Source organism: Platalea leucorodia (genome assembly GCF_965183815.1).
Source record: "Platalea leucorodia genome assembly, chromosome: 1".
Lineage (NCBI taxonomy): Eukaryota > Metazoa > Chordata > Aves > Pelecaniformes > Threskiornithidae > Platalea > Platalea leucorodia.
The window spans coordinates 145,404,957-145,693,314 of NC_138823.1; the positions used below are offsets into that span (position 1 = coordinate 145,404,957).

The window sequence follows — 288,358 nt, forward strand, 5'->3', positions numbered from 1 at the left end:
TGTTAGCAAACCTAAGGCTGATTTAAGAGAAATTCAGGAGCCTTAGTTCAACAGAGCAATTTGTACCGCATACTAGTTGGGGCTGCCAGCCTGTGAAGGTATCCAACCTTAACAGTGCTGCTTCTGCTGCAGCTTTCTCTAGATGCTTGCGGTTTACTGCACATACTCAGAAGTGTATCAGCCTGAGCACTTCATTGCCAGAGGTTTTGCAACTGGTGCAGAATAACTTAAAGTCTGTGGGAGGCCCGAAGCCACTGAGCCTGCTCGGACTGTGCTGAACACTAACAGGCTCAAGAAAGGACCAAAGGAGAAAGGGGCACTGCATGTCTAACAGCTTCTTGGCTACTGCACTCAACCACAAAGCAGAGAAGGTGGATGTTAGACTTTATTCAACCTGTCAGGATCTGAATAATCATTCCTTTCTCAGGAGAAGACGGTAACTGGGTGATGGACGTGTCTGGGAAGAGACACGCGCTTCATCCCTCCCATGGCATCAGCGCCATTGGTGCAGAAAAGGATGCTGGACACCCGGGACCCGCAGGAGAGCAAGCGTCCTTCTGGCACTCAGTGAGAGGGGACCATCCCGGGGCAGAGAAAAGCCCATGCTTTGGGCCTGCTTGTGCATTTTGTAATGCAAAAGATGCAAAATGCTCACTCCTATGAGCATAGACCGTAACTTTCCAGTTCTAGATCAGTCTGATCGGTGGACTGCAGCCAGACCCTCCCACTCCCTTCCCTGCAGCAGTGTGGGCCTGCTGCACTGCGGGCTGCTGCGAACCGCAGCACAGCCGAGAGCAGAGCCGGCAACACAGGGCTGAGACGAGCTACCGGGCACAGCCCCTGGCCGCTCGCCTCCCCCACCTGGCACAGCGGTGCTCTTCTGAAGACGTGGCCTCGGGACGGCGCATCCCAGCAGCATCCAGTGCCTCAGCCCTCAGCGAGGCAGGGAAAAAAGCCCAAGTTGGCGCCTGCTCTTTCCTCCTTGGCACCAGACTGGAGTGTTGCTGGAGGGACTCAAGGGAGCTGCTGGAGAGCAAACCCACAGCTGCCACTTCCACTGGCTGTATAAGGCATTGGAGTAACTAGGAGAGATGCTCTGGATTGCCTTGATGGGCCAGATGACTGCTATTTGGGTAATAAGATGCCCAATTTAGGCATCCAGAATAGGAAGTCTGCTTATGGCCCTGGTGTGCTATGACCGTTGCTTATTATGCTGTTCATAATCGTGTCATTGTTTCCGTATGCTTCCTGTTTTATTATATCCATCTGCTGCTCCATATTTTATATTTGAAGTGCAGGCTTTCTGTGCCACAAATTTGCTCTGTGCTTAGCACATAGTACAGGCATGCCAATGCCCAAATTCTGCACTTCCCCCACAGCCCTTGGTACAAGCACTTAACAGTTAAATGAAACAGTTGAGACAGTAGATAGTTCAGAAAAAGGCTTCATTTCCACTTCGAGCACCAACATTTGAGGTGTTTGCCTGCTGGTGCCTGCTATCTGCAGTAGCAAAAATTCAGGATTTGGAGGGCAAATCAAGAGACTGACTCTCCTGTCAGTCTTTTTAAGCTGTAGACATCATTGTCAGTATGCTGAGAAGAAAAATCAGTTTTCACAAAAGCATTAGACGTCATCTTTACATATGTGACACAAGCCAGCCAAAACAAGGAAATACAATGTTAACACACAGGCTCCACTGCCACCCTCTTCTACTCATGGTGGTTTCACAGCAGCTTTGGATGCCAATATGAAGTGATCCTGCTAGGTTTAACAAAAGGCCGTGCCTGGGCCAAGATTTTCAAGTGTTATAAGGTTTCTGACTGCTCAGCGTCAGGCAGGTCTGATTCTTCAGAGGGCACCCCCCTGAAGATTCAATGCCTCTGTCACTTCACCTTCAACCGCTACTTATTTAAGTCAACACCCCAGCCTGGATGTTGCTCAGGGACTCACGTTTTCCTTCCTCAAAATCCTCTTCGATGGTCTCATTCGTGGTTGCCTGTGTATCTGTACTCCCATTCTGGGCTGTGCATCCCTTCAGTTCAGAGACAAAAAAGGCAATACTCTGGTGTGTAGCAGAGCAAAGGCAAGGCTCTACATTTCTAACTTGTTGCTGAAAAGCTCCAGAGTAATTTGTTGAGAAGCTCTAGAAATTACACGTAATTCCTAGATAATTCTATGTTCAAAAGAAAAGCAAGCCTGATCCCTTTGGTGTCCATGGATCCAAAGTTGAAAAGAGAAGTATTTAATATTAATAGTTCTTCCCACCTGAATTGTTCTACACAACAGCTTGGAAAACTATTATTCGTATGACATTTCAGTAGTTTTATATGTGAGTGGATTGATGATAATGGAATAAGCAGACTTTTTCAGCAGGCCTGAGATGAATAAATAGCTTAAATCACAGTACCCACAACTACTTTTCTCATCAGTTTGGTTTTACTTTATTTCACCAGTTATAACTGATGCCACTAATAAAGCAGGAATAAGCAGCTAAAAAATAACCCTATATGGTTTCACGGGTCTGTAGGGAAAACAAGGGTGCAGTCACATTCTTCTCCCATACAGGCACTTGCACTTGCAGTAACTGCTCCCAGGAGGCTGATGTTATTCAGCATTGATACAGCATTGTAGATTTGCTTCAGCCTTAGAGAAATAGGAGAAGCCTATTTTCTGCCTAGAAGAGTTTATGTGCAAGATGTATCTGACAGTGTTCTTCAGTGGCCTCGCTGCAGATGAGGACATGAGGGATGCTTTGCCCAAAATTACATGAAGTTTGTGGCCAAGCCAACAAACAGATGGTGTTTGCCCAAGTTCAGCCCTGCACCAAAGCACAAGGCCATCCCTCCTCTCCAGTGTCGCCGATGTACACTGGCAACAGCAGCTGCCCCAGAGGAAGCTGTAGGACCTGGGGCGGTGGTGGGGAAGCTGTTACTGAAGCTCCAGGGTACATATTACAAGGGCATCTTTGGAGATTGGGCCTGCCTTAGCAGCCAAGAGGAGCAGGAAGAGCTCGGCTAGGGAAAGGCTGGCGGGAGAGGTTGTTTTGAGGGGCGGTCTGCAAGGAATGGGCCAGGATGTTGTTCTGAGACATGGGGGATGAGCCCAGAAAGAAAAACAGGGCAGGAGACATTACATGGAGCAACATGAGAAGACCAGAGATCGTTTATCATTGAGAAGGCGCGCATGTGTGTGAAACAGCAGGATATGAGTGATTTGAGGGATGCCGTGCCCGATGTGCACTCGGGTATCTGTGACGACATGGCCATTGCAAGCTGCTCCTCAAGTAACCACTCAGCAGCCCTGTGAGAATTACATGGTGGCTGTACCCTCTCTGACAGGACTCGGCTTTGCCCAAGGCTCCCTAGGGAGGAGGCGGGGTGTAGCCATGGGGTGAGACCAGCCTTGGGGAGACCTGTGGTGCCCAGTTGGGGTCCCATCACATCACAGGGCCAGGAAACAACTGGTGAAGTCAGGAGTGGGGGGAGAGTGCTGGGGGTCTGCTGCTGCTGCGGTGCGGGGAGGCCAGAGGGATTTACGCCTGGAAGCACAGGCAGGAGCTGCGAGGTGTCCGGGAAGGTCACCCACCTGCAGGAAGGACCGAGGGCACATGGACCGAGACAGAGGAAGAGAGTGCAGGGAGGGAAGAGGGAGGCCAAGCACAGAGCCCCTCAGTCCTTCAGCAGCCAAGGAAGCCCCTCTCCAAGCCAGGTCTGGGGCAATGCCATGCACTGGAGCCAATCTGCATCTTTCCGGGCACCGCTCCTGCTTGGCGGTGCTCACACCCCTCGCTGCCACCTCCCCTTCTCCTGCAGACCTGCTTAGGAGGTCCGTTTGAGGGGCTAATTGAGGGGGTGATAGTTAAAAGGTCACCAGCTCTTTCTGAGTGTGCTTAAAAAAAAGACAACTCACATTTTTTCCTGCACTTCATTCCCACTCTCCAGAAAAAGCATTTTTGAGATAATAAAACCAGCTAAACATGATCTACATAAGATCAGTATACACTTGACACAGCATACCAACTGCAGTGATGACGCTGAAGAGTCCACATGATTTGCAAGAAGATTTGCTCTTAAAGACATTGCAGTGAGTCAATGTGTTGGAAACCTCATGGCTTCACACAGATGTTGTTTGCTTAAAATGGCTGGAGGGTCAAGTTCAGGCTTACTTTGTTCTGCTAAATTACAGAACAAAGACTTGGCTGGTTGCTTAGTGAAATAATGTGTAATAGATACCACGGGACTGACTTTTTGTGTATATATGGGCATTAGAAAAGTGGGGTGGAAACTAAACACCCCTTCCCCCCAAAATCAAGCAGAATATGTTCTCATCAATCATATGGGAATTACCAAAAAGTTCGTGAGAAAGGAGATATCCTCAGCTTTTTAAACAAGAAGCAGCTGGAAAGGAGATGGCATTGATTCTCTGCGATCCAAACCAGTTGAGTGTGGAGGAGCAAATGCAGCAGATAATATTAAAGAAGCAGCACCCAACAGAGCAGAGCAAGATGTTCCAGAAATCTTCGAGGCAAAGGGAATAGGTCCGAAGGACTGAGAACTGTTATGGTGTCAGGATTTTCCCCCTCTTGTGAGGGTAACCGTTTGTTGCGGAGCACGGAGCATTCGCAGTCAGCCACAGCTGCGGATGGAGCAGCCCAGCTGAGGGAAGAACATGGTCCTTCCCCCTCGCTCTGTGTTCCTGCCTCACCTATCTGTTAGCAAGTATCTTGTTACATTAAACACCAATATCACTGTTACTAATGTCTAAGTGCTTCATTAATACCATTATATATTAAGTGTAGAATTAAAAAAAATAGTAAAAACTTTAAAAATATCAAGGAACACCTTCATTACAGCCAAACTTAAATAGGATCACTGTCATCTTCACTACATCAATTAACTTTTCAATTCCATTGCTGATTTGGTTGTGCCTCCTTCATCTGTTAGCAAAGAACTACTTCTGTTCAACTACTTAAAACTGTATATAAGGACTGAAGCTATCTATCTATATATATAAGCTTCTTAATGTATGTAACACTTGATAAATAAAAAAAAAAAGTCCCACTTAAACCCCACTTTACTCCTCAGGTCTCCTGGGTAAGCCAGGCATAGACAGAAAGTTTCCACAAAAGATTTAGTTTTTACTGGTTTGAAAAAAATGTCTTTCTATTACCTTTGGAGAGCACAGTCTGTACTACTCCAGCAAAAGACGTTGTACAGCCTCAGCAAATACTGAAACAGTCACTTTGAAACAGCAGTGAAGCCAGAAGCTTTTAGCAGACGCTGGAACAAATTCAAGTTTTATGTCTTTGCCACCTCCTTCCTTCTCTCAAAGTCAGTGAAGTGAATACAGCCCTTCATTTAAGAATGAGAGGGATTCACAGATAACTCAATAGTCCTGTCACAGCTGCAGAGATATTTTTTCCTTTCGTTATCTAATTACTAGGGAAATGGTCTTCCTCAAACTTTGCACAAGCAATGAATCAGTTGGTCATTGTGAAAAAAAAAATCCCTGTGGTAGATCATTAGTCTCGTTATTTTCTGGGGTCACAACTTCTCATCTGCTGTGGCTGAACCTTATTTCCAATCCATCCATCTTACTAATCAACCTTCTTGTTGTTCCTGATCTACTCTGTGGTAACATCTATGTGTTTAAAGGTTGGATTTCTCCTCTAGAGCCTCCTAGCCCTTCCCTCTAAGTCATTTACAGTTAACGTAGTATCCTGCAGCCTCCTTAACTGCTTAATATTAAGTCTCTTGTGCCCAGCCACCTTGCCTTTATGCTTGTACCCGTTATGCTTGAAGGGTAGGGCTTCCGTGGTGTCATGTTCTCCTCTGGAAAAACAAATCTTTCATGATTTTAGGCATTCAGAAAATTCAGTCTTTGTCTTTCTCCACAGGAACGGTTCTTTCCGGTGTACTGAGTCAAATTGTGAAGGGCTCATCCTACCGCCTAGTTTAATGGTGCCCTTTACCCGTGCCCTGCCTGTTCTCACATACAGGGCATATAGCAGGGGATGATAGACTGTTGGGACTTTAAAAATAAAATCTGGTTTTCATGTTAGTTGGTATGGGAGTGTTTGTAATAACAAAGCCATAACACCTTTGGAAGTTTCAGCAGACACACAGAGATGCCTCTTCTGTGCCTAAAAATGGAAAAGGTAAGTCCAGATCTAAGCCTGGGTCTCCCGCGAGACTTCACTGCTAGTTTAAATGTATTCTCTTTTTCAGCTCTTACTATGCTGACCTAACTTTTCCTAATGCTATTAAAATATTAAAACCCAACAAAAAAGATCAGTAAGGCTATTTGAAGAGCCAAGAGCTATCATATATACTTCAAAATGTAAAATTTCTACAAAGGATATGAGATTCATGGAAACTTTTTGCAACTTCAGAGATTATTTTCTGGTGCTGCTGGTCTAATGTGATAAATGGGCAGATTGCTTTTGCTGGGAAAATGTTAACCTTCATGACCAGGAGAGCATCAGAAGACAGGTGGTGTTTGTGGTTTTGCTATACATTTGATTGGGTTGCCTTTTATTTGTCTTGCACAGGTATAAAATGTGCCCTCAGCTCCCCAGCTTTGCTGTGAGGATTGCTTGGTATTTGGTCTTTACAGGGATGATAAAAGAGGGCACACTCTCGCCCTCCTTGACAGGAGAAATGGGGAATCTAAGGTTAATGTTTTATTAATACGATTCTGAATATGAATTTGGGTAAACTGCTGAAAAGTAAGCTAGCCCCTGCAATGCACTGACCATTTCACGTGGCATCCTGAATTCTGCTCTGCTGCTGTTATCCTGAGTATTCCTTTCTGGAAAAGCAATGCTGCCTGACGCAGTCCAGCTTTTGAAAGAGTTGCTGAAGTCCGCTTTACAAACCGTTACTGAAACAAAGAACAACACACAACCCAATGAAATGTGGTACACCAGTTAAGTAGAGCAACATGATGAAAACAAATGAAACCATCTGAAAAGCGAGTTGAACAATTACTTCCATTCTTCTTTTCCAAAAATCACTGTGTACAGTAGGGTAGCATCTTGAATAGTTAAGTGCCCCTCCAATACAACATACAGGCAAAACAAGAACAGTCCTTCAATATTAAAAGCATTCCTGCTGGGTCACATCATGGCGCCTGCATAAGCTAAATTCAAGACTTTTTATTGTCAAGAGGCACTACCATTACACTACATTTTAATATGGATCTTTGCCAACAATCATAAATAAAACGCTCACTCATAAACAATTCCTAAAGGCAGTGTGTCAGATGGTATTTCATTAAAAAAAAAAGTTTGCTACAATGTAGCAGAATACATAGGCCATGGCCAGTTGGGACTTCCTTTCCCCTGCCTATCTCTGGGTTTTTTGTCACTTCCCAGAAGGCTTTTTAGTTAATGTATGCCATGCCTACCAGAAGATCCTTCTTCTTAATGGATGAAAAAGTCACAGCTAAAAGGTAGAGAAAATTAGTGCCATTTTCAAGAGATATCTAATGTGGGAAACCTGTAAAAGCTGTCAGGTCAAAAAAGTTGGAGAAGACAGAAGGAATTGTAAATGAGTTACAGAATGGTGACAAGAAAAAAATTCTTGTTAACACTTGGTGGTTAAATGAAAATTGTATTTGCTAATCCATTAGTGACAACATATTCAAATGTACCGGTGCCTGTTATGTAAATTCTGAGATTTTCATAAAACGGAAGATGTCACTTGACACTTGATACTCTTAAAAAGTCTGCTGCATGGATGAAATAACTTCTCAAACTCGGCAAGAAGCATGTGAAATGAAAGATGAATGTCTCTGTTTACTAGACTGCTGTGGTGGTCATAGCAATAAACAGTTTTAAAAGACTTTAATTTATAAAGTAACCTCCTGTTTTTTCTGCTATCCGGACTACTCCTGTATTCTCAGCAATTAGCAGCTCACCGCATACATTTGGAAGTGTAAGGCTGAATTACTTTTACAGAAAGCTGCATTTAGTAACTCATTGCAAGGCTGACATCACTGAAACAAAAGTTCAGTCATGTAAGGATGTGGCAGAGGTTATCGTGCAGCACACTACTAATATACTGGGGGGAAAGATTATGTCAACTGCCTGCTAGTGTCCTCATCCAGGATGCAATCTCCCCAGGGGATAAACACTCTTGGCAAGCACTGAAACCCAGAAATCTCCTTTGCAAAGCTGTTTGCAATTTGCAGCCAAAGCTATCCACAAACGCTGGGACCCAAGACTACAGTCCTTGACAGCACACGGCTCCAGACATTTCCATGGGGGAAGTTTAATCTACAAAGATGTAGAAATACAAAACAAAGTTTTGCTCGAAGTAACTGTTTGTCAGATCATGTGCCTCTAATTTGGTTTCCAGTGACATTACACAGCTGCAGCCAATGGATTCCAGCCAGGCCTAGCAGTCACTGAGGTTCTTTTTGGTTTAAATTTAGTATCTGAACATGTTTTGCCCATCATTAAAATGGAGAGTAATTGCTCAAAAGTGAACCCTAGATGTTACAACTGCAGAGAACTTACTAGGTCACCTAGTCCCATCCTCAGAGCAATGCAGGATTGAAAACACATTGCAACAAATACTGAACAGAGCTGTGTTTGTTTTTTTTTTTCCCTATTTTTTTTCTTTATTGTAATCATTAATCAGTATATTAAAAAGTTTAAAAAACAACCACAAACGCCAGTGTAAACATGCTTCAGGTATATAAGTAATATAAAGTATTGCACATACAAAAGTCCGATGTTCCGTATCTCCTTACGGTGCTAGTTCATCAGAGTTGTGCAGATGATGTGACTGTTATGAGCTAGCTGACCTTATTTCACAAGCTGCTACACACAACAATTCAGTATTTACAAAAGCTAGAAGCTCACTGTCTTTTTCATGGGAGGATGATTTTGCCTGGAATGTATGGGATACAGCGGTGTGCAAATACGGGACAGGCTTGCTTTGTGGTGGTATTTATCAGCTGATCTCTCTAATCTACAAGGGGTCAGCTCAAACCCATTTGGGGGAAGGCATCTGGTTTTCTGGGGGACTGGGAAGTGGTCAGGCCTCCCCATCCTCAGAAAATGGAGGTGAAGCACCTCCTTTTTCTGAGGCATGTGCCTAATCCTCTCATTAAGTCTCATGGGTACACTGCATCTGATAAGCTAAAGAGTCCATAAAGGTCTTCTTGCAAATTTGCCTTAGATATGAAGACGGAACACAACCTGCTCAGGTTTCCTGCTTGGATTTCACAGGTCAGCCTGTGTGCAAGAAATGGTATAACTGTAGAATCTCCTGTCAGATTGACAGAAGTGACAACGTGTCATGGCTAGTCCCATCCTGAAGTCTTAGGAAGTGGAAGGGCAGTTACCTAAAAGGAGCCAAGCAGCGTCAGAATGGATGAGGCCATTTGCCAATTAAGAAGCTGAGATGGATTGGAAAGGAAAGGAGCTCATGAGAAGGAAAGTGTGGTGTATGTTTCAGAAAATGAACAATCCCTCCTGAAGTTTACACAATATAGCTAATGTCACTCTCACAGGCAACACTGGAAGACTCAAGCTTTCAGGCACAAATCTGCACAGATCAGAGCTTAGAGCCCCTGCTGAGATAAGGACTATTTGCTGCTAGAGGAGAAAGAATGAAGCCTCTCTTCTTCAGAATCCTCAATCAAGAAAAAAATAAAATCCTAAATGTATATTTTTACTCTTTACCTCAAAATATCTTTCCTTCGTTTTGTTCATGCTTGGCTGGCTGGCATCCTATTTTCACAAATACAAATCCTGCCCACCTTCCCTGCAAGACTTTGCTTAAGAAATAATTATATTCAGCCCTAAACTTTGCTGAAATCAACAATTTAAATATGCTGCCATCTTGTAGTCTGTAAAATAAAAAAAAAAAGGCAAAGATTTCTTTAGGTGAACAAAGCGTTAGGATCTACGACACAAATTAAACAGAAGATACAATGGCAGTAGCCATTCCATTTCCAGAGGCCGTTTCAACAAAGGAACAGGGTAAGGGCAAAGAAAATTTATCCTAGCCCAAAACCCCCAAGCTTTCTCAATATCACCGGTGTGGCTGTGATAATTTAAATCAGTGTTTTACAAATGACTGTATCCTGTGTCAGCTGTACAGGTGTCAGCCATCAGCAACGCAATGAGAGGGTAACTCATCCTCTGCTCTATACTGTGGATGGATTTCGTTATCTGGGTGTGACACTGCCAGCTGTGGGTTGAAAGAGATACAATATGTACTTGTTTAGCATATGTTTTATCTTGTAAAATATTGCATAAATCATCTGCTTTGCAAAACACCTTGTAGCCAAGAAAGATGTGTTCTGTGTGTACAATGGGTTTACTTTTCTATTTACATGCAAGATAAGTACATGATTTCTATTTTTTTACTTTCTTCTCTCAAAAATCTAAGTTGATGATTATATCAGATACTTATCCTGAAGAGGTGGAAAAATAAATAATTGTGCCCCATCTATAAAGTTCTTTACAGACTACCTTTGTTTTTCAGAAGTACTTTCTCAGTACTGATATATTGCTTGTCTCCCTGAGCCATAATTTCATAAAAGTTCTTATTCTTAGGGAGGTTTCAGAGGTGTACTGCATGATACAGTAGCATTCGGAAGTTTTGTCCTGGTCCACCTTCTAGACAATACAGCAATGCAGGCATTCTCTCCTTGAGAGATTTGGGCTTGTTCTGGAAGCATCTCAGTATACCACATGTGCTCAAAAGCATCTGCTGAAACATAGACTGACTGGAATATGGGATAAACATTCTGTTCAGTGGTGAGTATGTTTGTAAGGCAGTGATAAAGCTGCTTTCTTTGGCAAGGATGGCCATCATGTGGCATGTTCTCAGAACGTTGCATAGATCAGATTACGACACCATATCACTTGCAGGTACAAAGGAAGACTGGTGGAAGGAGTCCTTCATTTAATCCTCATCGAGTTTCTAGTCTCAGGCAGGATTCTGACTTGAACTGTCACTCTCTTCCTCTATGCATCAGTAGTCTTGTTATTTGTCAGGTGTTCCCTGTCAGCCATGTCATCTTGAGGAGGTCTAGCTCTGTCAAAGAAGCCACACTGCAGAAAACAATCAACAGAAACAAAGGCGTCATGGTAAGACAACCACAGAAGAGTCAGCTGCAGTTTGATTCTTCACTCAGTCAACTTGAAAGGTCGGGTACAATCTATGGCAGGCTAATAGACTGCGAAGCTTTTTTGTTTCTATTCAAATTGTTCCCTATGAAAAATTAAAGTTTTAGGTGCAAAGCATTGAGTTCCAAAGTATAGCTTTAAAAATTCAAATGAATGTAAAGATGTAAAGTTGGTCTGAATGCTGATACTGTCTGACTCTAATGAGAAAACTGCTAATTTCAGTTCAGCATGACACTCATTCAGAAAAGATACTTAAATTGACAGATAGTAATGATAACAGAGGTGGGAAATGTGTTGGGAAATGTGCACAGGACAGTGTTCTGACCTAGACTAAAGATCACTAAAGATGAGATTCCACTCACCTAACTTTAACTGCCTAAATGTTACCCTTTTGGTCAAAAGGTTAAAAGTTGTGTAGGCTTCACAAGAGGTCAAAGGAGAGTACCGCCAAAAGGTAATTCCTCTCATCCTCCCATGTTTTAGACATAGCTTTTTGCTGTTAACTGACTAGGCGAATCTGTAAAGTTAGCATAGGCTGGACACCTAACCCATAACCCATAACCTTTAAGCAGCTAAAGGCAGATGAGCCATCTCCTAACTTAAGAAATTATTTTAATTTTTTTTTTTTAATGGGAACTGAGAGGATGGCCAAAAGCTACATTGGCTCCCTGTAATATAGCAGTTCCCAGTAACTTGTGAAGGGAGTGTAACAACTAACACAGAACTGGAAAACTTTAAAAACAGAAGATATGACATACTAATATAAAAGGAAATCTTCTAAAAATTAATTCTCAAAGCTGGGAGTGTTGTCACATGCTGACAAAAACTGGAAATTCCTGAAGTATTCAGAGAAAACAAAGTTAGAATCACTTCTTTTTGAACCTAAACATCCTGAACAAGAGGATCATAGGTCTTGGGAAACAGAGCCAAACTCTGTACGCCCATTTATAACCAGACTTCAATAATAACGGAGGACTTTTTGAAAACAAGTTCCCTGCATAAAGGTCAGTGACACTAGCATGTCAGAAATGCCAAAACAAAAAAGACACATGTGTATTGTTGCTTTTGCTCCAAACTGTTAAAGAACACAAAATTCCAGCCTCTCTTTTTCTTATCTGTTAGTATCTTCCAGTATCTTCCAGGCTTTTTTTAAGGCAACACTAACAGTAATAATGCAACATACCTTCCATAAAGCTAGGGTCAACATAGCTAGTACCAGTAGTCCAAGAAGTATTGCTAGTATTATAACCCATAAAGGGATTACAAAGGAGACATTTGGAGTGGACCAAATGACAGATGTTCTGATCTGAAATGAAAAGAATACATTCAATGAACAAAAATTAAACAAGTAAAGCAAATCTGACGGTAGAATACAGAGGTTATAAGCATTCACTTCAATAGCATTTTGCAGATTAGAAATACACATTGCTTGGAATTCTCCCACGTTGGCTTCATTTACTGCAAGTTCCTTTCCACTTGTTCATGATAATTACTAGAAATGGGATTTGCACATATACAGACATCTTGTATCAGACATACAAATCATTTTCACTTAATACAGAGTAGCAAAAAATACCCTTCTGTGCAGATGCTTCAAGAAGATTCAAGGAGCCAAGTTCTACTCACATGTATGCTGGTACAGCCTAGGCCAGTGTAACTGACTTACGCTGAATTACTCTGAAACAATGGTTGACTTCAGCCCAAACTCTTAATTCAAACCATGATAGATACCAGCTACATTATTGTTATTTTAATTTCTGCTGACACACCAGTATACATTTTTTCCTATGACTTGCGTTTCAGCTAAGGAGTCCAAAAATGACACTCAAGCAGAGTGCATTGTCCTTGTGATAAAGCCTATCGCACGGTATGATGTCACACTCCTTAAAAGAAGCCAAGCATACGGACTATTACCTCAATGGGAAATAAGCATGAAATGCGCGCTCTCATTGTCTGAGGCTCTAGAAAGCAGCAGGTGTGTACAACACGAGTTATCAAAGGTTTTAATGGACTTGGCAAACTTCTCTCCTTAGATCTTCATCTTGACAAAGAGTAATAATAACCCTTATGTATTTCTCCTTCTGGGGCCATCCACATAAGTAACCTCCTCCTCAGTCTCCCTTCCATACCTTGTACCAAATTTATTCTACGCTCTCAGACTCCGCTTGGAAGGCTCTTCGTCCATCTCATTGAATATTTGCTCTCTCCCTGCTGCTCCCAAGTGGGATGGAATGAGTTTTAGCTCCTCAGCCACAATTATGTCCCTTCAGTTTTAGTTTATTTTGTCAAACTTTCCTCTTTATTGTTAGCCCAGGAAGTTATTTCTCTCTGGGGTTTTCTTTTGGACCTCTCTCATTTACGCTTAGTCTCCCTTAAACAGGATAAGTATGTGACAGATGGAAGCTATTTTCTTCATGACAAGATGAAATCGGTTTGCAAAGCAAACTGATTACACAAACTCTCAAATGATCTTCCTCTTCAGTGCTCGAGGTACAGCTAGGAAATCTACTCTTCTTAATAAGTTTCTTGGCTATTGCCCAGTACCTGATCTGCATTCATTGCAAATTCTCTTTCTACTTGTTTTTTTGCTATTAACTCACTGGTTGATGCACCTGATACTTAGCACAACGCTAATTTGTTCATTCACTGAACAGCATCCTAAGTTTGAAGACTGGACACAACTCTGTAGTCCAGTTCAAAATTAATTCCATTTCTGTGTCTCTCACGTTTCTCCTTGAAGATGGCAAATTTCAGCCTTTCTGCAACATTTACTCTCTCACTTTTTCTCATGATTAGCGTACTTTCCTAGACTTTTCATTCTGCAAGCACTAGCAGATCTGTCTCCCAGCTACTGTCATGCTTAATTGGAAGACGCTTTGGAATAGTCCTTTCCCCTTACTTCATCTGTGCAGCCAACTGTCCCCTACTCTGACGCAGTGCTTAGAAGATGGCAGTCTGGTGAGGTCTACTGATGCATATGTTTTTTATAGTATCCCTCACTGTTATGGGACACAGATCATAGTTGAAATTAGGGACAAACTTTCTATGTGGGATACCACTTGCCTTCTACCAAAGCTTACACTGATGGTTACACAGAAAATTCTGAGACACTGCCCAGTCCTTCTGGGGTTAGCATTTTAACATTGACCTGTACCCTGAAGATTAAGTGCTTGCAGTGCTGGCCGTACCATCATTGATCTAACAAACACATTCAGCCAGTATACTTCTCTAGTGCAGCTGTAAGTAGTTATTACTCTAAAAGACTTCAAAAAGATAGCACATACAACGAATAAATACGTTAGCCAATTAAAGCAAGAAAAAATTATTTCAAGGAAAACAGAATTAGTAAAAAACCCCATGAAATCCCACCCCCGGGTCCCAACAGATATCTTCCTGGCATGATCAACTATGCCACTGCAGGGATACCATTCCCTTCCCCAGCCTCCTCTTCGGGTTGCTTCTTAACCACTGCAGAACTTCACAGGCTCTCTGTATCATTAGATTCAGCAAGAGCAATTAGTAAGGATTTAGTAAGGACAAAATGTTTTTGAATGGCTCTCCTTGTGTCTTAGAGTGGTACCGTATCTGGCATTAAAATGCAAGGGCAGAAAAAATGAGATAAAGGTCATCTGAACTGTCTGCAGAGATTCCTCCCACAGAAAAGCCAGTTAAGGAAAAAGATGAATTCAAGTAAAAGGCTTATCTGGCCAGGGAAATCAGAAGGGATGCAGACATGATGGGCTGCACAAAGCCTGTAGCAAGCAATGAGCTTAGCTGCCCAAGAAAGAAAGCATCTCCCTTCTACTGCTTGAAAATCTTCATGAATGCTGCCCTGAGGCAAGCCCGAAGACTTCATTACATATAGCACAAGAGTTGGGAAGTGCTGAATGAAAATTCCATGGGCCCCAAGACGGCAAAAACTGAGATTGATTAAAAAAACCGCAACTCATCCACACTGTGCACTGCCTCTGCTGGCAAAGGCTGTGGTACCACAAGCAAGAAGTTATCGTTTTTTTAATTATTATTTGAAAACAATCTGAAACTATCAACATACAGTGTATATACCTCACTTACGTAAGGCTTGAGCTTCACTACAGTTTCTGTTCTAACACTGTCTCTTGTCTGACTGTGTTGCTGTGGAGCTGGAGCAGTAAAGTGGTAGACCACTTACCACAATCATCTTAACAAATATTTGTAAACAAGAGTAAAACGCAAATCCAAGCAGGACTTTCTGTCCTCTCAAGTTCGACAAAATGACTGACTCCATTTTACAGTAAGATCAAACCCAAGGGAAGACCCATTTGCTTGCCAAATTTGATTTAGCCATTTCTGGTATCGATAGCTTGAGCCAAATTCCTAGGTGGCATAATGTGACTGAGAGAAATGCAACGGGAAATGGAGTCAGCATCACTGCTCTGGGCCTGACTGTACAACATCAGCGATCCACAACAAAAAGACTCTGGCAAGCGGCTGGCCAGCTATGCATGGGTCGGTAGCGGGACAGCCTACTGAAATTGTACATCCTGAATATGGAAATTATCAGAGTGGGCAGGTACTTCTGTAGGAAGGATTTTTTGATTACAGATTTCTTCAGACAGTATTTGACTGAACCACAGCTGTCTCCTTGGGCACCAAGTCCACTTTCATCCAACCTAAGGCAACAATTTCAGCAACACAGATGCTCTCAGACAGGGGTGAGCTAAGCTGCTGCCCGGTGTTGTCTAGGATCTGAACAGCCCATAGGGCTGCCTGCTGATTGCACAGGAGCACAGCAACTAGACTCTTAACTAATGATGTGCTTCAGTTCTTTGTTCAAAATTAGGTGGGGTCAATCCAGACCTCAAAGCATGTTTGAGATCCTGTTGAAATCAGTGGAAACAGTAGATTTCATTAGGGGCAGTGGATTTCATTAGGCTTTGGATAAAGTTGATAGTAGTGTATGCAACTGCAAGTACCCATGTAGCTATTCTATGTCTTCTTTTATGCACCGCTTCCTAGACGTCTGCTGCATTTGCGTGTTGTGTTTTCTTTCCTTTTAGGCTTTGAAAATAATAAGGCAACCTAGCTCTTCTTGTGATACTATAGAGCACCTATCAGCATGGATCCAGATAAGGACATCTGGGTCTTCCTGAGGACACGCTGTAACCAGTTATGAGTGGCGTAGCAGTGCTCAGCCTTGCTTGTACTGCACGGGTTCATAGTCCTCTCTCCCTTCCTCCTGCCGTTCTGCCTTTACAGACAGTAGAGTGCAATTTACAGTGTGATTTCAGTAGCTCAGTTGGAGCCTGACAAACATTGAAATATAAACAAGAAACTGTAACCTTCCAGAAGTGCAGAGCATTATGTTTATAATCCTTAGATTATCACCAATGAGTAAAACAGACAGCAGAAATTAGATCTATCCTGTATCAAGCAGAATGCTGCTGCAAAACTGCCGCGTATCTCTTTTCTTTTAGCAGGAGCGAGGCCAATGGCTAATGAAATATTTGCCTGCTAAAATCTTAAAACCATCTTGTCGCATCCACGCCCTTTTCCCATGAATCCTTCTTCGTCTTAGGTTTTTGAAAGCAAAGGAAGGGTTGCACTAAGTGCTTGAGATTTATTTCCTGAGCAGAGGATTATGCGCAGTCGTCAGTCTCACTCCTGAGGGCGTGCATTACCAGTAGAATATAATGCCCCTGGGCTGCCTCCTTTTATACTCTATACAAAGACTTGCAGGGCTACTAGTGCAATTCCTGGTGAATAGTTTGACACTGCAAGTCCTGAACACCCACAGAGTTCAGGCAGAAGCTGGAGGGGAAGAAAGAAACAAAGCATCCCTTCAATTTTGCCAGCCTCATTTCACCGTTTTCACAGAAGACCCATGCTGTCCACAACAGTTTTACATATGATTTTGATTTAAGACAAGTTTGCATTATTCAGCTTGGATTTCTGTTCTTCTCCATGTGGTAGGTTTAGTACTGCAGGATCAGAGCCAGGGAACGTTTTGGGAGGGATTTCTCTGTTTTCATCTAAGGTGGCCAATATGAAGAAGTGAAATTTTTACACAAGTGTTGCATGTTTGTACTGTACTTTAGATGCATGTTGGCTTTCCTCTCCGTTTGGGGCTAGAAGACTTTCTCATACGGGACACCGAAAACAGTGGTTGCTTTTCTGTCAGGCTGGTGAAAAGCACACCTCACAGACTTGAGAGGAGCCATCTGACTTTTGGCCTTTCACACTGCTGAACGTCTCACACCTTTTTTATGCAAAGAGGTGACAAGGAATGCCATCTGGCTCAAGCACCAAGATGAGGGTGAAGCCAACTTGAGAGTTACAGACAAAGCCTTTGGCTGCTATTGGAAATAAAATCCAAGCTCGTCTTAGCACGGACGCTGTCTGATAGTCTTAACTTCAGAATCGCTGTTGTGGTTCCATGAAAGTCACTTGTTGCTCATGAAAGTAATTCTATAGGGGGGATTTTATTTTCCTTTTTTTTTAATGTGCCACAGTTAAGCACAATGTAAGTAAAGAAAAGATATATTAGTTTTCTTGCCACTGATTTTTGTACAGTTTGTATTTAACTCCTGATTTTGGTGCTACTCAGTGCAGCTTCAAAATTATCTTTGATTCCACTGGAAGGCAGCTCAATGCAGAGAGAAGCACGTGTGGTGAGCTGCCAGTTCATCAGCAGGCCCTTGTGGGTAGATGGGAATTAGGTTTTACTGGTGCAAATATCCAGCATCAATGGTCAGAATGCAGTGCCTGCTAGTGAGATTCTCACAAAGCTGATTTTCCCTCTTGTCCTTTAAAAGACACTTAAAAAAATAAAATTAACTTCTCTGTTGTTTAATCTGCCACTTTAAGAAACAGTAGCTAAATTAATTATTATTCTAATGCTACTCCTTTTACTGCCCATGATGACCTTCGCCTAATCTTTACTCATTTTGCTTACAGAGACTGAGAAACAGGAACTCTTTTAGTACTCCTACATGTTCCCATCCAACCTTTGCAGCATGATGTTCTTGTATGTTCTGAAAACAGGCTCTAAATAGAATGTAAAAGCTCCCTTGAGCTTGCAGTCATAATTAATATTGACATTTATGTTTACACTTTACAAATGCTTGTGCAAATATATTTCATAAGGAATAGAAGCACGTTTAAAGTGAAAGTACTCATCACTGTGTAATAGCTAAAAAAGAGTTAAAAGCCTTAGTCTGAAATCAGTTTTACTCACTGTAGGATACTGGTCAAACAGTTTACACTAAAGGCATTCCCTCTGAAGATCCCATCAAGCATTTAAGAAAAGCAATCATATTTTATTAAACTCCAAAACTGTCTCTAGAATCATAAATTAAAAAGGAACAAGTTACTGCTTATTCTAACTCTATACTTTTTTATAATAAAAAGTATTATTTCACCATGCACATGAAATTCATCAAGTAGGATAGTATTATTTACCATAATAATGCCTCTAAGAAAAAAAGACAATTTTCTCTTGAATGATACAGCTGTTAGCAAGGAAATCCAACCAGTTGTACAATATATAGTTGTAATTCCAAGTCTATTAGAATCAATAGAAATAAATTTATTGATTTCAGTGGATTTTACTTTAAGCTCCACTAAGTTCCAAGCTAATTTCCTGTTTGATGCCATTTTCACTCTAATGTTTTACTATAAAAGATTTAAATTTTCTTACATTTACATAACCTTTCACACATCTATGTATAATGACCCTCTGTTCAAGATATAGACATATTCCATGATGATGGAAATAAAGACCTCAGTGCTGCAAATATGTAAGCACATACATACATGACCATGTAGGTTACCAATATGTACAGGATTATTTATACCATTGAAATTAAATATACATATCCGCCTGCAAAACTGGAACCCAGTGCTGTATGAGTTAAATCAAGGACATATGCTCTGGTCTTTTAGAATATATTCTATTCACTGTATAAACTGTAAGGTGTTAGCTGATTATTAAATATATACTTTTGAAAATTAATTTTAAAATATTAAAATCTTTATTCCACTTCCACCCTTGCTTGTCTGAAAGAAAACCATAAACTTCCAAATAAAACTTTGGAAACTTTTAAAACACAACCAGCGATCTTTTTCAGAAGGAGCAAAAATATTAAGCATTGCCCAACTTCAAGCAAATATTTCTTCTTGCAAGTGGAACATCAAAAGAACTTGTGCATATAACACATCAAGCCGTAGAGCTGGCAAGCATCCGCTGCCATGTCCAGATATGAAACGACATAAAAGCGCTATCATTTTTCAACATTTTACAGTTGCCATTACAGGCATTTTGCTGTAAATCATCTGCAGCAAATAACAAGCATTATACTGGCTGGAGTAAGAGAATAAAATGCTTATCTGATCATTTGGTAGATCATCTGACACTTGTTGAGAACAGCAGACTATCACCTGGGGTAAAACACTTCAGACCAGATGAAGGCACCACTATCAACAGAGTTCTGCACAACATGTGTTTCTGGTATGGAACACATGCTGCAAGAAAATAAAAAGAGCCTGAGTATATCTGTCAGCTTGGAGCCTTTGAACCTTTCTGGATGAATACTGCATTAAGCATCAAATCTCATTGGTGATATCATGGTTCTCCTGATGTTAGAGGTTGGAGTCACTGAGCATGTAGGACCAAGATTTCACCTTGTGTCTTCCCAGAGCAAATATCAATCAACCATTCAATCTGTGCTTGTTCAAAACAAAACTTTATAGCCTGTATCCTCTAAAATATATTCAATGATGTAAGGTGTAAAGTGTTTTATTATGTTGGTTTTCCATATAAGAAAATATTCTCTTCCCTAGTACTACACCTCAACAGACTGATATGATGTATTTGCACCAGGATTTAACTGGGAAAAGTTTCTACTGAGCCTACCTTTTAAAAGAAGGACTTTAAATGATAACTCTGTACAAAGATGAGAACAATAAGCCTTCAAAGTTCAGATTAGTCTTATACGAGAATCCAGTTTTGCACTCATATTTTACTTATTTCCATCAGTAATGACAAAATAGAATTAATTTTAACCATAGTATTAGACACCATAAGAAGCAAATTCCTTTAAATTTCTCCCCAAACTCAATGCTTTGGCACCAGCAAACAAATCAAATTTACGCCTCCAAGATTAATTTTTCATATAATAATCCAGGGCCATACAAATCTCATTCTGCAAATAAGGCAAGTACTTCAGTAACTATCTATCACATCTGTAGGGATTGCCAGGTAATTTCATACCTTGCATCTGATGTGCTGTGAGGTGGAAACCCTAGAGAGGCATGCAAACCTTTCTGAAAATCACGGTAGCAAAGAAGCTTAATTCAGGTAAAAGAGAAGTTGCCATAGATAATCCGTAAGCTTGTATGAGAGAACTGCTGACTGGGAGAAGAGTGAGATCTCTACACCTGACAGAAACAAGATTTTGGATTTTACACAAAAATTTTCCCCAGATTTTTTTTACCCCAAACAAAGTAATTAAAAACTTGCTTTCACAGTTTTGTTGTTTTCTTCTGAGTGAAACATCCATCCCGATTGCAATAAAGCAGTCTGCACATTAATACAGCAAGAAATTATTTAAAAATGGAATTAGTATCATATATCAGCAACTTTCACAGAAAGCAATGAAGGTATTTCCTTTAGATATTATTTCAGGAATTTACACAAGAAACACAGAAAAGACTGATCTCAATATTTTAATCTATATAAACTTTCACAGCTGTGATCAGAATGACCAAATATATGTGCTTCACACAAAGATATAATTTTCAGTTACTTACTGCTATGCTTCCCTCGGGGAGCTTTGCTGGTTGCACTTTATATGGCATGCTCTTAACTTTGAAGGACACATTGGAAGAAAGAGTATAGAGATCATTCTTTCTCTGAAATTACATTAAAAAAGAAATCACTCAAAACCATGTTTATACTTAAAAGCATTATGAGAAATAAGCAGAGAAAAAATACAGAGCATTGGTAAAGGGTACAGCAACCCTGGGACCTGTACATATCTATGAGACAAACACATAATACAGCGTGAAGCTGAAATACAAAGACCGCATGTTCAGACGGGGAAGAAGGGTTAGATATGCAGAAAGACACATACAGTTGTTTCTCATATTTCTCTCTGAAATAGGAGACTGGTGAGTTTGAAGCATGGGGGAGGTTTATGGGGTGTCTATGTTTTAAAACCTTGCCTCTGCTCACCAAGGCCAACAACAAACACGGGTATCTTGAGAAGATTTCCAGGCCTACATTGAGACCAGGCTGGTGGAGCTCCCTGATGGCATCAAAGGAATGGCTGTGCCTTCCCATCAAACAACAATAGGAACAAACATCTTTGCACTTCACTTAGAGTGTGATCGATTTCCTATTGCAGTAGAGCTCAAACACCCCAGAACAACTCACCTTGCTTTTTTACTACATTGTGCAACTGCAATAGGAATGTACAGCAATCGTTTAACTGGCTGCCTAGTAAAATATTTATATAGCTCTCTAAGCACTTCTACAAACCCAAAGTATCTCTCTATCAGTTCTCTGTCTTTCATTTATACTTGCTTGTATTTATAAAATATTATTAGGATTAGATTAGTCATTACCTTCCCTGGTTCACAATGACTAAAAACTGTTACATCATATAGCTCATGCTGTGACTTTTAATTAGTGCTTTCACCTCATTTGGAAGCCAGGCAGGCACTGACACACCACATCTGACCAACTGTGTGTCTGTTCTAACCTTGACAATTATCTCCCACTCTGTGCAAACTGCCTTGAAATGATAGCTAAGTGCTGGTATATGTCCCCTGGAAAAATATCTGCCGAAATCTGTTAGGAACTGGCATAAGCCCTGACATGTGAACGTGCATGTCCCTTAAAAGAATCTTAATGGTTGCAACATTTACTACAATAGATACAAATATTTTCCACACACATATTTTGAATCCTGTTGAGCTCTTGGCATCATCGATATCTAACTGGAGTTAGTCTTGAAAGCTAAGTACATCAGGTATCAAGTAAATCTTTCAGTTCACTTTGAATTCGACATGTTTCAATTTCACTGATTGTTATTTCGTTACAGACAGAATATCCTGCACTCGAACTACATCCACTTTTTCCTTGTTTTTATCCCAAGGAAGGATGGCTGAGTGGTTACCATGCTCTTCTGGAAGTCAACAAACCTGTTTCTAATTCCATCTCTGCAACTGCTTTTTTGGGTGACACTACATGCAACTTATCTTGTATATCCCATCCCATGTAAAGTTGGGGTACTGATATGGATCTCCTTTGAAAGTGCTTTGATATGCTCTGAAAAGCATTAGATAGTTAAGTGCTAATACGTCCACTGGAATCCAGAGGGCTAGGAGTTATGACTATCATTATATCCCTTTACATTAGACTCCTTGAGGTAAACAATTTTAATCTTTTGTATGAAAATATTTTGAAGCCCTTAGTCATTTTTGCTACCTGTCTCAATCCTTTCTGAAATACGATGACCAGAATTCAACACAGGATTTGACTACTGATTTATGGAAAGACAGAGCCTTGTAAGTAAAGCAATCTTTCATTTTGGCACCAGCTGCTTACAGTCCAGTGTATTTGGAACATCACTGACACTTCCTAAATGCCCTTCTGTAAAACTCTTTCTCCTTCCTTCTGCAAAACTCCTCCTCCCTTCTGCTTTTTTAGGCACATTTAGGAGTTCTGCTCCATTGACAAGACTTGGTTCCTATGTAATTACTCAACATCTTTTTCTCCCTGCTAGGTGGTGCTTTTCTCTGGAATTTGCCATTGCATCAAAGGCATAAACTCACTAAGAAATGCTTCTCCCCTTTCAGCTGTTCTGTGGAGCAAAGACTGAGGTAAGAAGATCCCATGATAATTTGGGCTACTGTTTCTTTCCCTCACTGAGAGAAAGGTTGGTTTGTGAACATGACCTGAAATAAGCATAACCTAAACCTAGGAGCCAGCATGGATGTAGCTGGATGACCATGGCCCAATTAAAGTTTCCACAGAACTGCTGAGGATGGAAGGCACCTCTGGAGATTGTCTGCTCCAACCACATGCTCAGACCAGGGTCAATCAATGCAGTATGCTCAGGGCCGTGTCCCGCTGGGTTTTGAATATCTCCAAGAATGGAGACTCCACAAACTCTTGGAGCAACCTATTCCAGTGTTTGACTGCCCTAACAGTAAAAAGGTTTTTCTTATATTTAAATGGAGTTTCCTGTATTTCAATTTGTGCTTCTTCCCTCTTGTCCTGTTACTGGATATCATTAAGAAGAGCCTGGCTCCGTCTTCTTTACTCCCTTCTATCAAATGTTTTTACACACTGATAAGGTCCCTCCTGAGCCTTCTCTTCTCCAGACTGAACAGTCCCAGCTCTCTCAGCCTCTCCTTGTATATCAGATGCTCCAAGGCCTTAGTCATTATTGTGGCCCTTGGCTGGACTTGCTCCAGTATGTCCATGTCTCACTTGTCCCAGGGAAAACAGGGCTGGACGCAGCACTCCAGATCTGTCTCACCAGTACTGAGTAGAGGGGAAGAGTCACCTCCCTCGACCTGCTGGCAATGTTTTTCCTAATGCAGCCCAAGAGGCTGTTGGCTTTCTTTGCTGCAAGGGCACACACAGTGGGCTCATGTTCAACTCGGTGTCCACCAGGACCCCCAGATCCTTTGCTAGAACACTGCCTTCCAGCTGGTTGGCCCCTACTCTGTACTGGTGCATAGGGTTATTCCTCCTGTGGTACACGACTTTGCATTTCCCTTTGTCACACTTCATGAAATTCCTGCCAACCCACTTCTCCAGCCTGTCGAGGTCCTTCTGAAGGGCAGTACAACCATCTGGTGTATCAACCACTCCTTCCACTTTTCTATCATCTGCAAACTTGCTGAGAGTGTACGCTGTCCCATTATCCAAGTCATTAATGATGTTAAACAGTATTGGCCCCAGTATTGACCCCTGGAGTACACCATTAATGACAGACCTCCAGCTGGACTTCATGCTGCTGATCATAACACTTTAAACCTGGCAGTTCAGTTCATTTTGAATCCACCTCTCTGTCCACCTATCTTCATTCATTTTGACAATGTCAAAAACCTTGATAAAGTCAAGATAAAAAACAATGACTGCTCTTCCCTCGTCCACCAAGATGAACCTCATTTATCTCATCGCAGGAGGCTATCAGGTTGGTCAAGCATGATTTCCCCTTCATAAATCCACACTGACAACTCCCAATCACCTTCTTGCCCTTCAGATCTTTGCAAATGGCTTCCAGATTTTTCTTCTCCATTACCTTCTCAGGGACTGAAATGAGGCTGACTAGCCTGTAGTTCTCTGGATCCTCCTTCTTGAACATAGGTGTGACATTTGCTTTCTTCCAGTCCTCAGGAACTTCCCCCAATCACCATGACCTTTCAAAGATAATTGACAGTGACAACTGACATTGGCCAGCTCCCTCAGCAGTTGTAGGTGTAGGTGCATCCTGTCAGGTCCCTTGGACTTTCATATGCCCAATTTGTTTAAATGTTCCCCTAACCTGATATTCCTCCACTGAAGGTAAATGTTCATTGCTGCAGGTTTTCTCTGGTTGCAGAGGCCTTGGGTTACTGTATGCAGATTTTACCAGTAAAGACCAAAGTGAAGGAGGCATTGAGTACCTCGGCCTTTTCCATGTCCCATTCAGCAAAAGACTCATATTTTCCCTAGCCTTCCTTTTGCTGCTGCTATACTTATAGAAGCTTCCATGATGCCCTTTAAGTCCCTTGCTAGGCTCAGTTCCTGGTGGGCTTTTACCTTCCTAACTCTGTCCCTGCATGCTCCAACAGTGTCTCTATATTCCTCACCCAGTCCCTGCCCTGGGTCAACTGACTCTGCTTCTACCTCTTTTATGTTTCCTTTCCATGTTTGAGTTTTACCAGGAGCTCCTTGTTCATCCATGCAGGCCTCCTGCCGCCTTTGCTTGACTTCCTGCATGCCAGGATGGGCTGTTCTTGAGGTTAAAGGAGGTGATCCTGGAGAATCAACTAGTTCTCCTGGACCCCTCTTTTCTCCAGGAGCATCTCCCATAGAGTTCTTCCAAGCAGATCCCTGAAAAGGCTGAAGCCTGCTCTCCTGAGGTCCAGGGTTGTAGTTCTGGTATTTGCCTTGTCCATTCTGTCTTCTTTTTAAACAACTAGCTTTCTCTTCAAATGTGTTTACTGGTGACATGAAGCCAGCACATTTATTGCCTTCTGGAACTCATTTGCCTATGCCATAAATTTTGTTCTTTTAAAATACTGAGATCAGCCGAATGTTTATTATCAGAACATTTAACCTCTCCTTAGGGCTTATATTAGAAATGAGCGATATGAAGAAAACTGCCTCATGTGACCACATAGGGACAGTCAGATCATCTTCTTAACATAGATGGCATCTAATGAAAGGGAACTACCTTTTCTATTAATGGTGTTTGACATGAAAAATTAGACCAATTTAATATTAGACTTGGCAAATAGACTTGTATTTTTTATACACTTCCATGGTGTTAAACATCCATGAGATGGCCTTCAGAAAAATAATTTTTCCTTACCACACTGATTATTTTCCATTTTCAGACTCAAGCCATTCTTCAACTTTTATTCTACAGCACTGGACTTCTCACACAAAGTCCCAGCGTGTTTCTGTAGTTGTGCAATGATTTGCATTCAGAAAAAAAGCCTGAAAGAAGACTTATGTTTTCAATTCTAAGCAATTCATATTAAGCAGGATTCTGGACATGATTTATATGATTTATAAAAGTAATCTGTAACGGAGAGGGCAGGGTATGTTATATTATTAAAGCAGCAGATATTAAACACACAGCCTGATTGGCTAAGGTACAGTAAAGGCATTAATTCTCTTGAAACATCATATAAAGGAAACACAGCACTCATGGAAAAATAAATCTTTTCACCTACTATACATGGCTTATTTCATTTTCAGCTTGTGTCAGCAATAAGAACATCGGGGGAGGGTACTTCCTGTGGATTAATGCTTGGCTGGGGTTAATAACCTTGGGTTGCGCCCACAGCTATCAACTCTCCTTGACCCTTCATTAGGCTCCTGGAAATGCTGCACATCTCCATTGCTTTACAGGAAGGGAGAATATAAAAGACTAGAGAGTATTTTCCTGCATCCACAGAATTATGTGTTTGTGGCAAAGGGCTTTAAAATAATGACTGTGGTCAGCATCAGCTGCAAACAGGATTTTTACTTGTATCAACACCTTGGACATACAAGCAGCCGTCTCTCCTACAGCCTTGTTTGTAATTCTCAAGTAATTTGTGAGAAACAGCATTTCTTTACCATATCATTTTTTAAATAGCATATGTTTAAATATTCAGTATTTACTGGAAGCAGCAGGACCTGTGGTTTGCAATTCAAGCTGAGGACTTCATTATGGCTCAGAGGAAGGGGAAGAAGGAATTTGGTATTTTTGAATGTCAGTGCCTAATGACCAACAGTAGGGAGCCCAGCCCCAGCTACACTGGCCTTTTGGGGTTCCCCTTGTGGTAGAACAAGCAGACCTGCTCTTGTGTGCTTCGCTGAGACAGTAGTTTGCCAATATTCTGGTAAGTAGGCAAAACATGGCCATCCTCTGTGTTGCTTGGGTGGTAGATCCCTGCTGGTGTATTTATTAAGGCTTCTCTCTACACACTTCTGTTCTACAGACAGATTTTTGAACTGATGCCTTTGTTTTATTTAACAGTTGCAAGACACAGCAGCATGCAGAAATGAAGGAAAGTCTTCCCAATAAATATTCAGGGCAGTGTTTCCCTAAGCACAATTGAGACAAACAGAAAAAATGTGGGAAGTGCTGGAAAATCTCGGACAGTTTGAAGGAGTTCTCCAGGCTCCAGTGGAATGCTGGTCGTTTCTGCAGGAAGCTCAGGCAAAGACCTGAAGTCTCCCCAAAGCGTCTTTAAGGCATATGGAGGCCTCTTAGTCAGAGAGCAGACTAAAATGCAGGGACAAATCTGGCCCGCAGGGAGCTAGATTGAGGGTAGGGAGACCAAAACTTTTAGCAGCTTAAAGAAGTCTGACAGGTCATTGTTCTTCTGCAGGTTTGAAGAGTTTAACTACTGGAGAGACTCCCCAGAATGACTTTGTTCCACTGCCTCTACAGAGGATTGTTCAGCTTCTCTGAAATACTTTTTTTCTGGTTAGATGTAGCCCAGTGAAGTCACCCTAACTGAAGGGCATGTACTTTTTTTATTTCAAGCTGCATGCTGCGGTGGAATTTTCCCCCACAGAACTTATGTCTGTTGCATATAGAGTTCAGTGCTGTTACAACAATATTGGCCCTGCTTGATTAAAACTTGTTTCCCTTCGTGTCTGCTGGAGTCTGGCACATTTTAGAGACAAGAGGGTAAGCAATATGGTGTTACCTTTTAAATATATGCTTTGGGAATTCATTAGCTTGCTTTCTTTGACCCATACCTCCAAAAACCTGAACTACTGCCAATAAGTAGAGTAGCTTACATAAATGCTGAGAGTAGAGGTCATACAACTATTTGTTCTTGTATTAATTTGTTAAAAAAAAGTATGTATGACTCTGTGCATGGTCAAAAAGTACTTGTGCTGTTTGTAACAAGAGGGTATGTCCACCCAAATATATCTGTGACCAAAGACAAACAACTCATCTGAAAATTAACACATCCTCATCTCTATCATTAACTTCTTACACTTCACATATTAGATCTTTTACATTCATTTAAACACACTATTTTAAATTATAATAGAGACAGATATTTTGTTGTGATTTCAGAACACTATAATATATAGATTTTATGGGTTATTGATTTAAGATGTTTATTTCTTCATATACCTAACATTACCTATACTTTAACACATCTTGCAAGAGTCTCATGTTCTGCTCTTGTTAACATTTTGGCATTATTTTAAATAACAACAAATGAAAACAAAACTAGCCCACACCCAGAGAACCTCCAGCTCGTTCAGCCCAGTGCCAACGTCTCTTTCTTTCTAGCCTTCTTGCCACATAAACAATCAAATCCAGCATAATACAGTATTTTTGGCCACACACAGTTTTATTTTTTACTTATTTTGATTTTTTCAAATAACAACAGTTGTTTGACGTAAAGGCAAATTTCTTTTGACGACTTCCTCCTTTTGCTATTATATGTAGCTTGAAGGGCATTGCATCAAATTTATGGCTTTTACTTCTCAGTCTGAATTAAAATAATCTACTTGAACTTCCGTATATGGCTTACATATGGCAACTAGTGAGAGACCAAGATCTTTCTCGCTAATTTTTCTGGTGCTTCCCCACTTCCATCCATGGATAGGGACTTTTAGGTTGGCTGCAGATTTATGCTTTGAAAGCACTAAACAAGCCTCCCTTGACTGAGACGTTTTCCACTGGGCACAGAAAGAGGTTCTGTGCTGAGGACAGAAACTATTGTTCCTTGGGGTCATATCCCACTTACAGATGGAATAATTGCTCCCATAGAGGGAGAGGAGAAGGAGAAAAGTGATTCAATAAAGGAGCCTATGCAAGAGCTAGATCTCTCACCTGTCTTGGACCACTTCCACCAGGTCACCTCTGTTCTGACTTCCAAGCCTCTGCAAACACACGCGGGCTGCACAGAGGACAGCCTGTGCGGCCCCACTGCACTGGTTACCTGCATTCTGCCTCCAATGGCCTTTGTGCAGCTGAACTGAATCCTAGTCCCAAAAGCATGGCCTGGCCTAAAGGATTTCTCCCACACTAAAAAGAGTCTCTGAGTTCATCAGTAGTAAAATATGGAGATTCTCAACAAAATTTCTCATCAAGGAAGTACAATTAGAGCATGCACTCTAACACTGATGAGAGCTCCAGGTGCCAGGCAATGAAGGCAAAAGGAGATGAGAGGACTGGGAGGACTCGTAGCTGACGGCCCAAAATAACAAGCTATTACATCAGGCTCTTTCTCATTTTCTATACTCTTCCAGACCTCTTGATTTCTTTCTATGTCCTTGTAGAGGTGCAGCTTCAGCAGAAGGGAATACCATCATTCTATAGAGCAGGGATGTGGGGTTTCTCAAACTGAGGAGGGAATTGCATTCACGTCTTCCAGTCACGAATTCTGTAATCACTAGACCACCAGCTCTAGCTTCTGCCACTGAATATTGAATAGACAAAGTCCTCCTTAAGTCTTTCAGCTAATGCTGTAGGTACCTCCTGAGCCATTTTTGGATTCTGCCTTCTGAGAGGGTGGAAATATTCCTGCTTAATCCTGATTTGGGTGCCTATCCTTTTGATAAGGGATAGCCCTCATGCATCATCCTGATGGTTAGTGCAAGTCAATTTGTCTGAGGCACCTCACTGTCTCCATATGTTGTATAGGCAGCCTAGGTAATTAGCTTCAGGTTTTGGATTCCAGTCTAGGGCTGGCACTTAAGATGTGGGTGTCGCAGCACTCATCACCTTTATTATATTAAGCATATATTTCCATATTTAGGCATCTAAAAAGAACCAGGAGCAGTGCATGTTCAGAAACACTGCAATAACAAGTATTTAACAGAGAAGCCAAAACATGACTTTGTGTACTAGGAGCACCCGATTACAGTTTTTCTGCCATGTTTCTGTTGCTTTTCAGCTTTCTCAGATTAAAACTAGATTTTTCTCCCTTCTAGCTATTAAAGTTCATGCAGTCAGGGGTGCCAAATTCAAATATCTGGAACTGTCTAAAAGTCAAGAGAGAAACAATACAATTATATTCAATAAAATTAAAAGAAAATAAAATAAACTTCAAACCTCTTGGGAACCTCACACACCCCCTGTGTTTTTTTTACGTTACTGCCTCCCCAGGCTCTCCCAGAAGGAGATTTTTATCATTGTGAGGAACTTGCAATACAGGCTGAAATAACAGTCAAGAATGAGCTGAGTTCCATTTCTCGCAGTGCTGTAACTGCCCAAAGAGCTTGGAGCCTGGAAGGATGTCACAAATCAGGCAGATGGTACAGATTCATCATTTAGAAATACATTTTCGAAACAGATGTTTTACTAGCCAGCTCCTGAGTCTTATATTAAAAAGTACCCATCAGAGTTCAAAGAACGCTGGGCAAGATCCCCTTGGATCTCCCTCTGATGACTCAGAAATACCATGATAAGACAAATGGGGACATAATAGAGCCCTAACAGAACACAATGCAACATAACCATGTACGGTTGTTTCTCTTTTGCATGAATCAGGCTATTATTTGCTCGATCAGCAAGTCTGAATCCAAAAGTCAGCTTTACTAGAGGGTTCATATTTACAGCCAGGCTTTGAAGTTAATCCAAAAAAGTCTGTGATTCTTCTTGGCCTTTGCACAATGTCTGTCTCTGTCTTTGTTGGCTGGTTGGGAAATTTGGGCTGCTTTATTTACTCAAACATGTCTAATCATTGCATGTCATTTAACTGTTATTTGTTAGAGGAGTTTGGGTTTTAAGGTGACAGATTACAACTGTCAAGAGGCAAAGGGGTCAGCTGTTGTCAGTTAAACTAAGTGGAAGAGGAAGGAGTCACTCAATACATGACTGATCTTTTGTGGCAACAAAATATACAGGCTGATCCACATAACTTCAATGAGAAACATGAATTATTTCATCCTAGCATTAATCAATCACCTTCAATGAAATTCTTATCAGGTTTGCATTGGCATATCTATGAGAAGAGAATACATAATGACAGTGTGTTCTAAGCTTTATTGGGCACAAACAATTTCTTCTGCAGATCATCGTATCTTCATTTAGATTACAACACAGTTGAGGAATGTTGCATGTCACCATTACCCTGCTTTCTTTGGCATATGAAAATTTTGTACATTAATTGCATGTGCAAGAGTTTGGGATGTCGCTGTAGAGACAGCAACTTTTCCTCTAAGTTTCTTTACAAAACCATGACTGTGGGGTTCAGTCTGGCCCTTGAACAGTCCTTCCTGGTTCAGAATCACCACATCCTAATTATTTCGACTGTATTTTAATCCTCAGTTTGAATCTGCAGATTTCAGCCTAGCTAACAGCAATTGTTTTTTAGGTATACTTTAGTTTATTTCTGGAATAACCTTAGGAACTAGAAGTTTACAGGCTTACTAAGAGCAGATTATGCCCTTTTTAGGAAACTAATTATGCTCTACAGTCTTTTATGGCGATGTCTGTATAACTGATAATTTTAAAAGGGGCTGTGAAAAAGGGAACTGTTTTGAGGCACATGTGAGGAAGGCAACCAGATCCCATCAAACTATTTGCTTTCTCTCTCTTCTCAGTATATAAGTTTGCATGTGAAGCAGGGGTCATGTTATTCTGGCAGCTTCTGAGACATAAATGGGAGGATACAACAGTTCTCTGGGGACTACCTTTTTATACTTACAAAAAATCCTGTTGCTTTAAGTGGAGTTTTCTGAGCCTTTACAAGGCTTGTAAGTTACTATCTGAAGGAAACAGAAATGCTTCCTAAGGATACAGATAAAATGTAAAATTATCACAGCTCATAAGAAGCCTTGTTTGATAGCAAGGGTGTGTAAGGACAGTGGAGTAAGCAAAAGATGTAATTGTAGGGGTGTTTGCCATGAGGTCTCTGCACCCAGGGAGCCTACAGGATGGCTTCTCCTTGCCCCTGCCCACAGGCTGGTGTAAGGTTCCACCTCTGCCTTGAGCTCACTGAGTGAAGGGAGGTACAGGAATAGCAAGTAGGATTTATTAAGGAGCAATGAGGAGCTAAAGGGACTGCAGCACTGGCATTGCCTGGTGTGTTTGCACACACCTGTGTCCCAAGGCAGAGCTGTGACCCTTCTCCACCATCCAGATCAGAAGGAGGGCAGAGAAGGGTGTTTCAAATCAGCTGGATGAAGCATCCTCTGAAGACAGCTCTCTGTCTTGCCACTGGCTACAGAGTTAGGCAACCAGCTTTGGCATCTAACTCTCAGATGACTAAAATCAGGTAAAATGAGTCCCACTGCTCCTGCATTAAACATGCCACTGAATTTCATGCAGTTATCCTTCTTCTGAACCTTAGTCAGGCTAACTAAGCTGATATTTGAGAAGGAGATTCTGTCTTTAAGAGACACTAAGAAAAGGAGATTTCATGTCTTCTGTAGCTAGTTTGTTCCAACTGATGCACATCCTCTGTCACAACCAAAAACTCAGAGGAACACTCTCTGTTTCTCATTAAATTTGTTTAGCTTTAATCTCTTGTAGTTATTTCTTGTTACATACTAAACTGGACTTAGAAAAACTTTTATGAGACTAATTCCCACTGAAATAGCTGTAAATAGCCTAGAAAATTGCCATCTAAGGATCTGTGCAAGGGGGTTCATTTGTTTGTTTTTTCACAAGATGTTGGTTTTGGCCCTTACAGAATTAATTAGATTTCACTAGCAGAATGATGAACAGAAAGACTTGATTGGATCTGGAATATGTCAGGTTCAGTTCCCAGCTAAGGGAGCTAAGCTTTATCTGTTGCTTGGTAAAGAAGATGGGGAAGGTTCACTGTGATATTCCTTGGGCACTGCAATGGTCAAAATTATCACAGATTGTTCCAGCCAAGGATAATATCTCTGCCTCTCTCTATGTGTTAGGAACAGTGAACTATTGCAGTTAAGTTCTTAACTGAACTTAACAGGGTCTAGCCAGCTTGTGAAGGTCAAACAGTCTCTTACTGGAATTAGCAAAAATTGGAATAAAATTCCCATCATATTTTCCAATATAAATGTTTTTCCTGTGAGTGCAGAGATGTTTACATACTGATATTTTCTGTGCAAAATTTTGTAAGATCTTTGCAAAAGCTTACACGAGAAGATGTTGATCCCAGTTACCCAGATTTGGAAGGACAGAGAGACTGTCAAGCTTTTGGGCTTAAATTTGAACGAGGGCACGCCCTTTTTTCCCCACTAGCAGATGACTCACTGAGCAAACCTAAATGAAGTACCTCCAGTCTAGCCTTTCAAACACATTTGCTAAATATGCTTCCTCTTAAAAGCATTGTATTTGTGTTAAGGGAAGTGAGGAGAGGATATGAAAGTTTCTTGGGATTGATTGTTAATAGAAAGAAAATGTACTGACAAATCAGGAATTAATTCACCTAGTATCTGAAAGGATGTCCTTTGTTACTGAGCTAGACAGAAATCACTTTCAAGCAAGGCCAGATAGTTCTATGCTCTTACCATAATGGTGCTAATAGCTGTTGTAGAAGAAACACAGAATGTGACCTTAAGTCCTGACAAATAGTTAGAAAAGACCTTTCAAGTCACCCTTTCAGTAGGTGCTGCCATAGTCCAGTACGCTAAGAGAGACCCATGACCTCCAAAGTATGTACCCATTGTGGATTTGGTGCCACAATGGTTAGCTACTGAGCTGGCATTTTTGTATTACTTTCTGTAAATATTGTCCCATCTGCTCTCTTGTTTCTCCAGGAAAGCAAGTTAAGTGAGGAAGAATTTCTTTTATCTACTTTCACATTTGAGAAAAGGGAGAAATTAACTTAAAAGGTGTGACAAGCTTAATTTAAAGCTCCTGTTTTAAGCTAAAGATCCTTAATTTTTCTCTTGCTAGGGCAAGAGGTATTGTGGGGATAAATCATTCTTCTCCCACAGCTATAGGGAACAAAGGAGAGCATTCCGGGTAGAAAGACTGGGGAATTCTAAATACCTTGAAGAAGGAAGGTGATAATCAATCAGTTTGATCAAGATAGGATCTGCAGTTATTTCCTAGTAACAGCAAACTGAATTATAAATTTCTCAATGTACTGCCCAGAGTTAAAGATATGACAGCCACATAGTACTACAGACACATGGCCGGCTGTGAGGTAACGGCTCGCAGTGCAATCCCTTTGCCTTATGCAGCGCAAATACAATTCCGAGAGCAGATGAAGCTGGAAATACAAGAATTTGCATTTCCATGGTCTGCACTGTCCCTTCTTTTTAGTGGTAAGACAAAGATTGTCACTACATGAGTGTTGTATGTCATACGACCTTGATACGTATTACTCTTACCTAGATTAATGGAGAATGAATAACAATGAATTTTTAAGCTGGACACAGTGTACACAATCTACTGTTTGGCCCCAAGACAAACCTTTCATCGGGAAAGATGTGATGAATGCAGAGCATATCATGGAGACATAAGAGATTTGGGCCAGTCCAGGAAAGCAGAAACAAAACCAGGAAAGGTGTTTAAAAATCATCTTGGAATTTTCAGGTAAGATTCAGGACATGAATTTGAGAGGGAGTGATAGTGAGAGAAAGAAAATAAACAGCATGCATGTGACCTGAAGAGGAACCAGTGAGATGTTACCTTCAAAGAAAGTGATAACAAAAAGGATTTGCATTTGGCCCATTTAATTTCATCATTTGTATTCTTAAATATCTGGTCAAATAAAAGATGCAGGGGTTTTTGTGTATAGAAAGAGATTTTTGCGTGCATTACCTCTAGGAATGTTTGGGCCCATAGCCGGGACCTGATTTTTAGCGCTGCACTCTTCCCTCTTTCCAGTTGTCCCACAGTGCAGGAAATTAGGATACACTTCACATTCGTACAGTTCTGTGTACAAAATAAAGGGAAGTCATACCTATGCTTTAAAAATGCTTTCAAATGCTGTAAATTAGCAAAACAAATCAATTTTCCCTTAAAGAGCTAAGTAGTCTGAAATCAGCAATTTCATCTAATATACATGAGATACCCCACGAGTCATTTTGAGAACTATAAATGAAGGGGGAGATTCTTTTTGCACCACCAATGAATACAACCACCCACCTGTAGTAATGAAAATAAAAGTAATAGTTTGCAACAATATCTAGTCTGAAGAACTCTTAAAATGTCCAGGTACTTATCAATCCTTTGATGCATGTGCTTTGTCTTTATCTATCAGTCGTTTTGTGATTTCAACACGTGTTTTTTTTCTGTTCTCCATGCCTGAAGTCTTTATTTATGTTCCTAAATCTTTCCCCTGTTCTAACTCTCCTGGTTTTCTTACTGATATTTACATTATAGCAGCCAGAACATTTGCTGAGATTCATTAGTTGCTCTACTTGAAACTTGTTGTCCATGAAATGTTCCTGATGAGCAGTGATTCTGGCTCACACACAGGGTTGAAGACAAAAGCCAAGCAATGCAACTCAAAACTATAAACTACTGTTAAAGTCTGCCAGAAGAATGTCACAAAACCGGTTAAAAGCTGACTGGAAGCCACTGAAGGGAATGAGAAGAGTCTCATGGGGTAACCACAGAAATGATGTGGTGGTTTGGGGCGTAGAAAGGAAGAAAGATCTCATAGAGAACTGATTAAAAGTGTGTGTAAAAAAAATGTATAGCTTTATATATACAAATGGGTTTTACCTGAAAAGTTTTGGTTTGATTCATGAGGAAGGCTGAGGTTTTAATTAATTCATATTTTTATAACAAAGCAGAGAATCCTTCCCTTATAGATGTTTTATTGACACTCATGACAGAAGGTCTTGTGACCTTGAAAGCAAAGCTAAGTTTTCACAAGTACAGTCCCTTGGGAGAGTAAGAATGGCTGCACTACCAAAACCCATACTTCAGAAAATGAGATGATGATGTATGTAACAGATCTGAAAACAGCCTTAAGGAATCCTCTGTCTTTACAGACAGCTTCCCCCGCAAATCTCTATCTTATTACAAGTTAAGTAGAAGCTGTATGCTTAATCACTGTTTTCTAAATCTGCCTGAAAATGAAACTGTAAACCCTGGAACTTGCAACTATAAACCTTTTTTTTTTAAAATTAATATCTCAAAGTATCTGTTTATTTGGCTTTTCATATTTAAACATCCTCCAACCAGATTTATTTATCTTGCAGGAAGGAGTAGAGCTGTTTTCATTAATCATAGTGGCCAAAAACACATATTGACAAAATAAACCATTAGTACGCAAAACAGTCTACTTTTGGCTGACGTTTTAGGACCTGAACACATATTTCTATTTTTCTTAGTAATGCATTTAGCCTGTAGTGATTTTCAGAACACTGTAACATTAGAACTAATGGAAGAGAAACCAAATGTTTAATAAACAGTGTAAATAGAATAAGAGGTTCTCAGAACATTTTTCCTCTTTGTGAAAATGCAAATGATGAAAATGAAATTAACTTAAAATTTCTGACAAAAAAAATACAAATTTTAGCAAAGAATTACCTTTGGCTAATCAGTCATTTTCCGAAGCAACATTCACTTTCCATGCATACTTCAAATGTGTAAAAAAAAAAAAAAGGTAATTTTTCTGGATCTGTAGTATGCAATGCTAAAGGTATATAGAACTGGGACACCTTTCTAACTGAACAAATGACAAATTGCTTTTCTATGCCCATCCTGAAAAAATCCTGCTATATATCCAGTAGTAAGCACTAAGTACCCAATCCTATCCTAATTTGTGCTTATCAAAAGCATATTGTACTAGAAGACTGGTCATCACCATGCCGTTTTTATATTACTAAGTACTCAGCTAAATACTGTCTATATCAAGCAGCTGAAAGATCTCTGGTTTGTATTTTAAGATGCAGACACAGTACATACTTAAGAACTTTGTTAACCACTTTCGGTTACTGCAGTAATTTCTGTGTTGGCAGCATATGAGACTAATCACTGAGAAAGATAACTGATAATGAAGGTATTACTGAAGAATGGATTAAATGTTCTGTGGTATTGACTGGTATGCCTTCGAAAGCGCAGGCATTTTTCCTTCAGCCCCAGTGATTCTTCCCAGGGTATTAGGTTGATGAAAGAATTACATAGGAATCAACAGTGATTATTGTTTAAAATGGGTTCATCTGTGATTTTGTTCTTAATAACATTATGGCATTTATTACTTTCAGATTCTATCTTCTTCCTGTTACAAAAATTGCCAAATTAACTTTCAGAAGCAGCGTAATTATTCTATTACTCCAGAATACTTAGGTCTGTGACGTTCTTTTCTTCCTACCAAATTCTAGATGGAATATTCTAGTCAAACATGAGCTTGCAGTAAATTGCTTAATAAGAGACTGGACAGCATGAAATAAACTCTGCCTGAGGTTCATAAAAATAAATGGAAAGCATTGACTGCATGAATCCTACAAGTGACCTCAAGGTCACTGAGTCTGAACACTGCCTCTAGGCAAGGGGAGCTGATACCTACAATGCTGAAGTATGCTAAGGATGGGACATTGAATGCAGGAATGGAAAAACCACCGACCTTCTGAAAATACAGCCAAGTCCAAATACTCAGGTACCAGACTGACTAATCAGAACTATTTTCCTGGGAGAAAGATCTTTGCTCTTGCTCCAGCATTGTCTGGAATGTTAAAAATGCAGTGACCTGTCTGATTTGCCTTGCTTGTGGTACTGTGAAGGGAAAGAGTCTTACCTTTCCATGTGTATATAAGTACTTACTGGAGGAAAAAAATATGCTCCAAAGTATTTGTATGTCAGAACTGTTACTTACACAAAAATGTTAATTTTAAGTGTGAGCTACTTCTTACGAAAGAGCCAGAATGCTAGGAGTCAAGTTAATAAGAAGAGACCTACATTTCAAAAGTCAGAATCTGAAATTTAATTCGTGAAAGAGGGGTCCCTTCTCTAAATCTGTGCTGAAATTCCCTGTGACGTGTGCCATTGCATGACCCCAGAGGTTCGTCTGCAAACAGCCAGGAGTAAGACAGCCAGGAATTCGGCATGCATGATCTTTAATGTAAAAGTCTGTCAAACAAAATCACTAACCTGTGTCATGGCGATAGGTAATAAGCAATATTTTAAACTGAAAGATTCAAAATCACTTAGAACAGTATTTAAAAGTCTGTAAATAAACAGCTACCTTGATATATTGCATGCATAGTCCCAGTTTATAGTTTTTAGATGGCTCACCAATATTTTTGCAGAGTTTTTCCTGTGAGGTTCTGCCACCGTGACATCCCTTCTCCTGATGTAATGAGAAATTGTGGAATTATATAAAAAAGCAGCAAGTTCAGGAGTGTCTTGTGGAATAGCAAACTGCAAAGAGAAAAAATGTGAATGGTAATGATATACTCATACGATGATTCTAACAGATTTGTTCCCTTCTCAGAGGTCTTGAATTTTGGATTAACGCTGTTTTTCCTATTTAACAGCACAGCCATGAGAATATACTGTCTTCAACTAGGAGCATTATTAGTAATAGCACAGCAAGATATTGCCCAGTTATAGGAATCACAGTAGATGATAACACTTTTTTCCACTTTTTACTGGTGTCAGTTTCATTGCTGTACTTAATTTTGTTAAGACTCTTGGGGCCAGATTCTGATCTCTATAACAGGATAAATTCAAAGTTGCTGCACTGAAATCTGGTCATTAGTTCAGATCAGAATCTGCCTATTGAAATATAATGACTTTATCAGCTTTAGACGGTAAAGGAAAAAAAAATGGAAAACTGAATTCTACCAACACAACTTTTGATCATTATTTGTTACAGATTTCTTTTGGTAACAACTCAACTTTGTATAATGCAACAGTTTGTTCATTTTTAATCTCATATTAAAATGCATTCTGTTCAGCTTTATCTTCACAGATTTTTATTCTCTGATTAAAACCTATTTTATTGTTGTCTTTAATTTCTACACAGAGCATTTAAGACTTCTTTCAAGAAGCCTCAGAGAACACCTGGGAATCCAGTTGCTACAGAGGGAAAGATAAATTCTAATTTATGACAATCCAGTCTTGTAAAATCGCAATAAGATGTATGTGGAAGTTTGTAATAAGATCTCAACAGGAACTCACCTAAACATAAACAAGACTATTCTTTAAGGGCCTCAGATTATGAAAAGCTACATCAGATCCATCTTGTCAGTTCCTTTAACCTCTGAGCACAAAATATCTTAAACAAATTTCTAAAGAAAATGTTTGTAATTTTAAGAAATGTTGTAGCACTAAAGGGAAGAGAATAGTTATAAACACACAAAACCTGCCACACACTAATGCTGTGTAGTACTAGATTTGGAAAGTTGTACCATTCATCTGATGAAAATCATGAGGCTAAAGAAGGAACTATTTTGACATTGTCTGAGATCTTCAGTCAAAAGCATCCTGCAAAGTGAATGATACTGTAATTTATTAACTGATGAAAACCCCTTAAGCAAAAAAATTTTTTTTTCCCCCTGTTGCTTAATTAGGTTAACATTGTCTTTTTGCAATAAGGGAACAGTTAAAAAGCTAGTAAATCTCTCCCTCTCAATGTGATAACATGTGGGAATTCTCTTTCCAGGATTCTTTCACCAGCATATATAGGCTTCTTTAATGATGACAAATTAAAAGAACCACAATACAATGACATGCCTTTGAAGAAGCCCTCAATATATGATCACAACTGATACATATGTGGATCCATTTGAATACTAGATGATTTTTGTATTTACTTATTTTTTTCATAGATCCTAGAGTGTTAGCATCTTCAGTAGTCAATTATTACAGCAAAGGTTCAAAAACAGCCCTCTATGATTAAGAGAAAACATACATGTCTCCTGCAACAATTTAAAAGCAGAATTCCTCCAGTGGCCTAGATGTTCAGGTGAAAGATATTATTTTATCCTTCTTGAGCCAGTAGCATGGAATTGCACAACTCTGTCTCTGTAGCTATTTTATATGCCCCATATTTAGCACACCATACTGTATTTTAAATGGATTCTCGCTCCCTCCCTTTAACTACAATGGACTGTCTCGGTTTCCCCACCAGGGAAAACTGTACTGCTTTCTTCTCCCAAGCCTCATCATCTTGAGCAGATTTCCAGATCTCTCCAGTTCTTCAATTCTAATTTCAAAACCCGGTTTAGCTTTCCTCTTTTTATAGCCAGGCAATACCCTCTGCTGCAATGTGTAACTCCACCAGAAATGTTCTGAAGAGGACTTTGTGTAAAAGCTGTTATATGAGAGGTGTCAGTGACCATTCAAGAGCAATGCATTGGATGGTATTATTTTGTCTCCAGACCAGGACTTACACACAGTAATAACGGCTCTGCAGCATGAGGAGACACTGCCTCTGGAAGAGGTTAGCTCCTGCCAGTCATGTTAGTGGATGTATCTTACCCATGTGGTGGATTTTAGCTGCTATTTCACTGCTTCTCTGACAAGACGCCTCACTCATGGTACTACAGTTCTCAGCTATTGAGAATGTGCCATGTGGGTCACACCGTATCATCTACCATAGCTGGAAACCACTGCCTATACCTCTGGCATTTACAGGCACTGGCTCCATAAAACTACTTTTTGCCAGCAGTCTGGAAAAAAAAACAAACCCCAAACAACTCATCAGGAATACTGGCTCAGGCCAAAGGTGCATCTAGCTGAGCCCTCTTCTCCTCAACACTGCCTTTACACAGATATGGAAAGAAGAGTAAGAACAGGGTATGCATACACAATACTCTCTCCTAATAACTTTCAGCTTCCAAATGTTTTCAGCTCAGGGACATCCTGATCTACATGAAGTTTTTGTTCATTTATTAATCTTCACTGGACTTCTCTTTTGTGAATTTGTCCAGTTTCCTCTTAACACCATGTAAACTTTTAACCCTGACTGCTTTCTTTGGCAACAAGTTCCAGACATCTAATACCTGTTGCATGAACCACCACTTCCTTTTGCTTGTTTTGAATCTGGCTCTACAGGCTTCATTTGATGCTCCAATTCCTGCGCAGTGAACACACTGCATTCCTGTGCAGGAACAGGCAGAGCGCAGTCAATTCCCACCCACACTCTTCCCGCCACTTCTGATCTTGCGGATCATATTTGTGCATAGTCACCTCCTTTCTAGATTGAAGCATCCTAGTATACCGAGTTCTTCTGCAAGGGAATCTGTTCCTTTTGCTCCTCTTTACATCTTTTGCAAGATTCATAACTTTATTATCCTTTCACATCTCTCACCACCTTCAGAGAAAGATAAGCTACAGAAAAGAAAAAGTCCCTAAATAAGAGTCTTCCCATGTGTGCACAGGTTTGATTTATCTTTGTGGCAGAAACTACAACGCACAAAGAAAATCTTTCTACAAGACAAGAAATTCAGCAATGGGGAGGAATATACTACTTTAACTCAAACTGAACAATCTAAGTCATGTCAAAGGGGAAATGCCCAAGCACCCTAAGAGAGCTGGGTTCTGAAATCCAAGAGGAGCCAGGCATATAATGTCCTTAGTCTTATTTGGAAATTTGAGCCAGGCGTCCTGCTGTTTATACAAAACCTGAAGGAAGCTGTCTCTGTATCCTCTTCCCATCTGAAGCAATAGATAAGCATTACATATTTGAAACCTGATTTGTGTATTCATGCTGTTCAGCGCTTTGAAAAACTGAAATAAGGAAAGGATGTTTAAATTCTTGCAATAATGATTGTGCATCTAAAGTCATATTCTGCTAAGACAGATGGACCATTATTTCATTATTACAGGAAGTTTTCACACAAGCCTCCCAAGAGTTTAGTCTTGTTTATGTAACAGATGTAATCATTATCAAGTAGAAGAAGGAAGACCAAACTAAAAAAAAAAATAACAAAAATAAAATAAAAAAATATATTGCCTGAAAATGTCATTAAGAACTGTGGCACTATTCTACCCAGGAGCTCTGCCCTCCTGACAGTAAGGCTCCCATCTCAGCTTCTTAGTTGAAACTTAAAACAGAACACAGTGGCTAGGGGGGAGGGATGCTGAACGCCTTTTTGTGCACTTGCAGCGTGATCTGACCAGTGGCTTTGAGATGCTAGGCTTGCAAATAGAAATGCAGCAGCTCAGCTTCTTGTTCCTCACCACTTTTGGAAAACAGGTGGAAATGGGATGGAAAAGATTAATAGAAAAAATTCTCTGTTTCCAAACTTGCTGTGTTTCAGGTACAAAATGGAAACATTTTCTATCTTCAGTTCCCTATCCCTCATTTCCTTTTTCTTCTTCTAGAGAAACTAAGTAAAAGGATAGAATCTTAACCCCTCTCTGGCTGCCTGGGTGAAACACAGAAGTCTAGCCATAATGTACTTGGTGTACATCAGTTTTTCTATATTCTTGTAAGTATATCTTGTGGTTCTGTCTCCTTAAGCTAAGGACTTGTCTTGTAGCTCCTGTGGTCATAAGCAATCCCCTTCACTAGAAAGATGTCTCCACTTTCATCCACTGTACTGAACTCAAACCCCTCTGGGTACGCAGAAGACATATAGCACTTTTAGCATTTGGAATGCAGCTCTTCCCACAAGATGCTTAATAGGCTACTCGTTAAACTCAGTAAGTGGTGTTTACTCCAGAAGTGTCTGGAATCAGTTATGCTTAATAAATCGGATACCTTGTTTTTGAGGGGATAATATGTAGAGCTGTGTTTTGCTAAATCTTCTGGCTTTGAGCCAAACCAAGCTCTTTTGGGGGGATCTGCCATCACAAACACAGATCTTAAAACAGGCTTTTAGACACTGGCATATCAACACTTTACTGAGGAGGGTGCTACTAGGCTTCCCCTCGTTAGTGTTTCCTCCAAACTCTGAGGTCTCCAGCTCTGCTATAAAAAAAGAACCATGTCCATGGAAGGGGAAGCAATTTGGACAGCAAACAATACTTAGGAGTAATGCTTATGAAAAAATTGGTAGGGGAATTTTTTCCTCTCTGCTGGTATGATTAAAATAATTATAGAATCATTTCCAAATAGAAAAAACAAAAACCTGTCATGTTGCTGACAAAGTTGTAACTTTTATGAATTAATATTGATTAAGCCATAAAATAATTGTAGACTATATGAATCATTTTATCAAGTGGCAATACATGAAAACTTCCATTTCTGGAGTACATTCCATGCAGAATTCCAGTTGATAGTTTCACTTTATAGGATATTCAAAGTGTGTTCTTTGAAAAATTAAGATCATTAACACTTTAAGACAGGTAAAAATTATATAGGCTTCTAAAATGACTCCCATTTTACAGATTATACTGTCTCATACTATGTTGAACTTAATATAAAATATAGCATATGATATTAAAAATATGTATCTTATCATATACTTGGTGCAAGGAAATAGCCCCTGGCAACAAAACGTGCCGAGGACTGACTGGCTAAGAAGCAGCTGTGCAGAAAAAGATTTGGCTTAAGCTGCAGAAGAGCCAGCAGTGTGCCCTGTCAGCAGCGAGGGCCAACCGAATCCTGGGCTGTATGAACAGGAGCAAAGGCAGTACACTGAGGAAATGATTACTCCCCTCTGCTTAGCACTCATTAGACCACATGTAGATACAACACCCATTTCTGGAGCCTCAGCAGAAGACAGAGATCAATATACTGGAATGAGTTCAGTGGAGGGCCCCCAGGGATGCTCAGGGCTGGAGCACTCGTCCTGCAGGGAGAGGCCGAGGGGCCAGTGCTTGCCCAGCCCAGAGATGAGAAAGCTTTGGGGGGACTGAAGCTGTCAGAGGGAGAAGGTTATCACAAAAATGGAGCCAGGCTTTTCACAGAGGTGCATGGTGGGATGATGACAGGCAATGGGCATAAGTCGAAACATGAGACGTTCAGACTGAATGTAGGGAAAAACCTTTTCCCTGGAAGGACAATCAAGAAGCAGCAGAACTTTCCCAGAGAGGTTTTGCAGCCTCTGTCCTTGGATGTTTTAAAGACCAGACTGGATAAAGCCCTGAACAACCTAGTCTGATCTCACAGCTGACCTTGCTTGAGCAGGATGTTGGATGAGAGTATTCCTGATATCTCTTCCAACCTGAATTAGCCTATGATCCTAAAAAACCAGATCGCTATACAAATTAGCTGTAAATTATTTGTATTGGAATAAAAAACCTAAAATTGTGTTACACCCTTCAAAAATAGTTAATGCCACAATACCTGGTGGCTGTCTGCTGTCTATTAAATAAACAGGTCTGAGAAGTTCATGTCTTTCAATTTAATGATTTTGCATTATTGTGCTATAAAGGATTTTCCCCATTGCTAACAGGTTCAAATGTAAGACCTTTTGATAAACAAACCAGTGCTAGGTGGTATCAGACTCAGCTGAAGAGCTATGTGCATCCCTTGTCATAACAAAAGTTTACATCACCTTTGGGAGTTCATCTGCTAAGCACTGCTGTACAGATGACTTTCTGAATTAAGGTACTCCTTAGGACACATGAATTTTCAGGGTCCCATTAGGTGTGAAAAATTTTGTGCCATCTCTTCAAACCCATGCGAAAAATGACCCTCAAGGAAAACATGCAAATTTCCATTTAAAAAATTATCTTGTATCTAATGCTGTGATACTCAATCAACATACAAGTTTCTCTGATAAGAAGACTACAGAAACCAAATAAATACCATGCAATACAACTGTCATGCTAGAAACATTATAGACTATCTATATCTTGCTTCTTACCCAGGAAAATGATCTCAGGGTAATTGTGAAAAATTCCCCAAAATCTCCATCCCATTGTGAACTCTAGGCAGAAAATATCAAGCAAAATGCAGACAGGGATGGAAATAAAAGGGGCTGACTTACCTTTATTTGCATTGTATTAATAGGAGAGCTCGTCTGACAGTGCAATGGTCCATGTGTCTGAATATGAAGCATATAAAGAAGAAATTCTTCTCGGCTGGACACAGGCCAACCAACGTGGAGAACCGTATTGTTGATGGCACTTGGTCCTATATTGTGCAACTGTCAAACAAATATCATCAGAACTTTCCAAGGCAGTAAATAACAACAAAAACCACAGCAACCACCACTTAGACATTTTCAAATTCTTAGTGTCCACAGCCTTGAAGTACTTTGGGAAAGATGTATAGATTATTAATATCATTTTATTGATGGAGAATCTGTGGCAGGTAGGGGAAAAGGACCTCTCCATGTTAGTCACAAAGCCAGTGGCAAATCTTGGAAAACCACCTTTTTTGTGTGAGTCTGTATTCAAGAAATCCGTCACCTTTCCCATTTTTTCTGACATATGAAAGCGCTGAAATTACCTAAAAAAAGTATAAAAAACCCCAAACCAAAACACACTAGCAAAATACACTATACAAATATATACAATGAACCTTAACAGAACATACATAAAAATAGTGGCTGAAACTTCAGGACACAAAAGAATCACATTTCAGGGTGCAGGAACAGAAGGTATAGCAGAGCTTAAACTAGTTTTTCAGGTTAAGAACTCTATTTTCAACACTTCTCAGTTCAAATTTCCCCAAAAGAAAAAAAAGAACTAGTTTTCCTAAAGTAATATCCCAGGACATTATTCTTTTCTGGGAAAACGAGTAATGATAGAAACAATAGAAATTTAAAAATCTGGGCTATTAAAGTAGTTTTCTTATATCGGTTTACAATTTGAAAATATCTGATGACCACAGGAAGTTTGGATATGTGTTAACACTGGGCATGAGAGCTAAAGAAGCAGAATACCATGGAGCTTTACTCAAAGTTTCTAGATATGTGAGAATCTCATTTTTTTAAACGTGTAGAATTTTTGTGACTGATGAGCTTTATTTAGAGCCAAATAAAACCCACTTTCAATCTTACATCTTCTTCAGTAAAGGTTTTTTGGGTGGGTGGGTGGCCTTTTTCATGCTTTGCTTCTTTAATCACTGTAACTATTTTAATACATTTAAAGTCACATACAGAGTTCCAAAACCAGCCCAAATCCTTGAGACAGGAAGATTTCTTAGAGGTTTTCAGTTTAGAGAAATGTGTTAAGATGAGGAGTTCACAAATAATATTTTGTATTTTACAGTCTGATTCATTATAGTTTAGTATGTCATGCAAATTGTGATCTTACACTGCTGATCAAGCTCAGTTGTTTATATTTTCTTGAGTGCTAGTTTGTGAATTATAACCATACGTGAAGCACTCTGTTTTAGCCCCTAGAATAAAGGTCATCCATCAGATTCCAAAGATGGCCTGTATTCCATGTAGTTCACTCAATGCACTTTTTTCTAACCTGAACTCTTCTCTTTTAATTGATGAATCATCCATAGAAAAAACCCAACAATAACACAGGGTAGAAATATGTATACCTCAAACATTAAGAGTTATTTTCAACAGAACATTTTCTGAGCAATGAGGTAACAAGTTACATGTATGTCTACAGGTTTTTTTCAGTTAGCTAAATGTTAAAGGAAACATTTTCTCCTGTGCACAACACTCACAGCTTTTAATAAGAAACCACTCAAATCACTGGAAATATTTGGCATTGATTGTAATGAGCTTTTAAGCACTGTTTTCAGTTCTTGTCAAATGTCCAAAATGTTTACAGATCCCTTAGATGTCAAAGACAGACTCCTAGCATAAACTAATATCTCCTCCACTAACATGAAGAGATACTGGGGTTGTGAATTCCCAGATTAAATTTGGGCCATGTGCTAAAGTCAGAATATTTACACTTGTGGCTCTATCTAGTTGCAGATAAAGACAATAAACCAAATTCATCAGGATTTCAATGGGAGAAGCATGAGGTCCTATGGTAACATAAATCATTTTTACCTCATAGATGTGTTCTACTAAAGGACCAAGTTCTTCTTCTTTTGTAGGTTCATCTTTGGGTTCCCAGTTGTGAAGTGGCAAAATAATTGTTGGGGGGTGAGACACTCTGTAATATATAAACCAGGTTAAAACAGTAACTGTTACCAGTGATCAGCTGCATTACTTTTAGAAAAAAATTAAGACCACTTAGAAACCTGAGCCCTTAAGGACATTTTATTGGGGCACATTCATTAGAATTAGGTGAGGTGAACAATACAATGCTTCCATAAAGTGCTACCCGGTCTTTACAGACTACTGGGGGTGTGCATTTACTTTCATACTTCCTCTGACGGATGGTCCTTTCCAGACAAGGGAGTGACTCTTTCTCTATTTGGAGAGAGGAATGCAGTCTGTCGGGTATTTACATCTTTCTCACTGATGAGGTGTCTGAATACATTGTCCACAAAACTAGAGTAATGATACGTAAATAAATTGTATTTTCTCATTTCAATTTAAAGTCTGTAGATGTTTAATGCTATGCATCTTCCTTCCCTGCAATACATTTTTAGATATTTATTTAACTGCTCTGACTGTAAATTCCTTGTAACCTCTGTTATTATTCCTTTAAAAAACCTTGTGAAGTAGTCTGTCTCATGTTACAGGTGGGAAACTGAGGTACAGTGACTTCCATAAAGTCACAATGGAAATTGGTGTATCAAGAAACTGAACTCAGGACCAGAGCCTGAAATAGTGCTCCAGGCTTCCCATTTGCTTTGCAAACGAAGTGGCAGCTTAGACATTCCCTGAAACACTGTTGCAACTTGCAACATGCAAATCAAACATAAATGAAGAAAACAATGACTTCATATTTGACATCTTTCTCTCTGTCTGCTATTTTATTTTTCCTTTCCTTCTCTGTCTGACCTCAAGAAAGGACCAAGCAGTCTTCTGTTAATGTTTCCATTTGAATCACAAGCATTTTATTTCCCATGAAAACTGGAAGTTCCTTGGAGGGATCCCATTCAGATGCCAACTTTAACCTTATTCAGTTGTTGAGAAGTTGGGAAATCAGATCCCAAGAATTTGTTTTAGCATGGTAGGTGAGTTCTGGCACAGACATCTGTCATCTGCTAGTACTGAAAGTAGCTCTTGGTGCTAAAATGGTAAGTATTACCCTTTCTTTACAAGGGTCAACTCTCACTCAGTTTGCTGGTTTCCAGAAGCTTTAGCTTAAAGAAAAGGCATAACATTTCAATGCTTGTTCTGCCAAAGCTGGAATTTTGCTGACAGAAAACTGTTAAAAAAGAATTGCTAATGAGTTTTTTTCAGAATGTAACATTTGACTAAAATGATGGACTTAACTGATGTTAATTTACTTTCCCCTGAGTCTAAGCAGAGAAAGCACCACTGCAGATTGCCCCTTGAAGAAGAGAACAGAAGACTGGATGTTTTTGTTGCAAATGCTGACATTTTAAAATACTTTAGGAAGAAACAAACTGTTCTTGCTTCCAGCTCTTTAGTCATATACAATGAACGAACTGTCTGATAGAAACTTTTCTACAGAATACAGCCTCTCAAAGCAGCAATGGATGCCAGAGAAGAACAACTGAATACCATCCAGCTAAAGTACAACTCTTCATGAAATTTAGGGTATCTCGGAGTATCCTGCTAACTCTAAATACTTCAGAGTATTTAGATACTTCTTAAATACTCAGACTTCAAAAGGCCGACAATTTGTACTAACCAGTATGCCAGCGGACAAATTTACAAGCCAAACCAAATAATAAAGGAAATGAAACATATTCATTAAAAAGTCATTTCAGATGAGGTACTTAGCCTAACTTGCTATATTTCACAAATGGCCTTGTTTCCAATAAGAATTTTAACTATTAATTGTTGTTGGAGAATAGGAACTTCCTTGTGTTGTTACAAAAGACAAGACACAGAGACCCTTAAGCTACCGCAAAAATTTGCAAACCAGAAAGTGTACATAGACAAAAAGATGCAGGCATGAGGTTTTAAAAACCACGATTTCTATTACATTCCCTGTGCAGTGTTTTTCTTATCCACAGAATTACAAAGTGCAAAGTGTAAACGTAGACATTCAATTAAAATGATTATAAAGTATATAAGAACATTTATTTTAACAGATTTTACAATTATTTTCAGAACTTCTGCTATTGACATGAAAGCAGCAAAATCAGGTCAAATTAAACTGAAATCCTCTCTTTTGACTATTTTATTTTGCATTTAACTGAGAATATTTTTAACATTTGAATGATTTATTAGATGAAGATTTTTCCTAGACTTTTAGGTGACTGTGATCAGTCAAAGAAGAGCTCTGAAAAATAAGATAAAGGAAGTATGTTCTACAGAAAATGCTTATGTGGGATATACAATAAGAATTCTGCCAGCTGCAAATCCTCCCAGTCCAAATTACTTCCTTCCTGAATCCCTCATTCCTCAAGTGCTCTTTCAGCACTGGGAAATAACAATTACAAGGACAAAACTCTTACATTTTTATAGAAAAAAAAGGTAAGCAGAATAATCAAATCTCAGTTATCAACTGCTCATTGAATGATCTAAGGAGTTACCTTAAATTTCTTTTTGAATAGGATATTGAAGAAGATTTCTTCCTTTCTCATAGAAGCAGTTATTTGCATGGGTCCACTGTGCAAATACATATGCATATGCACAATTTGATAACTACTTACTTTTCCTCAGTAAAATGTACAATGATTCCATTCCCACTTCATGCAACTCTGTGCAGAGCAGTAGGGAAACCAATGCAAGATATTTTCCAGTCCAAATGTGGACACAGTCTCTCTTTTATTTTTATCTAGGAAATTGTGAGCAAACAGTTCCCTTGGAGCTGTATGCTTTGGCATCTCTGAGCAATTAGCAAAATCTGTCAACAAAGCATTTGGGAATTTTCCTTTGTACATGCATGCTATAGCTAATAAGAAAACTAAAAGACTTAAGAAGAAAGGAACTGGAAGTCATACAATTAAGTCATTTCTCTGTATTTAATGACCTGTTTCTTAAGACTGCAGACAGCAATTCAAGCCACTTTTTCCATTTGTGGGCATGCTCTTTTTGAGAACCGAGGATGTTCTGGTCATTTTTTGGTGTCTATTTACCTGTTACAGAACTTTCCATTAAAAAGAACACACTATGGCACAGAAAGAACATGATGGAGGCAAAAAGTTTCCAAAAAGTTTGCAGAGAACACAAAAAGGTTGTAAGATTATTCTATGAAAGTGATGAGCAACCTCACTGAAAAAAACCAGAATCCACAGCACTGGAAGCAGCCCTTACTGAGAAGTCTCGTGTATGTATCCATAACCATTTCATTGATGCACTGAAACTCCAGACAATCCTTAACCTGGGTGTCCACCAATGGCAACATCTAGCAGTTGCTGGCTCCCAATGTTTTCTTACACATCTGCAGCCCACCCCTTTGATTCTTATTTCCTCAGTCTCTACTTCTCTTCCTGTGTTACCGTCCCCCTCATTTTGTATTTTTCACCTCTCTTCCTATCCAGCTCGTTTCCCTAGATCACCACTAACTACAGAAGATGAAATAATACTCTCATTTCTGTTCTTGTTAAACATGTTGTCTTTCAACTGCTCCTTTTCAGAAATATAAGCATTAACATATATCCACACAGTCTTTGAGTACCAGTTCTCTTTTTTCCACCCAACTCTAGCCTTAGGCTTAGTCTTCTTAACCTGGAAAACACTTACAAAATGTGATGAAAAATACTTCAAAAATCTCCCTGATTTAGATCGAATATTAGAGCAGAAAACATGATCTCTGTGATCTGCAAAATGTTTGGACTCTCTGGTGGCAGTGATAACAATAAATGGATTTTTATAAATCCATAAAAGTATAAATAAATGCATTTTTATTTGTTTACACCTAAGGCAGTCCCTTGAGGTGCATCACATAAGAGACATCTACCCCTCTTGCATCAGCCAGGCCTCATGGACTGACTGTGGGAGTGAAGCTGGGCCATGTACCTCCTGTTCTCCTCCTGCAGATCTGAGAATGGTTAAGGTGCAGAGCTGTAGCTTGAGAAGAGGAGATGTAGGAAATCTGAGATCCCAGACAAAAAGAATTTTGGGTAGTTATTTGCTTTAAAAGAACATCCTGCTGACTTCCGCTAGGATGCCAGGATAGGAGTCTAGTTCCAAGATTTTACAGGGTAGTCTGAGATTCTTATCATCTAATTGCATTTTATAGTTTCCGAAAACAAGCTGTATGTGAAAATAGAGATAGAAATAATCATCTTTGATCATATCCTGTGCTTGTTAAGTTTCAGTATCCCTTGTGTCAGTGGACTGGCACCTGCTTCAGACGGAAATGTAAGAATCCTACAGCAGTAGCTGGTTGATCTCTTGTCATAGCTCATTCCTTATTCATCCTTTCTCCAAAGGCCTCACTCTGCTATTAGTATATGCCCTACCATAAAGTGTTTCATCATTCCAGTCATAAAAGCAGCAGATTCTGCTTTGGTATTCAGAGTTAAGTAAGTGCCTAGGTGGTTGCACAAGCAGACCTACACATATGAACAGGCATTTTGTACTAGTAACATCCATACACAGTTTGAATGCCCAAATAAAATGCTGGCTCTGACTGGTGTTACTACAAGGTGGGATTCTACAGTGTGCTGCATTTGCACAGACACTCAGTAAGTTTACTGGAGTCCATGTGGGCACTCCTGCCCTACATGACCCGGTAAGTCCTTAGTAGTCCCATCCTGGAAGGCTTGCAGGCATGAGACTGCCTGGAAATTCTCAGGTGTTCTTGATGGATAAGGCATTTGGGATTATAACACGTCAAAAGATTCAATACATGGGATTATTATATCTGGAAAGATTCAATACAAAAAATAGTTATCATTATGAATTGAAATGATCGAATACTTACCCTCTGATCTGTACTTGAGCCACAGCACTGATGTTGATATGGAGGTTAACTAAATTGCTGGTGGGATTAATCTTGTTAGAACTGGAAAAGATGTTAAAAAAGGTTATTTAGCAGAACTCTAGACTGTAGATCTATCTATTGTAGATCTATCTATTGTAGATACAGCACTGAATATCACAAGGCCTACAATTAGGAAGTGATGACATTGGACATATTACAGCATGGGCTTGCTATTGCCACTCTTCAGTCTTGTAGGACACTGGTATTTAAGTTTGATATTATTTGAGCTCATCACATGTTTAATAATGTAATCAACTCAAGCTTCTTTTAAAGAATCCTATGCATGAATATGATGATACAAATTAGCTCAGAATATCATGTAAATTCCCTTGTTCAACTTGCCTATCTGTATGAATAGGAGTATCTTAATAGAACATAAGGGTGTTTTATGCATTGAAGGAAGGCAGTGTTAATGAAAAGATAGGCTTTGTTATAATAAAATTTGCTTTTATGACTCTCCAAACTTGTGACTTCTGCATGGCAGAGTCTTTGAAGGAAAACTACCAAAATAAACTGTTTCTTTACCTTTCTTATTTTCTCCTCTCCCCTATCCAGAGAGTGTTTACACTCTTAATCCCACTTAGCAGTGAAAACAGATCCCTGTGTTTAAAGCCTAGTGCTCTCACTCATTTTATTGTCTTTTCTTATTGCAAATCCTTAGCAGTAAAGTTATTTTCTCTTATTTCAAAAGGCCATTCCTATGACTATAGCCCATTCATGTAGAGAAAGGTTTGCAGGTTCAAATTCATGAAGATAGTGAAAATAAATAATTACAGACTTAGCATTTATTTAATTATGGGATTAATGACACTAAGTTTGGAGGTCTTTTTCAAGAAAGTGTGGAAGTACTTCCTTGCTTAATGGTGACTAAGTTTCTATTGCTGTCACAGTTTACTGCTATCACATCTGGGTAGCATCAGTCAAATGGAAACATTCAGAGGAGGCCAGCATTCCCAGCGACCAACTCCTGGGGAGTAAAGGGCAATACTGCTTTGATCCCGGCTTTCTGGTTACAGATTGCTAAAATTAGGAGCAGCTCTAATTTGTTTGTAAACTGATGCAGATTCTCCTCAAACATAATTTGAACTTTTGATGTAATCCTCTATAGCCATTGCTTTCAGTACAAAAGTACAAAAATTGCTTAAAATATAAAGAAGACTACACCACTAATTTGTTAGAATAAGCTGCTCTCCAATTTGTATAATGGTACTACTTTCCACAGAGTTAAAATACAGATTTCTATCATACATATTTGGTATTCAAATCTTGTTTGTGCTTTATGGTATTCTGTAGGGAAGAAAATAGTTTAAATAAAAGTGCCAGGACATCTCCCTCTCTAATGGGTATATAATTGCCTAGCAAATTCAACATCAGAAAAGGAATCAGATTTCAAGACACTAATCAGCCTCTTGCTTATTTCCTATAAGTAATGAACTTCAGTCTTGCAAACCAAAATATTTATTTTCCACTTGATGTTTTGGAGTAAATTAAAGGTCTCCCTTTTGAATAACTCAGACCAGGACACAAATTCAGACATGCTCTCTGCTTCTCTTTCCTTCCATTTAGGTAATTTCCTCTTTCTGCCTTATGGATTTCTGTTTCCTTTTTCTTTTAAGATTGTTTTACCTGTTCACTGAGGACACAGAAATGCACAAACTGTAGTGCTGCTTGAGAAGGAATGTACAAAGCAGTGAGTTTTAATGGTAGGGTACATTCCCTATGCAAGAAGTTTTACTTTTTTTTTTTAAGTAACTGGGTGCTCTTCAGCATTTTGATACCAGTTTGTGGAAACTGTCCTTTTTGGTAGCCCAACAGATTTCCTCCCTTTACATTTTAGTGAGTCACACTCATGGAGGAAGCATGAGATGTTGCTGTCTCCTGAAGTTCAGAATGATTCGTCAGTAAAGCCTTGTCTCTTTTTCTACGGAAGTAACCTACTGTCAACTCTTATTACCTAGAAAGATCTAGCTCCCCAAAAATCTCTGAACCTCCCCAATTTCACAGCATGAAAAAGATAGCGACACGAGCCTCTGATACCCATTTAAAACTCCATGGCTTACATTAATGACCTGACAGTGAACAGTGGTATGGACAGGGGACCTACAAGCTAGACGTCATATCTTGTATCTCTCTCTGGAGGAGCCCATGCTCAGTTTTGCATGGTCTCCAGCTCACCAGCCAGACCCCTGGGAGAGGGCAGAGGCCTGACCAGGCATCTCATTGTCTTCTGTGGCATTGCTGTGCCCTTCCTGAGTTTCCGAATTTCCTTTCTTTCAAGGGTTACATTCTGGTCATTTAGATTGGAAAAGACCTCTAAGATCATCAAGTCCAACTGTTAACCTAGCACTGCCAAGTCCACCACTAAACCATGTCCCTAAGCACCACATCTATATGTCTTTTAAATACCTCCAGGGATAGTGACTCAACCACTTCCCTGTAGTGACTCAACCACTTCCCTGGGCAGCCTGTTCCAGAGCCTGACTACCCTTTCAGTGAAGAAGTTTTTCCTAATAGCCAACCTAAACCTCCCATGGCACAATTTGAGGCCATTTCCTCTCGTCCTATTGCTTGTTACTTGGGAGAAGAGACCAACCCCCCACCTGGCTACAACCTCCTTTCAGGTAGTTGTAGAGAGCGATAAGGTCTCCCCTCAGCCTCCTCTTCTCCAGACTAAACAACCCCAGCTCCCTCAGCTGCTCCTCGCAAGACTTGTTCTCTAGACCCTTCACCAGCTTCATTGCCCTTCGTTGGACATGCTCCAGCACCTCGATGTCCTTCTTGTAGTAAGGGGCCCAAAACTGAACACAGTACTCGAGGTGCAGCCTCACCAGTGCCGAGTACAGGGGGACGATCACTTCCCTAGTCCTGCTGGCCACACTATTTCTGATACAAGCCATGATGCTATTGGCCTTCTTGGCCACCTGAGCACACTGCCGGCTCATGTTCAGGCGGCTGTCAACCAACACCCCCAGGTCCTTTTCCGCCAAACAGCTCTCCAGCCACTCTTCCCCAAGCCTGTAGCGTTGCATGGGGTTGTTGTGACCCAAGTGCAGGACCCGGCACTGACCCTTGTTGAACATCATACAATTGGCCTCAGCCCATGATTCAGCCTGTCCAGATCCCTCTGTAGGGCCTTCCTACCCTCCAGCAGATCAACACTCCCGCCCAGCTTGGTGTCATCTGCAAACTTACTGAGGGTGCACTTGATTCCCTCATCCACATCATTGGTAAGGACATTAAACAGAACTGGCCCCAATACTGGGTGCTGGGGAACACCACTTGTGACCAGCCACCAACTGGATTTAACTGCATTCACCACAACTCTTTGGGCCCGGCCATCCAGCCAGTTTTTCACCCAGCAATGTGTATACCCATCCAAGCCATGAGCAGCCAGTTTCTCCAGGAGAATGCTGTGGGAAATGGTGTCAAAGGCTTTACTAAAGTCCAGGTAGACAACATCCACAGCCTTTCCCTCATCCACTAAGCGGGTCACCTTGTCATAGAAGGAGATCAGGTCAGTCAAGCAGGACCTGCCTTTCATAAAACCATGCTGACTGAGCCCAATCCCCTGGTTGTCCCATACGTGCCACGTGATGGCACTCAGGATGATCTGCTCCATAACCTTCCCCAGCACCGAGGTCAGGCTGACAGGGCTGTAGTTCCCTGGATCCTCCTTCTGGCCCTTCTTGTAGATGGGCACCACATTTTCTAACCTCCAGCTGACTGAGACCTCCCTGGTTAGCCAGGACTGCTGATAGATGGTGGAAAGTGGCTTGGTGAGCACTTCTGCCAGCTCCCTCAGTACCCTTGGGTGGATCCCATCCGGCCCCATAGACTTGTGTGTGTCTAAGCAGTGTAGCAGGTCACTAACCATTTCCCCTTGGATTATAGGGGCTTCATTCTGCTCCCCGTCCCTGTCTTCCACCTCAGGGGGCTGGGCACCTGGAGAACAACTGGTCTGACTATTAAAGGCTGAGGCAAAGAAGGCATTAAGTACCTCAGCCTTTTCCTCATCCTTTGTCACTATGTTTCCCCCCACATCCAATAAAGGGTGGAGATTCTGCTGAACCCTCCTTTTGTTGCTAATGTATTTATAGAAACATTTTGTATTGTCTTTTACAGCAGTAGCCAGATTAAGTTCTAGTTGGGCTTTGGCCCTTCTAATTTTCTCCCTGCATAACCTCATGACATCCTTGTAGTCCTCCTGAGTCACCTGCCCCTTCTTCCAAAGGTCATAAACTCCTTTTTCTCCTGAGCTCCAGCCAAAGCTCTCTGTTCAGCCAGGCTGGTTTTCTCCCCCGCCAGCTTGTCTTTTGGCACATGGGGACGGCCTGCTCCTGCGCCTGTAAGGTTTCCTTCTTGAAAAAGGAACTTGACCTAAACATTTTAAATGTCTCAGTTATTTACCATAGTGAACATGATCAAGGCCCTCATTAAAGGCCAGACATTAGCAATTAAGTCTCTGTGTGTGGGGCAGGGAGGGCCCCATCAGGCACTCCAGTGTGTATTTGATGAGGACAGATGGAGTAGAAGCTCTGCCACCTACTGAAAAAGTCCCAGGATTTTTCTTGCTCTTATCCTAACCCAGCCCATTCTGTGTTTTTTTGTCCCTGTGGAGGAAGTACTGCTCAGCACAAAACAGAAGATTCTCCAGCAGTAGTATTTCAGCCGCACAGATGTGGAAGAAACTAATGGAAAAATGACAAAGGTTCACCTGCATCAAACTGAAACAGTTTTCTCTCTTCATGCCAGTAAATCTGGTGAGCAGATTTTAACTGCTCTCCTTCTATTTTCTAAATTGTCATGAAGAAGTGGCATATCTTTTTTTTCAGAGTATGATATGTTTTTAAATACAGAATTTTGTTACAAAGTGATCAGTGTTCATTAACCCTGACATGGAGAACAAAGTGCAAATTTGGCAAATCTGTAGAAGATCCTTGGACCACTGACCAAAACAAGTTACCCTGAATTTTAACAAAATAAAATCCTCAGAATAACTCTAAGACTGATTTTGCTGAAAGCTAACAAGGCTCCAACTCCACAAATCTGCCTGAAGAAAGCTACCATGGAAAGCCCATGAAATAAATACCAACACTGAAGAGTTAGAATAACCTTCTTATATGTTAAACTTCAGATATCAACAGGAATTCAGAATTTAAATAGCCATACTCTTGATAAAACATCTAACCTTTTTATTTGCAGTTCAAAATTGATGCTGAAATCTGCATTTTCAAAATGCTGAACAGAAAATCGAATGCCTGTAGAGAACTGGGAAACAAAACAATAGGTTACTAAAAATAGTTTGATCTTTCCACATTGAGAAAGCAGTACTGTTCAACTTTGCATTTCACAGACTTGTATAGGATACTGTTACTTTGTAAAATTAGTAAGAAATAATATCATTGAGTTGTTTACAGGAGAAAATATCATCCTGCCTGTGTTTGTCACCCAATGGAAAACTTGGCTGGACAGAGGAAAGATCAAGAGGAACAGAGAAGCATACTCCCAAGAACACAGCGGTGGGCCCTTCTTCATCCAGACAGTCTGCCTTACTTTGCCAAGCCAAAAGAAAATAATAGCTGTCTGGCACCTCTCATCCCTGCCTCCATCCATGCATGCCTTTGTCCAGGACTCCAGGGGTTCCTGCTCCTCCCGTTGTCTCTGTAACTGTGACATATGAGCTGCATGCTTTAGGTGTTGCAGGGCTGACTGATCACCTGTTTTTCTTCTAGAGGCTAAATTAGCAGCAGCTTGATGTTTTAGTTTGATTTGGTTTGAGTTTTTTCATTGCAGCTTCTGGGAGCCATAGTTCAGTTAAGAGGAATACAACTTCAAAGTTATATTTGCAGTTCAGTTTGCCACAACTTGCAGTGTTGTGACCACAGAAGATAGAGGGTGAAACACACAGTTCCCAAAACTGAAGGAGATAAGGGCTTCCACTGGTGCTCCCTTGTGTTTATGCAGACCTTGCTTCCTCCCTCTGATAATTTCCATTTGCTTTGCAAGAAGGGCACGGAGTAAAGCAGAACAAGTTAATTGAGAAGAGAGAATGGAATTGCAGGGCTAACTGAAGAAGGAATATACAATAGCATCTGGTGGGGTCTCTGTAACCCTCTCATTGGACACAGTTACAGCCACAGTATGCAAGTGGCAGGGGAGCAGGGGGAGATGACATCTGCCCTCCATGTTAAATTAATAAAATTGTACTGCAATGTATAAATTAACATTTTTAACTGCCAGATTTCAACTGCATGTGTTTTAAATCTGGTAATTTTTGAAATGTGAATTTTGCATTGAGACTGACAGCAAAGTCTACAGCCTGTAATCTTGTACAACTTCTTACTCCCCCCTTCCTCCCCTGTTGCCTGATGGTAGAATTTCCTGCCAGATAACTTGCACGCTGTGCTTTCAGTTTTTTCAAAAAGGATGGTTACATATAGCCATATTCTCCATGTGGAGAAACAATCTTCCTGAGAAATTCATCAAAAGGCATTAGGAAATGAGGACATCATTCCTTCATCTCTGCCAATATCTGACTAGATTACAGGGGAAAAAAAAACAAAGAAGAGTTGTCTGCTTGGCGTACTTTCCTTAACATACTTGGGGTAGCATTGTCAGCAACAGGACAGGACACAGCAATGTAGAGTTTTATGTTTGGGACTTAGATTCAACATCACTAAAGAGGAGGTATTTTCCTCTGTGGATGTCATTTCAGATGTTTAAGCAGTTCCTTTTTCCCAAGCATTATTTTTCAAAAATTTTTGTTCAGTTCTCCTTCTTTCCTCACTTGTAGTGGTGCATCACTGAATCTTAATCCATCTCCAGAATGAGACTTGGCTAACATGTTTCAATTACTTCTTTCAGTTGTCCTATGCTGAAAGCAATATTGTCATCATAAAAGAAATGGCAAGTTCAAATCTTTGAATTCCCACCATTTTAATGTCATAGTTATAGCTAATCTCTCTTTTTGGAAGTAAAATCTTTAAGACGAAAAGATAATGCTCATTAAATTAAACAGAGGCTCAATAGCTGACCTGGACTAGAGAAGTAAGCTATTTTTAAGACTACTTTTTGGAGATGATTTTAACAACTGTACTGATATTTCATTCACCTTTAAAAATTTAACATGATTTTTTCAGTCTCGGAGACAAAAATCTCCAAATACTGAAATCAGCATTTCTTTTACTGTTTTTACTAATCAGGCTATACACATTTGTTTCAACTTATAGCAGAAAAAAGATTTGATGAACCAAAGACAAAATTTTCCTCAGAGCACACACAAACTGCAGTTTTGATGATCTATTATACTCCTGAGGCTTAATCCCTTATTTAATACTGAAACACACTCCTACTGTATGAGTCTAATAAGCTGCAGATGTTGCCTTTGTATGGTTGTATGACTTTGTTAATGTCAAGTAGCCCTTGACAGTACTACTAATAATGGGGCAAAGATGCTCACATGCCCTTGCTGAAAACCCACTGAGGCCAAAGGAGTTGAATTTGCTTGAGCTTGTAACTTAGCAATCACTCAACCTCCTTATTTTAGTTGGACATTCATTTTATCAGAGTAGTTTAACTGTATTTAAAATTTTCCAAGTGAAGTTAGTTTCATTAAAATTGCATTATTTTCCATGTTAGTAACATCATTTATCTTTGAAATCCATGACATTTCTGCTATTACTGATATGCTTTAATCTGTTATTATGTTCGACAGGATCTAGGAGTATGCCGGGAGACAGAGGGATAGCTTGTTTTGAAATGTCTTACAGTGCATATGAAAGATAAAGCCTCTGTGCTCTTGAAGAATCAGTTTGGTACATACCAAGAAATGGGCAAGATCTTCCAAGGCTCCCAGTCTTCTAACTTTATTTCTATTCATTTCTATTAACTTCCCAATTGTTCTACCAGCATTTCTAATAAAACCTACATCTCACTTGCTAAGGCCGCTGAACAGGCATTAGGAAGCTTGTCAGTCTGATCCATTTCAGTGTCATAAATAAGTACTTTGAGCACTCTTTGCCAGTGCGATGGTATCACAGACATTTAGTTTGCATTCTGGGCCATATGGTGGTGTGATTTTCCTTCCCATTTCTTTTTATCTTCTTTTTTATCTTTTTATCTTTTTTTTAACCACAAAGGTATTACTAAAATGGTTGAGTAATTTTTGTGGCCAGTAAATGATTTTAAGGCCACAGATTTAAAAAAAGTCAGAGATATACTGATTTTGATGACAATAATGCATTTCGAAGATGTGAAGTGTCAGACAACTCTGTAGCCCACTGCAGTAATATCCCATGGGTTATATCACAAAATTCTGATATAACCCTCATACTCAGAAGCTGATCTTAAAGACTTCAAGAATTCTAGGACTTCAAGGTGCTGAAAAGTCATTACAGTGACTCAATAGTTAAGAGTTTTAGGAATGTTTGATTTTGACCTAACCCTCCCTTCCCACTCCCTCACAACTTCCACAAAGAGTCCCTTTCTGACTGAATATTTTGAGAATAACTGATCTCCTGCCAGAGCAGAATTGTTTTGCAAAATTGGAAATGGATCAGAGCAGACTTTCGTGATTTATGCAATTTGTACAAAGGGCTGGTATTTCGCTGTTGGAAGTACATTTGCCATCATAAATACATTTGGACTGAAAAAGCTCAAGTCCTTTCACCTTTACTAAGCTTCCAGGAGAGCTGGTTTCAAAGATAAAGTTAGGCTTCAAGCTTTCACTCACTATAATCAAACACTTTTGCCATCTGGCTTTGTAATGCTCTATCTTCACATGCCTTAATTTTCAAGGGTGGGATTCTTTTGTTATAAGCCAGTATACCCTTAAACATGTTATGAACCCTGCTGTTTTATTCTGCTACTTCTAAGTCTCTCTTTATGAAGTATTTTGCTTAGGAATATTTGCTAACAGTGCATTTATGGCAGCCCTAGAGCTGATTCTGAAAAGCAGGATTAGTTGTGCTGTGAGAATTCATAAGGAGAGAGGTGAGAGTAGTACTGCTTTAGTGGCCGCCAAATAGCATTCCTGAAGTCTTGACACTGCTAGCATTTTGGGTCAAGGATGATGTGGAAACAGGGCTTTGGATTCAAAGGGAGGAGTGTGAGGGGCTGTAGTGCAGTACCTCCACACTCAAGAAATAGGGACAAGTGATGACAATTATGGAATGGGTAGCACTTTTTTTTTATCTCCAAACCTATGTTTAATCGTTATCTGCCATCCATCGCCAGTCATTATTCAGTTCCACTTTTATCTAAAAACAATGCTACCAATGCTCCATCTAAGGTGTAGTATGATTTATGAATAGCTGCCTTAGCAAAATTTTAGAATGATTAATAACTTGAAGGAAAACTTGGCTCCTCTCCAAGGACAGAAATCATTATATAAACTGATAAGACAACAGTTATGCACTCAAGATGAGAATCAGGCTAAAGAAGCTGTCATTTACCATACATATCTTAAGTAGAAAGGATACTAAAAGGGAGAAATAAACAGATCACATTATGGATTGGGATTCTCTTCTCATCATACTAGTGCAACTTCTGTGACTTAAATTGAGTCACCCTCATTTTCTTTAGAGTAAGTGAAATAAAACACAGGCTCTAGCATCATTAATCTTTTAGAACAACAAATTGTTAGTTTTTCAGAAGCACAGTTCTGACTCTTATTACACCAACAATTTCCTGTCCAAGTAAATAATATGGTTTAGGTGCTGCTTATTGGGACGCATTCTGCTAATTGAATAGTTATCCATTTGTTCCCCTTTAAATTCAATTAGATAAAAATCAGTAAATGCATCGGGTTTTCCCTTACGTTTGCGCCAGCCACCATGGGGTTCCCAAGATCACAAACCACCATTCTAGTTTCATTTTCCATCTTGTAATCACAGCTCAATACACGCAGTGCCTGGAACAAAAGGACACCAATATGGAGGTCAGAGATCACAGTGAAAAGTATCCAGTTGGGAAAGTGATGCCTTTGTGACTGTGACATTTCTTTTGATTTCGGACACCTGCTCAGTGCACTTATCAAAACATTTAAGTAGTTATTGTCAGAAAATGGGGGAAAACTGATGCCAGGGAAAAACAAACAGGAAAGTTTCCCAGTACCTTAAAAGCCATGATGAGATCACTCTATTTCTAGTTTTAACATACCGCTTTGTTGTTGTGAATCATTCCTACAGCCATAATGACTCAACGGAGAAAAAAAGAGTAGGCAAAACTGGGTGAGGAGAATAGGCCTCACACTAATTGCAATAGTTGTATTATCCATCACTAGAAGTCCCTGTAGTGAAATTCTGATATTGGCAGAACTTTATTATGGACCAAGAGTAGAACTTTATTTTCCAACCTATGATAAAGTACTTAGAACATTAAATACTTCTGTAAAAACATGAACTGCTACCTGTGTTTATCATTTAGCAACAAAGGAGATGATAGATTTTTGCATTATCAGAAATGAAGGTTTTCGTTGCTTATAGCAATAAGTAAAATTTAACTGTTTTTCCAGCAACTACTCATTCAAAGTTCAGTTTGTGCATAACATTTATCAGGCAGTTTTGTTTGACAGCTTTGAGGATACACTCATATAATTTCCCTCTAAAGCTCTTAATGTAAAATGTATCCTACTTTTTGGGTTGTTTTTTTTTTTTTTTAACCCTTTAGTCTTTATCACTAGTTGTTATCATCTGTAAACAAAACAGACTGCATAAAAGGAGGAACACCTATAGAATAGTGCCAGTTAGGAGATACAGAGTAAGACAAAGCAACAAAATTCTTCGGTTTTTTTTTCTGTTTTCCTCTCTGGCACATTCAATAAAAGAAAGTACTTCCATATATGTGCAGAAGTAACCAGCTTTGTAAAAGCAGGATGCAGCTAGTTGTTGCTATAAGGCTCTCCCACTGTCTTTCCTCTCATTTGTGATTCTCACAGATTAAGCAATACATGCGAGGTCATGCTCGTTATATAAAAAGAGCTGGGAAATCTCCAGACCACTGACTACCAATTCAGTCCTATCTGTAAAAGCCAGCATGGACATGCTGACCTTATAATTTCCTGAGATTAAAAGAAAAGTTAGGGCATGTCCTAAAAGGAGCCCGTGTGAAGCATGCCCTCAGTACACACCTCACTGTATATTGACACTTTTACAATTTGCTAGGAGGAAACAAAGTTTGTTACACAGCATGTCCAGTGCACTAATAGCCTTTCCACGCCATTCTAGGGTTGGGAGTGGGGGATTTTTACACTCCTTCCAGCTAGTTAATTAGAGGTGGGAAGCAACACATGGGAGAAGAGAGAGTGTTAACATAGCTGAAACCAAACTTGTCTGGAAAACTGGTCATTAGCTTGATGTGTGGGTTTATAGTTTTGATTTTGTTTTGGGTGGGGGTGAAATTGAGGTCTACATGTTAGAAAATAAATATTCGTCTATATTTGATATTTTGCAGTTTCTTTATTAATGCTGTATTACACACCAGTACAGAGTAAATCCGCCCTTATCATGCAATTTTTTGTCCCTCGAAGGCTGAGCAAATAGAGGAGTTTTGCAAGTACGTTTTCTGCAATTTGGAGGCTATGCTCTTAGACTGCAAATGATTAATGACACAGAATTTATATGACCAGCATCACAAAAGCTAATTTGTGCAGCCTAAAGATGTGACAAAGGGTCAGCTGTGGTAGAATTTCTTCAATACTGAGATTTATTGCCTTTGTTTTTTCACTGATCACCTTTTTGAGGTGGTTAAGTACCAAACAGGAAAATTAAAACCAGGCAGGAAGCAAGCAAGGGCAGAGACTTAAACACCCAGTACTGTCAGTATCATTGAGTCCATATGTAACTCAGCCAGATGGAAGGTTTTGCCACAAACCCCTTCTACCTGCCACTGGTAGCAATTTATATTTTTATAGCAACACATGGTCTTTTTGGCAGTCTTGAGCAGAAGCAAAACCCCAACAATTAACACTTGTGCTCCCAGGGTGCATTTTAACTAGAAAATGATTGGATGCTTTAAGTAATCCAGGCAGCCTACAGACTTGAAACTCTTTCTGGTGGTCTTAGTGATGAATTACTAATTAATGCCAGAATAGTTAAGCACAACAGGCTGCAGAGTAAAACACCACCTCTCTTTCCTTGATCAACACCTTCCCATCTTATTTTCTGAGGAAAAGTGGATGGATTAGGTACCAGGTGCCAGAATCTAGCTTCTCATCTAGCTGATGTATGAAGAACTAGTGTTTGTCCTCACAAGGCTCAAATCACATCTCATCTAGCCAGCCACCGTGTACTTATTCTAAGAATTTTCAGGTAAGACAAGAAGGTTTCAGGTCTTTTTCCCATTTTAAGAGAGTGTCATGCTTTAGTTCAGAAAGGCATGGGGAAAATGGCTCAGAGCTTATCCATTGCAATATAAATCTGGTTGTGATCTGCAACAACTCTACAGTTCCCAGCCTGAGCAGAGACAGTTATGCCAAAATACAGAATGTTTTTGGTGTGGAACAAATACCTGTTAGGGTTTTGTATTTGCCTGATTTACTTCTACTAATTATTCCATGTGAATTTTGGTTCCAGCCATTGCTACTACGGCAAGATTGAGCTGTTCAATATAGGGAACTCTTTCACCGAACAAAGGATTAGTGCACAGTATTCAGGCAACGGCTTGGGGTTCAAACACACAATCATGCTACTGTAGCGTAAGAACGTACCGTACAGCAAGTATATACTGTCTCTGGACCAACTGCTGCCTGTGGAAATGTGAGGTAATATAACGAGGTTATACTTTTTCCATTGCAGCTAATTGCAGTAACTCCGTATCTACTGCACATGGACAGTTACTACAAGCCAACGGGTTTCCAGTAACTTGTTAAGCTGTGGTAATTTACTCATTTACCTGGTCTCTGGAGCTTCTAAATGTTTCCACAATACAACTAATGAATAATACATTTGATTGTAAGTCATTGTATTTCATTAATCACCTTTTGACTGAAGGAAGTATCAGTATGTGCAAGAATCAATGAAATGTCAAAATCATATCCTTGACCTCAGACTTTAAGATCACACACATTCACTTGGCTCTCCACTTGCATATGATCACCTACATCTCTGCAAAATGCTACTCTTCTGATATGGTTACACAGTCTATGTACAATATGCTACAGAATCAGGCCTGAGATAACAAGATAATGACAACTGAGGCACGTCAAACACTGTATTCCATAAATCTGAAGGGAAGAGGTAGAAGGCAAGTGAATTTTCAGTTAAGTTGTTGACTTTAACACTTTCCAAGCGTAATTCAAATGATATAGAATAACCAAATAAATTGTTCCAAAAAAATCAGGTTGGACAGGAAGCACTTAAGGGATAAATTTGTTTCTCTATCAGATAGACTAAATCCAGAGTAGCCCCATAATAAAGTAGCCTAATATCCTCTATGAGTATGGTTACTTTGAAATTATGGCAGCGTAATAGAATGATTTGATTCTAAAGATTTTTCAGTTCCATCAAAAAAGTATCAAGTGGCTTATTCAGCTCTTTACATTTCATTTATTCTGCTCTCATTCTACCTGTTTTGCTGGCTCTGAGGTGAATATTATCTCTGCCTTAATACAAGGAATTCTGCAGTTTGGGGAAAAACAGCTACACAGAGGACTGTGAACACTGATACATCAAAGAGCCAATGAAATCCTTAGACGCAGAGTTTTAAGAGCCCGATTGCAACAGGCTCTACCACAAATCCACCTGTCTGCTGAAATTACTCTGTATTAAATTAAGTACATTTCAGGAGCAGTCACAGATGCCCCATTGGCAGGGTGCGGCGCAAACACAAACATAAGAAGCGAGATCCCAACTCCACTGCAACTGACAGCAAAACGTTAATTTTCATCTATGGTCCATGCCTCAAAGTATCCGCAGACTGAGACACCTTTTTTTCCATATACCTCAGTGTTTACTGCATACCAGCGTGATAATTTCTTCTGTGCTCTTTTCAAATGGTTCAAATTGCCATATTTTTTTAAAGCCCTATAGGTTGAATTAATTGAGTCCCTCTTAATTTGTACTCATTTATACTTTGACCCCTAAGAATTTGGTCATCCTGGTAACACAAGAACCTCTGATACCTAGGATTCTGATCACTCTGGGGAGAAAAACTGAAAAAACCTGCTAATTCTTGTTTTGAGTAGTCAAATTACTTAATTTGTACATTTAGACAGAATTAATGAAATGAGAGAACAGAACAGGAAGGATATAAAGGAACGTCTGGTTTAAAAATGTGTTTTTCCATTCTAAGTTTTCTTTTTAAATTACAAAGATTGTATATTCTTCTTTGTCATGTTCACAGCAGTTTTAGGTGACATATGGCACTACAGAAAAACAACAGAAATACATACAAGAGCCAATCTCCACCAGCAGTTAAATGCCAGAAAGTTTTAGCTTTCTCTTTTTGAAGAAAATTGCAATATGAATTTCTTTTCTAAATGCACATAGAAGTGAATTTTTTAGTTTATTTAATGGAACCATAATATCATGAAGGCCATGATTTTTAAAAATATACATTTACAGTTTAAAAACAATAGAAAGAATAAACTTGCTTTCAGTACCATATGTAACCCTTGTGAACGCTGTACCTGCAGTGTGGAAGGGAAAACACAAAGAATGACGTAAATAATAGGACTAGTGTTTTGATCCTTCTCAGAAAGACCATAATGACATCTCTTTGAGTGGAATAAGTATGAAAAGTAAGAGAATATGAAATAAATTATGTGTTGTAGTGAAGTAGATGTGGGCAAAATGAAGGCAATTTTTCTATAAATCCATAAAGATTCATAATTGGACTTGTCAAAAATGTCTTTCATCTTCCACAAAATCTGAAGAAAACGAAAAAGTTGCATTACGTTTCCTGGACTTCTAAAAATTTATTTTCAAAAGAAAAAGAATATTAACACTCTCTCCCAACCCATTCTATCTATCTTCTCCTTATTCTTCCAAAGCACCAGAATCTCCCACCTCTTTTTTCCTTCCTTTCCCCATGAGTCTACCCTGCTGGCACTACAAAAGTCAATTTTTCCTAAAATAATGAAAAGGCCTGAGTGATTTCTGTCCAGTCCAAATGATAGACATGTGCTAATATGTGCTGTAGGTTTTGGAATAAGTGCCTCTCCTGTCATCCTTGGTAATGGCCAAAAGAACAGCCAAAGATTCCTAAGGAGCAACAAAGGAAAAATATATCCAGGCGTAGTATATTAAAGAGAACTTAAGTTTGGTAGATCACAGTCTGAAAAAACAGAGGTTATGCTAAGAGAACAAAAGAAATAGACAATAGAAAAAGGCTGGTGTCTACTTATTTGTTTTGTGTACAAAGATCTGTTTCTGCAAAGTGAGGTTGCAGAGAATTTCCATATTTTCATCTTCGGTGACATCATTAATTCTTGTTATTTTTTTCAAACTGGGTTAAAAGCCCATTAATAAAGCCACTGACAGAGGAGAATAAGGGAATACCTTGTAAGTTACTTTTAACTTCCTTAAAAACATTTGCCTTTAGAAAGGAAATTAACTTGCTTTCTCCCACTCCCACACTTGAGGCCCTTCTGAACATTCCAGGCACTGACAGAAAAAAGCAAGCTCATGTTGCAACAGCTTGGGAGATTTATGTGCAGATGAGGCGATTCAGACTTGCTGTCCAACAGAGAATACATGAACAGTCTGCTTGTTTGCAGGATAGTGTTTCGTCTTTGCTCTTAAAAAACAAACAGACCCCAAAAGGAAACACCGTATGTTCAGTACAGCTCAGCAGGTCATCAGTCAACATTAGTCCTTCTGTGAGCACTGCCACATATTACATTATAACTGCTTTTTTGGCCTATCCATAAGATAAAATAATTGACTACAAAGGAAATCAACGTTGTCAAGTCTATACTGCAGTTTATGTTCCAACTATTCAAGATATCAGAGACTGGGGTACCCTTAATAACGGTAAAACACTGGCGTGCTGGGAGCATGAGACACAGGTGTCCAAGTGTCCAGGTGAAGCCCAGGGCTCATTAACTCTGACTGAGAGCTGGTACCACGGGATCCAAGGTTGCAAGCACTCAGGGGATTCTGCACTATCGCTCCCTGCTACCAGTACGGTTTACTGGTTCAAAATCTGAATGCTGTGAACATCTCTAGCCCTAGGAGAAATGTGACAGTATTTGCGTGGTATTATAACAAAGTTAATAGCAAGGAGCTGGACTTGAGCTGGCTCTGAACAGAACGGTCCTGACTTCCCCATCTGCTGGTGACATGGCTAATCTTTAGCCTGGACTGTGTGAGCAAGGATAGCTGATGGTCGATGGAATCTCCCTGCCTAAGAGGCACCTCTCTACTTGCTGCTTTCAGGCTAGGTTAACCCTGCTCTCTGTTCTTCTGCTTTATTATCGCTAACATTTTGATTTCCATTTACCTTGTTGTTGCGTTCAACGCCAGTGTAATCTGCTTCAGGTGGAATCTTTATATGTAGCTCAGCTTCATAGGCTCCTTCCCCATCATTCCTTGGATTTATTATGAGCATGACACAGTTTTCTTCTCCAATTATTAGCTGTTCTTTATCTCTGTATAGAACATACTACTTGTCAGGAGTTAAAACACGCACAATTACAATTTATGTATGAATAAAGCAGAAGGTCATTTTCCTCTCATAGCATCCATCTGTTCTGGAAAATATTCTGTGAACACAGAATAAAACCTTTTCATAAAAAATGACCCCTTGGCAAAGTATGCCAGCACCTGGATAGGGAAGAGGTCAAGAGAAAACACCACCATGGACAATCAAAGTGGACTACCACAGAATTTGAATGTTACTTGTATAAAATTTCAGAGGCTGACTACTTTCTAACCAGAAAGAAATATCTAGTGGAGGAATTACTTGCCACAGGGGTCCCATCAGCATTGTTTCTGGGAGGGCACAAAGGTGGTGGGATTCTGGTTTTCCCCTCATGCCCATTGTAAAATCAACAATGACAGATCTCCTGAGACCTGCAACAGCACTGTGCCCTTTCCTTTCCCAGCTATGTACTGATTTTGATGGCACAGAGTCAGATAATTGTCAGAGGTTCCCCACTTGTCCTGTTTGGCATATTTCTCCCTCCATAGGAGGAACTGTTGCCATCTTTTGAAATTCTTTTATTCTGAGATTCATTTACTTCACTGTACACTGAGTTCAGGAGAATTGTGTCCTGAGTTCAAAGTCACTGGCACACTGAAATAAACAAATTTAAAAACTCCTTTGAACAATAATTTGTATTATCTCTTGGCATTCAGAGAACTAGAAGCACTCCTAACAAACACTTGCAAACTATATTTTCTATGATAACTGTTAAACACAATGAATGTGTCTGACAAAGTTACATTTTTTAACTGTATATTTCTCCATTGCTTGGTTTTCTAGATGAAATGGATGCGCAAATTAAAATCTGGAAATCAGGTAAGAATGAGTAGCTATAGCAAACAACTGAACTGCTCTACATGTTTCATTCTGTTAAAGCAGTTACAAGTGTCTGGATTTTGTCATATACAGCATCATTTATTTTATTTAACTTACGGCATAGCAGAAAGCTGCAAGTCAGGAATGCACAAGTTGTCCTCCCCACAGTCAACCAGAATGTAAGCCTGTATCGTTGCAAAATAAAAAAAATATAATACAGCTAGTACATCTTTCAAAGCCCAAATCACTTCATTAAATATCACTAACCTAAATGTCTTAAATATCACTAGCACTGTCCTAGTGAATTAACCTCTTTCTCCTTTCTATAAGTTCCTTTCCACATGAATAGTTGGAGACTGTTTACACTGTCAACTACGTCCTTAGCAGAACAATATCATCTTTCAGGCCCTTTCCCACACTAACTTGGCTTACATATTCTAGAATGCAATCAAAACTATGAACACAACAAAGTTTTGGAAATGCTTTAAAGGCCTGCCTGGTTCTATATTTATATTCAATTTACATTTTGAATTAATTAAATTCTTGTTGTGTAATTTCTAGGCATGATATTCTGTTTTAAGGAAGATGACACACATAGTATTTGTAAATGCTTTCATGTTTATATACAGAAGATGTGGCATGCAAAATTCATACCTGTTCTGTTACTGAGCTTTTCTGGTAATAGTTTAGTATTGGCTTCACAGTCAAGCTATCTTCAAAACTGGATTCATCCAAACTGTAATTCAAGTTTATATTGATGGGAGATAATTTATCTCTAAATTCTGTTTCATCCTGTGAGTGACAATCACATAATAAAACCCAATGGTTTAATATAATTATTTCAGATTAGTATGATACAGCAACAGATATCTTTATTGAAGGTAAAGATAGCTCTTTGACAGCTGCTGGCCAAATTCTGGCTGTACATAATGTCATTAGGAAAGCAAAGTGACTCACCAGTAACTGGAATGCCCAGAACACATTGCCTCCACAGCCCCACATCTGGAAGAAGCTGGCTGAGCTGAGTAGACTCAGAATTTTTTCAAAGCATTAGCCTAAAATGAAGCTGTTTAAAAAGAGACACACAGAACCAACTCCTATCAGCAACTGCCCTCCTTCCTTTTGGAATGGAGGGAGTGCATGTGTGGATTTGTGGAGGTAATATTGTTGGCTTGTTCCATAACCAAGAATTTACATGGATTAGCAATGGTGAAGCTCCACCGCCTTTATTGCCTAGGCACTTCCTTACATACTGCTTGAGACTCCTCCATTTCACCTCACACTGCATTTCTAGGACCAGCCTTGGAATCTGCTTCAATTGCATGAGGAAATTCCAGCTGCAAGTGAGTAACCAATGACCCTTTCTCCTTCAGAACTTCAGTTCCACAGTTATAATTTTTCTAAAAATACTTTAAAATATCCTAAAAATATGTTTTAAATATATGAATTTTAGGCCAATATTGCTGCTGACACTCCTTTAAAATAGCTTTTGAAACTGAATTGGTATGACATTTAACATGTTTAGTTGATTATCCCACTCTGAATACTACAAGGAGAGCAATCTTGCATTTTTGTACCAGGAGACGCAGTATTTAATCAGAACTTCCAGAAGAGCATGAAATGAATGTATTTGTACACAGAGGAACTGTATAGTCTTCTTCAAAGGAAGTTTTTTTTTTTATACTTACATTGACAAAAGATGAGCCAATTTTACATAGGAGATTTTGCCCAGGTAGATGAATGTTCTGGACACCCAGATGAGGCCTTTCTTATCTCACATTTCTGTAATTTTGGGATCTAAAACAATGGAAATTGTTCTTCCTTTTCCAGTGGCTCCTTTTTTTATTATTATCTTTAAATGCCTGATACTACTCAAATGATGATGACAGTCCAAAATATTTTAAACAACTTACTCTGAGATAAACAAGATAGTCCTGGCAATGGAGCTGTTTCTGTCTCTCTATCACAATGGAGAAGTAATGATGTGACTGATGGTAATCAAAGAAGAGGGTCCTCTTAACAGCTCCTTTCTGTTTCAATGAATCTAATTGCAATTCACCTTTCAGCACTAAAGGATACAAGTAAATCAAATATTTATTTATTTAACATGGAAAGAAAAAATAGTAAACAATTCATTATATATTATAGTTAATTACTCTAACACAGTCTTCCAAGTAAAACTAATCCAGGCTTTAAATGCCTGTATATTTAGCAGCACACTAGTTTTTGATCCAAAGTATGGAACACGTGTAATTTAAGCTTTCTAATTTTATTTACAGATCGGGATTTCTTTCGGTTTTTTTTTTCTCCTAAACAGAACATCCTCCAACAGGGTACATTCTTGGTTTTATTTGGAAAACAGCTCAAACTGAATAAAAAATCCTTCAAGTGAATAATAAAAGCTTTGTATTTTATATATATATACACATATACACACACACACATATATATATATCTTTTAAATTGTATTTTCTTGCCTTAGGGGATCACACTCCTATTGTCTTTCAAGGTGTAAGAAAAGAATACATCTGAAATTGAGCAGGCTAGAGTAAATTATAGGAATATAAAACATTTCTTACCTATCTCATCTGAAATACTTTGACCTTCAAAATCTGCGCAGACTCTTACAGTAAAGCTATATATATAAAAAAGAAGAAGTAATCATTAGCAGAAAGAGAGCTGATCTGGGAATCAGCAGTTCCCAAGTCATACCTTTCAAGTTTTCCTTTCCTTTTCTTAAAACGATGTTCAGTATCTAGCTACCTAAGATATTCCCTAACTAAGTTAGCTAGTCTCCTAGGCTCCACTAATAATTAAAGAAGACAGAGTCTGAATATCTTCCTGGGAAAGACATGGAGAAAAGTCTCTATTTCCACTAATTCTTGGGACAGCCTACAGAGATCACCCTTCTAATAGTGTTGGCAAAGTTGGGCTCCTTATGCTGAGCTTCAGCAAACCACCTTTGTATGAGGCTGTCTGCAGAAGTCCTTTCTGGTTCATCATGGTCAAAGAAAAATCCTTGACCATGTAGTCAACACCCAAGCTGTTTCCTAGCAAATCAAAACACACAGGATGATTTCCATTGGCATTGCTATAAGACTTTCATGACTTCAAGAGGCTATAATTCATTCCAAACATACCAACTGAATTGTTCAATTTTGGTTGGACAAGACTAACCAGAATGTATTGCATTTAATTTGCTAAGCTTTGTAGAAGTTGACAGGTACATGACCTAAATCAAAGCATAGATAAACTAGCTATTCATGTTCATTATTTAGTATGCTAATGCAACACATTCTACACAATGCAACACATTGTAAGTTATTCGGTTTTCATTTGCCTGTTCATAGTCTACAGCAAGCTTTTTTGAGCCTAGCAATATTCCCATTATAATTGTAACTATAGTACAGAAACATCACCTCAGCCATAATTAGTTATTTCTCATAATAAACATTTATTTCCATTTCTCTGTAAGACAGGCAATAGATTTGCAGTTATACTTAACAACTGACAGGAGAAGCCTTTTATAGTTTTATTGGCTGATACCTTCTAACAAGGCTTACTATAAAAATTAATCAAAACCCCCTAGAATTATAAATGCTTATAGAAAAGTTTCACTTTGTAAGGAATCTATGCAAGTTATATAAATATTTAACTGAATCACATTTTAAAAAAGCTTTCACAAATTACACTGGATGGCCAGGGAAACAGTTACAATGATGCTTGTTGATGTTTTTAGCTGGGTGTACTTCCCATGTACACCATTATTCCCAAAGAAGTCCCGTATAACGCAACAAAATTGCTCAGGTCAAAGATTGGGGACTTTCTAAAACTTGCAGGTGTCCCTGATTCCCAGTCGTTCTTACAAAATATTTTCATGGGTTCAGAAAATGTTTTGTTTTGTATAAGGAAGACTCAGCTAAACATGGATTATAGCTCAGCACTGGAAGATGTGAAATCAGCTTGGGTTAAATAAAAACATATTTGAATTAGCCATTGCTCTTTATCTCCTCACTACTGTTGTCCTATATACTAACTTCTCCATGCAGTGAATTCAAAACCAGTAATATAACCTTTAAAATAACCTGTAATCACACTCTAATTGCATGTTTGCTTCCTCTGACAAATGTAATGAAACTGTGCCACATCTGGGACTCATGTAACTCTCATGACCTTATTAAACACTTTCCTCTTGGGCAAAAAAATTGCCTTATGCCATTAAACTCCACTTAACTGTAGCCTCCAAATGACATTACGACTGTTGATTCACGTTCCATGCAGAAACTGCAAATTCAGTCATATTCCTACCTCTTTAAAATTATGAGTTAACAGATGAAGAACCAATTATTTCCTAATACACAAGGACAAGAACAACAAAAACGAGAAAAGCTTGTGTAATTGCATAAATGCAATTTAGACATCAGGCTTCACAGGCCAGTCTTGCATGTCATAGCATAAGAGTGTATTTTCTCAAATGTAAACTCATGAACTGCCATCACGTATTAAACTTGGTAATCTCGCTTTGGAGGTCTCACATAATTTTTGCACTGTCATGTTTTAAAAAAGGATAAGTTAAAAATCCAGCTTGAAATGCTTTACTTGTTAAACAGCACAATTTCAGTGTATGTTCAATTTACTATAACGAATAGAACAATTCATCATACACATTTGATAATCAAAGTAATTGTTCTTAAGTATTACTGCAAGAGCCAAGATTTAATCCTTCCCCTCCAGGCAGAGCATGTGAAAAAGGGAATGGCAGTGCAAAAAAGCAAAAATTTAGAGTTTATTAGTCTCCCAGCCTCTGGCCATGCAAGAGACAAGACTATGGGTTTAGCTTGTGATTTTATGGATATTTAGTTCAGAAATAGTTCTAAAGACATCATGGATTTCAATCACAAACCCAAACAAATTGAGATATGCTCATCACTTCGACAAGAAGACGCTGTGGAGATGTTGAGCGATGCTTTAGCTGTGAGAAAAAGAAAAGCAGAGGAAAAGACAGACCACAAAAGAGGACAGGAATCTAAAGTTTTTATGAGATTTAAGATCTGACTTCCAAGGCACAGTGAGAAATAGAATAGCTGAGCTTTCAAGCTTGCTTGTAGGAGCAATCAACCAAACAAGACAATTAACCAAAGGAATAAAACTTCAGTGGATAAGAAACAACTGGGAAACAGTCCATCATCCTAAAGCATGTGAACTTTTATGTGCTATCAATCTTGCCTCGCCAAAGAGATCCCCACATCACATTTATTCTGCAGTGTCTGTCATCACTATAAGCTTATGGTTTGAATAGTATTTGACTGTAGCTAGAAAATAGAGGGAAGGCCTTAAAACTGAACACACTAGCTTTTCCTGGTGATCTTGGGGTAAAAAAGCAATTTGTTTGAAATAATTTTATGTTCTTCAGGTAGACAAATATTTTTAATATTATTAGAAGAAGCAGCTTAAAAATAGTCCTCTTTCTTCAGAACTACTCATGGCGTAGATGGGGGTAGTCTCTTTAGAAGTCAAACCAAATTACTTTATATTACTCAAAATGGTTAATCCTTAGAAACTCAAAAAAGTCAGTTACCCACAAATAATGTTTTCTGAACTACCGTTTGTCCCAGAAAGATAACATTTGCACACTACCTTAAGTTAGTGAGAGGTGGAGTAAATAAAATTTGCAGATATAATTTAAGCACAAAGTAGCAACAAAGTACTTAGTGGATAATCAGATCTCAAACGGTAATAAAAATACCAATGCAGAGATAAATTAGACCTCTTGATAGCTGGAACCCAGTTTTGGACTTAATAAATCACATGATGTGGAAACAGCTTTTGAAAAATGTAAATGTTTGATTTACCTCTTTTTACAGAAATTCACCTACATCTTTCACACCTTAAAAAAAAAAAGTCTTTTTACACTTTCTTTAATAGCTTCAAAGTTGCAGAACTTGTTCGAAATTTGTTAGTTTTGGGCACTCAGAAATAGCCATGTTTTAAACATAGCACATAAAGAATTACATGTTTCTAGAAGTTCAGGACAATTCTCTTAGGACTGTGCATAAAAATGACTAGTTGTGTGTGTTTCCTCTGTGCTTCACCTTTCCAATTTATATCCTGGCAAAATTAATATTATCCTAATACTTGAAAATGTACAATAATCCGCATTATTCATACACAGACACTTCCTGAAACTTTTCTGGTAGGAGGTTTCCTTTCATTCTCATTTTGCAGTGTCAGTCGGTAGACATTTTATACAAGTTGCACAGCTGCCTAAGAGATACAGAAATCTATCCCATGGGACTGAGGAATTATTTGCCTGTTGGAGTTTCCCTACTAATTGTTTTCATATGTACAATACAAGCTTATATCAACTAAGGAGAAAAATTACAGCATGGAAAATAGCAGCTGCTCTTCAGTTGTTTTGTAATGCGAACTAAATCTTGAGGGAAGAGTATTTTAGAATAAAGCAGACAGAAATTAAATCATGCTCCTATTAAAACTCCTGCAGATATGAACCGAACATCTTCTGACTTATTGTAACACAAAAATGAAAAGTAATGAAAAAACTATATGTTAAAGGAGCATACTTTGTTTTTTCTTCCCTTTTCAAACAATGTCTCACAGCAGGAATACTTTCTTATCAGAGATGTTTTTATTTATTTCTCTCATGCAAAAAAATACCTTTTTTCTCTTGGTACACTATCAGTAAATTTTATGGTTTTTAAATCTTTTCCATTACAGCATAAAGCATTCTTAAAAAGTCTTAAAAACAGTTCTGAAAAAACATAATTTGAACCAATGAACGTGCTTCAGCCCAATGTTGATATTGTAAATTCCCTATTACATCAACTATTAAAACAAAACATGCTTGAATCAAAAAATCAGGACGGATCTTGATCTGGAACTCTTTCCAGAAAGGACAAAGCTTTTTGAAGTTCTGGGACTGCATAGTTCTACTGAGTGCATTCTACATTGCTCTGTAGATGGGCGATTTTCTACACAGGACGTAAAAATGAGGAATGTTATGATAAATATGAGAAGTCCCATCAAGTGTAAAAGAATAGAACAAAAGTGGAAATCTCTTGACAGCCCTATCCCAGATTTTCACGATCAGTAGATTTAGGAACTTCCTCAGTCACAAATTGCATCAAATGCATTGAAAACCCATATATTTAGTGGTTTAAGTGTATCAGAGTTGAGTTCCTATACAGGAACTCATAAGAGTCATAAGATTCATAAGAGTCATAACAGTCATAAGACTCTTAAATTAACTGCTTCTGGTTAAGATTATTTTTTACGGTTCATATTTATGAATTTCTTCTAAAACCTCTTTTATGACTCCTACATTTGAGTTGATTTTTAAAACTCATCTCCTATAAAGAATGTCTCCAGTGTGGGGAATCCCTCTGACCACCTCTGGTTTAAAAGCAGTGCAAAATTTCTGCAGTCACCTTATCTTCTGGAGTCCTCCTTTACACCTTGATATCCTTTTCATCCAGCCCACGTCCTGGCAGGCTTTCTTCCCCTAGTGTGTTTAAATAAAATGATAGGACTAGTTTTTATGTCTCAGAAATCTGTTACTCATAGTCTCTCTGGCAGCACTTACTGTTATTTTATATTCAACTTGCACGTGTTTATGCTCTGTTTTGTTTTTATTTTCCTCATTTGTTATGATTTCCACTCTTTTAAACAGTATTTTATGTATTTGTAATAGCCTCTTTTATCAACTGTTCCTGGGGTCCTTTCTAAGTGACTTTTTTTCTAGTGCAGTAAATGTGCCTTTATGTGGTATTATGTGGTATTATGTGCTATTAGATAGCCTCCAACTGTCCTGCAAGCATTTTATATTTGTAACTGATCTTATATTGTTTTAATTAGCTTCAAGTTTTTGAATGTACTTATTCTTTTCAAAGTTAAATGCTACTGTGGTGGAGGGCTTCTCTTTTAAAGATACATGCAACATTGTCCTGTACAACGCACTAAAAAAAGCTTTCCCCTGACCAATGGCAGCCAGAAACAACATCCTGTGAACTGCTCTCAGGATGGCCAGCCAGGCATCTTCTCTCTTCCACAAAGGACTCAGATCACTCCTTCTCTAACAGAAAATGGTGGGCCCACCAACTCTTTGTTATCACTTTCACTGTTACAATTTCTCAACAAAGATGTATTTTTTGACAGATCCCAGTTTCTGTGTTTTGTCTGTCTTAGCTGTTTCATGTTTGATTCATCCAAACGCTGCATATGAATTTTATCCTAGGAGACGCTGTGTGTCTTCCTATGCAGAAGGAGACTCAGCGTATCAAAGGACTCAACTTTTAGCTACTTCATTTTGAGAATCTGTGAAGTACTGGAAGATATCAGAAGGAACTCTGTTCTATATTGGGTTTTTTTTGTTGCTCATAGCATGTTTGAACATTTTTTTTGAACATTGAACATGTTCAACAAAAAGCTGCAAGACAAGTTAGGAATAGGAAGTTATTTGAGAAAGAGGATGAGGACGTTTTTTGTCTAATCATGAACTTACCAGGCCACCAAAAGCTGAGAGCCAGGGAGTTGACAAGTTTTATTGTCTGGATTCACAATCATGGGGTTCAGGATGAGCTGAGCATTCACTGTCACAACAGGTCTGGCTCTGTGGGACGGAAATAAGGTTCACTGCATACAGAAGGAGCACATCAGTAACCAAGTCGCAACAGAGAAAACACTTAACTGAGATGGCCACAAAGAAGCCAGAAATGTAGGGTTACCTGGGAGAAAAAGCTTTTATAATGCTGCCCCTACCCAAAAGAACTTTTTTTTTTTTTTTTGGTCAGAATCCATAATACCTCCTACTATGACATTTTGAGAGCTCTTAATAAAAAAATCACAGGTTAATAGCATCACTGAAAGAGTATCCTATAGTTAACAACAGGTGTGTCCTGGGACTGAGGCACATCAGACACATTTCATCACATTGGGTTTTCACAGAGGGACAGAGTCTGCCTTTTGGGATTTAGTGCAGTCCTTTGGCCATTATTTTATACTGTTGCATTTGTTTTATACTGTCTCCAGTAACAGTGACATATTCAGACTTGCTATCTCCATTTAAGATTCTTAAAAAAAAAAGAACATAATTTGGTTAAAGTAGAAGTTGAGCTAGAATATCTTGAGCCAATAATAAAGTTAACTCTGCCTGACATGTCTTGAGACAATTGACTTTGGAAACCAGAAATAATCATCACAAAATTCTGCTGAGTGTGTGAATATATAGTTGTGGTGATGGGAACCATCCCTCTGAATAACAATCTGTTATTAAGTAATGAGATAATCTATAACTGAGAGCAATTTAGAAGACAAATGCAAACAAATAAGGGTCTAAATTCTGTTTTTTTAAGACAGCAGTACTATTTTACACTAACTTACATAATTCTGGCAAAACCAGCTTATTACAAAATTACTTTCCTCATATTTTAATCCACAGATGAGCTTTTATGATTACTTCTTTATATTACTTCAGCAAGACATTAAAAAATAAAATTACTTTTGTCATTTTTGTGCAATAGGGAAAACCTTGTTTCTAGCAAATTTCGGTTAATAAAATTCTGTTTCTCCAATATGACAAGCTGCATATTTGATACACTCTGGCCAGGAAACGGAAAGAGTAAGGGCCTCCTGCTATTCACTTTCTTAAATTAAATAGAACACATTTTTCTATTGCTATCTATCTAAAATACACACTGAATCTAATTCTCCAATGTTTCACATCCTGTGCAGTAATTCATGCCACTGCAAAAAGTAATGCATTGCAAAGTATTTGCATGATTCTTAAAGAGGGCAGTAGGAAAATCAGGTCTATTCACTGCACCTACAGTGTTAGCTAAAATGAGCTAACATTCCTGTTTTACAAAATTTTTATGCTTTGACAAACATTCAGTTGGGAAGCAGAGCACACCTTGTTGGGAATGCAGACACCAAGAAGACAGACAGGAATCAAGAAATATGACCACATTGTTGCAGAAACAGATGGTGAATATTTAAATACAAAGAACTGTCAGCATGGCTGGACTAAGAGGGCAGCAGCACGTTTTTGCTTACAGTTTTAATTTATGCCTCTAATCAAACAGTGCATTTAGTGAAAATCCATAGTCAGCAACAACTTTGTGATTTGTAAAATGGGATCTCATACATTTTTTCTAAACTGAAGCTAAACACAGCAGTCTTTATTTTCAATAAATATTTCACCTCTTAATGTAGATGACCTCCGAAGAATCAGAGTCGCTTGAAAATTTCTTATTAGTACCATTCCCCCAGGAAAGAAATTAATTTTCAGTTTTATGCTTTTTAAATTTCTCTCTGATGAGATGTAGTAAGAACTTTTTGACTGTATAGGAACATGTGTGACATTGCTTTAAAGGTAGAAAAGATACCATTTTCTCTTGTCTTATTTAAAATTAATTGAGGAGTCAAACATTCCAGAAGTTTCTTGAGCTAAGACTAAGCATGGGAATTTTTATTGAAAATTACGAGTTTTGAGCATGGGAAACTAGCATTTGTTTCTCACAAGATGCTTAATTTATCACATGTAATGAGCATCTTCTACACATTGCACCAGGGGAACAAAGGAATGTGAAAGTCATTTATTTGCAGGTCTCCCACCAAAGCTGTAAAATAAAAAATCCATTGTATTTACCACGTACCTGTAAACAACTGCTTTTCCAGCTCCAAATGCACCTACAATTAAATCTGGAAAAACAAAACAGCTTCAGAAGAACTATATAGAAGCCTCTCATACATTTTTTTCCAGTCTAAATTAGACTATTTATACTAAAAATGCAGTAACATAAAACAAATGTGATAATTCCTTTCCAAGTAATTTTTTTCAACAGTGTACCTGAAAGAAAACATTTCACATTGTAAGAGATCGGCTCATAAATGTCTTGGTTGTATCCATGAAGTGCCAATCTATTTAATACAAGGTCACCTGTTATGCCGGTTTTGGCTGGGATAGAGTAGCTAGTATGGGGCTATGTTTTGGATTTGTGCTGGAAACAGTGTTGATAATACAGGGATGTTTTAGGTACTGCTGAGCAGTGCTTACAGAGAGTCAAGGCCTTTTCTGCCTCTTGCACCACCCCACCAGCGAGGAGGCTGGGGGTGCACAAGAAGCTGGGAGGGGACACAGCTGGGACAGCTGACCCAAACTGACCAAAGGGCGATTCCATACCGTACGATGTCATGCTCAGCATATAAAGCTGGGGGAAGAAGAAGGAAGGGGGGGATGTTCGGAGTGATGGCGTTTGTCTTCCGAAGTAACTGTTACGCATGATGGAGCCCTGCTTTCCTGGGGATGGCTGAACACCTGCCTGCCGATGGGAAGCAGTGAAAGAATTCCTTGTTTTGCTTTCCTTGTGTGTGTGGCTTTTGCCTTACCTATTAAACTGTCTTTATCTCAACCCACAAGTTTTGTCACTTCTACTCTTCCGATTCTCTCCCCTATCCCACTGCCGGGGGAGTGAGCGAGCAGCTGTGTGGTGCTTAGTTGCCAGCTGGGGTTAAACCACAACACCCATGCCACTATCTCACTTCTCTCCAACTTGCATTAAAGGGGAAAAAGGATGCCATTAACCCCTATATATTTTATTCCAAACCATTAATTGCCCATTACATAAAGAGATGCAAACCACTTTGTCATCAGTCTCATACAGGCCATGTTGAAAATTTATGGTGTTCCTTCCTGATAATCTTTCCCATCCTGCTTTGTGTTTTAAGTAATTAATTAATTTAAGCATTACATCTCTGTGTACAAAAATACAATGCGCAGGTGAGAGGATGGCTGATTTCACAGTTTCTACTGTTTTCAGCATTGTAGCAGCATGTGCTAAGGCTTACAATAGTTATCCGTCTACAGCTATCTTTTTCTCCATCAGTCACCATTTGGAACAGATGGAGTCAACAACACAGGTCATCAACATCAACATCAGGCCTTGGGCACATCTTTGTTACTGGACACCGGCCTGGGTTGGGAATCTACAGGCCCAAATATTTCCTCTTTTTGCCTGGAGTCCCCACACAGGGCTCTCTGGAAAGATCCAGACTGGCTTCCTGGACCACTTAGGCCTGCTGGAGAAAAGCTGGAGCCAAGCAGGGAGGAAAAAGGATCAGCTTTCCTGCTGCCTCTAGCTGGAGCACAGTTCAAGAAAAGGAAAGAGCTTTGTTTCATTTTCAAAGTCCTTAGTGTCCATCTGGGCATCCCTTTCACTCCATTGTTGTTATCATACGATTTGATTTTCACATGTCCAATTCAGTAGACAGGGTCTTACAACAGACCTTGCAGTGGTACAGACTGGCAGCCTGAATTGATCTAAATGAGTTAATTAAACCAGTACTCAGGGTTGTAAACAAACCCTTACTTGCTGCTTCCATAGTTTGAGCACTGGTTTGCTTAAGAAGCCCTGAAGTCATCAAGCACAATGCAAATACAAAGCTTTGATGCTAATTAGCTTGGTGGGTTTGGGTCAGGTCTGGCAGCATGTTTTCCAGTGCTCTGTCTGCCTTTCAGATGGTCAGGATTTCACAAGTTTAAACAAGTACTCCACATGGGCAACAGCCTGTCCTACAATGAATTCAATTGGATAAAGCAGGCATGGACAGTTTATGGGTCTGATCCTCTTTTTGTACAACATTTACATTTTTCTACTTCCATTGGCCTTAGAGAAATATGCTTCAGGGTCAGGAACACTTTAAATAGCAGAAGAAAATGAGTGTTATTTCTATCTCCTTTTTGGTACATTTATGAGACCTTTTCATTAGCAGCTTTTATAGACAACTTGCACACAGCACCAAAACCTAAAGATATTTTCCTCTTAAATAAACAACTGATTGAGACATGGCCATCACCATAGAGGCTACACAACGCACATAGCAGAACTCTTCCTGGCAGCTCCCTGATAGCAGCACCCATGGTAATACCAAGAGATTCTGCTGGGTTTTGGGGGTTTTTTTGTGTTTGGGTTTTTTTGTGTGGTTTTTTTTTTTTTTGTAAAGGAAAAAGAAACATTATGTTATGAACAAAAAGTGAAAGACAAGAAGGAAGGGGTTTCCATTCTGTTGTTCCCAGCTGAATGGTCTTTATGAATTCTGCAACAGACAACTTAGGATATGTACTGTTTCATACTAGACTTGATAAATCAGAAGGTTTCAGTACAGGGCTATGTTATGGCAGAGACAAAACAGGTAGATATCCAAGATAGCCAGAAAGATGGGGACAGACTTTTTTAGCAGGGCCAGTAGCGCTAGGACAAGGGGTAATGGTTTTAAACTAAAAGAGGGTAGATTCAGACTAGATATAAGGAAGAAAATTTTTACAATTAGGATAGTGAAACACTGGAATGGGTTGCCCGGAGAGGTGGTAGATGCCCCATCCTTGGAAACATTCAAGGCCAGGCTGGATGGGGCTCTGAGTGACCCGATCTAGTTGTAGATGTCCCTGCCCATTGCAGGGGGGGTGGACTAGATGGCCTTTAAAGGTCCCTTCCATCCCAAAGCGTTCTATGATTCTATCCTGGTCTTGTGATGATTTCATAATCTGATCTTTCATTAAAAAATAAAGCACTTCAACCCTTCATGGGCACAAGGGAAAGCCTGAACGCATAACTTGAGTAAGCTTAATAAAATGTAGCCTGTTTAAACCTGAAGGTAAAAAGAATGAGACTGTCAGATACAGTTAGCCTCACTAGTACAAGTGAGCTCTTAATTTCAGTACCTACAGCTGTGCAGATTTAGGTCCCCATTATCTCCGCATCCCCACTTTAATATTAAAGGGGGTTTTGTACATCTGCTGAATAGTTAAATCCTGGTTTCTTTGGGACAGAGCCCAAATTATTTGAAGACAGAGGGTAATGGGTCTAGAGGAGCAATGGCAGGCCCCAGCCACCAAAAAACTGGTTTTCCATGAGCAGTCTTTCTGCTTTGCCACCTCAGCCAGGTTTGGAGACACAGCAAAAAAGATGAGGACATTCAATCATAGCACCATCACTAAGGCCCTATTTGAACGTACTCTAAGGGCAGTCAGGACTGTACTTATCCTGCTCTTGTTTGGAAGCTCTTACTTTTTCCCTGACATGTCCTTTATTCTCTGGTCTAGGCCATGCTTATTCTTGACCCAAAGAGCTTGAATGAATGAAACTACTCAGTAGGAAAAGTGGACTTAAGAATGAATATGCAAACAATAAAACATACTTATACCCAGTAGTGACATCTACTATCTAATATAAGGACCAAGTCATTATATATTCAAGCAGAGTATTCACTGGAAGATCCATTAGGGATTTTGCTTTGCTTCTGCTTGTTCTGCTACAGAGCAGTAGTTGTATTCTTCTTTCTTTCAGTGCCTTGTCGGGTGCAACTCCTATACCCATCACTGGAAAAAAACATTTTTTGACATTGATACGAATCCATGAGATTTGAATACATGTCAAATCAGAGCACTTTTTTATAAGCAGAAGTTTTGAATTTGTTGTGTGTTCTGCAGAAGAAAAGTTACTAATAATTTCTATGAAAAAATGCATGAGATGTCTAAATTATCTGAAGTTTGGCAACTTGCCCCTCCTAAAAATAGAGAGAAGTTGTCTTTATTCATTGCTTGTTAATGTTACGCACGCAATGTCACTGATGCAAAGGTCACTAGCTGAAAAATAAGGGTTTAACAAGCAGTTTGGAATTACACAGCCAAAAAAGCCAGCTTAACTACTTATAACCCTTCCAAACAGAGCCTGTAGAAAAGCATATGAAAACCTTTGCTCCTTTGCATTTGTGAGGGTTTTTTTTTCAAGCCCAGATTAAAATGTGTATAAATAAAGAGAGAAAGAAAGAGAGAGAAGTATCAGAATCACAAAATCTCTTTCACTCCTTCTTTTCTCACATTTCGTGTTTTCAGGAGGATGAGGGACCTCATAGATTTAAGTAAATGACGACTTTGCCTATGTCATCTCATTGAGAAGATCATTTATCAGCTGCTACCCTTCAGAGAAGCACAGATCTGTAAGGAGAGGCTGCTGGCAGCAGCTTCTGCCTCATTGCTGTTGTGGAATAAATGAGCTGTGGGCTCAGAACCACACTGCAAAAACTAAGAAAACAAGCACGGAGTGACTTCGAAGGAATTTTCAACTTGCATTTCAACACAGCTTAAGGGTTGTATGCACCGAAATCCCAACTGGTAGATTTCACAGAGCTTAATCCTGAAACAATTGTCTTTGGCATGTACTTAACTGAAGTCAAGGGGCACTGTGCAAAGTTAAACAATCCTAATACTTATTTCAAATTTTACTTTGCTCTGAAGGGAAGGCTTGCAAGATGTTGTCTGGTGAAGAAAATCCATTTTCTGAGGTAAAATTATCATAAAAAGTTAAGGAAAAAGTATTCACAGGTGGCACTGAAAGGCATACTGGATTTTGTAAGCTGGTCTGTTTACCTGCACCTTGTGCCACGTGGCTGTGCCAGACCTGAAACACCATGTGATAAAGGGCAGAAAGTTGCCATGATGCTGACTAAGCCTTCAACCAACTGGAGGAAGCAGGAAGATCAATGAAGTCCTACCTCCAGTCCCAAAACAATATGTTAATTTATTAACTTGAGCAAATTCTTTGATCCCCTGGTGTTTTTAAAGGACATCTCCACCCGCTGTGAGAGATGCAGCCCCAGGGAGCCTGAGCAGGGAGGAACATGCGGCATGCTCAGCACCCCACACTTTGTTCGAGTCTGTCCAGCAGTCCCAAGAGAAATTGCCGAGGCATGGTATCTCATCTCGCTTCATGAGGGACAGTGGCCAAGAAAGACAGCCAATGGACTACATAATTAGCACATGCTTCACTTGTGAGAAACCCAAAAATGAAACAATGGATAGCTGAGTCACCTCCCCACCGCAACTCTGCCAGGATACAGGCATGACGGTGTTCACTTTATGGACTCAGAATGATTTGCTGACAGCTTTAAACATCACTTTGTGTAGTCTGTCAGTTTAATTGCATGTTATAAATAGGAACTGGAAAACCATTAGAATCCTATCTGAGCACAGGTGCTAATGGAAATTTCATAAAAAAGAGTGAGAAAACTGCATAACTGGAAACCCTGTTAAAAAAAATCTTTGTGAGCCTTTTTGGTTTTTATTTCCCTCACTGGATCCGGTGCAAAAAAGGCCCATGATCAGATTTCTATTTGTTTTCTAGGATTTCAGAGAGCACTACACTCCCAAATCTCAGTAGGAAAGGTCCAGAATAAAATTTCCTTTAAATGGCCATTACTTCAGGATTAACTATAATAAGGGACACAGGATTGTTCAGTTTAGCCAACTTTACTCAAGAATTTTAGTTAAATACTACAAACCACCACCACCTAAACCAGAGTCCTACCATTCTCAACTGCCTTGATCCTCTCTGTTTTTCAACCATTCTGGTAGCAGGTTTGTTAAGGGTAACACCCAAGGCTAACTCATTTCAATGCTCCCCTTTTTGTCTGAATGAGTCCCTTTCATAATACAATGTTATTATTCACTTCATTATACTGCAAACAAATCCAAATGTTCTATCACTTCTCTAAATCCCTACTTACTGAGATTAATTGCTTTATTCTTATATTCCATTTGGCACAATATTATGATTTCATTAAATATCTCAAAGAATTTTAGAAAAGCATACCTGTAACTTACATAGATAATAATTTGCCATAAAATTAGCATATTTGTAGGAGATTCTTGGCTTGTCACTACATTTTTGATTAATTATTCATGTGAAAACATAACTAGCTGGTAGAAACACTTCAGCTTTTCTGCATTTGCTGGCAGAACCCACACCCTTGTTCTGGCTCCCATGCTCAGCAGTCCTCTCTTACCAGAGAAGATGCAGCTTCTCATTGATTTAATTTGTTTGTCTTGCACAAATCTCCTCGACCAACTTCATAATTTAATAATCTCTAGGTTAAAATTTGTGATATTGTTGGCACAATGCCTATTGTTTTCAAAAAATTATGAATGCTGAAGAACCCTTGCCTCTCGGAAAGAAACTTGAGGGTTTTCTTCCTGCTGTTTGAGTTAATGTACTTAGCAGATGGAGCTGTTAAATACTCCTATTTTAATAAGATCAGACTGGATTACTGAAGGTCTGATGAAATTTTATCTGATTATCACACTTGTTTCCTTCTTAAAATGTTTCTAGAGTTATTTGTTTATATTAACTACATGCTATTCTTAAGATAATAACTGAGTCCAAAATAACAAGGCATGAAGATGCTTTTATACATTCCCCTGTGCTGACAAAGGCTTGACTAAAAAGAATAACCACAAGAACAGGCCAACAGCTGTGTTTGTATAAAAGTGGGATACCTTGAAGATAAAGCTTCAGTAGCACTGACTCCAGGGTGACTCTCTAAGTTAATAAGGAAGACTTGTACAAGCATCTAAATAGGCAGGGAGCAGAAACAATAGTGCATAATTTATTTGAGTAATTAACTAATTAACTAATCAACAGCCTTTGTATAGTGATTTCATCTAGAGCACTGCTCTGAATCCACCCACGCTGTTAAAAGAAACTGGTTAAATCATCCTGGTTCATAAACACATTTGAAGAAACCACAGTCTGCTGGAGGATATGCCACAAGAAGAAAGCAAGCTTAATGAGTTGAGTAAGTTATTCATTATAAACTATTTGCTCAGCTATAATATCAGCCATCAAGTGACTGAACATATGCTGAAATGTGAGGGTGGAAACCTCACAGCCTCCAAATGCCTGAGCCCTGCACAGATAGATGAACCAGCTGGAAGTGCGGCACCATCACCTAGATAATCACAGACTGCAAGCACTCAGTGGGGACCAGCTTTGAACGGATGCCCAGAAGCCAAAAGAAACAAATTTCTTTCCCATTAAACAGATTTATGGATTTCTTTTCTTCCTATGAAAATTGAACTATGCTAATAGAAAAAGACAAATAAAAATATAAATAAAATAAACTACAATTCAAAATACATGCGTAAGCTGAGGCTTCATTCCCTGCTCCAGGCCTTGATGACACAAATAAAGCTCAGGATAGAGCAAAGGGGCCCTAAAAGCCCCAGATGTACAGGGGAGTGGAATGGAAGCGGTGTTGAAAGTTATCGTTACATTGCTCAGATATTCCAGTGTAGAAGACAGTCAGGAAGGTTGTGCTGAGGCAGGGATTTCAGAATATCTTGAGCAAACCTTGAAGAGCTGCTATTACAGAGAATCCTATGGCTATATAAACTGTGTTACGGGCCTCACCAGTACGGCCTCAGATACAGCATGATGCTGCTTTGCCATGTCCTAACCTCAGCACTGATTTGTGCAGCACAGAATCTCGCACGTAATTCCTTCCAACTGCCACTGTATTTGCACTTAAACTGATGAAAAAAAGCCCATCATCTTCTACACTTTTTCACTCCATTCACTCCTCCCTCCCTTTATTTCTTTAATCCCCTTTATTTTTTTTACATGACTGTCAATCCAGAGCAACAGCATTAAGTCAGTATTTACTATAGCAGCATAAGTGAGAGAGGGTCCCCTCCTTTGAGCATGACCTTAGAACGTGAGTTGTCAGAAAACTGTGAAATGGATCATCTGCTGAAAGATGTTACTATTATATCAGTGTTAGTAAATCGGTGCCAGGGAACATGCCTGTGTGCCGTACCTGCGCTGTCTGCGGTGGTATCATCAGAATGGCCCTAAAGCAGTTGGCCCATGCCAATTACTAGTTTCCAAAAGACACAAGTCTAGTCTCCAAGAGCACGCAGCAACCCTGTTTTGGCAAGAAAGTGAGTTTGATAGTGTAGAGAAGGACTGTTCAGTGACAGTTCAGAACCAAAGAACAGTATATTTATAGTGTAGATGTAGCTTAAGAGGATTAATTGGTCTTTTCCCTCAAATACTGGGTACATATTGTATACTGGAGAGATACTGAGTATCTCAGGTAAGTATGGTACAAAGGTTGTCAGTGTCCTGCTTGGAAGACTGGGAAAGCTGTACGTTGTTTGTTCCCCTGATTAGTCACACCAAAAAGCACAGAGCTGGCTTGGTACGTTCAATCTATCTGACCGACATGCTTAATCTGCCTTCCTCTTACTGCTTCCCTCTCACTAGCCTTATCCAACTATAAAGTTTGGTCAGGTTCTGCCTCTTACATCACTGCAGAGAAAGAAGCATCCATCCATTCATTACCACCATCACCACTGTTTGGCATTGCAATTCTTCCGCTAGTTGAGGACCAGTACTCTGTTTGGGGCTGAAGGTGATCAACACCAACACAGAGAGAGGGCAGCTGCATGTTTTTAGAGCAACACAGCTGTTAGGATGATCAGCCCAGTCTTCTGCCTCTGCTGCTTCCCAGGGTTGAAAGTTTCCCACTACCTCTGAGCCTGCAAAGCAGAGACTACCATATTATTACCCCTGTCTGTGTTGATAAAAGAACAGTTCTGGGCACATAACGTCTGGAGTGTCTGCAAGTATGACACAATTTACAGAAGCCCTTCCCTGAAAAGCTGTGGTGATGTAAACCAAGGGTCGCGCTTAACAACAAAAACTAAATCTTCCCTGTTGAAAGGTTAGAAAAATCCCTGTATTTTCACAATGCTGAGAGTAGAGATCTGTTACTGTTACAGTGATAACATCTATGCCAGGGCACCTGAAGGCAGATGGTCATTATGCTGACAGGACTGCTAATGAGAAGGAAAAGCAGCCCTGTCTGCATGCTGACCCTACTAGAGAAAGTTTCATTTTTTGGTACGATGTTGACTAGGTGGCCATTCAGCCTAGCTGACTGTATCTTGTGCTTTGTACAGTGAGTGGCTACAAAAGTGTAATTAAAATAAAGTCAGGGCATGAGCTTGAGCACTGTGTTGGTACTGTCCAGATTTTCATATTGTTAGCACAGACTCTGGTCTGATTTTAGTGTGTGCAAGTAAGTACTCTCCCAGATAGTGGCCAGGAATCAGATACTGGCCAGGAATGGTCTGGGGAATAGCCTGGGCCAAGGACCTTTCCCAAAAGGCAGTTTGGATATGGCCATCCTGTTTCAGTGGGCAGGAGGGTATCATCTGGTGATGGTGAGCTGTGCCGTGCCATGTATCCTCAAGGCCAGACCACAGTTCCTGGCTCACTTTATTTTCTTGCACAAACGTAATCACTGATACCAATGAAAAAGATTTGGGATTATTGTTTTGTCAAGTACTAGTTCTGATTTTCTGCTCAGTAGGGAATATACAGCTTTTTTTTATGTTGGAGAAGTTCAAAACCCAGGTCAACGGTAAAATCTTTATTGGAAGCAATGCTTTAGCCAGACATAAGTCACTCTTTACACACTGCTCTTTACATAAAAATGTATGACGAAGATGCAGCAGTGATGACAAGACTGAACCATCATCTGGTATAGCAGGGCTGGTGTGCCATTTGCCTCTGCACAAGGAACAATTAAGTAAATTAGGGTTCCTTCCGCAGGATTGCTAAAACATATGGCTGAGGGAGGGAATATGGCAGAGCTCTGTAAAATAAGGGTGGACTAAAGAATTGTTTACTGTCTCTTCAGGACAAGAACTAGGGCACATCCAAAGAAACTGTCCAGTGGAACGCTCAAGACTTGAAAGAGATGCAGCGAAAAGCATTATTTCTTCACAAAACATGCAGTTAGGCTGTGGGGCCCCTTGACACAGGTTGCTGTGCGTGCCAAGAGTTTACACAAGTTCTACAATTGATTGGTCAAATTCATGGAAGAAAAGTCTGTCAGGGCTACTAAATTTGAAGACGCCACCTCTGACTCAGGAACACCTTCTTTTTCCAGTTGGTTAGAGCTGGGTAAATATTCTGGGAAATATCACAACAACTGTACAATTTCCTGGATATCTGTTGCTGGCCACTGCTGGAGCCATGCTACGGTGCTACACAGATCTTTCATTTGTATCAGTATGGCTGTATTATGTTCTTCCATGCTAGTTTGGGAAGCACTGAATTGAAGGCTTGTTTCCTAGACTTTCTGTAGCCAGCAAATACTCTGCCTCTCAGCTGACATCTAAAATAAAACTTCCTTCCTTTTCCTTCCAAGTTCAGTCCCTTGTTTCCTCTTTGTACAAGGGCTGCCCTTCAGCATTTCCGTCAGGAGGTAAAGAAGAAAAGCTCTTTGACACAAGAAGGATTACTAACTTCATTGCCTAGTGTGTTTGTTCTGGACTTGCATTTCCCCGTATTATTTCCTTTCTTTCTTTTCCTTTTTCCCATAGGAAGGCATTCTATTTTTGTGCTAATACTGTGCCATGGTTGTGCTATTTTTACAGCTCTGTTTTGGTCCTTCAGGTCTTTGTGAATTAAGGAAGAGGTAGTTGACTGACAGTAAGGTTTTCTTCTTCTGTCATTTTCTGACAGATTCTCACCAGCACTCTGGACTGCTTATCCAGATATTCAACTGAGGGATGGAGGGAAAAGCTATTTACAGTAAATGCAGGGTTTGTTTTTTTTTTTTTCTAAAATAAGTAATTAATGTAATGAAACCAAACCATCTAACACATAGTGAGCTTATATCACAATGTGAAATTCTGCAAGTAGGATGTATAGTGGAGCCAACAATGACAAGCAGAATAACTCCAAGAAATGTCGCAACTGAATTGACTATAGCAGTTCCTCAGTACACATTAGAAAGATCAAGACCCATCACCCAAACTTTTCACAAATTAGCTTAAAAGATGCTCCACATAAAGTATGCAAATACTCTAGTTAGATTTCTACTCTTCTTTCTTCCCCTTGTGACTCAAAGAAGACCTGAAAGAGTCTCTCCCTTCCCTCTGTCTATCTTTTCAATCTTAGAAATGTCAGGAATGCAATATCCTGTTTTCTTTGGTTTTGCTGGGTGGCCTTGTAGGTGCTTTAGGAAATGTTTAAATGCTGAAACTTTAATAAAGAGCTCAGTTGTCCAAAAGAACCTCATTAGTCATGGACAATGAAAGACTATTAATAGCAACATCAACAATATGCAAACAAAAAGTCAGAACAGCATTCAAAAGCCCTTTCTTTTCTCAAATGCTAAAGATCCTCTCACTTCAGTCTTGTGATAGCCTCACTTTATTACTCTGCAGTCAGCTTTTCTGTTTGTAAAACTGTAATTTCTATTGTAAACACCCCTTCCCAGAAACTCTCATCCCCTTTTGAAAAAAGACACCTCTTTCAAGGTTTTACAATCCATCACGAAAAGGTAAAAGAGATCCCATTTTTGTCCCTTTGAAAATCACAATTTTCACTTTTGAAACAATACAACTTTTAAGAACACTAGCCTTGAAATAACCCAGGCTAACTGAAGCGATTTCATAGTAAGTTCGGGAAGTAAAGACTATTAGCATTTTACTGTGGATGAACCTTTCACAATAAAAAAATACGATGTTTTACTGCACACCCTTGCTAAGCCTTCTGAATTGTGATGAAAAGAAACAGAACAGATTTGCTTCTAGAGGAGAGAGTAAATACAAGCAGATTTAAAATAGCTCCAACATTCAGACTACTTACCATGCTACCAACATGCCTCTTAAAAAAATAAATACCTCCCCAGCAAAACTCAACTAAAGTTACAAACTTGATAAATTTCAATGCATGTCAGGTAAACTAATAAGGAAGAATCAAAGCTAACCTAAAAAGGAAGACCCCATGTAGCAAAATGAAAACAGAAAAGGAATGGAAAGGCCCAAATGAAATATCTGCCTTTAAGCAATGTCTTTGCATTCTCTCTGCTTTTTTGTAATGCAATCAAAGCCATTAAGAACCTATATATGGCCCCGCGTCTCTTCGGACAGCAAAAAACAACTTAGCAACACAATCAAGTCAATCCCTTCTTCTACAACACAACATGTTTTTAATTAAGAAAGAATGCCAGGATGAAGGAGACCTTACAAGTTCAATAAGCTGAGAGCATTCAGTTTTTGGAAGTGGGGGGAAAGGGTTAAGCTTTTTATTGTAAACTTCACATGTTTCATGTTAATGTAACTATTTAAGCCCTTTCTTGCCTTTCTGATCATGTCTTTTGACAGGAAAGGGAGTATTTGTTTTGTCTGATTTTAACTCTCAGGAAAGCAAGCTAGAACTATCCAAAAACGTCTACTCTTTATTCTGACCTCTGCCTTCCAAAAGGAGCAGTTTAGGCATGATACATTTTCCAGAGAATGGAAGTATGAAATTCCCTTTCTAATGGAAAAATCTTACCTGGGTAATCATTCTTGTCTACATCTGAGTCTCCTCTTAGAGTGAAGCCAAATCCCGAAGGCATGGACTGTGAGGCCCATGCTCCATTGAGAACCTGGGAAGGGTTAGTATTTAACCCATTACTATATCCATTGTAAATGAGCACTTTCCCTCTTCTGTCTTCTCCTGCAAATGGTGCACCAATGGCAATGTCTGCAGTGCAATAAAAGAATAAAAAGAATGGGCACAATTACAATAAAGCAGAAATTAAGTCCCTGCAGGAAAACACACATAAATGGTTTCTGGAACACACATGCAAGAACTTCAACATTCTGTACTTCTGTATGGATTCTAGTTGCAAAGCAAATATACAAAAATGTTTGTAGTGTCTTTTCTGTGTTAAACTTTCATGACAAAAGCTTATAAAATCATCCTATGAAGGGGTTATTGCATTATACTAAAGAGCCAGTCCACACTGGATTCCTCTACCATATTTCCAGGGCATTTAATAAGCTTTAATAAACCAAGATCTAATGAATGCCTGCTTCTACTTCCATATTTTTAAACAGACACAATTTTTTCTTTATTTCCTCTATCACCTAATTAATAAGAAACAGCTGTTAGATAAAATTAATTTTCTTTTTCCAGATAAAATATTCAACACAGACAAAAAAACCCCACCCCCCTCAAACATCCAGTGCTTTAGTATGCAAAGGAGAACAATGGAATATAATGCTTTCATTTATACCAAGCCAACATCTTATTGAGAAATGGGAATAGTACTGAGTCAGGAATTTAACAGAAGGCCTTGGGCATTATGCAATTAAGCACTGCAATCCTTAAAAAATGAGGTGCCATATCCAAGAAGCAGAACTCACAACGCTGTTCTTAGCTCCTACACATGGGATGTGGAGAGAATCACATGTCTAGATTGAGATTCAACAGCCGCAGTAGCTGAGCTAGCCAACAGGAAACACTAGAGGAGGATACGTATCTACAGCTCTCAGTTTTAGGTTCTGATCTAGGTGCTGGTGCTAGACTCCTTTATTAAACTTGACTTCAGCACCCAGAATTTGTACCTTCACTCTAAAGGCAGGAGTGCACCAAAGCTCTATGACTGGCATCTTCAGTTATGAAGCAGAAGACTTTGGCTCTAGATCCTTCTTAGTCTTCTCTACACAGTGAGAGAGGAAAGCAGGAACGCCTCCTCCCTGCCTTACCAGAATGCTGGAGAGCAGGGATACAAACCTTCCCTACCCAGAGAAGCTGAGGGCATCTGCTATCGATCACAGGTAGAAAACAGGAAGTCTCCACTGTGGGGTCCAGCTGGGCTGTACTCCGTGGTGGGATTCCAGGACAAGCCAGGGAGGGTATTCTCAGCAGACACAATCCGGTGGCTTCGACCCACAGGACAGTATTTGGATTTTGTGCACCTTGAACGCCAATACAATTCTATGGCTCCTGACATGACTTGGTGACACATTGGTGACGTTGCCCTAGAGTCTAGTGGCTACAGCACCATGAGAAACAGCCCTTAAGTTAAGGAAGAGCTAAGTCCATTAACTTTTCCTTAGTGGGCCAACTATCTTCAAAGCTACTGTGCAAAATACCTCCTCCAGGAAAACGTCCTTGGGGTTTTTGATGCACAGATGCCTGCTTTGCAGATCCCTAACATCTTGGAAACAAGAAGTATGGAAATGCATGCAGGGAAAAGCAGGGTGTTACTGACCATGTCTAGGAGGCTAACTCTAGCTGCTCAAGGCATCCAGGCTATCTCAGATAATTAAGCAAGTTAGTTTACTGGGACTGTTTTCTTGAATTTAGGCTCCCAGTTAACATACATGAACGTTTTGCTGTGTGTGTGTGCTATAGGCATTTGAAAAAGGTCCCATTATGCACCTGTTTCTTTTGGTGCCTAAGTACCAATGGAAGTCTGATTCCAAAACAGTATGTCTGTACTGGTCCAATTCTTTCATTGTGAGCAAAATGCTCCATTTACTGAGCCTCATTCAATTCTCAAACTCATCCAAACATTTGAGGAGAGAACAACTCTGCTTTTAAACAAATGCAACATCTTAACTAAGTATTTAAATGTAATTATAGCAATAAAACAACAGTTAATATTTTTATTCAAATGAACATGCTAATATTTAGTAAAAAAGAGCACTGTAGTCAATATGACTGTCCTCCTATAGGTAAGCTTTTCATGGTTTGGCCCTCAATATCAGTTTCATTAGGATTACTGTAAACTCTTGTGACTTTCAAAGGCAGTTACATGTTTAAAAGCCTTTTTCAGGCACTGCACAGACACTTCATATTCACTGCTTAGCCATTTTTAATTTCAACGTTATACAGAGATATATATTACTACATTACATATAAATTACCATTATATCCATCTTGATTGAGATCTCCAAGGTGCGTGATTGCACTGCCAAATCTACCGAACACTTCAGTGCCTGTCAGAATTTGCGCATCTCGGAAGAAGAAAGCACTTTCTTGCAGGTATAGATAAACTTGCCCAACTTCTTTAGGCTTGCTCTCAAATTCTCGTTCCATAAAGAGAGGGGCACCAACTAAGATATCATCTAAACTGGAACAGTCAAACAAAAACCAGTGTCACTGAGAGACTGAGTGTAATCAACACAGTTCATGCATTTGTTAAACAGGAGGATGATAATTATCATACAGTCATAGACTGAGGTAAGAAGGCACTTCTGAAGTTCTAGTCCAAACACTTGGTCAAAGCACGGTCAACTAGGGAAGGCTGCCCAGGGACGTGCCCACTCCAGTTTTGAGTATCTCCATGGACGGAGACTCCACAACCTCTCTGGGCAATTGCTTCCAGTGTTTGATCACCCTCACAGCAAAAACATTTCTTCTTAGGTTTAAATGGAATTTCATGCACTTCAATTTATGCCCACAGCAGACACTGAAAAGCTATACTTTGCAGTTAATGATCCAGAAGTCAGAAATTTAACTCAGAGGGGATCCGTGTTACTAGAACAAATTCTGTAGGTCTATCCTGCTAACAGTGCTAGTGAGAGACAAATTTTAAGTATAAAATCTAGCTTTTAAAAATTATACATCAGTAAGTGAACAACAGAACAAAAATATTGCCACTTTCCAGCAGATTTCTGAAGTAATACACATGAAACACAGGTAGAGCATCAATTAATAGAGATTGCCTCATTACTAATTCAAATGGAAGCTGGGAGACAAAGCCAAAGCTTTATTTCTGAAAACACTTCTGTTGAATATTAAGTACATGAGTAGCTGCAGTGCTCATGTAATTTGCTGGATTAAGTATTATAGAGAAAGGACATAATAAAATCACAAAAATATGAGACTTAGAGGGAAAAGTCCTTTTGTTCATTTTGCTGCTCCAAGAAGAATCAGTAAAAGAAGGCAGACTAATCAAAGGGTATTTTGCATGTTGTTGTTCTAAATGGGGTGTTTCAAAACATGTTACCAACATTTATTTAGCAGGAAAAAAAGACCCTTTACTGGACAGTAAAGAATAAAATCACGCAAGATTGACAGACACATAAACAGAAATATTCTTAATAGATTATTCTGAGATATGAAGTGATAGTATCAGATTAATTTCTGAAGGTTACTCAAGCCTGTATAAACTAATAGGATAACTCCCATTATATTCAGTGGTCATCCGTCATCCATATTAAGGAACTCTGTTACTGCAAATAACTAGTACTACTTGATTCCAGAATTTTAATTTGGAAAACATGTTCTCTTGCTCTAACATAAAACTTTGTTCAGACTTTGTAAAACTTGTAGAAAACTTTCTACTCGCAGTTCATCATATTCCCAAGTGATGTTTTCACAAAGGCTTTATCCATTAGTAAATCAATTAGTAAAATTGCACTACACTGTTTTTCCCAATCCTGACAGAAAAAAACCCGTATGATTTAGGAGTAGCTCAGCTAGTACTTTACCATAGATATATACTATGGTTCTAAGATATATACCATAGAATTTAGTACAGAATATCTCATCTAGAAGCCTTTTAATCACATTGTAGAACTTACACATTCTATAAATTGTGACAAAGTACTTCTAGAAATGTTATTTTTCTATTTAGTTTTATAGTATGTTTCCATAAAGGAAACCATAATTCAAAATGTCAGGTCACTTTGGTACAGTTATTCTATTCTTTATACGTCAGATTTTGCCCCATGGCATGAATAACTAAAAAAGGAAGGAAGCAGATGCTGACTTGACATCAAAGGTGGGATCTTCCTTTCACACTAAACATCAAAAGTCCTCCTCTACTAATGGAAGATGTTCGTGGTTGGGACAGAATGTCAGCTGAAATGGCTGCCATGAAACAATAGCAATAACAAAAACAGATCATGAATGCTCTGTTTTTCACAAGTTATTTTACGCATGCCATGTACTAAAAGCATTACACAGTAGCACTATCATCAATTATTGTTTTATTGCATCACAGTCCAGTTATTGCCAGTACGACTGGGACCCCAAGGTGTCATGTGCTGTATAAACCATGAAGTAAAAGATGAGCTTAGCTCCAATGAATATTTTACAAATGAAGGATTGTAAGACTAAGGGAAGATTTTTTAGAGGTTGGTAAGGAAGCAAAAGATTCAGAGCCAGGAAGCTCCCAGTCCACCCATGTAATATAAGTAGATACCTAGACATCTTTAAAACTCTGGCCCATAGAGCAATATCCAGAGTGCCTAAAATGGTAAAAAGACAGAGGCAGACTGTCTATCATCCACAGTGGCCTAAAATTCTCTAAGCAGAAGCCTAACCCAGAATACAAGATTCACCACGTCAGACAGCAAGCAAGCAGACAGGAACTAGAGTGTTGTGCAGGGATTGCAGCATCTCAGCTGGAAGTGCACAGTGCTGGGTTATTTTTCTAGGAAAATTTCTACTTTGTTAAAATAAATGACAATGATTGTATAAGATGCATGAATAATCTAGAGAGCAGGGACCAGAACCCAGTACCTAAGATGGCTCGTCTTCTGATGTGCTGAGGGAAAGGTGGAAGGAAGGCAGCCATCTAAATTACACTGACCTATCTCTAAACTGGTTATGGGCAGCAGAGCTAGCTGGAACACCCGCAGCACTTAGTTTGCCTTCCCTCCAAGTCTTGGCACGTCCCACCCACACCAAAGCCTTCCTTTCCTCACCCTCTTGATTTTCCTCCTTCTCTGTCAGTGCCAAGCTCAGTAGGTCAAGGCAAGCTGTTTCAGCAAGTCCTCTGCAAGAAGGAATTCTCCCTCAGGCAATTCCAGGGATTCGGGTTTGGGTTTTTTTTGCACTGTCACATCCATGTACTATAGCCAGAGAGGTAGGATTCTTCAGCTACCCTGCTCTGTCTGACCCTCATTTACTTATTCCTGGTTCCTCTCCAAGTGGGTAATAAGCAAGCAATTGCTGCTTACCATGCTTTATAGTCATTTTTACCTTCCAGCTCCTACAGTTTAACTATTTAGACATCACAGTCAAGGGAGGGGCACTTGTTGGGTTATAAGTACCTATGTGATTAGAATTATACATTTTTTGTTGGTGAAGGAGGATATTTCAATTGTCTTTTAAATTGTAGGAGTTTACATTTACAAAATTGGAGTTCTGAGCCAAATTCAGGTTGATGTGATCCCTTTTAAAAGGCCGTAAGTGCAAAGCAAAAGCAAAAGCCCCTGGACAGTAATATTAAACCATAAAGTGGAGTTCAATTTGCACTGGTAGTTCGAACTGATTCATTAGATTCATTTCATTATTGCACTAAGATGTTGCAATTAACATAAATTATGTATTTATTTTTGTTCCAGCACAGAAAGGTAACCAGCAAGTATTGCTTCCCTTCTGGTAAAAAAATCTTTACAAAGCACAAGCTGACCACCTGCTGAGACTGCGTGCAGTTTCTTTGTATCCTGCCGAGTAATAAAAAGCAGGAGTATGGGAAATGTCAAGAGGTCAAAGTATGACTATGGGAAGCTTTGATATAGCCCACATAGAAGACCAGTAAACAGTTTATTCCACTATTTTTATTGGACTGTTTCAGTTTAAATTGAAAGTGTTCTCTTTTTCCCTCTTTACTAGCAATGTAGTCTGTAAATTGATGGCAAAGCTTGATTTGTTAAGTTTAATTGTGGATTTCTCATTATTAGCAGTAGGCAACTAAATGGTAGTTCAAACAATATCCTCAATTTCCCTGTTCTGCCTACAGTCCTGATGTGGTGCAGATAAAACTGCAAGAGTCACTCTGGAACACCTGCAGAACTGCTGAAGCGGAAGGTCTACAGAGCTTTTCTCCTAGGATGAGCCTAATCTTTGAGCCATATCTTCAGTCATATTACAGCAAAGCATCATTCCTATTAATCTTTTCAGCATATAACTTAATCAGGTTTCTTGTACTGATAAGGCCATCACTACCTCCTTTGTCCTTTGCTGCACAAAAAACCCACGTGAATTTGAAGTGGTCATTTCCCTTTTGCTTTTTTTTTTCCCCTCTCTGTTTTACTCTTCCTTTCAGATGAATATTTCTATTGACTATATGTGCAAACCAGCAAAGACAGGCTACATATTTAATCAGACATGTTTATCAAGTAGAGCTTTTTGTGTTTTGTTTTCTGTGGGATGTTTGGATCTCAGAGAGAGTCATTAGATTTCTTTTAAGATATAGACTGGGAGACCACACAGGCCTCAACAGCAGCTTGATTATATTATTGACATAAACTGTGGTCTTAGAGGTACACAGAAAATATGAGACCTGCCAAGTAACCCTATGGTTCACAGGAAATAACCTGCAGAGGAAATAGTTTGGTTCAGTGAGAAGTTAAATAGCAAGTTCCCCAAAAGTCTAATGAGTGTCTATTGTAACTTAGATCAATGTGTCTCCACCCTTTCACATCAGTAATGCATTATGGTAGGACTAAATTAATCCTGACTCTGTGTATCATAAAAATAGGAATTTTCAAAAGCTATGGCACCGTGACAAAATTTGACCTCAGAAACTTGGAAAGATTTGAGTACTATGAAGCTGCCACAGAAACTGTTGAGGCGTCTTTTTTCTGTTGTTGTTGTTGTTTTGGAACTGCAATAACATTTTATCACCTTGTTACGTTTCTCTTTTCTTGTATCCCTCACTCTTTAAAGGGTCACTAGTCACTGATGGGAAGCAATGATTTAGCCCAGAAAAATTACTTAATGCACTATGTTTAAGCACCTAATAAGAAATAATCACAAGAAAAGAATATGAAGTAGACACATCTGAGACATTTTGCAATAGGAAAGAGAATGCCATAGCTCTAAATATAATCCTGGCTCACCTTTATGCAGACTTCCAAGGCTCTGAGCTTCAGGGATCTTCATCTCCTTGCTAGAAAGCTAGTATCAATATTCACTTACTAAAGTCCTGATCTTCTAAAACATTTAATCAGACTTTACATGAGTTCAAAATTAGCAAGCGTTTTGTTCAACAGGGCCTGAAACCCCGAGTGTCTTTGGCATGACCCTGGGAGCTGAGCAGCGTTCTCCCTCAGACAAGCACTATGCCTATCATAACAACTACAAGCCATAGATAACTTTTTGGTCCTCTGGAGGATGAAAATGGATGGCCAACCAGCAGGTGCTGGAATGAGGAGCTGATGATATTGGAAAACTTTTAAAATTGAGAAGTGAAGCTATGGATGGTCCACATGTGAGAAGACTTATCTGCTTTTGAGAATGGGAGAATGAACTTTTGACTTTTACCTATCTCTTCCCAGCAGTAGCTAGCACTGTTTATTCACTGTTCTTCTACCTGGATCTGTTTCCTAAGACTTTGGACATTCCCGCTCTGCCACGCTGCTTTGAATAAATATTCAGGAAGATAAACTCACCCAAACTAGGCCTGCAAATACTTGTGCCACTGTGATTGCACAAAAATAAGCCTATGTAAACAATTAAAATTAGAAAAGCAGAGAAGCGAAGAGAAGCATTTTGAGGTATGAAGCACCTGAAAACCTGTGTTTATTAATAAATATCAGGCATTGCTTCTATTAATGTTCAGTGGAGCTGAATATATTCGGTAACCTACCCATCATTGTTAACATCAGATACTGCAACAGTGTACCCAAAATAAGACGCCATCTGGAAATAAAAAACAACAGATAGGCTTTCATATCAGATATCAATTTTTAAAAATTTTTTACTGATAATCCTCTTTGTTTCTACGGTCATTAAATCTAAAAAATATTTTATATATTCTTGAAACTACATTAATGAAACTATATCCTCCAGAGATATAATATTTCATCACATAGTTGCTTGACATTACCTGTTCACCAGTGAAGTTCTGGATGAAGGTCAAGTCTGAAGAATTAATAATTGAGACCTGGTAACAGAAAAATATGGAAAGTTTCAAGCACACATGCTACAGTGTAATACCACTGCAAACCAATTTGACACACTGAAGGATGGCCCAAGTGGCCAAGAAAAAAAAAATTCTTTTGTTTCACCACAGTTTTCCTGTATGATCTTGAACAGATCACTAAGATTTACAAGTCTCAGGTCTCCCATGAATAAAATGGGGAAAAGACAATTTTCCTTTCTTACTGGACACTGTGAACAGCAGTAAATCACAGACTATCGGCTAACCAGTGACTACATCAGTACGCATGAAAACATGAACTTAAAACATAAATATATACATACATACATATATATATACATGCACACACACCCCCTTTCCTCTGAAAAATGGTATGACACAAGGCGGTTTGGGTCCACAAAACTAGAGAATGCGCCTGTACTTGGAATCTCTGTCTCCCAATCAGGTTAGTTCTGAAACTTTTTTTCCTATGAGTAAAAGATGTATCCACACACATATATTGCTTTCTCCCTTCACTTCTAACTGCATATCATGACTCTCTGCATCTGTTATTCAGTGTACATACTTAGAGCACTGAAAACAAATAATGGGTATGAATAATCTGAACTTGGACTGGTCTCCACTGTGGACACAGCATTGCATATGAAATACGCTAACCTATGGGTAAGCTTAGGTCTGATAACACTCAGTGGGTATAGGGATACTAGTCATACTCAAAGCAAGCTTGTAACTGGCTATTGAAAACAAGCTTCAGAAAGGACCAAGTGCTTAATATTCAAAGCCCAAACCAGCAAGGCATTTCAACCCAGCCAGGTGAGCCTGAGGGTGAAAGTCAGTGGCGGTTTTCTCTGATTAGAAAGTTTAGGATTAAAGAGACAGAAAATACAATGTAGACTTTGATCTTCCAAATGGTCTAACTGCATTTTCACCATAAAAAGGATAAAATGTGGGTCCAGTACATACATAGCCAAAGTTCTGTGCTCCCCTCGGGACTCCAGCAACCAACTCTGAAAAGATAAATGATCAACAGGGAACTGGTTATGCTATCTGAGTGGTGCATGCAACATGCATCCCATGCCACTTAAATTCTTCCTTGACGTCCCTTCCTTGACAAAATCCCTTAGGATTTTGTTTGTTACCTGTACCAGAAACACCTGCAAATCACTTCAGGACATTAATTCTTAAGATTTTAACATTCATTCAGTGCATCTAGTTGCATGAAATATTACATCTTAACTGCTGAATACACTCGTCCAGAGATCTCTTTCTGCCTAGCATTACTTAGCATAGCACGGTATAATAAAGCTCTTCATACAATTCAGCTTGTCACCTGACAGCTGTGGATTGATGGAACCAGAATTAGTTGTGGCATCACACACTAGAGTACAGAAGTTAAACACAACTGTCCTTACAAATACCCCTTTTCTTTCTGGCTGCACAACAGTTTATCTCATCTGTTATTTGGCTCGATGCCATGAAAGTGTTCGACAAGTTCTGCACAGGCTACCTAAAAGCATTACAAGGAAATTTTTGTGCGTAGCATTGGTGGAATCCATTGAACAAGAACATGAAACAATGGACCTAGCTGCCTTCCAGGATGCACTTCTGCTCAATGGTGAAATCTTAAGCAACTAGTGGAAAAAATGGAAAAAAAAAGAAGAAAAGAGCAAAGTCAGAGCCTGCAGTCTTACTCTCTAAACGTTCCCTCATTAGGATATCCACATCAGAAGACAGCAGCAAGAACTTCAGATACCAGAGCACCTCAGACACCTGCTTGTATTGACCTAGCATTCCTCTGTTCCTCTCTGGGTTTATATACTGCCCTGTGGTTGAATATGTTTGGTCAAGGAGAGATGGAAGTAGTAATGAAGGACTGAACAGGACACAGGACAATTTCCAGGTCAGCCAACAATGCAATTCTTTGTGCTTATCATTCACGTGACTTACTGATTCAAGAATCATCCATTATAAAAATGTGAGTATGAATTAAAAAAAAGAAAAAAAAATATATAGATGGCTGCAGCCTTCCATTACCAGGGACATATCTTTTCCCACATTATAGCATTTGGCTCAAAATTATTTTTTTTTTTTTTAACCCATAGTGGCACAGGACAGGAAACTCTATAGGGATTAAGCAGCAGCAGTTCTGGGGAGCTGGGTTCATTTCTAGAAATGTACTATGTCTCTATTGGCTTTGTGAGTCTGGACCATGGAGCTGTTGACCCCTCAAGAATGCTACCCCTTAAACAATAGTTTCCGACAGACTGTCAGCCTTACACAAGAAACATAGCTCTTAAGGTATGAAACACCAGGGATAACAGATATTTTCAGCTAACTATAGTTTTGAAATCCTGTACAATTTCAGAACACCTGAAAATAGCTAAATCATGGACAAATTTCTATTTATAACTGATTATTTTTAACATACTCTACCAAACAGACAGCTGTGACAGGAGCTTTTCTTCTACGCCGGATTCAACTTGCGGAGACACAGAAAAACCAGTGTTCAATTTCTAACACACCCACAAAACTTATTTTACAACTTAAAAATCAGACAACGTTCAGCTTGTTTTTAGTTCTCCTGCCACAGCACTTTGTGCTATGACTTCAGCACATCAGTTAAGTGAGGTTTAAATCTTGTTGGTATTTACTTAAATCCACAGTGGTGCTGCAAGAACTACTGCTGCTAAACCTAGCCCCTGCAGGATGGATTGCTCTGACTTTGTCCTTAGAGAATTACAGAACTATGTTACTGAAGCTGCCACCTTCCAGGGCAGTTTTCCCTGACATGTGATACATACTAAATATCCTGTGTCACTTTTTGCCAAAGGGAACAACTTGAACCTCAGTGTTTGAGCTGAATTCTAAGTTATGTAATGACATTCTGCACATTTAAAAAAATATTTATCCTGTAATTTTGGTCAAAACCTTTTCCTCAGTGCACATTGCTCTACTTTATCAAATCATGAATGTAGAGTCCTAGAAGGTGGTGTTTTACAGATCATGAAACATTTCAGGTGAAGCTTTCACAGTGATGACATTTTTAAGCAATGCTATTAAGTCTGTGAGATGTCTCGTTCTTTGTGGATGACAGTTGCTGTCTAAATGTGAATTATTCTAAATATGTCCTGTATCAAACTTACGTGATCCAAGAACCTTTACAAAGTCTCTATTTGGATATTTATAGTCATGTATATTCAGCTTTTCCTAATTCAAGGGACTAACTGAACACCTCATCTTCCTGTAGAATGTTTTCTCTCCTCTAAGCCCAGGTTTTAATAGGAGGAATTAAATTCTTCTGTCTCCTGCAGTTAAATATAAGGCTCAGGATAGGAGCAAGAGCACAGGGAACTTGTTCTTACTGCATTACGCCTGTGCAGGAAAATATAATGTGGGAAAAGGGTCAGCTAATGAACTGCCTCAGGCACCCCATCCTTAAGGCACATGAACTGGAACTAGGGAAACTTTCATAGAGCCAAGAACAAGAGCTAGCATGCTGGTGTAGACACATGGCTTTGTCCAGAAGCAGCTGAATGTTATCTCCTAGCCTGGGCTGTGATGTTCATGTGGCAGTCAGAAGTGTGCTTTCAGCATTCACAGACATTTCCAAGCCATGAGGTCCAGCAGCCTCCACACAGGTGAGTAACTTGAGCATGGACCGAAAGACTGTACAGGACTGCACTGTTACTACTACCATTACTCCACTTGTTACTACTGGTCACCAAACTGGCTAAATTAAGTGGCTCCACCTACCATGCCATCACAGCTCTAACTGCTGAACAGATGCATGGGCATGATACCATAACAACAGATTCAGACTTTTGGGTTACTTAAATTCTACTCTGTTATGCTATACCTTCTAAGGAAATATTTGCCTCTGAGAATATTGGGTACAGATAGTGTAAGTCTCACCAGTGTTTCAAAGGTATAAAAGGTACGTTCCTGCGTAGAGACCCAAAATGAGGAATCTCTATGAGGTGTACGGCCATACAGTTTCCATTCAGGTATATAGCTTCTTACCTTGTTCAGAATCCCCAGTAAATTCCCCAGCAGCCACTGAGTATCCTGTTTAAAGATAAATTACAAGCAAAACACTTTTGATAAACCATTTCTTTCAAAAAATATGCAAGGACAATCAGATTTGTCTGTTCATCTGATCACCAGAACGCAAATTTTCTAACATTAGTATACTAAAACTGTGTGGAAAAAAGGAAAATTGTTTACCACATTATTATGACTAAATTAACTGTAGGTCTGAATGTATAATAAACCTATCCTTTTTCTCAAAAAAAAAGAGCTTTTAAATCATCAGTACTTAATAATTTATCTGAAAAAACAGCAGGTACTATGGTAGTTTGCCCTAACAGCTATTGATACAATTTAGGTTTTCATTACTGTATTGTCATGTGTGAGTATCCTGTTTTAGCTCTATATGGAAGACAGATTTCCAAAGATGCAGCTGAGTACCTTCTGGAGCTTTAGTAAACCTGTGAGATAGTTGCTATTGACAGAGTAAAGACTTTTGGGTTGTATCAGGGACTGCAATTTCAAATCTATGGGCAGAGATGAAAGGATGCATCTTTGCCTTCAAATTCCACTGCATCTTTTCTCTAATTATGTGAAGAAATGTCTTACATGCAGACACACATGAATATCATGCAAATTCTTAAGAGATCAGTACGAATAAAAGGTACGCGGAGGTTTTTTTCTATTTATTAACTAATATCTTCAAACTGACTTCTTATTGTTTACTTCAATTTTATCTTTTCAGTATCAGTGAGAATAAATAGGGCATTTGTGCAGTACTGCACAAAATACTGCATAACTGAATCTTCTTTTATCTATTAAAAATTGAAATAGTCTTTAATTACTTTAAACTCAATCCATCATCTTGGAATGAAAATAGATAGAAATAGGAAAATTTTATATTTCTGCTTAATTATTTAAGATGAAATAATAAGAACTCTAACAAGCCATTTAAGATCTCAACCCTCAAACCCTGTTGCTGTGCATAATTTTAAGGATGTTCATAATCCCATTGAAGTAACTAGCAAACTACTGATTTGCTGTTGTGCTTAAGGCAAAACATGTTCAAATTCTCTCACAATTGGGACATCAGTAATTTAGTGCTTGTTTTCACATTTATATAAGCCCCATGCTTTTAGAACATATTGCTAACTGACATAGAGCTTAGCTTACCCATGTAATTGTCATCATATGAGGGTGGTGCCACTCCTGTTTGCTTCTCCCGTGCCAGTTTCCTCAGAATATCCTTGAAGGAATAATTTGCAATGATATCCGCAACACTTGCAGTGATTACCTGACCTGGATTCAAACAACTTCATAAATGAAAGGGACATAAAGGAGAGCCAGTTTCTACAAGATAGGGCTAGCAGAACATCAGAACAGAGCTGAAGGGATAATATAGCTGAGATGCAAAGAGTAGACATCTTCTCTCAATCTTTCTCCATTATTACCCTGAAAATCTCAAGAGTACACATAAATCTATACAACAAGGCATTGAGACTCTATTGAACTATCACAAAAACATCTCCAGACCCATTTCAAGGTGCTGGTTCAAACTAAAGACAAGCATTTTCAGGCTCAGCTACCTTCTGATGCTGTACTGTACAAATGTAGTAGACCAATGGAAGCAATTTCTCAATGGAGAATTCAAATGAATTCCCTACCATCATAATCAACTAGATCTTCCTCCTTTAATGGCAATGCAAAAACACACACCAGTGAGGCTGACAACGTGCAAGTCAGTAGGCAGAGTCTGGGAATCAGCTATATCATACACGTCAAAACAGGTTAAAGCAAAAATACCCTTTTAACTCTTTACCAAAACCACTTCAGATTTTATCTACATGAGAAACTACATCTTGGAAACTACGGTGATGCCACAAATGAACTAAAAATATATGCAGATAGCAATAAAAGGTTGTATTCAGAAACAAATAGTGACAAAAACTTGGAAATTACTACATTTGCTGTACAAATAGTAGCTATTTTTAAAATTGCAGTGTTTCTACAGAAAAAGTCAGCTTATTAACTAAATGACAAATGTGCTAAAATGCCAACATAAAAATAGCTTTCTATTTGTTTCACTTTCTATACAACCTACATCCTGAATTTTTCCTGACTTATTTTTATGCTCAGTTGCTTGTTAAGCAATTCTTCTAATTTATATTTTTTGAAAATAAGACCAGAGACTGGTTATCTTAAACTGAGAAAACAATGGAAATCTAGAACAACATTTTCCACAACTTTCTGCTTCACTGCTTAGATCAAGTTAACCAGCCAGATGAACATACCTTGCCAATAAAAACTACCAGGCCCGCCTACTATCAGGTCTCCATTCTATAAAAAGCAGAATTGAATAAAATTACACAACAAAAGAACACAACAAAATTAAGCATGCATGGGAAAAACAATTTAAATGATCAAAAGAATACCAGAATCATGATAAAGGAGAATAGCCCTGTCCAAGGAAAGGATGTAGGTGCATGGATGTGCAGGAAAATCCACAGTTAAGTTATCCACAAGTTGTTATCCACATAAGTTTATCCATAAAGTTAAGATCACCCTACGCATCTTCACTTGAATGAAAGCCATAATTTTTTTTAGCAATAACATAGCATTCTAAAAATTGCTGATTATTTGTAACAAAACAAAGTCAGCATAAAAGAGGGTCTTCACATTCAATGAAGCAACAGTAATGCTTTATAGAGAAATATACTTTTGTCTGCCTACAATTCCTCAGCTATTAATAATGTGAATAACAATGTAGCTGCAGAACACTGAAAACAACGGCAATGACCAAAGTTAAGTGAGGTCCTGGTGCTGTAATAGTGGCACAGATAATAACAATAGTTGCAAAGTTTATTCTTTGGCCCACAATATTGTTTCTGGACCCTCTTGGCATATAAGAACAACTAGCTGTTTCCCTTAAGCACTTTCGCTTATTAGAAAGCTTATTAGAATGGTCTTACTCAATGACTAGTCTGCCTCCAAAAGCATCCTTATACAAGCTATTTTAACTTTTAAAAACTACCTAGTGCCTGCCCATTATTTCCTGAAAGTCAGGTCTCTGGAAAGCATCATAAGCGGGACACACTAAGATAGAAACACATACAATTTTTCACCTAATTATCTATAAAGATAGACTAAGCAGAGTCAGACTGGAGTGCTGCAAAGAGATAAACAGGTGCTGATTGCAGTATTTCTTTTATTAATGAAACCAGAAAGTTTGAAGCTTGAAAAGGAGGAAAGAACTTGCAACAATTTCATGAAACTTTCCATATGCAACAGCATGGGGATAAACTCCTAATCACAGAGACAGTGCTTGAGCAGTGGGGATATATCAGAATTACATTTGGTCAAAGTATTCAGAAGCAGAATCTCACCTTGTAAAAATCTAAGCTGAAACCTGCTTGACAAAAGCCTTGTCCTTCGGGATCTGCATTGCCTGCAATTATGAAGGTAGAAACATTTTATTGATTTCACAGTGCATGTGGAAGACAGCTTACACCTCCCTGGAGCTGTAAGGCTGTAAATGCAAAACTACCAAAATGTGTGAAAAGATGTGTGTTCTTTTTTAGAAGAGGTAAAGCAAATCAAGACCTTCTACAGGACCCTAAACATGCAGCCCCCTCGTGAAGATTTTGAAAAACAGGACCAGTTACTTGGGACTTTCTCTTCTCACTGCCAAGGAAGGACCCTTGCAACAACTACCCTTGCAACAACTACCAGGGATTCAGTTTGAGTTTGGCTGGAGATACAAAAGTAAACAACATAACAAGAAATCCGAGAATGGTCACCACAGTCCGCTCTGCCATAAACACAAAAATGAGTGTTTACTAAGGCATTCTCAGAAAACGTTGACATAGTGGATGGGTCAGCATGGGTCAATGTTCAGACAACATCCTGGTTATCTGTACTATGGGAAGGGAAAGGGGCATTTGTCCTTCACAAGGGCCAGCCCTTTAATTGATAGACATTTGCTCAATGAGGACTGAAGTGTAATATAATTTTGGATGCACATTTGTACATGGAAAAACATCTTTCCTGCTTCTGTCCATTCTTATTTCTAGTCTCCAGATCCTTACATAATTATACAAAGTGTGTTGGCATGCATTTTAGGGCTTTCCTATGAGTGCTGGAAGTCTGTAGGATTGGGAAACTGAGAGCAGGAATGGCCACTCGAACTCTCTCTTCAAATGGCATAAGCCTTTGGCAAAGTGAGACATCAGAAGTACATGAAGCACATCTTACGGTAACCGTTTCTTACAGATTGAGCTTCTTTCTGTACCTGTCCATCCAGGGACAAGAATTAGGCTTTAAAAGAAAGATGTAGCACAACTCAGTTTAGAGCTGTACTACAATGTGAGAAAAGGAAAGCCACAGAGTAGCACTGAATGTACATGCAAATATCTCATGTTGCTATAGGTGTGCTGATTTTCTGGTAGACCACGGAAAGCATTATTGGGCTATATTATCACACAGCTGTCAGATGTCAGGAAAATCCAGCACATGATATGATGCTGTCTCTACATCTTCAAAGGAAAGAGACCTTTTAATTATGTGAAGCAAATGTCTACTTTTTCTGTAAAACACCTGTTACTTTTGTTACTTGGCAAAATAATCCATGAGAAATTTGAAGGTAGGAGCACAGTTTGCAGTAGAGGAGCAGTTAAAAGGTGTATTTTGAAGTTAGCCCATGTGCACATGGCAAGAACGCTAGCTGCAATAGCAGGCTCTCCGTACAAGGGGTATCGTGACAAGGAACCACATTCAGACTTCTCATGTTATGGGCTAGCACATGCAACTTGAAACGGCTACCCATCTCAGCTAAACTGAACAACACCATACCTTTGCTGTGAGGGTTTCCCGTGGAAGGGACAGGTAAGCCCATCATATTTACTATCTTACACACATTACCTTTAGAAAAGTAACTGAGAGAACAATTCTCTGATCCGTGAGTGCAGAAACTGCCATAGACCTAGCCCAGTCCAAAGCTCAGTAAAGTCACTGGATACTTCATATTGATTTTAATAATTTGGAGCACTGAGGTAATGAGGGTATTAATAATCATCATAAACACTTAGACATAGGATGTTGAACAGGATGAACGACTGATATAATCTAATGCGTGGCATTTTCTGCAGACTCCTAGGTAACTGAACTTGGCTGTAAATATACATGTTTTTCCCTATTCCCCAAGAAGTAAGGCCCAGAGATGGGTAGCACATCCTCAGAATAGCAGAGGAGAGTGTGGAGCAGCAGTGCTAATGTGCATGGCTTTCTTCCATGCTGGAAGTCCTTCATAAATGAGCTATTGTGGATGATATTGGCATGAATGGTGATACAGGCTTGTGTGTTTCTGTGCAGGGTCTGGTCTTCAGATGGTGATCCTGTGATGAGAGATTTATACTCAGCATAAGCATGAATAATTGGTTTAAAATGCTGTCTGGTTCTTGTATAGATCTGTTTGCTACATTTTAAAGCCATTTAAATTGAACCAATTATAACTCATCACTATAACTGCATAAGCTTAATTTACTTAATTTCTCCTCTTTCAATTATACAATAAAGCATCCAATTGCAGGCATATAATTTAATGTCGATTCTTCTTTAAACCCTCATCCGATGCAATAATGTCATATAGTAATCTTCATTCAACCAAGACTGTGTGAAGACTGAAAGGATGAAAACATTGAGTGCAATATCAATTCCTCCAACACGGGATTGTTCCTATTAATACTTACTGTTGCGACAAGGTGAATATTCAGCATAGGCACTGAAGTTCTGAATTGCTACATAGCAGGTGCCAACAGGGTCCTTCTCAGGGCTATCTTTAAGGGTTCTCCAATGATATAAGGGGGCACAAGCCTATCAAAACAGAAACGATGTCACGCATACATTTCACACACGCATCTGGCAAATCTAGTTTTTAATAAACAGTATATAAGGATTCTCTCTGGTATTGTATCATTCATACAGCAATGATCATAACGTATTGACAGAAGAAAACGCAGGAACGTTGCTTCTTATAATTTCATTATAACCTGAAAAGCATAGTCTGATCTTTCACTTATAGCCCTCAGCAGGTGAAATCTGTCAGGGATTACAACTCACATTTAAGCATATGTTGCAAATACCCTCTTAGCCTGCTTCACAAGTAATATGTTTGTTCTACTACTGCTCATTGCACAGGACTTGATCCCATAGTTTAAGATGTATATCACATACATGTGGCCGAAGATATTCCTACTTCTGTCCTGATATGTCTTAAGATAATGGCTGTTGCAGCAGAACTGCTATGATTCTACTCTACTTAGCAGAAGGAGGTTTGTCAGGGTGTGTGCCATATTGCCTATCACAATCATCAGATTGTCTGCCGCCTTATAAAACCCTGGTTCAAATTTTTGGAGAGTTGATACAGCTGTAATGCATTCAATGGTCTCTGAGTGAACAGGTTTTTGCTAAGCAAGTTTTGGCTAAGTGAATCTTCTAATCTGTGTTACGGTAGTGGTGTTACAAACATGACAGTGTAAGGATAAAAGATATACAAGTTGTGTAGAGAGAGACATTACCTTTTTTGAAAGTAATTCAGATAATTGGAAAAATAAAAAAGATAAGCTGTCAGGTATGTAAGTCATTCTTCAGGGGTTCCTGTGCCGTAAAACTGTTCAATTGGCTGGCGGGGGCAGGGGAAGACACTACCTCTCCCTACAACCTTGCCTCTGCAAGATACAAACAAATCCTTCATCATGTCCTACCTTGTCTTACTTTTCCAATCAGAAACCTGTCTACCTCTGGCAAGGCACTGTTATTATTCACACTACCATATAAGCCTTCGTTCTGCAATTGGTTCCAGCTGGATGAACCACTGTGCTACTCAGAGCTTATCATAAAAGTCAGAGCTTTGGCAACAACAGTTTAAGGACCAGGGATTCTTAACATGCCCCTGCCTAGAAGACCTTACAGATTAAGAGAGCAAAACCAGGGTGCAGCAAAGAGCATTACATGTCCTGTGAGTGTGATTTTAGGTACATTTGACATCAAGCAAACTGGATTGATACAAGAACTCAATATCATCATAAACGTTGCCCTAATGCAGTTTACTATCATATTTGTAGTTTTACAGTTTCTGATAGCTTGATGATATTTTCTTTTTCTCTCCTTTCAGTCTACAAAGCTTAGAAGACAAAGTTTTCTACCTTCACTGTTCAAATTTTTGCCTGAAAAGTGTTGACTACACCTCTGTTTCAGAAAGCCTGAGAAGAGTTATCAGGAGCAAAAGAAAGTTTGGTCAGTACAGACACAGCACATCAGCTGGTCATGAGGTTTTCTGCTCACTTGATTAAGATTCAGCAAATGGCGGTAAAGAACGCTTTTATTTCAGTTTGTTAACTGTTATTTAGTAGAGTACACAAAATGAAAAATCTTCAGCTATTTTTAGAATTTTTTAAAATTTTTACATTTACTTAGCTCTGTAACAGAATAGGGTGAAGTTTTATTCATTACATGTTTCATGTCAAAATCCTTCCCTAGGTTAGCCACAAGGCATACTATATAAGGGAAAGCATTTCCTTTAGATACTTCTTCCCTCATGACTACTTCTTAAGTAATAACGGGAAATTTTAAGCAAATCCCAAGACACAAATTATTGCTTTGCTATTGTGAAAACTAATAAAACTAATGACTAAACTAATTATTCTTATCACAATTATTTCAGCGACATTTTCAATGTAAACCTTAGTGCATAAATTGTAAACGTCTGTGTATAAGCAGCATCACCACTACTTTGCTAAGCAATAAAAGTACTTGCCCCCTGCTGGGGTCCTCTATCAATACAGGTAAAATGTTCAGCGAAACTGGGAAACAGACATTGCACTTTGACAGCAATCTTGACTTGGAGCTTTTTTATCATGACTTTTTTGCAGCTGTTTTACCATGACTATGACACAGCTGTTCAAAACAATGTAAATGTGACAAAAGAGGTCAGTGCTTTCTCTTACTAACTGATCTTCAGCACAGGTTCTTGGCTTCCATTACATTCTGCATTTAACATTCCAAATAAAGCTTCATAATACAAAATATTTTATAGCATATAGCTATCAGTTACCGTGTATCTCTAAAATATGTCCATTATCTGTTTAAAAAAAATCATCATGCACTTCCATAACAATATAGCGTTCTGCTGTTTTCACATGGCAGTGGGATCATCTTCACTTGATCAGTTCAACCTGATTTTATAGACTGCTTTCATTTTCTGAGTTATATACACATCTGTTTTATAATTCATGCATAATCATGGAGTTGTTTCCATAATCTACACATAGAGAGCTATTAAGGATATATCTTTGAGAAAAATAAACATTATTTCCAAATGAATACCAAATGCATAAGACTTACCACAACTTTTTCTTTATGAGCTTTGACTGTTGCCCCAAACCACTGATTTGTCTTAAACTCAATAGGTTCCCTGGTGCCATTGACTTTAATTTTCCTGTTGTCTGACAAAGAAAGAAGCGGTATGTTGACAGCTTATTTTAAAAAGTATTATGCTATTAATTACAGATACAAGTGAACAGACTAATGGATATATTACATTGCATCCACTACCATCATCCTACCAGCTTAATAGGAAATGGACCTTCTAGTGTCATTTAAACTTCTTACTGGTCAGTGGAAAACAGCTTAAATTCAGATGTGAAAATTCAAAATAATTACACTTAAACTTCAGAAAAAAATACAAAGGACTGGAAGAAGAAACCCTGTGTTTCCCCCCTGAAAAGAAAAAAAAAAAAAAAGTATACCTGGAATTTATGATGAAGAATGAACAAGAATCTACAGAAACAGGTGAAAAGCCCTAAAAAGTTTTCTCATGCATGGTAGAAACTTTCCATGTAAAAAGCAAGTTCCATAATCAGTTTTTGTCAAACAAATGACATTTCTTAACATGCTTATTCAAAGACCAACACTACGGATAGCAAAGGACTTAGTTTTTAATAGAATTACATGTGTACACACTGTCACAAGAGACAGCTCCTTAATGTTGCTTTACATACACTCTTGCAGATGTCAGCATAAGAGAAGCCATCTGGGCAAAGACTCAGGCCAATTATAATGCATTTCAGGTTTTAATAAAAAGCAGACATCCCTTCCTTTCACCCTCAGTTCTCTGAAGTAAACTGATTTCCCATATGTTCATGAGCTATGCTCTTCCCTTACCAGTCATTCCTAATGAACTTCTCAATTTATACATAAGCAGGGCATTACTCCTTCCCCCTTGTATCTGCATTCCCTCATGTTTGTTTCTGTTTCCTATCAGGAGTGATTTCACAAGAATCAATCCTTTTTATTCACTCTAAGTGATATAAAACCATATACCATCTACTTTGGAATGTAGAAAAAAAATGTAATGTGAGATTATCTTGTATGGATTTACATATATTTTTTAAAAAAACTGAAGAAAAATGCAGTTGGTATTATTGTCACCTTTAAAAAGCCAACACTTCCTGGGATTTGCCCGACAGGAATAAAGGAGATGATATCTGAATGCTTTTCTAGGATGTTGGATCACCAGTCACCTCAGCTCGTGGTAACCTCATAAATGTTACAGATATAAACTGAATTAGAAAGAAAAATGTATTACATTTGGAGAACAAGGGTACTCTATCTCTGTATTTTTCTAATAAACATGAAAGAAAGTTGAATGAGAATGAAACTGTGAAAGTTCAAAAGTCTCTGAGAAAACATCTTCCTTCATACAAATATCTGTTTCTGTGCTGCACCAATTACAGGAGCTAGTATGGAAATCCATGCTTAGAGAGATAAGAGAGAGAAATTTCAGGAATATTCAGATCTTAAAAATTCAGGAAGAATAATTTAAAATCACTCTGAAAGTATTCATTTTAAAAATACATTTTATTTAAGTTAGGCTTAAACTTTAAGAGTGTGGGAGACAGCGACTTTGACACACTGCATTGTAGGAGCTGCCAGCTTCTACCTAGTTGTTGGCAACACCGCTTTTGATTATTTTTTCCAGTGAAGTGAGACCCTTTCAAACTTTAAAGGTCTCTTTTTTTATTTTTTTAATGCTCCAGCAGATCTGAACATGATCGATGTCCACAGATGAGGTCTTGATAGAAACAAAGCTTTTGAAGCTTGAAAATCAGCCACGGTCAGCTTACAGCAGCCAATGCTAGCCTGGCTCTCAGGATACTCACAACCAGTATTCTAACTTAAAAAGAGCTTACATCTTCAATCAAAACAGCATACTTGGCAAAAGTATGGCAAACTATACTCAAATTTGAGAAGATGTTAGTCTTCAAAACTAGTACCACCGTTTGCAGGATTTATAAAAACCATGGCTGAATTTACCAGTAGATCTGCAAGAATTGTACACATACCTCCCCAGCCCGCTTAGTGGCATATGGTGTAGTATGAATCCTTCATCATGTGGCACAGGATTTTCATTATAAAATAATTAGTAAAATATCACACACCCCCAAATTAATAAATAGCTTTTTTCCCTAGATAAATCTCCTTTGGCAGAAATTCTCTAATCATCACCTTTGTTCAGGATCCTTGCTGGAGCGTTGGAGCCATATTCCTAGTTTCTGAGGTTGTGCCTTAAAATACAGTTTAGCCTTTTGTATGTAACAACCATTCAGTATTTCAGATTGCTGTGAACCAGCTATTGCTTCCCCTATAACTTTATCAAAATGAAGCTATATACACAATTAACTTGCCTGAATACACATGGACTATCGTTACTGTGCCCTGATTGTATTCCATTAGACTACAAGGCTCTGAATGGTCACTGTAAATGTCCACTTCTGAGCTAGTCATTCACTTACAACTGAGGGCAGAGCTCTCCTAAAGCAAACATCTGAGAAGGTCAGAACCATGACCTAAAAGTACATAATTTTTTTTACCAACTGTAGACAACCAAGGATGACCAACTTAGTCTAGACTCAGACAAAAGTTATTTGTTTACTCAGATAAATCTCAATCCAGTTTTCAAAAAAAAAAAGAAAACAATTTGTTATTTCTGTCTTTGGTACATCCCTCAAAACTGTGTTATCTAAGTGTTTCAAAAAATAACATGTCTGTGTTCTGGCAACACCCTTATATGACACGGAAATATCTCTCCTTGTGTTATTTATGGGGATCTGAGGCCCACAGGCTATGTCTATACTGTACCTTACCCACACGCTAAGCTATATTTCTGTGAGCAGCAAAAACTTGGCTTGAATTCAGGTTGCATTCAAATGTCATCTTCTCTTCTGGAGGGGAATGCCTGGCCCCTTTTAGGAAGGAGTCCAGGCTATCTTGTATCACGATACGTGACACTAGGGCAAGGATAGCTAGAATACAAGGCAGCAGCTGGGCTGGGCACACAACGCCTGAGCCTGTCCACGGAGTGGTCCAGGGAGTGCATGAGTACCAGCTGGATTGCTTCAGAGCCAGCCCAGGAGCTGTTCCAGATGGTCAACAGTCTGCATGACTCGCAAATTTGGCTTGAAACTCAGCCCTGGAGTCAGTCTTAATTGTACTGCCTAAGACTGTATTGTAGGCTAAGGCCCAGACAACCAGGAGTATGCAAAGCAGAGAGATGTACAAGGATAAATGTAGGTGCAAGGACATCCTTAAATTGTATTTCAGCAACGCAAAAGCATCTCATTTTCTGCTGCAGGAGCCAAGACTCCTGTACGTTGTTGGTACTGCCCCGCAATCCAGCTTCAGAAGCAGCTCTGGAGATGGTGAAACCTGATTCTCAAAATCAGCGCTCCTTCACCTAGTCTTTTAGACTTGAGATACTTAGGGGCTACAAAGGGAAAAAGGCCCCTTAAATTGCCAAAGTAGTAGCTGGACAAGTAGAAAAATTTGAATTCAGACAGTAAAAAGCAAACATATGTAAGAACAACAGTGCAGAGATTCATTTTTAGGAATTAAAGCCTGAATCTGAAGCAAGTGTTAATGCAAATCCATCATTTGCACACATTAGACTAAATTTGGCACTTTCTATGGGGATTGGTCTCCTCTCAATCACTGAGTCAGCACATTATAAACTGTTTAACAGGCATGAATCAAACATTACTCTTACAGATATTTCTTTGTTGTAGTAATCAGGAGCTGCATAAGAAACAGATGTATATGGAAACACTGATAGTGGCTCATTGTGATTCCTTCAGCCCTTGAAAACTAGAAGTAAAAAATGCAGCATCTATTATAATTTGAAAATACTCAAATGAACAAAAGCAAATCAAAATATTTTAATCAAAATTAACACAGGAACACAATGCTTCTAATCAAAGCAACAAATTCAGCTATGTAATACACCTGCAACCCTTTCAGGTAAGTTCTCACCCTTCAGGAACTTCGAAAAGTATTATCTTTACTTGCTGCATGTGTGTTTGCCTGTATGTACTGGATAAATGCAGGTGGCCATTAATCAGGCATCTGCAGCAGGCTGTTACACTCCTCCCTCTAATCTGTACCTACTCAGACTACATCCAGGATGGCAAATCCCTTTCAAATACCTGTTTGGATATATGCGTATATCTGTGTGTGTATGTATCTATGTGCATCCATACATACAAATAAATATAGATAATATAAAATTTAATATATATATTTCATGTATTTATAAATAATAATATGTACATAGAGTAGAGATGAACAATCCCCTCAACCTATCCATATTTATATAAAATGGGAATACAAGCATATAGAAACAACAAACATCATTGATATTTATATAAATATATACAGGTCAAGGAAAGTGAATATCCCCCTCACATGGAGACATGCAGCAAAAGGAAAAGAGACAACAGACAAGCTGCAGTAAGGGAACTTCTGATGAGATATAAAGAAAACACTCTTCACAGTGAGGGTGATGAAGCACTGAAACAGATTCCCCAGAGAGGCTATGGCATCTCCATCCTTGTGTAGTTTCAGAACTTGGCTACACGAGGCTCTGAGCAACCTAATTTAGCTTTGAAATCAGCTCTGCTGCATCGTTAGGGTCCTGGCTTACAGGAAGGAAGAGAGAGGGAAGGGTTCGTACTGGCATACATGGTCCCGTATTCTAGAAGCGAGGGAAGAGAGGGGATCTTGTCAACCCTATCACCACGGCAGAGTGGTATCTTTTTGGTATCACTACTATAAAAGATTCTAATGATACCACCCATTACTAAGCAAAGGTAAGTCAGTAACATTCACGGGGTCACTGATATTAGAGCCTCAACAGAGATACAGAACACAAATGCAAAGCTAAAGACTATGCTCAAGGGAACTAAGTCAAGCAATTGCTTTCAACATTAATGCTGGGGGAAAAAAGACTCCATAGTGTTTAGAGACAGTAAGGATATGCAAAACCCTTGCATGATGAGAATAGTGGCTTCTATTTTTAGAATTATCTGATTCTGCAAACATCTATTTAATTTCTGTTTTTTATTGTGCCTTAGATGCTATTCATATGAGTTATTTTAATTTAATAGATCATATCTAGAGAGCTTTATTTGGACTTTCATTCCATGAATCAAGAAAAAAAGAATCATCAAACCCAATAGGAATTTTTCCCTAAGTATAATCTGATCAAAAACAAATTAAGACCTCAGGGCTTGAACTAACATAGCTAAGGGTATTTTTTCCCTTCTTTAGATAAGGCTGAGACTTATAAAAGAAACTCATGAGGGTCTCTTATAAATCAGAATGCTACAAGTGAACCATGAGGCTCCAGATAAGGTCCTGCTGGCAGAGTGGACTGAAATGTGTCAACATTTAAAAGTACAATAAAGTTCTCCCTCAGCACTTTCTCTTGAGATGCAAATTCTGTTTTATAACAGGATTCTAAGTTTTCCCTAGAATCCTGCCATCTTTACAGCTAATGATTTTTTCATGTAACTAAACCTCCTGAGCCCCACAATACATCCTTTCCTTATACAGTACCTGGGTTCTGTTACAATCAGCTCAACTGCTGGCCAGATTAGCTCATGTTTTTTATCAACTGCATGCTTGGCCAGAACTGATCTACATCCCCTTCCCCCGATTCTCTTCGGAGGCTGTACAAATTTTCTCCACCTAGTTCAGAAAAATATAACCTGTTTTACTAAAACTGGTAAAGTCAACTGATAGCAAAGACAACACCCCAGTGAGTTCTGGAAACTTAGGGGAAGTGGTATCTAAAATTCTGCCTTTTGGAGCTAATTTAAAACATAAGAACTTCTTGCAGTCTGTTAAGTATTACAATTAAAAGTGACCATTACAATGAGTTTCTGAAATATGAACTATTAGCTCTTTACCAGATTTCAAACCCAATAGTGCACTTCAGGGGGCATTTAAGTTTGCTTCTGGCTGCAAGATGCTTTGAGTGGTTCAGAAGTTCCCTAGTTAATCAAGCGGGAGAAAGTTTTCTTCATATTGCTCTCCTGCTACCTCTCCTGGCAGCTGAATGGAAGAGCACGCAGCTTAAACACAAGGACTTGTAACTCTACCTCAATGCTAAAGCAGAAATTGTCATTATGAAATGAGGTTTACAATGAAGAAATTGAAAAGGAGAAGTTAGCTTTGTGTAGGTAAGAGAGGAAAGACAGATCACAGCTCTTTAATATAATGCCAGTGCTTGTTCCCCTGTCCTCTCACTGAGTTTCAAAGGGGTTTTAAAAAAAAAAAAAAGTTTAGGGGTTGGACTAGATGATCTTTAAAGGTCCCTTTCAACCCAAACCATTCTATGATTCTATGAAACGTATCACAGCCTTACACTGCAATGCAACAGGACAGCTTTACAGAGCAGGGAAACAAGGGAGAAGAGTCTCTGCCCTTCAGTCCGTATCTCCTGGAGTAAGGGGATACTAAAAGCCCTTCCATTATACTTTATCTCAGTTCCCTGCTGCAGTGAAGCAGGTTAAAGCACCAGTTGTGCTTGCGGGGGCAGTGCTTTCAGCTTCTTCCCAGAGTCTTGGCCCCAGTGCCCAGATTTAGGGAGCTTTAAAGAACTGCAAACATGGGACTGCAGACTCAGTGCTGTATCAACAGCAGGAAACACGCAGAGTTCCTGCTAAAGCTCCTTCTTGGCTGGAGGCCATATCACCGGCCAATCCATATGGGAATGTCCAGTTACATGACTTGCTTATGGATGGGTCAGCTCAAATCCTACGGCATGGCAAAATTTCATCCTCCTTCCCACCTCTTCCCTCTGTCCCATGTCAGGAGCAATATTTCATCAGTAGGATTAATTATCGATATTAGTTTGCAAGTAAAGCACCTCATTGCTTTAGAAATCTCTGGATTGGCTGCTATGAAGAACAGAGACAGGTTATCTGAGAAATTAGTGACAATCCGGGAGAATTGCCTGTAGAACAATTTCAGTTAGGTGGTATGCCCTTTAGGAATGGGGTGCAGATACTCCTGCACCTCTATGAACTCTAACTAAGCCATCTTCTCAGCAGAGTAGTTTAGCCCACACACACTTCCACATTAACACAAGTTATGCAGCTGCTCATAGCACTCAGACCAGCTTGGGCATCCTAACATTTGCACAGTGCCATAGAGATGATTTCAGGAGTAGTCTTGGTTTTGAGTATCAGTGCTAGTAGTAAGGAACCCAGTCTGTGTTTGACAGCTAGAACATGGCACTTGGAAGTAATGACACATTTTTGAAAGTGTTTTCATAACTTTCACTGGGAATTGAGCGAATACTGAATGTTCCTGTTGGGCATACGTTAGTAACCAATGCAATGTCTACTCCCCCATGCAATCTTAGTTTCTGAGAAAAAAGGAGCAAGGGAGCTTCACAAACCATAAGAATTTGTCTTTTGTCGTGTAAAGCTTGGATGACACAAAGAATAGAGTTTAGTCCTGAGTGTCACAGCCTGTGTGGTGGCGGGGAGGTTAGCTGCACCTTGCCAGTGACTCTGGGTGCAACCTTTGCAGTGTCAGATCTCTGATCCATTGGGGAACATTGCAGTTGTCTTACACAAGTGTAAGGAGGTCAGGTCCAGTTAGGCTTAGCATTTGTATTCTTCCTTCAGGACTCTATGGCATGCAAGCTATTTTCTTTAAACTAAAACTTTAGTTATTTTAAAAATAGAAAGATATTATTCACAGAGAAAAAAACCCAACTCTTCAACAAAACAGCCTTTACAGGACCAAAGACCATCCTATCTCAGCACTTACCATCATAATATTAACCTAAGCAAGCCTAAGTTTTTCACTAAGGTGTCTACCACTTACTTGGTTCCGTCAAATCACTTTCTGAACAAGCACCCCCTCTGTCTAAGGCAATATATACTTTACAAACTCAACACATTATTTTTTCCTTCCTTCCCTTCCCTGACTCATGAGCGTGCTCTTGTTCATCATTGCATCTCAGCAAGCCTTAAATGCTTGTGGAGAGAGATTTTGTTCTTTTTTAGTTTGTTATACTTTACAGCCCCATAACAAGGCATATCTATCCATTCATTCAGTAAATATCTCAATATCTGTAAAATACAGGATAACTATAAACTAGTACAAAGCAGGTCCACACCGGTAACACTGTGATATTCGAAAATGTCCAGAATCTCGACTGAAGCCATCACAGAATACTAGTCGGATGTCTTCACTGTTTTCATTTAGTAGGACCAAGATAGTAATAGTGTTAATATAAATAACATCAAAGCATTTGCAAATGAAGGAACCCTTCTTGAAATTAGGTGTACTGTTCTTGTGGAAACAGTGGAATGATCTGTACAGTTACATATGAGTCTTACCAATTAGGTGCCCACTTACACACTTATTTGTGGCAGCAAAAGTCCAAATAACATCCAAGTGCGCTGTATGTTCCCTCCTCAACAGCAGAATATAACTTGCATTGAATGCAACATACCTGAGCTTCATTTGTGTACCCAGTCCTCAGAAATGGAAGATGAGCCCTCATGCTCATACATAATTTAAGCCAGTGGTTTTCAACCACTTGGATTTGTTGATCTCTTGAATTTTTATCTTATAGCGGATATTTCACTGTTTCTGTGACCTGCAGCAATTTCACATATCTAACTTTGGATATGGTATACATGAATCTGCTTTCCTTTTACAAATTCTTTAGAATTTAGAAGTCCTCCATTGAACTCTCACGGCTGAAAAATACTGATTTAGTAAATTCTTTATCTATTTGTTGTGTCACACTGCCTTTTAAGTGTTACATTATACTCTCCCTTTCTTTCTAGTTCCGCTCAATTTTTACTTCTGATCTTAATTAAAAACGCTTTCAATTATTCAGCAGTTTCGTTTCTTTCATTGTGCTTAGTGAATCCAACTGAAAGAGCTGATAGTATTCGGTTAGAGTCAAGAAAAAAGTACTTAAAAAGGAAGCTCTGTATGAAAATGCATCAAAATTAAATCTTCCAGCTCTGAAGCAGCATCTGTATTTTTTCTGTTTTGTTTCAGAAAACATTCCCAAAGCTTTCCAAGACTTTTAAAAATCTCCTATAAGGCATGAAGCATTAATCTTTAAAATTAAAGCTGCTAGAGCTGAATTTGCAGTCTTCTAACAATTACCGTGTGTTTTTGTTTTGGGAGAAAGAATAATCTTGTGGTTAAGGAACCGAAGGAAGAATAAAAAATCTCGAGTCAGGTACCAGTATCATCACCAAATTCCTTTATGATCTTTGACAACCCAGACCGACTTTTTTCTGTTTATCAGGATAAATATAAAAATGGGAATAGCAGCATTTCTGAGTGATGTTGCAGGGAGAAGGCATAGTGAGTACTAGGTGCCTGTAGAAAAAAGAGCCATAAACTGAAAATACCCCTCATATTTACTAAGGACTACCTAAGTCCCAGTAGGTGTAGAATGGCCAAAGGCTTCTAAAGGAACTGCATGTAACAGACTATTTGAAATAGTATCATCTAGGACAGAGCTCATGTGGACTGATCTGTTTGAGGGAACAGTGGAAAAGATGGAAAACTCACTCCTATAAGTACTGCATTTTGGAGAGAAAAAAACTGACATGAAATATACATCCATACTTCAGCAAAAAGAGTCATGTAAGAGTGGAGATGGCCTTTATGTTGCTGGCAATGAAGAACGGGTGTTGGTACAAGCTATGCAAACCTGTCTATGAGGGCAGCTGGCCATTGCTGAATTGTGTGAAATGACACCTTTACTGCCCTTGGTACTGGAATTAGACAGCTAATGGTAACACTGCTAAACCTGCCTATACTGCAGTCCCTCCTCCAAATACAGTGCATTTATATCTACACGATGGGCTCTCTCTGACTGAACGTCAGCTGTCTACAGGTCAGGCATCTATCCAGAGGACATGACATTGCCGTCTCAGGCAAACTGAATGAACCACACTTTGGAGATTCCGAGCCGAATAGTTGTGTGATACAGTCCAAAGCCTTGTTGATAATACTTACTCATCAGCCTGTGTTCGTGCCTTTATATAGTATACATAGTATCTGCAAAAGGACAGCTCTCCCAACAGTATGGAGTTGTCCTGAGTCTCTTTAGTCAACTTTTCTGGAGTTTCTCACAGGAAAGCCAGATGTCCTTCTAGGTTTCCCCACTAAGTTTTCATTCATTTTCCAAAACGTCCCTTCAAAATGCAATGGAATTTTCATTTGGCCTGTAATTTTTCTATTCAAACCTGAAATTAATTTGTATAGATAATACATTCCACTTCTGTTACATGAACTATCTAATCATAAGATGGAAATACAGGAATAGTTCCTAAACTGTTTTTATTTTAAAGATGTACACTCAGAGCATACTACAATAAAAATAATGTGTGCATACTGTCTATATCTGTACATTCACATTTATATATAACCGTATGCTGTACGTATGTGGTATTACATACCCAAGTAGCCACATACACATACACATACAGGAGCTCTCTCTCACTCTGTTTTGAAGAATGCCCAGCATGATGGGAAAGTCATCCTGAGTAGAGTTCCTAAACACTAATAGGATGTGTGGGTGGCTGGAGCTGGAAGGGGGAAAGCACTGCACTGCTTACTTGCTACATTTAAGTAAGCTCTTCTAATTTAATTTGTGCTCTCAGAAAAAAACTGAATTGTATTGTGTTCGCATTTAAATAAACCACAAATGTTAAGATTAAATATAACCTCAAGAATCATAACTTTTGCTTAATGATTAAACTGTCAAAGTCTGCCTAAATAAAGGGATCAGTTTTAAAGTCCCTGCAAACACTAGGTTTAAATTAATTTCAAGACCTATAAAGAGACAACAGAAAACATAAACAGCATGAACTGTTTAAAGCGTGTGTTCCCTCTAATTAAATAAGAAACATCTGTCTTGGGATTTTGGAAGTGGATATAATCTATCCACATTGTGCCTAAATCAGTTTGCATCTAGCTTCCCATATTCTGAAATGAAATTCTTACTTTCTGAAAATAATTAAATAAGCATGCTACATGAGGTACTTCATCCATCTGAACAGACGGAAAACTCCTCGCTGAAAATAACAGTAAAGACTAGCAATCCTGTGATTTCCAGGATTCAGAGAAGCATGTGAGACATGGGGTTTGGGGGTTTGCCCTCTGAGCACTCAAAAAAAAAAAAAAAAAAAGTATTTTCAAAATGAGGAATCTGCCACAAACACCTTTCACGAAAGCATGAAGATGAACGACGCACAGATCCTGGAGGTCGTACTCCTGTTATTTCTCTGGGGACCATTAAACCCTTCCCTGCAAGCGCACAGGCATGCGGACCCCCAGGAGCGGGATTTCTCCAGCGACCTGCAGATGCTCGGACCACAGCGACACAACTAAAGCGAGCGCGGAAAAAACTTGTGCCGAAGCGGGACCCGAGCGCAGCAGCGCGACACGGCCGGCGCCGCGGCCGGCGACGCAGCGGGGCACTTACTGGTGTTATCGAAGGGTATCTGCCGGCACCGGGCGGCGGGCCAGGCGCAGTAGTACACCGCTCCTCCTTCCACTATGTCTGGCTGCGTGGTGTTGGCTTTGGGAGCTCCCACCAGGACACTGACTCTGCGAGACACACCGGCAAGTCAGCGGGGCGGCGGGGGCGACCAGGACCGACGGGCGGCGGCCGCGCCACGGCGGGCCAGGGGCTGTCACCCGGGACGCCGCCGTTTGCCCACCGCCTTCCCCAAAGCCTCCCCCACGCCCGGCGGCGCCCCCCAGCCCCGGCCGGGCAGGAGGGGCGGCCCGGCGGCGCTCGCTCGGGCACAGCCCGGACCCCGCCGCCCCCCGGGCCGCGGGCGCCGCGCGGCGGGGAGCGGCCCGCCCGCCGGCGGCGGCACTCACGTGCTGGGGTCGGGGATGTAGAAGTCCACCGAGTACCCGAAGTAGCTGCCCGGGGGCCCGCTGTACACCGTCAGCTTCTCCTCGTCCAGGTTGAAGGCCACCAGCGCCGGCGCCCACAGCACCGCTGACAGGAGGAGCAGCGGGCACGGCCGCTGCCGGCGGCGGGCGCGGCCGGCCCCGCGCCCGCGGCTGAGGCGCAGCATCCTCGCCCCCTCTGCGGCAGGCTCCCGCTGGCAGAGCGGAGCGGAGCGGAGCGGAGCGGCACGCAGCTGCGCGGCGGCCGTGCGGTGCCGCGGCGGTCTGGCTGCCGCCCTGCGCTGGCGGCGGGGCGGGGGGCTGGCGGGGGAGGCTCGGCCCCGCTCACCCCGCCGCCGCCGCCGCCGCGGGGCGAGCCGCCCTCGGGCGCCCCCTGGCGGCCCGCGCCCGGCGCCCGCGGCAGGCAGCGCAGCGCAGCGCGGCGCCCCGCGGCTGTCGGCGGCCCCGGGGGGGCGCGGAGCCGCCGTGAGGCCCCGCCGGGAGCGCGGTGGCTCGGCGGGGAAGCTCTTCTACGAGGCGGCCTTTGAGCCCGAGGGACCCCCCGCGCCACCGGGCCGTGCGTGGGCCCCGCTGCCGCGGGGCAGGGCGAGGCGCTGGCGGTCGGTCTGGGGCCCCCTCACCCGCTGAGGGAGAAGCCGCGCTGAGGCAGAAGCGGTCCCGCCGTCGCCGGCGGAGGTGTCGGCGCCTCGGCCCAGCTCCGCACGACGCCTCCGGCGTTGTCTGCGAGAGAGGACGGTGCTCGCAGCGCTGTGGCTGTGGCCGTCGGGGACCCGGGGCGGCCCTCGTCCCCCAGCGCGGGGAGCGACGCTGGGGCCGGGGCCCGGGCAAGGTTTCTCCATGCTGGCTGAACACGGTGCTCGGGGTGGCTTACTGCAATAACCAGGCTGTATCGGGGGAAACCAGTTTGTCTTACTAAGAAAATCCACTGGTGAAGGTGGGAGAAATGCATGCTAAGAAGGCCACCCCCTTAACTCTGCCCAGCAGAGTTACCCGATGGCTACGCTTGGGCAGTCGTGTTCACAAGGGAAAATGGCGGAGTTGAGGCTGGTGGTTTCTACTTAATCTCTCTCCACTTCCAGCATTTTCCAGAGTTTGAACTGAAGCGTCTGATACTTGGAAGTGCCTTTTAGGATGCTAAAGTGCATGGAAAAAAAACCCCAGACCTTCATCAGATTGCTATGTGACTGCCAGCATGGCTATTATTTAAAAAAAAACCCAGCAACCAAAAACCCCTTCCAACCACAGGAAAGATGTAAACCCAGCCACACAGTTCAGAACACATTAGGAAATGCATTCCTCTGTAAGTTTCTCTGTTAGTGCTTGCCTGGCTACATAAAGTTTTAATACGCTGAAGGGGGCACCTTACACTCATGCGAAGGAAAGCATTGCTTTAAGCCTTTACCACAGCTCTGTGCAGGAGCAGGTGTCATGCCTCTTTTTCCACAGAAATGACCAATACTACTTTATTGCATGTGGCATTAAACAGAGCTTGTAGAAAGCTCCTCTTATAATTTCTTCATCAAAGTAATTAAAAACAGAGGGATCTGGACAGGCTGGATCGTTGGGCCGAGGCCAACTGTATGAGATTCAACAAGGCTCAGTGCCGGGTCCTGCACTTGGGTCACAACAACCCCACACAACGCTACAGGCTGGGGGAGGAGTGGCTGGAGAGCTGCCTGGTGGAAAAGGACCTGGGGGTGTTGGTTGACAGCTGGCTGAATATGAGCCAGCAGTGTGCCCAGGTGGCCAAGAAGGCCAATAGCGTCCTGGCTTGTATGAGGAATAGTGTGGCCAGCAGGACCAGGGAGGTGATAGTGCCCCTGTACTCGGCACAGGTGAGGCCACACCTCGAGTACTGGGTTCAGTTTTGGGCCCCTCACTACAAGAAGGACATCGAGGTGCTGGAGCGTGTCCAGAGAAGGGCAACGAAGCTGGTGAAGGGTCTAGAGCACAAGTCTTATGAGGAGTGGCTGATGGAACTGGGGTTGTTTAGTCTGGAAAAGAGGAGGCTGAGGGGAGACCTTATTGCTCTCTACAACTACCTGAAAGGAGGTTGTAGTGAGGTGGGTGTTGGTCTCTTCTCCCTAGTAACGAGTGATAGGATGAGAGGAAATGGCCTCAAGTTGTGCCAGGGGAGGTTTAGATTGGGTATTAGGAAAAATTTCTTCACCGAAAGGGTAGTCAGGCATTGGAACAGGCTGCCCAGGGAAGTGGTTGAGTCCCCATCCCTGGAGGTATTTAAAAGATGGGTAGACGTGGTGCTTAGGGACATGGTTTAGTGGGACTTGGCAGTGATAGGTTAATGGTTGGACATGATAATCTTAAGGGTCTTTTCCAACCAAAATGATTCTATGATTCTATGTTTTGCCCCTGCAAGCCCCACAGTAGTATTCTAGCTGGTTTTGATAATTATATATAAAAACTGACTCTGCCTGAAATGCTCCCTTCCCCTACAAAGCTAAATGGGGCATCACACCCACATCTTGAGGGGACAGTATTCTTATTTGTATTTTTTCTGGCCAACTCAAAGGTAGGAAGAAAAGGAGAACCATTTTCTTTTCTATTTAATCAACTCTGTTAGGAGGAAAAAAAGGATTGTTTTTCAGCATTTATAATACAGATGTGTCCAAAACAATTATCGGAGAAAGATCAGAAGGATAGCGAACCCATTTATAAACATGCTACAGCAGAGCATACCTATGAAAGCAGCTGAGAGTAGTTTGTTTTGTTTTGAGGTTCTGGTTTCTTTACTTTTGTGTTTGTTTTATTTTAAGTGCTTTATGGCAGGATTATTCAGATAAGACTGACATTCCTGTTCACGAAAATAGAACAGTGTGTTTATTTCCATCATTAACTGTGTGACCCTTAGCTGTCCCCACAGGCTTGTAATATTCCTTAAATCTGCACGCCTTACAATTATACTGGCTTTACTCTTGCGATTACTGAAACATCACCCTTAACATTATTTTGTTATTTTACATTGAACAAGTGTCTCTTTTAGAGGTCTAAGAACCAGTAATAAATTCAGCAGTACCTCAATGACTTGTAGGGTTAATGCCTACTCGTAGAAGTCATACCGTTTTAAGGCAGCTGAAGGCATTTGAATGTTGTGTTGCCTTATGCTAAATAATGATAATAATGCCTTGCTCTTATTTAGCACAAAAACAGTCAGTTGCAGTGCTGAGCATCGTAAGTGAAGTCACTGGGGCTCGGAGAACTGCTCACACGGCACACCAGACCTGTGGCACTCAGGGAGTGAGAAGGCAGCACATTCTGATGCTGTATCCATCGTGTACAGACCTATCCAAAACAGAGTTAAAATTCAGTAATTAGCGCAGTTGGAGATAGGTGAGTGTTCATGCAAACGAAAAGCAGAAGAGGCGTAGCAAGAACATAGGCAGTTGTCATGTGCTCCCCTTTTACCTGTCTTTTGGTTTGAAATACCACCTAACCTAGTTGCTTTGAACTAAATTTAAAAAAGGAAAAAAGCGCTTCAAATGGCTATCAGTGCTGAAACCTGTATGGAGAGCAGGACAGAATGAAAAGAAGAAAATCTCTTTCAAGAACCTCTTACCCCCAAGGTGTTAACATACAGCAGTTCCCCTCCCGTTACCCTTTTCCTTTTTAATTTTTTTTTCCATATAAAGAAGAGAGACATGAACATAGGATATTCCAAATAAAGTCAAAGAGAGAAATGAAAAGAACAATCTTTTCATTTTCAAAGGATTTGGAGTGTTTCCCTAAATAACCTGGACCTGTTCTGATCACTGGAAGCTTATTCCAGATCTTGGTTTCCTCAGACTTTAGACTGGGTGTTGTGATCTGCGCTGCTCAAGAGGAAAGCAGCTGCCCCAGTTGTTGGTAGACTGAAGTTTGGTCTTTAGCATACCCATGTCCCAATAAATTAGCTGCTTTGAATATTGAACTGAAATGTTTTATTAGCTCCTATAACCTGACCTGGAGCCAGGACAGAGAGCTTTTACAAGAACATTTAGCCAAGAGTCCAAAAGTCATTATCTGCCCTACAGAATAACTAGAAGGTCAGATGTGGAACGAAATAATTTATACAGAAAAATACAAGATTCATGGTGTGGATTTCTACAGCTTATATTATGTGCAGTTGGTGAGGTTAATATGTCGTTATGGTCTTTCCAATCTTAAAAATAGATCAGCCAAAGCTTCTATGGAAGGTTTTGTCAAAGCAAAACTTAAATATTAGTATTTCATAGAAGGCTCTGTTACGAAAGCTTTAATCTTTTTTATGGCATTATTTAGAAATCTACCTGCTAGCAGAGGAAGGATAAGTATTTCAAAGAACCATATGGGATTTTAACATAAATCTTGTCAAAACTAATGACAATTTTACTGTTAAATCTTTTCAAAACATGGCAGTACAGAAGCCTAAGTGTCCAATTCCCGTAGGAAAGCTTACCTTTTCTCTTAGCCGTTTCCTAGTTTTGTTTCTGTAGGCAGGAAGCCTTCTCCTGAATTGTAATTGGAGCCATTACATAGACAGTATTTTGTATTGATTATCCTGTTGCAAAGCGAGAGGATAAAATGAGGATGTGACCACGCTCTGCAAGGAGCATGAATTTCTTATCAGCCTTCTTATTGACAGCTTCTGAATCTGAGCACCTGCTTGACCCTTCTAACTGAAAAGGGTGACTTTTAGCCAATCTACAAGTCTGAGAGCAATGAAGTGGCCTAGTTCATTATGGGGCACATTTCTGTGCTTTTCATCTATGTACTGATGCTCTCCTGCATTTGGGAATAAAAAGTCTGACAATTTTTGTTTGTGTCCAATTCAGTTAAGAATTAGCAAACTCATTAAGCTCTGCTTAAAGGTTTGCTAGATTCCCTTAGAATAATAACTTTACAAGACCTTGTTTCTTCTTCCTCTGAATGCTAGTTGGTGGGATCTGAATTCAGGATGACATGTCAACAAAGGATGTTCAGCATTCAGTTTTGAACCTCACCTCTGTGAACGATGTCCAAGTTAAAAATATTAGCAGAAGTAATTAATACGTGAAAAGCATTGGAGCTGATTTGAGAGTGAGCCGATTAAGTCTTCTGGTAACCTAAACTCATAGCCTGTGAAAAAAATGTTTCTTTTCAAGAGATCTCTCAGAAATGCTATTTTTTCTTCATTTATAAGTATTAACTAGTTTAGTCACATGAAATCATTGTAAACCAGAGTCTAATGAGCCAATCTACCACCTTTGTGAAAGCACAGACTGGCTGCTTAGTGTGCGAGACCTCCAAGGATGGAACAGTAGGGACGTTGCAGGGGAGGCTGTGAATGCACTCGGTGCTGCATCTCCCAGGCTATTGAGGTCAGCAGACCTGCAGCACAATACTCAGCAAACCCACAACGGAGCCTGAAGGTGCTCTCCAGAGCAGGCCTGATACACTGAGCAGCTTTGCGTGCCATCAGGAGTACCCGGAGTAACTGTCTGTAGACAGTCATCTGGTTGGACAGCAAATGCACGGCATGCATTGCACTGATGGGGGTTCTTGTTGCTGCTCACGAACTGTTGTGTAGGCATAGCCGTTTCACTACCCGAATGAATTTTACTCCCACATCACTTGCCTGCTCCATCCAGGCCCATCTTGGACTCCTTTGCCCTAAATTCATCCTCACAAAGAAGAGAAGAGAGAATAAAAAAGCATACAGATGGATCAGATAAGCAGAAAGTAGAACTGTCTGAAAGATAAAGCCAAGAACTTCAACAGAAGTATTCAAAAGACAAAGTGCACTGCAAGTACTTAAGTGATTCCCTGTTTTAAAGGGGTCTTCATGTGGCTTAAACAAGGATATTTTCATTTGGATTTATACTGGCTGCTTACCTTGAACAGCTCAGGCTTTACCAAAGCAAAAATATATTTGTTAGCCTTAAGCCTTCAAGTATAACTCACCTGGGCTAATATGAGGCACTGGAAGTAGTCTCTCCGTTATTTATTTAGATAATTTGTTTAGTGCATCTAACTGCAAGCTTCGGTACACACTGAAGTGGAAATAATTTCTCTTTTACCATTCAACCAGTAGTTGACCCCAGGACCTCTTTTTCTCCTCATCTCGTTGTTATGAAAGTGAATTTAGAGCAAAGAGACACCAACACGTAGCTGAACAATTTTCTGTCTCAAAGGGCTTTGAGACATGGGCGGGAGAACCCAGTTTTCTGGACCGACCCTCCAATGGCCCGTTGCCTGTACCACGTTGCCAGCTAGGGCACCAGTTGTCTCCCAGAAGATACTGACCTTTCCTTGGCAATTAAAATTGAACCACTGCGCGATATGTAAAAAATCGTTCACCTAGAGTATTAATCAAAATATCATTTAATTGCATATTTAGTTCACATGATTTCTTACAGTTAGCATTATCGACTTGGTCTGGTTAGTTAAAGCATGTATTTAATCCCCTAGAGTGCTCTGGTATTACTTATCGACTAAGCCTCAGTTAGCAAACTGTAATGTATACATATATATATATATATAAACACACATATGTAGCCTATATATTTGGCACTTAGAGCAGAACAAGCTGTAAAAATTATATAAGTTTCTGGTCATTTTTCTATGGAAGGAAATCAAAAGTACCAGACATTAATGTCCCGCATATTACAAGTCTGCCTTCTAAACAGCCACACTCTTAGGGGACAGAAGGTGAATTTCCATAACGTCAGAATCTCTCCCGTCTTGTCCATCAGGGAGGAAAGGACAGAAAGGCTCACTTGGCTCAGGCTCTCCGATGGGCTGGCTACGTTCCATTAAGCACTGTTCCTTAGCCTCTGTAGTCCAAAAATCTGTGAAGTAAACCAGAAGCCGGGCCTCCAACAACTGGGCAGTATGAAGGAAAAACAAAGATGCAGGAGTGTGGGTTCTTACACCACACTGAGCACCAGCTAAATTCCTCCAGAGTGCAGCAGAAGGTTTAATCCAGACAAATGCTCATGTATAGATCTCGCATCAGCTGGGCTTCTACATTTTTCTTCTGTGAGACAGAACATAAATTGTATCTGACAGTGGACTAGAAAAAGGCTGTTTATTCTAACAGATTCAAGCTATGATGCAGTGCAGACTCTGTTGTGAGATACTCTGGCACAAGCCAAGACAGACACCAGAATCCAGGCGAAAGAGCAAGAAAAGTGAATTGTCACCTTCCAAGATGTCAGTGCAAGTCTGCCTAAAGACATTTATCTTAAACCAGCTAAAGCAAATACCTATCAAGCCTGAGCACTTCAGGAAAAGTAAAGTTTCAGACTTGCCAGGCAGCCCAGATTAAAGCAGATTCTCTATCTATACACTTTTGAGTAGCAATACTATGTTGCACAAGTGTTTTAGCATCAGGCCCACACAGCAAGGTGGAATACTTGTGTTCTAAGTGAGTCAGATAAGACGAATTAAGGAATCTCAAATTATTGTCATCTGCAAAGGAATTATTTTTTTCAGAAAAAGAAATCTCAAAAAGAGGTAAGATACACTGCTGTCGGTCCTGCAATAAGGAATGGTCGTGGTGATTTCCGAAGTTAGGTTTTTAAACGAGTCCTGATTGAACTTGTTTGGTAGCTGGGGGGGACAGGGCTGCAGCAGTGCCCTCTGTGAGAAGACGTCACCAGGAGCTGTCCCAGTGTTCACAGAGCCAGGCCCAGCTGGCTCCATGACGGACCAAAGCTGAGCCTGTCAGCAAAGCTGGTGGTGTCTCTGCAGTAACATATTTAAGAAAGCGTAAAAAATGCTGTGTGGTGGCTGGGAGAGAGGAGTGAGAAAATGCAAGAGAAACAGCCCTGCAGACACCACAGTTGGTGAAGAAGGAGGGGGAGGAGGTGCTCCAGGCGCCAGAGCAGAGATTCCCCTGCAGCCCCTGGTGAAGACCATGGTGAGGCAGGCTGTCCCCCTGCAGCCCATGGAGGTTAATGGTGGAGCAGAGATCCACCTGCAGCCCATGGAGGCTAGGGGTGGAGCAGAGATCCACCTGCAGCCCCAGGAGGTTAGGGGTGGAGCAGAGATCCACCTGCAGCCCAGGGAGGTTAGGGGTGGAGCAGAGATCCACCTGCAGCCCAGGGAGGTTAGGGGTGGAGCAGAGATCCACCTGCAGCCCATGGAGGACCCCACGCCGCAGCAGGTGGCTGTGCCCTGAAGCCCGTGGAGAGCCCATGCCAGAGCAGGCTCCCAGCAGGAGCTGCAGCCTGTGGAGAGGAGCCTATGCAGGAGCAGGTTTTCTGGCACGAACTGTTGCCAGAAAACCCACGCTGGAGCAGTCTGTTCCTGAAGGACTGCACCCTGTGGAAGGGACCCACCTGGAGAAGTTTGTGAAGGACTGTCTGCCGTGGGTGGGACCCCACGCTGGAGCAGGGGAACGGTGTGAGGAGGAAGGAGTGGCAGAGATGAAGTGTTATGAACTGACCACAGCCCTCATTCCCCATCCCGCTGCCCCGCTCGGTGGGGAGGAGGTAGAAGAGCTGGGATTGAAGCTGAGCCTGGGAAGAAGTGTGGTGGGGGAGAAGGTGGGTTTAGTTTTGGTTTTGTTTCTCACTATCTCTGTTTTTAATTGGCATTAAATTAAATTTGGAGTCTGCTTTTCTCATGATGATAATTGGTGAGCAATCTCCCTGTCCTTATCTCGACAAGATAAGCTTTTTCATCTATTTTCTCCCGCTGTCTTGCTGAGGAGAGGGAGTGAGAGAGCGGCTGGGTGGGCATCTGGCAGCCAACCGAGCCCAACCCACCACAGAACTCTACTGTTCATCCATTTCCAGATGCAAATCTAACAGATCTGTTGTACAGTCTTGCAGAGGACATATCTGCAAAGTGGCATGCAAAGGATGTTCTGTTTCCACCACCACTACATGCTTTACAGTGCAAATTCTCCAACAAGGGTTTCTCCCCCACACCACATACCTCATTTTTGACCAAATCAGTTTGTTTTCCTGCATGATGATTGTTCTAGAGTCACATTGTTATTCACACATGAAAATAAGTTTTTTAAAAGTAAATAATTCCGAATGCGAAATTCAGCCCTGCTGGTAATAGCATAGGCTCTGCAATCACAGTTAAGATGCAATAAATTATCTTTTGTTGTTTTTTTTCCTGAGATGTGTTCCACTTGAAACCTGACATTTTTAAACCCACGGTCCCTTTTCATCATCTTAGAGAGGCAGTAAAACAAGTTGAATTAAAAGCAAACTTAAAACAATACATCATGATTCAAGGAAAAGATTTTATTTTAGGGCTAACAAGTTGATAATAAATAAAGGAATATAATAATGTAATAACAGATGTTCTCATGCATTAACACATACAATAACGCTGGCTTACACTGCTGTTTGGACAAATTGAGAAGAGGTATTTGGCAATATTATAAGTTTGAACAGGTTAGAGATTATAGAACAAGAAATTCTTTCCCATGTTTTTACATTTCTTTTATACAAATTCAAATAAATATTAACACATCTGTTTTTCCTCAGATTTTGTGTTCACCTTTAACATGCCCGATAACTAAGCCACAGTAATATACAACTGCCAAGAAAGAGTATTTATGAATTATACTTATTAATGTTCCTAAAAATGTATCATATTTATGTCACATTGTGCAAGCTCTTTAGGTAAAATTAGATTTTAGGAAAAATTGCAAAAAATTTAAACTTATCAAAACATATCCAGTGCAAAGGCCAGTCTAGTCCACACATTATGGTACTGTAATGTAAGCCAATATAATTTAAATAATAAAACATGCCTATATGATTCAGAGGAAGCTGAATATGTTTTATGTTTTAAAGATGTGACATCTAATATGCAGATTCTGCAATATCAGACATTTTTCAAATCTTCATGAGATGGCAAAATAATGTTAAGACTTTGTACGTAGGCTTTTTTATTTTTTTTAGGATAACTCACATTAACAGTACTACAGTGGCCAAAAAAGACAAACTATTATAATAGAAATCAATCTGATTAAAAAATTAAATATTCCAATTAACACTGAAAAAGTGTTTGTAATCATTATTTACAATTCCTCAATGATACCAGTGTATAACTCCACACAGTCAAAGTATACCACTTTCCAAGCAAATACCAACTCTTCTATCCCCATTCAAGCATCGATAGTAGTATGTTGTTTATGCGCAACGTATCAGTTTAAAGAAGGAGATCGATCTGTGGTCCAGAGTAGTTCTATATATGGCCATTTGGTTTGCAAGCAGCGTTTTACAGGAGTGTCGTCAGTCTGTAGCATTGGTTCCTCAAAACCCATAACGACTGCTGTGCCTTCTACGTACATGACCTGTCAAAATAAATCCAATTACGTCAGCCTATGTTTGTTTAAAAACTCTAATACGGGGTGATTATTTTCACCAGGTTACGAGAGGATTTGTTATGATACTTTTTTTTTACTACAAATATCAAACCCATGAAGTTTTATATACTTTTTTTTAATGAAATGAGGTATGAAATCGAAAAAACTTAATCCCTTAGACTCAAGTGCCTGAAAATTCTGATCGGGCCATATTCATTTGACTGTTTACTTCAATAGACAGTAAAGGCCAAAACTGGGAAAAAAAATAATCGAGGAAATTCAATGCAAAAATTCTGTGACAACAGATCTTCTACTACTGTTGCAGTTGCAAAGTTTGATATTGTTATTTTTATAGAGTGTTCCTTAGACTTAACTTTATGGAACTAGTTTTCCATAACATGGAACTTCTGTTGCAAATCAGCTCTATTCATAAAACAATATTTGAAATGCTATAAGCAGAAGCCTTTGACAACAACAATTTATTTACATATTCTTGATTATGTATACATGTTCAAAAGTAAAGATAAATGCATCTTTGAACGCTTTTGCGTATATTTTGGGTACAAAACTGCTGGAGATTTCACAGGGGTAATTTTAAGGACTTAACCCCAAGCTATTCCGAAGACTGAGTATATACATTTTATCGAAGAGTCTTCTTACTTGAAGTTATTTTTGTTCCCTCTGTCTATTAATGCCTTATACTCTCCTACCCTAAATGCTAATTCAGGAACCAACTTAGAAGCAGTCATGCTGTGTTGTGTATACCCCTCCTTCCAAGAAAGCTGAAAATGAAACAGGTCATTTTTCTCCCCCACTAAGTGGTTCCAAAAAATATTGATTTTTGATGCAGGTCTGGAGTACTAAAATATTTCACAAAAAATTCCAAACATCTCAATGTAGATGTAGGGTTACTTACAGAAGTTGCAGTTTGTCTGTGTTACATCTCCATTGTCTTTTACAGTTCAGATCTCACCTCTCATGGATAAGCCTTAAGAGATGCAGCCTAGCCAGCCAATCCAGTACCCTGGGTCGTGTGTGTGTGAAATATGATCAGGAGCACAAAGCAGTTTCCAATTCCAAATATATAATTTTGGAAGAAAATTATCGAAATAACAGTTTTGTAAAAAGTCCGTTTCAAGTTCAAGTATTTTGCCTCTAACTATCGTCAGTTTTACAATTTAACACAGGGAATCAGTTCTGCATACTAATTGTTATTAAGGCTAGATTTATGTTTCTTAAGTCTTACCTTTTCATTATAGTTAGATTGCTTCAGTCCATTGTAATGGTAAACAGTGAATGACTCTGAAACCCTGGAGTCCTAGGAGAAAGAAGACAGTTAATTTCATGTAACATATACACTGTTCCTTGCCAGTCTCTTCTCTTTACAACTAGACAGATGCATTTAAACAGGAAGACTCACGGAAATTGTAAAAAAGTATGATTTCTTTCAGGTGACATCATCTTGAAGATTTTATTCATTTTACCTTTCTCATCAGAAATAATAAAAAGAGGTCAGTAAATTAATGGGTAACGCCCCCAAGAGCAAGTCATGATTTTCTGTGCTCCTCTGGACACTTCAAGCTACAACTTCAGCACTGAGCATGTAGAAACTCTCCTAATTTTTCAAGTCAGGCACCTTATGTAGTAGCCACATTTGCGTGCATTTATGACTGTTTGGATGCTACCAAGTTAAATATTTACTAAGGACCAGATCCAATCTCCAACCCTCCATTTGAGAGCTAAAAAGCTGTTTATGCCCATGCCTGCCTAACTGTAAACTACCCGTGAAGACACCTGCTCAGCTGAGGCCTAACAGCAGATGTACTGCAGTTGTCAACCTTTGCCACTCCAGGTGTTTAAATGCTTTAGTCCTAAAAGGACTTCGCTGAATCAGGAACCACATATCAGGTGTAACGTCATCTCTTTTACGCCTAGCGGGCCAGGCTCCAAACAAAAGCTTATCCCTTTTTTAAGTACATGGAGGTAAAGGCTGGAATGAGAAGAAATCTGCTCAGGTTACAGTACATCCACCAGATTACAAAAAGCCCTCGGTCATTTTTTCCTCTTAAATGATTCAAAAACCTTATCTCTGTATGGGTCTCTCACAGCAACCCAGGCTATTCAGTGGAGGGAGGGTGGCGAAAAGGAAGGTAAGTGGTAACTCTGCTTACAGAAGTTGCTTCACAGAGATTAATAAAACCAAGCTTTGCTGGGAAGCAAAGTGGACACTTGTTCTCTTCCCTGAGGGAGGAATGCTCACCCTGAAGAAAAAGAAGTGCTGCTTTCCAGTTCCTGTCCCATGGATATTAAGAATTTTGTGCAGTAATTGTTTCCCAAAAAAAGGGGCTACTGGGGAATTCAGGAATCCCCCCTCTCCAGCTGACTGCCCTAAGCACTAAAGAGTCAGGCTTGCTCTCTCAGGCTGAATGATCTTGGAATATTTTTCTTCTAAGCCAAGAGCTTTGAAAAGGAAAGCTGAGATCCCCTCTTGCTTTTGAGGTGGAGTTTAGTAATTTCTAGGAGAGTAAGAATGAGGGTTTGAATATTCTCAGCAAAGAAGGAATCGAATCTGGATCTCCTGAGCACTAGGTAAGTGTTCAAATATTGTATAAAGGGGAACATCAACAATTCCAACCATCACTGGCATCTCCTATTTCCTCACAGTATTTTAAAGAAAAAAATTCATCTTCATTTCTGCAAATTTCACTTTCAGAAAGAATTCTGACCGAGGTGTCAATATGGGGGTGTCTGAATTCTGAACGAGGTGTCTATCCGATCCACAGAGCACAGCCAGATTGGACAACATATCCGTACCCTCAGCATTCATTCAGTAACTGGTCCTGGCAGGTCCCAGTCCAAAATGTGCCGATTGTTCAGCCGTACGGCAGTAATACTTCCCATGTTTCGTACTGGAGCCAGCAAAGGTTCAACAGCACAGGCAAAGCTGAGTGGTGGGGAATGACGTGCAGCAGGGAATTAGTACTTGACGGACAGGCAGTGACTTGAGGGCTCCAACTTTACAGCAGGTAAAGAGTTCCTCCGGCAACTCTCTAGGTGACTAAGGCGGGGATCTGCCCATGATTCACTACGCCCCCTTCTCCGGCTGCCCTTCAGCCAACGATGCCCTTCAGCGATAGGCAACAGAGGCAGCAGCCCCACACGATGGCTCTTTTCTCCTCCAGCTACCTATTGCCCACAGTACTGGACAGTTTAGGCGCAGCCAATTATGGAGGATGTGCTTTGCCTTTCTGAACTTCATTCTTAGCATCTGGGACCTAAAATTAAGCAGTGGAGTCTTCCAGATTTGCAAGTGTAATATAATTGCAAGAAATAAGATTAAATTACATTCAACTGTAAAGATATTTCCACTTCTGGATATACAAACGAAAGGAAGAGGAAACAGTTGGCAAATACACAATGCAGATGTAATTCTGTAAATCTGGAGAAAATGAACACTCTAACACCTTCTTTTTTCTCCAGATGATGAATCATCTTTTAATGATGTGTTCAGTCCCCACCATCTTTAGCAGCGCAGTTCTAGTGTCTTCTGAATGACCAGATTGTTTCATAGTACAGAATACTACACCCAAACAGTGCTGCACAACCCTTAACAAAAAGAGTCTTGCTGAAGGCATTTTAAAAAGACTAGTTTCACATTTCTTGGTTGTAAAAATTAAGCCATATAGTTTCAATGACATGTTAAGGCACAAAAGCCTCCACAGAAGTACTCCTCTCAGTCCTTCTCTTGCCTCACCAGCCTATCTTTCTGTCACTGGGGAAACCCTCTCTCTTTGGCCAATACAAGCATTTGCATGGACGTAGAACAAACCTCCACAAACCTGCAAAGAGAGCTCTCATCCGGAGCAGGTCCCTGTTCTGGTTTACCACCTATCTGTACAAAGCGGCTCCTGGTGGCAGGAGGGAGGCAGCATGAGGGCAGGAAAATGTGACCAGGGCAAAGGGAGAAGAGGACGGCAGTGCTAGGTTAACACATGCCTCTCGGTGGTGGTGCTATCTTCATGAACATAGGGAACAGACTGAGAGTTTGAAAATAATTTTCCATTACCCTGGCAGATACTGACTTCCACATATGCTAAACATAACTCTATCATGACTTTTTGTTAAACTGTCAAAAATTTTACATTATTAGAGATATACATTAAAATAGTTTTAAATATGTTTGTAACCTTTTCCCATTTGCTACCAATTACAGCAGACATTTGTAATGTTGATAAAAACAGTATGGTCATTTATTCTCAGAGAAACCAAACGGAGATGAACTTTTTGAGTAGGGAACCAGTTCAATTTCTTACGCAAAATGATTATATATTTCCTGAAGTTAATTTTAGAACTCGTCGCTACAATGGAGTTTCCTTCCAGCGTAAAGCTGACAAAATCATGGACACCTTATGCAAAATGGAAGTCTACAGTTTGTTGTGTAATACAAGAAGTTATTTGCTGGTCAGCTGTGTCAAATGAATGCAATACTGATTATTAAAAATAGCTCTGTGATATTGATGGAAGTGTTTAATGAATCTTAAAGCCAAGCAGAATAGACAATGCTCTGCAGCAATAAAGCTATATTGGTTACCTGCTCAGGGAAAAATTCTTGCAGAAAGGGACCCAGCAATATGATGCCCAGTCCTTCTGGGTCTAATTTGGTCTTCATGAGGTTTACACTATGACAAAAACATTGAATATAAAAGTATGAGTAAGACATTTGTATTCTTCCATGACTAAGTTATGCTGTGCTACCACAGTACTGGCTGCCAAGTATAGCAATACTATTCTATTTTTAATTGTTAAGTGACAACTGCACCAGAATGGCATGCAAGTTGCCAAAACACGGTTATTTTTAAATAAAAGTAATCTGTTATTTTAAATTAAAGAAGTGATAATTCTGAAGGACCACCGTATTTGGTAAAATAATTTGAAAGCCATATAATCTAAAACCAGGTTTACAGCCCAAAAGGCATTTTGCTGTCTTGTAAGCATTCTTCAACTTAAGATACACAAAACAGTCATCTTTTAAATACGGCTCCGTAACTGCCAAACAACCTGTTTTTAAATGGACATTTGAAAAGCCTCCAAGATTTTCTAAGTACACTGAAATAAAATTAACAGATACATTTCTTATTTACATCACGTCCTTGGTATCAAAGAAGCCAAAACCAATAAATAATGAAAATATTAACAATAATCTGAAAGCCTTCCTGCATGAATATGGTATAACTTCAGGTCACTACAAATGAATGTAAATTTTAACTTTATATTTCTAGTTAAGCAATATATTTCTACAGGCATCAGATCGCTTAAACATTTATTTGCATCTGCCTGTCTTTTTGCCTAAGTTACAAGTTGTACCGTACACAAGAATGTCCTCATTGGGTCAAACCAACAGAGCGTCTTGCCCAGTATCCTGTTTCTGACATTGGTCAGCAGTGGATGCTTACGATTACAACAGGGCAAACATACAGTGATATCCTTAGTTTACCCTCCCCATTTCCAGCAGTCTGCTGCTCAAAGACATCTTCAGTGAGAGGCAGTATCTAAAACACAAAGATATATATTTTTTCTTTCCATGCATGTGCCTAATTGGCTTTGAACCCATATACACTTGTGGCATTTAATAAACTCCGCTCACAAAATTAAAATTAAACTATGGATTCTGGGAATACGTATCTCCTTCTGTTTTGAACCTGCCACCTGATAACCACCTAGGTCTCTTTTGTCGGGGGCTGCGGGCAGGTGTCTTTCTAAGCTCTTTTAGATTATTGTTGCATGTAAGCATTTTATCCCTTTGGCTACCACTTACGTGTCTTCATTTTTAAGTAGCTTCCTTTCTTGGTCCTAACGTAGTACTAGTAGTAAATTATTTGGCTTCTTTTTGTTTCTGCCTCAACACACAGAGAATACATTATGCAATTCTTAAGAGAGTGCCTCTGTTAAGGCCCTTGGAGGAGGAATTTTAAAATTCATAAAACTGAATGTGATATCCTATGAACTATGTTAATTTAATATCTAAAAAAAATTTTTTTTCACTACTCAAGTGAAACTACAACTGATGATTTGCAAGGTACTGGACTTTAATCCTTCTGTTGCTTATTCTTACTGCTCTCAAAGTACAGAATCTAAGATATTTCAGTAGCTGTCTGAAACCTGCTCAAATTCTTGAAATGCTGTAACAGAGTTCTAAAAACATTATGTTTGTAAACAGAACTAAGGCAGATTTAAGTAAACATAATTTTGAAAATGCACTTAGAATTATGTAATAAAATTAAAGCAAGCTATATACTCACTAATGAAATACAAGAGCTGTTTAAAAATGCAGAGCCATACTAAGTTTTTAAGTATGGGCAGTGTCCAAAATTAAATCAATTAAGCAGGAGGGGAGATTTAATAAAAAATGATTGCTGTATGTTTCAACTGAGGCTTTTTCATTCAGCAAACAGCTAATGCCGCTCAATGCTACAGATATTAGAGCAGAGCTACCAAAACACGTGTGCATATGTGCTTCAGTCACTTGGGTGCAAGGTCTAGCACCTTAACTGAAGAGGTTATGAATGCTGGGGTGATGATACTGGTGGCCTTGGTACTGTTATGGCTGAGAAGTGTGTGGGGACAAGAGCCTCCAGCACTGGTCAAACAGACAGACAGGAGAAAATGTTTTAAACCAGCTAAACCTAGACTGACAGATGTACTCAAATCGGTGCCCTAAAGAGTATCAGATGGTTTTTAGAAACTAATGGACAAAACAAACAAGGCAGCTGGGTTCTCAGATGTGTTTACTGAAAGACTAGAAAATTTTACCAAAATCACATGCAATGGCATTCGGTACTGCAATGGCTAATCCACCTTGTTAATTCACATCTGCTCTACAAAGTTTTCCCCTCTATAATTCTTTAAGCAGCTTTGACCGTTATTCATCTTGAGATTCTGAGAAACTTAAAGCCTTGGATTAGATGACCACAAAGAATTTCCATTTAGTTCTTGAACTAAAAAATGTAAATAGTACACTTGGAAGCAATGCCTTTAATTTTACTTAAAAACAAAACAAATAAAAAAAACCAGCCAGAAAAGCCTACATGGAATTTGAAATGTGTTATTTATACTTGTGTTCCACATTAAGTAGACAGGACATCTAGAACCAAAACAGAGTAGGTCCTCAAGACAGTAATATTAGACAACATTTTTATTTAAGAAGAGATGTTTCAAGACTGAATATTCCATGGTTTGATCGTGGCTTTTCAATACAAGGCCTTCTGACTGGCTCTTGCTACATCAATTTATGTTTGTTGTGCTATGCACAATAAAGTAGGCCAGGGCTACGCCACAAACACCCTGAAGGCCAAACAGCCAAATGGAAAAACTGCTGAATGCAGAAAGAGGATTTCTGCAGATTTATTGAGGCAGCAGAACAAAAAGGCCAAAAGAAAGCTTCTCAGACCTATTAAACTAAGGCCTTTTTGTTTTTTCTCCTTTAAAAAAACTTTTGCAGATTTCACCATTTGTTGACATGATATGAACGCTAGCCTTTTTGTGTTGTGTTTTCTTTGGTTTTAGTTTCCCAGGTGTCTTTTGATTTCAGTTTTCACTCCTATTCTCCACAGAGAACAGCTCAGTAAGCTTTGTTGTACTTTGTAACATTTGAAAGGACAGAAGATGGCAACAATCAAATTTCAGATGGCTGTGCTAAGTAAGCTTGCAGTCTCCACAGCCATTCTACAGGAACAACTGATTTAGACCCCGATAAACTAGACCATATGCTTACGAAAGAGCAGAGCCATCTTTTGGAGATGTAAAAAGGTTCAAGCACATTGCTCTCCTTTCTGGGTTAAGCATTCAGTGGCAAAAGGTAGTAAGCTTTGACACCGAATGTGAACTGCTGCTACTGAGTATTAGTCCTGTCTGTCCATGTAAGATCTACCATAAATTACCTTTTTCATTTGATAGTTTTATCTCTAATCCTAGGAACCAAGGTGTCATTTCTGGAAACAAATGACAATTATAAACACTACAAGGTACTGAGTGTTAGTGGAAACAAAAGTGTAAGTGAAGCAGTTTCAGCTTCAAACTCTGCGGATAGATCCAGCGGTAATCCAGTGTTCATCTGCCTCTGAGTACCTTAGTTGGTTGGATCTTTTGTCACAGTTTCACCCTTATTAGCATACAGAAATATATTCACGACTATCTCCTCAATATATAGTAATGCAGTAGGTTTGACGGTTTTTTTGGCTTCTAATTATCACTACCAAAGTTAGAGACATTTTAATTTTAATTTTAATTCCTCCCATTTAATTTAAAGCTGACTTAAACACTTCAAAATAACATTCTGTGCCAGAATGCAAGCTAGGAAAACATTTAGAAAAAACTCTAAATTATAACTGATATGTGATTAATTGAATCCAGGAAAAAAAACCTAAATTATAATTAATATGTGGTTAATTGATACTTCTGTAGTATTTAAATTTTATTATACTTACTATTCAGGATCTGAAACAAGGTCCAGAGCCTTCATTACATCTTCTAGCAGAGTGTCAGGTATAAAACCATTATCTGAAGAAGTAGCAAAGCTTCTCATTAGGAAAAGAAACAAAATGCTTTCCAGGAGCACAAATTTTATTCAAAAATACAAATACTGCATATCTTTATCTCTAAAATTTGCAAACAAATGGTGGGGTTCTAGAGGAACATAGTTTTCAAACACTTCTCTCCCACTTTAAAATAAATGAGGAGTGCAATATAGAAACTGTGGGTTTATCATTCATATACTTAGAAGCTTAATACTTGCTAAGAATTCAATCTCTTTATAGCAATCTCCATTTGATACCATGGGATAATAACTGTACATTTTTTCCCTTTTGATTAGTTAAAATAATACCTGAATGTTAGACATCCTCTGTTTTCCAGAACTTAAGAACATTTTCAGTGTATGCCACATACATTCAAGAACAGAATTTCATGAGGAATGCAATCATAGCAGATCAGTTATTTTATGAAAATGTAAAATAAGAGAATTCAAATTACATTCAAGCTTTATGTTAATTACAAACAACATTACAAGGTTAAAAAGCTTATGCTCTAAGAACTCTACTTCCTACTGCGCAATGTAGTACTCAACTTCCCTTACTACAGAATTCTCAGAAAATTTCTTCATGTCACTTGTAGATTGACTACTGTATTGAAAAGTTCTTGTCTTAAGCACTAAGTATTTCATTCCTGTCTTAATCAGCTCAGGTGTGAACAGCATATTATCCTGGAAAGGACAATGGATTTGAAAGTGCAGTATTTGGAACAAATTTTAGAACATAATGGTGCTATTTTTGAAGAGATTCCCTACACAATGCAGTATTCATTACTATTTGGAATTTGTCTCTACTGAATAAGAACATTTCGATTATAAAATCTTATTTCAGCAAGAAATACAGCCCTTACCCTCAGGGTCATATGTCTGGAAAACCCTTCTAGCTTGTTCTGAAGGCGCTTCAGGAGCAACAAGGGCCATATCCTTAGGGAAAAAAAAAGAGAAAAAAAAAGGGAAAAAAAAAAAAAGAAAAAAAAAGAAAAAAAAAGAAAAAAAAAGAAAAGGAAAAAAGAAAAAAAAAGAAGAAAACATTCAGAATATTCTTAATTAAGGTACAGATTACTAAGGAAATATTTAGCCATACTACACAGGTTTGGACCTTAAGTTAATGAAAATTTAAATACAAAAGAAAAATTACGGTAATTTGGCAATATTGCTGATAGTGACATAAAACGATCAAGAAATATGTTAAAGATTATTCCACAAACTTCTAGACAAATTTTATGTAAGTCTCTTCATGCAGCTGTTGTGGCACAAAAGCTACTTGGAGACTACACGTATTATGTGGAGGTTTAGATTTATACCATCATTCTTTATATCTGAAAATACATATACCTGTACCAGTGAAATTTAGTAAGCATACTATGCATACATTGAAACATATAAAAATTATTTAGACAGAAAGCTGTGAGAGAATGTTTCGAAGTCCATTTCACAGAATGGCACAACACACAGATTTGTTAGCTGCATGAAAAAGTATGATTTCAATAGTAGCTATTGCAATGCTTTTATTTATCCGCAACTTTTTAAATCTCAAATACAATCATGTCTTCCAAAACATATGCGGAGAGGCACATGTCTATCTCCTATCGTAAAACCAGCAAAAAGCATATCCCTCTGGTTTTATGCCAAAAACATTATTATAAAAAAAGTGAAACTGATAAGGTATTCATGAGAAATGAGGGTAAGAAACGCACCTATTCAAGACACCCTTTAGTTTAAAAAGATACAAAGACTTCATGTTCAAATAGAACATGAAACTCCAAAACAGAGTTCCAAAACCTGCTCGCTAGGAGTACTTAAATCCTACATCTCCTCTTGCAAATTTATGATCACCTATGTTGTTTTTCACATAGAAAGGGAAATTAAAAACTTGCTCAAAGGTGAACACTGCATTTCACAATATTCCCTCTATAGTTTTTCTTCCTGTCAAAGTGAAAATGTAATGTTACCTGCTGCGCTGTGAACAGCAAACACAAACCCCCAGAAACAGCGGCATTGACATTACTCTGAATAACATGAAACCCTGGGAAACACGCTTTTGTTCATATTGTATTAAGTAAATTGATTTGTTACAAATCAAAACGTTACCTTAAACTGTTTCATAAAGTATACATCATCTTTTGATTTCTAGTTCATTTCAACTTTGCTTTCTGAAGATGACTTAGATTTTCTTGAAAGAGAAAAATCACATTAATATCCTTTCATTATACCTGCATGTGCCAACAGTGATCTTTGGTCTAAACTGTACAAGTCGGTATTACTTCATTTGAAGGAAGGCACAGAAAAGAAATCAGAAAATGTAGAATTAAAAGATGCACAGTGACCTACTGTTCTTTTACCAGATTAAGGAAACTGCTTCAGGAAAAGAACAGAAACAAATCATACATTTGACCAAAATTCCACTCTTAACCAGTTTCTCTTAACAGCTGACTCCAAATCAGTCAAGAATTTTAAGTATACACCTAATGGCATCCAGCATATACTTAAAAGCTTTCCTGAATGAAAGCCAACTGCCTAGGACACACAAACAGGGATAACATGGAACACAACATACACTTAAAAATAACAGGCAACAGTTTTACTTTGAACACATGAATGATACAGCCATTACTGGCATAAGGAGCATACAGTGGGGGTTACAGAGCTCCCCTCATTTCCACATACAGGAGAGACAAATATTTGGCTTTATACAGGATTGTACAAGACAAAAAGTTGGGAGGAGACATCTGCCCTGTCTTCCAAGGCTCTAGATATACTTTCCCATTTTATATGTATATAAATATATATATATACACACACACACACTAGGCCCATTATACTTTCACTCCTAAGGGCTACTCCATTGCCACTGGAGCACAATGCAAACATCTACATTACCAAGCAATGCAGTGCATGGTGGGAAGGACTGGGTTCAATTTGTTGTGATGTATTAAGGGGTATCCACATCACATCTTCACTGGCAATGAAGTTAGTGCCAAACATCAGCCCTAGAAGCACATTATGCAGAAGCAGAGCCAGCTGCTGTAAGCTCTTGTGTCCACACTGCAGGCGAGGCACTCCAAAAGGCTTCCCAGTGTGCAACGTCAAGTGTTGGCCCCACCAGGAGAGACACAGCTTTCAGCACATCTCTTGGACACTTAATTGCATGCAGCAGGATTCCAAGTACAGATGCACTGCAAATTTGCACCAAAAAGAAGTTCTCCAACATGCTAAATCACTACTGTAGATGGATCTGGTGAATCACGTCTGCTGGAATTCTCCTAGTTCCTCAGACACTATAGACTTACCAAGACTAAATTACTTCTGGCTCCAGCCTACTGCCTCTCTTGCAGCACAAGTGCCACCTTTGGCTGTGACTGGACTGCAGAGCCCATCTTTAGGTCAGAGGCAGGCCTGCCTGCAGATAAACTAGAACTCTGTGCCTCCCGAACTATGTGACTTCTCCCATCACCCTGCACCTGAGTACTCCAAGTGAGAAAGCGTACAGAAGAAACTAATTTGGGAGAAGCCCCTTGGTCCTTCTAGTCTCTCATATGAAAGCAACTTGTAAATTGCTTGCTTAATATACTGGAAATATAAACCCTAGATTTTGCTATTAATTCAGTATCATCATAATGTAATTGTAAGGATCCATAAATATGACTAATTTGGAACAAAACCACTATTTAATGAAAAATATTCCAGTGATTTTATATATGAATGACAACTAGAACACTTACAGAAAATCAATACTTTAACAGTGTATCTTCATATTTACATATGTTCTAAACTTTTTTTAAAGTACTTTGCAGATAAAGGGACCATACTGCTTTAATGACATCTACAGCTCAACACAATTAGTTTAATGACGCCGAACGATGTATGAAGATGGCAGTTGTTGAGTATATACTCTGTTTTAATGGATAACACAAGGTCAGGAGGCCTTGCAGAGGGATCTAGATAAGCTGGAGCGTTGGGTTATGATTAATAGGATGAAATTTAACAAGTCCAAATGCCAGATTCTGCACCTAGGATGGAGTAACAGGGCACAGGTATAAATTGGGAGAGCAGTGGCTGGAGAGCAGCCCTGCAGAAAGGGATCTGGGGGTGCTGGTCGACAGCAGGCTCAATGTGAGTCAGCAGTGTGCCCTGGCAGCCAAGAGGGCAAACTGCATCCTGGGGTGCATCAAACACAGTATAACTAGCTGGTCAAAAGAGGTGATTATCCCGCTGTATTCAGCATTGGTGGAGCCTCACCTTGAGTACTGTGTGCAGTTCTGGGCCCCACAATTGAAGAAGGATATGAAGGTCCTTGAGTGCACCCAGAGGAGGGCAACAAAGCTGGTGAAACGGCTGGAAGACATGTCCTATGAAGAGCAGCTAAGGACATTGGACTTGTCTAGTTTGGAGAAAAGGAGGCTGAGGGGCGACCTCATTGCTCTCTACAGCTTCCTGAGGAGGGGAAGTGGAGAGGGAGGTGCTGAGTTCTTCTCCCTGGTATCCAGCGATAGGACGCGTGGGAATGGTTCAAAGCTGCGCCAGGGGAGGTTTAGACTGGATATTAGGAAGCATTTCTTTACCGAGAGGGTGGTCAAACACTGGAACAGGCTTCTTGGAGAGGTAGTCGATGCCCCAAGCCTGTCAGTGTTTAAGAGGCATTTGGACAATGCCCTTAATACCATGCTTTAACTTGGTCAGCCCTGAGTTGGTCAGGCAGTTGGACTAGATGATCATTGTAGGTCCCTTCCACCTGAAATAGCCTATTCTGTTCTATTCTAGACATACACTGTAAAATTTGATAGTATGTGACCAACTCTTAAATAATTTGGAATACTCCAGAATTGGAAAAGTTTAATTTTTCGGGGTCAGTATTACAAAACATATTAAGCAGGAGCAGACTTCACTATCAGTGAATTACAGTACACTATTGCAATTAGTTCTCAGTTTAAAATAGATGATGCTGTAGTACATAGAGCTTATTAACGACACAATGACCAGTGATTTCTATATTCAGGATTTAACTCTAAAGAGGGGATATTTTTATGGTAAGTTCTTATTAATGAATTGGCAGCTCATAGATGCAGTGTAACAAGGGAGAACTCTTAAAATTTCCTTGGTTTGGAAGGATATCACCAAAGTAACTTTCAACTGCACAGACACATTATTTCAAATGCAAACTACATCGTTCTACTTTTGTTTACGAGTATGCAGTTCTTTCTGCAAAATCTTAATGCAATCCAAGAATAAAGACTATCATTTGCGTTGTCCTCCCTCCCCCCAAATTATCTTGTTAATGTAGTAGTTTCCACAGTTTCATGTGAAAACAGATTTTAAAAAATAAGTCTCCTGCAACTACCAACAATTTTTTTTGATAGTCCAATGGCAAATAGTGTGTATCCTGTTGGCATTTTAATTTTCGAGGTCCTTAATTATTTCAGTGCATGTGTACATGGGAAGAACTTAGAAAATAAGTCACTGAATGCATTACTCAATACTGAAAATTCTCCATGTATTTCAACTGAACTTTTAAATATGGTAAAGCCTCCCAATTATTACATATTAATGCTTTTTATTCATTAAATGTGACTTACTGATGCTCTAAGGAAATCATTTCACAAAGAAACTTAGAAAAAAATACCTGCCTTGGAGAGGTGACCAAAAAAAAACCCCCCTCTTATCTTCAAAATAATTCTAACCTTTCACTGAGACTGTTATGCTATACATAGTTAAAAATGCAAGATTTAATCCTGTATATACAAATCCCATGCACCCCCTATCTTAGCATGTCATTCACTTCCAGTATCCAGAAAACTTTAAAAGTTCAACTAGTCCAAATATTTGTATCTCGGGGGAAAAAAAAGTAACATACCTCCTTCAGGCAGCAAAGCTGAAAATGTGACAAACATCTAACAAAAATGTACTTCAGCTGCCCAAGCTGATATTTCAATATATGTGCCAAAATATATCTCCCACCCCAGCCTTATGAATTGTATTTTGATCTATCCCATGCATTGAAAGTTCCAAATACGGGAATCCCATCAACAGTTAATTATAATAATTATTTCCAATACTAAGTACAACATGTCCCAAAAATCATGTTTCACTCGTTGGCTCTTGTGATACACAAACAAGTCATTTTCTATTACTTTGAAAAGTTATTCTCATCAGTAGTACCAGTTATTTTAAGATCCTGTGTTTACTCTCAGAGGCAAAAAATACTCTTCATAAGTTTTAATGAAAACATTCCAGAAGTTTTCATTCTACAAATCAAAAGCAGAACATAATGGCTAAGCTACACTGACATCCTGGCTATGACTTTTTACAAAGATCTCACCCTGAAAGACCTGTTGCCCTTGAAAATTAAATCTGTTCACATATGGACTGCTTTACAGTTCTACGCTACCACTGTTGAGTCATACGTGGAAGAACTACGTATTGTAGTACTAACTTTCTTCCTAAAAAATTGCCTAAAGACAATATAGAAACACTGATAATTTATCAACGATTTAACTTGCTATAATTTAATCAGATCTGCAAGAATGAAGATTATGTAATCCAGTCTTGAATTACAGAGAAAAATGTGTATTTTTCAATGCTATAATCAGTGGCTTTCAAGCCAGCAACTTTTCCAAAATGGTTTCCTAAGAAAACAAGGTTGATGGGATCTCTGAAACCGATTCCCATCTCTCTAGCTGACTTCTGAATCCACTGCCCAATTTCTATTTTATTTGACAGAGGGAATGGAGTCTCACAACTGGTTGTTGAAACTGGAAGCCAGGGAGGGAGGAAACGTACAGGTTTGTGTGCCCACCGAGGGAAGGCAGAACCCTGCTGTGAACCACTGTGCTTGGCAACGGGTGGACAACCATTCAAACACCACAGGCACAAGCCCAGACTTGTGACTGCACACCTGGCTGTTGTTGGGTGGACCATCGCAGGGGACAAGTGGTGGGTTACTATAGCAGGTATTTGTATGTGTGGAAGAGAGAGAAAGAGAGGTGTAAGACAGAAATGGAAAGGGAAAGAGTAAAAAAAATTTAAGAAAGGGTCTAGGAGACAAGCTGCTGGAAGACAGGCTTCAGATGGCCTGCTTTGACATAACATGCTTTGACTTACAAGCGCTTCCATATGTAGTTTTAAATTAGAATCGTAGAATCATAGAATGCTTTGGGATGGAAGGGACCTTTAAAGGTCATCTAGTCCAACCCCCCTGCAATGGGCAGGGACATCTACAACTAGAGCAGGTTGCTCAGAGCCCCGTCCAACCTGACCTTGAATGTTTCCAAGGACGGGGCATCTACCACCTCTCTGGGCAACCCGTTCCAGTGTTTCACCACCCTCATTGTGAAAAATTTTTTCCTTGTGTTTAGTCTAAATCTACCCTCCTTTAGTTTAAAACCATTACTCCTTGTTCTGTCACATCAGACCTTGCTAAAAAGACTATCCCCGTCTTTCTTGCAGGCCCCCTTTAAGTATTGAAAGGCTGCAATAAGGTCTCCCCGCAGCCTTCTCTTCTCCAGGCTGAACAACCCCAGCTCTTTCATCCTTTCCTCATAAGAGAATTAACATGACTTGAAGTAGTTGTACTGTTTCACTAACTACCCAGGGAAGCAACCTTAGATTTTTATCAAAGAACATTGCTTTATTAAGGTACACATCAGTCTTGGGGGCTTCAGAGATGGCAAAACAGTTGGTGAAGGTACAGACAGTTCTGACAGATGGTGGGGAGGGAGGTGGCAGGAAGAGACCAGACCAGAAATCCAAAAATCATTTAGGTAAAAGCACAGGTCCAATAAAGAGCAGAATAATGAGCTGACTCAGTATAGACTTTCACTTATCTCTTCACTCAACTGAAGTGGATATTCAAAATAATTGCAGTTGATGTGGAAGGAACAGATTGCCGGGCAAACTAAGACGAAATTTTGATCCACCTAGGTGGGTGGAAAAGAGTCTACACATTCCTGTCATTCATGCTGGAGAGGAACAGAAGTCCTCATCCAATGACAGCCATCCGCAATCCAGTGTTGTGAAGATTTCTGAGTCTGGAGGGATACGGTCGTTTAACCACTGCTCCTGGTCCAAATGTAATGGTGGGGACTCTGGTCAGCTTACTGAGGTCCTGATAACAAAACTGCCCCAACAATGTCAAAACCACTGAGGTCCTGTTCTATTTTACTCTGAGTGGGATTCAAGGGACAAGTTAAACTGGGTGAAATACAATATCTGTCTCTTCAACCACGCATGCCATCAGAAACACAACTAAGAAAGAAGCGGCAGTTTTTAACAGTATGGGAAGTAAAAAGATAAGACTCGGATCAATCTTAATACTGTGAGACTACCCAAGAAACACCTGATGCATGGTGTAGAGGCAAGAATGTCATTCATTCACTTAATCTCATTGTGGAGTTGGTTCAAAAAGAAATTTGATTTTAAATGTCAGTAAGGTTCTTTTGGAGATTATCTTTTGAAAGAGAAAAGACATTTCATACAATCCTACTGATGTACTATGTAACTGTATCATTATCATTTGGATGCACAGGTCTTTCACACATGACCAGAATGCATTTCAAACTGGGTAGTGCTCTAAAATAAGAATGTGAAGCTTCAGTTCCTCCTGTGGCTGTAATCCGTTTGCAACGAATCTCCAGATCCACAAAAGCCACATCCTATGTCAGTACCCCTGAGGACAGAGAGACACAAAAAAGGTTTCTTTGTCAAATGGTGAAGGGATCCTGCTACCAAAGCCAGAACTGATGAAATGGTCTTTACAGCCTGAGAAATAACAACCCACTTAACTGAGAGAGAACAGACTGAATGCAGCTTTATTTGGAGGCAAGGAGCAGAAGTGTCATACGTAGCACCGCTTATACAAATGAGGTTATGTGTCCTAAAGGTGTCAGATACTGTTTTTCTTGCAGAGACTGGCTAGGAAGTGAACAAAAGAATGAAATTTAACATAGACTGATATCAGTTCACAAGCAGGAAAGCTATCCTCACTACAGAAATAAAAATAGGTTCAAAGTCTTGAAGTGATATAAAATTTAGTTGTTGATTCCCATTGAGATTGAGAAGATTAGACAGAACCTGGGCATGGCTTGAAATTAAATAACAGCTTTCTTGTAGGTCTTCCTAGGAGCTAATTATCAAATCAAGGAAAGAGGGAGAGTCTTTAAGATCTAAAATGGGAGGCCGTTATTACCATCATACAAAGAACTGAACAGGTATGGAAAGGCCATAGATCTTGTTTCTTCTTAGGCACCACTGAATAGATGTTGAGATTGCTGAGGTACACAGTTACTTCTTCTAAAAATACCCACCAACATAGCATCTACTGTCAATTTAGGCAAACTATGGGGAAGGGTCCCTGAAAGGGGCAGGGTTGGAGAATTATGCTGTGGCAACAAAGCAAATCAAATCCTAGAACCCTCACCTGTAAAGTCCATACTGAAGCATTTGATGTTATTTGACATAAATGTAGTTTGAAAGACTACCAGTCTGGCTCTGAACAGAGAGACGGCCAATGAAGACTAGTTCAAGACTCCCATCTGTGTTCAGGGACATCACCCGCTCCAATAGTTTGGAAGGGCCACTGCCCGTAGTTGTTGCAGTGATGGAATTATCCTCTACAGACTGCTTACAATGCTTTTCTTGTGCTGGCTGGTGGAATATGAGATTGCTCTGTGGCATATTATCGTCTATGAGAGAAGGCATTAAAAAATGTCACACAACTGGAAAATACCCACAGAATACTTGAAGGAGTAAAAGATTTTCCTGCTTGAGAGCTGTAAACAGAGGAACTGAAGGAAATGTCCTTGACTTAGCTGTCACTATACAAGAGCTCTGCAGCCACGACTGTTTCCGCTTCAGACTGGCAGGTGTCAAAGATCATATCCTCCTCAGCCTTAAAGAGGGGCTTTGGGTCTATCTGGGATTCAGAAAAAGCCAAAAGAAAATCCTCTCCTTGAACGAGAGAGGGAAAAGACACAAAAGGAAGCATGCCACCCCCAAGGTAGCAGAGTTCTTATTCCGCGTCAGAAAATAAAATACAAAAGATGACAGTTTATCTGAAAGTGTTCATCAAGGGGTAGAGGTGGTGGTGAAGGAGAAACATTCACGGTAAGCATTTGTTTCAACAAGGTGGCTGAAAGGAAGCCAAATGGCTCTAGCTGCACTCTGCCTTGTGAGTAAGAGCGAAAGGATTGCATTTACTCTGCAGTACCTGCAGTACCTTGCTGGTACTGCAAACAAAAGAGTTCTCAAGAGGGCAGAATGGAAAGTTACATATGGACAACTACTTCAAATCCTTTTTCACCTTCACCCATACTACCCAGAGTCTACTTGATCTAGGGGTGGGGTGAGGCTGTGGAGGAAAAGCAAACACAAACTGAAGAGCACGAATTAATAACAGAAATCTACAGTGAGCACACTGTCAGCCTATCCATCTGGAAAGCAGGGCTTTTAACATGCACTCAGCTAAGTTATGGAAACCACAATATATGCTCCATTCCTGTGGGAGAGGATGGTTTAATGAGACAGCCAACAAAAAAAAGCCAAAGCATTGCAGTTTTTCAAAAATAAGAGAAGCTCAAACTACAGTGGATACATGCTTAACAGTTACATTGACGCACATGTTGGTGGTTTAGTTCAAAACATTACAAGAAGGCAACAATTCACTTGCTGACACATAAAAAAAATTAAGAGCTTCTTCACCATGTTGCCTGCTTTGAAGGACAGATTACAAGAGATTACTGTAAAACAATAAAGATCAGGTATATAGTCTTTTTTTATTCACAGTTACTAACTTGTTTTGCTCATCATCACACAACAAAGTCTTTGTTTTGAAAGCAAAAATACATTACTGGAATTACAGACCAAGAGTCAGCAAAATCGAGTTTACTGGAATTCTTATCCAATTACTACATTACATATTACCCTCCAGTCACAAGTTTAATCTGAAAGGGCAGCTTCTCAAATTACCTGTTGTCTGCCATATTCGGATATCTTATTTTTTTTTGGAGGACAGAATACAGTGCTATACAAACGCCAAACTTTATTCCTAAGAGGAACCACACTGGAAGTGGGCAAATTCCATGGTTTATGACTTCCAAAAACTTTACAATATAATTCACTCAAGATGAATGGTAGCTCCTATTATCGTGCTACTTTTTTTCTACTTAAAAAGATTAATATCTGTGTCAAATACTTTTTCTGTATCTAATAGTATTTCAGCCTATAGACATGAAGCGTTTGCTATACAACCCGTGTGAGGATTAACGTCTTAACTCTATTCGGCAATTACAATAAGGAGGTGGGAAATGAACAAGTATGACAGGAACATTTGATAGCAGAGTTCAAAGCCAGTGAAGATGTACAGCAGAAAGTCAAATCTTCCTAGATACAGTTCTCACAGTACTGAAAGCTGCACTTAATGTTGGAAACCAGCTTCAAGTGTTCAGTTTCCCACTTAAACCATATAATTCTCTCTTGGGATGATGAAAACGCTCTGGTTTGCTTCAGCCCAGAATGATGAAATGTTTTTGAAAATGGACCAGATTAATTATTTTATAACTCAAATATGACAAAAATGTTTCTAGAGGACAATTATTAGCCTGGTTAATTATTCTAACAGTAATATCTTATGGCTTTACATGTGAAATGTATGAGCTCTATGAAGTAATTATGAAAACAATGTATTAATAATGCCATGTAGTCCACTGTTATTTTGTACTGTTAAGTAATATTTTAGGGAATCCTTATACACACATGCCTTGATATACGTATGGAGAAAATACTAAGTATTCACAAACTTTACACATTTTCACATATTATAGAACCAGTATTGCCTTTTATGTTCATATTTGAATTTGGTATTTCAGGTAGCTAATTCCAGTAGTAGCAGAATAGTGCAATCAGCTTCTATGAAAAACAGTATGTTTATTCCTTTAATTAATACAAAACTTGTGATATTTTTCTCCTTAAAGCTGTATTATACAGTAAAGCCCATCTCACGTCACACCAATTACATTCATTTTCTTAACTATGCAGAGGCAGTCACTGAACTTTTTTTCTAAGTACATCCACACTGTCTCAGTATTTCCATACCAAAGCATCTTTAACTTATTCAAGTCTTAGACTGACAACTTCGGCACCCCTCTGTAACACAAAACAGTTATTTTTAAAGTACATATATAAATGTATATGCATATAAAGATTCCCTAAACTATCAATCAGTAGACCAAAATGACATTGGACTCCCTATAATACAAATTAAAATGAGAAAATATATTAATATATTTCATACCCTTCTTATGTAAAACAAACCAACACTGGAAAAAATGCACTTAAATACTGAAATGAGGTTACTTCAATTTTAGAAACAAACAAATATATTATTCAGATAGTTAATCAAATGTGACTTCTGATGTTCTATAAGGGGTGAAATTAAGGTAATGTCTTAAATATCACTAAACGTGCTTCACCTCTGCGAGGAAGAGCTAAAAGCTTCCTCCACCATAGACAGTCCCCTCCCCCCCTTTTTTGTATTTTTTTTCCTCCTTCCACATTTAGACTTTGAATTAATTCATTCACATATCCTAACCTGAAAGTAGAGCTGCCTTATCAAAAGAGGTCAAAGATGTTATTCTGTACACAACAAAGTTGCTATCAGTATGAAAGGAGACAATTAAGGGATGAAAACGTCAATTTTTAATGCTTCTCAAAAAGCGGTTAGAAATGGATTGCTAAGGGTATTTGTGATTGTACTTGTAAAGGATGAAATCAGATGCTGTATATGGATTTGCTCTAATGTTGCCAGGGATTCAACAGCTGTCACATGCATTAAGGTTTTGTGGATCAAACAACAGCTAAAACCCAAACTGATTTCAACCAGGTTCCTGCCATTTATAAACTTACCTAAAGTCTCCTGGAAACATACAGATTCTCTACACAAGTTCAGTCTGTCCTGTCACATGTTTATTAGGCAGTTGGGGAGTTTTGCAAAAAAGCAGAGTTTGGCATAAGGTTTCAGAACAAGACTACAACTGTTACTATTTTAAAGAATATTTTTATTATTAAAGCATATGTTGTCATGTTGGCAGTCTCGTTTAGTGTTTCTAGTTCCCTGCATCTATCCCAGTAGGGTTTGGGAACATGGGAATAAAGCAGGCTGAACAGAGAATAAAAAAATGCCATCTTCCACTTCCCAAGGATACATGGTGCCCTGCTCAGAAAGAACATCTGGTCTTCAGACATTTTGGGGAAAAAGAAAAATGCAGAGAGAACAAAAATGGCCACAAAATAATTTCCTTGTTGTTTAGCCCAAGAAAACTTTAAAATATCTTTAACAGGCATTCAATAACTACATTTAAAACTATTTCATAAGCTCTGTAAGACATTTATGACTTCAGGACATTTTTCATGAAGAAAAATTCTAAGGGGAGGAAAGAATCTGAGGAATCAATCTAGAACATATATTTATAACAGGCGAGCACAGATTAACAGCCATCCACATAGATTCATTTTCTCAAACAGAAGACATGATGGGCATACCATCAGTTCATACACTAATTCTGGAACTGCCATTCGGTCACGTAGTGAATGCTAGATTTCCAATTCTAAGTCTCATTGAAAATGAGTAAAATAATATTCCCAATGTCATTACCTGGTAAACAATTTCTGCAGTTAGTAGGCTGTACTTAGAAGATAAGATAAAATAGAAAAGGAAGGTGGCTTGTAGAGCAAAGAATGGATGGCGTGAGCCTGGCACTATGACAGTTTATGATTTCTACCTATTACCTCACATAAGGATACATGGAATATGGGGAGAAGTTGTTCATTCTACTTACCTGTCATGTTTCTTCATTGTGATACTACAAGCATATTAAATTGCATATTTTGGAAGACAATGGGTTAGAAAGAGAATTCTGTGTGGAAAGGGCTCAATAAAATTTCTCTTTTAAAATTCCATTTCTGGAATGATTCCATTAAGATAACCCCCAACTATTAATATACCATTTGCTGTCCTAAATTGTTTTATTTACTGACCTGCATCGGTTCAGAAACTTTGTCAATCATGTGTATTTACTTGTTGAAAAAGTGTGGAAACTAAACTCAGGTTTTTTTTCCTCCTCCATGTGCTGAGGCTGCATCTTATGACTAGAGCAGCATCTTTTACCTCTGCCTTATCTCTTTCATAAAGACAGTCATGCCAAAACCTGATGTGAACAGTGGAGTATACCATTGCATTTATATACTTTCTGGAAAGGAGCATTCTACTGCGTGAAACTAACACTCTTCTTTCCATTCTTCACTTGATGCCAGATTAACTATTAAGAAAGCTAATATATTCTAACTAATTGTTTGCATACTAATCAATGGCTTGTAAACCAGCAGGAAATGAAAGCACACTAAATTTATCGAAGTCAAGGTTTTTGGGCTAAGACTTTAGAAGGTCTTTAAGGGAATAAAAGAGTAGTTTATGCCTCTCCGCTCCCACAAATACTGAATGAACTATGAATTGATTAGGGTGTAATAATACCTGTTCCACTATCAAGAGTACTCAAATAAAAAGGTTAGTTTTATTATTTTGGGGAAATTTGAAAAATATCCAAATACATGGAGAAAGCTAAAGTGTAAAATCATTTTGAACACTAAAAAGTCAAGATATAAACATCCAAATGAGAAAAGGGCTTTTGAAGCAGAATTGTATTTTTCAGGCCAAGATCTACCTGAGCTAACCATTAATGCATACGCAAATTGGAAGCCATCACACACTGGAAGGATTCTAAGTTGTACTGTATAATATTCAGTAGCAATGACCGAACAGAAGGAAGGGGTCTGTAAATCAATTACGCAAAGGCATGTATATAAACAATACCTAATTTCAGAACATGACCAGCAGACTGGAATACCTGCAAACGTAGCATGTGCCAAATGCAGAATCAAGACAGGAACTGGTAAATATTAATGCATTGAGTGAGGTGGCTATCCTGTGTGACCAGCAGAAAAAAAAAAAAAAAAAAAAAAAAGTAATGCAACATACGAGAGCACATTATATTAAAAAAGGTGTGTTTAAGAAAATTTCAGGTCAGTACTCACTGGATGGTTGTATCCCAATGCATTGCTATCTGAGCAACAGCATAAACAATACTTCACTATTTAATATAGCTGAAAAATGGAACTAAAGTGATAACTGTGGCAGAATTGAGTAGGACTTGTACATGGAAAGGCCAGGGCACTTGACTAGTGGAAGAAGCAAATGATGGAGGAAAAAGCCATCAGCATTTTGTTTTTCACTTGATTTGGAATTAGGAATAACAATTTTTTATGCAACATGTTTCTGTAAATATAAATTTGATTGATATTTAAAAACTGCAATACTATTAAAAACTCTATCAATTTATTCATCGTATTTTAATAATGAGCCAGGATGCTTATTCCTCCAAATTTGAAAAACAGAGTATCTACCCATCACGTGATGACTCAGGGCCAATATCTTCACTATTGTATCAAATATAGCTGGAACCAACATTGCTTTCACACCTAAAAGGGATACAGAATGATACAATAATGTTCTCAGCCCTTGTTTCTATGAGGTATGTTGACTTTCAGAATTTGCTTGATACAATGACTTGTAAATTATACAATTGCATTCAGCAGTGTCTTTGATGCATTTACTATTTGCAAGCCACTCTGCATATACTACAAAAAAGAAAGAAAAAACTACAATGTGTTTCTTTAAAAATCAGCCTTTCGTTTGATAGGCCAATGTACACACAAACTAGATGTTGCTCATACCCTCCTTCCTGAAACAGGAGGCTATAAATCCTTCTAGATGCTAATAAGTACTTTTATGGGATAGGACCCAATCCATTACCTTCCAGTCCCCAATTTCAGTTTACGTATGAAAGCCATTCATTCTAATGTGAGGAAAAGGAAAAAATACTCCTCAGGACTGCGCTGCCTACAAACGGACAGTAAACGCGCCACCATTTCTATACCGCTTTGTGCGTTTTTCACAACAGGTGCTTTACACATTCACCACTACAATCTATTCCATTAAAAATATAGCTAACTAGCTTTCAGAAACAATGGATCATTGAAGTTATAGTCAAAATATTGTTTCATGGCGATGACTGCACATTAGACTCAAATATGTTCCCATAGCCTACTGCCAATCTTTAAAAATCAGACAAAAGTTTGTTTCTTAACCAACTGAAATGCAAACTCAGCAAGCGGAAAGTAAACCGAGCATATGCTTTGAAGGGAACTAGGAAGTTGGAAAACTGAATAAATAGATGACTACTAGAATCACTTTTCTTCCTAATTGTATTTAAAATAGACTTGAAATGATTAAGGAATACAATTTTTCTATAAATGGTTAATGTGATATTCATGGTCATTACTTAAGCATATTTTCTTTGTAAGTTTTCCAATTCGGAAGTGCTCCTACAATACATTGAGAGCTTAGCAGTTCATGGGAAATTTCTTCAGTTTTCATTTGTGGATCTAGAAAAGGTTCTCTTCATTGCACTGGCTTGCTTTCCTTCCTTCTTTCATCCGTCCTTCCTTCCTTCCTTCGTTTCAAAGGGCATCTCATGCAACAAGTGGTAGTGTTTTATTTTCAATTTTTCGATCTAAATTTTGCTAGATCAACAGTTCCCGTCGGAACTGCTAGAACTACTTCTCCCGCCTCATTTTACAGGTTTTCCTCTAGGCTTGGAAACAGCATGCAAGGAGTCAGTACAAAGTCATTCTCTCATCTATCTCAGCACAAACCAGTATCAAAACGTGGAACATTTCAGGAGAAAGAATTCAGTGACACAAAAACTGGAACAACTCAAACAAACACATGAAAAGTGATATCGTCTAAGCAGCCCTAGTCTCAACTACTTCATATATAAAAACTGAACCTCCCCCTCTGAAAGAAAACAGATGGATGAAAAGTCTTTTCCCAAAAGGAAGTAATTTGCTTATTTGCTTAGGGGCATATACAATTACATTTCATGGTCTGTATCAGCCAACCATGAACAATGTCCTTAAATGATCATCGTGAAAGCTGTATATAATGGGATGAATGTTAAAAATCTTCTAAAACTTTAGAGAACATCTAGATATGACTAAATGGTTGAAATTAGTCAGAGAACTGGGGTAAACACAGTGAACACAATTCTTTTAGGATGGTAAATCCCAAATAATTGGTTAGATTACCATTCAGAGTCTTACATCTCTCAGTTTAATGACCTCTACATTTACAGTTTCTATGTCTCAACTCTAAGAAAAAATAATGCAAAACCTCATGACTGTGTCACGTCTTTATGATCTGAGCAGTAAAGCCTCATAATTGCTACTCATTATTATGGGATGCACAGCACTTCTGACAAGAGCAATACAAGCTTTACAGGACTTTGACCTAATTCCTGAATGTTCTCACTTCAGAGCTTTTGCCACAAATTGTCAAAAAGCCTACCACTGCCCAAAGATTCATTTCTCCAGTGTTCAAAGACATCAGCTTCTTTACCACCCAACCTCAGGAACTGGAAGATCACTCAGAATGCTCTTTAATACTTTTCACGTGCAATTTCCTCAACATATGTGGATATATTATTGTACTTCAGTCTTGATAAAAGTCAATCACGTGACCTTAAAGTCCATGATTATGGCTTTCTCTTCCTAGCTCCACATTTTTAGTTACTGTACTAGGCTAAAAAAATTAAAATCTGTATAGCTGGATCTCCATTTCAAGGCCTCTTTATAATTGTGTGGCAGGGACTCAGATCACATTCCATCCTTCTAATAATACCTGAAAGATCCAAAAATCCTCAGTAACTAGAGTCCTACCTGACTCTGGAAGATGGAATGATGATCCTGTATCACCAATCCTAAAATCAGAAAATCCAAGTCAAGCCCACTAAAATCCTGAAAACTTTAGTATAGTCTCCTAATTCTCTTTGATTTAGGATCTAAAAATGTATGTCGTAATCACAGTGTTTCCAGTCTACTGCATTAGAATATGATTTGGCCTCTGTAACACCTATTACTGGATTTCTTATGGCACAATGATGTGAGTCCTAACCTTCTAGCTCTGCAGGTCAGTCCCACCTGCCTACCACAGACATGTACACCTCAATCTTCCCACTCAACCTTTCTGCTGTCCTCTGCATATCTCTGCACATCTTGGAAGTCCAGAGTTCTCCAATACACTTTGTAGGCCTGAAAGGATGTCAGGGAGGTGGCAAAATCAGAATTGGATTGGAGAGGGCATACTTGGCTTCTTCACAACGTTTTCTTCTTTCCCAAACCTTGTGTAAGACATGAAGAAGAACATGTCCTGTAGAAAGCTGGTATAACCACTCTGAGAAGATATGGTTTCTCCACTATTTAAAAATTCTTTTAGTACAGTTGAAGTACAGACCATCAAAACCTAAGAGGAGACAGAGAGATCTGATTTTTCCTTGCAGCTATCACAGTGGGCTGCTCATTCCAACAGTGTGGGAAACAGGAAAATAAAAGGAGACAGAAATGTTTCTCCTGAGCAAAGCCAAAAGTTGTATGATGGTTGAAGTTTCTCACAAAATCTACCTTCACTTAAAGCCAAAATTACATTTCTGATGAAAAAAAAAGAGAAATAGAAATACAGACTTCATAAATGACAGTGCTCCAGATTGTTATCTTTAGAGAAAATAAAGCCACCATGACTTTGGGTAAATTGATGTCATGAACTTGTCTCATTAGAAACAAATACACCACCATACACTGTTGCATCACAAATAAAGTCTATTTTACTACAATGAAAAGTTTAGACAAAATCTATAAGTCACTTGTATAAATGCTGGTGTGAAAATCACTTACGTGAATGAAAAAAGCACAAGTTTCCCCACAGAAAACCTCCCAAACAAACAATAAACAAAGAAACTGCCTGGAAGTGTCTGTTCATAGAGAGAAACACACTTCTGCAGCAGGAACAAATTCATGGGAAAGTAAAATTTGATTAGACCCACAAAGAGCAGAATAAGGTTTCACAATTATGCTCTGTGATCCTGCAAAGCTAGAATAGGGTAGATACCTTACAGAAGTATTTTATTTTGAGGTGCCCCCTGCCAACTATGAGACCATTATTTTCAAGAGACTTGGCCTTTCTGCTAGGCAACTTGTTTGGACAAAGCAACCCCTATGAACTACCACATTATTCAGAACAATTTAAATTAATTTAGCAATAGCATTTACACTATGAAGCTTAAACCAATCAGTAGAGTAACTTCAATTGTCTTTGGGGGCCCACAGATCTCACAGGAAACACCCTGCTCTAACATTCATTTTAAAAAGGGGTCTCTTCCTGCAGAAAGCAGCTCCTAAATTAACAGCTAATAGAAATATTTGAAGATTCACTGCTGATTTAGCCAGGTCAGAGCTACTGTCAAGAACAGAGCAGCATATGTCTCCCTGCTCTTAATCAGCACACAGAAAATTTAAACCCTACTTTAGCCCAGAAGTTATTTCTGCAGTTGCCTCATGAATCTATATTATTTCTACTAGATATCCAGACTGTCTCAACCAGAACCAATTCCACTTTCTCTTGGAAACTAAAGACTCTGAAACCACACACTCTGTAACCACTTCCTGAAGTGGAATTCTTCAAAATCTGATTTTGATTTCTTCTCTGATGAAAAAAGACTTTTTCGAAATCTGACTACCTGCATTCACTGGTCATAGGAACAAAAACCAAAAAGAAGGATGTAGGTATTTTTCACTACGTTCCCAAAGTAGAAGAGTTCCTAAGTTAAAGGACACGTATAATTTATTTGTGTATATGTAGGTTACTTTTGTGGAGACCAGAGCTGTTAACGCATACTAGTAATAGCTGAATTTTTACGCATGCATCTTATTTTCTTTCACGGCCACTGACATTCTCTGTTGGTGTTCTGAGATTAAATGTTGTGCCCACTAACTCTTCCCCTTAGCCCAGTTCTGGTAAACACCACTGACCCAAATTCAGGATCTCCTGTAGCAGTGCCAGTGTTTGCTCAGGTGTCCCTCTGTTGAACCTTGATCAAAAAGATTGTTTAGGAAGAGAAGTGAATGTTCTTTCTTCTGAGAGACAATACTATGAAGGATGCTGAAGAAAGGCCCTGAGAATATGTAGAACAGGCTACAGTGATCAAAGTTAGAAAAATAAAAAAACGTAATCTGAAACCATAAGTACAGTCCCAACACAGCAAAACAGGCACACTTTCCTTGAAAAGCAGTAATTTGTAACTTATTCAGATGTCTCAGCCAGGAGTTTCCTCTGCTTATCTGATTCTTCAAGTCTAGAAATGCTACAATGCTGTACCTGAAAATGGATAGCTGATTCTGTTGTGGCCTGTGTGCTCCAAGACCTGGGAACAGACTACGGAATTTTTTGAAAAACTTACACAGTTCTGAAGTGTCCCCACGGACGGTGTCAGTCACCTAAAGTCACCAGACAGACACTCATTCCATGCTGTCTTTTCACTTTCAAAGAGTCTGAATTCAAACTTCCAGACCATGTAAGTTTGTATGTCAGCAGATAGTATTTAGAAAGCAGCTATTAACCTGCTGTTATTCTTCCTATTGTTTGCACTGAAACAGTTTCTTGTTATATTTCACGTAACACTTCAACCTGTTGTATTCTTTTATACAGTGTCTGACCACACTCTGACATTCCTAAAAGTTCTGAATAGTCTCAGTTTGTCATAACTTCCTACGTTACGAGTATCATAAAAATAGCCAAGATCTGACCATACAGCATTTGATCCAGAGCATCACAGCCTTATTCCTACATTAAGTAATTTAGAGCTGCCCCACTTCTCACTCTCTCTTTCCCCAACAATAAAAAAAAAAAAAAAAGATGACTGTAAAGTTGATTTTTAGAGGACATTTACAATACTTTCTATTTGTTTTAGCACAACCTGACCGAGCATGTAGGGATACTTAAGTGTGTCAGATGAAAGCTTCCTTATTTATTTTTGTTGGCCTGAGCCTATTTGAAAGTTTTCTTATTCACTGAAAGGAAAGGAGGGCAGGGAGAGGCAGAAATGATGGCTGCTTGGATTTAGTTGTCTATGAAGAACCTACATACTCACTTTTTCAGGGAAAATCTACCTCGTTGCAAATGCAGAGCTATTCTGCTTAATAATTGCCTAATGTTCTTCTATTTAAACATAAGGGTTTAGGCTCCTGTAAATCATATGCAGCTTGAAAGACTTAAGGCTGCATTTGTTTTTTTCAAACTTGATCTGCACTGCTTTTGGCTCCACAGTCCATTTTCCTCTTTCAATTCTGAAGACTTCTTTCTCATGTAATCAAACTCACCATCAAGCTAGAAGTTACATCCTCAGGATCAAGCACCATCTAGACAATACCACACACTACTTTAACAACTTGCTGACTAACCATTGTCAATGAATTCAAGTTTCTTCCTGTAGTTTTTGGCATGTAGCTTCAAATGATAAAGTAATGGATTGCTGACACAATTCATATTTCCACTGTAGCGGACAACTCTGCTCCACCTGAAATGCTCACCAACCTTTACTTTAGAAAGGGTGAGGTCAGACATGCAAAGTACATATTCAAGGACTCTTGGAACTTCAACACACCTTCAGCTCCTACTTCTTTTCATCAAAAAATTCCAAGGAAATTCTTTGCCATGCCTGTGTTGCTTCCTTTTCCTGCTTTTTAGTTCCTAAGATATTAATCACAAGCTGAAGCTTTCCATAGCCTAAGTGGAGTTCAGTGAAGAAAGAGGAGCCAAGGTGTATTGGAGGCACCAGATGCTGATGCCCAGTTACTTTAAACCCAGCAAATAGCCCTCAACATCTTAAAAGAAAGAGCATTAGAAATGGATTTCTACCTGGAAATGGTCACTGTAGACACAACACATTAGAAGATGTAGTAACATTCTGGACAGGTACACTTGACTTGTATAACAGAGTGATTATGCCTATTTGCATCACACTGCTATCTATACAACAAGGTACTGACTTCGATGGTATAATTGAGAAAAATCATGGATAAAATTTCAAAATTGAAATAAGAAAAAACTTTACTAGGAAAGACTGCTTGGGGAGAGAGTAAGGCAGAAAACAAACATTCAAAGGAGGATAAGGATTTTTCTGTTACCATGGAGTAGGGAAGGAAGAGCATTTATCAGACACAAGGAAATCAGGGAAGTTCTAGTATAGCATTTGCATCAGAATCTGCAAAAAAATATTCAATGCGCAACACAGACTAATTAATTTAAAGGATTTTTTAATTTAAGTGTAACAGTAAAGAAATACTGCTACACAAGAACTTCCAGTGTATTGTAGGGGTTGGTTTGTTTGTTTTTGTAATAAAAATCGCTTAGTTTTTGTGTCCTCTTTTTAAAGATCAGGCCAAAGTTTTCCTTATGGAAATTCAACAGGTCAAGAAATTATGCCTTTAAGTTTGTCATATGTTCTAGTACTTATTTGCAAGATTTATACCTAAAATATTCATTCATTTGTTAGATACTAAGTACAGGAAAGTTCATTCCTAATAAGCATTAATAAATATACTAGTAAGTACCACTTAAAGTTTCAGTAAATATTTTTAATCAGAAACAAGTGTTCTACAGAAATAAAAAAAAAAAGGAAAACAACTTACAATCTTCAACTAAAGAAACAGAGATTGTCTTCTCATAAAATTTGGTCTAAGATTTTAAACTGCGAACTCATCTCAAAAGCATTTTGTACATTTCACAGATTACGGTACATATCTGATAGAATAAATGTAAGGAATTATCCAGTCCTGATATCTATTTTTCATCTAGAACAAAAAACTACGGTTATAGATTAAAAATTGTGAAAGTACTGTCAGAGAGGTTAAACTACTAACAGGCACCTACACATAACTATTTCCTTTTTACATCTCTCTTGCCCTATAGAAATTTAAGACAGTACTTATCCCAATTATGGTGTTCTAAAGCTTACCCTTCCCCCAGCCCAATAAATTAAGCTAGAACCGAAAGACTTCACTGAAATTTATGAGATATCATTAAACCATTTGAACAACTCTGCCTTGAAGGGAAGGCTTAATTAAAAGGTTTGGTGACTACATTTTAACATTAAAGCCACAGGAAACTCACATTGTAGCAAGATCTGAACTTTGAATTTATGTGGTGTTTATCTGCCTGAGGTTACCAAAGATCACATCTAACATACCTTGGCAAAAAAGACTGTGAGGTGTGTTTCACTGCCAAGTATCCAAATGGGAAATTTTGGAGATTTCAAATAGGAGCCAACCTAAAAAGGTATGACAAAATCAGAAACACAAAGCAAACCCAGAAAACTCATCTAGTTAGTGATCAAGTTAATGACAATTCAGTTAGTGAAGTCCCAACTGTTCTGAAAACTAATACAAAATGTTCAATAAAATGACAAAACAGTGTAAAATACTTAGATTCTAATTTTGATCACTGATTCCTGTTTGACTTGGAAAACAACATAGCTTATGATAATTAACTGAAATAAGACATCAGTGAGAAAGTGGTATCAACAATATCCCTTATTTCAAACTTGGAGACACGCACACAAGTACTCCTATGCTTAACAATACTATAATTGGATGCTAAATGAGGTAGAAGTCCACTTGACTTATTATCTGGTTTTGGATTAAACAATTCAGAATTGACATTTATTTAATAAATGAAGGGACAGTTAGTTAGAGTCAATACACCAACGTTCTGCAAACTACATAATCCTCTTTAACCCTAAGTTAAGTTAAAGAAATTCAATAGAGATTGAAAGGGAAGCAAAGAACAACCAAAAAGCCTTTTGAAATTAAGAGTATTAATGGTGTTTCAAAAGTAATATTTGTAAAGCACAAAATCTCTCAAATAAAAACCTTAAATCAAGAAATTCTGTATCACAACAGGAAGAAACAATATGGACTAGGTTGCACCTCAGTTACTTTCAGATGTTCACAGATAAATACATAAAGTAACTTTTAGGTCTTGAATATATTATATTCAGAATGTATTTACTTAATAGTAGTTTTACCATTTTTACTTATAGCTCTTTATTTTAAATGGAAGACAGTGACAGCACAAAAAGAGAACAATAAAACTGCAACATTCACAATAGCAAGCCACTTCGGGACTTTACAGTTTTATAACCATCTACATAACTTGCATTAAGCATTATTTTAGTAAAAACATAAGCTTCTAACTAGCCATATTAAATCGGTGCAATAAAGTTCTGATTTAAATAGCATCAAACAACATTTACTTAGTAAGATGCATTTAATGATTTTATTATATATCTGTTTTAATCTAGTATTAATCTCAGTTTTAATCTGAACAGACTTTGAAAGTTCTTTAATATCTCCAGTTGTACACAGTGAAGCTTTTAGTAATACTGTCAAAGAAGCCCACACCACCTTAATGAAAGAAAAATTTTAAATGATGCAGAAAACGGCTTACCTTACAATATCTCAGAGATTCCATCAATGTCAAAAAGCCTACTGTTGCCTGTTTATGTATACCAAGAAGTTCTGTTCAAAACAAAACACAAAATTTATTCAAGAAAAATCTGCAAAGCCTCTTTTAAGCCGTTTTTCTTACTTTAAAAACTGGTCAAGTAACAACAATTTTTAAAGTTGTGCAGTTTTAGCAACAATGGCAAATCATCAAGGTATAGTCAAAAAACCACAACGGTTTAATAATATCCTTCTCTATAAAATAAGAAGAGCCAAATGGATGGTTTTAAAAGTTTACTGTTGATAGCCTCTTTTCAAAAGTTGTTGGATTTATTAGGAGATGGAGCACTTGTAACTTACACCAAAATTATTCTCAGAAAAATTTAAGAAAAATAGCTATCTTGAAGGGCAAAAAAAAGCGTATATATTCATATATGTAGTTTTCTTTCCCTCCTTTTTATTTTTTTTTTTTTTAGAGTTCTCTGGCTATATTTATCTTAATCATTTCACATTCTGAATAACAAAACATAATTTTGCAAATAATACTTTTGTAAGTAGGAAAGAAAGCATTCACTCAATTTGATTTTCTGTACTGACTTCCACTTAACGTATCATACAGCTCTCAAACACACACAGCTGTCACGAACAGCTGAAATATTTACGTACCACTGATTGGAAGAGCACTTACAGAGCCTTATTTGAGGCTCTCTAGTAAAGAATGAGAAAGTAGTTCAAAATTCAAGCTTAGAAACTAGTTATAATCATAAGGATTTGAAGCAGCTCTGGGCTTACATATACATCATCTCAACAGCGCAAGTACTGTCTACTTGTAACAGCTCTGCTAGGTCCCCAAACATTGTCTAAACAAAGAGCAGCACATATCTGATCCTGCAAATACACATGGGAACATACACCATGATCAATTTAACAAGATTTGTATTTCCTTTTTTGAGAGAACATGGACTTTTGTATTTGAAAGTTCCTTCTAAAACTCTAATTCTCAACTACATTTTTTAACATTGATCATTCATGTACAACAGCATAAAACTATGATGTCTTTATCCATGGGCTAAAGCCTCAGAACCATGAGCAAGTGAAAGAAACCGTTCTAAATTTAAAAGATTTCTGGACTTCCAGAAATCAACTCTGCATTTCCTTGCAACTCACAGAGCTAGGCATGGTATGCCATGCTTCCTTCACCAGCTTCAAGTTTACCTTACTGAATCTTGCAACAGTGCAGAACAGTTATTACAGTAATAGTTTAACTTTTCCCTCTACTGTTAAGAGAAAAAAAAAAAAAAACAAAAACCAACTCCAAAAAACAAACCCCAGAAAACTTAGAAACACTAGCTTGTTCACTACCTTTGTGGCCTGGAAGTACAACTCCTTCCTTAGAGTTGTCAGCTATACATATTAAAAGGCTCTCTTTCCAGTGCAGAATTCTTTGATCTGAAACCATGCTTTCAAGGATTATCTTCAAACTTGCTTGGAATTAAAACATCCGGGGATGCATAGATAATACTTTGCAGAACCCCATTACCTCACTGACTTATAGCTGCGTTGCTATAAATTGCCATACGCTGAGACAATTCATCCTTTCTTTGAGCTGAGGGCAAGAGAGCTAGTCCAATTAAAAAACTGGTGAAGGATCCTTCAAATTAGGGAATAGCTATTGTTCAGAAATAGCACATTTATAAGTGCAACGAATGGAAACGAATGACATAAGTAAGCAACAGTACATTAAAGAAATAATTTTAACACATCACATGTATTTCTTAAAAATCATTAATAAAAATCAATGAAAAGTTCAATCTGCTAAACAAAGGCTTCAGATCTGGGAGCTGATGCTTGGAACAGAACAGCAAAGTCACATATAAATAATACTATTCAGAAAATGATTCAGAAAAAAATCAGATTATTAAGTATTTTGTTCCCCTGACAGATAACTAGATGAGAACTCTGACTGATAACTAGAGAGAATTGGGATCCCGGCTACAAGAGTAGCTGCAGAGTGCAAATATCCTGAATAGCTAGTAGTCAAGCTATATAGATCGTGTATCTGAAAGATAGACACAAAAGCAAAAATCACTCTCAGATGACTGATGAGGAAACGAAGGGAGACTAGCTGCCCTAAATCAAAGTTCATCCTTGTGAATATCCTCACCCCACAGAAAGAAACACCACCCCTGGAAGAGATCTGATAATACCAAAGATCATCTAAGAAAATGAATACATATGTCCCTTGCCAGAAAGTTAGTTTCACCTTTTTTTAGAATGCTTTTGAAAAGTACTCAAATTTCTAAAAAGGGAGAAAACCTGAGCCTTTAAAAAAAAGTCAGGTCCAAACTAAGGATGGTTTTAAAATGGTCTAAATAGTTACCAACCGTATCAGAACACCGCCACCTAGTGACAACATGAAACACCACAAATTCTTGGCACTAAGAGAAAGCAATTACAGCATTATCTGTATTCATATTAAATTGATACACTTCACGTAAGAATGACAGTCTTTAAAAAAGGAGGAAAAAAAAAATCTACCTTCACATATCTTCCTACCGTGGATAACTGAGTAAAAGAAGAGATTAGAATAAGAAGAAAGATTTAAAGGGGATGTCCTGATTTCAGCTGGGACAGAGTTAATTTTCTTCCTAGTAGCTGGTATAGTGCTGTGGTTTGGATTTAGTATGAGAATAATATTGATAACACACTGATGTTTTAGTTGTTGCTAAGCAGTGCTTACACTGGTCAAGGACTTTTCAGCTTCCCATGCTCTGCCCGGTGCACCAGAAGCTGGGAGGGGGCACAGCCAGGACAGCTGACCCAGCCTGGCCAAGGGGCGATTCCGTACCGTACGACGTCATGCTCAGTATATAAACTGGGGGAGGTAGCCGGTGGGCAGCAATTGCTGCTCAGGGACGGGCTGGGCATTGGTCAGCAGGTGGTGAGCAATTGCATCATGCATCACTTGTTTTGTATATTCTTTTATCATTATTATTATTTTCTCTTCCTCGGCTGTCCTATTAAACTGTTTTTATATCAACCCATGGGTTTTACTTTTTTTTTTCCCTGATTCTCTCCCTCATCCTACTGGATGGGTGGGAAGGTGAGCGAGCTGCTGTGTGGTGCTCAGTTGCTGATTGGGATTAAATCACAACAGGGGAATATGTAGATAGTCAAAGAAGAGGGATCATTTCACTGGTATTTGTACCAGTGGTGGCTAAGAACAATTCCAGTTAATAACTCCTGCCCTATTTGGAAAATATGCAATACTGCAAGAATCAGAGCTCTGAGTATAATCTGCAAACTACATGGGTATTCCTCAAGTTTGTAATTCAGTATGTTCTTTGTCACTGATAAAATTACTGGCAGTAACTTTAAAATGGCTTTAAAATAATTTTAAAGATGTACTAATTCATTAAAAATTGCTTATCTAAACAGCTGAACAAGAGGTAAAGTGGCTTTACGTAACTTCTGAATAAAAATGGAAGGTGAGCGCCATTCTGAATATTCAATTTGGTAAATGTGTTTACTTGTCGTAATAACATCACCTATCTAGCATTCTTCCTGTTCCTGCATTGCGGTTGAAAGTTCTCACAGTTGCTTCGTTGCTGCCCCTGCAGATATGCCACGAACCACATCACATCCACTGCTTTCTGCAGTTCTTTAGCACCATCTTTCCTCCATGCCCAGGGGTACCTTTCCTGCCCCCCAGTTTTAGAAGTTCACCTACTGATTAAACCTAATCACAAAAGTACCTGAAATTTCTTTCCGTTATGTTTACACATTGAAAAATCAAGCAGCACTGGCAATCAGCTCTGTACAATACTAATGTCAAACCTTCCACCTTGTAGTTGCTTGACCAGAGGAATTTCAGGCAAGTTACCAGTAACCAAACCAGAAAAACATACATAAAGCCAACTTCAGAAAACAGTCAGCAAACACATTCAGCTCTTGTTATTTTGACACCTGCAACCCTTCCACATGAGAAACTCAGCATTGGCAGAAAGGAAGCTGAAGGCTACAGCCAAAGAGAGTCAAAATACAGGAGAAAAGAAAAGATGACAAAAAGGATTGATAGATAAAGGAAATGTGACAGTGTATCCAAAATTCAGTCTTGCCTAAGAAGCTGTGAACAGTACAAGCTATTCTTTGTCCTTCTTTTTGATAGACTACACAAATTACTTTGTAATAGATACTGATTATAGACTTAAGACAGTGAATAAACTGGTTTTGACTGTAATTATCCCAAGGACTTGAGGAAAATGGAGGGCTCCCAACAGTAGTTAAGTCCAGTTACTTGACTGGTGAAAAACTAACAGGACACATAATACCAGATTCCTAAGAGGTACTAAAGATTATTTTCTGCTCCTCCTCTCCCTTAAAAAAGAGACATGTTTTTATGGGAGTTCTGGTTCTGCATTTTTAAGGCAGAATTGATTGAGAACCTAAATGTGGAATATTACTGTGCTGAACTGAGAGTTCAGTATTCTCAGAAAAGAAAAAAAATCCAACTTGGATAACTAATGAATAAAGTCTAGCAGAAAGATAATCTGAAAGACAAATGAGGGAATGAACTGCAAGATCTCAAAACCATATATATTAAATGGCAGAATAGCAAACTATCCCAATGTAAAGGAAAGTTGCAAGAACAATTCAGATTGATTAATCATAATCTAACAATTCAGATTGATAAATTATAATCTAAAAATCAAAAAGAGAAAATTAAAAATACTGAAGAGAACATATGGATAAAACCAGGAAGGCTAATTACAACAAATTTCAGTTAGAAAGAGGGGGATAAATGAGAACAATGTTCTATACAAGCAGCATGAATCAGGGTAGGAATTGACTGATAACACAAAAGAAAATGATACAAAGAAAATACAAGTATTCAAAGCCACCTTTGCTTTAATTCACAAAAAGGTAAATGACGTCATATACTCAAGAAGATTAACAATGAGATAATGGTGTCAGCCATAAGAAAAGAACAAAATTGGCTAAAAAAAATGTAAAAAAGACAGACATGTTCAAGCTTGCAGATCCTAATGAAATTCACTATGTAACACTTAGGTAGCTAGACAAAATAAGTCTCTGAACCATTAATGATTACCTTACATATCAAAGATAAAGGAGGCGTCAGGAGACTAGAAAAGGGAAAACAGGGTACTTACCCTAAGAAAAACAACAAAAAAAGCTAGAGGAAAAACCAAGGAGAAAGGATGATTTTAACCTCCAAAAAAAAAAAAAAAAAAGGAAGAAAAAAGCAGCCAGTATAGGCTTATCAATAACAGACTGCAATAATCCAATCTAAACGCCCTGGTAAGAGGTCTACCAAATAGGGGTAAGAAGAGTTCGATACAATATCTAAATAGCATTCTGATAAGTCTGATGCTGAAGTATAGCCTGTATGGAATCGTAATCAAGTGGAAGTCTAAAAAGTCTCAAAGGAGATTATACTACTTGTTCATTGTCAAACCAGAGCATTTTGATTCAGGTCTTGCATGGATTTGTCTTGAACCTCAGTTCAAGTCAGTATTTTTCAGTGATGACTTAGATGATGGAAAATCCTTGTAAAAAATATGCTGATGAACCTGAGATGGACTTTGTAGCAGTGGCAGAGAGGATGTGAACACTTTCAGAATTCAGAGTGTTCCTGCTTTCAGATCATCTTCTCTGTAAGACGAAATGCAAAAAACCACAACAGCCCTTGGTGGCTCTCCAGTGGACTCGCTCCACTATGTCAATGTCTTTCTTGTACTAGGGAGCCCAGAACTGGACACACCACTCCAGAGGTGGTCCCACAAGTGCCACATAGAGGTAAAGAACCACCACTTTCCTCCACCTGGTGGCTACCCTCCTCCTAATGTAGCCCAAGACGCAGCTGGCTGCCTTTGCCAGAAGGGCACACTGATGATTCACGTGCAACTTACTGTCCACAAGGACCTCGGGTCCTTTTCTACAAAGCTGCTTCCTAGCCAGCCAGTGCTGCCCTGTGCTGTTGCGTGGTCTTATCCCATCCCAGATGCAGGACTTTGGTGAATTTCATGAGGTTCCTGTCAGCCCATTTCTCTAGCCTGATGTGGCTGCTCTGAATAGTGGCCCTGTCTCCAGTGTATTGACCAGCCTTCCCAACTTGCAGAGACTGCACTCCCTTCCATCATCCAGATCATCAGGTACCTTATAATTTCAACCTGTAGCTGACAATCCTCTATTCACTGATATTAACAGCAGAGATTTTGTGCAAGTATGTTTTATTTCCATTTGAGGTCTGCTTAAATCAAAGAACAGTGAACAAGGAGACTATCAAAACAGAAATAGAGCACATTCCAAATCTGTAGGGCAGCATCTCATAGCAAGTAAAAATTAGGAACAAGTGTAAACTAGAATCAACTTACTCATTCCTGAACATTCTCTGTCTCCATCCCACACATTAGAAACAGCATGCCCCGTCAACAGGAGGTTAATCAAACTTTGGCTATATAACAGAAAGAAATAGCCTATTAAAAGGGACACACAATTTATTTCTGAAAAAGTGATTATCTCTAACAAATGAAAAAATTATTGTATTACCCGGACAGCTAAGCAGACATTCTCTAACTACATTCCTTTAATTAGCATGTATTTGCAATTCAGCAATGCTAATATGATCTCCACTCTTTCAACCAACAACTTGATATAAAAATGTAGCCCTGAATTTGAGAATTATTCTTCTGAAAATTCAGCAGTAACAGAAGCATTTCCTCAGAACTGATGCACTAAATGGAGTAAGTGGTGAAAAAGGCACACTATGTTAAGTGTTGCTTTTAGCTATTATAAAGTTGTAATTGAATCTTTTTCGTAATGTTAATAATTTCTAAAAGAATGATCAGTTACAGAAACACAAAAAATTAGCGCTCTAATCTATTTTAAGTGGTAGCAACCATATTTGCAGCTTACCTTCCATGACCGTAAACAGGATCTATCAATGGCTCAGTTGCATCTTCAATTTCATTTTTTATGTTTTCAATACCCTGCAGAAAAATTACAAACATTTTTGAATGAATTGCAACATTTACAACAACAGAATGCAACAGCAAAACATTAGGAGGCTGATGTTCTTATATGAATTGATACCTAAACACACTTCTTTCTCTTGATAAGAGGTGTTAGGCATATACAAGGAAGGATAGTTCCAAAATCTGTAATTCTCCCAGATCAGAAAAAAAAGAGGGGAAAAAAAAAAAAACCAAAAAACTGAGCATTTCAAGTTTTTATGCTGGAAATGTACTGCAACATGAATGAAGATACCATTCCATCCATTTATCTAGATTTGACTTAATCAGTTTAGTGTTCACCTTTTACAGAAAAAGTGTTACATGATCAAACTTTCTCTTAACAAAGAAACAAAACAAACACACACACACAAAATATCAAACAAACTACAAACCTTTGTCAGTATTACAGAATACAGAAAGAGCAGTACTCCAAATCTGTTTGTCCACACTGAATATTGATCCCAAACTGCATCCTTCAGTTCAGGGAAGCTTTTGAATGCTCGTTTGCTAAAGACAAAAAAAAAAAACAACAAACGAATAGAAAAGGGGAATGTATTTAGATGAAGCATTAGAATAGTGTTCCAAAGCACAAACAAGAACTACTAATACCTAACATGAAAATGTCCAAGTAAAAGCAGAGTACCTCTGGTGTTATATACAGAATGACACAGCAGCTGTTCTGGAGTTACTGTAACTGCCATAGAGTCACTAGTATTTACCCATCAGAAGAAGATAAATAATTCTGGAGCAATGTGCAAAAACGGACATAGTTTTTATATGCAAACCCTAACCCTGAAGTTACATACACTTGTGAAACAGCTGAGTGGCTTGAACCAGTAATTCTACAAAACACTGTTACTGAAATTGCGAAGAGGCCGTATATCACCAAAATAACGTTTGCATTATATAGTGTTCTGAAAGACATTTGGTACATGAACAGTGGAGAAAAAAACCTTCCACTTAACCATGTAAGACTAGCTTTCAGGCATTCGAAGTAATTATTACATTTCCCATAAGAATTTGATTTTGTTAGACTCTAGCTTTGGAAAAAGCAAAATATTCAAAACCATGAGTGGTGCATTAACCTTTGAGAAACTATCTGGTTGTATAATAGGGTTGCTGCCCGGATGATAGAGTCTCTTCTGCCAAGTGACAAGCGATAGGACTAGAGGAAATGGCCTCAAGTTGTGCCAGGGGAGGTTTAGGTTGGATATTAGGAAGAATTTCTTCACTGAAAGGGTAGTCAGGCATTGGAACAGGCTGCCCAGGGAAGTGGTTGAGTCCCCATCCCTGGAGGTATTTAAAAGATGGGTAGATGTGGTGCTTAGCGACATGGTTTAGTGGTGGGTTTAGCACTGCTGGGTTAATGGTTGGACTTGCTGATCTTAAAGGCCTTTTCCAACCTAAACGATTCTATGATTCTATAACATAACTGACCACGTTTAAAAAGAAAAAAAGTAAAATAAAAACAGAAGAAAGGAAGAGAACCATCAAGATTCCAGTAAAGTAATACACTTTCTATTTCTTGGGATATTTAGAGCTATATACTGCTTTTCAGAACACAAACATTAGTTTTTATTGAGTAATTCAAACTAGATCAACTCTCTGCTTATCTTACACAAACTTAGGCATATTATTTTCTTTTTGATTTCTTGCACGTTTTTAGTAAGTCTTGTTTAAAAAAGAAACAAACATCTGCAAAAATATATCCATAGATGGGTTTACTCTGGCTAACACTTGAGATTTTTAAACTACCTTTCATTATCAATAGAGTATATAAGGCTTACAGTGTATGCACGGCAAAGTCGGTTCTGAAATCCATCGCTCAGCTTGCTCTAAAGGCGTATGCCAGAGCGTTCATTTCCAGTGAGAAAGACTGAGAAAAACTGAAGTGGGTACCACAAGTCCAATGATCAAGAGGGTGAGTAGGAGGGAGGGGGAAGGCAGGAAATTAGTGTTTTGCTCAGAGAAGGTTAAAAAATTGTATATTCTCCTCTTTCTTCTTTCCTCATATGACAATGGGTTTAAAGAATAAACTGTAATTACTACTGATAAAATAAGCAGTAGTTGTTTCAGTTCTAATTAGTAACCTTTTCGATCTCAAGTGTTTTTTGAAGTTCTGTTGCTCTTTATTTCATCTTTGGGGATTTATTTGTATAATGATTACAACTGTTCACTGTGAAAAGAAAAAGCTGTTACCTTTAAAGATAAACTCACTGGAACTATAAGCTCTGTATTTACACCCCAAAAAGAGAACACTGTGTAAAGTATGAAACAAAAATCAGTCTTGTATATGAAACATTTTTAGAAATGTTTCTTACATTGTCTCAAATCAGGAAAAATACTAGTGACAATTTTTTCAGTATATATATCACAAGTATTTCAGATAGAATCACCTGTGAAGACTGTGTATGAAAAACTGAGGATTAACATCTTTAACTGAAATGTGAATCTTAATTAGCTGCATTCATATACTTGAAATGCACAAGTTATTCAGCCAATTTCGCACATTACATTGCTCCAGCTTTATTTTAAAGCCTAATGCTTATGCTCAAAATAATATTCCATTTTAAATGGTAAAATGCAAAGAAAAACCACCAAAACCCCCAAACCAAAGCTTGAAATCCAAGTTTACCCTGATGTATAACACACACAAAGTTCCTCAACATACCCCTTTCAGGGCTGTGAATATTAGTGTAACTTCAGAATATTGTATTTTAAATGTTCCAACATATTACTTACTGAATTAATGCATGAAATCGCTCAAAGCCAAGCTCTTCGACAGCCAAGGCAGCTATACACAAGAGACACTTTTCAGCACTACACATGGCAAAAAAATGACACAAGATACACACAGCAAGCTAGTATACTTTCAAGCTTTAATTATATTTTTAATTTTTAATCCTCCCTTGACATTTAAATTTTTTAACTGATTAGTATAAACTAATTTACCGCAACATTAAGATTCCACCATACAAATTAGTGAGAACATTTCTGTTTGGACTAATCAATTTATCAAAAGCACAAAGCCACTGGAGTGCGTAGACTTGAAAATATTTGTCAAATACTAAGCTGTTGATTTTGTACAAAACGTGGCTGTCACAAAGTCATCAAGCATATGCATACTATAGATATAATTTTGCAGGTTAACAAGAAGTATTACTTCCTAGAAAAGCAAGCATGATTATTTGGATCATTTTATCAATGTAGGTAAGCTGTATTTTTTCTACAAATATACATTTCTGTTACTGAAATTTTGGGCCTTTTTCCCCCTTTTAATGCTTATTTATTACAAACAAATGAGTAGAATTATTCTACACAGTGTTACACATCCTGTTTCTAAATAAATTCTCATTGCTTTTTTTAATAATGGACAAATAGCCTTTCATATAAGTGTGGCATCCAAGTCAGAAAAAAAATACAGCATTAGTGTCTTCCCAAGTTCAACACAGGCTTTATACTTTTGTTCCCCTCACAACATTTCCAAACCAAGGAGATGAAATGAACTTTTAAAATAAAATTTTCTTTTACTGACAGGAAGCTATACTCACCAGTTGTTAATTATCAATTTCTATAGGCATTCAAATACTAAGACTGTAGCAGTCCTTAGTGCCCTCTATGTCCATAAGGACTTTATCTTCCTGCTAGTAGAATAACATACAAAACAGATAGATCTGCTTTCTGATAAAGGCCACTTAGTGCTGAATATTTAAATAATGTCTGATCATCTAGTTACTGAATTTGACTGCATACAATTCATTAAAGACCTGCAGCCATTAGGGCTAATGCTACTGATCAATTCTTCCCACAAGAATCCCCAAAAGGGCTTTTTATGCCCTTTCTGATTGTATTTTGAAAGATGCACTTTATTTGCCCACGTGCAAATACAAGTGATTCTCCAGCAACAGAATACTTCCATTTTCTACTTCAGAAATAAGGCAGCAGTAATCTTAAGAACGTTAGTTTTTTCATTTGAAAAACAAGGAATTGCTAAAATTAGGTTACCAAGAGCAAAACTAGACTTAAGAAAATGTATTTTTAAGACATTTTTTAAAAAAAAAAGAGACAATGTTTCTAAATTGCAGAAAATGCTACAGGAACTAACCCTGCTCCAAGAACATGTGATTTTGTATGCAGAAAGTTAGAGGGACTAAGTCATATAAAGCAATCTTTGAACCTGGGAACTTGCACTACTACAGCCAACGCATGGCCAACAACAAGTCACTAGTATACACCACAAAAGCAGATGAAAAATGCTGTTGCATTCAGTAAGTGTGCTCGAATCCACCTTTTGTTCACATAGCAGGATGATAGGCAGTTTCATTCTGTTACTACAGAACAGAGTGAAATGGTAAGAGAACTACTGTTTGAAACAAAGGGAAAGAAGTAGAAATTCTAAAGAGAAGTATAGCTATACATAACCCAAACAAGGCTAAATAAAGACAGTGCTTAGTGGAGAGGAAAAGAACAAACAGCAATAGAACACGAGCTGTATGAGAAGTAAAATTGTATAGAAACTCTTTAAAATGATACTCTATCATGCTGTGTCTAATCATCTTTCACGGTTTTATTATAAATATATTCCCATATTCAATTCCCAAACAGCATAGGCTGCCATGTGGAATTGTATCTGTAATACTCCCACACACACATAACTCATCTCTTAAGTCCTACCAACTATGACAATGCCTGTTTCTATTTTTACTGATTACAGCAACGAAGCAAGAAATAAATTTGTTCTTTTGCGCTAGCAGTAACAGAACCCTGCACTATTAACAATACCTTCTTCCCCACATCTTTGTCCCAAGCCTAACTAGGCAAGAAGCTGGTCTATAGTTAAACAGCAGGACAGAAAAGAAAAAAAACAAACCTAACAAATACATCTTAAATCGGAAAGCGTATTGCATTATACATGTAAGGTAAAATACCGTTTGAACTGTAGAGTACGTACAAGAGGTACATTCAGTGTCTAGCAGGAAACACAGAATACGAACAATGAAAGAGATTAATGTTGCAGACTGTTCATGGCAAATGTATCCTGCTCTTCCTAAGCACATTCCATGGTATTAAGGACAAGTCAGGCAGAACTTGTAGACTTGTACAGAAATATGAAAAATGTAGATATGTAATAGAATGGATTAGTTCATTAAGCGTCAGTGTTGAGAGTCATTATTGATCGAGTGTATGTTTAGAAAGACTTTCTGCTGAACATTTTCTACTGTTAAAAGCTCTTCAGAATAAGGCAATATATTAATAAACAGGACAGTAAAAGCCTATTGACAACTAGTCTATGCTTCACTTTTTCTTCAAAGGAAACTTCATAATATGAGCAAGAGCTTCAGAGACAACTGGAAAATCCACACAAATCAGGAATTTCAGAGTTACAACTGACTTATTATCTTGCAAAGGCAGATTCTTCTTTTTTTTCTAAACAGAAAAGCTGTAAATAAATACAACTTTCTTTATAATACTTTTTCTTAATAAAAAAACCCACTCACTTTGGAACTCTTGTGTGGTGACCTGTTTTTTCAGTTAAGTAACATTTTAATTATTATTGTTTGAGCCTTCTAAAGCACATGGAGCATTTGATAGAAGCAGATGAAGATGACTTGTAACATAAAGAGCTCCAGCACTACTAATTGGTATAGCTAGCTGCGCATGTATAAATCTACTTGTACAATTCTTACTCTGTAGTTATGCTACAAACTGCCAAATAACATATTCCTTCCATCAAAAGATGGCACCTTTATAAGCATGTTCTCATATGAAAAGTTATTCATACTTCTTAAGGAACACAATGGGAACAAAAACTAACAGAAAAAGAAGCTTATTTTTTAACACATTAGATATCTCCTATTAAAAGATTAATAAATACACATCTCAATGATAACATGTGCACAGATAAACTTTCCACGTCACTGGCTCTGCAGCAGTTAGATATGACTGGATGCCGTATCTTAGTGCAACAGATGACGTTCACCAGATCCTCGATCTCAGTAACTAATGAAGGAATCAAGACGTTTGCAAAAAGCAGGTAACTGAAAAATCCTAACCTACAAAAAAAAAACCTGTGAATCTACCAGAAGGTGATTTGATTAAGCTGTTTTGGTACTGCACAGAATCAAACAAAGGGAAAAAGGCTACTTCTCCATATCTGGGGATCCAGAATATTTTACAACAGATAAAGCTTTGCAGAATTTCCTACAAAAGCTCTTCTGAAATAAAGCAACAAGTGACAAGTTAAAATATTTCTCCAGTGTTAGGAAGCATGTAGATTTTTCCAAATTAAAGACAAATCAGGTCCCAATAAATTACAAAATAAAATTGAAAAGATTACGGAAATTGCTCAAATTCAAGAGAAACATGTATGTTAGAACTCCAGTGATAGATAGCACATTCCTTTCGACAAAAAGGATCAATGCCTCTAATTACAATAGCAAAAATCCACCTACGGCTAATAGAATCACAACAGTGAAAACCCCATCTGTGTAGTAATAAAAAGCAGTGGCCCCTCAAAAACAATGTAATACTTCACTAAGTGATGGGTAATTTAGCATAGAAATACATCTTACAAGGTTGTTCCTCTTGACGACTAGATTCTGCAGGACTTCCAGAAATACTAGCAGTTTCTTCAGTTGTTTTTCCTCTTATCCACGTTGCCAGAGAGTACGACTCAGAATTATCAGAGCAAGCCATTTCCAAAATATCACATAATGTATGACAGAGAAGGTTCTTCTGCTCCTCTTCTGAAAGATCAGAAACCTAAATGAGTTCAATTGCTGCTAATCAGTATCCTATATAAGCTACTAGTATCTTTCTTATACATTAATGTTACCTAAATGATTGAGTTTATTACTTTTGTCTTATTAATTATTAATGTTAATTGCTGTTTGCCTATACTGGACCAAAGAATTATAAAGCTGTCTTTAGAAAAATGTGTTTTAATACGATTTCTAATCCATTCCCTTTTCTAATAACAGCTTTCAATCAAATATTTATAAAACAGAGAAGTACTATGGACAGGCATAGACCTCACAAATGGGAGTTTAGAGATATAGTATACATACTGCATGCCTCATAAAATGGCATGGGAGCACACAAACAAAAAGAAAGTGTAAAATATTTTATATTCTTTGTACTAGGACATGCTTTACAAATAATTAAAATGGAAAAAATAAAGAGGAAAAAAAAGAGGTCTCAGTACCTGGACAGTCTCTCCAAGTAGACTTTTCACTGGTAAAAAGCCTCTTCAAAAGGAATGCCTTTGTTATCAAAGCATAAAATAATATTAAAATACAAGACAACACCAACTTTTACATTACGTCACAAGCTCTATACCAAAGCATTTTTGCATGTTATTAGAAGGGTTCCAAGCTGCTCTTCGTTCAGTAAGAGACTCTGAGCCTGCACTGTTTCCTGATTTTTCCCATTCAGACTAACTACAAAGGAGGCCTCATACCTACGTTCAACATTACCGAGTTTGGACCTCAAGCATGCTTCAAACACAAAGAGTGCATACTTACATAACCGTCTCCCGACTCACAGGACTGCAGTAATGGAGGCACAAATATTCTGCAATATAACTGATGAGTAGTACAAGACAACTCCAGTCACTCAGACAAACCCCTTTAGTAGTTAAAAAGCCCACCTCTTTTAACCATTGCAAGTCGTATTTCACAGATCAGATTAAAGAAAACCTATGTATCTCCATATCCCTGCTTTGTCTTCCATCAACACTAATGCTGCAATTAAAAAAAAAAGATATGCTCTAAGTTACAGAGAAGGAACAACGAAAGAACAAACTTTGGGAAGCAGACTCTTCGCCTTTCTAATTACTCTATTAGATGTTGTTTCAGGTATTTGCAGCATCTTAAAAATAGCTGCTTCAACTTTCACTTCTTCTCTGACAGACTCACCCTGTTCTCCTGTCACAGACCTTCCGCACACCTTTTTTAGTAATTCACAGCAGCAGTAGGCACTGCAAGATCTGTTTGATCCCTTCTTCCTTCCCTAGCTGGAACTCAGCTCACTTTTAAACATGCTTTAAATACTTAATTTCAAGGAATTTTAACTACATATAAATCTGGAAAAACACTGTCTATAAGAACATTTAATATGGTAAAGACTTGGCACTGCCTTTAAGGAGCTGGCCAGTCCTACTCTTTACTCTCTCCACTCCCCCCAAATAAAAGACCTGTAATTCTAACATCAGAGATGAGACACTCTACATCTGGTTTTAAGACCAAAGAACTAAGCAGAGCCATGTTACAGAGTTCAATTCATAATAAAATATTTTTCTGTTGATTGTTTACAACCTAAATAAGTGGTGCTCCTTCCTGTGGTACACGTCTTTTGGTGGGACCAGCGTTTAGAGCGTCTTGAAGTCACCATAACAGAGTTTTTATGACTATCACATTACACACACCAGAGATGCAAACAATTCCACCATGTCAGTTGTCTGACCCAGATACCTTCCAGTTCATGAGCAGATTAACTCTGCTACATGACTTCAATATGCCCCCTATCAGTGGACAAGGCCTCAGCTCAGACCTAGACATACCTGCAGAATTTGATCTGTGTGTAAGAGGAGCCAAGAGCAGGTTACCATAAAAAGTAATCTGGCCCATGACTCAATGTCTGCCTGTTTCTACAGGGTGCTCCTAAGAGAATGAAGAGCAATCGCAGATTAGACCAACTGCTCTAGCAGAACAGATCCAGCCTATACATCATGTATCTACACAGCAGTCAGAATTGCCCCAGAAACAGCATTTCAAAGAGTATGCACATAGCTTACAGGATACAATGGAGTAAGAAAACAAAAAAATCACAATCACAGTTGGTTGAGTATATCTGAAGCACAAGTGAAATCCTAAGCAGGTATCCAGAATAAAATATATTCACCTGACATACTTCAAGTATTCTGCTAACTAGGACTTTGAAAGTATAACATTTCTCCTTTTCTTACATAGCAAACCTTGTTAGGTTTGAAAATCGATTACTTCAAATATTTCTAATACAGTTTGCTAAAGCAGCTATTGTGACACAGATATTACCCTTCTTAAGGACAAGGAATTTGAGAGATGAGAAAGGATTAGGCTTACATTTATATCTCATCTTTTACTTCTCCCCTTTATCCTGCATTCCCCACTTTCAAGTTGCCTCTGCTTGGATCAACCTGCTGCAATTCCTCAAACAAATCCACTTCTGCAAAATCATAGTTCAAAATCAGCCCATCTCTGCCATTTTACTGAGTTTTTTGTCTCCTCCACACTATAATTATGAAATCAAAATACAACTGATCTGCAATTTTTTTCATATTTATTTTAGTTCCACATATATAGAGAAAAGAACAAATTTGGGGCTTACTAATTTTAACCCATTCCTATAACAAATGCATCTTACCTGTACCGGTGCGATCACTGCACAAGGGCCACCTTCAAATTGTTCTAATGCAGTTGATTCAGATTCACTAAAGACAAATCCTGTCAAATGAAAAAAGACTATACTTAGTGAAATATGTAAACAAGCACATATTTATGTATACTCCTTCCCTAATGGAAATGACACCTGATTTATTCACCTTTAAAGATTAGGTAAGTTTTTAATTTTTTTTTTCCCCTAATAATGCAACAGAATGTGGTTAAACTACCTGAAGGAAAAAAAAGTCATGAATACAGGTGAGAGCACAGAAATGAATTATTTAACTCAGCAATGAAATCATAACCACAAAGCACCAACAGCTAGGGTTTTAAACAAAAGTATTTTTAACAGCAAAACTGCCACTAGAGCACATGTGGCTGGATAGTTAAACCATAGGGGGGTTTTATTATGGTTTATTTCTTATAAATCAATTAAAATGTGTTTGTAAGTGATAATATTTTGTCTCACATACGTAAAAAAAAAAAAATAATCTTTGGACCTTCACTGAACACATGTAACACATTTCTATTCCCTATGAAGGGCACAGTATGCCTCCCACTGATCTCATTTTTGGCCTATCATCAGTGCTTCCTATTAAGACCAAAATATGCTGAGTAACTCAAATACTCACTTGTAACCACTGAAGCATGCCTCTTAATGGTGTTCTTTCACAGAAGATACACTATATTTACTGAGATGCAAGACCATCTCTTCCCTCCCTATCTTTAATGTATTTGTATGTCAGAATTACCTTACAGACACATAACAGAGCAAATGCTGGAGCAATTACTGCAAAATTGTTTGTTTCCACCTTGCCCTTAAACTTGTCTTCAAGTTATGGTGATTCATAGTTTGCATTTCTCATAGATAAATGCACATACATGGACAACTACTTTGATGAAGCTGACACACGGCAACTTACTCACAGTGAGTGATATTTTGCATTATTCTTTTAAGTGCTGATAAGATTGTGCTGAAGTGACTCTAGTTCAATGTAATCTAGAAACCATGCAACTGTAGTCAGCAACTAACCAGCAAGCACAAGCAAGTGGAGGCAGGGAGAAAAGGAATACACATGCGTATTTTCACAGCAGTGCCAGTCTCAGCAGAAAGAATATTCAATGCATCTTTCCCACAATTTCTCATTTTCCCAATTCTGTATCATTACATGCTGCCACATCAAAAGCATCCCTAACCTCTGGATATGAATTTTAACTGAGGAAATGCATCCCCCCAGTGCAGACTTCCACACTACTGCATGACAGGTACATCATCCCAAACAGCACAAGAGAGGACTGCTGCATGTTTTGTAGGCCATATTTCATCACAGAAATGACAGCTGTTCAACAACAGTGTGATTTTTTTTTTAAGATGGATCAATGTAGCCATAGTTCTTAAAAAAATGGGGTTTCCCCTGTATCTGACAGAAGGTTCCAGGTTTTTTTTTTCAACAGTGTGCAAATGTACATTACAAAGATGTATTTTATATCCAAAACCCAGATGCACGTCAAGCCTACATACTTAGATCCAGCATCGCTTGATGTAGCAACAAAGCTCCATTAATCCATACTTCAACCAAAGTTTGCACTAGTGTCATTTCACTCCCCTGTTAACATGCCCTAATAAGAAATATCCTTTAAACTTTCTGAATTAGTTTGTGCAGGCTTATCATATTAAAAGGTAAGTCTTCCTCTACTTTTAAGCGTTACTGCATGACATCTAAGCACACTGCAACAATAGGTTTTTTTAGTTGTTTTAATGATTTAGCCACTACAGAAAAACAACATACTTGGATGTGGTACCATTAAAACACACTTAAATCTTGAATTTGTTTCACGTTCTTCAGGCTTCTTACAGAAAGCAAGAACTGTCTCAGCTTAACCCTGCCCTATTTTTCAAAACTGCTTCCTAAAAATAAAGAAAATTGAATGTGATTCATCAGAGTGAATACAAATTCGAGACAGACAAGGCAAAATTGATATTACACAGAATTTGACAGAATACAACCACAGGAAAAAAAAACCATATATAATACCTAAAGGAATATTTCATTTCTTTGTACCTAAATGCTGCTTAATGCTTAATAAACATCAAGGTTCTAAAAGGTGTTAAGCAAAAAAATGGGCTTCAGGGATTTTGGTCTTGCTCTCTTTTCTAAAACTTCTACAAAATCTGAAGTCAGCTCAGGCAAAATTTCAGAAACCAGCAGTCTGAAGTCCAGCTGGGTTCAAGTCTACCTCAGCCTGCAATCGTACCTACTTACCTTTTTTGCCCTCCACAATAATCACGTCTTGGGCAATCTCTATAAACACGCATCAACCCCCACGCTCTTCTTTTTTGATACATAGGAATGGCCTGGCCACCCTTTAAGCTACCATCTGATCCAGACTAATTTCCACTTACTCTCACTCTTAACCAGTTATATCTATCATACAGCTCTTTTCACTCAAGATAAAATTTCAAGAGCAAAATAGATGTAATGCAGCCAAAATAATCTTTTTTTTTTTTTTAATCTGCCTGCCTTTTATCCATAATTATCCTCATTTACCTATAAGAAACATAAAATAGTCTAATTATCATTCATCTTCCTTGTCATTTATAACCCTATTAAATGCTCTATTGACCCCATTTTTTCAACATCACTACTGCTCTACTGCTTTAACCTTTCGGGCAGGGGCAGGGGTGGGGGGGTGGGGCTGGGGGAGTAGATCTAGATTCCTGTTGGTAATCAGTGTATTGCCCAATATTTTGAGTTATGGTGGCTATGATATCACCAGATCTGTCTTTATATCCTTTGTCCACTATTAACCACACAAAACAAAGTTTTATTCTCCTTATTTCCCCAAAACTTAGCATTTACCAAGGCCCACGTTTCTTTTCTTACACCTAATTCTTAGCTGTTCTCCACAGAGTTTGCCAAAATGCATGTATGACTTAGTTACCTACTCCACATCATGGTCCGAAGCACTACTAAAACCATTCATTCTTCTATTATGACCACCCCACCATTTTCCTGCATCTTTTTATTATTTGCCTATTTCTAAAAAATATTCTTTTTCTTTTTTTACATCCAAGACACTCTAGACATTAGTAAAACACTGTCATTTTACAAAGGATGCTGTATATCTTCAGTGTTTTCACTCTGTGCAAGAACCAATTCTAGCTGAATGAAAGAGACAAGGAGAGTAGCTAAAGAGCATGCAACATTAACCACATTAGGAAAAAAAAACTTGCTCTATCTCTGATCCAATCTAGCACAAAGATGCTGCACTATTCATTTTTTTGTCCTGTTCTCTGCTGAGCTGGCGTCTCACCATGGAACTGTATTTCTTTTTCTCTTTTGGGATACAAGAATTGCCTGACAGAAACACCAGAATAATCCATTAAGCTGTACAACATGTCTTAATGTTTCAACCTTTCTCTAGAGCTGGGTGTAGAAAGATAAGACACATTCTGCATATGGCTTTGGATTTTCAAAGTGTATTTTTATAGTAAAATGAAATTTCTTAAATTTTCTGGGGGAAAAAAAACAACAACAAAATAACTTTTTCACAGACACAAAAAGAAAGGAATGTTTACTACAGGGATACCACAACAAACTTCCACTTAATGGGTTGTGGATAAAGAGCCAGGAAGTCCTGGAAGGGTCTCAGGAAAGTATCTAAATTACCTGGTAGGCTACCCCTAAATTGGGCAACAAGCTTCCAGAAAACAAGGTAAGATTCCAACATGTCTGCCTTTTTTCACACCTTTGTTAAAAAAAATAAAACGGCTACGTGAAACTTCTGAATTTTGACTGAAACTTCTGAATCTGTAGCCTGGTAAGAGCCTTCTATGTGAGCACTCCTCAAGACCTTTTATTTTCTTAAGCCTGTCAGCCTTATCCAGAGTAAAGAATGGACTCACTAGCACCATATCCTTTCTTAAAGTAAGGACAATGTCCTTTCAGATAGTCCTTTTTGGGCCCAGGCAGCAGCAAAGAATTTTAGGGTTCACTAATTATTTAGATAATTTTATTACAGGGCATTTCAAATTCTTACTGCTCTATGTGTATTCCAACTGCATTAGCCACCATGCCCATTACCCAGAAAATACAATCTTCTTAACAACTTAACTTACATGTTCACACCCCATTTTTTCACAGTGAATGGTATCTTCTATTCTCCTTCCAGTTTAACAGTGCTGAAAGGGCTGTTACTTACACATAATGACACAGTCCCTCAAAAACTGTATTTCTGCCGCAAAGCCTAACTTTTCATGCAGCAAGCTTCACAAGAGGTTTTGCGTTCTTCAGAATGAATTCATTATTTTAAGACTACTCTGCATTACGGAAGTACATGAAATAAACATTAAATCTCATATACAATAGAAGGGAATTTGACAGTCTGTCTAAAACAGCAAGATGTGGTTATTTTGTCTGTAAAGACAGTATCACTACCCCAAAACCAATATGCCACTCCAAAGGAGGAAAGAAGAAAAAAGTCTACCAGTATAAAATTGAGAACAGAAATTCCTGCCTAGAGAAGGCTGTTAGGTAGCTCTTCTCAGCAGCATGTCCCTGCTGTTTTTCCAAAAGCTACTGTAGTATGACTTGTGTTAGCAAGAAAGACCACTTCCTACTGGCAGAATTACCAACATCTACTTAAACTGAAGCAACATCTTCTACTTAAATAGAAGCTCCAAGTCGGTAGTCATCAGTACTTTTTTGTTTGAAGACCTCAATATTTTTTCCACACGATGTGCAAATTCCTGGCAGCAGGTTTGGCTTCTAACTTCTCAGTTAATTTTTAGAGATGCCTTAAAAGCAGTCCACAGACCATGACCTGAAGACCACTCACCAAGGTTTACTTTGCCAAGCATGACCGGCATCAGTAAAACAGAAGCTTCAAAAGTGGTTCCGCCAAAAGATTTGATGAGGCAATACTTACGGCAGACAAGCAGCAACAAGTAGGCAGAGGTGGACCAATTGTGTAACTTCCTCCAGCTGTCTGCACAATCCACACTTGTCTAAACCTTAACTGTGAATATTAAATGAAAAATGCTCTTCTTTTCTTTCTGATTAACTGTTTGCACTCAGTAATATGGAACTCAAAGAGACAGAAAGGAGACAAATGCAAATACTCTATAAATCATAGTCATCAAAACATTAAAAAAAATTACATAGATATCTATGACTATTTCTCTCCCATCACCCAAATGAATTAAACATTATTAAATTAAGCTCAGAGGAACACTTTTAAAATTGCTACTTCTATTTAAGCCTTTGAAGAGTAGCAAGTGTATTCCTTTTGCTCAAAATGTATCTCATTGTCTGGTAAAAAAATTATTTCCTAGTAACCCTGACTTGATCATGGTCTAACAATACTACAGCTCCAATGACTTAAAAACAATACTATAGGATTTAGCTCCTCAACCAAGGATGTCATAAAAGCCAATCAGTGATATTTAAATGTGCTAGACAAGAAACAGAGTTCCAGGCATGTAAAAAAAAGAAAACCTGGAAAGAATAGGGGAGAAAGAAAAGGAAAGTTGTGAATCTACTCACCCAGTTCTCAAGCTGGAAGCTGGAAGAGGATCCAAATAAAACTGACCCTTTTACACTGTATGTAAATATTGTACGTACATATGTACACCAACTGTAGTATTAATACCTTCACACTATGCTTTTGAAGTTAAATAGTTGCTTTGAAAAGACTGTCCCGTATCTTTCTTTCCAAAGACCAGTGACAAAACAGCTTAGCTAATTCTGAAAGGATTTTGCGCTGAAACGTGCCAGACATTCATAGCTGTGTAGACCTGATGCCACATGCCTTAGGGCTGATCTGAAGAGTGACTTTATTAATGGAATTTGTCTCTTGAATCAATGAAGAAAATCACTCCTAACATGGGTATGCTTCTTTACGGTTCAGTCCTCCTCCTAACTCCTTCCCAAGTCATCATATCTATGCCAGGAAACACCAAAGTGCAGACTGAGCCTTTGAACTACGTTCCTCTGTGTCCACCTTGAGGATTCTGGTAAATGGGATTCAGGAGGTTCAAACTACAAATTCTGCTGCAATCACATAGAAAAAAAATCTATAAAAAACCCAACACCAAGAACAAAAAAATCCCAACTGCAACAATAGCTTCGCAGCCATGCCTTTATTAAGTCAGGAATCAAAACAATATATTTAAAGTTGCCAATGCAGCAAAATGAGGGAATTACTGTCGTTAACTTAAAACAGCATATCCACATCAGCTAGGTCAGTTCTGTTAACTGCCTGCAGATCAGTCTGTCTTCAGTTTTGACCAAACAAATATGATGGTTAATGAGTTTGGTGCATGACGAGGATTCCTGGAAAATTGCTATCTGTACTGAGAAACTGACTGGTTCGAGTCTTACATTCCTCAACATCCTCCCTACTCTCTACTTTTCTTTCTGAATGTAAATTATAGTTCTGAACTTCCAAAGGGTTTGAGAAAGGATCAGACAACATTCAGAAAGTATCTGAAATAAATACCAGTGTTGGCACTACATTCTAAAAGAAAAACCCAAACCACCAAGAAACCCCAACACCAAACCAGTTGTTTAAGCAAGCCTCATGTATACTTCTTTGATACTTTCTGCACATATGATGTGAAACAAGGGTATATCTTTTAAACTTTGAAGTCTTTGGAAATAATAAAGCTTGATTTTTATGTTTGTTTTTTTTTTTTTAATCTTGATGAATCGGGGTTGACAAGACTCCTGTAAATGGTGCAGAACTTTTTCAACAAAATAGAAACTGAAAGTTGGGTAAATGCATTATGCTGCTACACAACATAAGGGACTGAGGCTGACTTTTTTTATTCCCAGCACAAGACCTCAAAACAACACACTAAGTTATTGTCATGTGTTTTTACTACACCAAATTGATAGGATAGAGGATATAGAAAAGGTAACAGATACACTACACAGTATAGTTACTGGACTTTCCCTAAAGACAGATAGGAAATAATAACCCATTTCCAGGAGCCACCAAGAACTCAAGAGCCCTTCTCCATTAATCTTCCACAGGATCACAAGTGTGGGGCATTACAACATGCATTTCAATAATTTTTGAAACTGCTAGAATTCCAAATATAAACAAACAATCTTGAAAATGTCAATTTCTGTAATCTAACATTACTAGTTAAAGAAATAATTAAGCTTTTTAACACCAATTCTTTTTTCTGACTTTGCAAAAACCTTGTACTCAAACAGCAACACTCTACCAGAACTTAAGAGATATTTCAGAAAGTAATTATATTTCAGTAAAAATAATCAATTCACTAGGAAAAGCAATGGCTTTACTAGGCCTGTTTAAATTCTAGAACTTAGAAGGAATTTAGCATTTTTTCCCCGGAATATTTCTCACTGAATTATGTGAACACAGATTAACCTAGGGAAAAAGATATGAGAGTCTGGTAGTGCACTGTGTCCTGTGACAGGGAGAAGTGGTGCGGCTCCCAACTCAACATCACACACGCATCTACCGAAACTACACAGATGACAAAACTCATGTTAGAAAAAAGAAGAGCAAGGAACAGAGAGCACTAAGAGCATCCTTTTGTTTCAGCCAACTTTATCCTCGGACCTGAATGCATTAAATTTAAATAAAAAATCTATAAATTCCACTATCATTTGTGAACTTTTTCCAGGAATTAGGGATGTTTTTATTATGACCTTCATAACCATTACTAGAATTCTTCAAAGCCCAGGGTAAGTTATAGAGCAGGCTATTATTCCCTTTCCTCAGCCAGGACAGGTACACAGACTGATTTCTTGTATGTCACTTTTATCAGTACGTCTCTATACTACACCTTGCAATTGTAGTTTTGAAAGAATACCAGAAAGTCTCCATCAAGAAGAGACTAAGTGTAGGCGGTGTAATTTAAATATGGAAAAACTATCTTACAAATACCCCAGGTTCCAGGGTTATTGTTGCTTTACCTCTTGGCACATCCCAAAAATGGTATGCACCTGCTTCAATAGCCAAAGAACCAGTTTACAAACACATTTGTGGGTCTCTGTCCCAAGCCTGTCCCCACTTTTGAGAAGTCCATTCGTGACTCCCACGTTCTTCGCAAAAAAAAAGAAGGCAACTTATGTTCATGTTTCCACAAGCTATGTAAAATAATGGCGCAAGATGCTGCTGAAATATATTTAAGAAATAAATTTCCCTCCCTACTCATTTTAAGTTCCTTTGAAGATCGGTGGCAAAAGACGACGAAGCTGCACAAAATATTATTTAGCAAGGGAAACTGCTGCATCATTTTTCCCGCGGGCCGCAGGCTGGGCTGCCGCTGCCACAGGAGCACCAGCGCACACAACTCCCGCCGCCGCCTCCGCAGGGGCGCGGAGCGGCCCCTGCCCCGCGGGGCGGCGCCTCCCTCCCCTCACAGACAGACGGACACGGACGGACAGGCGGGGGCGGCGGGGGGGCTGTGGGCGTGTCCGGGCAGGTGGGCCGAGGACGGCGGGCCGAGGGGCCGAGGAGGGACCCCCGGGGGGAGAAGGCCGGGCAGGCACCGAGGCGGGGGAAGGGCCGGGCGGGGAGCGGGGCCGGGGCACGGCGCACGCAGGTACCTTGCGCCCAACGGCAGAAGATGGTGTCGGCCAGCCCGCGGGGCCCGGCCTTCTTGCCCCACACCAGGTGGACAAGCTCCTGGCCCGCCTCGGACATGACGGGGCGGCGGCGGCCCGGGGGCCGGGCGGGCGAGGCGTCTCCCGGCGGCGGAGGCGGCTGTGGCAGCCGCTGCCCCTGCGCAGGGGAGGGGCCGGGCCGGGCCGCGCCGGGCGGGCGGGCGGGAGGGCGGGGCCGGGCGGGGCGCTGGCGCGGGGGGCGGGGCCTCGCCGGGCGGCGGGCGGAGCTGCGCAGGCCTGGCGGCCGCTTTCCGCCTCCCCAGCAGGCCCCGCTGCTTCCGCGGGCGCAGGAAGCGGGGGCGAGGTTCCACGCGGCCGTGGCTCCCTGAGGAGGCGCTGGCCGAGGGCGGAGCGGCGGCTGGCAGGGACCGAGGAGCGCCCTGCCCGCCCGCCCGCTCCGCGCTGCCCTGCCCTGGTAGCGGTAGGCCTGGCGGTAGGGCTTGCCGCGCAGGGCACGGCCGCTGGCCTCACGGCATCTGTGTGTCTCTTTGGGGGCGGCCGGATGGGCGCAGCAGTGAACCCAACGGTAGCCCGCATCGTCAGCCGCCCGGGCGGGAGGCCGGTGCCTCCGGCTGGCAGCAGCATCGTCAGCCGCCCGGGCGTGAGGCCGGTGCCTCCGGCTGGCAGCGGCTCCCCTTAGGCTTCCCTCGCCCTCCGGGGTTTGGCCCTGCCGCTGCTTGCGGTCCTCGTTTAGGTTCTGCTCAGTACGGGCTGCCCCAGGCGCTTCGTTGAAAGTGGAGCGGAACGGAGTGGCGTTGGCGAGGAGCTGGTGGCGTTAGAGAAGGTGGCCTTTTGGGTCTTAACTGAAGCAGACAGTCCGTGTAAAGACTCCTAATCTTGCGTATGGGCTGGATCTACCAAGAGATGTGTGGAATTCAGTATCGTGCCAGTATTCGTAGAGAGCTTGCTTTACGTATCTGTTGTATAGTGTCTTGTGCAAGCGCTAACCTAACATACAGGTAAAATGTAGTGCTTGCATATATACATCAAATATTTTTACTGTTTTAGAAACAGTCTCTTACCTGGTAGTACCTATATTCATACAATAGTTTGAAATGAATAATGAAAGGTAGCGGTATGAGTTTCTTAAACTATTTAGGAGTGGTGTTAGATGGCCAGCCCATGAATTTGAAAAGATTCAGATTTGGAAAATAAGTTTGGTTTATCTAATTTAGTAATGATTGTTTTCCAGTAGACATTCCAGAAATAACGGCAAGAAGATGTGCCAGGGGAGGTTTAGGTTCGACATAAGAAAAATGTTCTTCACCCAGAGGGTGTTGGAGCACTGGAACAGGCTCCCCCGGGAGGCAGTCACGGCGCCAAGCCTGACAACATTTAAGAAGCATTTGGACGACATCCTCAGGGTATGGTGTGAATTTTGGGGTTGTCCTGTGCAGGGACAGGAGTTGGACTTGATCCTTGTGGGTCCCTTCCAACTCAGGACGTTCTATGATTCTATGATAGAAATAAAGACTGGTTTTTTTATGAAAGATAGTTGCCATTTGAATGGGAATTCTTCATGGAGGTTTTGTGGTCAGTGTTGCGCACAAGATTAGCATAGACTTTATTAAAACTCTTCAGAAGGGTGGTAACCATTACCAGTGACAAAACTGGATTAAGGATGTTCTCTTAGAAAAAAACATTTCAATCTAAAAGTTTTCTGGGTGAAATTGTATTGCACATGCCACTTGGAATTCTTCATGTGGAGTACAAATGGAATTGAGCTGTAATACTGTGCCCACCCACTTCATCATATACTTACTACTGTTACGGAGATTGAGCACATATTGAGACTGTTGCATGTGCAATCATTCTGGATTAAGTATGAAAATCGCCAATATCAGGGTGTTTATAAGCTTTCTGACATGTCATACCACAAATTGATCAGAAGATGGTGTGGTTGTACTTCTGATTTTTAAGCATTTTCAAATACTTGGACAATTAAGCACTTTCTGAATAATTACTGACAGCCCATCAGTTTCCTCCAGTATTGATTAAGGGAATGGATTCTGGATTTGCATAGGTAATGCTTATAATGGACACGTTTTGATTTTTAGCATAAAGAATAACTCCAAACAAGTGGAAAGAATTTAATTAGAATTAAAGGCATCATAACAACAAAATCATGTTCTGTACATACTATAATACCTTCGGCTGGGTCTGCACGGCTAGAAGGCGCGTCCCCTGGGTGGTGGATAGGGGATCCCTCTCTGGAGGGTGCACCGGATAAAATTGAAGAAGGTGCCGCGAACCAACGCAGCCTAAGGGAAGGCCACCCTGACAGAAGAACCACTGGCCCTCCAAGTCATGGGGGTTGGGCAGGAGGAAAAAATAATAAAAAGTTGCAGAAACGACAAGCATCAACTCGAGATGGAGATGTAGGAAATCAGTAATGAAGTGAGGAGGAGGAGGTGGAACTGGATCGGTCATGTCTTGAGGAAAAAACCAACAGAAGACTGCGCTGTGGCCCTTGGGTGACTCCAGAGCATGCAGCCGCAGACCGGTCGAAGTGGAAGAACGATGTTCACGCCTTGTGTGCCTCCTGGCACTGAGAGAATTCAGATCAGACATACTATAATAAACGCCATCATGTTCTTTAGGTTTTGTGCGTTTTGAATCAATTGTGCAGTAAAATGCAAATTTTCGTGTAGATGTATTTTGATACTAGATATAGCAGGATTCAAATTGTAAACATCCCATGAGCAGGAGGAAAATATCAAACTATATCTATTTTAAAGTGTATTGAATATACATTTGAAAAATTAGAAATATTTCAGAAAAGTATATATATCAAAATGGCGCGATGGTGCAAGCATGAGTCAGCTAGCTCAACAAAGTGCAGGCTGTCCATTGATAGGCAGGTTTTATGAGGAGGAAGAAAGAACTGCAAGTTTTAGCCCATCTCTTCAAGCTGCTGGGCTTGTTCTGAGGAAGCAAACTTGTGTTGTCAGGGATGCTGGGGGTGCAATCTGAAAAACTGAAGTCAGTGAACAAGTGGAGAATTGAGGAGAGAAGGCACTGTAGAGCAAGGATGCTGAGCCTACAACTGGACGATGGCCACTGCTGTATGGAAGAGGAGTTGGGTGGCACCAGCTGGTGGCACCAGCCAGGGGCACCAAAAGGCTGGGAAAGCTCCTCCTCCGCTTCCCTCTCTGGTGCACTGGATCATCATTTGCACGTTGTGGAAAGGAAGTTAATTAGAATGAGAGTGCCCTTTGGTTTCATGGGTGTAAACGGGTATTCGCACTGAAACAGATATAAGGAAAAGCTCAGTCAACCTGAGGAGCTGTGAGCCAGAAGAGGTGTTGCAGTTTAATGCGCTCTGAATAAGCGCAGCAGGTTTACTGTCTCATCGTGGAGTGGAGGAATGTTTATCAGCCACACATCTGTGACTGTAGACCCACAGGTGAGCTAGCAGCTAATACAAGTCACAATATCAAGTTAAATTGAATCTATATTTTTAACCTGAGTTAGAATGACAAATAGCCACACTTGGTGTAGTAGCAGTTTTGTTGTGTAGCAGCAACAGTGAGGTTTTAGGCCAATGCCCTGTGTTGTGTAAAAATGATAGCACTTTTAAAATGTCTCACCAGCTACTGACTGTTGTATACCTCTGATATTGCTAATTTGTGCCATATAATTTGCATGCAGATATGAGAAAACATGTCTTCAGAGTTACTCGCTATACTGACAAAAGCAAAGCCAGTAATGAGAGACACAAGATGTAAAATGATTTCACCCGTCTTGATTTGGTTGGCATACGGCGGATGGAGTTCGATATAGACAAATAAAAATTAATGAATCTGGGAACAAGGGAGCAATTTGGGACATATGTGCCAACCAGAACAACCTGCCATGTGCTGGTTAGGACAAGCTAATGCTTTCCTAATGGAAATTATTTTGGAAATACCACTGAAATCATTAGCCTCACTAATACAAATGGTAAAAGGCAAACGGTATAGTCAGCTGTAGCGAACAACAGTGAATACGAGCAAATGAGGCTGTGGATGCCATCAGTTAAAACTTTTGATCTCTCACTGATCATCTTTTGAGTTTTGGGCATTCATAAGCTAGTGATGTGTTGCATATGCATACCAAAGAATTGGACTGGAAGATGATATGTATGTGAATTTACGCTGGCAGCTGGGTTGCAGTTAGTGAGGGGGAAACTAAAAAAGAGGGTTAGGAGAAAAGCATACCAGAAAACTGGTATTTTGGAATTAGGAATGTATCGGGACTTCTGTTTTTTCGGGTGGTTGGTTTTGCTCACTAAGGGAGAAACCAAGAGCTCAGTCGGGTCTAGTACCAGGCTGACGTATGTTATATGAAGGTAAACTATGTACTGTGTTTCAGAAACAGAATGTGTGAATTGGAGTCTGAACTCTGAATGAAGAGGGTACGAATCGGCACACTAATACATGGAAATAGTATTTTCTAAAATTACAAAACAGTGGTATATAAATCTTGTTTTTGTGGGCTCTGGGATGTATGAACTGTAGTATAAAGTCAGAGCTTCACGGAAGATAAATAAAACAGCAGCCTTCTCTGCATATCAGGTCTTGACCTCCTTAAAAATGTTTAGAGGTATGCAAATCAAGAAAGATTAAAACTCACTGCTCTACATCATTGCTTGGATATCTTCTGAGTAGTATGCACAGATTTGAACTACTTTTTCAAATAGTTTCTATTAAATGCACTAGTGTTTTTCCTTTTTTTTTAATGTTGGACTGCCATCATGTGGTTGGCTTGGTGATTTAATGTGCATTTTTAAAAATATCTGCAAGTTTTCTTTTTCTCTTCTTAAATAATATGCACTATTCACTTTTTTTTTTTTTTTTTTCCTTTGTGAAATGCTGTTAATTCCTTCTGCAGGCTGGTTTGGCAGTTTTGGTTTTTTTAGGAAAACATGGCAACTACCATTCTCTCCCTTCCAATCTCTCATCCAGACTCACTAGGTTTAGCTTGATCCTGTTAATTTCAGTATGCAACATCTTAGAACAGTTCTCCACTAACATAAGCATATACTCTATATGTGTGCAGCCCTTTTTGGTTTATTTAATATATTTTTTAGGATTAAGACTATTCATGACAGTTTTTGGATTAATTGAGAGATTATGGGCTTACGGCTATGAACTGCTGACAGACTGCAATAGGAGTTACAGACATTGTACATTTTTGCCAGACAAATCTCAATAAAGTTCTTCCACACTGGGAGAGCTTTGTCTTACTTATCTTTAAAATGCATTGTCTGGCTTGGGTGGTAGGAAAAACAAGTATATTAGTAAATGCCAAGCTACTTAGTGCATACAGCTCCAAAGGGAATCACAATGGTGGTGTATAACTGAATTGTTCTGACATTAGTGAGGAGCTATAATTGAAGATCACAATTAAAGTTTTCTACACTTCCCTTTTCTGTTTACTCCCTTTCTTTAATTACCTCAACACCACCACCACCCCCCAACCCAACAAAACAAAAATCACACCATCAGGTCTATATAGAAAAAATGTTATAAAGAACTTGAAACGTGGTGGGCTAGAAAAGGCCATTGAACCAAATCACAAAAGTGTTTAGTCATCTCTCTGTTGTTTGGATACCTAGCATCCTACCGATGCAAAAGTATCTGGACTTTGTTTATAGTGCAACGTGAAGTATTATGTACCTATTTGGTCTCGGGATGATTTCTGAGAAGGAATTTTGATATCAAAAATTCTACTCAGAATTCCATTTGTGTGCACATTTGTGTCTGGGGAATAATTAATGTCGCCAGTTTACAAAATGCTGACTACTCCCTCTGTTGCAGCAGAGGTAAGCTCTGGACTGTGGGTAAGCAGCAAGAACAGGTGACATCAGTTCTTCTGACTTGTTCTCAGTTAAGAGGTAAAGATAATTGTAGTAACAGTGATGACAAAGTGGTGGGGGAGAGAGACACTTATCCCTGGTTTTTGCCTAGGTCAGCCAGTGAGATGCTATATGGAAGAGACAAGAACACAATGTCATGCTCATCTGCTCAGTGTCCTCATCCTGAATTGGGGCAGTCCTGCAGGGTTTGTTGCCTGGCGACGGAAAAGGCCCCACAATCCAGGGAATGGGCAGGGTAAGTTGCTTTCTGCCAGCAGGAAGATGAGGAGGGAAATTGGGGCACAAAAGTGAACTTCTTCAGGTGTGGAGAGACATACTATGGCCCTGAGACTCAAGTGGTTCATTTTTTCTCTCCTTAGGCCTCCTTATTTTGAGAAGGGGCTAAAACTTCTTACATTTTGACTTGTGCATCAGATTCTCTGAGAAGCTAGACTTCAAGTCTAAGAAACAGAAAGCTCTGATGTCTCCTGTTTTCTCTTTTAAAATGATGAATTAGTGCTAGATTTGAAAAACTTCTTAGAGGACTGACTCCTACTGAAATTATGGAAAAGAGAAAATGAGCGGTTTCTTGGTAGATATTTGCCCTCAAAATCTGTTGATGAGACCAATCAAGCTACTGGTTGTCCTGAGCGTGTTAATGATGTTTGGGGTTGACATTCCTGCAGAATGGGAAGGAATTCCTGGAGAATCGCAGCTTTCTGTGATAGCCAATATAGAAAGTTAAAAAGGAGTTCTTTCTTGCATATATACCATATATATATATAGTATCTTAATGGTATAGACAATATTAGTTTTAGGTTAAGTTGTTTAAAACTACTGGAGCTATAACTCCATCATTTGCAAAAACACCGATGGGTGAATATCCCTATATTCATAGTACAAGTGACATCAGAACATAATGATTCTACTCGCTTTCATTTCATGGAAGATTCATAAGTGTGGAAAAAAGTATGACAGAAAATGGACTATTTTAGAAACAGTCATTTATTCACTTTTTGCAAGTTACCATGGCATTTTCACGTTGTTTAAAGACAAGAGTCTTTTTTTTCCCTCCCAAAGCATACTGAGATTTTCTTATTTTCAAATAAAATGGTCTTACAGAGACAGGTAAAATTTAAACATCCATTATCCTTATGTGGTCACTCAGCATATGGCTCACAGCAAATGCCTTTGGATTATGGACTGCAGTTTTTGGGGAGAAAAAGAAAAAAAACTTGGCATTGTAGTTGTCAAGAAAAAGTCTGTGATTATTAAGACTATTAGGGATATAATTAAATTAACAATGTGAAGTACCAACACAGTGATGCTAATACTGTATCTCCGGCATTATTACAAGTGGCTCACACAAGCTTAGTGTGGCATGAATGGGCTGATAACTTGCTGTGCAGTCACTGCCCTGTGGTTAATTGCAGAGCGTACCTAGCAGTGACAATGCACAGAAGAGAAGATAAAAAGAGCTAGTCATGCAGGTACATTTTTAAAACTCTGTATGAGTTTTAAAACTCTATAAGTGTCATCAATTTTAGTAATGTGAACTACATTTCAAACTGAAAAGTTATTTGAAACAAAAGACTGAATTGCTTGATTTCAGTAAAGCTGAGTCAAAATATATTAATTGTATTGAAATGTTAAAAGAATTAAATACACATAATTTAGTCAAAATTGAATGGGAAGGTTCCAGTTTTGCAAAAGGACTGGTTTCCTGTAGAAAATTCCATCGAAGTATTTAGACCAGGTTTACTTTTTATCTTGGAGAGATTGGGGAAAAGTTGATTTTCCTGGGGAAGTTTTGTTTTGAAGCAGGTGACATGTTGGAAGAATGCAGAATGAAGAGGTGGTTCAGATTGCTGACAGGAGAAAACGAAGATACTCAGAAAGCGGTCTGTACTAAAGGGACAGGAGCCTCATTCTCCAAGTGTGGCGTTCAAAACCATTTGCCCATTTAAGTGTCTTGCTCTCTAAATGCTTTTTCTTACTTTCTCAGGTTTTCTGTTTCAAATTCCTCCTTTCTAAAAGCCTGACACAGTGGTATTCCTTCTTTTATGTTCTCATCTCCTTTTCATCTACGGTACTTAAGTTTAATGACACTTGCCTTTTGTTTAATTTTTCATCCTCAACCATTGTTTTGTCTTAAAAAGCATGTTACTGCTTTTCTATTCTTGGAGCAATCTATTTCTTCCTAGATAACATTTTGTCTTTCAGATCTGTTATGAAAATTTGTTATTTCATCTCTTTTTCACAGAGGTAGCTGAAAATCCCATCTAATTTCATATTGGTACCCTTTCTGCAAGAGCCTGTGAGTTCTTTGGGCCTGTGACACGTTTGTTTCTGCAATGCATTCTGCAAAAGTATCACATACTCATGACATTTTAAGGATACGTAAGGAAGAATGCAAGGACAAGAGATTCACAGGGAACAACCATGTTGGGAAAAATGATTTGTGAACAATCAGACCTCAGAGGAGATGGTGGGCAGTACTGAGAAAAGCACCCATCAGATGAGAAACCTGAGGGAAAGGGAGGTCATGAGTAAGCTACTGTAACTTCAGAATTGATTTGAGATGGGTCTTTTCTTCCATCAGATGTGATGCTTATTTGTTCTGAGATGAATTCCTACTGCGTCTTTACAGAACATTATCATCACACCAAAATAAATCATAGGATTTTATACATCATTAGAGCTTACTGTGTATATATATATATGTGTGTGTGTGTGTGAGTCAAGGCTCAAGTTCGATGTTTTGAAGATGCAACCAGTGGTTGCTTCAGATCATTGAAATTAGCTGGTTTAGCATATTTGAATAAAAATTCTTTTCCCACTAGAGGGTGTTGTAGTTCTTAGGATAGCTAGAATAATACGACTTAGTTAACTAAATTCAATGCAAAAAAATCCTCGGCACAATCCGGTGGTTAAGAAATTAAGGGTCAGGGTGCTTTGCTGATTTATAGCAGCTGAACATCTGCTTTGGAACACACAAAGCAAAGGATTTCAAATTTATGGTTTCCCACAACAACCATGACTTGTCCCTGTTTTACATACTGTTGGCATTTTTACTGACAACTTTTATTCTTGAACATATAAACCGCTTTATTCTTTTTTTTTTTTTGCTTTTAAATTTCTCCACGTACAAAATTATGCTGACATTTTTGTTTGCTTCCCACTTTCTCATTTTCTTTATAACAGAAGAATAAAGACTAATAAAATCTAATACCCTTTCTCCTGTCATTCTAAGTAGCAATTGATAGGCATCAAAGCTTCAAGAGATAATAGTGATCTAGGACTGCCTAGATGAATTAGGAACATATCCTCAATACCACATTCCTCTCAGTTAAAAGTTGTGTAGATGAATAGGAACATTTCCTCAATACTACATTCCTCTCTTAGTCAAAACAATCTATTCCCAAGATAAAATACTTTGAATGATTCATAGTCCTTACAGACCATGGACCATAACTGCAAGTGCTAGAAAGGGTTTTCTTTGAAATTTTGCCACTAGATGGAAAGAAGTAAGTTTTCCTGTTTTGTACAAATTCAGTTTTCTTTGGGTTTTGTGAAGCTATCAATTCCAGAAAGGTCTGAGCCTATTAAGACATGGGTTTTTTTCTCTTGTTACTTCCCTTCTGCCCCTTTGAAATACACTAAATAGCTTTAGGTATCACATGCCCTTAGAAAAAGTTCTTAGTGAGATCCTACCTTTGATTTGCTGTGGAAGCTAGCTATCTGCATTTCAGTGTATACCCATCTGTTGGGCTTTAATGGTCAGCCTTCTCATTTGATTGTCTCTTAGGCCATTCTTACTGCCTCTTGTGCAGTTCCCCTGCAAGTCATATGTGCTCACTCTCCTGTGAATCTTTCCATAGCCTCATGCTTTCATCCAGCACTCCGTAGCTTCTTGACAATAATCATTCACCACCATCATCGTCATCATCGTTGTATTTCGAGGACCATGTGGCCGTTCTAATCCTCCCATCATATGTTGGCTATTCCAGCTTCGTATGGCTATTATTTAGTCCTCCGCTCTTGTTGTGTTTGTATCTGCTGTCCATCTTTAATGTCCAGTACGTGGCATACCTTGTTTTTAATACTAAGGAGATTTATATCCCTGAAGCCACATTTCTTCATTTGTATCCAGTATGTTTTCTATTGCTAAATCCATCTTTCAGATGAGAAGAACTAATGACTTGCAGTCATTCAGGCAGAAAGTTTATATAACGGCTTGCTTTTTTTTCTCTAATTTGGACATGTAGTCAGAGCAATCACAATTACAGTGACTGTGTGAAAGGACAGTAATTGCCTATGCAAATTAGGCACACAACTGAAAGCATTTTTTTTTCCGAAGATTTAAGCTTAAAATCATTTAGTCCTTTTCATACAATTAGAGGTGATGACAGTCCTCTAGCAAAAGTTCAAAAATATGAAATGATATACCACTTACCTATTTCTCAACTGCTGATTCAATTGAATATATTTTATGTTCTTTATCTCCTGCTCCAAACTGCTACTTGTTTTTGTTACTTCATAGTGGTGATTATATTTCAGTGTAGTGGCAAGTAATACATATACATATATGTAATACATATACACATATACTTCTTTGAATGATGTTTTGTGAATTATAAATTGCATTTATTAAGTGTTGTAAAATTCTTAAAGAACATTAAATAAAGACTTTCACACATATATTTAATCATGGCAAAAATCTGTTCTTCCAGTTAAATGGTTTCCACTATTTGATTGATAATGATTATAGGTCCAAAACATTTGAAAGGATCAAATCGATCTTAAACTGTGAAATTCTGCTTATTCTTCCTCACAGCAAAGCAAAATTTTGCCAGACGTTTAAAATGTCATTACTGCAAAGCTGTCCAAAAGTACAGGAAATTTTATCCCCGTTTTCTTTTAAAAATATATGAACTCCTGAAAAGTAGGGCTAAGAAGAAAACTGCCCATTCAGCACAACAGTAGGACTGCTGTTAACACTGCTGTTAAGAAAAAATAATCAGCAGATAAATCTAGAGTATTATGACAACTCTCATCTTAAGATGGCTAGCTGTGGAAAACAGAGGAGACAGTCTGATATTCAAGCATCTTGTTGAGTCACTGGAAATGGGTGAAGTTGAAATGCTTATTAAATTGTATGAAACTGGCAGTGTCAGAGCCTGTTCTGCAATTTGACATATGGTACATCCTCGCATAGCGTTCTACAAAACTTAGCGTTACGTGAAGCGCGTATGGATGAGTTTCAAAATCCATTTGTCTCTACTATCACCTCACCAATTTTTTTGTTTTAAAAATCATCGTAAGCAGTTAGCATTAGTATACTTCCAGCAGCATCACCTAGGTACAGAGAAATCCTAGGCCAGCCTTCCTCTCCTCTTTCTTTGATAGCTTCATTCTGGAGCAGTGCAACTGAAAGCAAAACTCAAGGGCTTGTCAGGAGCTGTGAATGTAAGTTTGTGCTACGATGAATCACATGACAAGAGGCACATTTTTGGCTTGGCACCTTTTTCACATGACATTGAAAAGAAAAATCGATGTGCAGCTTAATATGGCAAAAATTTCAATAAGCTTTGTGTGTTTCAGTGAAGAAATCTGTTCATTTCAGGCAATTAGTGGTGAGGATTTATACCCTAAATCTTGCACCTCTGAGCTTCCAGTGTTATCACATTCGCATGAGAAGTTGCTACACTGACAGAGCAAATTAAAATCCTGACTCCTTTTTTTGAATTTCAGAGGGCATTGTGTTTGCAATGAGCAGAACCCTTGGGGACAGAGAAGTTACCTCACAAAATTTCAGAAGAAAATACGAGGCCAGCAGGGAACTGGTTATGGCCTCCCAGATTTCTGGATTTTTATTTTTTTCTAGCTTGCACCAGTTGGAAATGGTTGCTGAGCAAGTGGTTCCTGTGTACTCTGGCCACTCCTCATCTGTGATAAGCTTTCTTTAGGTTACCTGTATATCTTCTGTGTCATGTGGTCTGGGAGGGACATCCACGTTCCATTCTGTGATGAGATGACTAGCTGAGCAGTGGATGTTGTATACCTTGAATTTAGCAAGGCCTGTAGCAGTCTACCTAGTGTTCCTACAGCCAAACTGGTGAGCTATGGACTGGATAAACAGACAGTAAGGTGGGTGGAAAATTATCTCAACCATTGAGCTCTAAGGGTGGTGATTGCTAGTACAAAGCTCACCTGGCAGCTGGTTATGAGTGGCATGCCTCAGCGATTGATGCCAGCCATGGTTGTCTTCAGTAACAGCCTGGCTGACTGGATAGAGTGCATTGTTTGCGAGTCTGCAAGTTGTATGAACTGGGAAGGGTGGTCAGTACACTGGAGGGCAGGGCTGCTGTTTGAGGGACTTTGTCAGGATCCAGAAATGGGCTGTCAGGAACCTCATGAAATTCACCAAGGGCAAATGCAAAGTTCTGCATCTGGGATGGAATAAGGCCACGCAACAGCACAGGGCAGCACTGGCTGGCTAGGAAGCAGCTTTGTAGAAAAGGACCCGAGGTCCTTGTGGACAGTGAGGTGCACATGAATCATCAGTGTGCCCTTCTGGCAAAGGCGGCCAGTTGCATCCTGGGCTACATTAGGAGGAGGGTAGCCAGCAGGCGGAGGGAAGTGGTGGTTCTTTACCTCTATCCGGCACTTGTGAGACCACATCTCTAGTGCTGTGACCAGTTTTGGGCTCCCCAGTATAGGAAAGACATTGAAATAGTGGAGCAAGTCTGTCAGAGGGCCTTTGAGGTGCTTGGGGGGCTGGAGCACATGATGTAAAGAGAGGCTGAGAGATGTGTTTGTTCCATCCTAGGAAGAGAAGGCTAATGCAATGGAAGGAATCTTATTGCTGTGTACGACTGCCTAACAGGAGAATGTTGAGAAGACAGAGCTAGACTCTGCTCAGAGGAGTACAGTGGAAGGACAAGAGGCTGTGACCAGAAGTTACAACATGGGAAACTCCGTCCTAGTGCAAGGGGAAAACCTTTCACCCTGAGAGTGGTCAAACGCTGGAACAGGTTGCCTGGATAGGTTGTGGAACCTCCATCCATGGAGCTACTCAAAACTCAGCTGGCCACTGCCTGCAGCAGCTGGATCTAAATGGACCTACAGTGAGTAGGAGGTTGGTGTAAATGTTCTTCAGTGGTTCCTTCCAACCCAAATGATTCTGTCTAAGGGATTCATTACATGGTAGTCATTGAATGAGTACGGGCTAAGACCAGTAAGAGACATCTATCTTCTTTATTCATATTTTTAAAGTAGAAGGTCCAGGTCAAAGGAATTTGGTTTTGCAGGCGACAATATAAAGATGAAACAACTAAAATGAAAGAAGAAGAAATGAGTTATGAATTTTTGTTTGTATAGTATGTTACTTGAGTCTTAGAAGTGCATGAACAGTATTAGATTTATTCCACCTTCTGTGTCTTCTTGATATTTCAGGTGATATCTTCTTTTCTTTCATAATAACTTCCTAGGAATTGCATTCACTTTCTTGTTGCAGATAATCATGTCATGTAATTGCTTGCACACACCAGTGGTGATCCATCTGAAACCTAGACTTTTTGATCCTCCTGGTCTAACTGGAGGCCTTTTCTATAACTTCTGATTCCCAGGCTAATTGCATTAATTATTATTATTATTGTTGTGCTTCCGTCTATTCTTACTGCTGAGAGAAGTTCACTAGTATTTTTTGAAGGCTCATCTTCAGAGGAGAGGTGAAGTCATTTTACTGAAGCTAAACTCTCTTGATTCAGCAACTGTGTACAGAGATAGTATAAGCTATATATTGAGTGCTTTGATTAACCGCTTAGCAGTTTCCTACTTGAATTGAAGTCTCCTGGTGCCTTCCCACCCCATTACTATCTAGAAAATTAACAGGCTTTGAGATTTCCCCCTCTGACAGTCTGATACTTAAAAGCTTAAAAAAGAAAGGTTTCAATGTAGGTAGTAATCAGTTACAGGATCATCTTTGTTTCCTCAGGCTAATACTCCAGAGAGGAAAACCACCAAGACAAAACCAGTGTGCAGTGTATACTCAGGTCTAAAGTCTGATTTTTGCACATTGATAATTGATTGATAATTGGTTGATTGTTGCACATGGATAATTGATCTGTTTCCAGCCTTTCTTGGTTTTCTCTCTTGTAATGTTCTTTTCCCCCAAAAGTTATATATTTCTTGTATCAAATAATTTTATTCAGAAATAAATGGTAGTTATAGAGACATTATAGCCTCACTATGGGATTAAATACACAGACAGTTCTGGGTAAAGATGTATAAATCATAACAGTGTACTCCATCAACTTCCGTTTTTATACCCGTAAGATGAGGCATTAAGTACAGTTTTTACCTTGTAAAATGAAGAAAGGGAAACAATAAGAATTTATTGCACCCAATAAACAAAAGGAAAGAAAGGGAATAGAATTTAAGAAATCATGTGCTAACTCAAAATAATCCAGAGATGAATATTAAATAATACGCTATATATCTAAAGCCATTCAGTAATAAATAACATGGAAAAAACATTGTAAATCATAGGACCTACTTTAGTTTCCACACGTTGTTTTATGTAAGATCAACCAGGCCTTATAAGAAACGACACAGCCTTTTTTTACAATGCACTCCTTTGGACTGGGTTTGTGTAGGTAAAGACTACGAAGTAATAATGTGCTGAATGTGTCCCATGTTACCAAATGTTATAGCTACTTTGCTGCTTGCCTATAGATCTTGCTATAGCTGAGTCTTTTGCTGTCTTTGAGCTTCTTAATAGTCATGGTCTGCAGTATTTGATTTCCCCGCTTGACTCTAAGTTTTGATATGTCAAAATTAATATTTTAGATTACTGACCAGAATTAGGATTCAGCGCACAAATTTGTTACTGACTTGTTGGAAACTAGGTCAGGTCTGGAAGCATCATCTCCTGCGGCATGTTTTTGGAGTATTTTTCAAGTAAAATTTAAAATAAATTTTAAAAGTGTTTTCAATAAGCACCTTACTAGCTCTTTTGCCAGTAAGGTTTTCATAAGCTTGAAAAATATATTATCCTCTTCTATCTAACTGTGCATGGTAAAGAAATACAGTAGTGCCAACTTATGTAATTAGAATCTTAGGTCCAAAGGGGCCCAAGGGTGGATGGATTTTCAACAAATGGTTTTGAAGGGCTGCCATTTTTCTGTATTTAATTATGACTTGTCAACAAAACTTTGTGTTATAGAGCATTTTCAAGAACTGAAGTGAAACAGCTTTCACAGTGGGAAGTTTTTTTAAACTTTTAGGCACATAGGTCCTGTATATTCCCTATTCGTAACAGTCACCCAAATACCAGTAGTATTTCCCTAGATAGAAGGGCTCTTTCATGTTAGAGAAAAAATTATATGAAAAACATGGGTAGGATGGTGTTGGAAATGTTTTTGAAGTTGAATGCCAAATACATCATAAAATTCATCTTCAGTGCCTGCTCAGATTTCTTAGTATGAAACTTAGCATGAATGCCAGTGCCAGACCTTCAACCTTGTGTCAGCTTAAGGATCTGGCAGAGATTTGCCAAGTGCTCTTCTAGCAGCTCACCTGGAACACTGAAGGCAATAGAAACTCTACTTGGACTTTTGAAATACAAATCCCTTTCTCAGTATCTCAGTATGGATTCCCAGTATCAAATGCTGTCTTCATCTGTGAAGGCTTTGGATACAAATGCTTCTTCAGAATCATCAACAGTTGAACAATGGGAGAGAAATCTGCTTTATTTCACATCTAAAGCTAACTGAGCAGCTTTACCGACATAATTGCTTGCATGATATATTCAGCTCCAACTAGAGCGTGAGATCAGTCACCCAAAACACATAATCACCCTAAAGTGGTTGATAGCTGCCAATATCTGGTTTCAAGCTGGAGAAGGCAATAAGCTATACAGCACTAGCTTCTTTAGGTGTTTGTATCATGCATGTTTCTAATGCAAAAACTGATAAAGAGTATAAGGTCCACTGAAAAATACGTTCCTCATTACACCTCATTTTTCTAAGTTCCTTACTAGGTATAAGAGAAACAATTATGTAACTGTGAAAGGGAAAAAACTTTATTCTAATTAAGAGGTAGTGAAATTGTTTCATATTGAAGGAGAGAATAAAATTAAGTTGGCCAAAGGATTTCATCAAAAAAGAAAATATCTGTAAGACTTAAGGTACCTCCAAAAGTGGGGAAGGAAATGCACAAACCCTGAAAAACTTATTAGCATCTTGTTAGGAGAAAAATAGGTTACTAGTGTAACGGTAAACTAATTGTAAGTAAAGTAATGATAGTTATGTTGACGTATTCTGTAAATGTTTTTAACTATTATTTGTTCTGGAGGTCATGCTTTTTTGCATTTTTTCTCAACCTGTCTTAAGTGTGATTTAAGGTTAACAAGGCATTCCTCAGCCAAGCCTGTAAAGAATCTGTGAAGCAGGGTCATTTGACGTCTTAACAAGTGCCCTCCATGCCCAACACATCCTCCACAGTGTCTAAAGTTTGCAGACTTGTTCCCTTTGTTCCCTCTGCAGTAAACAGGCAGAGAGCAAGCACCACAAATGTCAGGGGAAGCAGAAGTCTTTTCCAGTGACTGTTGGTGACACTGGAGGGTTTCTGACATGCAGTAAGGTACTGCTTTGCAAACCGAAAGGTAAAGATCATAGGTGTCACTTTTTATTGCTTTTGTTTAACTTGAATTCCTAAAGAAACAAAACATATGCAATTATTCTTTTGATCTGCCTGTACATCTTTCCTTCCAACTATGCCTAAAAACTTTTGAATCCTAGAAATTAATTTCAAACAATATAGGCAGGGTGGATCCGAGATCTTAAAGGTGATGAATTTTGAGAGGTTTTGTGAAAATTGGTATTTGAATAGAGAAGATTTCCTTCATTGAGGAAAAGACAAAGAGAACTTGTATGCGTAAGTACATGTGGACCACTGCATGTGGTCAGTCGCCGTGTGTGTGGTACCAGCCAGCCATTGCACCTTTTGTCCAGACAAACAGCTGGGATAAAAGCAGGAGCCGTGGCAGGCTCTGTGAGGGATGTAATACGTAACCTCCTAGGAGAAAAGGGCTCATTCATTCTGTTGTTCATGGAAAAATATTTAAGTTGTGTAATTCTTTTTGTATTTCAGTGTAAAATATTTGCCATCGCAGTTGGAAGTACTGATAGAAACAGACTAATAGATTTATTCCTTGTTTTGTAATTAAGTTTAACTACTATATTGTAATGATATATTTTTGGTTTAATAACTTTTTAAAAATATGATGCTCATAGTATGGTCCTGGCCTAGTCAACAATGTACTTTTAATAAAATAGAAAGACAATTGTTGGTTTGGTTTTTTTTCCTGTTCACAAGTCATATGAGATTTTCCCTAAGAAAGTCATATGCTTTTTTAAAAGTGCATTTTTGATCTGGAAAAATTTGATTTTTTTTTTTTCCTAATCACTGCAAACAGTGAAACTTATTTCAAACATGACTACAATTCTCTCTCTGTTTTACATAAAGATCGTTTGAACAGAAACTTCTTAAATCAGAAGGTACATGATTTAGTTCTGTCACTTGCAGTACTATAAACCATGTAATATTATGTTCTAGAACTTTGGTAGGTTTATAATACAGACTTTAGGGTCAGTTTGCAGAATGTATTTGACTAGAATAGAGTTAAACTAAGGAAAAGTTAGTGCAATCTGTTTATAAGTTTTCTTACTATTAAAAAAAAAAGGAAGAAGAATGACGAAAACACGGATGTTCTGCTATTGCTATTAAAGTGATTAAGTAATTTACACTCAGAGATCCATTTCCAAACTTAAGCCCTCAAACAAAACCATTGTTTTTCAACCCTGGGAGAGTATGTACACCTCCTGGCTTCGTTCTATTTTGATGAAATGTGTCATTGATAAAAGAGAGTTCAAGCTTCCCTAAACCAATTAAAATGTTTTTGCCTCAGGTGGTAAATAAAAGCACATGATAGAACTAAAGCAGACTGGGAGAGTGGTAATCAGTACAGTAGTTCAGTATTGAACAATATTGAACACTGTAACAATAACACATAATAAATCATTTTGAAAGGTACATTGGATATATTTTTTCAAGGACAAATAAAGTATACTCACAAAGATCAAAAGGACACCTTAGTTATTTTTATGTTCTGTTTTAGAAATTATTGATAGTTCCTTTTTAAAGTAGCTTTAGCTTGCTTGATTGCAAATATTTATGACAATCTTGGAAACATTATGCAACATTAATGTATCATTTTTAAGAGCAGCATCTTGATTTTTATATATTAAATAACTTGATCTTATAAATGTGAGACGTAGTCAACCTACTTATGCTCATATCATGCAAGCCAATGATAGAATTCAGCTTGTGTTATTGTATCATGTTTTCCTTTATACAACTAATTCACTGAAAAAAAAAATCATATGTGTTAGGAGAAAATTTTACTAAATCCATGACCATATTCCGGCAGACTCAGTATTTCACTCAGAAGGATCAACAGGAACCCAAACAGACTGTTCTTTCAGTTTTTTCAGTAGGATCTTATGTGAGGGATCAGTTTGATGCAGTTCATTCACCCAAGTCCATGAAAGACAAAGGTTAACAAATAGACTGCCAGAATATGCTGAAGAACAAGTAGCATATGTTTAGAATAGAAATTATTCAAGCAATGAGGCCAAGTAAAATTTACAGTACGACTTTTGTGTTCTGACCTTCTTGAAACCAAACTTTATTTTTTCATTTTGATTAAATTACTTTTTATCCACATAATTCCTTTAACTAGATTATTTCCTAGTCTGGAATAATTATTGTCCATTTTCAATAAGAAATCATCCATTTTTGAGAAATATTTGCATATGCCGGTGAGGTATACCCGTGTAAGAAAATAAGCTTATATTATTTTCCTTTTGAGTTGTCAAAATTTCCTTATTTGAATACAAGCATGCTGAAATACTTAGAGACCATGAGCACAAGCCTTTCCAGAGCCTAGCTTTACAAAAGTCTCCGCAGTGGGACTGAGCTCTCCTGTTTTAAGCAGACAAATCCTTCACTTATTTCAGTTGCTTGCTTAATGGCTAAAACTATGATTTTCTTCCTTGTAACCACTTCTGGAATTTCTGCCATTGTATCTCTTCCTGCCAGGTTGTGGGTTATTTGGGATAATAGATTTTTACTGTGATAAACCAAAGCCGATACTCTCTTCTAGATTTTGTGTGTCAGTAAATCATTTTTAGAACTATAAAATTCAAAAATGTACAGGAAACATTCTAAGCATCTTCCTGTAAAACTGCAGTTCTCTGGGCACATATAAGTTAATGAATGATTGGAATATTGTATGGTTTTACTTCCAACTTTTTACAAGCTACGTTTTTTTCCCCTTTGCCAAAGAAATTTTTGAGCTGAGTTACAGGTGCCAGGGAGGTAATCAAGGTCCTCATGATCAAAACTGAGTAACAGGAAAAAGTCTTGCTATTATATTTGTATAAATGACCATTATTCATTAGATGCCAGCTTCTAGCTATGCAGTGACATAATGCTTAACAAAGAGGTTCGTGCTTTCTGCACCCTCTCAACCTAAGATGAACAAAAAAGAAAAAAGAGTAAGTATCAGGATCAATAGGAGTACTGATTAATCTTTCCGACTTCCTGAAGTTGAAGAAAACCCCAATGGTTGAAAAAATCATGCTGCATAATTATCAACTTCTGTTTACCAGTCTCCATCTTTAATTCCAGCAGATAGTGTAAAGATGTTTTTCAAATGTTATTAGTTGTGTCTGAAACCGGCGTTGATCTGAAAAAAAGAATATCAGATTTTTTAAACAGAAACATTTGAACAATGAGATTTTAAAGTAAAATATAAAATACCGTGTTGCAGTCAATTCAAAGTCCTTTTACCATAGCAATTCGTGGTCGCGACCCAACAGGACCATTACTAGAAACATTAGGTAGTGGTGGCAGCTTAGCCCAGCTGCAGTGAATGGAAGAGCTGATGAATGTCACCGAGTAAAGGGTGAAAATAAAAGAACTATTCTGGACTGAAGCAAGGAGAGAGCTGAACTGTAGTTGCCACTCATTACTTACTCCCATTACCATCCCCAGGAAAATATATGATCAATGAACGTCCTGAAAATTGTCTTCCATAGACTGTTCTGTACCTAAGTTTGTATTTGGCCAGTCTCAAATAATTCATTTCCCATATAGTGAAGCAGACAATAGATTAGACAATCCCGATATGTAAAAGATATAGGTCATTACATCATCAGAAGCTCAGCATTTGATCCTGAGAGATCATATTGCTATGAATATGAAATGTAACACATTATCTTGAATTACACCTAAACATTTGATTACATATTGTATTAAGAGAGAAGAGATTCACTGCAAACTGACAACTGATAGTTTGAGCAGGCTGCCTCACTTAACATCAGAGGTGTAATCAGCTGAAATTTTTAGTTTTATCTATCTATGAGTTTTTGACTACTACTATACTACTTTTTTTCTGGAACCTATATTGGTTGAGGCAGATAAAATCCTATTGCTTTGTGACAGAGAACTAAATAGCATCACAACTAAAATTATTACATACACTTTAATAAGAATTCTCGAGTTATTTAATATTTTTTCATCAACTTGTGGATTTGAACAATGTGATAATTTAATGCTAATTTATTTCATCTTAATATATTCATACGGCTTTTATTTTATTCTTTAGGTGAATCACCAAAATATAGACTTTTGGAAACACATGATTTGGATATTTCTTTTCCAGACACTAGCTTTATAACTCTGTTGGAACAGAAAGTCTTCTTTGTGATGGTGGTCTTGGTATCCTATTTCTCAAGAGGTGAAAAGTGGAATAGATGAGAAAAGCTCATCCAAAGTGTATTTTATTGGCAGAATTTAGTAGCACTGGGCATTAGTGACTGTCTACCAAGTAGAAAACAAGCTACACCTCGTCACAAGCACCACTGGTTGCTCCTTTGAATGCTCTTTCCTGCCACGTCCGAGGATATCCCCCAGAGACCTCTGAGACTGCGTTTGCACTGAGGTTTAATCTGGTGCAATTATTGTCCATGCGTGCATTCATAAGTATGTCAGTGTCAAGCTACAAACAGTGCTATACACAGTATTTCTATTTAAGGAGAAGCTAGAATGGGATAAAACAACCTCTTTCCTACTGGAAAGTTTCCCTTTTTGCCAAATTAATTTGACATTTCTTTACTATCAAAATTAATTATAAAATGCAAGGCTCTCCAGGTCAAAATATAACTGAGATTCTGAAGGTAAATTCTGGAGAACCACAGATTAGCTAAAAATTAGTTGAAGTTGACATGGAGGTACTTAAGCTGTGTCAGCGTACCCAGAGATCCTGTGGGAAATGTCTTAGATTTGGGTTAAGCTCTCAGTGGGCAGCAGTCTTCATCAGAAGGCAACACGCATGCTGGAAATGGAAGTGAAAGTGAGTTTGATTAGCTTTTGCTACTGCTTAGGAAAGCTAAGACCGAATTTTCTCTCTTTCCCAAAGGACAGTCAAGGTCAAGGACAGTAAATATACTTCGAAAAGGGAGTTTGAAGAAGTTCTTGGTGCAGCACTGTACTGTGTGGAATACCCTGCTTCTATTATGCGTTCGTTGACCTCTCAAGGTAAATATTTGCCTTCACAGGAAGAAAAGAGCAGCAACAAAAATATAATATACATCATTTGCAGTTTTAAAAAGTGCAAGATAATACCCTTTCTTTTTTTTTTTCAGTACCACTGCTTGGGGACCTGAAGAAGGGGTGAAAATTTCCATTTTCGGTGCACTACATTAAATAAATATAGAAACAAATATAGAAGACAATAATTGTCCCAGAGAGTTTACCAGAAAATTGCTACATGTCATGGAAAATGTGGCAAATGACAGCAAATGTGGTAGATTCAAGAAATAGTAAAGCAAGAACTTTTTTGCATGAAGAAAAAACTTTTAAATTTATTAAATGATATCTGTATTTAAGCATAAGCCTGGGTGCCTTCTATATGTCCTTTTTCTTTTTAAAACTCTGTTTTCTTTATTGACAATGTAGAAATCGATCGAGTGATGAAAGAGAACCCCCAAATTATAGAAAATAAAGGCCTTGTTCCGTCATTCTTATTCTCCAGTGCTTTGTTTGGTCTCATTTTAAAGGAACTCCATGACAGCAAAGCCAAACTCTTAAGAGCATGAAGGGATTTCTTATATTGGTTCCATATTTTTCCAGACTTTAAACATCAGACCAATATTCTTTGTCTTAGATTATCCTGAGAAACTGTTCTTTATATCCTTCAAATGTTTGTGGCCACATTTTGTAGCTTCATGCAAGGTTTGATTTTTCAGGCTACTACTAGTGGCCACCAAGCACATGCACAGTGTATTCCTTTGGGTCCTCTCCAGTGAAGCATGAGGAAAAAGATGTTGCTGTTTTCTGAGCAATTACACAAACATGCAAACCTAAGAAGACATAAAGCTTACAGGAGATTTATTTACTGTGCCATATTTAATGTATATTTCTTTCAGTAGCAGTCCTAGCTTCTCTGTTGCCAGGGCTCACTTCAAGCTATTTGGTCTGTCGTGTGCCTCCCCCACCGCTGTGCCAATACGTCTGGTAGTGAGGTTCCCACTGGTAAGCCAGGTCAGGAAACTAATAAAGGCTGCAATTTTAATTCTTTTTTTATTATTTTTTTTAGGTTATTTTTAGGCTATCATCTGTATAGCACCAGCAGGTGATTTGCTGTTTCAGATGCTATTCTGGTCTTCCATGAACCATTTTGCACAAAGTGGTTTCTTGCAGCTCACTCCAGCTGTATTTTGTTTACTAAAAACTGGAAAGATAAACAACCTGAATCTTAAAAGATCCACAAGTGCCAAATACGTGTACATATTAAAGATATTTAGTCAGTGTGATTTCCTTCAGTGCTTTGTAGTGTAGCTGTTCTTATTTAAGGGTGATGGCCTTAATTGTGCTGTGTTTTCCATTTTTCTTTGTTCCCACTCATGCTCTCGGAAGACTAAAGAAATGTTACTGCTCTTACCATTATATATACACTTGAGAAAACACTGAAAAGGCATGTTTATTAAGCACTCCAAGCAATAACTGAGCATTGATGCGGCTGCTTTGGCCACCTGCTTACTGATTTTGCATCAAAAGGTAGGAAACAGAAAGTCAGTCCCAAAGTGGTACTAAAAGTACACCCTAGTGAATCCACTCTGGGCAGCTATGAAACACCTAACCATAGCTCACTATCTCCAGACCTTGTTGCTCAGAGAGCCATCCCACTTAGCTAAGCCTTGGATCCTTCCTTTTCAATCAAGCTCTCCAGCTGCTTCATTATTTTGTTGTTCACTTGATTCTCTTGTTTTACACAGCAGGACCTGCTACCCCCGAGCTCTGGGATGGGAACAGGGTGGCTCGCTGCCATCTTTCTGTTTCCTCTCTCTTTCTGTATACGTCAAATCCCTAGCAGCTTTAGAGCAGCTCACTCCTTTTGCGGGCTTGACTTCTGAAGCAACATATTTCCAACCTGAAATATCTAAAACGTTCCTATGCTTAGTAAAAAATGGAAAACTACAATACTGGCTTCATGCTGCATGAAGTTAACTACAATACTGGCTTCATGCTACGTGAAGTTCCACGTTTGTGGAATCCCTCTGCTATAATCTTTACCAAAACCTGTTGAAGAGCAGTCCAGATTGCGTTTCGCCTGTTCTTTCCTGCTTTACGTGATTGTCATGGTGCTGACACCTTCACTGATCCTGCTACTCCCCTTTCTGATGCTGCATTTGTTTTTTGCGCTGGCCAGGCCTACTTATCTCCCTCTGACTGGCCTGCTTCCTTGGCATGTGGGTGAAGAAGACATACGAATAGTAGTGGAATGAATACTCCTATATCTCTTTTTTGACTTGAGATATTTCTTTTAGGAGAAATTGTTGTGGGAGTCATGTGTCTCAATATCATCCTTTTTATTTACAAAGAGTGCACAAAATGACAGGAATTATAAGCCTCTTTCAGATGGCACTTGGCATAACTGTCGCTGGGCTTTTTTGGGGGTTGTACTCCCAGTGTTGTTCAGGACATATTGTTGATTTATTGATTCTTTCTCTTCATGTCTTTGGTCTTTTTGCCTCAATTGCACAAAATGGTATTCTGCAAAAATCCCTCCTCCCGCATAATTGATGTACCATTTTTTGTCTGTCATGTGTGCTTGCTCCTAAGTTGACACAACTATTGCTTCACATTATGTTGTTCCATGAAGTAGTTCAATGGCGTCTTGCAACTCTCTTCTGCCTACTAAGAAAGCACCCAAGTGATCAAAGTGGAGCCCTTCCTATAACAGATATTGATCTAATTACACAGTGCACAGTAAGGTGCTTAATTTGTTTGATGGGTTTAAATGTTTTAGGGTAACCTAATTTTAATAGAAATATCTGATACAAAATTGATAAGTTGCTACAGTTGGAGCAAACATTAATTAATGGACAAATCTGGTTAGAGACGTAAAATAATGTAGCTTTTGTTTTTAAGTGAAAGACAAGGCGAATACACAAAAGGAAGAGTCCCGTGCCCTTAGGAGATCCTAGTGGATGTTAATCCAGGCCTACTGAATGGAGAGATGAGACACTTGGGGTTAAGTGACCTGAAAAAAATCTCACACATACAAGTTTGCAAGTAGAGTATTATGCTCCTTGTATCTTATCTTAATACAACCGAGAGGGGAATAGGTGAAAAATCAAGTTTATACAATTCATCAGCTACTAAACTAATTACTATATCATGTGGGTTCCAGGCTTTCTGATACGAAACTAAGTTTTGTTCATTTTGAGCATTTTGAAGCCATGTGCCTTTGCCATCACCTCTAATAATTTTTCCTGTTGCTGTTTAGTGATGAATTATATTTTCCAACAATTCACCAGGGAAGTGTCCTTAAATGGCTGAACTGGCTGCATTGCTAAGTGCAAGGGAATGTATGTTTTGAAGCTTTTTTAATGTCATGCAAAAATAAATATGTCACCTGGGAAAAGATAACTACTCAAATATTATTTCATGGTGGGGTCTTTCTCCCTCAAGTCATACTCTCTTGAGAGAAATAGCCTGAATTAACTCTGCAATGAAGGGTAATAGCCTACTTGAATAGAACCTGTGGCCCTTGAATTTTATTACAGAGCTTTTACTCCTAGACTTTTCTACCTCACTTTTTCATAGAGTAATGTTATTTTTCAGGTGGAGGGGAATGAGAAGAAAAATATTAAATATTGTTAGGATATTTCCTTCATCCTCTTTTAATTCCATTCTCAACAGTACCAGGAAACAATAGGAGTATCATTCTGGCTTTAACCAGTAATTTTTGATCTAAATCCAACTGTCATTGACATAAGAACAACTCTTTTATTTCTCTGTAGGAAAAAATAATAATGAGCCTAGCACTGGACTCAAGTATCACATACAAGCTCAGTTTATAGAAATGTGCAATAACTTGAACACAAACAGTAGCAACAAAAACACCTAGAAGAAATGGAAGAAACATGGCTATGCTATCCCCAAAATTAACAGAAATTGGCTTTTTTTTTTATCACGTACCAGGAATGCCAGGAGTATTAAGTATCATGAGATTTTAGGAACAAAGAAAATGGATGAAATCATCGCATATATTTGGTAACAATAGTAACACTGAACTATGTTGTTTCCAATTAACAGCGGAGCGATACTGAAATATATTTCATTAATACACAGGTAAAGGGGCTTCACTGCTAATCAGAATAAATTGCAGCGTTCAACACAGAGCTGCTACAGGTCTTTAAATTGCTTTTGCCTTGCTGTATGGATATAGCTGAACATAGCTTAATACATTTTTTACATGATGTAATTTTGTCTAGCTCATACAATGTCAGGGTAATAATAATGATATTCTAATATTAATGCAAGCACAAGATATACATATTGATGAATAATGTTCATATGTTTTTGGATCTCCTTGCCAAGTCATATTAAAATGACAAATAATTGCCATTGCTTCAGAGAAATGGTACAGGCTCTGTAGTCAAAAAGCACATTAGGGACCCACAGCATCCATTTGTTATCCTTTGTCAGGAAAACATGGTTCTTTAATGAAAGTGAATGAAAGGACACTGATTGAGGACAGTGACACTAAACCTCTTTCTCAACAGGAGCCATGACATGAGTATTAATAAGCAGATTGAAAGGTTAAGACTCAGCTTTGAAACTCTGGAAGCACAGTAGAATCTGAAGTAACTCCCCCCTCATAATATGGGGAAAATCACAGTGTAAAATGCATTGTATAAGCCTTCTGGCCACAGGAGGATAGAGCGGATGGAAATTGGTTCCCAGACAATTCAGGCAAATGCCATTTAAAATCTTAACCCAAATATATTTTTGTTAAAGTCTTGCTTTTAATTCTGTCTTGATAAATGATCCCTTTCCTTCTCATTATCCCCTCCCTCTTTGCTCCCAGTACTATAAAAATGCTAACAAAATCAACCTGGGCATTTCCCGAGCATTAGTGAGAGTAGTTGAGAAAGCAAGGGCACAAAGATGCAGCCCGAGTAAGTATAAAACAGTAACCTAGAGCAATGCATTTAGTAAGAACTCAACATGTATGTTACCTGGGTGAACAAAGAAATATCAGTATAAGAAAAAGATTTTTGAATGCATAATGCAGTATGGTGATCACTTGTTAATTACTGAGAACCTGGAGGAGCCAGTCAGGATCACAGGAGAGTATGAAACAGGCAGTCCCTGATCCTGCAGAGCTCTGTGCATATATGTGGTCCCACTGGAGTCAGTGGCGCAGGCAAGGGAGCAATGCCGATGTGTGTGTGTTTGCAGGACAGTGGCTGCAGCTGCTGTCTCTCTGTTGATAAGGTTTTTCCTCTCTGAAACTCTGTATGATCTGCACAAACTCTGCATGATCACAATCTCTGACCACCTTTGCAGGTTTATGTTCTTTTTATAGTCCCACTTTTCTATGCACAGAAAATATCTTCCAGGAATTTGATGGTTTTAGTGTTATAGGAAAAAGCCCTGTAATACTAAAATATCATATTCTCCATGCCAGTAGCAAAGCTGGGCAAAATGCCCAAAGTTTGGAGGTGTTTGAATGCAGAGACTGGTTCTGTTCATCACAGAGATAAAGTGAGCTGCGATGTTCACAATCAGATTTCAGTATATTCAAACAAGGTTAGAAGACTCTAACTGAATGCCTCGCCTCCTAAAGATCTGACAAAATGGCAAACCAGTGCACACATTGAAGAAATGCATTCAAATACAGATTTAAATATATTTAAGTGGTTGTAATAATTCCAAATGAGTTTGAAATATTTGGTTTGTCTTTAGGCAAGGCTAATAATGATGTGGACCAAGTCTACACCAGCAAACTAAGGGGCCTTGGGAGTATTTTCTGATGCAGAAGCCAACAGCATGGCATAACCCATGTTGGTCTTATTAAATGCTTTTAGTCTTCAAACAGGTTGCCTCCATGCATGCTGCCAATTGAGACTATTTGCCAGCTTATGGTAACTCCTAAACTGTGCTTAGGAGTTGGCTGAGACTGCTAGTTGAAGCAGGGCAGAATTATATCATGGACTTTTCTAATAATTGCATGATAGAGGAGTTCCATTGTTCACTGGTGCTGTTTTGTTTAATGGTATATCTGTAGGTAACAGACTGGTAACAGACTGACTTCTTCAGTAAACAGTCATTGAATCAATACAAGTTAATGTTATTTTATATTCAATGTAGGGAAACGGTGGAGATTTTAAGGATGAAATGGCCACAGAAAATAATCTAAGAGGTGACTGTGAGGTGATTCAATTTAGATTAGATGTAAAGAAAATGTAAAAGTAATTTGCATGGATCTGATCAATGGAGAGCAATAGCAACATTTTCTGTCAAGCAAGGGGCCACCATCTGTTGGAAATAACAGAGGGAAAAAAAGCATGTGCTGGTGAAATGATGGAAATCCTCAGCTCGCTTCTGGGTCTTCTCATCAGCTGCACTGCATGTATGTTGGATCCTGAGGCTTTCTCTTGGACCTCACCATTAATTCCTTCCCAGGGGAAATCCAAGTGTGTTATTAGCTGGAAGGCATAGCTCACTCCAGGGACTACTTCTCATATACAGATAGGGAGAGCTTAAACATGTGTTTAATTCCCTTTGCCCCGTGTAGCCATCCAACCCTGTTTCAGCAAACCCGGTACCTCTCATATATCACACGTCCAGACAGTGTCCTTGGTCTGACATTACCCCAGCATACTGCAATGCAGTCTACCTTTTATTTTGGGCACCTTAACTGGAAAGCCACAAGAGAATCAGCATTAATTCTTAGGGCCAGAGGAGCATCACGCAAGCACCACAGGGGACCCAGATCAAGTGCTATGCAATTTGGACATGGTTGGCGCTCACTAAAAAAAGGTCTGCATGTCCCAAGCAGTGCAGGCATGAGTAATTCTGCCCCATTTGTTGCTGTGCCCTCTGCTGTTACCTGTCGTAGGTGTCTCAAGCAATGTGGACGCAGCCTTAGTCAGTCAAAGCATAACTCTGAAATTGGATGGATGCAGGACTGTGACAAGTAAGCAGTCTTAGGCTGTATCAGGTAAAATGTTTCCAAGAGAGAAGGAAATGTGAATGCCATTTTATAAGGCCCTAGTGGAATACTGATAAAATTCTACTCACTTATCTACAATAAAGCTGAAATCAAGTAGAAACAATTGCAAAGAAAAGTTCCCTGGATGATCAAGGAGCCGGAGATCACAACAGGGTTTTATTAGGCTTGCAAAAAGTAAGCTGGGAGAGGATGTGGTTGCTTTAATTATATCGGGAAGGTGGACAAGAGGGATTGAGAATTGCTTAAACTCAAGGACATTGTTGACTCAAAACAAATGAGTATAGATGGGCAAACATATGAATAAATAAATTTAGGCTAAAATATAAAGAAATATTGCAACCTTTAGGAGAGAGAGCTTGTGAAAATCTTGTGTGTGGGCTGTGGAGACAGCTGGATCAGATGGAGCTTGATGAATGTAGGAAAGGAATTATATGACTTGGTTGTTCAGGATACCACAGGGCTGATGGTTGCATGACTATATCATCTATTCCAAATATTGTAGAAATCTTGTTCATATAAAGCATTCCAGTGTTATAGTTTGTTAGCTGCTCTTTTAACCTGTAAGAATTTAAATAATTTTCATTCTTGAAATAATTACTTATTTTTACATTGAACGAAGTACCCATGTGATTTCAATGTCTAGCTGTATCAAGTACAGGGTAAAATACAGATACCTGTACCTTAAATGAGAAACTGGACGCGTACATTCAGAAATGCCTCACTGACATATATATGCATTGTGTATTTTCATGTAAATATTGTGTCACGCAATTTGAACTTTGCACATTTTGAAAATTTAACCCTTGATATCTGGGTTGTTTGAATGGAGTTTCTGCTGCTTGAGGTTTTTTAAGGTTTTTCTTTTGTTCTGCTTCATTTCTGATCTGCAGTAAGGCTTGTTCTGGCAATGACAGGAGGGACAAATTGTTCATAGATCTTGTGTGCCATTCCTGATACAGTATATTTTCAGTACTGTAGTTCTCATGTGCAGCGTTAGAAGTAGTTGAATGAAGAGACGGAATGCCAATAGCTTGGTAAATAATGGACTTATTTTTCTTGCTGATAGTATGGTCTTTCTGGAGCTCCCTCTCAGAATCCCAGGCCCTAATGAGACTGGCCTCCACGATCCAGTAATGGGCTCGCGTTGTGACTAGCTATATTTTTTCATGGAGGGAGTCAGTTTTGAGGAAATTCCAGAAATCAAAGTGGAGGATCTGAGCCTGGTTATATTGCACTGGAATTCACTGCAAAACACTTTTTACATTATTTTATACTATAATACTATATGCTTTTATAATTTTCCTTTAAAAAACAAGAGTTATCTTTATGGCTGTGAGGTAAACTCATTCAATGGTGAATTCAATTCAAGAAAAGTTCTGCGTCTTCAAATAGACTATAGCAGTCACTAAAGACATTCACAGTACTGGTTTCATATCAGTTTTATATTTACAGGAATAATACACATGCAAAATGTGTATTTAAATGTGGTTTAAGATTTATTTTTATAGCAAACAATGTAAAAAATTAGGCATTGAAAGGAATTAGGTAGAAATGTATACATGATTCCCTTTTCATAACTGAAGTATAAAGATTACTCTTTTCCCTAGTTAGGCAGTCAGTTAGGCTTTTAACCAGTGTTTAACACCACCAACGGTTCCCCTTTGTCCTTATGGCCCTTCATGTAGTCAGTGCCTGCTATTATATTTAACCTAAATAGCAGCCTCACTTGTGATGATAGTTGTATTCAGCCATTTATTGTTCACAGCTTATTAGAGTGGGAGTTAAAGACAGATTGCTGTAGTTTTCCATTTTTCATGGAGGTTAGGCAAAAATATTTCCTAGCGTAACCAACACGGAGTCGCACTACAGGAGATGCCATCACCTTGTAAACTGTGGGTCCTGTAGCCCTTTTACTTCATCGCAGCTTGGGAAATTCTCCGTTAGCTGAAGAGATAACAGCATACGCATACCCATACACTGTTTATCATCTTGGATATCATCTCCAGTGATGACTGTAAAAGTTTGTTACCCCAGAAAAGCAGGAAAAGAAAAAGCTATGGGCAGAGCCTATCCTTGACTAAGCACTGCTAGCTTCCATTGAATTTTGTGGATGGGCAGTGCTTTGGCCCCAAGGCACCGTCTTTATGAACTTTATAACAAATTAGTAAGGTGTGTCTTCAGCAGGACTGTGTTACTCCTGCAGCAGAGAGCTAATGAACCTTCCTGTATGATTAGACTTGGAAAGTTTCAATTTGTAAATAAGAAAATAATTAATACTTCCAAAAACTATTTTCCCAATGTTATTTTAATGGTTTAAGTTTTGCACTAACTAGACAATCTAGTTTAAAGTTAATATAAAGGTAGCTTTTAATGCAAAAAATATGAAGTGTAAAAATCAAGACAATATATTTGAATACAGAATCATAATATTTTTCTAATCAGATTTTCTGATCAGATTAATCACATAAACTCATTAAAGTATCATTTTGTTACAGCTCTTTTTATTGGAGAGGGCCAGTTCAACAGTTCCTGAGTAATGCCCAGCTTCTCAGAGAGATTAAGGTGTCTAAATAGCTTTGAAGTTTTGGGAGTAAATGCCTTAGTTTATATGTGCAAGGAACTGAACAGACTTAATTTTGCCCATGTTTACCTCCATCTGCTTTAATTTTGCCATGTCTGAAATGAGACTGCTTACATGTGTAAAGTACAGCCTGTACCTAGATTATATGCTTGCCTGGATCAGGATGAGAATCTTGAATTTTTACTTGAAGTCAAATGCTTTCAGTGTCCCATCTTGTCCTATCTAAGGCATGTTTTTTCCTTTGATTTCAGAAGAAATAGAATCAAATACAAATATTCTTCATGCCTCAAATTAATTTATACAAAAAACATTAATTCAAGTCCATAACTGGGAAAAACCCAGCGATTTTTTGGGCTGATTTTGAGTGCATGGAGAAGTCAACAACTAACTCTACTTGCCAATGTAAAGAGAATCCTTTGAGCTTGTCTACAGAACCTGCTCCCATACACGCAGTCTTTGCTCCAAGTCGGAGGGTGCTCTGCATGGGAAGATAATGAACATGCCGGCCAGGCTGGATGGAACTGATTAATTAAAGAAGCTTGTAATTTATGTTACCATCAAATGCTGGAGGATACGGTCCTGGTGCAGGACAAGAACTGGCTTTCATGTATCTATCTGAGGTGTTTTTCAGAAGATATTAAGGATGAATATTGGATGCATAATTAGGTTTTCTTGAAGGTATGTTAGTAGATTAGAGGTAGATCATGCAATAATTTCTATTACCCCACATTAGTGATACTTGTATTTCTGCATCTCTAGTTGATATTTTTCTAGAATAAATGTATTTTAGAATATGGAAGATTATAGTTGCTCTCCACATGCAGCATGCCTTTTTCTTCTTCTTTCTTTTCACTTTATTCCCTTTACACATTTCCTTTCCCCCTTTAATTTAATGGGAACCATACACAGAAGCCAGGCAGATAAATGCACTGAAACCCTGATAGCATTTAATCTTTTTAGATAAATGCAAATATTGCTGTTGATGGTACTGGAGCCTTGTCCAGCAGTCATCTGAGGAACTCGCTCATCCATTTTTCACAGTGTGTCCATTACTATCAGTCGCTGAAGATTGTGATCCAGAATATTCGTTCTTGACGAAAACAATAGAATTAAGCCACAGGGCTTCAGAAAATTGCTTTCATATTCAAGCAGTGCTACACATATACAGACACCTTGTTGATGATTTTCCTGCCCTGAAGAAAATATATTGCTGCTGCCACAAACCTGTCTTTTGGCACTCTGTCACTTACAAGTGATGATAAAATTGCAACAAAGAGACTTCTTTTTTGATCTCATAGGTCATCGTTTGTACTCTGGACAGTCCTCCCTTTGTCCTCTCATTTACTTCAGATAAGGTGGAAAAATCCCTTTAGTTGCCTCTAAACTTCTTTTAAAAATAAAAAATCCAAAAAGTCAGCCTCAATGTGCCCTCAAATTTTTAACATGACAGCTTTTTTCTTCCTGTTTTTCATTTAGATCAAAAGCTTTGGGTGCATTTTAAATATACATCTTTTAGGCAGCAGAACTGCAGGCAGACTTTTTGATTTATAGATTCGCATCATACTGTAAACCTTAAGAGAGATATTTAATCCCTTTAATTTTGTGAGAACCCCAGAATCGTGTCATAATTGTATTACTGAAATTCTGACCATTATTATATCCGTTTGTTACTGCTAAACACTTAACATCATAATATTTTAAATTCAGTTATCCGGTCCAGCAATTCAAAGTTGTAGAAAACTTGTGACAGATAGAAAGACAGAGAAATTCTGAATAAATCCATGTATATGTTGAATATTTTGAAGATAGACTTTCACACTATTTGTACAAACAGCAATTTATCTGGCTACATTTTTTGGATATTTTTTTCTACATTTGCTGAGAGATTTTTCTCATCTTTGTCAGCTTCTTCTTCAGCTTTATCCCTCAATGAAATCCCAAACCTGTCTGTGACCTAAAATGTCTGCTGCCATGGGATTTTGATGCAGCAAATGCAGTATTTTGTCTCCTGTCTGCTCTCTTCCAATCGGAGTCTCTTCCAGTTGGAGGTATGGAAAAAGCAAAGAAGAAAAAGAGGCTTAAAATCTCCTGAAAAGGGCAGCAGCAGAAGAAGGTAGCCTTGCAGTATGCTTTCCTCATTGTACATCAGGCCTCTCTGCTCCTCTCCTGTACGTCCGACAATCGGTACGCAGGAACAAGACCGGGTAGGAATGAGGTGGAACCAAAACTGGTGTCATGCTTTTTACATGGGGGTTAAACATACCGTTTTAAAAAAATTAAGGGGCGCTATCAGTACCTAGGACAGGTTCTCTACCTTTTCTCTCTTATTTTGGTCCCCCGATTACTGCCAAGCAGAGGCTGTGGAGGCATCACGTGTTCCCTAGGACTAAGGAGTAATCGGCTCCTGCGATCCCCATTTCACACAAGGGCTTGAAGAGTCTGTCCAAAGGAAGAGAGAGACAGACCCAGAAATTCAAAGTTTACTGATATGGGTACAACCTCCCGAAGCCTAGGACATTCGTGGTTCCTCCTATGAGAAAGCCAAGTGTTAAGAAATATGGAAATGGACACTTAGGTGCCTAAATAACCATTAAAGGCCAAACCCTCTGTAAGAGCCCAGGGGAAACAAGCCTCATCACTCTGGATGAAGGGTTCCTTGTGTTCAAACCAATCACTACTGAGGATAATAGACAGATTACTCGTTTACCTGGATTTGGCCCCTACAAATAGAAATGTCCTGGGCCTCCTGCCAGGGTCACCTTCCCTCGTCTCCTAAAATCACTGCAGAGTCACCAATATAAACTGGCAAAAGCAGTTAGCCACAATGAGCAGTCTAGCTTCTTTGTGGAACTCTTCACAATGTGGACTGAACTTGAAGATAATGAACCAACGTAGCCTAGTTTAATTACACAGTTTAAAAACCTTCACAATAAATAAAGATGCATGCCTAAATAGCTAAGTTCAGGAAATTATTTTTCCACTAGGTAAACTGCCCTTTTAGAGTTACTAATTATTCTTTTTCATTCCTATATTTGCCTTATTAATTTTAATTTTCTACTAGGTGTTTATAGAATAAACGCATCCAGACACCCTTTCCTTGTTCAGGATTTACACTATAGCAATCTTCAAAACTAGTAGCTTCAAAAAGAAATGGTTTAGAATAGAAACAGATTTCTATGATATCCTGAATAACTGCAACGGTTAAGAATACTAATGCAGAAGTGTCCAACCTAAGTTTCACAGCCAAAGAGACAGCCTACAGTGGAGAAAAATATTTTGCAGGAATTATTAGGCCTGAGATGTTTAGACTTAAGATATAAAAAGCAATTCCTCAAAAAAAAAAGTGTAAATATTGTTGTTCAAAGTAATTTCTCAGTATAATACTGTATTGCAAATAATGATATAAGTGATGGGACGTTACTTTTAAGACAAGTTTTCTCTCAAACTCTTTTATTACATTAGTCACCTTTTCCTGACCTTATGCTGATAACATAAGATTTTGCAAAGGTATCATAAAAATGTATGTGCCTCCATGTCAAGAATAAATGAAAAAAAGGCAAGAGCAAGAGGATTTCCTCAACTGGAGACTATAAAATAGAAGCAGAAAAGTATGGAAAAAACCCCACAAAATGATGAAAAGCACAAACAGTTTTAAGACTCTGATTGATGGAATTTTCTCAAAATTTTAGGAGGCTTTCGAAGTGTTAGTGCATTTCACAGCAACCACTGTTATCTTCTGAACTCGTATTTTAAGGCTGTATTTATATCAGGGGCTCAATTCTGAACTTGGATACAAGCTATTTTACCCTTGCGTATGTAATAAAATTAGTCACACTCTTGCTATGCTTATACAGGGCTGCTCGTGTGCCTGTGGCGAGCAGCAGCACGGCTTCACGCCTGTGCTCTGATGTTCGGCCCTGGTGACCCTGTCTCACACAGACCTGCTGTGCCAAAACGGGAGAACTCACAGCAGCTGTCCTGATTCAGATGGTATCTTACAGTCAAACATGGAATTAACCTGTAGCCCAGTCAAAAAAACTCCTGGATGAGACCTGTTATGGCCAAATGCAGGAGGAGCTGTGCTGAAGCAGCATAGGTGGCTGAAGTTGGGGCTTCATCTTGTCCTGCACTAGGAACAAGACACATCTGTCTGCAAGTGGTATAGCTGGGATGAATGTGAGCATACCATGAGAGTGGTAAAGGGTACAACAGAGACGGGAATGTTAACGTAATTGTGTTGTGCCAAAAATTCCCCCTGGGTTTATAAAACACTTTTAAAATCAACAGGTAATTCAGGATTTCTCAATGATTTTGTCAGCTCTGGCATTTTGCCTGTATGTAGTTGTTAATGTTTTTATTCAGTTTTATTTATTTCTGCAGCAGTCCTCCAGTATTTAATAATCTCTCTCTATTTTTTTTTGTTTTTTTGGGTTTTTTTTGTTTAGTGAAGCAAAGCTTCTCTATTATAGTCCTGAATCTCAACACTTGGGATCCCTGCGGTAACCCTGGCAACCTCGCTAGCAGGGTGGGCTACAGCTTCAGCACCTCTCGCTGAACACAGCGGAGTCCTTTCCCTGCAGCGCGCAGCGCAGCAGCAGCAAGCCACCACCTGAGCTGGAGTGCATCGCTGCTGCCGAAATGTCACCCGGGCTTTTGGTGTTGAGACTGCAAGGCTGATGCCTGCATGCAGTTATGCATTCGGTTTTGCATGATCGCATAGTCCCCTTTTTTTTAAAAAAAAAATACTTAGATTAAGCCTATGACGTAATTTTTCAGTGCTACCACGTAGTTCTTCATCAAGATAGGTGGCAGGGCTGAGCCCAAACATGCTTTGTTGGCTTTTGAGATTTTGTCACTATTACTTATACTGGAAACTATAAGGCAAGCACTTTTAAATTCTTTTTTAATCCACTAATTGAGTAAACAATTTGGTTTTGCTATAGGCAAAAAGTTTAATAAAAAGAAGGTATTTTCTATCCTATTCTATAGGGTTCTCAAGCACTCACTCTGCTAGCATAATCCATAACCTATTAACATAATCCGTATTACATTCTCCAGTATCATCTATTAAATTACACATCCATAAGGACATTCGAAATTAGCATGCACCATACAAACCTTACCTGATTTTTTTTTTTTACAGGTATTACCCAAGACTCTTTCTTCCCATTCCATATAGGTACACTTAAAAAACATTATTAGGAAGGAAATTTTGGACTGATAGGCATAAAATATGGGCTGTCCTTCTATTGAGAGATATTGACAGTTGCTGTGGCTTCAAGAGGGAGCACTCAAACAAAAATTCCTTCAAACTGAACTACTGTAAATTTTTAAATCATAAATTCTCCCTGCAGTCCTCTGGTTCAGGCAATCCTGCTAAGTGTTCCATGTCTTCTCTCCAATATCTTTCCAGTTTATAGGTTGCTTCAGTTTTGTTGCTTTCCAGGGTGCTAACTGTAGTACCTTTCTGAGAGCCAATATAGTTACCTTTTTTCTCCAGATCTAGTATTTCTCAAAAGAATTCCTCCTAGAAGGCTACAAAAACAACTGAGCATTCAGAAGAATAAATGATGTTTGCAGAATTTCTTAAACTTTTGAAACAGGTACCTTTATTTTTATATTTGTTAGTGACTTAGTTTACCCTTCACTAAAATCCCAGGGGATAATTGTTTGCTTTTACTTTTAGTCTTCAAAATTCAGCATGTGAAATACATTGATTTATTGATATTAGTTTAACCAAGCCAAGAACTTGCTCAAGTATTGGGGCTTTCTGTGGCAATTGAATTGAAATTGATTTATGACATAAGATTAATGAATAATTTCTTCTTGACCTATTGTTGCGGATGGGAAAGGCTGAAGTGATAGACTTGCTGTTCAAATTGCTGTGATGTTATACAAAACTGGAATGAGAAAGGGACAAGAAGGATTAGACTCAAGGTTATAGTTTGAATTAGGGTTGAGACTGGGACTAAGGCCTGAGTTGGTAGTTTTACTCCTTGATCCTCTGAGACCTTGTCCATGTTGGTTTAAGAGCTTCGTGAGCGCTGCTGGTATACCAGTAGCTATAGGGTTGTGGATAGTGTTAAGGCTTGTTATATTTGCTTAATGTTTGGATTCTGCTTATCTCCTACAGTGAGGATGAGGGCTGGGATCCACAGGGTCTTACAGTTTATGTGCTTGTTGGGTATGGGTTATTGTCATAACGTAATGTTAAAGATAGGGTTGGGTGTAGGTTAGTAATGGAAAGGAGTTGGAGCTTAGTTTATTTGGGCATGTGGCATATGCAAGTCTGGCATACTTCCTCATTCTTGTAGATTTTTTACGATTTATCACTAATTCGTGCTGTACCAAGGGTCAACAGGCTGCCAGTTTAGGCCGCCTGTGCTCCAGGCCAACTTGGAGACCATGCCGCCAGTAGCCTTGAAGGGGCTCTTCAAAAGGAGCAAAGGAGCCTCAGCCATGGATCCCTCCTCAAGTTTATGATTAGGCACAAGGCTGAAAAGACAGTGGATGGCTCATGGCCAGGTTGGGCCACGTGAAGGCCAAATCTGATTGAGGCTGGGTGTGGATTTTGTTTTTACACGAAAGCTGACTTCAGTTTTGTGTGAACTGTTAGATAAGTTGCTTGATATTGTTATTGATACTGCACACAGATCTAGTTGAGGACTGATAAGAAAATTGTGAAATGGTTTCTATTCTGTTCCAAGATAGGTAACAGCAGCCAAGTAGAGTTAGTTTCACGTGAGGGCACATGTTGATTTTATTACTCAGTACCTGGAGGTCCTTGTGTCTACCATAAACACTCCTTTCCAACTATGAAAATGACTGCTGGATAATTGTAAGCTGGGACGACTTCACTGGCTAACCTGTGGATTTGCCAAGATAGGTAACTAAACTGAGCACTTCAGCCACTGCTGTCTGTAATCCTTTTTGCCAGCCTTTATCCTAATGTTAACAATAATCCTTAATAGTAGTTTAGACACCTCTCTCCTGGCCAAAATCAAACATAACTGTTTTTCCATTTCACATTCATTGTCGTCCTATTTCTTCAGGTGTTAAGTTTCACACAGTAATAATAATAATAAAAAAATTGGTTCCTGGTGTCTGTGGCACTAATCAAACTCCAGCTTTAGAGTTCGATAGCAGCAAAGGGTAAAAGAAGTATTCTTTCCTTTTGGCCCAGGTCCTTGTCCTGAGTTCCTGTTCTTTCAGGATCATGCAGTAAAAGTAATAATTTATCATCTACATTTTGTAAATCTAATCAGAGCCCTTACTAGTGCTAATCATTATCCAGGCACAGTTAATACTCACCAGCTCCTTAGTGGTCTAACCAAAACGGCACAGAGATCAGGAAACCAAATACAGCAGAAGCCAGAACAGACAATCATTTATTACAAATGTTAAGTTAATATAAAAATCACATGACTTTACTGACAGCAATATAGAAAAGTTTGGGCTAGACCATTTTGTGTTTCACTGCTCCAGTGTGTTTGCTTTCTTTGCCAGGCTTTGCAGCACAGGCTTTGTTCCAAGGTAAGCAGTTTAAGCCTGGCTCAAATGTGCAGTTTTCCTACTGTTTCTTTTCCCTTGGATATTTGGCTTTTCAGGGAACCTTCAACTCTCACTATTTCAGTATGAGAATAGGAAAGTTCATCTGAACAGTATTACTCCTGTAAAACCGTAGTATTACTGATTCCTACAATAGGTTTGGTGTTTTCCTGACAAAGACGACAATCATTCCATCTTCAATCATTGGAGTATCAGGACACTTTTTAGTATTAAGAGAGAAACTCCCTGTAGTAGCCTATTTACAGATAATTTCTTAATAGTCTCTTGAAAATGTGGTGACAAGGTTTGGTAACAGATTGTCATCCACGGCATAATATACCACCTGTAGCTTACCAGTTTCTACAAACCCCAAGGTGGGGAGATCCATTATACATCACAAGGTCTTTCAAAAGAACAGTGCAAACCACACCATTCCAGATACATCTGTTGTCTTATTATAAAGACCTGCAGCACAGTCAGCCATGGAAAAAAATGGCAGAACTCTTAGATCCTGTGTGTATCAATGCACAGGGAGTTCGTCATGAGGTGCTACTTTTGGAACACAAACTGTGATATACAGTCATTGCTTTAAAATGGTAGAGAATAAGTTGTAAGAAAAAATATAAATATCCACTGTCTCGGGGTGCCAGAAGGCATGAAAAATCACCACCCAATAAATCTTGTTGGGTTAAAAAATGAGTTCGTGGTACCTCTAGGACTGAATACACAGGATTACCTGATTTATGGGAGTTATGAAGTTACATGGTGCCACTTGAGAAGCCCAAGGCAAGGAGCTGTGCAGGTGGAAGGATAAATAGTGATTATATTTGATTTTCAATACTAAGATAGAAAGGAAGAAAAAGTTCCATCAAGCCTCAATCACTCTTTGAGACCCTGTTCTGAAAATATCTTTCTACCAGATACAATGGCATTTGGGCAGTTTCCAGTACCACATCAGGGTGGTCCTTTACTGAAAAAGAGTAATATTCAAAACCTAAATGCTTAGTGGACATGTGGATTTTCAAGTAGGCAAATTAGGGGAAGTTTTTTTTTTTTTTTCTGCAAGATTGGGATGTTTAGATCCTGATGTAAGTGGAGGAGAGTTCTCCAAACCCACAATTGGGCAGCTGAACAAGAGAATAATTAGTTTTTAGGTTTCGAGTGTGTGTACATGTGATTGGTAAAGGACTCTCAGATTTGGCCAAATCTTGCTTGTATTACTCTTGAAAATAGTTCTAGTATCTAATTAATGAATAGTAGAGAAATGGTAGTCAGCACAAGTAACTTGATTATCAAAGCTACTATGCAAAAGAGTAAGCACTTTTCTTATTTCCTGCTTGGTTATTGGGACCATTTCCCCACTTTCTTTGATGCCACTAGCATAAATCAGCAAATTCATCTGTTGGAGATGGTCTTGGTGTAGGTGCTGCTGCCTTGAGGCAGGGAATGGAGTAGAGGACCTCTGAAGGTCCTGTTTTCCGTGGTCACTAGAGCACTGGAAGTACAGCTTCGTTCTGTTGAATCTATCAGTGCCTTTACAAAGCAGATATGGCTGGTGAATCACACAAATTGAGAGAAAAACTATGCAAGGATTAAGGCTTATTTACTGGAAAAAAACAACAGCATAGTCTTCTGCTTGAACTTAGGCACGTAAAGAAAAAATTTGGGTTGTAAGAGATGCTGAGTGCCTGAAGCTTTCCCCAACTCCAGTGGGAGTGCTGGAAACTAAGCAGTAAGGGAAAACCGAGTCAGCTTTGTTTAGATTCCTAGCTTTAGGTAACAGGATTTGTTCTTTTCCTTTTTCCATTTTCCCACCTCCCAGAACCAAAAATTTTTAAGGGCCTTTGATTGAAAATGTGAATCATTTAGGCAAAGCTAATGATAATACCTGTACTTCAGGTTCTCCCTCATCAGTATGAACTTTTGGTTTCAATTGCCTGTGAAACTCCAGTTCTTTGTCAGACATAAATTGCAAATGCCATAATTTCCCTCAAAACTTTTTCTTTCTTTCCTTCTTTCTTTCCTTCTTTCTCTCTTTCTCTCTTTCTTTCCTTCTTTCCTTCTCTCTTTCTTTCTTTCCTTCTCTCTTTCTTTCTTTCCTTCTTTCTTTCCTTCTTTCTTTCTTTCTTTCTTTCTTTCTTTCTTTCTTTCTTTCTTTCTTTCTTTCTTTCTTTCTTTCTTTCTTTCTTTCTTTCTTTCTTTCTTCCTTCCTTCCTTCCTTCCTTCCTTCCTTCCTTCCTTCCTTCCTTCCTTCCTTCCTTCCTTCCTTTCTTCCTTCCTTCCTTCCTTCCTTCCTTCCTTCCTTCCTTCCTTCCTTTCTTCCTTTCTTTCCTTTCTTTCCTTTCTTTCTTTTTCTTTCTTTCTTTCCTTCTTTCCTTCCTTCCTTTCTTCCTTTCTTTCTTTCCTTCTTTCTTTCTTTCTTTCTCTTTTCTTTTCTTTTCTTTTCTTTTCTTTTCTTTTCTTTTCTTTTCTTTTCTTTTCTTTTCTTTTCTTTTCTTTTCTTTTCTTTTCTTTTCTTTTCTTTTCTTTTCTTTTCTTTTCTTTTCTTTTCTTTTCTTTTCTTTTCTTTTCTTTTCTTTTCTTTTTTCTTTTCCTTCTTTTTTCTTTTCTTTCTTTCTTTTTCTTCCTTCCTTCCTTCCTTCCTTCCTTCCTTCCTTCCTTCCTTCCTTCCTTCCTTTCTGTCTTTCTTGTCTTTCTTTCTCGTCTTTCTTGTCTTTCTTTCTTGTCTTTCTTTCTCTTCCTTTCTCTTCCTTCCTCTTCCTTCCTCCCTTCCTCCCTTCCTTCCTTCTCTCTCTTTCCCACTTATATCTCTCTACTTTCCTTCCTTCTTTCCTTCCTTTTCAATAAAAATATTTCAGTTACTTCTGAGAACAATAATAGGAATAAGGAAATTGTTGCCCAAAATTTAAAAAGCTACTTATGTTTTTTCACTGTAATCCTTCAGTAAGAACTTGAAATGTAAAGGTCTACCAAGTGTCAACATGGGCCAGTTATTTCGAGCTAAGCTTCCCAGAGAACAGTTAATTAAATCTTAACTTTGCAAGATGATTTTTTTAGGCCACCAACAGCATTTTCTGTGAAAATTCTACCTTAATGGAGCATGCTGAGTGGCTGCACAACTCCTGCATGCTGGGCAAATAACACACCCACACACCCACACACCCACACGCTCCCCCTCCCAACTGAATGACTGGCCTTACACTGTCCAGTGCTGTTGCCACTGAGAAGGACTTTCCCTGTAATAGTTCCCTCCCATGGTGGGGCATCAGCTTGACAGCAAATGTAAGAATAGAAAGTTCTTGAGAAATGAGTGCTTCCACTGCTGTTATTTTTGCAAAATGTATATTAATGAAGTGAACTGAGATTTGCAAAGAGCATGGGCTGAATAGGCTGAGACTGATCAGAGCTAAGATGGGAAAAAGCAGATAGAAGCCATAGGGCAGATGCAGAAGGATGTTTAACTTCACTTTCCTTTCTAAACTCTGAAGCTGAGCCCACATCTAGGAGATGATTCTTGATTCAGCTCTCCATTGGCAGGATAACTTGCTCTTCTTTTTTTTTTTTTTTTTTTTTTCTGTTAGATGTCCACATAAGAGATCACAATTAATACATGAGCTCAAACAGGAAAAATCTGGGCTGTGAATATAAAATTCTCCTCCTTGCTAAGGAACTATTTGGGGCCAGTATGATTCTCTGGCAGAACTCCCATTCTTCCAGGTTGCACTAAAAGAACATGAATGTGAAGAACTCACATAAAAAAGAAAATTAAAATGAATATTGTAGTTGCAATATGCAAAGCATGCTTTATTATGCATTCTTTCTCTGTGTTTTCACAGACAATTGTGTTCTAAAAAGTTCTGGCTTATTCTGGCTGTGGTGTACACTTAGGTACATTTGGTTGTTTAGCTGCTATATTGTTTTTTTAAACTAAGTCTCCCAAGCAGAATTAAATTTTCCTACTAAGCAGAATTAAATTTTCCTTTCAAAAGGAATTAATTTGCTTTGGTTCTCAAAAACACACCCCAGGAACCAGCCCTCAGTCAAAATAAAGCTTGATGAAAAATGGAAAATCTCTGTTATTCCTGCAATTTTATAATCAAATTTAGTACTAAACTTTATTAAGAAATGTTTTGCTTTTATAATTTAATAGACTAGCAACTTAGAAGTGTGCTGTACTTCCAGAAGTGGTTAAGAAATCTACTTGTGTATCCCATAAATAATTCTGGCAGGTAAGAGCCAAAGTGCTGCTCTTTCTATGGGCACCTATGTATAATTGTATAGTGGACTTCTGCAGGAACAACATGGCATTACTGAACATTTGTCTTGAAAGATTTATCTTATTTTGTTAAAAGAAGTCATTAGATTTATCGCTTTCAGTATCATAGGTCTTCATTGAGTCAAATAAACCATATTTTGTTTACCGCCCTGGAAAGATATAAATGCTAAATACTCTTTAACTTTATTTTATGAGAGTGAATATTATATTCCTCTTTCCAGTGACCTTTTATTGCCTTGTGAATAAAAAAATAATTTACCAGACAGAAATAACAGCCAGAGGAAGGTGGGATTTATGAGCATGCCAACTCCACTAAAACCAAAGGATAAACATAATAGTCTCAGAATAAAAATGGTGAATTATCTAGTGCTCTATTCTCAAAACTTTAAAATAACTTTTCTCAGAAAATTAGAGCTTCACACATGTCATCATGGCAGAAGTAAAAGAGTGCAAGCTCTGTTTCTTCCTTTTTTCTGTTCCTTGTATCTTAATGAATCCAAGAAATAATTAGATGTATTCCATTTGTAAGAACTTAGAATATGAGAGAATTATCCATCCAGTCTATAATATGTCATTAAATACATGAGCCGCAGAACATCTCTGAATTCTGAACATAGCAGATTTTTATATTTTCCTAGCAGTGTTAAATATTTCTTTGTTGCAAATAATTGCAGGAAGTCTACAACTTTTCAAAATAAGGAAAACATCAAGTTTCCGTGCTGGAATCTGTTTGCTCTATAGCATCTCTGATGTTGAAACACAGTCTGCTTTGAGAAGTAACTATAAAATGGAAAGTTTGTTTTCCTGAGATCTGCTCTCAGGACTTTGTTTTACACTACACAAAACTATTATTTAGGTGGCATCATGCTAAATTCCTTACTGAAATCCAGAGAGCCTAGTTCTTCTACAGTTTAAGAAACAGTTATCTTCTCAAAATATGTGGTTAGTCTAGTTCAATAATCTCACTTTGCATTTTACCCCACCGCCCATTTACAGTTAAATCTTATTTTTCTTTCATTTGAAATTCTTACTGAAGTCATGCATACGCACAGACCAGACTCACAGGTACATAGCTGATTTTGTCATTTCAAGCCTTCTCTCTTTTCTCAAATGTAAGAAGCTCGCAAGTACTAGTTTTATTATTTTTTCAGTCATACGATGCTGCACCTGCATTGACAGATCAGTACAAATGCTTGGCATTTATGTCATGTATTTGTTCTTGAAGACTTCTAGGTTAGGAAACAGCTTGTTTTCCCAGCTTAGTTACATTTTGCGCTTTGATTCTCTTTCCAGCTGGTATTTAGCAGCTTCCAATTCTCTACCCCCTCCAATTAGCCCATGGCATCCTTTGGAGAAGAAGAGAGGGAGAAGGCAGAAAGGTGGGGGACAGCAAGGCATCCCTTTGCAAGGTGCCAGCCAACCCCCTGTCTCAGGAGCCTTCAGGTTACAGATGGGACATGCAGGGGAAGAGCAAAAGGAGGGGGAGAAAGGAACTCGTGTAAATTTGAGGAAGTGAAATAGTTTCAAGGGAGCCAGGAGAACAAGAGAAAGTAGGGTACGGTCCGTCTACACTAGATCAGGGCAGGGAGCAGTAGTCAAGTCCTTTGTTAAATGGGGTTCAGGATGACCTACTGTATAAGGATGAGATGGCTGCTTCCTCCCAGGGAGCGGATGGTTGAAAGGGAAGCATGCAGCAAAGCACTCTCTATACCTTGCACATTCCCCGTCAAGTTGCACTCTCCAGGTTCCCATCTGTCTCCCGTGGAAGTGCTTGGGACGGGGTACAAGGACATGGCATGATACTACAGTGTGTCAGGTGAGAACTTTTACACTTTTTCTCTAAGGTTTTTAATTTCTATTAATTTTATTCTTATTTAATTTTTATTCCTTGTTGCATATTTCAGATAGTTTTTCATATTACCACCACACTAATGCTTACTGATGAAATGTCACAGTTGCATGTATTTCCTAAGCAACATGTTCTTCTGAAAAAAAATAAAAAACCCCACAAACCTCATTCGTAGTTATCTCTAGTCTGGAGACAGTGCTCAGCCATAACTGACTGAGGAGATAAGCGAGCAATGTTGCTGGAGTAGGTGGCCTTCATTTCCTCATCCTTTCAAGGGATCTTGTAGGGTATCCCAGTGTTACCTCCTTGGTGGAATACTGAAGTGAAGGAGCAACTTTGCATTTTACCTTTCTCAAAAACAAGCACATGGACCTCTGAGCACTACACAGAATTTGCTAGCTTTTCAGCTGCACAAAATAACAAAGTCAAAACCTGAAGTGAATTATGATTTGTCTTTTTGTTCATAAGGTGAAATGAGTATTCTATTGCCCTAAGATTTCATAGATTTTTATGCTAAATTAATGACAAAAATATTTGTGAAGAAAACGCCCATTTTGCACCTGTAATAGAATTTTCTTGCAGCAGCAGCAGCTGTGTCTGTTCCATGTAGATGACAGGCTGACAAATGGAAAGATTATTTCTGTTCCTTCTTTCATTTGAGAGTCATAAATCTGAAAAATGCGGAATAGATTTTTTTTGTGCATCTTATAAGATTTTATAGCAAGATCCAAGATGGCAGAGAAGGCACAGTTCCAGAATATAAATTAAGGTCTGTACTGGTACCACCAGCAGTCACTCAACGTGATTTGACAGTATCTTTGTCAAATCGATATACAATGCTTTGTTGAACTAGTGGAGTAAGTGGATATGTCTGATAAAATAAACAATGTGTTGTCCATGCCATTGACACGAATGCTTATTTAATAAGATCGTTTTGATTCAAAGTCAGTTTTCATATTTATACTATTGCAAATCCTGCAGAAGCAGTTGTGTCAGCCATCTGTATAACCTCATATTCCATAGACATGCAGATCTATTCAGCTTTGTCTTGAGGTGTGTATACAGTGCTACCGTATCGCTAGTAAACACTATGATAATTTATATTCACCCCGCATAGGCAAACATGAAGCTTTATCCTTTCTCAGTGGTGATACAAAGACCAAACAAACGGGATGTTGAATTATTGGTCAGCTCAGGTGCTCTGTGTCACGAGGCGTTTCGCTCTGTGCTGCTCTGGAGCCAGCCGATTTGGGGGCAGTAATTACATCAAGCACCTACAGCTCCACAGGATTATTTTCTTGGTTTTCAATGCAGCAGTTCCAATACCAAATTTTCCTTAGACATAGAGCTGCTAAATTTAAGAAAAATATAGAACCTTCCATAGATACCAGTGGCAATTCAAAGGCAGTGGATTAAGTTGTATTTGTGCTGGTGAGCAGATAAAGCCAGGGAAAATGTCACCCTGGACCACACTGCAAAGCATCTTCAGGGGACAGCGGTGTCAGTAGAAACTGATCTCTCAGATCACTGACACAATTAGATTGCAAAATCCTTACTAAGCCTTAAATGACATAGCTCATATGTAATTTTATTTAGCTGTTCTGATGACTGCCTAAATCATTTTTTAATGATAAACCTTTTCTATTCTATCCTTTTGTTCTTCCTTTTATTCCTATACATATATACAAGCACAAGTACTCTTTATTCAATTGAAATATTAAGATTATATAATCAGAGAGCACTTTAATGTCATCTTTTAGTGCATGAAAGGTCGTATTACAATAAGGATTTATGGTTGTGGTTACCCTGAGAAAATCCTTTTATTCATTGTGTAAAAATGAGAGCCAGGTGGTGGCAGGTTCTGTTTTTTAACTGTGTGATGACTTTTCCATCACTATAAGCCCTTCTTATCGCTGGTAGTGTGAGATACTAGTTGCTGCTTGAGCATGGGTGAGCCAAATTATTTTTTTTTATGGAATAGCTGGATGTAGCAAGACTGATATGTCTTTCTCTCTCACTGGTAATTCTTCCACAGAGCCAGGCATATCCCCTTTCTACCTCAAATATCCTGAAACATTTACCTTTTCTTCTTTTCATCTTCATAGGCAATGAAAATCGCCTTTTATAGGGGATCTGTATAAAGATTGACCCCTCACTTCTGAGGTCTCGAGCAGAATCCAGGGTTTGTCCTTATGTTTTGCACATAGAGCAAGCCACAGTATGTTTGAAATTATAAAACTATAATTTTTTGTTTGAAATTATAAAACTATAAAATAACTGTTTTAACTTGAATGTAGAAGGCCTGCTTTGGTATACCCTGGTCTTCCTTAATATATGAAAGAACAACCTAAAGCAGAGAGGGCAAGCCTGCGCAAGTGGGCTGGTGTCTTCAAATGTGGCGAGTGGAAGGTACAAAACTCCCCATGTGCCTCCCCTCTGCCTCCTACTCCCTGTGTTCAACATCCATCTCCAGATGGAGTGAAACAGGGAAGAAGCAGAGAGGTCGCTCCGTTCCTCCTCCATAGCGTGGCTGCCTTCATAGGATGATTCAGGAAATTATCCTTTTTCATGCATTCCACCCTCTGGCAAGCATCTTCCCCATGGAGGATGCCAGCAGCATTTCTACCTCCAGGAGGAAGGAGATAAAATTGTAAATAACATTTAAGAGTTAACTATTTTTGGCTATGTTGCATAGGCTGAAAGTCCTATTTTCTCGTTCAGAAATTTGTTTTGTGTGATCTGACTGAGGCAAGTCAGGGAGAGAACACAGAAGACATTTCTACAATTACAACTGCCACAGACCAGAGATCAGCAGCACAAGTGAGATTCAAATATAATGAAAAATGGGAAATCACAAAGGGCAGAGTGACTGCCACAGTGATGGTGGCAGGACTCCCATGCATGCTGCAGCTTCTGTAACGTGGAGCAAACCTGTGCCACAATTTGGATGTGTCCCATGGCACGAACACCACGCCTCCACCAGGCCAGCACCAGGCCAGCACCGTGCCAAACTGAGCTGTGACAACATCCTCTGCGCAAGGCAGCAGCACCATTTCTACCATGACCTAAAAGAGAAACATTTTTGTTCTGCTCTGTGGACAAATGTGCCCAGGTAAGGGAGCTATCTGACTATGTACAGTCTCCTGCATCCTGGCGTCTCTGTGAAAAGACACTTGTGGGTTGTGGCTGGGCTCTACTGCTGGTGCCAAGTTCTTCTCAGCCAAAGCATTTTGGGCCATGACTGTTCATGGTTCTCATCTTTGCACGCTCTCAAATCTGGATACTTCATTGTTTGTTTTTTTAAAATAAATGCCTCTCTGCTGGCTGGTACCTCAGGTTTCAAAGCAAGCTCCCCACTCACAGGCTCCAGTTGCTCCTATATGTTCTCTCCCATTATATCTAGCCTGCCAGGTAGCAACGCTGCACTGATATCTGGGCTTGCACCATGCCACATCCTCTGTCCCTGGGAAAAAAAGTAGGCAGACAAACCAGTAAGGAACAGATTTGTTTTAACCTGATCTAAACTGCAGGCTGTGCTTAATTTGTAGTGTAAATACAGCCTCTGAATTGCTCCTTGTGCTCCCAGGGTCTTACTTGAGAAGGAAGAATATGGCAGACAATAAAGGGCAAGAAGATCTTACAAAGCTTTTACTTATTCATAATCATTTTTAAGAGAGCACTTCACTATACTTCTGTTTACAAAACAGTAAACAGCACTAAGGAATTTCCCTCCTCCACCAAGGGGGATGCAAAGAGAACAGGTCTTGTCTCTTGGTGCTTCCTGTTGTGACTGCAGGTTTGGTAGATAATGCAAAATGATTTAATTCTCTAATTGGATACAGCACAAGGTTTTGATCAGTAAAATATACCAGTGCAACACAAACATGAATGCAGCCCACATGAAATGCATTTAGTATCAATTAAATATTTAAGCCTTCGGCTGGGGCTGCACGGCTAGAAGGCGCGTCCCCTGGGTGGTGGATAGGGGATCCCTCTCTGGAGGGTGCACCGGATAAAATTGAAGAAGGTGCCGCGAACCAACGCAGCCTAAGGGAAGGCCACCCTGACAGAAAAACCACTGGCCCTCCAAGTCATGGGGGTTGGGCAGGAGGCCAACTACCTCCTCCCGGAAAAAAAATAAAAAGTTGCAGAAACGACGAGCATCAACTTTCAAAAAAAAACCAAGGCAGTTTTAGAAATGGCGGGGATGGAGAAAATCAGTAACGAAGTGAGGAGGAGGAGATGGAACTGGATCGGTCATGTCCTGAGGAAAAAAACGACAGAAGACTGCGCTGTGGCCCTTGGGCGGGCTCCAGAGGGAAGAAGAAAGCAGGGTCACCCAAAAACGACCTGGCGTCGGATGGTGGAGGTTGAGAGGAATGGTGCAGGCTGGAACTCTTGGGAAGCGGCACGGCACACAGCCGCAGACCGATCGAAGTGGAAGAACGATGTTCGCGCCTTGTGTGCCTCCTGGCACTGAGAGAATTCAGATCAGATCAGAAATATTTAAGTGTCATGAATTGTAATTATAAATACAAAATAATGGTAAAGCTATTCTAGTTCTAGTAGTGGTTCTACAAAATATGATTCTTGACCTTGTGCTGTATAGCACTTTCATTATTAACAATTATCTGGGAAAAAAAATCCTAGTAAAGTTTGTAAATATCCCCAAAATCATGAGAGAAAACAACAAACAAATTTACTGGCATTCAAACAGCTATGTTCAATTCAGGCCCAAATGTCAGGGACAAAGACTACTACATTAAAAAACACACTTGTAGAAACAGAAATTCTGAAAAACATCTTGGGGTTTGGCACAGATGATCTGCTGCTCAGTGCTGTGGCAAAAAGAGCTAATGTAGATAAACAGGATGATCTCAAGTAAGGAGGTTATACCGGGGAATATTTTGTCACTGTCTCTTGTGATATGAAACCTAGAAGACATGATAAGAAAACAGAGTGTGGCAGATTCAAAACAACAAAAAAGAGGATTATTTTTTTAAATGCTCCATATTTAAACTGCTAAACTCATTGGCATACAATATTATGGATACCAAAAGCTTATGCTAATGAGACAAGTTCTTGTAAGTACCTTCCACAGAGCACTCTTGAACACCGAGGTGTCTGTATTTGTCATAAAGCTGGAGGCTGGTAGAGGAGTCCAGAAAATATCACTCATTTCTTTCCTTTTTTAAACTTTCCCTGAATCATCCACTACACATCACTGTCAAAGACAAGCCATTTATCTAGATAGACCTTGGGTCTGACCTAGTACAGCTAGTCATATGTTGTTCCTACTACTGCTATATTTGATATATGATCAGATCTCTAATATTGTGTCCAGTTCTGATGTTCACAGTCCAAGAAGGAAAGTGAAAATTTGAAGACTGTAAGAATATTTTAAAGTATTAGGAACAAGTCAAATACTAAGGGATCCTGTTATATTTCCCTTAACAAGGGCAGGGCTAAGAGATAGTTTGCTTATGGTCCAAAAGTAGCTAACTGGGAAAGGCCAAACTCTTCAGCAGAAAAAATTCATGCATGGTGGTAGGATTCATCTGGCTAAATACAGATGTCTGTATCTGAGCTGGTCCATCTAGAATCTCTGTGTGTCAATACAGATCTAAGCAATACTCTCAGTGGATTGTAAAACACGATTCATCTCAGTCTAAAGTAGATGTCTAAAATGGGTTAGATGAATCACTCCCTTAAAGTTTCTATTTGCTCCACTGTCTGTGAAAGGCACCTAGTGTGACTAGGACAGTTGCAGCCCTCTACTGAAGGTGCCCAGAGTTTGTCGAATCTTACTCCTAATGTCTATGAACTGATTAGTAGAGATCAGTAAGAGTAGTAGAGTACAGATTACTGCTCAGTGTGATTAGCGATTGGAACACATTATGAAGGACTGAGATGGCTCTTCTTTCAAAGGCTTTTTAAAAATTAAGGTTACACTTTATTTCCTAGAAAATATGCCCTAGTTGAAACGCGGCTGTTGGCCTTGTGCCAGAGGACTCCTCTGGCCCATGTTGTACAGGTCAGGCTATCAAATCATAATGATTCCTTCTGGCCTTAAAAAATCTGTGCCTTCAAGCACTGCTAATGAATAGTGGCATGTTTTCAATGCCTTATTAAGTGGCTCTTGATCAATACAGATATGCTATTTACCTGCAGGGTTTTTCCCACAATTGTTAGCTGCTGCAGCTGTGTTCGTTTCAAAGGATGTAATGTTACAAATCAGCTTATGAATCTCAGACATGCTGAAGTTTTCCATCAGTACCAAAGGGCAGATTTAGCCGTGGCTCAGAAGGTGGTAAACTTCCCCCTTAGCACTCTGCTCCATGCTGTGCAGCCAGAAGTGAAGCTGCAATGTAGCACAGTCCTTTCTATCAATATCATGGCAACATCCAGCCCTGTGTAGCCAAATTTATCCTTGCATCACTTAGTTCACAGTGAAAACGGCTGAATTTAAAGCTTGGAGTTTAAGGAGAGTCTTTCCTGACTCAGTCTTTCCTGTCACTGAGAGGTTTATCTGTAGTATAGGAAGCCTTTATATCCATCATTGTCATACATAAAGAAAAGATAATGATGTGTGTATGGCTATGCCATGAGTGTGTTGTATGCTACCCTTGTTTTCATTAAGTATAATGGCAAGCAAATGCATTAATTAAACTTAGTGTTCAGAAATACAGTTTTACTTTATGTTGCTGCCATTTGGGATGACTAACCAGGACTTGCACACAGTAGCTGTGTTCTTGGGGTAGCTGGTATGAAATCACATTGTGAGTCAATGGTACAACAACAACAAAACCACTTTTGACTGGTCTGAATACTTCACCAACTAAAAAAATTTCTACTAATTTTGTCAAATCTATGACATGCATAGTAGTTCCTGACACTCTCCCTTCATTATTATTGGTGTTATTAGAAATCCTGCATGTTTAGCTTTTATTAAACGGCTGATCAAGGATGACATGGGGGAAGGGGGCATTGAAAGATATTATAAAATCAGAAAAATCTGTTTCTTATGGGCTGATCAGTGATCAGTATCACTGTTAATAATCACTGTCTCATCCGATTTCTTTTCATCTCACAAATGAGCATGGCTGAGAGAGCTATACCTGAAAGGCTTAAATTCCTGGTTCCTAAAGCTGGATCTCCAGCTGCAGGTGCTCAGGCATCTCTAAGGTACTATCAGCAAGCCCAGTCATAAATCATAGAGACTTGCTGTTTACCACTATGACTGATCTCCAAAAACAGGATCAATGCAGCTCATTCCTGAAACCTGAAAACAAGTGTATATATAAGAGAAAGTGTCAAGAAAGACAATATTAAAAAGAAGGTCAAACTTTAATTCACCTTGGTTCCCAGAAACATTCCTTAAAGCCTCCTGATGAGAATAATTTCACAGCCTGTGTGGATTGCATTACGCCTACCCTTAAACCAAGTCCTTTAAAGATAGTTACTGACTCATTTTTATTCTAAAAAATCTTTACTGTGGTGACATCCCTTCTTATCCAATACGGCAAATGCAGATGAATTAAACGTAGTTTTCAATGGTATTTTTGCTGCTAGGAGGCTCACTCTAGGTTTTGCCCCAATTTTGGGCAATGGAGGGGCATCTTTTTGCACTGTTCCAGGAGAGGCTTGGAGAAAAGCAAGCACTTTGAGGCAGTGATGCATAGAGCAGTCTATATTCTCCAGCACAGGGAGCTGCCTTGTTGTGGGGAGAAGGCAAAATCAAAGCTCCTGCCAATCTAATTCCTTTCTCCTTGCACAAAGTAAAGTCATTACTCTGCAAAGAAAGATCGCTCTCCCTCTCACAATCTGGTCTTTAACTCCAGCATCCAGTACTGAGACACAGGAGGAATTCTCACAGCCTTTGGCATCCCTTTGCTGTGTGCCAGCTGAACCACAATTTGTTCCTTCCTGAATACAGCCTGCAACTGAAGGAGCAGACTGTGCTATCATCATACTTGTATAAGGTGACATCAAAGATCCTGCCAGCCCAGTATCCTGTTTCTGAGAGTGGACAGCAGCAGATCTTCTGGGAAGAGTGTAAAAAAAAGGCAAACTACAGTGACACTTTCCCAGTGTTTTCACCCCGACTCCAGAGATTTGTGCCTCACACATTTCCTCAGCTAGAGCCAAAATCTGCTCCAACGCTTTTCTCCATAAAATGTTTGCAAGCAATACTGTACGTTGTTCTCCCTGGAGTTGATCCTCAAGGTAGAAATGCCACCGTAAATCCAAAGTATCTACCGTTCATCCAGTTGCATTACATTCTCCACCAGTTACAACAGAATTGGGCTTTCTCCTGGCAAGTTGCCTCTTTGTCATTGGCGCAGCTTGAAACAGGACTCTCAATAAATGGGTAGGCAAACCCCGCTCTCTGACAGGCCTCACTAACAGCATATTTGTATAACTTTGCTGACTTTCATGAAGCTGGACTACATTTTCACTGGACTGTGTGTCATGTTTTAAAGCTGAGCTAGACCAAAAGTTTTTGCACTTGTTACAGTTTTAGAGTAGAGCTGTGCAGGCATGGCTGGGTAGATGGGCAAATGAAATGTTCACACCGTATTCTGGTGCCAACTTGAGCACTCAAGAAGTCTTCTGTAGCCAAGAGAAAGAGAAGGCATGTACCTCAGCTCTACAATTATCCTAGAGAGATCAGCCTCCTCATCTAGTTTCTAAATTTGGAGCTAAAATTCAGGCGCATGAACACCCTCCCCATTACTCCAACATTTTCCAGTTACCAATTTTGATTTAAAAATAAAGCTAAGTGACTAATCTCTGACAATCTGCGGTGGCCCAGCATCTTGCCCTACAGCAGTTTCAACTCTGGCAATAACAACAGAACTTTTAGGAATAAAAGCTCTGACTGATTTTCTAGTTAACTTAATTTATTGTAATTAGCTTTACTTAATTATACATACAGCTGTTCTGCACCCTCAACATAGCTCAGGGGACTGTTTAAAGTGCTGAAGTCTAAATGTCATGTTTTAGCACAGTACAGAGCACAGTATTCTTCTTCTCAGGATCTGGTGGGAGGGAAGGGCATCCAGCAGCCCATCTTTCTTTCCTTTCCCTCTCTCCACACACTCTCAGCACATCCTCCTCCCCCGCTCCTTTTCTTCTTGGGCAAGGAAGAGAGATCTGTTACTCTGCTAAACCTGCCACTGTGCACCGAAGGGCTGTGGAGATCACCACCTTCGCCCCTTCCCAGGGCATGCACTTGCTTTCTCTAGTAAGTCTCACCTGGTCTAGCCAGAGGAGGAACATGCCTCAAAGGCAGCCTTAACCTTGACTTTTCTGCTGCCTTTACACCACTGGGATATAGAGGTGTTCTTCTTTCCTTATCACAGATAAACGGTGGAAATATTTACGATATTGAATCCCAGGTTACAAATCTTGTAAGGAGACCTTCTTTAAAGTAAAGCTTCATATGGACTTTTTCCACCCTGTTCACAAAGCATTCTTATGCTCCTAAAACTGGTTAATAAATTCTGTCTAAATGACCTCAGCACAAAAGGCAGCACAATTTCAGCAAGTCAAGCACTTACTCACATAAACAATCACCTGGACTCTTCCACTAGGTTTGTATTGTTTATTAAAAGTAGGTAATGACAATATTTGAGATAGATTGGAATTTTAATCTGCTTTTCTATCAGATGAGACTATGCAAGGTCACCTTTGCTGTGGTTCAGATACTCACGCGTGCACATTCCCTACACAGATATCTACTGCTATCCAGTTTTGATTGTACTGTCATTTCACTTAAAATAGTTTGTTTTAATTCTTTTCCCTTTATTAATCCAACAGAGTTTTGATATCCTTATCTTTACCAGGTCTTTCCTGTTTTGTCAAACTTTTGCAAGCAAGATGTAGAAGGTGCCAGAACATCTTGGGGATAATTACTCTTCAACTAATTTGAAGCAGTAATGATGATATTCTAGATTTTTATGGAGCAAATGTTTTATGTTTTATTAATTGCACTTGTTCTTTCGTTTGGTATTTTTCCTGATGTCTAATAGCCTTCCAGGTTTACTGTCTAAACTACTCCTATGCTGCACATCTTGTACCCCAAAAGAAAGCCTTTATGATAGCACTCTAAAGCCCAGATGCTGCCCTTTGGAGAAGGAAAGTATTTATGAAGAAAACTTTAGTCAGAAGCACGTTCACTACTTGTGATGGCGAATGTCTGGCAGATTGTGCCCTTTCACAAACCCAGATCTCAACGTATGGATTCTGTTTGTCTAACACAATCATGGCTTGTGCCACCATCCTAGCCAGGTACCTCAGAAAGTCTAACAGGTATAACCAACAAAAATCCCTATACCTTTTCTCCATAGTCATCTGCCTCTTCCTTCTCCCTCTCCTTAACTTCCTCCCTCACTCGTTGAATATCTATGTACCACTTCAAGCACCTGAATCTGCCTTTCCAAACCTTCAAACTGATATTCAAAGGGGAACTTGTTGCTGTATTGTATTTTTTGTGTAAATCGTGCCCATCCTCCACGCATTACAAGGCAGAGAATACTGCAGTGGCCTCGGTTCTCACATCACTCCTATAGCTTATGGAAACACCATTTAAGAGATGGGAATAAAACACAGAACCGGTGGCTTCCACATGATCCTTCAAGATGTTTGTGGTGGTGAAGGGACGTGATGTCAGGCTCTGGATACTCCTTTGACTGTTTTCTCTTCTCAGTACTGCTGGCTGGTGAGGCTGAGGACATAAAGCTACAGCTTCTTAGGCAGACTAAGACATATTTTAAAGTGAAGGTCAAATTATTATTTTCTAATGAAGTATCGGTTATTTCTTGTATACCTTGCAGAAAAAAACATAGCTCCACACAACAGATGGAGGCCTAGTTGTCCTGCTGTGCCCCTGTGAGTCCCTGTTTTGCAAATGAACAAAACACAGAAGCAGGTATATTCCTGACCTCTACTCAGGACACTTTCCTACTTATTTAGAGAGGCTGAGAGGATGCAGGCTATGCTCTTTTCCATGAGTTTGGTTGGTGTTTTGTCACAGACAAGAGTCCTGGAGTCAAGTAAAAACAGCCTTAGCTGTCAGAGGGTTTCACGGCACAGAAATGGTCGGTGGGATTGTGTGACTGTTGTGGTGGGGGGCAGGAATATTTATGGACTTCTTACTTTAGGGGCACTTTTGTGCAATTCCTTCTTTAAAAAGCTGTTGAAAATTGCTTTTATTTCTTACCATTGAATATAATTTTTTCCCCTGTCTCTCTTTGTTACCCAGAGGAAGTCAGAGGTTTGTGAAGCTGAAGGGGTGGCATGTGTCTCACGAAGTAGTGTTAAACAGAGTGCTCTTCGTTTCTCGAAGCCCCCTGCTGAGCCTATCAGCATTCTTGTCATCATTTTTAGCTGGGGCTAACTGAATCACAGAGAAGTCTTTAACTGCAGGGATAACCAAGTGATTAACTGGCAATCTGAAAATGACACCTGGAAAGATCTTGTCCATCTCCTATAAAGGAGGGCCAAATGAAAAATTTTAGACAAGTACAGTTAAAAGTCTCATAGAAGTCAGTCCTCTTCCTCCAAGTGTAATGATTCAAATACTGACATGTGTAATATCCCTTTTGCTTTACTGGAATTTGTTCTGGACCCTCAAACTTACTGTTGCCTTGGTGTCAGCACCAACTCTCAGGGGCAGATCTCCTCCTTTTCAATATTCTTAAACATCCAGGTGCCCAGGACTGGGGTATGAGAAGCCAGAGTCACATAAGAAACCAGAAGTAGCAGAGGAATTTGTCACTGAAAGTAAGAGCAACTCATTAGCAATGTATCAACTCACACTTGGAAATTTACATCTGACATTTAACTGTTACCTCATCCTCCTGGGCACCGTTTCTGTATTTATTCACCATGTTGCATCCTCTGATACTTGAGTAAGGCTCAAATTCACAAAGGGGCTGAGGCACAGGTGCTGGTAAAATAGACGGTTACTATCGCCTAAGAAGTCAGGGTCCAGCAATGAGACTCCCAGAGCAAACTGGAGGTTAATCACTCTAGGATTAAATTCATGATGCCCAGTGTGTCCAGCTGGTTGACAGGGAGCAATGCAGAAACCCTGAGAGAACTGCTTTGGGATTTGCAGTCCAAGAGCCCCCCCCCGAACTTAGATACACACAACGAATTTGTCCCTTCGCTATATGCATCTATCTCAGTCGTTTCTTTGGAAAGATGATGGCAGGTGAAGGAGAGGTTTGAGAGGATGGCAGACTTATTACCTATAATGACTCACTGCACCTAAGCAGGTTGTGCAACAGTTGAGCTAATTTAGTCATTTTTTATTTCATGTTTAGATTCATGTATCCTACATCTTTGCTGAGGACTCCTAATGCTTCCAAAATTGAGAAAAGCCCCCAAACAACACAATCCCCAACCTCCCAAAACCCCAACCCAAACAGTAAGCTACGCAGCAATATTACTTGATAGAAGACTTTGAAATTGGCTGTTATTCCAGGCAGAAGTGTGCTACTCTGAAACTGGAAAGAAAATATTCATATGATTTTGCTACACTCTTTTTGAGCTTAAATGTGTAAATCTATGTTGGCCTCCTGTAACAATAAAAAACCAAATATATTTTTTAAATCACAAAGCAGACAGATATTGGAGGAAAACTCTAGATCCAATGCACAATTATCTAGAAACAGTTTTCTTTTAATGGACTTTACAAAACCTGTTGGGCAAACACAATCCTAACTAAATAATGCTGATTGTACTTCTTCCCAAGAAGAAATAATTGAAAGGGATCAAATGATAAATGAAATGAATGGTGCCCTATCAAAGCAAATGGTGATAAATAGAAACACCTTGGTGTTGCTAACACTCACACTAATGTGAACTGGTCAGTATAATTTATAATTATTATTTTTTTTACCTTTTGCAGGCTGGTTCTTTGTGCTAAATCTGATGTTAAAGTGATAAATTAGGAAGAGGAAGATTGTCTAATGAGCAGGTAGGCAGCAATATATCAAAAAACCCAAACGAATCTAGGTTGTTACCAGTCTGTGGGGGTTTTTTGGTGTTCCTTTGAGGGTAGAAAAGCATACTTGGTCTGAAGATGCAGTCCAAAATATGTAAATATTTTCCATATATGCCTGATAGGCATACATATATGCATATCATCTTCAAATATGTGTAAAGGTCTGCAAGACTGGAAGGAGAATCTGTACACACGATCGGTGGAACAATTTGCAGTTATTTGCCTATGCGTGTTTAAACATGAAACTATACACCTGCATTTCTGAAAGTGAAGCCCTTCATGTTGTGCATGATGTATAACCCACTAAAATAAATCGGGAAATGCCCATTTAATTCAATGAATATTCAATCAAATTCTTAATTTTCTTACTTTTAAGGTAGGATGCAGTTCCTCTAGGGAATATATTTAATCACAGGCAAAGCAGCCCTATAATTGTCTTCATTATTCCATTCAAGAAGACTTAAAGAATAAAGAGGAGACACCCATTTTTTGTCCTACAAAGATTCAGAAATGTTGAGAATTTAAACCATACAAATATCAGAAATCAAAATATTGAGAATTTTCATGAAGCAATAATTGGGTGAAATTGTCATTTTTATGGTTTCAAATGTTTCATTTTGCTTCTGACTTCTGTGTTTTAAGTAACTTAAATGTCAGTATAGAAGACAGTTTGAACTGAAAATCCAGCACGTCCCTTTCTTAGAATAGTAACATTGGAAGTTTCATGCTGTTTATGTAAATATTCTTTTCTTTTTGTAAGCTAAAATACAGATCTTCTTCCATATTTTGGTTTAAACGTTTTTCAGCAAGAAAGCTGTTTATAAAAGAAATTCACTACTTATTCTGTTGCAAATTCTGCAGAGTCCCCACAACCAGCAAAACTAGGAGAATCTTCCCTTTTTTCCTCCTATTCATGGATGAGTTTCCTTAAGTTTCTCTTGGTCTTTAATGATGTATTGCATACAAATCTGGGCATAATTTCATCTGCCAGTTTTCTGCTGAAAACACCCAGCAAAGACAACCTGATAAAGACGATGGTTTGCCCCAGTGCTTTCAGCTCAGCGTTTTGCTCACTATCAGAAAGATCTGATCCAGAGGTTTGATATCTAGGATTTTTAATGGTCTATGAATATCTATATGAAAATCATTACAAGATGAAAAAATCATTACTTACTAAATTCTGACTCCCTGTGCTAGTAATGTTGCTCTGAAGCAAAGCCTGTCCTTGCTATGATCTTTTAATTTTGTATTTAGTTTTGTTGGTTTTCTTATGGTGGTCCCATATTTTCCTGACTTTTTTTCTCTGTTTGGTTATCATGGGAGAACCCAGTTCTTTTTTCATTTTCAGTCTCATCCTAGAGGACAAGTACACCAGACAAACCTTCCTCAAGCTAACTGCAAGGCTTTTCTTTGCCATCCCCTCAGCCTAGTGCAAGGGCACGATTTGGTAGTGTCAGAGAGCGTTTCTGGCAGATAATACCCTAGCAGACAGCTGTATAGGTAAACTTATGATGAAAACTTCAGAAAAATGGAAGATAACCTCCTGTGGCTGCAATGTACCTTCTTCTCATATATCTCACAGACTAAAAATAGGCTTTTGTGTTTATCCACAATTTGTATTTTTTATTTTCTGTGGTTTTCCTATTAATAATGGACAATAAGCTAATTTAAAAAAAAAGTCTCTCTGTGTGTTTTGGCTCTCTTATAGCTGACTTAGCAACTCTGGCTACTCGCTGAGATGACTGGTAGAGCTGCAGGCCCTTATTGCCAAGATCTGCGATATGTTTTTCCCTCACTGGCAACGAACAGCTTTTTCTTCTTCTTTTAAAGCTTCTAGGTAATAGTCTCATTATTCCAAACTCATGGAAAGGGAAAGACACCCAAACAGACACCAGATGAAAACCTCAGCGAGTCCTGCATTTAAAAAAATCCTGAACTTTTTCTTTTTAATTTAAAAAGTTCCCTTTACCCATGTAGTTATTGTTTTTAAAACTTTAGTTACTGCATCCAAATTTCACCTTTACCTTCCACCTCACATTTTGTGCTTCTCCCCAGTTACCACAGGAGCTGAGCACCTTGCAGGACCCCTGGAAGTTTGAGAAATACTGCCATTTTATCCACAGAAGCCTGAGTCTCATACATTAAAGGTACCATGTCTTACCCGCCTTCAAAATCAGCTACTTAAGTTCCTTTTGATATTTTCCATGGTCATACAGGAAATCTTTGGAGAAGCAGAGACCTAAACCTGGAGCACTTGGTATTACATGGTCTTGTGCAAGGCTGAGTGCAGCTTATTTTCTGGCCAGATGATATCAGATCTTCTTAAGATCAGCAACTCTTTTAAGACTTTTTGTGGTTTTGGGAGGAGAGGGACCAAGAATACAGACTTATTCATATCTGGAAGGGGAATCTGCATCCTACACTTTGAATAGTATGAAGGAGCAGCCTACCACAAAGCAAGGGCTGGGGAACGTCCATGGAGTGCAATCAGGGAGCATTTGCAGAGGTAATGAATCATGCAGTAAGTAATAGATTGGATTTATTTACCTGGAGACAGTTTTCTTACATTTGCAGAGGTAGAGCTTCTGTCTGGAAACACGCCTTAATGTTCTCGCTGACCTGTAGTTTTCAGTTGTAGTAAGAAAGTAATGAGGTTTTTGATTTCTCAGGTACCATAAATTGGTTGTTGCCATTGGGATACTGCAGCATTAGATACAGTGGGTCTGAAGACTAAGTATTAAATGTTTTCCAGTGTCTGAGAGAAATAATACAGCAGATAAGTGGTGCAGGAATGTATATTAATCAGCCTCCCCTATTTCAAACGTTTTCATCATACTTGGAGTTTGCTGTATGTATATCTAGCTTATTCACGTGGTTCTCATTAGCATTTCATGCCTTCAAAAATCCACATGTGAAATGATTTCCTTTTCTCCAGCTGCACCAGAGCAAAAGTTTGCATTCAATTACTGCTAGAGTATTTGCCACTTAAAACTAAAGTGCTCTGTTTTGCTGAGTTGAGTCATCAGTAAAGGGTATGCAACATCCATCTTGTAACCAACTGTAGTCAGACCCTTTAATTAATGGCTTGGGATTTGGCTTTGTCTTTTAAAAGGATAAAATCTAATTGTGGTTCAGATTAGGCTGTCTAATGAACATGACCACAAAGCAATTGATCAAAACTAATAGGGGGAATAGTTATGCCGACGTTAAGTAAACTTCTTGTTTGTTTTGCATAAGTAACCTAAGGAAGCATTGCAAACATTATTGATGCATTATTTACTTCACTGGAATTTTAGTCAAATACTTTGCTGTGGTTCAAGACTGAAACCCTAAGCCATATTTTCTTATTGCTAGGAATACGGCTTATTCATATTCCATTCAGTACAATATTATAAAGATGCTGTTCTAAGAGTTTTTTGACACAGCCAATCTGATTTTAATTTAGCTTTTTACCTTTTTGCAGGTGTATTCTACAGGTTTAACTTCACACATGAAAACAAAACCAAACCCAATTTTATCTTATGGAATGTTTTCTTTTTATTACTGAAAACAAGCCTTATGTCCTAATGTCGTGGTTTAACCCCAGCCAGCAACTAAGCACCACACAGCCGCTCGCTCACTCCCCCCCGGTGGGATGGGGGAGAGAATCGGAAGAGTAAAAGTGAGAAAACTCATGGGTTGAGATAAAGACAGTTTAATAGGTAAAGCAAAAGCCACACGCACAAGCAAAGCAAAGCAAGGAATTCATTCACTACTTCCCAGCGGCAGGCAGGTGTTCAGCCATCTCCAGGAAAGCAGGGCTCCATCACGCGTAACGGTTACTTGGGAAGACAAACGCCATCACACCCAATGTCCCCCCCTTCCTTCTTCTTCCCCCAGCTTATATACTGAGCATGATGTCATATGGTATGGAATAGCCCTTTGGCCAGTCTGGGTCAGCTGTCCTAGCTATGCTCCCTCCCAGCTTCTTATGCACCTGGCAGAGCACAAGAAGCTAAAAAGTCCTTGACTAGTGTAAACTCTACTCAGCAAGAACCAAAACATCAGTGTCTTATCAACATTATTCTCATCCTAAATCCAAAACACAGCACTCTACCAGCTACTAAGAAGAAAATTAACTCTATCCCAGCTGAAACCAGGACAGTATCCACCCCTTATTCCATACCATTTACATCATGCTCAGGTCCCACATTATCCAATACATCCTCATTAACCACCACCCCACTTATTCTATGGACCACTCCTGTAAAATGTCTGTAAAATGTCCATAAACATCCACAAATGTCCACATAATGTCCATTGGGTTCATTTAGTCCGTGACTGGGCTCCATCGGTGATGGTGATCACTCAGGACAGGAGAGGTGGTGTGTTGCGTGGAGTTATTGGGCACCAAAGCCAGCTCAGGTCGGGTTACTGCTGCACTTGCACTGCTTCTTGTAAGGCTTCTCCTCCATTTGTTCAGGTGGTTCCTGCTATGGTAATTCCTATAACATGCAACTCAGATCATGGGTTACAACAATTTAAAGGTATTTCCATTACAATCTCTACCCCTGGCCACTTTGGGCCAGGATTAACATTGCAATGAACTCCTCCCCTTGCTCCTAGCCTGGCTAGCAACAAGGGGTTCCTGTTATAGTAATTCTCATAACATGCAACTCAAATCCTGGGTTACAACAATTTAAAGGTATTTCCATTACAATCTCCACCCCTGGCCCCTTTGGACCAGACCATTGGGTTTAACACTGCAATGGACTCCTCCCCTTGCCCCTGCTTCGGCTTGGACTTATCCACAGACTGTAGTCCCTTAGCGGTTTACCTGCTCCAAGCGGAGCCTTGTCTATGAGCCACAGTCTCTCCAGGGGTATACCTGCTGTGGCATGGATTTATCCACAGCCACAGTCACTTAGAGGTGCACCTGTTCCCACATGACCTTCTCCATGGGCCACAATGCTTTCAGAGATATACCTGCTCCAGCGTGGCCTTGCCCGCAGCCACAGTCTCTTCAGAAGTAAACTTGCTCCACCATGGCCTTACCCATGGCCACACGCTTTGAGGTGCTCCAGCATGACCTCATGCACAGCCACTGATGCTTCAAGGTGTACCTGCTGCAGCACGGACTTATCCACAGCCACAGATGCTTCGAGGTGTACCCTCTCCAGCGTGGACTTATCCTTGGGCCACAATCCCTTCAAGAAGTATACCTGCTGTGGCACAGACATAACCATGGCCACAGACTCTTCGAGACATACCTGCTCTGGTATGGGCTTATCCACGTCCACAGGCGCTTCGGGGTGTCCTGCTCCCACATGGACTCATCCACAGGTCACAGTCCCTTTGACTCGAGTTCACACTGGAGTTCCAGCCTGTCCAGTACAGCAGCGCAGAAACAGCAGCGATGCCCTGGCCATCTGCCAGCCCAGGGCATGGCCGTTGTTGTTATCAAAATGTTCCCAGGCACAGCACAGTAAGATGATAAGCAGTTCAGCAAGTAGCAAAAGCAAAAAGCAGCCACTAACGAGCACTATACTCTAATATACAGTAAGGCAAGCAAGCCCCATGGCAAGTACAGAAGCGTGCTGATTAATACCTAAACAGCACTAACAACTATAAATTCAATCTAGCACATTCCAACTAAATCTGTCATTATCTCAAACCCTTCGAGCCCCACGTTGGGCGCCAAAAAGGACTGTCGTGGTTTAACCCCAGCCAGCAACTAAGCACCACACAGCCGCTCGCTCACTCCCCCCCGGTGGGATGGGGGAGAGAATCGGAAGAGTAAAAGTGAGAAAACTCATGGGTTGAGATAAAGACAGTTTAATAGGTAAAGCAAAAGCCACACGCACAAGCAAAGCAAAGCAAGGAATTCATTCACTACTTCCCAGCGGCAGGCAGGTGTTCAGCCATCTCCAGGAAAGCAGGGCTCCATCACGCGTAACGGTTACTTGGGAAGACAAACGCCATCACACCCAATGTCCCCCCCTTCCTTCTTCTTCCCCCAGCTTATATACTGAGCATGATGTCATATGGTATGGAATAGCCCTTTGGCCAGTCTGGGTCAGCTGTCCTAGCTATGCTCCCTCCCAGCTTCTTATGCACCTGGCAGAGCACAAGAAGCTAAAAAGTCCTTGACTAGTGTAAACTCTACTCAGCAAGAACCAAAACATCAGTGTCTTATCAACATTATTCTCATCCTAAATCCAAAACACAGCACTCTACCAGCTACTAAGAAGAAAATTAACTCTATCCCAGCTGAAACCAGGACACCTAATTAGGCAGAGTTGGAGATCAAATGATAAACTTTCAATTTTTCAGTATGTTCATGGTGTACTTGTAGGCAAGAATTAGGTCAGAGTGTGAAATCCATGCTCCAAATGCACAGTAAATATTTCACATTTACACAATATAGCAATATATCTTCAAAGTTCTTTCTTCTCAATCTTTCATTAGAGAAAATGTCTATCACCTGAGCAAGGGTTTCAAGATAAAGCCCTGTACAGAGATCATATAAGATTAACTTGTATAGTGCAATTATTCAGATACAAGACTCTCATATTTAGAAATATTCAGATTCGCAAACAAAAGTCCAAGTTCCTTTTACATATTTTTTTCTAACATGAGGCAAATTTCTTAAATACTAGACAATTTTTTCAGGTTCATTATTTATGAGAATTTGTATGGGAAGGTCAGTTTAAGATAATAATAAAAATCCTTGCAATTAAAACAATTTCTTGAAATGTTATGCTAGAGATGTGGCACATTCCTTAAGATTAAGGAGAAGCTATAAAAAGAAACAAAAGAAGGCATAAGAAAGTTTGCTAGACTAAACATAGATGCCATGAATTGGAATAATTTCCACAGAATTACAGAATGGTGGGAGGCCACCTCTGGAGGTGATCTAGTCCAACCTCCTGCTCAGAGCAGGGTCAACTACAGAAGGTTGCTCAGGGCTATGTCCAGTTGGATTTTTAATATCTCCAAGGATGGAGAAGCCACGACCTCTCTGGGCTGCCTGTGCCAGTATTTGACCACCCACAGAATAAAAGAAGTGTTTTTTCTCATGTTCAAGCAGAATTTCTTGTATTTCCGTTTGTGCCCATTGCCCCTTGTCCTGTGACTGAGCGCCACTGAGAGGACTGTGGCTCAGTCTTCTTAACTTCTTTACTCCTTCCCTTCAGGTATTTCTACACTTTGATAATATACCCCCAGACCCTTATCTTCTCCAGGCTGAATGGTCCTAGCTCTCTCAGGCCATCCTCATGTGTCAGATGCTCCAAGCTCTTCAACATTGCTGTGGCCATTCTCTGGACTCTCTGCAGTATGTCCACATCTCTCTCGTACTGGGGAGCTCAGAACTGGACACAGCACTGCAAAGGCATCTCGCCAGGGCTGAGTAGAGAGGGAGGATCACCTCCCTTGACCTACTTGCAATGCTTTTCCTGACACAGCCTTGGAGCCTGTGGGCAATTTTTTCCTAACTTTTAATATCTGCAAAGCAAATGTTAGCATCTAACCCAGCTACCCAAAGATGTCTTTGTAATCAATGGAGAGAAATAGGAACATCTATTGGAAGTAGGATGAATTGCATCCTAGAATTTTGTATTACTTTCTATTGATAGTAGAGGGAATCTAAATGACTAACTCAGATTAGAAGTCTAGCACTAAATGAGAGAAACTCAACCCCTAAAGCACAACTTAGAATTTATGAAGCTAAATCCAAGAAGGGGGTCTGCTCTGCCTGAACACTTGGCACCTATTTCCACCTAGCTCTATTTGCGAGTTAAAATAAATTTCCTGAGGTCACAATTTACTGAGAGTTTGGAAACATGATCAGAGAAGAAGAAAGTCCTCATCTTTTATAGAAGAACCTGTTCACCAGAGCATTCACCCGGATGGTGGAAAAAAGGCAGATCCTCCTCAGCCTGGAGAAGTTCAAACCTCTAGCCACTACTAGCCAGAAAAATGTTTGAGCCACTACCATATAACTTACTTGGAGCAGAGTATTTTCCAATGTGGTAAAGCCAAATGACAGTACAGAAAAGAGATGCAAGATTCACAAAGTCAGTTAGAGATCCTGACTTTCTGTCTTTTGCATAGGCATGGACAGAAAGTTTGTTAAAAAAAGAAAAAAATAATTTATTGGCATCTTGGCATACAACACCACTTGCACAGGGAATCAGATTTCTCAAGCACGACTGCCAGTTGCTGTGTGGTGGGGACAGGAGCCTCTGCTGCAGGAGTCCTTGCAGCAGTGCCTTTGGGTGGGTTAAGATTCCCAGAGCTGCTGCTCTGCTCTGTTCTAATCTGGTTGGCTCATGGTCCGATGTGACCACTCCAGCACATGATTACCTTAGCTACATACAAAACAACTCTTACATATCTTAACTACATCAAAAAACTGGGTTATGTGACCATTTCTGTAGCTGCAGGAACAATTTCTACTATTTCCAAGTGTCTTATCTATGTACATGTATCAGTTCTACAGCAGAAAGAGCCTGGGCACCTCTAGAACACTCCAGCCAGGATGCTAATCAACACATTTGAGCATACAAATTGTTGCCTGGGGAGAATCTCCAGCACTGCCTGAAATTCCCATCTGGAGAGTTCCTGGCACAATCAGTCAAACACTTTGCTGTGGAGGAGCTACATCAAGCACCCATTTCAAACCAGTCCACTGTCTCAAACCAGCCTGTTATCTGACTGAGGCAAATGACTGGCTGAGGGGTTCTTGACTACCCACGGAATTAGTGTCTGAAGCGTGCACAGAGGCACAGCCCTGATACCCAGCTACACCATCATTATAACTACAGAACAAACTAGATTTTCATACTTGTAACTCACTTATAATTTAAGTTCCACAGGTCTTACCACATTGCCTGCCAATGAAAGGACTGTCCCATGACTTGTCCACACTAAATGCACTAGCTATCCTTAGAGCAAGGGCCATGGCCCAGGATTTCTTTTCCCAAGAGTGTGTCATTCCGGTTTCCTCCCTGGGGCATGTATTTTCTGGAGCACAGTAACTCACTCCGGTAGGAGCAACAGGGCAGTTCCCATTGTGCCTGCTTCACAGCTTGCTTTCAGGGCAGTCTTCTGCAAAGTACTATATCTAGATTTGAGCATTACTGGATACCACAGAATTCAAATGTAAGACAAATGCATGGGAAATAACCTTTTTTAGTCAAATTGCTTTAACAGAAAATTTTTCTTTAATTCTACAACATTTCACAATCAGCTTTCCATCTTAATGTCTCCTTCACCCATTTAGACAGAAATGTGCTGCTCTGAAATGCAGAAATTTCTGCAGGAAAGCCAGAAATAGACACACACCATGAAAAGCTCCACATAGCTTACATCTATATTCCAACAATGAGACAAATCAATATATTTCCCAAAAATATTCCTATGGCAAAAAAAGGCAGGCTTCCTTCTTGTTCTGTGTACAAACCAATGCAGAAGTATTATTTTTTTAATTACATAAAAGCTGCAATGAAATTGCAAAGGAAGCCAGCGAAAGAAATGTAGAAATTAATGTTTTAGTAAGAATTTCAAGGCTATTCACTTTCATAAATAACTATTTCAAAATATGAAGCCAAATTTATTCATTAATGAGATGGAAAAAATAATGTAAAAACACAAGACTCTCTGCTGTAATGAGGAGGAGATAAGAGGGGTGATATAGATTTTTTTCATATATATCTGAAATACAGGCTTTATTAAGATCACTGCAGAAAGCCAAGCCATGCAAAGGGAATCAGAAAGTAACACATTTTCCTATTACGCACAAAAATGCTAGTCTCTAAAATATAAGATCCCAAAATAAAAGCAATGAATCAGCATAATAAAAAATGAAGAGGTAAGTGTCAAGATCCCCTCAACATATAAAAAAACACAACTGTGGTGAAGAGATACTCTGGCAAGTCGGGTTTTCTAGAAGAGATGTGTATGTCTCAGTTTTGGTAAAGAAAATCTTAAAAATGATACTCATTTGTGTAAGTTGTCGGTTGTCCATGAGAAGAGGAGGAGAGAAGACATAATTGCTTTTTTTTTCTCTTTTATTTATAACATCATCTTTCAGTAAGGCAGAAATTGCACTGAACAGATGTGGGAGATCCAGACTTTGCTGAATTAGTAAGGAAGCTGCATGAAAAGAAAAACATGAATTTGCCTCCTTTCTATAAACAGCTAAATATGCTTGAGATGACGTGATGGGGAGAGCATGGCATGTTGTCCTAGAGGCACAGCCCTGCAGGAAATATATCAGTCAACGGAGAAGAGTTTTACTTTCTTTGAGCAAGAAAGACATTTTCAACACCAGTTCTGGTTCTGGTCAGCAGGCTTGACAAGCTTGGCCCGAGCGTTCAGGATGGCTCAGTATAGGCAGCATCTCTTTGCCCATGGGCACACGCAGTTGCTCTGACTGCTGGAACATACTGATTGTCTGAAACAGTCAATTAGATGCAGAGCTGATTAGGTCGGCGCTCTCCCCACCAGGGGCAATATTTTCACACTTTTGTGAATACCTTCAAATACACCAGCTGGCTCCATTCTGACACATACATACTGTGTATGGAGTTTAAAATTTTTGTTCACTAGAAGAACATGCCTCAGTGATCTCAGGTGAGAATCAGGACTATTACCTTCAAGTACCCACATTTGAAATTGAACTCGCTTTCAGACTCCCTTGCAGGAATGAGATGTGCTAGCATTCACAAATGGCCCAAGAGACAGATAACACATAAAATGAATAAGTTTGAACTCCGTAGGTGGTATGTTTTATTTCAAATGTGTCTTAAGCCTACAATATTAAGCTTCCCACAATTAAAAAATGATTCACATATTCCAAATCACTTTCAAGAAAATTCCAGATATTTTTCAAGCTTTAGTTATGCTTTAAAACATTCTTGTAAAGTAGTCTGCAAATACGTACAAGTAATTTCCAAGTAATTTCACTGTCCAGTATAACGCAAATGGCATGGCATGACAGAGTTGCATGAGTGTCTAGGACTGGGGGGCTGGATGAGATAAAATGAGGACAGAATGCATCATTTAGGGACAAGAGTTTCTCAAGTCAGAGGACTGTTCAAGTTGAGGTGGAGTCTGCCTGACAGATAATATATAGCTTTTCCCTCCCAAATTCCCAGCATCAAGAGGCGTAATAAAAGAACTCTTATAACTTCATAACAGAGATGGGTCTGGCACTCTGCTAGCTAGTGAGGTCTCCCCAGGACACCATGAGAACATCAGTCTCTGACTAATAATTTGCTGCTGTGACATCTACGCACCTGGGAATGCGTTGCTGAGTTTTCATAATTGTGAAATACATTCTTGTTTTGTATATGGATCAGTGTGCTCAACATAGCAACAATTCAGACTTTCAACGCTCCATGATTCACTATGGCCTGCTATTTATTCCATCCCTATCTCATGCTAATAATTGTTGTAGATATTAAAAAAATACGTTGTTGTATCTTTCAGCGAATGATCAATGTCAAACAAATCATTTTGCTGACAAAAAGTGATATTGCTTATATGAGGCTCTCAGATACTTGAAGGTAGAGTAAGAAGAATAAGATTAGGATCTAACAGAGATTTGATCGCTGTCATCTCAACAACAAGATGTTGACAGCTAGAATAAATAACTTCTCAGGAGCAACTTGTTAAACTGGGTTAAAAGAGGATCTGTAATGATGTGGCCCGCTCTAATACCTCCTGCCAATCAGATTATATTTTATTACTCAGCTGAACTATACAGCATGATTCAGTTTGTGCTAAACTGGAGGGGGTCACAAGATACGAACGCTCATATTTCCTGAAAGCATTTTGGCAGAAAATGTGGATAAGAACAAGAGCATGCTGGTGTCAGGAGAAAAGACAAAGGACTCCATGGGAGTTATTTAGGGCTAGCAGAGTGCTGGTCTGAGGCCAAGCAGCCACACTTTGCCATCAAAAAGTTCTCTGTGCTTCTGTGGCACACACCAGGAAAACCTCTGAAAGTGTTAGATATACATCAGCCCATACTACCATTAAACGTCCTTGAGAGTAAGGTATGGGGCACCATCAGCCACTTCAAGCAAATGTGAAAAATGTATGAATGAAAAAACTATAGCAATACTAATGCTAGTGTCCTGAACAAATTATACTGTATTTTGTAGTTTAGAACATTACACCTACTTTTATAAACTGACAGAGCATATAGCTAAAAGGAGATACTAGCTCTTAAGCAATCTTTTAATATGCAGCACCCTCTGTTTGTAAAGATATATTTATACGTTATACTCAGTGTACCTTAGTTTTCTTGCTGGTAGCTGGATGCAAAGATGTTCTGCAAGTGTTTTCTCCAGCTTTCAAATTACTGTGTCGTTCCTCTCTGTGTTCTTTTTCAAGCCAACTTATAAGTATGTGGATATCAGAACTGAATGCAGACTTTCACAACTATCCTTACTGGTATTAGGTTCAAAACCAAAATCAACACTCTCCTCTTAGTCAGTGTCACCTCTTTAAGAGAAGATATTTGCCCTTTCTGACTCAGCATCTTTCTGACTTTGGACCCAAAAAAACAGGCCCACAAATTAAAGCTGGAGGAGAAGGTGCCTTCCTCTTCCACAGCAGCTTGGTGCTCAAACACTTCTATTGGAAACAAAAGATTAACTACTGATCAATGTGGTAAGTTCAGTTTTTTTAGAAACTGCTCTTCTGACCGTAGTCTAATCTGAAATGGTGGTCCTCTGAAGCATTGCAAAAAACAGAGACTGGAAGGTGCAGAAGAGTGCTTGGACAACACAGCCTGTCTCAGCATGGCAAATTACAGCCTTACCAGGAAGTCTTACGTTCCCATCTCTCCTTCAACGGCTGTCTTTGTTTCACACACACGGCCGTGTATATTTTTTCATTAATTAAAATACCTAGCTGTCCTGTCTCATTACTATCTATCCTTCCACTGGCATTTGTGTCAACACCAGTGTTTTTAGCAATGATTTTGTGTGTAATCATGGATGAAATCATTAAGTAGTAAGTAAGCAATGATCCGTGAGGAAGTTCTTGTAGAAGCACAACCCAGTCACCACTGCTAATAACCCATGCACAAGCATTTTAGCAGATCAATCCTTGAAACTATTTAATATGCGCTCTTCCGCTAGAGTGCTATTTTAACCTTTTACATGTGAACATTTCTTTTTTTTTCTCTGCATTTTTGGCTCTGTGGGCCCATCTGAAATATCTGCCTGCTGAAACAGCACAAGGAAACTTAAAATCACAGAATAAGTCTGTATAGCTTGATGAGGACCCCACCAGTATCCTATGGAGCTGGTGGTGACTGCGTTGTTGAAGCAGATTAAAGAACACAGAACTTGACGTGATTTTTGCAACTACCATAAAGACAAATCTTTACCAAACTTGTTAGTTACTGAGTCACATGCCCTTGTCAGCTAGTTCCTTTCAGTTGCATTTTATAACTTTCTTTCCCACATCTTAACCCATTCATGTCAGAGATGATGTCTGATGCTCTCAGGAAAGTGCATCATGTGTTTGAAGCAAAATTACAAAACAAATGAAAAATACTCCTTGTGCTATCTTTCTTGCTGCTTTGCTGTGGGTTGAAGAAAAGGGAGGTGAGATGAGGGATAAGGAAACAACTTCTCCGGCACCTTTTGTTTCTCTCTGATCACAAAACGAGAGGATGGGTTAGGGAATGGATGAAGGATTTAAATGTTGAGAGGTAAGTACAGAAAGGATTTTCTCCTATAAACCTGTATGCAATGCCTTTGAAATATTTTGGTTTGCTTTAGCTTGGAAAAACAGCTGATTTGTAGTTGAGCTTATCCCATATTAGCAGGCATGCTGGTATTAACTTGGGGAAAAAAGACTGAGAATCCTCCTCTGTCTCAGGCAAGTTATTAAGATTCACAGTCAATCTTTTCAGGAAAGGAAAACAACTGTGAACAGCAGAGCCGAGTTTGCCGAAGGACTCTGGGCTGTGGCGGTGGCCAGGGGGCAGCACGTTCGGGGCGGACGTGCTTGTCTGTCACCAGTCAGCATCCTGAGGGACTCCTGGGGAGCAAATTTAGGACCAGGAGACGGAAAGAAAAGAACTGTTTGTTTAGGGAGGCCATGCCAGAATAAAGCAATCAGCCCTCACTCTCCAGCTCCAGGGTTCTCTACAGAGCTGCCTAAACCTATTTTCTGTGATGCCCTGCAGCTTTCCAATGCTCCCAGTCCACCAGGGCTCAGACTGCAGCAGCTGCTCATAAACATGTGAAACCAACAGGAAAGGACAAGTAACTTCCAAGGACTTAACACTGAATTTCTAAAGGTTTGCACCCTGCTTTGACCTTCCGCATGCAGAGTTGGAGGGATACCCCTATTCTGAGAACATTTTGGTCAAGTGCTCCTTGCAGAACTGAAGGGTAATACAGACTTGTGATTAGCCTGGATAAAGCCAGAGTATTTTAGACTTTAGTGACCTTACACAGGTAATCTAGACTTTACAACAGTCCAGGTTTTGTAAAAAGTATTCTTCTGTAAATTCAGGGTTAAATCCTCTAACCTATTCCTGTGAATAGCCAAACTCCTGCTACCTTTTCTGGAGCTAAGGTTCTATCCTTCATTGCATTCTCATTATATTTCAATAGAGAATTAAATTAATGGGCATTTATTGACAAATCAAATCTTTGTGCCTACTACTAAGACACTCGTGCACATGGAATGTAACTACATGTGGTACTTACCCTCTTCTATTAAAAAAAAAAAAATCCTTCCCGTGATCATAGATGTGCTCTTTCTCTGGCCCTTATCCTATAAGATGGGACAGTTTCCACACTCATTTTACAGAAAGTCAGCTGAGGAAACTTGGCCAAGGTCAAAGAGAAGGTATGCAATGCAGGAATTGCATAAAATCCTTCCAGAGCCAGGTTACTGCTCAGGTTGTCCTTCCTTTCCATCATCATGTAAATCTAAACTGGGAGACAGAGCTGCTCCCTAACCTGTGTATCTGCATGCACCCTCTACTCGTACAGTACCTTTGGTAGGAAACTCATGCGAGCAGGAAAGGAGGGAGTCAACACCGAGCTCCAGGAGCCTCTCCACTCTGGATGCCAGAGGGTTGGGTCTGTAGGCCACAGTATATAGCACAGCTGTGAAGACTTAGCACTGCATCTTAGAGATGTCAGGCTGTTACAGTTAATTGCTAATTTGCAAGTCACAGATGGACTGCATTTGAAGTAAGTATATTAAGTATCAAAGGTGCAAATTCCATGGCTATCCAGTAGTCTAAAGGAGGGGACTGGTGACCAGATGAATTTTTCTTCATAATTTTATGTGGAAAGGCCTTGGGCTGTTTATGAGGACTCTCAGAATTATTTAGGCATTATATTGTTCTCGTCTTGTTTGCTATTAGAAATGAAAACGTTTGATTAATCCACAAAGTGAATGCTGATCCACATAGAAACAGGAGAGAAGGATTGGAAGTGTCCTCCTTAATTATAAAGTCCTTCTTGCTGCTGTCTCAGTCAGTCATATCATGTAATCCTTTTCATAAAATTATCTCACTTCATCTTAGACTGACTTAGAGGGTTTTTTGTTCCTGCTGTTTCTGCAGGAAGGCAATTCAAGAACATAATTTTTCTGATGGCGGGAGACCCCACTAGTGTCCAGCCTAAGTTTATCCTCAGCTCAGTATTGTTCATAGACTAATAATGCCTGTAAACTTCAACAGCTCTTTTTTTCCTGTTTTCTTCCTTCCGTGGTGCACCACAGAGAGTGATCACATTCCATGTCAGCCTGCATGTTGTGAGACTTTGCAAATCAAATGCTTCAGGTCTTGGGCTTTTACTCCCTAGCTGTCTCCCCAGTAGCCTTTTTCCATATCTGCCATATGTTCAGTCATTGCTCCTGCACAGAAGTCACCAGCACCTGCCATAGTGTTCCAGATAATGTCTTGCCAGTGCCTGGATGGACATCGATGGCTCCCTGATTCTCCTGAATACGTTTTAAGCCATTCGTCGCTTTTCCCGACATGTGCCTCGCCAGACACTTCTATGGAAGTTGTGATCATCTGCAATACCCACACTTTTCTCTTCCTCAATGATTTCTAAATCCATTACACTTTCCGCATTTTTTAAAACATAAATTCTAGCAAAAAAAAATTATTTTAGCTTTTAAGTGCATGATTTTGCCATTTATATGATAACTTCATGACAGTTCTTAAACTCTAGTCTTCAAGGTCATCATGACCCTCCCTGCCCTGACAATTCTTTTTAATTTCATGTCATTAGAAAATGTCATCAACGTACTTTTGTTTTTCATATCGGGGTCATTAAGAAAAGTTGAGCAAGGTCCGTGCTGCAAGTGATCCTAAAGATCCCTCAAGTATCATACTTCTTCCTTCAAGATTAACTTTTGCCATCTCCTATTTGGTTCATTTTCTGCGTTCTTTAAAGTCCTGCTGTAACCAGCACTGCTCTGTACAATTACTTCTGTGGTGCTTTACTGAAGATCAGATAGATTAGATTGCCTGCATGTGATTTGCATGGAAAAATAAGTTGTTGAGGGAAGATACTGAGTTATTCTGATGATATCTGCTTTTAGGATATCAGAAAAAAAAAAAAATGGGAATCTTATGCTAAATTTTATCCTCTTTCTACAGGACTGGAAACAGCAGTGCTCTGGATGGTGCATTTGTACAGCAAAGTGAGAGCCCTCCCACCACCGCCCACGACCCCTCCAGCGACTGCACCACCTGTGTAACACCAGCCAGTGCTGCTGGGAGGGAAGACACAGGGCCCCTTAATTTCTCTCTCCTGGCCTGATAAATCCTCATCTGTTTACCTCTGAGACTTTGACAACACCATTCTCACACTTCGTTCTCAAAACCTCCAGACGTCCAGTGTTCCAGGATGATCATGAACTGTAGTGTAGCTGGGATTGCTTTTCTTCTGCCCTTCCTTTCCTCAAAATAGATACTGTATTTGCTGGTCTTCAGTCCTCTGATATAATCCCTGATTTTATGAGCTTGTCAAAAGTCTTTTTCTACAATTTATTTTTTAAAAATGTTGGCAATGCTTTTAGTATATCTTTATTGAAAATTGAGGACTTGTATTCATCAGTCTTTAGGCCATACCCTGTCTATCTTTAATCATTCTCTCCTACTCTAAATGCATTGCAGAAAATTCCTTTGATTTTTGAACTATATGAATCCTTTACTGTTCTTTTTTTTTCCATTTTCTGTGGCAGGTCTAACTCAGTTTCATTTTTTGGAGTCTCATTCTATTTCAATACTTTCCAACACCTTAGTTTTCTTTACCGATCACTTTTTTCTTCCTTTGCTTATAGTCTTATTGCTTAGCCCTAGTATTTCTCTTCAGGTCTGCAGTTAGGTCTGCAGCTGTTCTTTCCAAGCTTTTTCCCTCTAGGCTGCTATACATGTTTCGGACATTTCTGTCTCTGGGATGCAGAGAAATCTGAACCCCCTCTTACGTGCCAGTCCTGATGCTTTTCGGTTATTTTGAAATCTTTAACTAGTTCCCTCAGTTAAAATAATACCTTTTGAAATGGAAAATCTTAAATACAGACCTTTTTCATTATTCATACCTTTAAACTGGGATGCTGGACATGAGATATCCCACTAAATGATGTTTGTTTGGGAGGTAATATTAATTGGCTGCAAACGCTCCATGGGAGAGAAAAAGTACGGCTAATGCAGCACCCCGACCCACCTCTGTCACTGTCCACCCCTGAATTCCCCTGTCCCACTCACACAAGAAGATGCAGCAAACTGTTTGAGCAATGGGGGATGTTTTTGTAGCAGACATTCTGCATTTGTTAATGGTGTTCTTCTTAGCTCACCCTGTAGGAGCAAAGGTAAATCATGGTACCAATTTTTAAGGAAATGAAGCATTTAGAGGACAAGCAACTTGCTTTAGGGAAGGAATTCAGTCTACCCTGATGTTAAACATAGCCCAGACCTCCTGAGGCAAAAGCCCGGACTGAACTAGCCTCACTACCATGCCTTGCACTTCAAATAAATGCATCCCTGAGAAGAACAAGTTCAAGCTAATGTTAGACATGGATCACAAGCTGAGTGTCAAGGATGATCAAGCTCTAGAAAATGTGATGTATGAGGCAAGAACAAATGAACAAGGATTGTCTAACCCAGACAACGAGGGAATAAATGATAACAGTCCTCAACACAACTGCAGTGAGGAAGGAAGAAATCTATGCAGGAGTAAATAGGAAAAGAAATAATGGACTTGAATTGCTGCTAGAAGGTTTTATCACATGTTAAAATATATATCTCACAGGTGTGTACATAAAAATGAATAAGAATAGATTGGCAAGGAAATCTGCAACACCTCCAGTGTTGGAGGTCTCTAAGAACAGATTAAACAGATTAAACTAGCCTTTCTCAGGAAAGGCATGGTTATCGCTGATTTTGCCTTGGGGATGATGAACAGACCATATGAGCCCGGGGGAACCTTCCAGTCCTATGACCATCTGGCAAAGACTGAGGGGTCTAGGGAAGGTCTGGCCTTTCTTGCATTTGCTCATCCACCCTTTCTCTATCTACAGACTCTTCAACAAGGAAGTATGTAAGTTACTGAAATAAATGCAGCTTTAACAGTCTAGGTCTTAAACTTGACCTCTCCTGCTTTGATGAGAAAACATAGTTTGGCGAAGGCCAAAACAAAGTTGCAGGAGAAACTCCTTTTTGTACACAGTGGCATAAATAGTTCTTTTTCACTATGTGTAGTACCAGCTGCAGCTCATTTTGTTTCCTAAAAACTATAGGATTTATTGTCTTTATCTCAGCAGATTACCATTTTGATATTGCTACTTGCTTCCCCTCCCTCAGTATTATTCAGATGAAGGACAGGACTTTTTTTCTGATAAATTCCCCATCGGTGCCTCTATTCTTCCTCTCTCAATTCGTTTTCTGGGTAATTTTAGCTGGCCTTTCTAAAATGGCCTTCATTACTATTAATCTATGTCTTCTGCAATATCTAATTACATATGGCTATCATACACATGAGTTTGTGTGAAAGCCTTTTATATTTAAACTCTATAACCCAACTCTATAATTAGAACCAGCAGATCGTTTTTTTATCTCTGTCTGCCATTAGTTTTACCGTTACCAGCTCACCAACTTGCAGCAGTCGCTGCGGCTGCTCCCTCTCCGGGCTGCAGGCTGCGGCAGGATGGGGCCAGCGAGGTCCCGCCTGCATCGCCCCACTCCCGGAGCCCTGCTCGTCCTGTCCTTCGGACGGACAAGGAAATTGCAACTTGGCCTCCCCACAGCAAAACAAGGGGCAAAAAAAGGAGGACCAGAGCAGATGCTTTTTCTCCACAGGTCTCCCCATGCTGCGGTATATTTGTGCCCTGCTCCCATTCAGAGCCTTTTCACTGCAATGTTTCACAAAAATATTACCATTTCTACATTTACGCCTAGGGATGTAATGAGATGATAGTAATTTTGGGATGGTAAAATGTTTTCATGTAAGAGCATTTTCTATAAAAGAATGGAAAATCCTTTATTTTCTTTTTTTTTTTTTTTTTTTCTCCTTAGGAAAAGATAAACATTCCAGTTTACTTTAAATTAGTTTTATTTTTCAACTGTGAACAAGTTGAAAAAATCAGTCATGGATACACTGGTAAGCTGGGAGGAGTCCAAAAAATGATTGAGGAAAATCCAGGATAGAGGAACAAGAATGAAAATAAACTTAGAAAATTTGAGCTTGTTGTAAATAAGAAATCCTTTTAATACACAGAAGACAACATTTAGGGTAGGGAAACGTTAATGGTCTTACAATACATGAAGCAGATGCTAAAGGGGATAAGTAATCAATTGTTCAGCATGAGGAAGGATAAGATGACATTGGCTTAATTTGCAGCAAAGAAGATTTAGGTTTGACTTTAGGAAAACCTTGCTAATTATAACAATAAAAAATTACTGTTACAGGCTACTCAGAGAGATGGCAGAATTCCCAATGGAAAGTTTCAAGAACATATTTCCAGAATGGCCTTGGTATGTTTAGTTCTGCTTCTTTATGGAAAGATAACCTGACCCAGCCTTGTGTTACTCTGAACTACCTTCCATATATAGTTTCAAGGAGAGAAAAGGGAACCTGAGAAAATCTTTCTCAAATTTTAGTTCAGGTCAAACTGAAATTTTTCATTTTTTTCTGATTAGAAGTAAAAATCTTGGAGAGTTTTTGTGAAAAACAGATGGTCTTATTTTCTTTTCAGAAGTTTTAGTGGTGATTCTTTTTCAAAACCTCTAATTCTTTAATTTATTTCCAAGAGGAGAAAAAAAAAACCTCTTAAAATTTCAGCATGAGAGCCCTTTTACCCAGGCTGTAAATGGAGGTGAACTTCTCTTTCTGGGTTTTACTGCCATATGAGCCTGGGGATGCACCACACATTTTGACTGATCAGTGTGACAAAGTGCTTTTCGCTTAGTCCTAAGACTTATACTGCAGGAAGAAAGTCTCTAGCAAATTGGATGTAGACGGCAGCATCTCTTCCAACTTGGCATCACCTCAGCCAATTCAGAAGAGACGGTAAAATCCATCAGCATAAGGAAAAAGACAATTAGTTGGCCACCTGAAACGAATGGAGAGCTACCTCCTTCACAGCTGGAGGCACACGCCGCTGTTATTTTGGAGATGATGTCGGGTACCGTAGGGGGAGAGGTGAGAAAAATCAAACAAAATTAGATCGATTCATGATTTCTTCTGCTCTCTGCAGAATAATTCCCAGGAATCGTAAGCAGCCGCCCCAGAGTGCAGGTTTTCAGATGCCGTGCGTGTTGCAGCTTGGCACTCGGTGAGCGTATTCTTCCTCCCGGTGCCTGCTGACAGGTCTGGCCCTGCTACCATCTGGCTTGCAAAGTAATGAGACCAAAAGAAATGGAGCTTGAAGATATTAACATTCTTTCCTTAATCTATTAATAACTGAAAAGTGTTGATTTTGGTGACAGCTAGATACTTTATTGTGAAGCAGATTGGTTAATTAGAAGCATCGTAATGAAGGTTATATTGGATACGTGTACCCCTTCAGAAACACATATATTTTTAATAAGGAGAGTTTGGTTTTTCTCACAGATTTAAACAGTCATGGAAAATGCTATGCATGAAAAAGTCAACAATATGAAAAAAAGACAATTTTCTCCAATTCTCTGTTACTGCTTTTTTACTATGAAAAAAAGTCTGTCTATTTTGCATATGGCTACCAGCTAAAAGCCGTCAGCATACAAAAGGAGGCATCAGGCATGTGCAGATCTCTGCACCGCTGCCGCTTCACCTCATTTTCAGGGTCCTGAGGGCCACCTTCCCAGCCTGAATAAGCACACAGACGGCCACCTTACTTGATAAGGAAAAATATTCCCATTTACCTGACTTAACTCCAGTCACAAGCATCTCATAGGTTCATTTGTGTGCTTCTGCCGCTTGCGCATGCAAGACCCAGCCGACCCTCAGGCATTCCTTAATTGTATTTAAAGCAGGTTCATGTGGATTTGAATCAGTTCAGATTAAGTCTATAGGACCTTTGGATAAATTGTAAGAAATTGAGGTTTTGCTTGATTTAATTAAATACATTTTAAGCTGATCTAAAGCCACACTGGTGCAATTTTGAATTTAGCCATCGCCTTCTGGTAACTTGTTATTCTAGGAGTAGCTTGTTTGCATGTCAAGGCTTTCAGATTGAGGAGCTGGCTGTTAAAAATACCTTCCATTTTCCTGGCATGGTTATTAACTGGTACGAGTCGATGCTTGTAGAACTGGTGGTTGTTATTTTAAATATCAGCCTTTAAGTAAATGTCTTCTCATTACCACTTTCCAAACAAGTAAGGTACCACGAGCGTGGGCACAACTGAGAGGTTCCAGTGTCTCCTGTGGACCCCTGGTGTTGCCGCCTCTGACATATTCCCGCCCGCTCCAGCTTTGAACACTGCGTGGCAGTGTCAGCTGCCAGGGTTAACTTATTAACCATGTAAAACAGCATTTTTTTTGCTCTTGATCCTTAAGCTCATGCTCCTGTAGCAACTAAAATGCCTCGTTAAGATTCGCTGCTGTTCACCCTGAGAGATGCGCAGGCATTCAGACCACTCCTTCTAGTTTCTCCTCCATCTCTCCACTGCAATGCTTCACCCCCTCCGACTCCACCTCTGTACGGGCTTTGCTCTGATTTCTGCTCTCTGGGTGATGCTCCCCCAACACCTGCAATCATTGCTTTCTCTCCACCTCTCACTTCTTCCCCTTCTCCCTCCAACCACTCCCCAGATCTTCACTTCCCCATCCTGCAAATCTTGTCAAAAAGCCAGGGGATGTTTTAGGGGGCTGTAGCAGCCCCAGCCAAGCTTTGTGGAGCACTGGGCACTGTCTCGCAGTGGGTCAGCAGCCGCTGTCCCATCCTCATCATGCTCAGCCCCAGCGCCTGGTTTCTCACCTTTCATCTCTGGCACAAAATGGGTCCAGCAGTACTAATTGGAGGAATATATTTGCACAGCCCCTGTTGCCCGCTCGAATTGGGTTCAAGCATCTCCGGTGGCTCTGTGCTGGGTGGGCCAGCGGGTCCCAAAGAGGCAGCATGGGCCAAGGTCTGTCGAAAGCTGCTTCTCCCCAGTGGTCCCTGCACCCTCGGACTGGCATGGGCTGCATCGCCCCTGGAAGGGTCCGGCTGGCCCCTGGCCCCCTGCCACGCACTGCCGCTGGCACTGGCATGCTGCAATAGTGTCTTCCTGCTCAGCAAAAGCTTAGCACTGGCTCTGTTAAACGGTAGCCTGTATTTAAGTAGGGGAAGCTTAGATTTTGGTTACTAAATTCGATCAGAGAACAACTTTGGGATTTTTGTGATATTTACCACACAATCATCTGTCTCTTTTCCCAAATGGCTGTTTGCTTCAATAAATTCAGATTTAGTATTCCTAAACACTATTCGATTTAGGAGGGTAACAAAGTGCTCTTCAGGTTTGCAGCTGTAGGTCTGCTGACTTGTGCAAAATGGTTGTAGTTTTCCTTAGGATTCTTCTTCTCCTCCCACAGGGCTGCTGGCAGCTGAGTTGTACGGCCTCATAGCACAAGGGCTCCCTGCTGATGTTAGGAGTCTCTATTCCTGGGGAACAGACAACAAAGTATATTTGTGCTATAGTAATGACATCAACAGGTAGGAAAAGGCAATGGCAGTATCACCAGAATGACAGAAAAATACATAGTTCTCTTTTCCATCCTCTGAGTATCCCCATTTCATCCTCCACACTTCTCCAACTTCAGGGGGAAAATGTGGGGCCAGCACTATCGACTGGACACATCCGAAGTCAGGCTCCTTTCTAAGATTTTAGATACCTAAATAAAAGTATTGGCCTGATGTCCAGGAAGGCTCAAACCCACTTAATTTTATCCGCTTCTGGAAATTAGGTATCTCACTTTGATGTCTAAAAATGGATTTAGTTGTTTAATAATAATTTGTGTTTAAATATATTGTCCCAGGAATATCTCACTTAGATATTAGATATACTACTATAGCAATATCTAAATAATAGCAACAGAATTAAAACCCAGAGTATTTTATTCCAAGTGGAGAAGGCATTCAGGGATGTACCAGTGGGATACACTATCTGGATGAGAAAAGCAGATTTCAAGAGAGCATATGTGGAAGTGGAGAGCTGAACTGTTCGGCAGAACAAAGCTATAGACAAAAGACCTGAAATTTTGCATATATTTTATTACTGTTCAGGACACATTACATCTCTATCAGTGACCTTTGAAGAAGGATACTTCTTGTCCATAGGTGGAATTTAATTTCTATATTTGAAAAGAACACTTCATTTTTTAACAGAAGTGGCTGAGAACCTGAGGAAATGGAATCAGAGAACCTAGCAAGCGCTGATGAAAAGAAAAGCAGGGAAAAGCAACCAGTTTACAACTCCACCCTGGCTTTCTTTGTGTACTATGGTCTCCAGGAGACGTAGTGTTGCCAGAAAAGGTCTATGGGAGGAATCATCCATTTCCAACCTTCCTTTTTTTTTTTTCCCCCCAGAGCTATAGTTCAAATGCTATAAAACTGCCCTTTGTTTTGGAGAGTTTTGCCTGATCCTGCTTCTGGTTGTCTTTTAAGCTGTGACTTACACCACTGATATCTTGGTAGAATATGTTCCTTGTCATTTAGAGTAGGGTTAAAACTAAGCAAAGCCCACCGTAGGATCTCAGACGTAGTTCCAGAGCGCTTACTCTCGGCTTTGCAGCAACCGTAGAATTTGTGTAACGTTGTGCACGTAATCCTGCAAGTGATACTCAAGGGAATAGTACTGCTGACAACAGGCATCTAAGTTTAGCACCAGATTTGAAGACTGGCACACAGTCAATAATACAGTCTAAAACTGCTGCCCAGCACTCCTACAATAATAACAGCCACAGCTGAAGACTATCACGCACCCACCAGACGTTCTACAATAACATGCCTGGGAGGTGTTCCTGCAATAGTCTTGATAGTGAAAAAGCAGAGAGGGAAAAAAAAAAAAAAAGCAGCTTCCAGATATAAAATATTTTGAGACTCCCTTCAAGCTATTATAGCTGTGCTAAAACTGGCCTTGAAAATTTTAGACATGCTACGCATGGGCATGAAGAAACATTGGATCACATACTAATTTGAGTAGTGTTGATGCATTCACAAATAGCCCTGAAAAATTAGATTATTTAATGCAAACAAAAAGAATTAGTGAACACTGTTAAAGAATTACATGCAGTGCCATCTGTTGGCTCTTTTGTTCTACTTCCATTGAATCTTTGCACATCCATTGAAGGTTACCGTTCCTGTCTGAGTTGCATAAACCCAGCTTGAGTAAACAGAAATGATTTATTTTGTGAATTTCCAAGTTCAGAACTTGTGAACTGCAGCATTTAGCCTTGTCATTGATTAAGCTGTTTGATAAAGCATTTCATTAATCTTACTTCATTGTATAAGTTATTAATTTTAAAGGATTTGTTGCTATGTGTTTTCATAGTTCAATAAAAAATGAACAAGTTGAAGTGGAAAAGGATATGGAGCAGAAGGCCTGTGCCTTTAGGGACTGACACCGGTTATTAGACACATATCTTAAAGAATCTGAAATTCCTCCTGGCAGGTGTATCATAAACAGGGAGCTGCAACTTATGCTCTGACGGTGCTGAGATACTTGGCTATTATAATTAAACTTACATTAAAAAATAACCTCCTGCTGTTCCCCTCTCCTTCTGGAAAGGCTAGCAGTTTTCTTCAAACAATTATGACAGTATTTCTAACACCCCTGCATTAGTTTTCAGGATATAAAAAGTCACATGCTCCTTTACATGGCCAGACTGCAAATCTAGCAGAGGGGGAAGGGAGCACAGGAACAGGGAACAGGGAGCAGCGTTCTCCATCAGAGATGGGGATTGCTGGGAAGAGCAAGGCAGTGGCAGGAGTGATCTCTTCTTCTAGTTCTATTTTTAAGACAAAGTGAAATAGCTACACAACTGTCTTGGTAAATGGAAAAACAAAATCCAAACAAGAAAACCGTGTAAGCACTACAAGGCCAGTACTTTCCTGGGTTGGCCACCGATCCACGTGCCATTGCTATGCTGTACATTTAACTCATGCCATGGGGGATGGCAAAGTCAAAGCGAAGCTTCCCCAGGAAGTGTGACTGCTTTGGTCTCTTCCCCCGGACAATCCCAGTCTCCAGTTTCAGGCTCTCTCCCAGGCTGGTTTCCTCCCTGGAGTTCAGTGTCCCACATGCCTGCTGACTCTGGATCTTTTCACAGTCTGGTTCATACCTCATCAGTAAATTGCACCATTTCCCACTCAGTCCCATTTTCATTCCTTCACCTCTTCTCTTCGTCTCAGTTTTCACCTACCTGCAGGCTCCCAGTTTACTCACACATGCCAGAGTATGCGTATTATGACTGAAATTGTCAGGGCATTTAGAAACTAAATTTTAATAAACCTCTACTGATCCTATGCCAAGTGAATTTTCAAATTGCAATTTGGGCAAAAGTTTGACACATATGAACAGAGCTTTCTGGCTCCCCCATGTTCCTGCTTGGGGCACTAGAAGTTTTCAGCCCCTCTAATGCATCAACTGGTGTGAGAACGCCAGCTTTTCTGCAAACAGTTTTTGGCTGAATTCTCCAAAACCAAATTTATTCTCCAAATAGAAAGTCATAGACAGAGCACTTATGAGCACTTACAGCTTTGCAAAGTTATAAGCAACCAAAAAGAGGGGATAAAATGGGAATCAATACCAAATCTTAGCTACAGGCAATGCTGGGATGTTGTTTGTAATACGAACACATGCCTGAGTGGTGTCTATACGGCATCCTGTCCACCTGCTGCTTCAAGGGGTATTCAGGCTATGTCAGAAAATGCTAGCACTTCCAATTCTTCTCCAGCCAAGCCTTCCAACTGTAAATTCCCAAAGTGCACAGAAATATTTATAACTAGCATTCATAATGCTAATTGAAATATTAGTAGGAGATACCAGCTGCTTCATGTATCAAAATACTGACATTCGTTATTATTGGTTGGCAGAGACTTTGGGATTTTTTTTATTTTTGTATAAATTTGGTGTTCATTAAAGCATACTAGTGGAGATGAGAGTGTAGGGAAACAGAGATCTAAACATGAACTCTAGCCCTATGTTCTACGCCTGCCTTTCTAAAAGCTTTAACTGCAGAGCCAAAGTCTGAGCTTGGCTCCCCGGAAAGGAAAGGACTTGCATCATAATTTGACTTTTTTCAAATTCTCTTTCTCAGCTGTGCAAGAAGAGCACACCAGATATCTGAAAAAGTTTGTGTTACCCATATGGCTAGGTGTGCAGTTATATTAGCAAGAAGAATGACAGAAATGGAAAAAAGAAAATCTTGGGCAGCCTTGAAAGATGTTGCTTTAAGGAAGCTTAACTCAGTCCCTTCAGGGTGAATACGTTTTATCCTACGCACTGCCAATTTGAAGTTCCATGCCATTTTTTTAATTACATATTCAAATGATTAAGAAGCAGTGCTGCTAGTGTTATGATCACAAGTGAAATTAATGTAGGGTCTCACTGCTTTTGGAATGATTTGGAATGTTATTACATGTATAACATTACATGTATATTAAATAAGAAAATAATGGCCATTTTAGGCATTTTACACAATACAGGAACAGCAAGCACAATTTCATTATTCTCTTCATGCAGCATGATAACAAGTGTAATCCTCCCTCTTGGAAAGACTGACTATATAATTGTTATTGATCTTGTAGTAGCAATCTTGCGTAACTAGGAGGACCCATTAAAATTTAGATGTCCCTGTCCTAGGCATTGTACAAACAGAAGGAAAAGGTGCATGCACAGCAAGCAGAAATGACAACCTTAGTCTAAGACAAAAATCAGTAGCTGGCAAGGTAAAGAAGAAATATCATTTTCTTTATAGTGTATATTAGAAGCTGAATTGCCCATTGCCATGGCTACCATGCTGTGATTTCAGGATTGATCTTACCTTAGCAGTTTGTTAACTTTTCATTTTATCAATCCAGACATTTATGTTATGTACTCATCGTAGTGGTGCCCAAGAGAGTTGAAGGCTCATCACAGCCTCAGTAGCCAACCTTAGGATATACACATGGCAGAGCACTACATGATCAAAACACAGAGATTTCATTCTCAACATCCTATTAGTATAACTTAAATGGTGATGGACTCTCACTCAAGTGTGACATTAGAGGGGGTATAAGATACTTATGGCTCAACATCCCTTAGAAAGAGGTGGAGGATTACTGGTTAATCTTTCTTTACTGGTTAACTAGTAAAAATCCAGTAAAGCATGTAAAATAAACTAGTTATTTGGTGTCTTTGACAGTAGGACTATCTCCCTCGTATCAGGACAAGGCACACACTGGACACAGTGACTCTGATCCTGAGTTTCCTCCTCTTCTGCTGCATTAGACCTTTGCACTTTGTTTTTGGCATTATTTCCAATGAAATAACACAAATGAGAAAGCAAAGGGGTCCCAAAACTCCAGCGACACTGGGGTGAACTCTGCTGGTGGTGGGACTCCCCACCTAGGCTCCTCGCCAGGGGTCTGTGTAGGTGGGCTCTGTCACACACCAGTTGAGTGCTAGAGCTGACTGGAAAGTTTCAGCCACACAATTTGGTCTGAAAACTCTTATTTGTCAAAAATAGCACTTAGAGGGAAAGCCTAGAATCATAGAATAGAATCATAGAATCGTTAAGGTTGGAAAAGACCCTTAAGATCATTGTGTCCAACCATTAACCTATCACTGCCAAGTCCACCACTAAACCATGTCCTCAAGCACCATGTCTACCCGTCTTTTAAATACCTCCAGGGATGGAGACTCAACCACTTCCCTGGGCAGCCTGTTCCAATGCCTGACTACCCTTTCGGTGAAGAAATTTTTCCTAATACCCAATCTAAACCTCCCCTGGAGCAGCTTGAGGTCATTTCCTCTTTTCCTATCGCTTGTTACTAGGGAGAAGAGATTGACCCCCACCTCGCTACAACCTCCTTTCAGGTAGTTGTAGAGAGCAATAAAGGTCTCCCCTCAGCCTCCTCTTCTCCAGGCTAAACAACCCCAGTTCCATCAGCTGCTACTCATAGGACTTGTGCTCTAGGCTCTTCACCAGCTTTGTTGCCCTTCTGTGGACACACTCCAGCACCTCGATGTCCTTCTTGGAGTGAGGGGCCCAAAACTGAACACAGTACTCGAGGTGCGGCCTCACCAGTGCCGAGTACAGGGGCACTATCACCTCCCTGGTCCTGCTGGCTGCACTATTCCTGATACAAGCCAGGATGCCATTGGCCCTCTTGGCCACCTGAGCACAGTGCTGGCTCATGTTCAGGCGGCTGTCAACCAACACCACCAGGTCCTTTTCAGCCAGGCAGCTCTCCAGCCACTCCTCCCCCAGCCTGTAGCATTGCATGGGGTTGTTGTGACTGAAGTGCAGGACCCGGCACTGAGCCTTGTTGAACCTTATACAGTTGGCGCCGGCCCAACAATCCAGCCTGTCCAGGTCTGAAAACATACAGTTTCACCAAGGAAGATCTTTCAGGTTTTAGATAAAATTTTTAACTGGAAAGGAAGCTTTGCTACCCAGAATTTGTCATCCAAGGCATAGAAACCATGGTTCCCTTCCCTGCTCTACCTGAAGTACATGGGAGATTTCTGCCTGCGTTTCCCACTGCCTTGTTTAGCTCCCTAAATGCTAGCAATTGGCTATTTCAGGCTGGGTCAGTTTATTGTTCTTCAGTGTCTGGAGTGTTTCTTGTTTCACCCTGCTATGAAAGGGGTATCTTTTTTTTTGCAGCCAGAACATCTATATGCTGCCGAGACTTAGTGAGAGCGTCAAAACTCTACCATCAGATTTTTATCCTCACAGCACATCTGTAGGAGTTAAGAAAAAGTATTGTTTTTTTTAAGGTGGAGATGACGCACAGCATTTGTAGTGACATCTGTCCAAGGCCACAGAGGAAGTCTGGAACTAAAGTAGTATTTCCTATTTTCCCTGGCCATGAGGCCGTTGTAAGTCACAAAACTTACATAGAGATGTATAAAGATCTATAGCAACTCTAGATCCATTGATTTCAAATGAGCTAAATACCTCAGTAGCCCTGGCCCGAGTGCTTAAACTGTACAACCCATTGCTGAACATAAATGGCTTGCACGCATTTGAAATTGAGACCTACCCTTTATCTCCATTTGCAAAGACTTCTGCAAGTAGCTCCTGAAATCGTAAAGGCAATATGACCATTCTTTCTGAAAACACAGCAGCTCTGGTTGTCTTGTTGCTTTATTCCCTCTCATCTTTTCTAGTTACCCTTAAGTTAATTAAAACCGGTGATTTGAAGATCAGAGACAAAATTCAGTAATCTTTTCGTTGCTGTTTGAAACATCTGCATAGGCATTTCCACTTTCACTTAAGCTGGTTTCATTTTTAATAAAATCTTGTCTGGAGAGTGAGGTTAGCAGACACTTTGTTAGCAAAATAGCAGCTTAACAGCTGGGGAAGGCAGATCATCAGCTGCCCTGTTGCTATAGAGTCTGTCTCTGGCTGTTTTGCTATTCAAGTATCATGCCTTCATATTATGCCTTTTAGGAATATTTCTAACACAAGCGTGCATCATATTGGATTAAATCAACTCCTGCCAGTTTTTTCTCGCTATATATAACAGCATATTATTAATTAACTATAAGGTATGAGAGCTCTGACAGCTTCTGAAATGGAAGAGAGCAAGTTCCTTAGGGCTAGAGGCTAAGAATTTCATTCTGCAAAGAAATTCATGTCAGTGTAGTGCTGCACTTTTGTACTTTTTGTTTCATTTTGCAATATCAAACTCTACATCCCAATTCTATAATCCAATTCATGTTAACTGGACCAAATAACTATACAGACATAGGACACTGCTTAAGTTTAAATGCAGCATATAGTTGAGATGTACATACAAAATGGAAACAAAATGTAGAACACAGAACAAGGAAATAACTTATAGTTATGGAAAAATAAGACTAGGAACAGTCTTGAGATCTGATCTGCTCCCTTCCTTCTGCCCCATGGCAGGATCAGCTCTGCCTTTGCTGTTCGCAGCAGCTGGGCTCAGAGCTCCCCAGCTCCGGAGATGCCCTGGCCTGCATCCACTGCTTCCCGCTGCCTCGCTGGGTCATTGCCATTATGAAATTTAACCTTACTGTCTCACTTGTGCTTTTTGTGCTATGAATTAAACTCATTGCTCTTTGCTTCTTTGTACAATAGTCTACTCCCGGGTGATACTTCACTTGTCACAGGAAGAAATTCTCAGAAATCAAAGATTTTAGGTTTATAACTTATCAGTCCAGATGCATGGAGCCCTCCCTATAGCTCTAATGTGTGATTATATATTCTGCCACAGGTTAGCCAGGGATACCACTTTTGCTAGGTTTGCAATGGCTCTCGTAGCAGCGTCAGTACTTGGTAGACATCGCCAGTGCTGTGTTTTGCAATCACGTGTAGTTATATTCAAACACATCACTCCAATATTGAGAGTGCATCACCAATGAGGCTGAACGGCAGCTGACACTCCCCGCTGCACTGACTCAGTACTGTACCACCGTGCGTTTCAGAATCATGTTTTTTGCCGTTTCCCTTGTTCTGTGTTCTTTTTCATCCAGGCAGTTCTCCATAGACCAGTTGCTGATGTATAAAGTTTCATTCAGATTGTGGCAATTCCAACCACTAACAAAAAACCTTTAAAAAAAAAAAACTCCATAGGGCTCATACGTCTCCAGTGGGATAATATGGGTCTTGAAAGACCAAAGGAAATCTTTACCATAAGAAGGCATGTTATAAGATTTATTTCAAGAGCATTAACATTATACATCTTGAACATGTTTTAAAATATCACACTCACTGAACTCTTAATCACATTTGAACATGTAATGATGATGCCAATATTTTGTAAGTTATTATAAAAATAAATTTCTTCAAAGATCTACAGAGTAACCATTGACAACCAAAGTTTCATCCTGTTGAGTTCACTGCATCAGTTTGGGAAGAAAATTTTTCCAGGCAATCATGTCTCAAATGCACTGTCTAATTAATCCATTAATATTAAAGGCAAACAGTTGCCAATCTTGCAGTGCAATTTTACCCCTTGTGCATTCTGTCTATAGCAGATCCATTATTCCAATGCAATTAAACTCTTCGAGTTTTTGCAATGATTTATTAATAGTAATTTGTAATGCAGCAATTGGTTGGTGCCCCAACAAACTATGCATATACCAAGGATATTGCTAGGTTTCAGAGCTTTTATTCTAAGATAAATGAAAGGGAAGGGTTGTGGGAGCCAGAGCCAGGATACTGTAAACATATCTTTTTAGTTGCACCTTTTAAAGTACAATGTGCTCGTGGTACAAATGATTTGTGAGAATGCAGCATCAAAGTTTGTATGTGAGACTTCATACACCAGCATATAGCCAGCAGTCTTTTAAACATACTTCTCTCAAAGACGGGGACTCCCAGATGTTCGTATTACATCCCAGGTTTAAAAGTAATTTAGAAATGTTTAGATAATGTAGAATAAAAAGAAATTCATCAAGTTGTCCTTCAATAGATACACGGAGACAGGAGTTTCCTTTCCATCTGGTACAGTCCAGTGGTTCCCACTGCAGTGAACTGATAGTGCATATGGTTGCTTTTGGTGACTAGTTCACTTTTTTGAACTTCTCCCTCCAAAGATGAGTGGAAAAAGAAAGGGGAAGGTCTCCCTGCTTCACCTATGTATTTATTATACCACTGACTCTGTGAAAGTCCTGTATATCACCTCCACAATAAGAAGCTATTCTTAATGTATCTTTCCTGCTGGTCTTCACTAATTTGAATGACTGATGCATCTGCCACCGGTATACACTTCTTGTAACCACATATTCACAGGCAAAATTAGAATTATGTATTTTGTAGTTGAATTTGCAAGAAGTAAATTCCACGTAACTAATTGAGGGTACCAATAAGAAATTTCTCGCTTCCATACTGATGGTACACGAGACTGCCAATACCTGGGTTTTGTTACAGTTCCCCTCCCAGGTTGTGGCATTCCTTGTTATCGTTACTGGCCCTCTTTGCCAGCCCAGTACAATTTATTTTGAAGACTAAGTTCTGCAGTATATCTCCATGTATCAGTGCTTTCTAAAAAGTGTCAGAGCTTGAACATGATTTTAAAAGAACTTCAGTAACTTCATTTATTTAAAACTAAGTTAAATAACTTTATTTAAAATTTAAAATAACTTAAAAGCTGAAAAATTGATTTAGCTGGAGTTAAAATATCAGATAAGAAGCCATACCCAGCAACATAAAAAAATCACAAAAATTTCATTAGTCTTTACTTCTTTCTTATAAACTTCGCTCCCTTGGTAGTTGCTACAATTACCTGTAAATGCCATAAATTTCCTTACTAGACCGAAGAACCCAAACCAAATGAACACCAAAATACACTCAGCTTTTTAGACCTTTTAAAATTTTGTTTGAAACTTACTTTTCCTCAGTATTTCTATACAGATATATGCAATAGAATTGAAGACAAGGTAGATTTTTCTTGTGATGATTTTCTGAACTGAAGCTTTAGAGAACATTATGTATTACAGGGTACATGAAAAAGATGTGATACTTGGCAACACCGTTTTTGTTTCATTACCATCACATCCAAATGCAGGGAAGCTGCTCCCAGCACTGCTAACATTTACTCCTCTGGAAATCACCCAGTCCACCATCCTTCTCCAGGCTGCAAAGGAGGAAGATGGTATCTGGAAGCAGCGATGAAAGCTGGCTGTTAAAAAGCATGCTCCAAGCAGAGATTTGTTTTGAGTCAGGTGGCAAAATATCTGTCTGCGAAGGAGGCAGGCTTCTGACGAGTCTGTGGGCAGACCTCGCTCAGGTGGTGGCAGGTTGCAGATTCTCCACCAGCTGGTCTGGAGGCTCTCCCGAGCTGGTGGAGGAGAGCAGCTTCTCCTCTTCAACCTCCATCTAGCAGCTTTCACTTTTACACAGGAATGAATAGGAAGAGCGCAACTACTGCTTCTCAGCACAGAATAGGAGAAACCTCTTCTTTTCCTGGCTTAGATAAAGCAAGTCTCTCCTAGACTTTCACACTTCTCCCTCGTGTGTGGCTAGGATCTTCCCCTTAATCTGTTTTTACCATGTTGTGGTGTAATGTTACTGTTGTCTGGCAGTTTGTCTGGCCCTCTAAGCCACACAGTACCTGCACAAGATGCTGTTGTAAAAGACAACCATTACACATTTCCACTTCAGGCCTGTAGGCTGGCTTGAAGACGCAAATACCTCCTTTATCACATGCCTCAGTGCAGGATGTAATATACAGCAGTGGTATTCCCTAGCAACAAAGTTCAAGGAAAAATCTTATCTGGAGTTTAGAATTGGAAAACACAGCAAGCAAAAAGCCCTGAACAGACTGTGAAATAAATCTTCATGATGAAATTAAATACAATTGATTTTTTTAAACTTTTGTATGTTTATAGCCACCTCACAAGAGGAGGGCAATTTTGGAGAGGTAGCTGGAGGCAGTACCAGTGGGGATTTACTCCTGCAGTACTGATGACGGGACTGGGTATGGGCCTATTTCAGGGACTACACACTGTATTTAGCAGAGTTTTAGGTTCCCTAGGGAGTAATCAGTGGTAAGGGTGCGTATGAATGTGATTATGGGGACCTCAACATACCATATGTTCTACAGGCTCAATGTATGGGAAAATGATTTCCTAATTGGTAACACATATCTGAAACAGCTGCTGTTTTAGAAGAAGCAAATCCATCACTTAGGACTCCCAAGAGGAGTCAAATCATCACTTGCTATGTCAAAGTGTTGGATTAACTTTTCCCCGTGAGGCGGAGTATAACTGCTGCTGTATTTGATCCAGACACGTGACTGTCTTTGTAAGTTGAACAAAGTCCTGCATGCCAAAATTAAATGGTGATTCAATCTCAAGGAAATAGGGATTTTCCAACTTTCTTGAAGGAGACGTTGTGAAAGACAGAAATCTTTCAAGAGGGGATTCCCCATAATTGTCCGGGTAGGTGGGGCGTGCAAACTAGGTGTCAAGGTTGAAAGAAAGCTTTCTTGAAATAAGAATACAAAAACTATCACTGTCAACTGAGGAAACCCCTACTATTTCTAGAATAGAATATTCTTAGTTTTACTTAAGCCATGCAAGACCAAACCTGTGCTGGTCAAAAAAAAGAGCCATCTCTTCAAAGTGTTCCCCAGATAGTATTTTTGTCTTCCTCGGCATTCAGCCTTCAGCAGTGCACAGTGTGCACCTTCAGACTTCGGTCAGAGCCTGTGAAACCCAGATAAGCAAGTAACAAGGAACTGGAAAGGAACGAGGGAAAGGATTTGAAGATTTAGAGTCTTACAGCAACTGAAAGGGAAAGAGGGAACAGGGAGCCCATACAGCCCAGAGTATTGATTCATCGAGTACTGGGGAGATTAATTGGTAGAACAGAAAGCCACAGAGGCAAAATCTTTCTAGAATTAAAGAAGAAGGCTAATTCTTGGTCCAGAAAAAAGAAGGAGGTCCAAGGGGATGCAAATAGCAGCTCTGAGACTGGTTCAGACATAGGTTTCTGGACGCAAGAGAGGAAAGACCCACTCACGAGAATGAAGAGAGCAAAACAGAGATGAAAAGGAGATCTCAGAGCAAATTAATTTTAAGGATTTCAAGAAGCTTGAGGCAAAGTGGAAAAGGGAGATGAAAAGATGGTTGGGAAAAGCTTGCTTTCCATTTATTGGGAGCACTGGTGCTAAAAGCTGAACTGACAGGCAGGGGGTGAGGGACCGAACAGAAGGAAGTGATTTTATGGCTTACAGGAACAACTAGCCAGAGGGTAAAATAAGTCTTAATTGATGCAAGGTCTTCTAGTTTATTCAGAAAAAAAATACAATATTTTTCCTGTTAATTGCTAGGGACAGTTCTTGAAATGCAACAGCTTGTTTTAAAGAGCATATGGTAGGGGGTGCTAGGCAAATGCAGCAGACAATGTGTTACTAAAAGAAGAAGATCTCTTTTACATAAGGAGACATATGTAATCCAAATTTATCCACACCATATCATCAAAATGGGTATTTTAAATCATACCGTCTATAATATTAATATGCAGACTGCAATTACTCAGTAAGGTCCAGTCCTTTCAGACATTACATTAAGGGGCAGCTTGAATCTTAGATGTATAGAAAAAGATCGAGGAAGGGTAGCCAGGAGATTGCTATGATAAGTGATGTGCTAACCTGGCTGTGATAAGTGATGTGCTAACCCAGCCTGATCACGTGCTGAGGCCAATAAATGGTCCTGTTGTCTGGAAGCTTCTCGAAACTCTGCAACCACAGGACTTACTCTTTTTACATAAATACCCTTTTCCTGCCTTCTTCAAGCTCTCTTTGAATACGTGCTCATAACTTAAATTTATTTTTCAGTAATGCTATTTTTATGGCATTAGGATTTTATATCTCTGCAACAACATGGTGCTCCTACTGTCTCATTGCCACCTTTTGTCAGCTGCCTCCCAGTTTTATATTCTCTGGCACAGTGTGAAGAAGTTTCTGATCTACCCTCTCTTATCTCCACCCAAATCCCTTTGTAGATGTGCCACAGGGGAGAAAACTGGCAGCACTCTGCACTTCACTCATAAAATTATTTCTGTTTAAAATAAAATTTTGTGGTTTTATAATAAAGTCACAAACGAACCGTGTCACAGAATGGATGAATGGATTTTATTAAAATCAAAAACTAATTATGAACGCCCATCTTTGGAGCATCCTTGAGCAGGAGGGAGAGCTGAAGGAGGATATGGGGGGACAGCGTCTGGCAGCGGGGATGGTGTGGGAGGAGAGGGTCCCACAGTGGGGTCTGCTCTGGGGACAGGCTTTCAGACTGCTGGCTGTGTGGTTCAGGTAAGGTACAGCTCATCTATGAGCCCTGGGTTAGTTGGGATTATAGACGGGTGGCAGGGGGTCTGAACGAGAGGGCAGGAGGGGCTGGCACAGCCTGCAGCTCAAGGGGCTCTGCGCTGGCAACAGGCACCAGCAGTGGCACCTCCAAGGAAAAGTGTCTTCCGCAGCAGCCTCTGTGTTCAGGCAACTGTCTGGATTTGTGCTATGTGTGACCTCAACTCTTCATGCAGGTTGCAAAAGTGGAGTTGGGATGAAGAGCACAGTCCCACCCGCACGCTTTGGTTTTGCAGGGGAACTGAAACCTCGTGAGCATTGCTCTGCAGCCAGCTGGGAAGGCAGCCCGCAGATTGCATGGCAAAGATAGTACCAGGCGCTTAAACCTGAAGTGTATTTAGGATGAGTATTTCAGGTGCTGTAGATTGAGAATGGATGACTAATATTTCCTGGTTTAAAATTAAAATCGAAACAGAAGTTGTGCCAACTTCAAAATAAGAGTAAATCCTGTGTAACCTAAAGAAAAATATCCCCTTCCCAGTTTTGAAAGTCTTGTTGTTTCAGTAATAGCAGATACTGTGATGCCCCTAATGAGCAAAGAGAGTGAGCATTAATGTTACCAATATTATCATTCAGTCATCACCTTTCTATAGACTTGGGCCCCTTGGTTCCTTTTTCATGTGCCTGACACCTTCTCCTCCTCCTGATTGCACTGTTTTTGCCAAAGAAGCTAGCAATACATACAGCTGCTTGTAAAGAAGAATAGATTCAAAAATGCAAAACTTTTGCGAAGGTGAAACATGTATCATACCAAGTTAGCACTTCAATATCTATCCACTCCTGACTTAGCTGAGAGAGTG

General features: G+C 39.3%; 2 protein-coding genes across 8 annotated transcripts; both read right to left on the reverse strand.

The window, feature by feature from the left end:
* Nucleotides 1-10,987: 10,987 nt before the first annotated feature.
* On the reverse strand, nt 10,988-125,057 carry ITGA8 (integrin subunit alpha 8; the record flags this gene model as incomplete). The annotated part of the gene is made up of 30 exons (XM_082306549.1): nt 10,988-11,074; nt 12,333-12,455; nt 20,939-21,040; nt 34,582-34,695; nt 38,008-38,133; nt 44,601-44,759; nt 46,578-46,683; nt 51,490-51,570; nt 56,738-56,817; nt 61,367-61,459; nt 67,990-68,137; nt 69,127-69,194; nt 69,664-69,801; nt 70,923-71,077; nt 71,589-71,644; nt 77,528-77,635; nt 79,680-79,725; nt 92,217-92,408; nt 94,583-94,788; nt 100,264-100,316; nt 100,504-100,560; nt 101,521-101,564; nt 104,578-104,622; nt 105,757-105,882; nt 106,875-106,920; nt 107,967-108,028; nt 110,328-110,451; nt 112,981-113,081; nt 124,451-124,575; nt 124,855-125,057. 30 exons carry the CDS (start codon nt 125,055-125,057, stop codon nt 10,988-10,990), a joined length of 3,174 nt encoding a protein of 1,057 aa, XP_082162675.1.
* A 9,045-nt stretch (nt 125,058-134,102) lies between these two features.
* Nucleotides 134,103-193,423, reverse strand: MINDY3 (MINDY lysine 48 deubiquitinase 3). 7 transcript variants are annotated; one of them, XM_082304697.1, is made up of 17 exons: nt 190,200-190,961; nt 189,583-189,672; nt 184,637-184,716; nt 182,883-182,976; nt 182,439-182,496; nt 181,807-181,996; nt 177,977-178,028; nt 175,627-175,741; nt 175,137-175,210; nt 174,596-174,675; nt 168,205-168,275; nt 166,946-167,026; nt 144,617-144,689; nt 143,665-143,737; nt 139,773-139,860; nt 136,428-136,499; nt 134,105-135,169 (listed from the first exon to the last, which is right to left on the reverse strand). In XM_082304697.1, exons 6-17 carry the CDS (start codon nt 181,928-181,930, stop codon nt 135,020-135,022), a joined length of 1,053 nt encoding a protein of 350 aa, XP_082160823.1. In that variant the 5' UTR covers nt 181,931-181,996; nt 182,439-182,496; nt 182,883-182,976; nt 184,637-184,716; nt 189,583-189,672; nt 190,200-190,961; the 3' UTR covers nt 134,105-135,019. The 7 variants fall into 7 exon arrangements, with proteins under 7 accessions (XP_082160825.1, XP_082160823.1, XP_082160821.1 ...); XM_082304695.1 differs by having other exon boundaries at nt 181,807-181,980; nt 190,200-190,955; XM_082304698.1 differs by lacking the exon at nt 182,883-182,976.
* Between the last annotated feature and the right edge of the window lie 94,935 nt (nt 193,424-288,358).

Excerpts from the sequence above, each read along its gene's own strand:
- MINDY3 (XM_082304693.1), bottom strand. The coding sequence starts at position 193,338 with ATGTCCGAGGCGGGCCAGGAGCTTGTCCACCTGGTGTGGGGCAAGAAG. Across the intron at positions 167,027-168,204 it reads AATCTCTGAGATATTGTAAG|GTTGGCTCCTATTTGAAATC; the intron begins GTAAGCCGTTTT and ends ATACCTTTTTAG. Across the intron at positions 144,690-166,945 it reads TCACAGTCTTTTTTGCCAAG|GATATGGCCCTTGTTGCTCC; the intron begins GTATGTTAGATG and ends TTTTTCCCTAAG.